Source organism: Chaetodon auriga, chromosome 14 (assembly GCF_051107435.1).
Source record: "Chaetodon auriga isolate fChaAug3 chromosome 14, fChaAug3.hap1, whole genome shotgun sequence".
Taxonomy (NCBI): domain Eukaryota; kingdom Metazoa; phylum Chordata; class Actinopteri; order Chaetodontiformes; family Chaetodontidae; genus Chaetodon; species Chaetodon auriga.
This window is the reverse complement of record NC_135087.1, coordinates 2,360,308-2,578,259: the sequence shown is the minus strand read 5'-3', so window position 1 is coordinate 2,578,259 and position 217,952 is coordinate 2,360,308. Positions and strand designations below refer to the sequence as shown.

General features: G+C 45.3%; 6 protein-coding genes across 13 annotated transcripts; 4 read left to right on the top strand and 2 right to left on the bottom strand.

Moving 5' to 3' along the window:
• Positions 1–17,147: 17,147 nt before the first annotated feature.
• Positions 17,148–31,921, bottom strand: bag5 (BCL2 associated athanogene 5). 3 transcript variants are annotated; one of them, XM_076748197.1, is made up of 3 exons: positions 31,829–31,921; positions 24,328–25,224; positions 17,148–23,332 (listed from the first exon to the last, which is right to left on the bottom strand). In XM_076748197.1, exons 1-3 carry the CDS (start codon positions 31,882–31,884, stop codon positions 22,792–22,794), a joined length of 1,494 nt encoding a protein of 497 aa, XP_076604312.1. In that variant the 5' UTR covers positions 31,885–31,921; the 3' UTR covers positions 17,148–22,791. The 3 variants fall into 3 exon arrangements, with proteins under 3 accessions (XP_076604312.1, XP_076604314.1, XP_076604313.1); XM_076748199.1 differs by lacking the exon at positions 31,829–31,921 and adding an exon at positions 29,971–30,116; XM_076748198.1 differs by lacking the exon at positions 31,829–31,921 and adding an exon at positions 29,474–29,929.
• On the top strand, positions 31,023–37,462 carry coa8 (cytochrome c oxidase assembly factor 8). The gene is made up of 5 exons (XM_076748200.1): positions 31,023–31,321; positions 32,648–32,845; positions 33,998–34,061; positions 34,366–34,456; positions 36,419–37,462. The coding sequence occupies exons 1-5, from the start codon at positions 31,163–31,165 to the stop codon at positions 36,528–36,530; spliced, it is 624 nt and encodes a 207-aa protein (XP_076604315.1). The 5' UTR covers positions 31,023–31,162; the 3' UTR covers positions 36,531–37,462.
• A 1,018-nt stretch (positions 37,463–38,480) lies between these two features.
• Positions 38,481–81,962, top strand: klc1a (kinesin light chain 1a). 4 transcript variants are annotated; one of them, XM_076749039.1, is made up of 16 exons: positions 38,510–38,981; positions 45,195–45,462; positions 47,136–47,366; positions 47,904–47,982; positions 52,920–53,148; positions 54,126–54,213; positions 56,675–56,776; positions 60,190–60,363; positions 61,077–61,176; positions 61,481–61,533; positions 62,128–62,195; positions 62,664–62,772; positions 64,128–64,289; positions 72,150–72,292; positions 75,440–75,506; positions 77,451–81,962. In XM_076749039.1, the coding sequence occupies exons 2-16, from the start codon at positions 45,196–45,198 to the stop codon at positions 77,514–77,516; spliced, it is 1,938 nt and encodes a 645-aa protein (XP_076605154.1). In that variant the 5' UTR covers positions 38,510–38,981; position 45,195; the 3' UTR covers positions 77,517–81,962. The 4 variants fall into 4 exon arrangements, with proteins under 4 accessions (XP_076605158.1, XP_076605157.1, XP_076605154.1 ...); XM_076749041.1 differs by lacking the exon at positions 75,440–75,506 and having other exon boundaries at positions 77,451–77,612; XM_076749043.1 differs by lacking the exons at positions 72,150–72,292; positions 75,440–75,506; positions 77,451–81,962 and adding an exon at positions 68,330–70,351 and having other exon boundaries at positions 38,481–38,981; positions 64,128–64,262.
• A 624-nt stretch (positions 81,963–82,586) lies between these two features.
• On the top strand, positions 82,587–93,843 carry zfyve21 (zinc finger, FYVE domain containing 21). 2 transcript variants are annotated; one of them, XM_076749083.1, is made up of 8 exons: positions 82,588–82,767; positions 84,610–84,660; positions 85,515–85,683; positions 86,748–86,823; positions 87,027–87,118; positions 87,342–87,395; positions 89,283–89,413; positions 90,139–93,843. In XM_076749083.1, the coding sequence occupies exons 1-8, from the start codon at positions 82,642–82,644 to the stop codon at positions 90,172–90,174; spliced, it is 735 nt and encodes a 244-aa protein (XP_076605198.1). In that variant the 5' UTR covers positions 82,588–82,641; the 3' UTR covers positions 90,175–93,843. The 2 variants fall into 2 exon arrangements, with proteins under 2 accessions (XP_076605200.1, XP_076605198.1); XM_076749085.1 differs by lacking the exon at positions 87,342–87,395 and having other exon boundaries at positions 82,587–82,767.
• A 790-nt stretch (positions 93,844–94,633) lies between these two features.
• On the top strand, positions 94,634–184,685 carry brf1a (BRF1 general transcription factor IIIB subunit a). Of its 2 annotated transcripts, none has more exons than XM_076748256.1 (19): positions 94,634–94,895; positions 96,194–96,399; positions 98,084–98,164; positions 103,295–103,468; positions 105,733–105,764; positions 110,613–110,685; positions 119,207–119,356; positions 121,735–121,828; positions 122,001–122,127; positions 123,504–123,543; positions 124,097–124,189; positions 127,668–127,985; positions 145,803–145,864; positions 146,571–146,652; positions 146,813–146,868; positions 149,531–149,796; positions 173,418–173,469; positions 181,317–181,476; positions 183,266–184,685. In XM_076748256.1, the coding sequence occupies exons 2-19, from the start codon at positions 96,219–96,221 to the stop codon at positions 183,301–183,303; spliced, it is 2,079 nt and encodes a 692-aa protein (XP_076604371.1). In that variant the 5' UTR covers positions 94,634–94,895; positions 96,194–96,218; the 3' UTR covers positions 183,304–184,685. The 2 variants fall into 2 exon arrangements, 1 of the variants encoding a protein (XP_076604371.1); XR_013078131.1 differs by having other exon boundaries at positions 94,655–94,895; positions 146,818–146,868.
• Positions 111,440–115,699, bottom strand: LOC143331414 (BTB/POZ domain-containing protein 6-B). Its single transcript, XM_076748257.1, has 4 exons — positions 114,778–115,699; positions 114,057–114,147; positions 113,674–113,792; positions 111,440–113,077 (listed from the first exon to the last, which is right to left on the bottom strand). Exons 1-4 carry the CDS (start codon positions 115,161–115,163, stop codon positions 112,045–112,047), a joined length of 1,629 nt encoding a protein of 542 aa, XP_076604372.1. The 5' UTR covers positions 115,164–115,699; the 3' UTR covers positions 111,440–112,044.
• Positions 184,686–217,952: the final 33,267 nt, after the last annotated feature.

The following is a 217,952-nucleotide window of genomic DNA, read 5'->3' as shown; positions in this document are numbered from 1 at the left end:
GCTTGAGCTCAAGCTGAAACATCTACAGCAGTAAAATGCAGCAAACACATGAATGAAGCAGGAATATTAATCCTCAAAAACACTGACAGGAAACATTTTTCTGATGCAGGAGGACTTTCACTTCCTCCATCACTGGTTTTAGACCAGCTGAAGGTAAGAAAACATAAAGATGACCATAAACAACATGAACTGTGCTGTGTAGCTGTTACCTGTTGCAGGTGGGCTGATGGCTGATGGCTCTCTTGCTTTGCTGTTTGTTGGACATGCTGGATGTTGTGGTTCAGGTAAGTCACGATGAAATGCAACAAGAACATATTTGAGTGTGTGAGAAGGAAACATGAAGCTGCAGATGAGGTAAGAAAATCGTTCTGTGCAGCTCAGACAGAAGCTTCATGTTTGCATTCGAGGCTCCACCACAATAGAAGGTAACCGGTCTGTGATCCAGTTTGTCACAGCGATGGTCACTGAGGGACAAATGTTTCCATCCTGCAGAGCGTGAAGAGCCACAGGCCTCCTCTGAGCCCTAATTACTGTATGAAGTATTGATGAGAAGCTTGTTTGAATCGGCTCCAGCTGTTTCCTAATTTACTATTGATCGGTTTTGGGATGGAAAGCCGATGCTGCTGCGTCCTGCCAGGGAAACACAAAAGATGCCGCCGTGTTTGACAGTTACACAGCTAATCTGAAGAAATGAAAACAGCAGAGTGAGGATGAAATTACAGGTTCGCTTTTGTGTATGTGCATGAATAATTGATTTACTTTCCATCTTAGAAAGCCACGGCCTCGTCAATAAGATGAACGCTTTAATCTTCAAAATGTATTCATGGAAACGTGTCCACAGTCTCCCATTAATCAGTTTGAAATGATATCAATCAGAAACAGAAAACGTTTTGCAGTTTTTGTCCACCGCTTTGGACCCACAGTGGGGTCAAAGGAGGCGGCATGTTTGGACAGGATGCTTCAAACATGGCTCATTGATGGGGAAACATTAAACAAAAATCAACAAAATGCACAAAAGTGTTCGATAACGTCGATGACGAATGGACTGCTGAATAAAAAGAGGCATTAAAGGACAGTTACGCTGCTTTTCAGCCGTCTGCTGAGCTTTCAGACGCCGTTGTCACGCTGGAAACCAGGCTCATTAAAACCCGACACCCCTCCCGTCTGGTTACGAGCCTCCACCAACATTCCTCCAACGCCGTTTGGACATCAGCCAATCGTCTTTCTCACTGAGGTGCGGGGTCGCCCTCTAAGTAGGACAACAGCGGAGGGTTAATCAGAGTTTCACTGCCGCGGCTCAGAGAGCTCGTCTTCATTTAATGGACGGACTGGTTGGCAGGAGTCCACGGCTGAAAGGGGGCACTCAGCAGTGGGAACACTGGGGACCATTATGGGCCTGGGAAAAGAGGGCTGTTGTGTATGTTTGAGGGGAGTTTGCTCACAGGGACAGTTAGGGACATATTTAAAAACAGATTTGTCCACATTCCAGAAATAAAAATCAATAACAAAGACAAAATGAACAACAAATGTCTGTGATAAAGACATTCATGGCAGCGTTTTGTCTTCTTTGTTTAATCTGTATTCAAACACTGATGGAAAAATGAGAATTTATGGTTTTAGGAAGAATGATGGGCTGCAACTATTTCTTCAACCGTTTCTCCAGATTCAGCCTTATAGTCAGTGATCCTGAGTGGAGTTGGTAGAAGTATTTTAGAATATCACAGAGCCAGGCTAACAGTTTCCCCGTTTCCAGTCTTAATGCTAAGCTAAACTAACTGGCTGCAGCTTCACACTGAGCATTCAGAAATGAGAGCGGAGTGAGTTTCGGTCTCCTCGTCAAATTCTTTGAAAGATTGCAAATAAGCAAATTTCACAAAATATCAAGTTATTTCTTTTAATTAAAACCTTCTTTGTCTTGTGTTTAACTGGATAAAAGTCCCAGAGTTCAGATTTTCTTCTATAAACAGGCACTCAAAAACAGAGCCCAGGCTAGCAGCATTGGACAGTGGAGCTCTACAGCACAGAGGAAGAAGAGCTGTCAGACTGATGCACACACAGAACCTGTTAGGAGAAACCTTCGGTGTCTTTTTTTCTTTGTGGGTTTTGTTTACAGGAAATAAATGACAGTAAAGCAGCTAAACGTTGCTTCTCTAAACCACAGAGGAAGTTAAAAAGAAGAAGCCCAGTCACATCAGAAGTGTCCTGTCACTCAGCTCCATAGATCACATACAAAGATCCCCGTGTTGTTGTCTTTCAGGGATGTAAGGTGAAGTGACAAAATGCTCGGCGAGGATTCGGGCGCACTTTGTTTGACGTGGACGCTCCTGCAGACAGGAAGCGTCCACGCCTGCCGATGAGTGCGGACTCTGTGTGAGCGTGAGCTGCTGTACTGTAAGTCTTTGTGTCTCTGGCTGCCTTGTGGTCGATATGTGTTATCAGTGGTGATTTCTCAGAGGTCAGAGGCGAGGCTTTGTTCTGCCTCGCTCTGACGTCACCCGGCCGTCAGCTGAGTCTTTGTTACAGTTTCTGCAGCTCTGAAAATGGATCCTGTGTTCTGCACAAACCGGCGGAGCTCTGAGAGGCAGAAGATTAAAGGTTTCTGGCACACTTTTAGCAACCTGCTAGTGAACCTGATGAGGAACACCCCCCAGGTTCAGAAGGCAGGATTTTATGTAATAATACACCCGTCCTCCGTGGAGGGAGTCACAGGTTTTTTCTGCTCTCTGAGTTTCAGCCTTATATTTAGGGTCAAACTGCAAAACATGGTTTGTAAATGTCGAGGTTACTTATAGCTGTATCAAATGTCTCCATGGTGAAGTTCAGTGATTTCAAATCAAGTCTCCCAATCGTCCACAAGCCTCAATATCAGGCCCTCTGCTGTATTTATGTTCCAATGCTGCACCATTATGACCACTTTTATGCTGATGATACCATGTTATGGTCATCTTATGTCATATAATTACAGCCCTGATCCCAAAAAAGTTGGAACTCCTGAACTCATGGAATGATCTCTTTTATCAATTATCACATCTTGTTTGATTGATGTTTGACAGAGTCACAACTTTTTTGGAATCAGGGCTCTGGTTGTTTATTCACATTCACAGTTTTTTTCACAAAATGCCACAAAAAGTTTCTCGTTTACATGCTGAAAACTTGTTCACTGCCTGGTTTCCTTCCTTCTTTTTGCTTGAGACCATGATATCACTTCCAATCACCTCCCTGCCTTTGAGTCTCAGTCACCTCTGCAGCAGTGAGCTCACCTCCACACTCACAGATAACAGCCTGCGTTCATGCAGCATATCTGCTGCTCCTGTATGTACTCGGTCTGCAGGCACAGAACAGGCCTCCATTTACACTCTGTTCAGATTAGATACTGACGGCTGCAGCTCCGACATGAACAGACAGCGTGTTCGCTCACTGCAGGAAACCGAATTTCTCTGGTTTTATTTGCATCATTTATCATTTTCCCTTTTTGTCATGGAAATACTTTTCAAACCAGGCTGAGTTACATTAATCAGCAATAAAGTATCCAAATTACAATTTCTAAATCTCTAAATGCTCTTTTAGATTATTTCTGAATTAAAAGTATTCAGGTAATAAGATTAGAAACTTTATATTTAAAAGTACTCAACATGGAAAAATCAAGATTAAAGAAAAACACTTAAAGAAAACTTTAAAAAGCACAGAAAATTCAACAGAATTGAATAAACCATAATAAATAGAACCGAGACATTTTTGAAAAATAGGGCATCAGCTGAATGAGCATCAGCTTTAACAAACTCAATCTGTCACAGTTTTACAAGTTCAATTAAACTAACCGACAGTTTATCAGGAAAATGTAAAACCCTTTAATAGCATCGCCACAGACTCTCTGATTGGCTGCTGGTGATGTCACATGTTTGAACACTTGTCATTGAGGAAGTTAAAAGTCATAAAAAGGCGATAAGAGACAAGGACCCAGTGTGTCCACGCCAGCCTCATGTCGTCTCGGCGGCACGCTGAGCGTCACAGGTTGGACTGACAGAGTTCAACCTTGTGATAAGAAAACAGGTCGACGACACTTTTAAAGGGCAGCAGACTCGTGGAGAGCTCAGAGCAACTGAACCTTCATCGTCCAGAAATACAGAGTCCTACTCAAACTCTGTCCAATATTCACTCAAACTGTAGCTCCACACCTGCAAAGAGTTAAGTAAGAACCCTGTTTCCAGCACAAGAACCTTGTCAGGAAAGAAGCAGGGTTCATATTTGGTTCTAGGGTCTGCTCTGGAGGTATCGCTGACTCGAGGCCCAGGAAATATTCAGGTGTGATTTGCAGCATTTAATGTCGCTGGTCGATCAAGTACGCTAGCGTTTTACACAACTTTCAAACCAACATTTCAGAAAGTCCACAGCAGCACAAATTGTGTTTTTCTTTGTGAGATTGATGACTGGAGGGCCGACAAGGGTCTGACGTTTTTACAGTAAACATTTGTGCAGAGGAGGATGTTCAGAGGGAAGGTTCAGGAGGTGTAATAAAAAAAAAAAGTAAATCTAATCTCATGCTCTGCGGCTCAAATGTGATCCGAGCAGTGAGGAAACAATACTGAATTTGATTTGTACTCTTCTCAACATGCAGGCTGTCACAGCCGAGCAGCTAAGAGTTAAATCAGATCTATATTTTCCATGCGAGTACGTGCAGCCTACGTATGAGTCACTGTGTCATGGGATGCATCCAGCAGCAGCCCAGTGTTGTGCTCTCCTCAGGAAACACACACATGGGACGAGTCAGCTGCGACTGATCAACAGCACACACAGCTGACATCTGGCTAACAATAGAACCTATGAAGAAGATTTTCATTCCTACAGGAGATCTCTCCCAGCTGGAGAAAATACACCTAAACTGACAGAATCAGTGACAGATCGTCTGCAGAAACGCTCATTTTGAAATATTAAAAGCAGCCGGAAACATTCTGTGTTGATCCGTTGATGTTTTACAGAACAAGCTCTTAAAGAGGTTTAATGAGGCAGCATTTTGTTGAATATTTCCAGTTAAATAAATTTCTTGTTTTCATGTCATTTTAAATTAAATCTTTGGAGGTTATACAGACTTTGAACGCTTTGCTATTTGTAAAATGCTTCTAATCCTGAAAGTGACCCTTTATCTACTCTTGCACTTTTTTTTGGCAAAGATAGCAGCTAAAATACAAATATGTACAATAAAACCTTATAAAGATAGTGCTTTTAACAGTGTACTGTTAAAAACTGTGAAGTAAATACAGTGAAACAATAAACTAAGAGTCAGTCATGCTAGAGGCTCTGAGAAGCAACTTTGGCACAGTGGCACTTTGAGGTCAATGCTAGTATCAACATGCTAACTTGGGAAACTGGGTCATTAAAGTCGAAAAGTACCAAGAGGGAATAAAAACACAAAGACGCTATAAAGATGTGAGAGAGTATAATCATGGCAATAAAAACAAAATGAATGCTAACAAGAGGAGTTGCAGACACAGTCCAATGCTTTTAGCTAAATGCTAACATGCTCACAATGCTAATATCAACATGCTAACGTGCTCACAATGCTAATATCAACATGCTAATGTTTAGCAGATAGAATTATAATGCTCACCATCTTGGTTTAGCATGATAACATGCAGACATTTGGTAGATTAGCATTTCACAGAAAGTGCAGCTGAGGCTGATGGGATTATTTCTGAAGACATTTGGTCACGAACCAAAGCACTGGACAAATGAAGTTTCAACCTGATGGTGGCGCTAAAGGGAGAGTACAAAGACCAAATTACTGAATTACAATTAATCCTGGATAAACATTCATGTTTGTACCCAATTTCATGCTAATCCATCCGATTGATGGTGCAGAAGGCGTTTCTGTGACTGAACACTGAGGCAGACGTCACGTCGCAGGTTGGATTTTGTCCAAAGAGGCGACACTGCAGCAGCTCAGCACCAAGAAGCCAAGAAGCAGCAGAGACGTTTTCCTCCATCAGCTCCATGTGGTTCCACCGTGAATCAATACTTGTGTGGTTAATAGCTGCAGCTTTTTGTGACTCCTGACAGAAATAAAAGTTGGCACTCTGGTTTGAACCTCTTCCAAAATCTCCATATAGTAGAAACAGTCAGGTCAGTTGAGAGACGGGGAACCACTTCTCATTCACCTGCCTTGTTTATATCCTTAAATCTTACTTCATCCAGTGCACGATAGTAAATGTGATTTGAAAGCCAGAATTTCCTGAACCTCATGAAGAAATCATTTGTACATTGTTTTTCAGTATCAACCAACATGTTTAGCCACTAGAAGACGGAAGAACTCCAAAACAAGATGGAAGCCTCATCCCTGACATGTTATGACCGTGTGAAGTTGTTGTGGCTAACATGTCAGCAGACATGGAACAACATTATCAGTGATGAGAAGTTGTGTTGGAGTTCACTTAATGAACTTAAGTCCAGTATTCACTCTGCTTTGCTGTTGTCTTTTCGCTCTCCCAAGAAAAACTCTTTAGAAGCGACATGTTCCACTTTCTTCTCCAGATACTCCACCTGTGTCTGTCTGCTGCTGGTGCTGGGTAGATAAGTTAGAAATGGGTTTATACGAAGAAGCAGTGAGGCTGAACCATACGAAAGGTTTGCAGTATAACAAAAACTATGTCTCACTTCCTCCACCTTCAACCTCAACCTTTGCATTTTGTGGACCTTTCCAGATCATGTCATTCCACACCTGTCCACTAGTTGTCCTTATATAGTGTCCTTCATACCAGCCACCTGACCCTGCTCACCTGCTTTGAATCACCCCATTAGCCCACAGGATGTTTACTTACTTAGTGCACCTCTGCCATTGTGTATTTCCTGCTGTTTACCAGCTTGATCAGCCCTCTAATTCACTAATGTAAGCCTTTATTTGTCTATACTGCCTCATAGCATCTATTCATGTTTTGTGTGTCTTTATTTAAACAGGAAAAATGCACAAAAATGGACAACCAGACGCTCCTGACAAGGAGCTTTGATGTATCTTAATCAGACTTTTCACCTGGACTGATGACAGAATCGTCGTATTAAAGTTGGACTCAAGGTGCAGAAAGTGTGCCAGAGTTTGTTCCAGTTTTCTATGGAGCTGTAAACTTAATCACTTTTCTAGGGCAGCTGATATCTTCCAGACATTCATTGACTAAAAAGAGGATGCACTTCATGACTCTGTCTTCTTTCACTTCCTTATTGTTTTTTGCAGACACCCTTAATACGACTTACAGCCATTTTGCCCCTTTAAGGACTCTAAACTCTCCTCCTGTAAAACATGCGTGTCACAGGTGGAGAATCTCAGGCTGGGAACAAACTGCACAGACCCCCACAGAGGGGTAATGAGGGGGAACATCAGCCCCCCTCCACATCTTTTTGAAGGTGAAAAGACCTGGACGTGGGACGATGATCGGCTGCCCCCTGCAGCTCAGACAGAGGTGTGCCAGCCTCGTGTCTCTCAGCTGCTCTGCACTTTGCTTCCTGAAATAGAGACGTCCGCTTTCTCAGCTCCCCATCGCCACAAATGGCTCTTTACATTAGACTTTATGGACCTGAATAAAATATGACACTCAAGCTTTCACCCATGCAGGCTTCAGCAAAGGTGCCCATGCTCTTCCTGTGTGTCTGCACATGCGAGCATACATAGAAAATGCAGTGCAGGTGCCATTTCTCTACATACAAGCTCTTTTTCGGTGCCCTGCAGGGGGAACATGATGCACTTCTGCCGAGGTGGAGGATAAATAGCCACATCTGTTTGTATTTCAGGAGAAGCTGACTTTAAAACCCTCAGAGGCTTTTTCAAATGACTTTCATGACACTAATACTCCTCTGCAAATCACGTTAGGTAACTCCCTCGCTATTTCTGCCACCGCTGGTGCCCTTTGCCTCTTCCTCAGAGTGAATTGCAGATGTGATACGTGGGAGTGGAGACACGCAGTAATATCCGCAGGCCAAACAGAGGGCAGCTGCCACGGAGGAGGGAGTCCTGCTGTTGCCGTGGCAACCGGCCAAATATGGCACCGTCCCCATCACTGCCAGGTACCGGTTCCACAGAGATGAAACCAGTGAGCTGCTACACGTCACAGAGATAGATAGACTCTGGCACTCATTACTGACGCTGTTTTTTTAATTTGAATGCTAACACCATTATTTATACCAACGTTTTATTCCTGTCAGAGTCAGAAAAGCCTCCGAAGAAGTGTTTAAAGCCTCAGGGGCCGCTGAAAGTCTCCATTCAAATGAATATGAATGTAATTATGTTAATGAACTCAGGGATGAATTTAAATTGAGTCACACACACACACACACACACACACACACACACACACACATATAAATACTGGGCCCCAAAACAGACAAAAGGTCCTAAAAATGATCAGACAAATAAAAAAAATAAAGGCCAACTGGTTACGTTCAATAACTAATAAGCTATTGTTAGTTTACAGGACAGACCATAGAAACAGATAATAAGACTCCCTTCTTCTTTCACCTCCAGTCAGTCGGTAAAAAGGAGAGAAGCTCAATTTCTTTTAATCTGTAATTTTCACTCGTTTTTTTTTTTTTTTTTTTTTTGATTGTTTTGTTAATCATTTTTTATTCTTCTCTATGAGGCCAAAACACAGTAAGTAGACAGCAATTTTTTTGACCAACATTCTACCTTATAAAAATTATGCCAAAAAATGAAAACCAGTATGTAAAATTAGCATTGCACTGCACTCCACAGCTAGCATTAGCTAAAGTTAATTTACCAACTTTTTCTGACCTGTGTCCTTTGCTTGAAAACAAATTTTGATGCTCCAGTATTTTAGAGGGTTTATTAAACCACCTAAATAAAGCAGTCGCTAACTCAGCTTTCATGAGTTAGCCAAAATGTTTTAGCTACACGTGGTTCGAGGGCACGTGTGGCCGAGGGTAAAAACATAGAAATAAAACCAATGCTCCGGAGTTGTTGTGTGTTCCTGAACTATAATCCTCTGGAATATATTCTGGTCTTTCTAAACTCTTGGCCCGGACTGAATGAGGTTATATAAATACTGTTTCAACTGGAGCGTGATGTCCTTTCTCCAAATGTCTCACTCCCTCAGGCTGTCAGGTCACAACAACCCAAAAGACATGAAACTGGTTGGTTACTGGTTTGAATCCCTCATCTATTTCTGGAAAATCTGGGAGAACAACACTAATCTGGCAGGATTCTTGTTTTGTTGCTTATGTGTGATAATTTATTTTCACTGGTTTGCCATTTTACCAGTCAAACTTGGATTTTCTGCATAAAAACAGAATAAATAAGACAGTAGGAGACAACATGAGGCAGTTTGTTGGAATTTGATTCATAGCTAAAATCTCAATGACTGTCCCACCTGCAGTCATCCATCTCAAATCTGTCTCTTGTTCACTGACGGTGCAAAACAGGCCTGACTGCAGGAAAAACTGAATCTCCAGCTGTCGTCCTGAGCTGAAGCTGTCGAGGTTTCCAGCAAAATGAGTCACCACAACCACATTTACAGCAGGCAGATGGACCTTGGACCACGGCCAACACTTCCAGTCGGGTGAAGAGACACTGGGAGGCTTCCCAGTAATCCCCAGTCCTTCCAGGGGACGACTGTGACGTTAAAAACCCCGAACAGGGAGATTGACATGTTTTGAATGTTTTACCTTTGTGGGTGAAATCATTTGATTTCAAGGATTTAGAATATTTGAAGCCATTAAAACAACTAACGTAAAACAGGGAAAAACATACAAAAAAAATGTGGCCAATAAAGACAAAAATGAGAAGAGTCTTCAGTCATGCTAGCTGGTAGCTGAGCTAAATGCTAATATTAGCATGCTAACAAGCTCACAGTGACAAAGCTAGCATGCTGGTGTTTAGCAGGATTATTATTCACCATGTTCTGCATTTTAGTTTTGCCTATTAGCATGCTAACATTTGCTAATCATTACAAAGTAGCCTTTAGCTGAGGCTGTTGGGAATGTCATAGGATTATTTCATTTAATATATTTGTTTAATTAAATGACACCGCCAGAGTAATTTGAATTATTGCTCTGAGGACTTTAAATATGTCATCTCATACGTATTGCGACCTCATGGTGACGCCAAAAAAGAAAGGATCACCACCAAAGTCGGAAGGATTCGTCCTCTGGGGACCATACATGCATGTCTTAACAAAATTTCACAGCAGTTCATCCAGTTGGACCAGTGGTGGTGGATCATTCACGGATTTATTTAATATATAATTCTAACCTAAACCAGGAACCAGCTCATAACATTAGAACAAACTGTTTATACAGTGAGGACCAGCTGTTTGTCCTCAGATGGAGGAAAGTTGTTACAGTTTGACTGGAGAGATTTTTTCTCCCCACAGTTCCATGAATATTAAGTACACACACACACACACACACACACACACACACACACACACACACACACACACATTGAACCATCCTATTATGCTCAATTAAGAAAAGAGCTGATAAAAAATGGACTAATTTCTGCTTATCACAGAACAGCAGGATGCCTGCTTTTCATAATCAGGTACCTTTAAACTGCTTATTTCTTTTTAGGATTATGATTTTCTCTAATTTGTGCTTACTGGAGGAACTATTGTCTATTTAATCAATAAATGAGCATTTAATCTTTTTATTGTGAAGATAAATTCTCCTCAGGGCTCGTGCATGTGTGTGTTCATGAAGCAGCTGCTGGAGATGAATCAATCCAACCATCTTAATTGTCTTAATCATTCGAAGATGAATTTTACATCTAAAAAGATTAGATGACACAGTGTTTGTGTCAGACTGAGCCGCCAAATCCAGATGGAACTGATCACTGCTTAGATTTTCAGTAGAGATGTTGATGGACAGAAAAGAGTTCAGCCTCTTTTAACATGGAGATGCAGTGCAGCTGTATTTATTCTACCATACCAACAAGTTCACGCATACAGGAAGCACTGGATCCACAACACTGACCAGCATGTAACAGACAGGGTGGAGAGCGAAGACGGACAAAGACAAGGGTCAGAGGTCAACTGTGAGCAGGCGAGAAAAAGAACAAAAGTCAGAAAGAAAAATTTATGCTGTTGGATTGTTTTATATCTTATAAACTGTAGTATTATTTAATTGCAGAACTACAGCATCTATAATAACAGCATCTGTTGTTTGTTAATACTCTCCAGAACAACACTAAGATCAATGCCAGCTAGCAGCTCCGCTAGCATGGCTGTAATGCTTGTAATAGGCAGGTTTCCATCCAAATGTATTGCAAATTTTAACCAACTTTGTGTAAAATCTAAATAAAATACACATCTTGTCTGTGTTTTGCACACGGATGATCTGGCTTTATTCTAGAAATATTTAGCACATTAACACAGAACAGCGGAAGCCAGTTTGTCACTAAACCTCATCTGCAGAAATTCAGGGTCATCGTACATTTGATGGCTTCTCAGGGCTGAATATTCAACAATGCTCTGTTCAAGTCAATTACGTTCAGTCTGATTGATAACAGGGTTGTGTTTCACCCGTGTCGACACAAAACGCAAACCCACTGAACCAATCCTTGTATCTGCCACAAAGGTCAAACAGATTATAGAGCATTTTATTTTAACCCCTTCAGCCCTGCAGTTGTAGCAGCTTACACTAATCGATGCAGGCTTTTCTCACCCAGTAAAGAGGCTCTGGGAATATTACATAACCTCCTCGGCTTCTGCACTGCTGCACAGCTGACAGCGGCAGGGACCCTGCTGCACACTGCATGACATAACCCCCCACACACCCGACTGCACACTGTCCTCCCTTCATCTCTGTACGTTTACCCCCCCGGCGCTCTCTGCTTCCCTCGCTGTTCACAGCAATTCTTCAGTGTGACTATTTTTACACAGAAAAAGCAGACATACACTCGGTTTATTAATAGGAATTTAGTATTCATCTTCAGGCGCTGCACCACACTCTCGCACTTCTCAGAGTCTCATGCTTTCTCTGACAAATCCTTTTCTTGGTCTTGGTCCATACTGGATGTTATGTTCCTCATGACATAAGCCTCACCGAACACTAAACACTCTGTCCTCCCTGTATCTCTGTCCCTCCACGTCCTCCCTCCTGATGCTCTTTAGCTGACCTGCCCGACTCGCTCTCAGGCCAAAAAAAGGGCTGTCACGATAAGTCGACATAGAGGCTAACAGTGGTAAACAGACAGGAAGCATAAATATAAAAATAAAATGTTGTAGTGATGGATTCTGATGTTGAGACCAGCTAACAAAACAAGGAATTCACTGGATTTTATCTGACGAAGACCTTTATGCCTTAAAGCTAACAAAAAGAGCTACGATTGGCAATGCTATAGCCAAAGTATAAAGCTTAAGATAACTGATGGCTGCTGTAAGCTAAAGTTAGCTATAATCATCTTTTGTTGTTTGGTTTATTTTCTACCAAACACACCAAAGAATTTACAGGATTTTATCTGAAGAAGAATTCTACACCTCAAAGATGGATTATTTTCTACCAAACACAACAAGGCATTACAGGCTCTGAAGAAGACTCTCATCCCTTACAGTTAACAGTGAAGGTACATTGGGAAAGCTAGCTAAAGTTAATGGGTAGCAACTGTTTGCCATCTTCTTCTGTTGTTTAATTTTTGCCTATTTTCTGTCCAATACCGAACAAGGTACAGGATTTCATCTGTAGACAAACACACAAAAAAAGCTAACATTGACAAAGCTATAGCTAAAGCTAAAGCTAAATGGTAGCTAAGCCTAGCTGTTAGCTGCCTTTAAAAAGATACTGTCTAATATCTGAAATTTCTCAACAACTATTGGATGGATTGCAGTAAAATACAGAAAAAACCCGTTACTTGAGAAAATAATTGTTGGATTACTCGATCAGGAAAATAATTGTTGGCTGCAGCCATCATTGATTTATGTTCATCTCATATGTTTTATTTCTGTGGTTCCTCGTGCATTTAGAACTTGGAACCATGATCAGTGTGTGATAAACTACATTTCCCATGAGTGACCTGACACAGCACAGGTGGGCTCTGTTTGGTCTCATTATAGAGTAATGATGAATGAGTTTCCCTCCGGTCACACAGTTGCTCTGATGAGGACCAAGAGACCAAAATCTTGGAATTTAAATATATTTTCTGCTTCTGTGTTCTTGGTACGTAGCTGTCTCATAAGATAATGTACGATTATTTGTGCTCAATAATCTTCTTGCTAATGTTTTATGACTTAAAGAGCTTATGATCAGTGTTTTCATATTAACAATAGATCAGCTTGTTTCTGCAGCGCCTAATGCCCAAACAGTCGGATTATTCCAGGTTTAAATGCGTCCACACGATAGTGCTTATGTAACTCATTTTAAAGTGCTGTTTTTTTAACACTGTAATGGAGTTACTGCTGAAACTCTGTGCAGCCGAAATTTAACACATGAACAGATTTAATACAATTGACAGAACCTGCCGTACAAGAGATGATATTGACAAATATAACAGGGAACTGTCTTAAATGTGGATTTGCAGATTCACTGATCCATGCTTTTCATTGCCAAAGATATAGTAAGAAACATTACAACACTGGAGAAAATAAATGTTTTATTGACATATTGAGAGACACAAGCTCATTTTGAAATCATATGGGGTGAGGTGTTACAAGCAATGAGTAGATAAGAACACGGCTTCGTATCACGGGCACCATTGAAGTGGACCATTCTTCCTAACAGGTTTATTGAGGCCCTTGCTGCCTGTAAAGTCATCACAGCCTCCAGGGTGTTGACTTTGCTGTGGTGATGCAGTGAAATGAGTGTTTATCACCTCCGTGTTGCAGCTTATGCAATCAGCACAGCCTCATAGAGCAATAACACGCCACTGTCTGCTGTCATCTGTGTGTGTGTGTGTATGTGTGCATGTGTGTGCTGGATCTCCGCCCAGAGCAGCTCTGTCCATGCGACCCCCCCCCCCCCCCCGCTGCCTGACAGGCTGCCTGCAGAGCCGAGCATGCGGCGCCCTCTGGTGGCTGTGTGTGGAACAGGTATGTCAGGAATGTGACGCTGATCCCTGATGACACATTTCTTTCCTCTTCCTCTACAGGAAGGTCAGAGGTCACGGTGAGCCACAGAACAACACTCTGGAGCTGGCGGGGATTCAGTAGGTGTGTCTTTTTTTACTTTTTTGTCCCTCCTCTGATTCTCTAGGACAGTCTTTTTTGGCTCGTGACCCCTCATCAGCCTCAGTGTAGACGTGATCTGTGAGCAGCAGAATAAAATATTTTGTCTTCTCATTGAAATACATTTACTCGTACTGTATTTAAAGGCCCCATGTGGAGGATTTAGTGGCATCTAGTGGTGAGGCTACTGAACCCTTGCAGGGTTTTGGAGGCGCTCTCCAGAGCCGGTGTTTGGTTTGTCCATTCTGGGCTCCTGTAGAAACACGGTGGTGCAACATGGTGGCCTGCTTCCTCTGCAGACATAAAGAGCTCATTCTAAGGTAACAAAAGCACAACACTTCTTATTTTCAGTGATTAAACACTGATGAAAACATACTTATGAATACTATATTCCACCTGTGCCAGCAGATCCTCCTAAATCCCCCACACTGGACCTTTAAGTACAAGGAAGGAACTTGAATATTTGAGTATTTTATTGTCATTCAACTTTCTACTTTTACTCCACTATGATTCATTATGGGAAACATTGTACTTTTTACTTCACATTAGAATTTAAATTATTAAGTATTATGATGATATAATAATTACTTGGAGGCTTTATTTACAAGTTATACTCTTTTACTGAAGTGATATTTTCCTTGTAGGATTTGTAACAGTATTTCCACAGCATGGTGTTTGTACTTTAACTGAGGGGAGGGATCTGAATACTTCCTCCATCACTCATCGTTTAATCTTAATAGCTTTTAGAGGCCCTAAAAGATGAACTTATCCAGTACTTCATTATAAATACCCCCAGGTTGGGAGCCGCTGCTCTCGAGACCAAAATAATCTTCTTCATCATCTCGTCTGTTGCAGCGTTGATGCAGGAAATTACAGGTTCCCTCTGAAGAAGACTCAGCCTCAAACGAGCCGCCCAAAATAAACATCCCTGTGACACAAGCAGCTGGATTCAAGTCAATAACAGGTTGTAGGTTTTCACGTTGATATTTTCATCAATTCATCTGATGACATGAATATAGGCTCACCTGTGGGGTTATGTGAAACTGCTCATGAGGTTTGTAGCCTGCATGCAGGAGTTTAGCCTGAAAAGTACTGAACTGCCAATGACAGAACAAGAAGAAGTACATACATTTCTGTAGATTAAACTAGCCAACTGTATATAAAGTAGTTCAAATTAGCTCCACCTTAAACATCTACAGCATTAAAAATACAAAAAAAAAGTGTCTGACCTTTGAATAGAAAGGTTAATTGAATATAAGGAGGTAAAAAACATGTTTGTGCACTTTGTGTGTTTGCATTTTTGGATGTTTTTCTAGTCCCATCCATTAGTTTCAGCGACATAAGCCTGTCTTCAAGTATTATTAAGCAGATTAAAGCCCACTTACTATGTCTCCCTCCAGCAAGCACTTTGGCGCCGCATCAAAGACAAAGACGGAAATGTGGCATCTGGCAGAAAGTCTCCACACAAAGAAGAAATTGGCATTCTAGGAATTTGTTCTGCCTTTTCAGTTTCACTGTGAATGAAAAGCAGCTTCGTCCATGAAATGTAAATGCACTTGACCTCCGGCTAACTCGGTCTGCTGGTGCTGGTGCTGGTGATGGAGGGCGGACGTGAGCTCGAGCTGAGAGCAACTCGAGTTGGCCGCTAACAGCGCGAAAGGTCACCTCATCCCACACTTGGAGAGTCTCTCTGTGGAGGCGGCCTGGCGGTCAAAGACTGGAAAACGTGACTGTGGTCTTGTCCCGGTTTCTCTCCTCGTCACTGGGAAAACCCCTCAAACCTCTGAGCTGGTCCCACCATCAGCAGGGACGCTGTCCCGGCCTGAGGAAGCTTTAGTTTCTGGATCAAAAGGGGTTTTCCTCTGTATGGTGGCCTGTTTAGGACAACTCAGATGTTGAGCTGTAAGAATTCATCAGCCTTGAAGCTGCACTTACTGGTCATGTTAGCATGCTAAAACCAGCATGTTAGCTTCCCAGTGTTAGCACTCCCAAATGTTAGCTTTTTATGGAGGGTTTATTTTTCAGGGTGTCGTTTACAAATAGCTATTTATAATATATAGATATTATATGTACATTTGAATATTCAATGTTCTTTTAGCTCTGCTTTTGGTCTCCACCAACACCTGAGGGAAACGTCTGGCTCTTTAGCTGCTGAATGCTCCTCTATGTTCGCCAGCTAACGTTAGTCCCAAACTTTGTCCGTCTGGTGCTGGAAACAAGGTTGATGAGAGCTTGAACCAAAACAGTGAACGTGCTTTCAAAGCGAAACGAGGTGAAAGACTCAAATGTCCTGCAGACACTTTGAAGGGTTGCTGGTAATTCTCTCATCATTGTCTACTGATCCATTGTTAGCAGCTATGACTTACTGAACAGCTTTTAGTAAAAGCAGCAGTACCGCATTCAAACTTGTACTTATGTAAAAGTACTTCTGCTGCAGGCAGAAGAGCCACTGTCAGTGTTACAGTATTACACATCATGTCTTTAGATCACTGTTACTGATGCCTTCAGCCACTTTATATTTAGCGTTTGTATGTTAGCATGCTAACCTCGTCTGTATATTAGCACAGTAGTGGAAACAGAACAATCTCCACTCTTCTTCATCAGCGGGTGGCGTTTGCTCAGGTGTCATGGAGCCTCTTTCTGGGTTGACGCTTCATGTTTAAACTAAAATCTGAGATATTTCAGGTTTGATTCCTGTAGCAGACGTGTCTCCTGTCACAGTGGCCTTGTGAGAGACACTGAACCCCTCACCTGCTCTGGATGAGAGCGTCACTTTAAAGTTTAATGCCCATCTGCAGCGCGGAGCGTCGTGGTGCATGAAAGGCCTTTTATCGGGCGTCCCTCGGCGATGCTGCATGTTTTCTTAAAATAACCCTGAGTAGGCATTTTGAAAGTTTGAAAGCTTGTGATCGACTTTTCAGACACTTGTCGGGTCCTCACGTGTCCTCTGGAGAGCTGCCAGACTCAGGAATAAAAAAGACATTAACATAACACTCATCTAGACACGCCGTCTTTATTTTGCAGTGGGAATACAAATTGAAAACACAACCATCCACGGAGCATTCACACAGCTTATGTTTTCCAGTCTCAGTGTGCTTTTTGTACAAGCGCGTCTCGGAGGAGAAACAGCGAAAGCCTGTCACAATCAATGCAGTTAAAGGCGACTTAAGAAGACATGTTTGGAACAAAAAGAGAAATGCAAAACCTTTTCAGTCGCAGAACACATTCCTGTTCGCATAAAGAAAGGCGGAGCAGTAACAACACCGGCGGCCGAAGAACGAACACTGCGCTTCATGAAAGACGTTTAAGCTCGAAGGAAGGTCTCCTCCCTCGCGGTGGATCATTTTACTTTCTAAAATCGACCTTTGTCCCGCCTTTGATCGCTTGCTTTATTGATTTTAAACTGCAGCATCATTTGTGGGTGTGCTAAGAAAAGGTTTTCAGCTGGTGTTAAGTTGCTCTGTGATGTGTTCACCTCCCTCTTTGCCACCTTCATCATCATCATCATCATCATCAGATCTTTCCTTAATGAAATCAACTTTGGTACTAAGAAACGCAAAACATTCTCCAATGACTACATTCAACCCAAAGCAGGAAAATGGAATCTTTAAACCTCTAAATGTGCACGTCAGTCGCTCAGTGGTGTCAACGCATCGCAGGACAGAAGTCGGACAGATACCTTTCAGAAGCCGCCAGGTCTGAATCTCTAACGGACTCCAGGTTCAGATACTCTTGACGACCCGGAGCTGCTTTTAGCCGTCCAGCTGCGTGTTGGGGAATCCTGAACGTCTGGCTGGAGAGGACTGTGAATGCAGGCAGGAGGAACTGAAATACCAAATGATTCCAGGTCAGGATTAAACCAGCGATCCATTTAATGACCGACGGGTATTAAAACCAGTTCGTGCCACTTTCTGGAACAGCTGACATCCTTCTCAGGAAACTGTCTTCTTCTTTGCAAATATGATATTTGAAGTTTGCTAAAGACTCTGACGCTTTGTTTTCATGAGAAGCAGGGCTATTTTTTTTTTTTTAAAAGTGATATTATTTTTTTCTTGTTGTCAACAAATCCCATGAAAAGAACCTCCAGTATCCAAAAACTGATTATGTTTTTCACTGTTGTCCAAAAACTATTAAAACCACATCAGTGAGCCGCGTTCCTTCGTTAGCTTCATTAGCAGCTGGATCACCAAATCATGAAAGATCACGTGAGGCGAGAATCCATCTTTCCATGCTTCAAGTTTTGCGCTTGTGGCCAAACTGCATTGGTTTTAGACCAATCAGCCTCCTGTGAGAACTACTGGCAGGTACAGGTGTGGCTCAGGTGTGTCGATCGTGAGAGAAGCAGCTGTTTGTTTGGACACGTAACGCAGACGCTGCTGTAGCAGAGCAACCCTTCACTGAGAGACGAGATATGAACTGAAGGATTTTCTGGATGGAAAAGATTGACATACGATTGGTTAGCCCGTGATAGACTGACAGTTCGTCCAATCACCGGCCAACTACTGTCTGTCAGTGCCGGCCCTTTTCCAAAGAGTTTCCATGGACGAGCATCAGGTTAACAGACACCATCCTGCTGCCTGAAATCATCCCAGAACACCAAATGTTGATTAATCCACCGCTAATCCACGAGACTAGAACACATTTCACTCCAGCGTCCAGCTGTTTGAGGAAATTATTGAGCCTTTTTTCAAAATAAAAGTTCATATTTGTTGCCAGTTTTAAAGGATTTTTCAAGGTTTGTTGAGACTTTCTCTTCTCTGGTCTTTTCATGGGATTTCTTCACGATGACACTGATAAGAGACTAAATTACCAGCTTATCCTTTAAAATGCTGTTTAAAATGTTTCTTAGACATCTTTTAAATACAAACCAGTCATCTGACCAACGTTCACACTCATGCAGGGACAAACTAGTTAACGCAGACATGTTAGCCTTCATTTAAACCTATAAAATCCATCTTTTTTTCTTGTGCAAACACATACGGTCGCAAAAAATGCATCAAACACTGTTATCGATCCCAGTTCTTATGAATTCAGAAGAGAAATTTGTTTGTAACTCTGCTTGGGCCCAGGGTCCATTTAGACTCGGCACAGAATCAGAGGAGCAGTGGTGGTAATTGGGAAGGGTTACGTGCTCCGTCTCGCTGGCACAGACTCTAACAAAAACCTTCCCTTCAGCGAAACATTTAGAAAATGGTGCTTTACCTCACTGACATCCTCCTTTTTAAGTTTGCACATATGATCCACAGAGCATAAATTTGTGCGGTTGCCAGAACGCCCACTCGCTGAGGCGCCGCGAATACTGAATAAAAAAAGAGGCTTGGAGACACGAAGATGACGAGACAGAAAAAGATATAAGCGACATTTCTTCATATAGTGTAAAACATTTCATAAACTATTCAGATGTACGTTTAAGAAGGAGGCAATGTACAGAGATGCAGTGATCTGCGAGGAGTACATGTACATCTTTATATATTTACTGCATACAAAAAGAGCATGTGAACTTAAGGTGTGTTCGGGTTGGTTTGGTCTGAGAGAGCATAAGGTTCGCTGTGAGAAAGCATCTGTTGCAACAACAGCCAGGCAGGCTGACGATGTTTAATGAACACTGTTTAATCTAATTTTCCCCCGGATGAGTCAGCTCCGTACCCAGGAGGCCGAGCCGCAGGCTACCTGCCAGAAAATGCCTCCGACTGCAGCTTAATGCACACAAAAAGGGTCTGTGGGAGTTTGCTGGAACATGTTTTGGTGTTTAAAAAAGCAGTGATACACAGGACGACCTTCTGAGCAGCTGGAACGAGCGACAAAGCCCCAAGATTCGCTTCAGCTTTGCTGCTTTAGTCGCAAATGAGAAACCTGTTGCTGCAAAACTGCTGAGACATTCGACCTTTGAGCCTGAGTTCACGCTGCGAACGACCAGCAAGTCAGAGCAGAGAGAACAATGACGCCCAGCTGATGGAAGAGCTCGTCAGACAGGAAACGCTGACCTGATGATCGCCAAACTAATCTGCCACAAAGTCTCAGCTCAGGTCCTTTAAGCGCTGCAGTGTGTGGAGCTTTCTATCATATCACATGACCTTCATCAGCAGACGTAGATTTCAGTCTATGTAATATAATCCAAACTGTATGAGATGAAACCACACTAAACAACTGTCACACAAGTGCTCATCTTCAAATATCCTCTTTTTCCAAACACTGTCAGTCTTTAATTCTTGAAAATGAAATTATTATTTCTGAAATTTTCTCTCTTTAAACTTGTATTAAATTATGTTTTTGAGTAAAATTGACATGTCATTGCCATCAAAGAGGAAAATAAGCATTCATTTAGAATCATGATCACCTGATCTATCATCTCCTTTTAGCTCTGTTTTTGTTCTCCACCAGTGCCTGAGAAAAACATCTGTCCCTTCAGCTGCTAAATGCTCCGCCATGTTCACCAGCTCGTCACTAACTCTGTCTGTCTGCAGTCTGGGTTCGTCACAGCAAGCGACCTCTTTCCATACGAGTCATTTGATCGATTGTTCACATAAAACTGAACTCTCTCTGCTGATGAAGCTCATCCAAAGTGACTGAAAGCTCCAGAGCTGCTCGTGTGGCTGTTCTGTCACATCACTGACAATCTCCTGCAGGACGAACGTCTCGTTTCTCTTCGTTTACTCTCAGAGGTCAACGGGAAGCTGTGAAGCCATTTAATCGGCTCATTATTCTGTTTTGTCGGTTGAATTTCAGCCTGATTGCTTTCAGAGCCCCATCAGCGAGACCGTTTGCAGCAACGTGACTCATTTTACCGCCTGCTGCGAGGAGCGCCGTCAGTCTGCGTGACCCCGAAATTACTGAGCAGAACACCACCACCTTTAGTCTTTATCAGGGAATAGATACTGATTTGAAAAAAGCCTCATTTTTTGACAAGTAGTGCAAATTGTTGTGGCGATAATGGCCAAGGTGCTCTCCGTAAACACATTCGGTGCTTCAGCGTCGCATCAAAACGGGCGGCTGCCGGCTCCTCATTCAGCTGCACTACAAGGCTGCTTTTACACGCACTGGTTCACAGGGAAGGGTGAAAATAAAGGCACAGAGATTTGGACTTCTCCTCCAGTCCTTTCCCTCCCTCCCACCGTCTCCAGCAGAAGTTTCTAGAAGGCTCTGTCGGCCGCCGTCGCCATCAATCCTCTCCGCTGCGCAGAAGCCGACCGACGGCCCTCTGAGCGTCAGCCTTGATGTGTCAATCCACTGGATATCGCCGCCTCTGCCTCCCTTCCTCTTCCTCTCCCCGGGGACCCCTCCCAGTCGCACTCCTCCTCCGTCGGTAGAAAGCAGTGGGTAGAAACAAAAACCGAAAGCAGCAGCAAAATTTCGCCTCCATCTCTGACTTCAAACCTGATCCGTTTACAGCCAATCATACAAAGTCACAACAAACATTTGAAGCATACTACAGACTAACAGCTACACGGGCGGCGGGGGGAAAGGTTCTCTTATGTTTTCAAACATCCTGCTGTCTGTTAAACATGGACGCCTCGTAGGATGACACCCCTCATCTAACCTCATCGACGCCTCTGTATCTCAGCTGTAGGCCGAGGTTTGCCTTTTTTCCTCATGACAGCTGCGGCGTGCAGGGTTTGGGGGAGCTTGCCACGGTTGTTTGAATTGGAGCGCTACCAGAGACATGACCGAATGCTGAGGGGATAAACAGGGTCAGGCAGGGGGGGAGCGTCACCTTCCATCAGTGATGCAAACTCCCACTGTTCTCCCTCTAATTACATCTCTGTTTAAACACAGATTGTCTGGCTTCAGCACCAGCTTGATGTTCAGCTCTGCCTCCACTGTTTCACCTTTGATGCTGCTTTTAAAATGCCCCAAAATCTTCCTCCATTGTGTAAAAGCACATTTCACTGCAGCATTAATTTCCTGGTCAACCTTTGTTCACGCCATCTGCTTCGCCAAATAGAATCAGGCCAAATTTCAATACAAACCGCAGCAAAACAAGAGAGAGACGCTCCTGTAATCTGACATTTTTGGATAGATTTTGATATTCTTACGCCCAAAATCAGCCCAGTACAACCAGACACCAGGTCTCACGGTAGCAGTGGACAGCCCTGCCTGATCAGGTCGCTGTCGCTAACACATGCTTCGGCGGTCTCATTCACACCTGACACTGCTAAACAATCATCACACTCGGGTAATTCATCGATAGCAAGTGCAGCCTGGAGGACGCGACCACTGTAACAGGCATTATGTAGTGCTTTGGCAGCAGGCTTTGATGACCACACAGCGAATACGAAGACGACAGACGACAACTCACACACATACACACACACGCACACACACACACATACGTACGGGAGAGTTCAAAAGAAATCTTCAAAAAGCACAAAAAAACTTTTCAAAGTGTTTCACAAAAGGAGTTCTGTGTTGTTGACTTCTCAGCAGGGTCGGCCACAACTACCACAAAGAGACAAAAGAAAAGCGCTGCTGCAGTGCATTCTGGGGATTTGAGTCAATATTTACAGCCCGTGGAATGATAACGTACTAGTTTTTGGATTTACACACATTATCACCTCCTTTCGTTCCTGCAGCGACGTCCCGTCCGGCGTCCCTGCGGAGCAACACGGCCTCCGCTCTGTGACCCGTGTTTCTGAATGGATCAATACTCCCACTCGTCCGTCTTCATGTCCAGGTAGTTGAGAATGTTCTGGGCGAACTTCACCGCCTGCTTCCGCGCCATCTTGGTGGTCTCGTCCCCCTGCGGGTCCACGGCATCCAGCGCCAGCAGCTGTTTGGTCAGCAGCTCCTCCAGCATCATGTAGCTCTTGTCGGCCCGCTTGCCATCGAAGCCCAGAACCTGGGCCTGGAGGTCTGACAGGCTCCCCAGGACCAGCCACACGGCCCGGTGTGACGGGTGCTCACTGGGGCCCGGCTGGCGGCGGGCCAGGGCCTCGCGGAGGTCCAGGAAGGTGATGATGGCTTGGACCTCGACCACGGCGCGGCGGCGGGCCTCCCTGATGCACGGGTTCTTGGCGGTGTCCACCTGGTCCAGGTGAGTGAGGAGGCTCTGCAGCTCGGCTTTGGGCCTGAAGCTCAGGTCCCCCATCACGCAGTGCCGCAGGACGCCCTCTCGCAGGTGGGAGACGTGCGCTCGCACCGCCTCGATTTCACGGATGGAGTTGTTCTGCGCCAAGTCGTACCTGAAGAGACAAACACCCAATCACTGAACTTCAACCACAAACTGCAGCTTCACAAAGATGAAGATCAAACCTGTGACAAACATCTTTACCAGCTGCACGTCAGTCGGCACCCAAGTATCCATACTTGATACTAGTCATCCAATAGACAACAATATATAACAAACGTACAGCGAAATTAGACCTAAAACAATTAAAACTGATGTTCAAAGCCAGGAATTGTGTTCCATGTTATGGAATAAATGTGATCAAACTCTTTGTTTGCAAAAATGTCTCCAGTGTGGTGTCAAACTCAGGCAACTCTACCAAAATAAAAGCATCAACTAATGTCCTTTAAATCTGAGGTATGCTCAGGAGTGACCCTGAAACGTGTTATTTTAGACGAGTGCGTTACTGAGTTTTATTCTGATCTCTATTTTAGGAAGGTGATATTTTGTTTTCTGGCTGGTCAGACATATATGATTATTTCAGTGCAAACTGTATCAAACAACCTTATTTTGCTCTAATTGAGGGCAAAACAAGGCAGCACAAAGAAAAGCCTGTGAATGGAGTGGTGCTTAAATCGGTGCTCGAGTCTGCTGTTGCACATAATGAAGTACCTGGTGGGCGTGTTATTGCTATCAGTGCCTCTCTGGTGATGTGAGTCTAATTCACTCCTGACAGTGCAGCATAATTCAAATCAAACTTCGACAATGCCCAGCCCCTCCTCCGATTCACCACCCAAGCTGCTGGCGATGCACAGTAACATCAGCTCATGTGCAATATAAGGACAACAGAGGCGTACTCTGGAGAGCCGAAATGTTCAACTGGTACTTCCTTCCTTTTGAGATATTTTAGGTCCTTTTTAAGCAAAAGTGCCAAAAAATGACTTCGCTTGCGTTCTATGGCAGCAATTTGAATGTCTTTGATTTTGAACTGACTTCACAGCGATTATTCAGTTAATACAGAAAACAATGCGCAGATGAATCTTTAAGAGCAGAATCGTCAGCTGAGCCCACCTGCGCGTGTCGTCTCCCTCCCCCTCCAGGTCCAGGTGTTTCAGCAGCCCGTTTATCTCCTCCACAACCTGCTTCCGGTAGTTTCTGATTGCTGCGTTCCCGGAAACATCCAGGGCGTCCAGCTCCACCTGCATCTCCGTCAGGATTCTGGACAGGTGGGCGCAGCTGTCCCTCCCACTCAGCCCCATCAGCAGCGCCACCAGCTGACTGCGCGCCACGCTCACCTTCACCATCACCTGGTTGATGCGGTGCACGGCCTCGTGGGTGTCCCCCGACAGCGGCAGGGAGAGGGTCTGCTGCTGCGTGCGCCCCTCGATCACGTCCTGCACGGCGCACAGGCGTGTCAGCGCCCGGTAGCGCGCCTTGCGGAGCGGCACCCTCCCCTCTGTCTTCACCTGCGTGAGCCTCAGCACGAGCTCCTGCAGCGCATCCACCAGCTCGTCGTTTATTTCGGCCACCCCGCCGGCACGCTGAGGCGCCACCACGCGCTCGTCCACCAGCTGCCGCGCCTCGTTGCTCAGCTGCTCGATGGCCAGGCGGGATGGGTGAGTGGCGTTCTCCTCCAGGTAGCGCAGGAGGCCCTCCACCTCCTGCGCCGCTCTCTTTCGCGCCCCCTGCAGCTCGGGTTTGCCCTCCGTGTCCACCTGGTCCACCTCCAGCAGCAGCCGTGTCAGCTCGCGCTCCAGACGCTTGTAGTCGCGGTCGTTCTGCATGCCGCTGAAGGTGCACACTTGAGGCCCCAGAGACGCCACTTCCTTCTGGACCTCGTACAGCCGCATCATGGCAGGGTGCTGCGGATGATACGGCTGCTGCTGCTGCTCCATTGGATGCTGCTGCTGCTGCTGTGGACCACCATGGTCCATCCTCTTCCCGCCATCAAAGGGCTTCCCAAACAGGCTGCAAAGAAAGGCAGCATGAAAGGAACGTCAGAACAATGAGCGACAATTCAGAGCAGTTTCAGCCGCGCTAACATTGTTGTCTACTGGCCAGAATGGGTGGATTACTTCAAAAGTTTCTTTTCAGATACTCACAGCCAACACGACTGAATAGGACCTCCAACTAATGTCTGGATGTCAGCCAAAGCAGCTGGCATGAAGACAAACTCTGTAACCTCAGCTGAACATTTAAAACTCCATCGGCTCCATGGGAATGATCAACAGTGCGGTCAGATGTAAATGCTGCTGGCCTTGTTCTCACATGAAACTTAATATGCAAACAATGTGTGTTTCTGTACGGGCAAAATGTGCAAACAAAGCTAAGATTTCTGGAAATCTTTCTGCACAGCTCCAGTGGGAACGAAAGCATCAACACACACAATACGTTACAGTTAGAACAAATGACCTTTGGATATAACCACAATGGCTGTTATGTTGCAGTGGAGACACTCGCCCACTGAAACTAAAATATAAACTCAGACGAAAAATCAGCCGAGGAGAAGGAGCTCTATCTCCAATTTACAGGCGATTCTGTCATGCGTAACATGTCAGAAATCGAGGCTGCAGGCTTAAGAGTTATTAAACGTGAAAATAATCCATCTTATGTGTGAGCAGTCCTGACAGTCTACCGCTGTGCTGCCAACATGCTGCTGGTCTGCAGACCTGCTGCCAGCCTCATCTATGAGGAGCTGTCACGTCACCCAAAAACCAACCCGCAGTTTACGATCTGTCGCAGGTTCAGTTTGTTAAAGGAGGTTTCTCCTCGTTCCTTCAGGCCTTTTTGTTCCAAACTGTAACTGAATCTGACCTACATTGGATTTCTGAAGCTGCACTTAAGAGTTCAAACATCTGACACCAACATATGAGCCAAAATCCATCTTGTTACATAAAAACATATCGTAAGAAACAGTGATAGTAACTTTATTTAAACAGGAAATGTCTGAACGGAGATTAAAAATGTGTGAAGTTACAGGTGCAACAGACTCCAAACTTTAACCCAAACAGGTAAATGTGACCTGGTGCTTCGTTACTCTTTAATATTAATAACAACACATGTGGAGGGTTTGTTTAAAGGGTTTAGAGCCACTGAGCTCTTAGATCAAAACATCACTTTGTATTAATGAGCAGAACACGATGACAGAAACGACCCCACACACATAAACAGTGTTAGAAACAGTGCAAACCCTGTTAAATACTGTAAATGTGTCTATGTGCTCTCCAAACAGCTGATTGGTGTTTGAAATGTGAGTATAACAACGACCACGCAGCAGACAGAGGAGTCTCTTCTTGACCTTGACCTCTTTTGTCGACGTGCTCTTATTTTACGTCACACAGACTCCAGATCAGCCAAACGACGACCCGGCTCAAGACAGGACGAGGAGAAACGCCCACATGACACATTCATGTGAAACGCTGTCGTTACAATTGTGCGAGGGAATGAATGAGGTTAACCTACATTTTCCTGTCGACAAAAAGAACACCCACATGACAACCAATGGGAGCAGGCTCGTGGTGACATGATGGCGATGGCTCTCTCATCCTCATACAAAGCATCCTGCCTGAACACCGAGCTTTACACACTGAGGAGGACAGAACGCCGCTGACCAACGCCCCGAATATGAAACCCCTCAGAGCGTCTCTGCACCTGAGCAGGAAATTCGGTCAAACAGCCTCAAAGTGTGTCACAGGTGCCTCGAGCTGTGAAATGTATTCCCAGTTCAACGCTTCAAGAAATCTGTCTTCAGCGTAATTTAACTGTCCGACTAACAACAGGCTTCTTAAACAGCAAATTACCTTTTGTGCCAAAATTCCAAAAATTAGCTGATTCCAGTTTCTCCAGCGTGAAGATTTGCTGCTTCTGTCTGTTCTGAATCACTGTAAAGTGAATGTATTCGGGGTTTGGACTGTTGGTTGGACGAAAGAAGACATCTTTAGACGTCTCCTTGGGCTCTCATGTTTCCTCTCTGTAGATTTGTGTCTCTTTGTTGTCATTTTGTAGTGTCTTTTTGTCTCTTACTAGTCGTGTGACATCTGCAGTCATTTTCTATCTGTTGTGATTTTGTGGTCTGTTTTTGTCTCTTTGTAGTTTTGTGTCTCTTTGTTGTCATGTTGCACCTGTAGTCACGCTGTATCTTTGTGGTTGTCTTGTCTCTTTGTAGTTTGTGTCTTTTTGCAGTTATTTTGTATCTCTTTGTTGTCATTTTGTAGTGTTTTTTTGTCTCTTTGTAGTCACTGTGCATCACTTTATGTTTCTTTGTAGTCAATTTGCTCCTTGTATTTATTCTGCATCTCGTTGTATTCATGCATCTGTTTATAGTTTTTTGCATATCTTTGCAGTCGTTTTGCATCTCGTTGAAGTTCAGCTGTGCAGTTATCAGCTCTGTCGTTATTTTGCATCTCTTTGTAGTTGTGTTGTGTCTCTCTGTAGTCGTCTTTGTGGCTCTTTGTAGCTGCTTGACGTCTCAGCATTTAGCAGGTGAACCTGAACTCTCTGGTGTGCTGTCAGATCTTGAACTGCAGCTGAACTTCAGGATTTACTTCACACTGGAGATGAAGAGCGGCTGTTTGACACCTGTCCAAACGCAGACTCCTGGCAGATACAGTTACACAAAATACTACAGCAGAGCTGCAACGATTAGTCGATTGGAAGAAAATTGAATTCCAGCTATTTTAAAATTGACTGTCAGCCATTTTCATTTTCAGACAAAAATGTCAAACATTTTCTGCTTCCAGCGTCTTAAATGAAAGGAATTGCTGCTCGTCTTTGTCATTCGTGACAGTACATGAAGAGCTTTTCCGCTGCTGACATTACTTTGGGCTCTGGGAAACTGTAATGAGCTTTTTTCACAATTGTTTTATGTTGTATAGACCACACGTTTAATCGCTCAGTACTGAAAATAATCTGCATATTAATCGATTATGAAAAAGAACGTTAGTTGCAGGCGTACGTTACAGCAAAACATCAAAGTCTGAGATTCAGGTTTTATTTTCTTAAAGTGGAGCTTTTCTGCTGTTCTTTCAACTGTTTTATTAATTGTAGTGAATTTGGATGAAATGCTGCTGCTGCCTCAGAATCCTCTGCAGCTGTAATATGAAGGATAACCAGTGCTTCGGCCTCGGGACCCCCTGACCCCTCTGCCCCAGTAATGGACCAGTAATCCATCCAGGATCACCACGCAAACCTCAAGTCTACTGAAATGAAAAACTGCCTCCAGTATTCAGATAAATCCCACTTTGGATCTTAAAAATCAGAGACAAAGAAAGGGAAATGGCGAGCAGGAAAACCGTTACGGAGGAAAGGAACGCCCAGCCTCCATCAAAGTGAACTTTCCGTGTCTGCAGGGTGAATGGTGATACACAGGATTAAGATACGGGGAAGATTTGAGTTTTGGCAGAAGAACATGGCTCAGGGGAGAGGTTGCATCATGAGACGGGCTGTCATCATCGGCCGAGGTGCCTGTGAGCACGATGTGATCGTTGCATATGAATGCCGAGGCCGACAATATGATGTTTTGTTATTCACGGCATCAATAATTAGAGTAGACAGGATTATGTATTAGCATTCCCTAAAGTACTTTTATGTAAGAGTGCGAGGGGCTGGGCATTTGCAGAATAGTGGATGAACACATGCCAAGCCAGAGCTTACAAATCTGAGTATTTATTAGGATAATCTCAGCAAAATCCACTCCAGCCTGGCACACACCTCGTGCCTTCATTTGGTCCAGAGAGACAAGAAAAAAGGACTGGAGGCTGAAGCCATGCTCTCACAGCTGAGGAGAGGTTCGCCACTGAGCATCAGCCTTCCCTCCCATGAGTCACTCAGCATGAAGGCTGCCTGAGCTGGACCTAACATGCAGCGAGCACCCCCGGCTTGAATCTCCCCCAAACCGTGCATGCACCTTCCCCATCTCCAGGCTGCCTGCACCGGTCCTGCACGGCTTTGCGCATTATGTCACCGTCCAAAATCCTGCTTGGCCAGCTGGTTGGCAGGAAGGTATGTGCCTCTGTGAGGGTATGCAAATGAGCACAGCTGTACCAGAACCAGCAGACACCACACCTCTAGATCTCACAAACCCGCTCGAAGCATCTCCAGAGGCTGTCAGCTGTATCCTCTCTCACACACACGCGCGCGCGTACACACGTACACACGCACGCACGCACACACACACACACACACACACACACACACCAGCAGCATCGTTATTTCTCACCTTTTCAAAACTCCGAACACATTCGCGCACATTTTCGCGGATGTCTGTTTCCATCAGCCAAAGCAGGTCGGTTCGTGGAGCAAAGAGGCATCCAAATGGATAATCCCCGATTCAGAGAGCTTTCGGCGGGGGCGATGGTGCTCCGGTCAGCCTCAGCACCGAACGCCTCACTGACTGACTGACTGACTGCGGTCGGGCTGGTGTCGCCCCTCCCACAGACCGTGAGGGGCTTCCTCCGCCGAGGCTCGCGTTAAAACATCTGGCTTTATTAAAACATATGTTTCTGAATCTTACGGGTGATTTAAGTGGCCGTTTTGAATCAAATAGTCGAACTCCGTTTTCCACGTCCGGCGCTCAGTGAATGTCATTGTCTGTGCCAGTGCGTTAAGCTAGCTACCGATGATCACCTGACTCTGCCCCACCTTGGCCGAATAACTTCAGCTTTTTGGTCTTTGTACATTCACACCACTTCCTCACTTTCACGGTTTCACTCTTACCTGCATAGCCAGCGTACAGCCATCTGAACTGTTGTGGAAAAGTGCGCACCTCCTCTGATTAAAGCTAAACATTAGCCTACCTAGCTACCTTCGAGTAACAGTTACTTACTTTCCGGCTCCTGCGTATGAAACTAACACGGAGTTTGTCTTTGCTCATTTGGGGGGAAATAAAAGCAATTTAATCGGCGTTTCCGTGACTCAACGAATAAGAGTTGTGAATCTGTGTTTAGTTAACCTATAATAAGTTCATATCGATGTAGAAGTATAATACATCAACGTTATTTTAACGGACATCAACTTGACTATTTTTAACACAGTGTAAATTTTGGTCGTCCAATCTTGGGTACGCTCCTTTTGACAGAGCCGCCGGGCCGTTTGTTACGTGGCGGCAAGAGCGGGAAACAAACTGGAGTGCAGCAGGAGGTACAAAATTGGTGTACTTGTAGCCTACTTATTTGAGTTTTTCATGCTTTTTTTTTTTTTTTTAACTTTTGAATGCAGGACTTTTATATGTATTTTACAGTATGTGGTCTTGTTATAGTGTGTGTATAATATCAAAATGCTGATTAAATGTTAATGCACCGACAATAAATTCCCAATAGTATAATATGTCCTACAGAAAAATAATGTAAGCTCAATTTGGCTGCTTTGTAATTACTTTTACTTTTATACATTTTGTTAATAACTCTGACGTTTATGTGTAGTAAGCAGTATAAATACTGTAGTAAAAATTTTTATATCACATTAAAATGCAGGAACTAAGGACAAATGGTTATTTATGTGAAGTATTTTCAGTTTAGGTTAAGTTTAAGTGTCCTTTTTGTATGTACTAAAGTAAAATTTTGAACGTGGGCTTAAGTTGGAACAGAGTATTCTTATATCGTGTGATTATTAGTACTGTACTTATGTATAAAATTAACATACTTGTACTTTACTTGAGTATTTCTATTTTCTGCTACTTTATGCTTCTGTTCCACCACACTTTCAAGACAAATAATGTACCCTCCCTCCTGCTTTACTCCGATAGAGTTTTGGAACACACCCTTTGAGTGTGGGCGTCACGTGACCAAACGGCTGCTTATCTCCGCCGAAGGACGCAGACATGGCCTCCTCTGTGGAGTAGAGCGCGTGAGCACGAACAGTATCGGCCAATGACTCACTCTAACAGCAGTTTAGCCTCGGCTCGTTAAAAATGGCGTCCAGAACAGCAGCAGCAGCGGCGGGCTGTCCGACATGGAGGCTGCTCAGCCCCTCCACCCTCCACGCTGCTCTGCGATCACGCCGTCCGTCCGCGGGGGACAGGCGGCACTGCAGCTCCAAACTGGCAACCCAGCAGGACAAAACACCGAAGGTTAGTGCGGAAAGCCATCATCGTCATCCTCAGTAACGTCCACAAACGAACCGCTACCGGCAGTGTGTGTGTGTGTGTGTGTGTGTGTGTGTGTTACCACTGTTGTTGGATCGAGTCGAGTAATATCAGGGCTGACAGATCTTTTACTGAAGTATAAATGCGGTTAATACTATGTAAAAATACTCCATTACAAGTAAAACTCGCTCCGTTTAAATGCATTTAACTGCATTAATGCTGGTACAGTATGAATACATGACATTAACTCATTATCATGTATTATTAACACCTGCAGCTTGTAGGCGGGCTGTGGTAGATCTACATATTATATATGATTTGGCAGCGTTAAGGAAAAGTAAAGTTTCAAGTAAAAGTAAAAGTACACATAATGCACAATGATAGTATAAGTAGTAAAGTATAAGTGCAGTACTGAGGTAAATACACTTAGTTACAGTCTGGTAACATCTGTACTTCCTCAGAGTATCAGGTTATTTTCCCAGGTGTATCTACCTGTTTGCTGCTCTCTGAGTCCGTTGACGTGTTCTCTGCCTCGCTGCTCGTCTCATCAGGTCCTCTGGTTAGAAATGATAAGCAGCTCCCTGTGAGTCAGCTGCCGGTGTAAACCATGTGACGTCTGTCTGTCTGTCTGTCTGTCTGTCTGTCTGTCTGTCTGCTGTTTGCTGCCTTCAAATGAGACTGTTACCTGAGTGACACACACCTGCAGAGAGCCGGCCCGCCCCCCAGGCCTCGCCCTGAACCTCACCTCATCAGGCTCTGTGTTTTAACTTGTTCTGTGGAGCATTACATCACTTTATACACACTAAGGTTGTAATAATTAAGTGATCAGTCCCATCTTTTTAATTATTTATTGATCTGCAGGAGGTGATTTCCTCTCATGTTGTTCTTCTTCTGAATCGGTTGCAGCTCCTGTGGACGAAGTCACTGCTTTAATATTCTCTTTGTCCTGTATTTGTTTTTTAAATTGAGAAGCAGTTTGAAGTTTTTCTGTGTTTGGCTGCGTTTTCTGTATCTGCAGCACATCTTATTATTGTTATTGTGGGGAATCGGCCTAGTTACAGGTCTTGGGGGTCCCGCTGGGTATTTTGAAGAAGTAGTATAAATCCTTTTTTTGGGCTCCAGAGGGAGCTGTACGAAGCCTGATAAATTGCCTCAAGTGATGTCACGTGAGTCGGCGTCGTCTGGTCTGAAGACTGAAAGTTTGAAAATGAAAACGATCTGTCGGGGTTCCGCTGCTCGTGTCTGCTCCAAGCTGGCAGTGGTGAAGCGGCAGCGCAGTAAAAGGTTTCTCTTGTTTTTGCTCACGTGCAGAGATCGCTCTTCAGACCGGCACCGAGCTCCACACACGACTGGATTGGTCCACCAAACCCTCTGTCCAACCTGCGGCCAATCGTCTACCGCGTCCCAGAGAGCGAGACGGAGCTGGAGAAGAGGCTGCGACAGCTGAGGCAGGAGACGGAGGACTGGAACCACGAGTTCTGGACCAAGCAGAACATCACCTTCAGCAAGGTCGAGATTCAGCTTTTTAAATAAAACGACTCACGAGACGAAGACAAACGCAGACGCAGGCGCAGAAACTACCCGACACGTCCACTGCTTCACAGCTCAGAGTTAAACGTTATTTTTGGTTTTAAGACTCTGAAGTCTCTGCGTCCTTTGGTCTCGGTTTCATCTGTCACACAGGCTGTGCTTTATTTTGGCAGCGTGGTTAAAATACAGGAAGTGCTAATAAAATACATGATATCCAGGTTAGTGCCCATCACAGAGGGTTAGTGTGAACAGAAAGAGCCCCCCCCAAAAAAACTAATGATGATTTCCATTATCAGTAAATCTCTAAATTACATTTCTAAATGAATCAGTCGTTCTATAAAGTGCAGCAAATTTGAGAAGTTTGAAGAAAAGACGTTTGGATAAACGGTGGACATCATGAGTCCGTCGATCGATTAATGGATTGATTGCTTCAGCGGATACATTAAGACGTACAGAGTTGACAGAGTCGACGTGTTTGAGCAGCAGGATGATGCAGAGAAACGCTCGTGTTAAGCAGATGAACTGATGTGAAGCCTCTGAATCAGCAAACATCCTCCCTGCTGACCGACCCCAGAGCTGCTGCCCTGCGGCTGACCTCTGACCTCTGACCTCTGACCTCAGACCTCAGAGCTTCCACGTGTGGATTCGCATCACATCGTCACTGTCGTCATTATTCATAATGTCCCTGAGTGTCGCGTCCTCTGCAGGCTGAGCTCTTTCTCTTAAAGTTCTTGTTTTGACCAGCAGGGGGCAGCATCGCACAACACAGCTGTCAGGTGAAGCTCTGACAGGTGACAGCAGCGTGTCTGTGTGTGTTTAAATCTGATGAGGCATTAAGTACCTTGAGTTTCAGAGTATTTAACAGATATTTTTCTATATGAAAATCATTTTTTAGTTTTTAGTTAATCTGCTCCTGTTGTTGGTTTATTCTGGATTATTGATTTCTTTTGTTCTGTGTATTCAGGCCTCTGTGGACACTTTAAACGACCTGTTTGTCTAATTCATTCAGTTTTGAATTGTCTGACTTATCGTCTGCGTTCGATGTGAGTCGCTGTGTTGACTGTTGGCTTTCTGTTTGTGAATGTTGTCAAATCTAAATAGATAAATAACACGTTTGTGTCCTCTCTGCAGGAAAAACACGCTTTCATCGTTTCACATCTGAGTGCAAAAGGCTTGACTGTGCGAGATGAGCAAGGTGAGGACGTGCAGCCTCCACGTACATTACAGCGCTGGCGTCTTACGTGCACAGCAAACGTGCACAGGCTTTACTCAGAAAAGAAGATTAAATTCTGGAATAGAATTAAAAACTCCTGCACGCTGTGCTTTTGCGTGGATTGTGAATTCACTCACAGTCTGTCAGAACACGTTAGAAATGAAGCCCGACAGACTCGACACCGACGACTCGGTGAGCTGAGGAGGTTTTATGTAACAGCTGAGGATGTAAAGAGGAAACTTAATGAGAGTGTAACGTTCCTCTGCTGTGTCTCCTCTCCCTGCAGGACGCCGCCGCTCCCTGAGCAGCGAGGAAATGGCCGTGTTTTACAAAAGCTTCCTCGACAAAAACAGAAAACGACACGCAAATTATAACAAGTGAGTTGTTTTGCAGCAGGGCAGCTCCCACGGCGCCGTGGGTGGGCGGGCACATCTCCCTCCGTGGGAGCCGTGGGCTCTAATTGACGCCTGTACCTTGTGTACAGAGAACAACAAACATGGCAGGCTGTGAATTCGCTCTGCAGAGTGGCCGACTCGTTGTTCGGGTGGAGAATCCTCCAGAAAGAACGCCGCTTTCTGCCCACACGCGTCACCTCTGCAGCTGCTTTCATTTCGCCTTCCCTGCGTGGGATTCAAACTCCAACTTTTACTGTAAATCTAAGAAATAACAGCATTTCCCTGTTTCCTCTCCCCTGCCGTTATTGCTTTCTTGTCTCGGCCTGTTTAAAATCTTTCAACTGTACAAATGAGCCTCCAGCGCAGCTTGTGCTGCTTTGTGCTGTGCAGCGAAACATCCCCGTTGATCCACATTTATTCCCACTCTGTGCAGTGATCTTAGTGTTTCAGGTTAGCAGCTGCTGCAGCATCAGAAATGATGTGACCATTAGAATAAATACCGTACAGTGCTTTGTATTTGAAAAAGGAGTCATATGTCGATGTTATGGAGCCCTGGAGAGAAAAATAAATTCATCCAGGTCGTGTTTTACTACATCGAGAGCTCAAAATGCAGCTGCGTGTGCACCAGATTCAGTTCATTCCCACCTTTTGGTTCATTCTTGGACACAAGAGAAGCAAAAGAGCTCAGTTTAACACGTCAGTAGACTGTGAACATCGGCTATGATGCGTCTTAATAACACCAGCCATACGTGCTCCGCTGTTAGCTGTCCCCTCAATGAAAAGCGCTGCGTGCTGACTGTTTGTACATGCTATCAAACTTGACTCAGCCGTCGTCTCTGGGTTTCCTCTGTCGATCATGTTCCTGCATTAATTTGGACATTCGCTCTAATATCTGAATTGTTTTTAATGAGCTCTGATAAGCCTCCAGAGCAGAAGGTCGGAATAAACTCTGACTCATGATTCAGAACATGGACTGAAGTCTTTCGGCAAAGTGTTGGACCGACTGTGCGAACGCAGACTAGATGACCAGATGAGGTTTAAAAGAGGCCTTTAAAAGAGACTCAGAGTCATTTTGAGCCCTCAGTGTCGTAAAATGTGGCCTCGATATATTTTTCATCTCTCTGCGGTCAGTATGATGTCACTTCACAAACACAAAAATAAGACGTATAACAGAGTAAAGGTCATAAATGAAATGGAGATTAAAACAGATGTAAAACCAAACAAAGGGAAGTCGATTCTCCACAGATCTTTAATCCAAAAGAAGACAGTTTAAAGAGTTTCCTTCAGTTTTGAGTGTGGAGTGAATCAGCTCAGAGATCAGAGGAGCTCAGAAACCTCCTGGTGTTGCAGGGTCAACAAAGAGCCGGTGGATCACCACTGTGAGCTTGAAACTGATCACAAGGAGCCCGAATTAGACTCTTGATTTGGTGTGAAGCCAGCGATCGAAGCCACTTGAGGGGAAAAGCTTTGCAGCATCGCTCTGGACCACAGAATGATGTTTTTCTAACACGGGTGAAAAGCTGCAGAAATGAAAGCGTGAATACGACCTGCGTGTCAGCGTCAGAGACAGTGGTCTCAAAATCACCTCAGCTGGGAAAACAGGTCGTGAGTGCCGAGTTAACCAGTAAGAGGAAGGAACCAAATGAACATACAGTCTGAGTTTCACTTCTGAATCTTAAATATGAAGACTGATTCTGTTCAGATGTCTGTACTTTAAATATGAAGCTACCAGCTCGTTTCCTGTGGATACGGCGGCGGCGGCGAGCTGACGAGCTGAGCCAGATAAACTGATATGAAGCACAGAAGTTCAATGAGCTTAACTTCTTTTGTAAAACTGTATTTTCTCCCAGAATGAAAGGAGACACTTGATGTGTTGCTGCAGTATAATCTGCTGAAGTCACTGCGTTGAACCTCCTCTAATTCTCCTCCTGCTCCTCCTCTCAGGGAATGGTACCGACGGAACTTCACCATCACTTTGCTCATGGCCCGAGTCGCCCTCAGCAACGTGTGGAGGACTGTTAGAAAACCAGCCCCCCCCCCTCCTGAGGAGAAATAAAAGGTTCACCTCCTCCTGCCTGTGTTCTTCTGTCATTCACTCACAGTGCCGACGCTCATCCGACAGGAGATTTGTCTTTTTTCTGCCTGTCTCGTCATCTTCTGGTTCTGATGTGTGGTTGATTTAATCAGATCCTCCTCAGGTGCTGAAACATATTTTTCACTGCTCACTTACAAACGAACAGATGAGCTGTCGATGTGATTAATTCAATCTCTCCATCTTTCTTATAACTGCTCTGAAAAACAAAAGATGTCAGCAGGACATTTGTTTGAAACAGGCTGTTAACAGCTGCCTGCTCTTTACTAAAAAACCCACAGTGGTTATTTCACGTTGTATCAGTCAACGCTGACCTGATGCACCGGGTCTCTGAGTCACTGCAGGTTTTGGTGATTCTGGGCTTCCACGGAAAAGTCGGATTTGACGAGGCGTGTTTTGAACTTTGCTCCAGTCTCGTCTTCACGGTGTTATCTGAGGCAGCTGAGACAGTTCTGTCTGCTTTCTGTCAGATTTCTCACACTCTGCACGTTTTTCAGTCATGATGAGAAAAGACAGAACATTTCTGTCACAGGCTGGTCGGTTCATTCAAAGCACAAACCAAAAGTCTGGTACTTTTCTAAATAAACAAAGTGTGTGGATCAGCACTGGAAGGTAACTCAGTGAATTTACTTAAGTACAAATTCAAGGTACTTGTACTTGTTTATTTCCACCTTATACAAACTTTAAACTTCTACTCCACATCTGAGGCAAATATTGTACAGATTACAAGTTTTCATCCTCTTCCTGTCTAGTGAAAAGCTTGTATCTCCAGATGTGTTGATGTTGAATGTTTGTGCTGAATTGAAGGATGAATTCTTCCTTTATGTCTTGAGAAATTTCTCCTCCTTCTTCAGCTAAATAAACTCTCTAAAAAGCCTCTCAGATCAGTTGGAAAATACATTGTCATCTGTTTTTCTGAGCTCGTCAAACTTTTGGAGATGCGTGGTTCTCACAGGATGGCCGTGCTGCAAACATATGATGATCTTATAGACTCTGATGCATTGCTGTAGCTTAAAGCAGCCAACAGGATATAAAGTAGTTGAAATGAGCTCAAGCTGAAACATCTAAAGCAGTAAAATGCAGCAAACATATGAATGGAGCAGATAGAAAAACACTGACAGGGACACTTTACTACTACATGAGTACTTTAAGTACATCCTGCTGATAATACCTACATACTGAAGCAAGGTTTTGAATGCAGGACTTTTAACTTGCAGTGGAGTATTTCCACAGTGTAGCATTAGTACTTATAAGTAAAGTATCTGTATAATGACCTGCTGGCTTACAGAATCATAAATATAATACACAGTGTGGAGGTAAAAGTAGACAGAAAAGTAAAAGGACAGAAGTACTATCAGCAAAATGTAGTAATACTTCTGTAATTTTAGTTTCTTTATGCACTCCTGGTTAGTTTAATGGTAAATAACTGCATATTAAAAACTCCTTGTATGTTCTGCATGTAAAATCTTCATCTCAAAATTAAGTTAGTGGAGTAAAAAGTACAATATTTTTCTCTGAAATGAAGCAGCAGAAAGTGGAAATAAAGTACAGTTGATTCAAAATACAGTAATTGAGTAAATGTACTTAATTACTTCCACCAATTGAATATTGAATGATTATATCTGTGTTATTGTCCTTGTAATGGTGCTTCTTCTTCTTCTTCTTTTTCCGTCTTCGTCTTCTTTTTCCCTTTTCTTCTTCTTCGTCTATTTTTATTAATATTATTTAAACTGATATGGACCAATGAGTCCGAAATACATTTGAATTGAGTATACACCATTAAACCACATTAGAGTTGTGAAAATGAAATGTATAACCAGTAGTTTGTGTTTTCACTGTTTAAGTATTTAGTAAATCTGGTTGCTCAACTCGCACCACAGCTTCCGCTTTAATCCGACCAGCCATGACATCATTACCGAGGAAGAGTGGGGGGGCCGCCGGGTAACGCCATTTTCACGCAGCGCGCAGTCAGTCAGTCAGTCATCCAGCCAGTGGACCTGCGAGCTGTCATCTTCATGGGCCACTCGTCAACTTTTTATTTAGCCCAATGAAGCTGCTATCAGGTTAGCTTTACGGAGCTGCTCCTGCCATGGAACCAAAGCAGAGCAGGCTGGCGTTGAGCGGCTCAGACTAAAGCCAGCGTTTGACAGTGAGGTGGCTAGCTATGTAGCTAGCTGCTCATCATTAACGGCGGTTGATGCAGTGAAGCCCAGCGTCAGTCGGCAAAACGTATCCCAGCCTGAGACACTTTGGAAATTGTGTTTTGTAACTTGTATTTTTTACACTTATCGGAAAACGTCGTCAGTCAAAGGAGCAACACCCTCATCTTGAAAGAAGGCGTGATTTAAAAGGTGAAGCGGCGAGGAAAACGAACGTTACAGCAAGCTACATTGGCAACGGATGTCCGAGAGAACGGTAAGAATGGCTCCGTGTATTCCTTGGAACGATCATTAGCTAATTAACCACATTCAGAATTTTTCATTTGTTTTTTAAAGTGTCATTTTGTCAGACTGTAAGCATTTGAATTATTGACGTTATGTTAATTTGGTCAGCTTGTTTTAAAGCATTACCCCCTTTGATGTGTGGTTGGTGTTTACGTTAATTGCAGGAATTAGACGCCATGAGCACATTAACTGTCACTGAGAGTGCTAGCTCAGAGTTAGCACTGTGCTTGCTCTGTGAGACAGGAAAGTACTGGCTAACTGGTTCTTCAGGTTAATCCATTTGTTACCCGGATAGCTAGGGCAAAGGACCAGGAACTAGAAGGGCACGGACACGGCTAAAACATGCCTGTCACCCGGCAGAAAGATGCGCTTGTTGGCCACCGCAGCCCCCTGAAGTGTCGATGTTGGATTGTCGTGTGATAGTTAGCCGTGCAGGTTGTCCTTTCATTGATATTCACAGCAGCACCGATGGCTGTGAAAGCTGCCTGTGTTGAGGACACAGCTTCAGAGGGACAGTGGATCTCAGTGTGGGGCTCACAGCTGGGACCCGAAAGCCAAAAAGACTGTATATTTGAGATTTAGGACACACAATCTGTGAGTGCATGGCAGAAGTGTCAGAGTTTTGTTTACCCTGCCCTGGTGCATTTAATGTTTAATCCGCCCAAAGGAGCACTCATGACAACCTGCAGGGCTCCTCCCTCCGGCTAACACCCCTCCGCTCCCCAGGGACAGCTTGTTGTTGGCTCACAGATCCCAGAGGTTTGTGTGTTGACCTCTCATGGAGCTCTCACTGCTGGTAGGAAATGATAATTATGTGTTGTCACAGCAGATTTTGTTGTAATGCTGCAGGGCGGCTTGAGAAGCACAGGACGCTTTTTGCAGGTGAAGCAAGTAAACCAACCGATAATTATTTCTTTTAACAAATTGTTAACAGATGCTTTTGGTAAGGATTCCTTAACTGTGTTTATATTGGAATTAGGACACTGTTTCTAGAGTACCTTGGACGTCTTTGGGCATTTGCTGTGATTTCTTGTTACTTATTGACCAACATATATGTCTGCACTGATATACCTGCAGTAAATCTCCACTGTTCAATCAGCCAGGTTGATTTATTGTCTAGGCTTAAATTACAATATGCAAAACCAAGGATCAACCTAGAGCATACAAACAGTAGATGTCGTAAAGGGTAAGATTTTCCAAACCTGTGTATTGGTGTTGACAGTCTTGGTCTTTCCTCTCGCTTTCAGTCCTGAGTAAATATCGAGCATTACTGAGCCTCTGACCAATAACCTGGAGAGTGAAACCGGCAATACTTGAAATATTAAATATGAAAGTTACTGATGAGGTTTCTGCTTTTGGCCGTCATCACCTGCGAGCTACTGTTCTTGTTCCAGATGATGAAAATTACCACATTTTAAACATATTTTCTGAATAGTCGGACATCCTGACCCCAGGGTGGGATGGCACAGTCATATGCCAATCAGACAAGCAGCTCTTTCATAATGACTACGGTGTAACGATACCATCAGCGATGAGACATGTCTGGGGAAGAGGCACAGAAATACTTATGTGGGTGGGTATTTAACATTTTAAAACATCTACATCTACCGGCCACTGACAGATAAATGTTCAAATTCAGCAGCCAAACAATAGTAAATTCTTATTTTCTGTCTGAAATCTACCTGCTGCTGTCATATTTTAGCTGCATTTGGCTGATGCTAACTTCTCACCCTGTTTATAGCCTAATGAGGGACTCATGCAGTCTAATATCTCAGATTTCTTATTCAGCCCAGTTTTGGTAACACAGTCTTAGAAGCTGAACTTCATCAGTGGAGAGTCTGGAGCAAGATATATATGGACATCAGTGTGTGTTAAAGAAATAAATCCAGTGTATTCTCTCAGTATCCTTCAGCCTTCGGGGCGCCACCACTGTCTCTGTAGATCAGAGCATCTTAAACAACTTCAGTGATTCGAATGATAAATTTAATCTCTCGCCCAAGGCCCGCTCGTGGAAATAAAGAAATCATTGGTGCTCTCGTCATGTGAGGACTTACCAGAAGAAAGCCTGCGACTCATTTCAGGAGATGACACATAGTTTAACAGCAATAAAGGGATTTACAGAAGATGCTTTTCCCCTGTTGGGTTCATTTAGAATAAGACATTTCAGTGTTCAACCTCTAGTATTATTGTCCTGATGTCCACAGGCACAGAAGACCAACTCTGTCCATTATTGGTACCAGTCTCACTTGTCACTTCCTGTGTTTCAGCTGCACAGTGTCGCGTCTCGTGACTGCCTGATTCGTTAACCCTCTCTTGTTCTCTGAAGCTAAGAGCTAATGTCGTCACATGATCTGTTGGTGTGTAGATAGTTTAGTAGGACTGATGTTTTTCAGGAGTTGTTAAATTAAAGAGGAAGATCGCATCAAGCACCAAAGTAACAGAATGAGATTCATGCAAACAACCTTGATCATTTTAAATCAGCTGTAATGAGTATTTTATACTGACAGTGGATCACTTGACAGGACTTCAGTGTCTCAGGTGGCCGGAACCATGACTTTAAATGAATGATAATGTTGCTCCATATCTGCTGGATGTATAAATAAGCAGCTGTTCGCAAAATAATGGCAAAAGGTCACAACTTAACAGGTGATAATATGACAGTGTTCACAGCCTGCTTTTGCTGCTCCCAAGTGGCCGAAGCATCTGTTATTGCAGGTTTAAGGTGTCAAACTGTCAGAGTATGGTGTTATAGTTTCTCAGCGCTCATAGCTGCTCGGTTTGCTGCGCTGGACTTTCCAGAAAATCAAACTGGGTGGTATAGTGCTGTGCTGTGGCATCGGTAGGTGCACTCCTTTTACTCTTCAGCTATGGTTGACTTAGCTGTTGTTGTCAGCTGCCCTTCCCAGGTCTCAAAGCTGTTTGTACCGGACAAACTGGCATCACTTTGTGAGTAGCAGAGCAGCAAATGTTTTCACACACGGGATGCAGGTAGAACAACTTTTGAATGGTTTGAATGGTGGATGGAGAGCAGCCAAACCAACGCACATCTGTGAGTGTATGAGTTTAGATATCCTGTGAGTGTAACTTGTAGAGGCTCAGCATGTCTCATACTTTCTCTCTCTTAAAATGAGGTTGTGATTCACAGCTCATCATCGAATGACTATCAGCTCACACATCGCTGACGAAGGTTGCTCCTCACAGTGCTGCTCTTCCTGCTGCTGGCTCCATCCTCACGCATGAAGCCCAAAGCTAGTGCTTACTGTTCCTCTTCTTCGTTGGTTCCCAAACACAAACCCTTCCCCCACCTCATTTGTCCTCAGCCTCCCCATCGCCTTATATCACTGCCTTAACATGCTTATAGGGAAAGCTGCAGCATCCCCGGGCGCTCAGCTTCAAGCCAGCTATTTACATTTCAAAAGTTAACATCAGAAATAGTTTTCCCTGCCTTTCCCTGTGGGCCTTTGTGCTCTGAGACTCATCTGATGCCAGAAATAAAAGATTGTTGGATCAGAACAGGAAGAAAGGCTTGTGCTGTCACTTTCACTTCTGTATTACACAGCCTGCAGTGATGGCTGGTGTCTGTCTGTTCTTTCCAGTTTGGGTTGTTTCCAGTGGTTGACAGCTGACCTTGGTTTGTGTTGTTGGGGCACAAAGCAGTGATTTTTGATTGATACTCAAGTTCCCTGTTTGGCCCTTTCAGGGATCAAGTTCACAGAGTAAAAACAACTTTTATTTAGGTACTTTCATCTTCAAGGATGTGCGTTTCCCCTCAGTGAGCTGTGCAAAGGTCTGCGCATCAGTTTTTCAGCTCATTCACAGCAGCGAGGGACTGGTAGCTGAATGGATTTGGATTTTCATTTTTCTCTGACATTTTATAGACCAAACAGTCAATAGAGAAAACAGTCAGCAGGCTAATTTATAATGAAAATAATTGTTATTGCAGCCCAGTTCTTTTTATTTGTAGGTGTTTGTGTGAAAATAATTGCATTATTTAAGCATCTTTGGAGACTGATGTTGCATTAAGGAAATGTTTTTCCTTTATCAGCCTTTTGGCAGTTCACCAACAATATTAGGAAATTCTTGTGAAAATGTATTTTGGGCTCTCCAGCACAAGGTTGAGGTTCATATGATCTATTTATTCATGTTCATTCTGCTGAAAATCCCCTCTCAGCTTACCTGAAGCTGCTGTTTTCCATCCCCTCCTACACACAGCGTCAGTTTCCTGCCCTGCTGTCAGCTGATAGGCTGCGGGCTGGTTGCTGAGTCACATGGAGCAATCAGGGCTGCAGCTCTTTCTGCGTCTGCCTCGGCTGCTCAGGGCCGTCTCCAACTCGGCTTTTGTGTTTTTCTCTTTTACACTTGAGCTGAAATGTGAAATCTGAGGCAGCTCAGGACAAGTCTGCCGTTTTCACCCGGTGCCATAGCAGCTTTTACACCGAGGTGGGCAAGCTGGTTCAACTCACCGTGCCTTCACAACATAAAGGATAAGGCTAATGTTAGTTGAGGCACACCCTGGAGTCGTTTCATTTCTGTATTTTTCACGGAGCCATGGAGTAAAACGCTGTTTCTGTAATTATTCAGTTGCGTTTGCAGTTTCAGTTTGGCGTGCTTGCAGAGATTTATTAGGCAGCTTGCTACAAGTGCTGCTGAAGCGCTCAGTCATAATCCTCTTAAGTTTGTGTGTGTAATGAATACAAAGCAAAGAAAGTCTGGATGGAGTGGGAAGGAGTGCGCGATTCGGACTGTGTTGAAGGTGTCAGAGGAGCAGGTTTTACCCTGCAGTGTTCAGCTGATATATGCATATTAACAACATCTGTTTTACCTGCTGCACCTAATAGTCTTCCCCTTTAATCGCCAAGACTGATTCAGGATCTGATTATGTGCTATGACCGCATTATGGCAGCACTAAGAAACCGATTATTGTTGGAGATACTGTAATCATGAATTTGAATAGGCTGGCATTGCTTTAATGTACAGCATTTTGCTACTGCAGTGGATGATTAATATTCAAACCTCTGAAGGTGGTAAAAAAGGCGCATATCATATCTGATTATGCTGAATTTGTTGTGTTTTAGTAGGTCGGATGAAAATGTGGACTTAAATTGATGCAGCACTAGAATAAGATGGTTGACCAACAAAGTGAATGTGGAGACCTGTGGCAGCCGCTCGTCACGCTCTTCAGGTTTTCTGCTGGTTTCCGTTCAGGGCTTCCTCGGCTCGTATCTGTCTGTGAACCACACGCAGCTCACAAACCTCAGATCTGGATTCGAACTGTCAGCAGGCGGCAGGTTTGGCATCTGTGGTTTGGTTTGTTCTTTGATCACAGCTGCACTAAAGTCCCTCTTTTTTACTTAAAGCATCTCAAGTGATGACTTGTCAGGTTCTTTTTAGAGCTCTCCAAACTGCCTTTTACAAATATATTTAACCTTTGTTTATCCAGCTTTTTCTGCTGCTACACCCTGCAGCAAGCAGAGCAGTCAGACTCACTCACAGGCACCTTGAAGCATTTCTTATTAATTCTCTCAATCTAAAGAGCTGTCCAGTCTCAAAGCCATGCCTCTAACCTTTCGTGTAAGCCAATGTTGTTTCTCTCTCTGAGCAGCGTATTGATTGTAAAGGAGGTGAATCACTGACTGGGCTGTAAAAGGCTCAGTAGAGGCCATGAGACCAGGAGAGGCCGGGAGGATCCAGCTTTGAATGAAACATCCGAGGGTTACGTGTTTGCCCATTGATGATTTCTCTACTTTAATCGATATGTCTCACGTGCCCGGTGGAGCTTGTTCTGCTGGACTTTTTATACTTTTTGCAGCAGCGAGTGATTCGACCTTTTTTTGCATTAAATATAATTACTTTTTCTCTAAACAAGCATAGAAGTCATGAGGCGAGTCAACAAGTTCAGTGTCTTTTAGCTCCTAACAAGACTGTTTGTGTCTGTGAAGAGCATTATTAGCCCTCCTGCAGTCATCGGAGCCTGACTGTTTGTACTCTTAAGCTTAATGAGGACATCCGTATCATATTCATTTGTTCCAGATTTATTTCTGTTCTGTAAATCTGTACATTAATTTGCCATTGATTTATTTTGGTTTGATTTGATCTTTATACTGTATCGAGTTAAAACAACTGTGAAATAGATCTGTACATCATTTGGACATTAACCTTCCCATCCCTGCTGTCAAATCTGCAGGATGCGTGAGGACATGTCCACCATGGTGTGTGTGAAGGAGGAGGAGGACCCTGGGGAGAAGCTGTCCCAGGATGAGATCATCTCCCGGACCAAGCAGGTGATCCAAGGCCTGGAGGCCCTGAAGCAGGAGCACCACTCCATTCTGGAGGGCCTGCTGGGGACTCTGCGCTGCCTGAAGCAGGATGAGGAGGGCGTCCTGGTGGAGGAGAAGTCCCACATGATCCGCAAGTCCCTGGAGATGCTGGAGCTCGGGCTTAGCGAGGCTCAGGTATCGACTAGTTGACTAATCATGCACATCCATAGTCTGTGCTGATCAAAGGGTCTAAACGGGGAAAATGCTGAATCACCATCTCTTTTCACTCCCCTTTTTGTCTAAGGATGTGCAGCAGCTAACCAGGATTTATTCATGTTTATCTGAAGGACTGTATGTAAACATTTTGATGTAACTGGGGAAAAATTGCATTTTCAGCGATGACAAGCGCCGGACGTCAGATAAACAGCGGTTTTAGTCGTACCACTAAATAACAACAAGCTCTGCTTTCAACTGGAGCATTATTTTTACACTTCAAGAAAGTAAAGTTAACATTTCTGTGTAGTTTTTGTTGCTGGAGCTCTTCTTTTGCACAGCACAAAGGCTTAACACCCACTTTTAGCACAAATTCACACCAGACACAAGGCGTCAGCGTTGCATCAAGGAGACCGGAGTGTTAATTCAGTCAGTCCACACCAACTTCGGCTTTCATTTAGGGTTCACTGTCCTCAGAACCAGCTGTCCTGTAGGCTCAATCAGAGGGTTACAGGTGTGGATTCAGACATTAGTTCAAATAGAAACACGTCAGTTTCATGAGAAAGACGAGAGACAGCCTTCAGAAGGGCTCCTGAAACACTTAAAAAAATGCTGCTGGTGCAGACTGTCCTTTAGTTCACAGCAGTTTGACTTCCTGTAGTGATGCACATAATGACAGAGGAAGAAAACAAAGTTTCCAGTGCAGAGTTGTTAAAGTCGTCATGGTGCCTTTTCTTTTAAATTGAATTTTTAATACATACAGTTTTCTGAAATCAGTGTTTCCAAACACTGACTTCATCTCCAGTAGTGTAAAAAACAAAGATTTCCCAAATCCTCCTGAAGACAGAGACAGAAACAAAGAGAGAAGCTTTTACATCATTTTAAAAAGCAGCTTTTTTTCAGAGGAAGTTTGAAAGTTTTCCTCATTGTTAAGTTGGCAAACGCGGGCTTGTGACTCACTGATGAGTCATTGTTTAAGTTTTCGCCTCTCATCTCCCGGCAGGCTTTGTCTATTAAATATACAATACACTGCACCAGGCACACTCTAACATCCACCTTCAGCTTTTTGGGTAGCTTGCAGTTACAGTGACGGTGAAGTGTGATTCATATTTTTCTGCATAATTTTCCTGTTACAACACCCCTAATGTCTCTATGCCTCGAACTCGTCGTCTAATTACAGCCTTTCACCTTTGAACATATGCTATTAGGTGGATGCTTTTACCCAAAGTGCCTCTCAGTAACATTATTGTACACGTTTTTAGCTCTGGCAGGGAGTGTGCTCTTACCCCTGACAGTTTGAGTCCACCACACATTACGCTGCCACTGAATCTGTGACTGAATCTCTTTGGATTAAGATGTACGATTGATTTGTTCTTGTATTAAAAGCACTTTTGTTGGTATCATGATAGAAACTCTTGACATACTCTTGAATGTTGAAGGTGTTCATATAGATGTTTTTCAGTGTAGCCCAGTCAGCCTTGCACTCAGGCCATGGTCGTTGCCGTCAGTAAATGTGTGGATAGCAGCTTCATGAGAACGATGTCTTGTCGTCTTGGTCTCTCCAACGATCGACCCCAGCATGCAAACTATGTGACATGATTTTCACTGTTGAACCGTGAAGCGACTCATGTGTAATCAGAAAACTCTTCGTCCAGGTGATGATGGCGTTGTCGAGCCACTTGAGCTCAGTGGAGTCAGAGAAGCAGAAGCTTCGGGCTCAGGTGCGCCGGCTCTGTCAGGAGAACCAGTGGCTGAGAGACGAGCTGGCCGGGACACAGCAGAAACTGCAGAAGAGCGAGCAGAGCGTGGCCCAGCTGGAGGAGGAGAAGAAGCACCTGGAGTTCATGAACCAGCTGAAGAAGTACGACGAGGACTTGTCCCCATCTGTGAGTCCTCACTTCGTCTTCAGAGTGTGTCCTCGTGTTTGACCAGATATGCAAACCAACAGCAAGGCAGAGGTCGAATCAGCAGGTGTCATAGAAAACATTTAAACTTTTCAAACTCTGCATTATAGTCAGAATACACATAATGTTTGACAATCATGGGATATATGAAGAAAACAGTGGTTGATTTGTGGTTTGATCAGAATAAGCTCTGGTGTCTGTTTGAGTTTGGTTTGTTTTGTCTCTCCAGGATTGTCCGAGTTGTCTCATCGTGTAGCTTCCTTAAAGAGTCTTATTTCCTTCCGTACCTTCTCTCCCTCTGATTCCTTTTAAGTCTCTGAACTTCTTATCAGCAGCGGAGTCGATTTAAAGTTATCAGTACAAACGATCTCAAGTATTTTAACACACCCAGGCTGCAGAGCGGCTGCATTAGCAGATACAGTCAATAAGTAGTTTTTAATGCTCTTCCATGAATTTAGCAAACATTGAGTCAGTTCATTCACTGCCCCCCTCTCCTCCTCTCCCTCACTGCCCTCTCAGGAGGAGAAGGACTCTGACTCCAGTAAAGAGACTCTGGACGATCTCTTCCCAGATGACCAGGACGACCAAGCCCCAGGCAGTGAGTGTTCCGCCTTCCTCTTCCTCCTCTTCCTCTACTCGGGGGATTCTCAAGCATTTTCAGTCAGCACCCAAGTATGAAAACTAGTTCCTGGCCTCGGGATGTAGATGTAATATTTGGGCTGCTCTTGTCGTGGTCACAGATGTGAAGCACGTCTGTGACCCAGATTCAGGGGAAAATTAAAGCAAACATCACCAAGAGATTATTTCTGAAAATGCAGTGCTGTATATTCTGAAAGAGAGTTACCTGAAGTGTGTACAGAGTAGTGGAAAGACTTTCTGTAGTTAACTTTAGCTTCCACAACAAAGCTGTGAGTAAAGACACGCAGGCTCTTCTTTTCTTTGATGATGGCAGTCATTTTTAAAATGTACCTGCCGTAAAACGGAGTCCTCCTCTGGGAGCAAAACTTCAATCTGTGCACCAACATGGAACACACCAAAGTCGAGTCAGTGGATGTCCCCAGAGTCAGAATATGTCACATAATATATGGTGCTGATTAATCTGTGCTGACAGATGTTTTACAGACTGTCGTAATCAGCCTTTCTTTGCTCCAGTAGTGGCTGATGGTCTGAAGACTGCATTCAAAGTTCAGAATGACTTGATTGTTACTGAATTCTGACCACTTTTGGGCCGTGGGTGTTGTTGATGTTGGGGTATATCAGCCCTGTCTGTCAGCTTTTTCCTCCTCCAAACTATCGTTATTACATCAGCTTTTAAAAATCCACCATCAGTCGACCTCTACTGGTGAGTTTGTCCTGCGGCACATCCCTTTTCTGCACTTTTCTTCAGCGTCATAAATCTTTGTTTCCTCGTCTCTCTCTCTCTCTCTCTCTCTCTCTCTCTCTCTCTCTCTCTCTCTCTCTCTCTCTCTCGACCACTGTCTCACACTCTCTCTCTCGACCACTGTCTCACACATGCACTCCCCAGTTTTTCTTTGCTCCCAGCCTCATGTCCTCCCCTTCCCTCGGTGTTTGATGGGGTTGTCTTTCAATAGCTCAGTACCCCAGACCACAAAGCTGTGTTGGCTGTAAAGGCCCATTAGTCAGGACCTGGTTTAGCCTGGAGGGAGGCCAAATGAGAGAAAACCTCCCAGCCAGATTGGTGTTGTGTAGTACCAGGATTTCTACAGCGTGTTCTTGTTGTGCGGCTGTAGTCAGGTGAAATAATGTTTGGCAGAAGGCTGCAGTGGTGTTGGTATGAACAGTTGCTTTGTCTTTTGATATGGATGAAATGCTTAAAATCAAAACATTTGGCAAAAAAAATACCAATGCAAAAAGTGAAAGCACATCATTCTGATTAGCTTCAACCTTTTCGTCTTCATAAAAGCCATCACAAACAGCCCGTTTGACGGGGATTACCGTTACATCCAACGCCACACTTTAATTCTCGAAACCTGAATTTAAAGAAATACACAGGAGCTTTGTTGGGGGACAAAGTGACCGACAAGCTTCTGGTTTCCACAAAGAAACAGCAGGTTGTTCCCAAACTTGGCGCTGATGCAGTTTTGTTAAACTCTTTTTTGCACCAAGGTGATTCCCATTTGGCTCCTGGCACCAGTTTGTCAGCCAGTTTAAACTGCTGACAAACTGGACAGCAGACTGCAGCAGATCATTGTCTGAGCGAGACTGCAGCTCTGTGCACTCCAGCCCTCTGTTTCCTCTTTTTAAACTGTTTAATTTAACCTACAGCTGGAGGTGATGGATGATATACTGTGATACTGCAAAGACTGAGTGAAATATGACTGAGTCTTCACACCTCCATCAAGTTTTAATGTTATTTTAAATGATCTTAACAGCATGAAGTCCAGTCAAACACTGTTGAAATTAAGAGTTGACTCACTTCCACTGCATCGTCCTGCTGCCCCAGATACTCACTAGAGCACTTAATGTGGATTAAACTGCTGCTGGAAATAGTGCCCAACAAATGCCCACACTGTTTACCCTGTTTGAGTAACAGAGAGATCAAGAAACAATAATGTCAACTGTCTAACTGCTGTATTCATCCAATCACCATCCAAAGTGTAAAACAGGTTTTCATCCAGACTCCTCCGAGTTTTTTTTTTTGGCTGAAATTATGATTCCAGTGCAGGTTATGGAGCAAAGGAACGGTGTCAAACTTAAGGACGACATTTCTTCGTGTTAGATTGAAAACTGGCTTCATTATGCTGATTTTCAGCATGTTCCCTGGCAGTGTTAGTAGAGCACCGGGGCCGGATATGAATTATGACCAGACAGGAGACACAGACTGTAATAGAATATAGCTGTGAGGTAGGTATTGGATTTGGAAATAAGGGGAGCATTAGACTGACTTTCTGCTGCATAAATCTCAATAAATGTGGTGTCATTTTAGAGGTCAACACTGCATAATGATGAAAAATCCAAAAACAATGTGACGTTTCTGCCCTGAGTTGTTAAAATAGTAAGTCGTGAAGCCGTAAACAGACAAGGTGACAGAGATTAGCCGTCTTTCAAAGATGAATTTGAAATAGGGAATGGTTTAAAGTGCTTTGAAAATAATTGTGGGTAATTGTGAGTGAGGTTAGAGAGACGCACAATTTAAACATTCATGTTGTAATGCAGTAATTATGCACCCGCAGCCACTCACATAAACAAGCCTCAGACGCTCATTGTTACAGTCCTGCTCACACCCACACCTTCCTCCTCACACCTGCGTCAGTACTGACAGTAGATACAGTCAGGTAGCTACATTTGAGGACGGTATCTACAAACCTGAAAGGACTGAAAGTGAGGAACAGATGGGCGTTAGCCTGAGGGAAGAGAAGCTGTACTTTATTGGTTTTATGATTCCAAACTGCTGGAAACATAAAACAGATGGCTCAAAATGATGCCCGTGCTTAAAGCAGTGTGTGTTTTGATTGAATGAAGAGGATGGATGGAGGAGAGAGGAAGATGAGGCAGAGTAGGAAAAGAAGTGTATGCAGAATGCGTTCAGGATCTGCTGCTGAATGCAGAGTGAACACATCATCGAACGCTGCTTCCACTGACATTAATCCTCTCAGTGTGAAACAGAGCTGCCCGACCGGTGTGTGTGTGGGTTTGTGTGCACGTGCGTGTGTGAACGCTGGAGTAGATTAGATGTCTTCCCTCCTCAAGATTACTCAGACGGCCTGAGAAGCTTGTGGGGTTTTGCTAAATTGCTGTCAGCAGGAAGAAGATAATGGTGGATGGGGGAAGAAAATGGTGATGACAGCTCTGCCTTTCTTTAAATTGGCCTTAAGCTTATATACTCTGCTGTTTCTGGAAAAATGTTTACATGTCTGTCATTTAGCAGACTCTGTCATCCACACTGAGTTACTGAATGAGCTTGTAGAGACTTAGTGCTCTGCTCCTGTTAATGAATTGGACCAATTGGCTGCAGTCTTTATCGAATGGATTTTCCAGGGATTTGCTGCTGCATCTCCATAAAGATTTTTACAAAGAACAGTGGTCCATCCTACACTTCCCTTAATGCCACTTGATGGCTTTTTGAATGGATGGATGGATGGATGGATGGATGGCTTTTTGGCTGAACACACATTCCTGAATTTTGGTAAACTGACCTTGATGTGTAAAGCTGGTCCAGTTCTGAGCGCCCCTGTAGCTTCAGAGTTAAGATGCAGATCACGAACCACAACGTCCCCGGTTCCACTTCAGATGGAGACTCTGTTTCCTCTGTGATATTAAACTGAATATCTTTTGTTTTTGGACTGCTGGTTGGACAAAACGAGCCATGTGAAGACGTCATACTGGGCATTTTTTAGTCCTGGATGTGAATGAAGACCAGTTGATTTGCTTCCCAGCCACTGGTGATGGATGTAAATGCTCCGTGTCAGTGTGTTGTGTGGTTGTAGTCCTCTGTGAGCTAGCATAGGTGGAGCCGGGCTGCTGTGGTGCCAGTGGACCTGAACACCTGGTATCACTCAGTGTCCGGACTCTTCGCTGTGGTTGGTGTTATTACTGTCAGTGGGGGGTTCCCACTCCAAAGCCCACCGGCTCTCCTCCAGAGTAAATATAGAGCTGCCTGCCTTCACTAAGAAACCCAATCAGGTGGTTTCCTGACCTCTCTCACACACACACACATACACATTCATGCATTCTTACACACACGCTTACACAGAGACAGACGGACAGATGGACAGACATCTCATGAAAGACATTCCAGTCACGTTCTTCTGACCCTGTTAAACATAACACAGCAGCCACATTTGCTGTGCATCGTAGTAGACTGAGGATCGTTTATGTCTGAATAATCTGTTTATGTTAACAAACAGCCTGTTTGTTTGTTTGTTTGTTTGTTTGTTTGTTTGTTGTGGTTTCAGCTTTGACCCATCTGTAGGAAAGCAATGACTAATGGCTCCTGAGGAATGTTAAAATGAAGCAGGAGAAAAGCTGTGACGTCTGAGACAAAGTTTGACTCATGTTCAAACACATTATACAATAAGTCCATTTGGCTTTTGTAACTACGGCTGGACGAAATGCAAAAAGAAAATAAGTTAAAGTTAGTTTTATTGGAGCCGAAAGAATTAATCAATGAGTCGATCAACAGAATAAAAATTCTTAATTTTTTTAGCATTTGCTTATTTCCAACCGCTCAGTCAAGAAGATTTGAAGCTTTTCTTTGTTTATGTGGTAGTAAACTGAGCATCTGTGGGTTTTGGACGGTTGGTTGGACAATATAAACATATTAAAGTTGTATTTCATTGTACATAACTGTAACCAAAACTATTAAATTTCACTAGTTAACAGTTAAAACATGCAGTACTGACTCTAGCTGTGGTTTCTGTCCTTTCATGGAACAACTGACAGTTTCAGATAATAAGAAAGAAATGGTAAATGGGTCAAATATGTATTAACTTCTCATGAAATGGTGAGAGGCACAGATGTTTGTTTCCTGATGTCTCATCTTTTCTTTCCTTCTCTTTGCTCACGTGTCTCCAGTCCAGCCGAGCCACGGCAGTGCTGCGGCAGCGGCTGCCCAGCAGGGAGGCTATGAGATCCCAGCCCGTCTGAGGACCCTCCACAACCTGGTGATCCAGTACGCCTCCCAGGGCAGGTACGAGGTGGCTGTGCCCCTCTGCAAACAGGCCCTGGAAGACCTGGAGAAGACCTCCGGACACGACCACCCAGACGTGGCCACCATGCTCAACATCTTAGCCCTTGTCTACAGGTTGGTCTACCTGCAAAATAAAAAAAGGACTAATAATACTGTTGACAGTAATGTACTGTCTGAGATATGAGGAAATGCATGTTAGGGCAGTTTGGAAAAGATGCACCGTGCAAAAGAGGCCAAAACTGATGTATTCTTCAGAATCTAGATTTTTAGGATAAAGAGTGGTTCAGGTAAAGTTCAGTTTGCTGGAAACGCTTCTGTTTCTGACATCACACTGCCACCACCATGAAAACAAAAGCTTCACAAGCTCGTAAATCCTCAGTGTCTCAGCCACTCTGACTGTTTTACAAGCCGGTCCAGGATTTCAGAGTGAAGCTTCTTAGTGGATTCTGGGACAGCGTTCGGCAGTTATCAATGAAAGGAATGCTTTTAACCCTGTTGGTGTCATAGCACAGTCTGCCTTCAGATCGTACAAAAACCCAGAGAGAAAGATGTGATCAGGGTCACAGCATGTTATCTTTTTCTCACCCACACAACATGGAGGCATGTCCCTTGAAACCTCTGGTAACAACGCAAAGCGCTGTGTGACAGGCCTCTGTAGGACCTCCAACGTTAGCTGGATGCCTCTCGACGTCAGCAGTGGAGCATAGCAAACACATCAGACACGACCGGAGATTTACCGTACAGTAATGAAACTGTGGAATCATTCATTCCCCGGCGCAAGAAGAAGAGAACAAAAGAGAGCTGGACAAGTCTTTTACAGGGGTTGATCCCATGTTTTTTACTCCCACAAATCTTACCCACTGAATAGTCAGTGCAGTTTTTTGGTTTGGTTGCCCTGAAGGAATGAGAGACTGTTGCACAGACTGTGGGAACTGCTGCAAAGCTATTTGGACCACATCACCTGAAAATAATGGGCTGTTAGTGGAAATTGTTAGCGTAGTTTATGTTTCTTTTCTTTGTGTGCTTGTCTGTTATTCTGCCCACCGGTGTCTGTGTATTCGAGTCTGACTCTGTTTGCTTCTGTCTGTCAGGGATCAGAACAAATACAAGGAGGCAGCCAACCTGCTGAATGATGCTCTGGCCATCCGGGAGAAGACTCTGGGCAGGGACCATCCAGCTGTGAGTACATCTGCCTCTGCGTCGCTTCAGCCTCATTCACATGTGGTGTTATGAGGGATTATGTGCTGATGCTGGTAGACTGATAGAGTCAGGTTAGCCTTTTCCCCTGTTTCCTGTTTTTATGCTAAGCTAGCTAGCTTCTGGCGTTAGCAGCGTATTTACCTTACAGCCACGGGAGTGGTATTTATCTTCTCATCTAACTCTCACAAGAAAGCCACTAAATGTGTTTCCCAGAATGGCAAGCTGTTCCTTTCATATAACAGAAAAGGTGGATCCCTGGCTGTCGTGTGGTAAACACGTTAATCTGAGTTAGTCCAGTTAATGGAAAAGAAAATAGTTCTTCACCTTGTTAGACTGAGACAGCCATGCTTCATTTTATTTTCTGTTGTTCCTCGCACGTTTATTACCCTTTACTCTGTCGACACCTATTTCAGGCTGCTGCAGTGGCCCAGTTTTCCCTCAGCGATCAATAAGATTCATTTAAAAATATTGTACCCAGCTCCCTTCAGCGATTTTCCAAAGTCATTAAGCTGTGCTCCTCGACACAGTCTACCCCTGGGAAAAAGGTGTTTTTTAAAAGTGTAGTCTTTGAATCATTAAGACTGAAAAACACTTAAAGCCTTCTCTAAATAACAGGAGCTTTAACTGGTTTACAGTCAGAAGAAAAGATGGGTTAGGTATTTGGCTGCACAAGTGTCTCTGTATTAACTTACTAGATGCACAAAGAAGAAGGGTCATTTTACCGATTTAGGACAAAACAACAACGTCTGAACTGCTGATGTAAGTTTCAATGCTTTTCCAGTGGAAGGCAGGAGCACACGGCACCTAAAGCCTCATGGGAAATGCTGGCTGTGCTCAGGCCACCCACCTTATACATTTTAAATTCCACTTTTTTAAAATCCGATTACATTTCTCCCAAACAGCCCAGATGTATTTGTCCACGATCGGGCCTGTGGTCCAGGACCATCAGCGTGGGTGTGACTAATAACTGACTGCGGCCTGTTCTCAGACCGTTAACCTGCTTGTCGATGTGACTGTAAACATGCAGCAGGTGGACTAACTGTGTTAACCCCAGCAGGCCTGTGCCTCCACAGTGAGGACCTCCGTCACTCTGCACTGTGTGAAGCTGAGGTTAGCCCTCCCCTCCCACCTCCATCCTCTCATCCTGCCACCAGACCCTGATCCTTCTGTTCCTTTAGGAAGTGATTTTTCCAGTGATTTTTGTCAGCAGAAAATCATCTTTTTGGCAATAATGTAGACAGTTATCTGATTCACTTTTTTCTTTTTTTTTCCTCGCACCGTATTTGTCATTTTAAATCTGGTAAATTGGTATCTTCCTCCTACTTCAATCATGCTCGTCTTTCTTCTGTTTGCATTTTCCTTCACCCTGTTTCAAATGATCCGTATTGAGAACCGGCTCTCAAGCTGACGCTTGTGTGAAAGGTGGGACTGTTGGACTCACCTCTGAACTCATCTTGCTGGACCGGCTGCAGCCTGTCCAGGGTGAGAGGGACCAGGCCCATGTGGAACTAGTTAAGGGCCCCCAGCTGATCACGGCTGTGTTGGAGCACTCTCCAGAGACCACGAGGGTCAGAGACAAGAAGCCTCTGATTGTGGTCTCTGCCTGCACATCAAATAGCTGTCAGAAGTTTCCGGCTCTTGAGTCTAGACGTGGGGTCCGCCTTTAGACTCCACTGGGGGATGGCGGGGAAACCTGGAGGAGGGCGACTGAGAGGAAGGGCCTGTCTGATCCGGACCAGAGATGTGGTGGACTTCAGACACAACAAACGGCAGTAACTCAGTGTCTCTCTTTGTATCTGATCTGCAGCCGCTTGTCTTGAAACACAAGATCGTTATCGTTCTCTGATATTTGAGGCGTGAAGAATAAGCTTCATCTTTGGGGTTTTCTCGTAGATTGTGAAGGAAAAGTGGAGAGCAGCATACATAAAAATCAGACTGAACATGGCGAGGTGATTCAAATTCACCTCCTCTGTTCGTGTTTCACCCCCTTTCATCACCGCTCCTCTCTGAATGAGCTCCCCCTCCTCCAGTCATCTCACCCCTCTGCCCTCCCTCCTTTGCTCCCGCTCTGTCCACATGGCCAGCAGAGCCTGAATCAGAGATCAGAGGTGACCCCCAGGCGCCTCTGTAGTCTCCCTCCTCCTCAGTGCACGTGTTGGAGATGCAGCATACGCGATTGGGATCAAATTACAGCTCACCATAATCACTTCCTGTTTCCGCACGCCTTCTTCCTTCTCATTAATTACTCTCTCACCAGATCAATGGCGCTCTGCTGCTGTCGTGGAGTCTTGCGGTTGCACACACACACACACACACACACACACACTGATGTTTCTGGAATTTCCCCTCGCGGGACAAATAAAGGAATATTGATGACTGTAGCTCATCGTCAGGCTTGAAAAATGTTCTGAAATGAAGGATGTGTTTGTGTCCCTGTCAGGTCGCTGCCACCCTCAATAACCTGGCTGTGCTGTACGGGAAGAGAGGAAAGTACAAGGAGGCCGAGCCTCTGTGCAAGAGAGCGCTGGAGATCAGAGAAAAGGTAGGTCAAAGGTCATCAAACACCGTGACGGAACAGATTCAGTGGCAGTTAAATAACAGGAAAGCAGCAGCGCTCAGCAGCTGATTCTCCATCAGAAAGCTGCTTCTACTTGTACTTTCTTCTGCACCAAACTTAAAACTTTCACTTTCAAGCAAAAGTTAACTTTCAGTTTCAGGCAAACTGTGTGTCCTACTTTAATAAAAAGCAGTCAAACACCAAACTGAAGATTTCACTCAAGATGGTTCCCATGAGCTGTTTTAAAGGCAGCAGAATAAAGGGCGATCACGTACTGTTGCTATGCTCCGTCAAGCTTTCCATTTCAGCACAGCAGACTTTACAGTGATAACACTGACAGACTTACTGCTGCTGATTGTTTAGATCTTCTGTGCTGCAGGTTGAACGTGTGTGAAGCGTCCACGTTTTACAGTTTGTAGCTTCTCTGCAGCAGCGTCACAAGCTGATCGGCAGTGCTGATATTGATCTTCAGGTGATCGTCGTGCACCATGTGATGAAGCTCTCTCAGTCCTCTGAACTCCTCTGGAAAGACGGTCTCTAAGTGAAGTCAGCATGTTTCTCTCTGGACATTATTCACTGGAATCATACGTGTCAATACAGTGAGAACTTCCATGTCACCACAAATACATTGAATCACATTAGGTGACTTATTGGACTGATTTTGTTCTCCTTTGACTCAGATTCTCACTTCGCTTTGTATATTTCAAAGATGAAAGTCACGGGACAGCACGTCTGTCCAGGGAGAACGTCCTTATTCTGTCTGATCTCGGCTTTGATGCTTACAAAGGTGCTGCTCAGCAATCCTGAGAGTGGAAGACACTTCTTATTCTGCGTCTGTCCTCAGCTCCTGCCTTTGAACAAACCCTGCCTCACTCTCTGTCTCACTCCTCTGGGGATGAGACGTCACTTTTGGTTAAGCTGAGCGATTTCATTTTATTTTGGTGCTGCTTAAACTCAGATAATAATGCTCTTGCTTAAGCTGGAAGATTTACCGCTGCACAGGCAGGCGGTGCAAGGTGGCTGCGGCAGAGCGGTTTTTCCTGCAGTTTCTCCTTTTTTGAGATGTTCAGGAAAAGCTCAGCTTCAGCTTCATGCGATGGGGGCGAACCTACGAAACTGATAGAAAGGCTTTTGGCTGTTCAGTTTATTCAAGAGGAAACAAAAACATGTTGATGGTGAATAAAAAGCTTTTGCTTTGATGTTATTTCACGAAGTCTCAAATGAATTCTTGAATTATTTCTTTAGTAAATATTTCATGAGTAGCACAGTTGTTCTTGTCAAATTTTATTTGGCATGAGTAAATAAAAACAAGTGTTTACAGAGTGATAGCATGTTTCACAGGGGCACAGGCGTGTCTTTAGATTTCAGCTTGTCCTCTGGGCCCTGAGAACAGAAAGTCTTCAAACCACTGAGCAGATATCTGTGATATTAGCAGCCTTATCCTTTAAAACCCAAAGACCAGGCACAGACTTCTGCCATTTCCCTTAAACATGAAGCACTAAATAAGTATTTAATCTGGTTGAACGGAGCAGAGAACCTGACTGAAATCAAGAACAAGTTTTATTTTCTGCTCAGATGTCCTTGAACAACAAACTGAAGCGCCACCTGCTGCTATCTGTCTCTGACGTCTTTGTTGAAATATGCTCGTCTGTCTCAGAGGGACAGAAACTTGCTCTCCAATTTCTCAAAAATTCCCATATTCAGTAAATATTTGGGTAAAACGTGGATTCAGTCAGTGCCCTGTTAGTAGAGATCCTACGAGCTTCCCAGAAAGCACCGCAGACTGCAGCACTTCTGGTATTCAGAGGCAGGGCACTCATCAATAAACACGATCAATCCCTCAGCGACCTGCAGCTCACTGGTGGCTTACGGCAATCATTTTGCAGCTAATGACGTTTACAGGAAAGCTGTCAGATGTGTTGTGCTGAGGAGGAGGAGGAGGCGTGGAAGGCCAGGACGGACCGAATACTGTCTGAGGCTCTGCTCAGTTTCCTCTGCACCATCCTGACAATCACAGACACTGAGAGGCTGTCAGTCTCCAGCGGGGAGGGAGATGATCTGTGGTGCTCAGCAGGGGTTTGATCTCAGACCTCCCACAGACGTTATACTGTAATAAGCTGAAGCCAGAAATCCCCCACAGGACAAACAACGAGCTAACTTGGGTTAGCTTTCATCTCCGATGCTCCAGTGCTTCTCTTTCTAGCTTTTGTCTCCGTCCTCAAACTTCACGTCCCTTTTTCTCTTTCTCCACTGTTTTTAATGAAGTGGTTTCTCGGTGAGCTGCAGTGAGCTGAGACTTCTGGCTTTCTGTGACTTCATCTCCTTTTCTCTCCTTCGTCATCCTCTTTGAATCTTTTTTTTCTGCCTGGCATCTCCCTCTCCAAAGTCTCAGCCTGTCTCCACTTCTCTCCTTCTCTTTGATCCCCCTCTTTTCCAGTCATTCAGACTCAGACTAAACCCTCTCTGCAGTTTTCTTCATCTATCCACCTCAGTCTCCAGTGATCCTTCTGCATCTCTTTCATGCTTCCTACATTCAACTCTAATGGCTTTGAGCTTCCTCAGCACAGAGGAAAAGCTTACACTGCTCTCATATCCACATTAATGCAAACATCCACTTTTCGCAATTTTTCCTGTTCGTTCTGCTTCTTTCGCTCTGTGAAGCGAGGATATCGTTTTCTCTGATAAATGCTGAGCTGATGTGTTTGTCCTCTGTGCTCAGCTTTTATTTAATCAAGCAGGTCAGTCGTCCACCAGCCTGGCTCAGGTCAAAATCTTTTAGGAGACACGTTTGGAGGTTAAGTTGTGGTGTGAACAGCAGTTACAGATTTGATTTCCAGGTCGTTTCCGGGGGCCCAAATTCATCAGTCTAAAATGGCAAATAGACATTTTTATGTGTAAAGGTAGAGCCTAAATTCCAAGATCAGCAACAGTACAAATGATCTGTGGCAAGCAGTGCAAAGGTCGACTCGGCCTGGCAAGAGATCTAACAAATCAAATTAGCAGAAGCCAACAGATTGGCAGACAGCCTTATTTTCCATTGAATCCAAAATTACTAAAGTAGACACGAGGATTGAAAGTGGGTTAGGGTCACACATTTGACCCTGATGGAAATTCACAGAATGAAGTAAAAGAATTACTGAGGAGTTACAAGTAAATTCCAGAGTTTTCTAGCCTCTTTGACACACAAAACGTGGTGGAGTGACAAACTGCTCCATGACAGATTACGAGCTACAACAAGAGCTTCCAGCACCTGGTTACAGGCTGGTGGTAGTTTCTCACCCAGGTTTAGAGCTGTGGACCAAATGGCACAGAGGAGACGCAGCTTGTTGCCTTAAACTCGTTCTGTTGGACGTACAGGCTGTTGTCTTAACCCCTCTCTGCTCCTGCTTCCATCCCAGGTGCTGGGGAAGGACCACCCAGATGTGGCCAAGCAGCTGAACAACCTGGCCCTGCTGTGTCAGAACCAGGGCAAGTATGAAGAGGTGGAATACTATTACATGAGAGCGCTGGAGATCTACCAGACCAAACTGGGCCCAGACGACCCCAACGTGGCCAAGACCAAGAACAACCTGGTGAGAAGGGTGGAGGCTGGGTGGAGGAAAGCCACTTTTGGGTATTTCAGTGTATTGATACCAGATAAATCAGTTTAAATGGAATCAGGATTGGAGTGCTGTAGTCCAGGCTAAACTGTGTTTATTCTGCACTAACCTGTAGACATGCTCTACGTTAGCCAGTATCACTTGTGTGTTCATTCCATTGGTCCAATCAGATTCACCATAGAGGCTAGATTCCCAATGAAAATAAACACCACAGGACTGAAGCCCAGTAACACCAGAAAGTGGCACAGAAGAAGCCTTCAGTGTGTCTCGTAGCTCTGTAGAGACGACTCACAGCTAGCACACCGCGGTAGCTGGCAAGCTAACTGCTAGCACACAGTCCAGCCAAGCTAGCATGAGTCAGTCACAGTTTTCTGTCCTGTGCCATTAACACCCTGCACACCAGCACTGCAGCAGATTCCATCAGAGTGAATCGATTTGATCCCCCAATGAAATCTGGTTCTTTTGAATGTGACCAGACTTTGAGTCTGAATTATTAATCAGATAAGAAACAGCTGTTTTCTGTTTGTCTGAAATGCCGATTTTAATTGTTCTTCCTCTTTTGATCAAGAAACAAACAACATTTTCTACTAAAAACAGCTGCGTCCCCTCAGTGTGTGATGTGCAAGACGACCTCTTCTGCATGCTGCCATGCTGACTCTTAACGTTTGCTTCTCTGTGTTCTTCAGGCGTCCTGTTACCTGAAACAGGGCAAGTTCAAGCAGGCTGAAACTCTGTATAAAGAAATCCTCACCCGCGCTCACGAGCGGGAGTTCGGCTCTGTTGACGGTACGACACGTGACTGGACGACAAGCACAAACACACTTAGAGTTTGGACATGTCAGCCGCTATTCTCTTCTCCACAGTGACTTAAAACAAGCCAAACACACACAAACAAACAAACGTGTGCTGCTCTCGCCTTCTCATGTAAAGGTTAATGCTTTCAGGCTGCTGTTATCATTTTGGTTCGGCGTAAACAAAAACGACCTTTCAGCCGAAAAATGAAAACTGTGCTCCTTCAGAACGAGACGCTGTTCATCTGAGTTAGTGTTTGTCGGCACTCATTCACGTCTGAACGTGTGTTTGTCTGCAGATGAGAACAAACCAATATGGATGCACGCTGAGGAGCGAGAGGAACAAAGCAAGGTGAGCCCAGTCTGCTCGTATTTGTTTTATCATGTATGCAGAAATTCTAGTCGTGTGTGTGATGTTTGTCCCCACAGTCTTACATGTATCAGTCAAGAAATCTGACACAGTCACCACATTTAATTATTATCCACACCGTGTCACACACACTCAGATATGAAAATACTAAGCAACACTGACGGCGGCATTAAACGGCTGTGACAGTTTTATGATCTTATTTAAGATGGAATAGGAAGGATTGACTTTGCAATGAGTTGGATTAGCAGATTAAGGCTCAGTAATAACCATCCAGTGCTGATGGTGAGTGCCCGACTTTCCCAACGAGGAGTTTATTCCCGTCATGGTTTAAAAGGTTTAGTTGTTCAGGGAAGGAATCCTGACTCGACTATAATCCCACCACTAAATACCCCTTCATGTTATCTTTGATGGTATTAAAAAGCCTCTAGTTTTTAAGTCGTTAAAGCACGAGTCACCTCACATGTGAAGTTCAAGGGTCCGTGCTTTCTGTCCAGACTCGGAACGTTCCGGTAAGTCCACGTGGATTCCCTGAAGCAGCTTTCTCGTTAACTGATGAACATGAGTTTTGTCTTGTAGGGGAAGCAGAAGGACGGCTCACCGTTTGGAGAATATGGAGGCTGGTACAAAGCCTGCAAAGTGGACAGGTCAGTGTGTGTGTAATGGATTCAGGGTCTGAGTGAAGACGGGCTGCTTTGTCTACTCTTGACCTGCCATCACTGGCCGACTGTGACGAGTTGCACCCAAAAGAAATCATTTCTTTACTGTATTTTTAGATGCCCGAAGAGCGAGAATTCGTTAATTAGCTTGAAAAACTGCAAATTTAGAGTGAAGTCTGAAAAGGGAAACCTAACTTTGTGTAGCAGAATCTATCTAATTTATCTTATCCTGGTTAGTACAAAGAAAATATTCACAAAAACACATTTGAAGCACATATCCTGCCGGTCTGAGTCCTGATAAAGACGCTTCACTCTTGTGTTTTATCACATTCTTTGTAAGGCAAAACACGTTAGCGTTTATTGAGAGAAAGAGCTTCTGCATGTAAGGAAAAGTTTAACTAACCGTGAAATATGGCTGTAAACAAGTGAAAAACTTCCTCCTCCTTGTTCTTGCAGCCCCACGGTGACCACCACCCTGAAGAACCTGGGCGCCCTCTACAGGCGGCAGGGCAAGTTCGAGGCGGCCGAGACTCTGGAGGAAGCTGCCATGCGCTCCAGAAAGCAGGTGTGGTCTCCGGGCGACGTGACTGATACGACAGGATTCGTGTGTGGGGTTAAATCCTCGCTGTCGGTGTTAAACTGCACAGATAGCAGCGGACGGCCGACAGCGGTTACCAAAACAGCTCAGCATTCACAGAAAAAGTTCAGTCTAGTGTAAAATTAGGGATGAGATGAGGCTCTTTGGATGCTGAGAAGTCTGGATTGCAGCTTTTAAGCTGCCTCTGATGGTGTGTTACTTATGCAGCCTAATGGGGTCTCATGTGGAGATGAGAGGTGGGAGGCGGTGGTGAAGCCCTGCAGCTTTTATCCTGAATTAGGATATCCTTCCAGGATTTAATGCCAAGTATCCTCAGCTGGGAAGTAACACATGATACCATTTAAACTGTGTGTTACAGCTGTGGAGAGGTTTGGTAATCAGTCCAGTTTTAAACACCCACATGGATATTTTGGGCTGTTTTATACTGCTGAGAATGGGAAAATATTTATTGGGTTTAAAAGCACAAACTGTGAACATTTCTCTTTTTTTCTTTTCAATCATTTCAAGTGGATTTTGACATTCGAAACAGTCCATGTCCTGCTCTCCGTCCTTAAAAGAATCAGTAAAATGTGAAAGTCTGTGTAATGTGAGAGGGAGAAGATGTTAATAGATGTAAAATAACAGGCTCGTAGACTCTGACACGTCACCGCTCTACAGTGTGTTGTCCTGCTGCTCTGTGTTTTTCCCCTCTGAATAATTGATTCCTCAGAGGGTCAAAGGAAGCCGCCTGTGCTTCAGTCCTCACTGTGCTCAAACAGTATCAGTGGTCCAGCTTTAATCAGCAGCCAGAGGCTCCTTTACTTTACCCACTGGTTTCTGAAGAGATGCCTGAATGGCTTTCAAATGAGCATTTTTCACATGAAAACTTCAAGTCTGTGAATTGTTCATCTGATCGTCACTGTGCAGAGTTTCTGTTCTCACGTCCGTCTGCTGAAGGAGCAAAGTTTCTCTGAGCTCACCTCAAATCTGTTTGTGTTTGCTGTGCAGCACTTTCCTTCAAAGAAAGCTTTAAGTTTCTCCATCTTGCTTCAGTCACTGACTGCTGAATTCGTTCCTCCTCGTCCTGCTGGAGGCGTGAGCGCCTGCCAGCGCCTGGCTTCAGTGCAGCAGGTGGTCCAAGTCGAGAGCTTTAATATTAATTGGATTGGATGAAATGTACTTGTTCCTGTCAGCTGTGCGGTGTCCATGTGTGTGACGAGCTGCAGGTGGCAGAGGTGCTCAGCTTTTGCTTTAATTGGATTAGATGAATTGGCATTTATTGCTGTCTGTGTTTCTGTGTGTGTGTGTGTGTGTGTGTGTGTGTGTGTGTGTGTGTTCATCAGGGTCTGGACAATGTGCATAAGCAGCGCGTGGCGGAAGTCCTGAGCGAGCCGGAGGCCCGCGAGAAGCAGCGAAGCCGCGAGAGTTTGACCTCTGACACGGTGAAGTACGAGAGCGGGCCCGACGGTGGCGAGGAAGTGAGTATGAGCGTGGAGTGGAACGGGGTAAGTACAGTACACAGCCCTCGACACGTTACCCAGAGTCCTCAGGCCAGGAGCGCTGATGTGTTTAGATGACAAACCGCCGGGATCTTTCTGGACAGAAGCCACATTCAGAGTGATCTCATCTCACCGAAGTAGAGACTCGACATCTATATGACAGCACGGCCCCTCCAGGCACCACTGAGGTCTCATCCAGCTGGTCCCGAGCACATCAATTTAACTCTGAGACCAGCTGCTTTGTTTAGTCATCTTTGTCCTGGAGAGGCTGATGCTGTTAAAATGGGGTATTTTCAAAACACAATGCAGCAACCGTAGACGAGTAACAATTCAATCTGAAACCTCAGAAACAACCAGAAACCTCAAACTCCTGACGAGAAAGAGGTGGATGTGGTAACCATCCATGCTCATTTCCAGTAGTTCTGCAGCTGCATGTAAAATGTGTCTAACTGCTTCCTCTGTCGTTATGTGATAATAAGTGACTGAACAAGGTCAGACCTGATACCCACATTCATCTATTTCTTCATGCAGTAAGCAGAGGAGGCATCGTAGACCAGTTTGTAGAAGTTACAGGAGCTGGAATCAGATGTGTGTTTGATTTCTGTCTCAGGATGATGGCGAATATCAATTCTGTGACCTTACCTTCAATTTACCTAATCCTCTAGTTTTGATAAAGATCCTGTCTAAATAGTCTAATTCGTCCTTGACAAGCTACACATCAAGCTGAAAACCTCCCTTACTCCATCATATGATTGAAGTTGTCAGTGTTTTGGGGGCTCCAGTGGCTTCAGTCGAGAAAGAATCTACGAGGTTGATGCTGAACTCAGTGAATCGCTGTAAATTCTGTCACACTGTGTGGAGTGAAAAGCTCATTTTGTACTGTGCTACACTGATAATGCTGATTGACTGTCAGAATTACTACAGTAGCTGCTGCTTGTCCTTCACTGATTAATGAAACCAAGTGAGACGCTGCTCCGCGGAGACGCTCACCTGGCTGGATCTCACGTCTCTGCTTCAGTCGTACTGGTTCATGCCTCCGTAGTGCTTTGCTCATGAGAAACTCTCTTTTCCACTAAAACTTCTGTAGAGCTTTCTCAGCTAACTCTTTAAAAAAGTGCTTTCACAGCAGCAGTAAAGCCCCCCCGGTTACACATGTTGACGTCCCCCCACCTCACACCCTGCGCCGCAGAGCCACGTCTCTAACGAAGTACATTTCACAGTAGCTGCAGTATTTTCTCAGCCTCTAGTGACTGCAGTGGCAGAACATGTAGATGTAGAGTCTCTGTAGGCTGCTCACCATCTTATTTCTGAAACGCTGCTGCTGCTGCTGCTGCTGCTGCTGCTCCTCCTGCTGCTCAGGGCTGGCCTGCTCACATAGCAACAGTAGTGATAGCGCCCTGAACAACCAATCAGCATCTCCCCCTGCACCTCTGGGAGGGTTGGTGTGAGACACATCGTCGTCTGCACACACTGTGTCCTGTCAGCCGGTTATTAGCCTTCAGCCTCCTGCAGATTCTCACATCACCAGCTGATCTCTATTTACACCGTCCTGTCAGGAAAGAGCTGCAGCTGGAAGGAGATTTGATGTGACCAAGCCGTAAAGACGACAAGAAAACTGAAGTTACGAACATGCCAGGTTATGATTTAAGATGAACTCTATTGTTATGGATTATAAATTTAAAGAAATGTTTAGAAAAAATCAGATATCAAGCAGGTATGACACCTAACTGATGTGCACAAATGAACAGCGTAATGATGCTGTTTTCTGAAGATTCAGGTCACAGTAGCGCAGTAGATACAGTTTCTTTGAATATTTATATATAGATTAGCATTAGCAAGTATGCATGCATAATGAACATAATGGAGAATGAGCACTGGGTGTATAAAAACACGGCTCTAGTATTTCTACCCTCCGCTGCGTCCCTGCAGGTTTCAGGCTGCGTTTTTCTTCCAGCCTGTCACAGAAATCTTGTCTTCCGCTGCAGCTCTCTCCACAGGCAGGCGTGAAAGCTGCTTTCTTCTTACTTTCATTATAACAAAAAGTCCTGTGAGAAGCAGCGTGACTCATCAGTCTGCTCTCCTGACTCAACACGGGCTCTGTACTGTACTCCTTCTGCGTCCTCTGGACACTTTGCTGATGTCTGTGGTCTGTGTCCACTGTGCTGTGTGTCCCTGTGTCGGTCTGTCCCTCCTCTGCATTTGTGTGATGAGCTGCTGCCTGAGAATGAAACGTCTCTGATCTGTATTCCTTCCCCTCGCTTGCTTTGTCAGCATGTTAGCAGCCGGAGAGGAAGGATGTTTAAAGGATGTTTATGTAGCCTGTAAGCTAACGGTGAAGCTAAAGGTTTACACTTAAAAACCAAGAAAACACTGCAAACACAATAAATGCTGATTATCACTCAGCTGCTGTTAAATATCCTTTAGCTCTGTAATCTCTACTGGGTTTATTATTATATCGACTAATGTGTGTTTTTTCTTTACATTCAACATTTTAGGCCTTCAGCTGATTTTTAATCCAGACTTTTTTTTTTGCAATAATAGAATTAACTTGATTTTAAGAATCAGTTAATCATTGAAGTCATTTCTTGAGCAAAGAATTTACTGTTTCTTGCTTCTCCAGTGTGGAAACTTGCTGGATTTCTTCATCTCTCTGTGATAAAATATTGAATATCTTTGTTTTTTGCACTGTTGATCAGGTAAAACAATCAATTTTAGTGAATGAGTTTGGGTTTGTATAAAATGTGGTGGACATCTTTACTGTTTTCTGACATCTTTAGTCCAACAGTTGATCTTTATTTCCGCCCTGCTTGGTTCCCATGTAGCCAAAGAACACAGTGGACCAGCAGAAGGTTTCAGTGTTCTGTATTTGTCTGGCTGCTCTCATGTGTCTCTGCCTGCTTCCCCTCTGTGTTTGTTCTGTGGTGCTTTAACTAAGTTTAACGTTGTTCTGCTCGATGTAAGTGTTCTAACAATGTTCCAGGTTCAGACACAGTCGCTCTCCATCACCTTAAACTGTGCAAAAGCTCCACCTCGTGGTGAAGCCTGTGAATTACATCACAGCCACTCGGACAGAATGAACCAATGAAAGAAAATGAAGATAAAATAACTAACAGCCGTCTGCTGTCTGGCCGTGTTTGGTCTGAAATATCAGGATGAAACTCGAACGCTCTGCTGTCACACCCCAAAATACACATTTAGAATTAAATTAGTTTGGAGAAGAGAGTTGAGTTCATCAGCGTATATTTGGTGTTGTTTCCCAGCATGTCAGAAGCTGTCGTGTATTCAACGTGCTGAGGTTCATTCAGGCAGTCCAGACCTGTCACACCTGAAGCAGGAAGCCGGAGGTGTGAACTCCATCTGGACAGAGCTGATGATAACTTGTCCTCCGTGCTGCCTCTGTTTGTCTTCTGGCTGTGTGATGAAGAAATGCATCACGTTAAAACTGTGGATGTACAGTCAGTTTCCAGTTTATTAGGTACACTGCGCTAAAATTAAAGTAGTCAGTCCTGCAGTAAATCCTTCACGGAGGTTAGGATGTTCAGCTTTATGTTGGGTTACTGAGGTGTTTCTAATATTTTGTCTACCCGCTTTGCCGTGTTTCTTCGTGCCTCCCTTCCGTTCTGAGGGATCAGTCTAATTGCTGGTCTTTAAGGCTCTGAAGGCCTGCAGTCTTTGTGTTTTACTCAGCTGATGATGCAACCGTTGGTAACCTTAGTGGTTTTCCAGTCTTTATGGCCTCAGGTTTTTTGGACTGCTTCCTCCGTTTCTTTGCCAAGCACAGGAATAAACAGCCAAAGTATATTTGCTTGTTTGTGTTGATTTGTAAGGTCAGCTGATGCCCCCGTAGCTAACGCACCTGCTGGTGGAGACGCACTGTGTCTGACCTGGAAACCCTGCTCGATAACCTCGTCAGTCTCTTAAATTGATTGTTTCCCTTCTTTCTCTTCCTCCACTGCTTCTTTAAACTGTCTGTTCATGTCTTTTTCTCTCTTTCACTGCTCGTGTTTCCTTCTCTCTCTCCTCTTCCTGCTCTGTCTGACCGGCAGGCATAACTCCAGATGCCTTGTAATGGTTCTAAAAACTTGTCTTCTGCATGACGGACGCCTCGCCTCACCTCACCTCGCCTCAACCCCTTCAGCTTTGCAGTTTTCTTCAGCTCTGCCTCCCCCTCTCTTTCTCCTCCACCACCACCTCCGCCTCCGGGTTCTGGTGGGATTCTTCACGGGCCGGGTCGAACCAGACCGATAGCGTTGCTTTTTCATGGAGGGGGTTGAGGGGAAACGTGTGTCTGAACCCAGACTTCCTGCTTGTGTCGAAGCGCTGTACTCGACTGTGTGTTTGTGCTGTGGGGGGGGCGGGGTGATGTTTCTTTAAATTTGTGCTTCTTCTCTTGTTCTTTCTGCTGTCCTTTCACTCTAACCTCTGCTCCTCCACCTCCTCTCTCTCTCCAGTGTCTTTAAACTGTACTTTTGGCTGTAGTCTCATTTAATTGGTTGTTGGAAGAATTGTGAGGAGAGGCTGACAGTAAACCGAGTCTCTGCTTCCTACCTTCTTCTCTCAGCTGTCCTCTGAAGCTGAACTCTCTCCATTTTGACCTGGACTTTCAACAAACCGTTACAGCAGAATAGCAGCTGTGGCTTTGCTTTAAAGTTATTTGCTTTCTTGGATCTTGACTCCATAAAAAGGTGAAAAAAGGTGACTGGACACCAACAATAGAGCTCAGAAGCACCAAAAATGTTCCTGTTTCAGCACATGGATAGATAGTAAAGAAATAGTTGAGTGGTTTTTGCTTCAGTATTACACTGTTTCCCTGTTTGACAACTGCAGCTGCTAGAGACAGAAAGTATAAAATAAAGGGTGATGTTCAGCATGGGGAACTCAACCGACTACTGTTCTGATAATTGATGAAATATATCAGTTTTAAACCAAAAACAGATGTGAAGATTTGATGCTTTTCTTCGGTCATTTGATGGAAAACTGAATATCTTGAATTCTGGTCAGATAAAACTGGTAAATTATAGTGAGAAACCCTTAAAAACAAAACATGAAATTGATTAATCAGCTGAAAAGATGATTGTGTTTTTGCTTATGTTCTTGTGGTTCATTTAAGGACCAAAAAGGATCCTTATTTTTAGAGATTTTGGTCAGAATTAGTCTGTGTGATTAAAACCAGTCAGGGAAAAAGAGAAATAAAAACCAGTAAAAGAAATGAACTGGAAGCGTTATCTGTGTGTCCTCCATTAGAGCTGAGCAGGAGCACAGATCAGAGTCTCTGCACCAAACCGCATTTAAAAAAGTCAACGTTTAACACCAGGCTGCGACTGAGGACAAACACACAGACACAGCACTGGTCACGTCCTGCTGACATCACGGTCAGCTGATCAGACAGAAACACTCCACAGATACCTTCCAGGTGTGAACTGGTCAGAGTTGAAGCTTTGAACTCTCCGTCTGTCTCTGCAGAGGTTAGAAGCTCTGCGCCCGTCCTCTGTCGTCCATCCGGTTCGATTCAGCATTTGCATCTAGACTCATTCGTGGTGACTCAACGCTCGTAGTGATTTAACGCGCTGTAAATAAGATCAGCGTGACTCGTCAGCATGATCGAGAGCACCGTTGATTGTGGCTCCGTGGGTAGAGTTTTCGTCGTTAGCTCGTCGCTCTGTGTCATCTGTTCGCGCTGATGTCAGACTAAACTGTTGTGATGTCAACGAGGGGACACGTGACAGGTGGCAGGGTTCATGCACGATGCGTTTAAAGTCCGTGACAGAGCATAGTTAAAATTTGAAGGGAAGAGAACCGAAGCTTTTTAGCCTGAGCATCGTGCATCCAGCCTGTCCGCCTCCTGTATATCTCTGTATATAGACGTCGGGATGGGGGCGCAGGGGGTGCAGAGGGTTTACTGTAAACAAGCACTGTTGCATTTGTTGGAAACTCGGGAATTGAAGTAGTCTCCTCGTCTCTGTTTTTCGCTCCTGCTAATAATCTTCTGCGTGTCCTGTCCTGTTTGTGCATCTGACAGTTTGTCTTTCTTAACTTCTAATAAAACCTAAACTCTTTGCTCACCTGAACCTGTGCCTGTCGCCTCTTTGTGTGTTCCCTCTCTTTTCTCTGTGTGCCTTCATAACCCAGTGAGCTCCAAGCATTAACACCTCTCTGCAGCAGCACATCCTGACACCGAGCGACCGTCAGCCTGCCAGCTGATCGGCTGGAGGTCCAGAATCCATTCGACTAACGAGAGCTTTCATTGAGTGTTGATCAAACCCTGAAGAGAAGACATGATCCCCCAGAATAGAAGAAGACTTCATCACTACAGTCATTCGTTCATTCTAGATCATCTTAACCGGTTACTGAGACGAGCAGGTTTCATTTATTAAGACCGTTTACGTTCTAGATGTTTCAAAAAGGTAGAAAAACACAGATTTGACCTTTTTATGTACATACATATCATTTGAGGGTTTCTAATGTGCAGTTTGATCTCATCAGCCAATATTGGCTCTTCACAGGTGTGTCTGTACTCCTGCAGCAGATGCGTTTGAGGTCATTCAGAGATGTCAGAGTTTTGTATTGCACTCAGCTCACAGTTCAGAGCTCACAGAGATTTAACAGACAAGTGTGTCTGTTGCTGTTTGTTGATGTGAAAATAAGAATATTCATTATTCCATACTGGTGAAGATGTTGGGGCTTCAGCAGCTAACTCGCTCAGCCGCGTAGCTTCAGGCTAACATGGTTGGACTGAGCTGTGAAGGTCAGCAGGTCTGACCCCCAGAGACGGTTTGAGACGTCAAACCTGACGCCATCAGCGATGCTCCGGCTGATGGAGGGTCAGACGTCCATGTTGCCTTCGAGCAGCGGTGGAGTGTAGCTCAAGTACTGCACTTAATGTGAGGTACATTTACTTCAGTCGATCAATTTGATGCTCCAAAACCTGCAATTCAGAGGCAAATGTTTCAGATTCAGATTAATGAAAGATACACCTACTTGATGATGATGGATTGCTCATAGATTAATGATGCTAACACACGACTGTGCAGCATCTGTCTGCCCGTACACAAAGTCAGAACCAGATGTGACTGTCAGAAGATGGTGTCATAGGATCCAGGCAGACGGGGAGGTGTTCAGGGAGGTGTTCAGGGAGGTGTTCAGGGAGGTGTTCAGGGAGGTGTTCAGGGTATCTGCATTAAATACATGCAGCTGGGCTTCTTTGTTCCACTCACACAGACACAGTCACCTCTTAAAAAACTGGACCGGTCCAGGTCAGGGTTTGGAGGAACCTTTAAAGACTTTACTCGAGCACACAGGTGTTAAGGCTGAATGTAGATGGTCACACAGATCGCTGGACCCACACCAACAGCTGCAGCAAAATGAGTGAACTCACCTGTGTGGACGGACCTCAGGTGTGCTGTGTGGAAGCTCAGCGCACAGATTACTGAGGCAGTGACTGAAGCCAGTGTGTATCTGCATCACTGCATCGTGTTCACGAGTCTGCATGGAGGACGGCGCCCTCGTGCTCTGAGCGCGTACGTTAGAGTTTGACCAGTGTTTGAAGACCTTTGACTCCATCTGCCATTAGAGTCTGAATGTGACATGTCATGGCCCCAAAAAACCCTAAAATTCTACAGACTGAATGTGCTCTGCTGCTGTTTTAGCCTCTGAATGCAGAACTGGACAGAATCAGTGTTTTAAACGTGCTGATTCCCACTGAAGGCCAAACATACGCTGGTCTGACGCTAACGTCCGTGCGTGAATCTCCTCCTCGTGTGTGTGTCGTGTGTGTGTCGTGTGTGTGTCGTGTGTGTGTGTGTGTGTGTGTGAGTGAGAGAGAGAGAGAGGGAGAGAGAGATGTAACGCTGTGACGTCTCCCATCAGGACGGCTCCGGCTCTCTGAAGAGGAGCGGCTCCTTCAGCAAACTGCGGGCGTCCATCCGCCGCAGCAGCGAGAAACTGGTCCGCAAGCTGAAAGGTGGCGGCGGCGGCGGCTCGTCCCGAGACAGCGAGCCCAAAAACCCCGGGTAACTATCCCACCAGACACCTGAGCGACCCGCCACAGGTGACTCTCACTCTATGCACTGCAGGCCTGGAGGAACGAGCCGGCCCTCCAGCCCTCAGCTCGGCGGTTTGCATACTAACCAAAAACAAAAGAAGGGATTGGCTGTGCTCTGCTGGCGGTGAAGCGGTGAAACTCTAAAGCTGTTTGCACGAGGGAGCTTCGACTGGCACGTGACCTTTATCCCGCGCTGCATCCTTCGACCCCTCTGCTCGCACGCTGCCGCTGTGCGCTGTCTGACTTCACTTTGTACTTCAGTTTGGTCGTCAGTGAGTGAAGGACCACTGTTTGAAAAAAATACAGATGAAGGGAAAATATTCTGAGAAAAAGTCCCTCTGTTTTTAGAATAATGATAAAAATATTGTGAGAAAAACATTAGGAACTTTCTCATTAAATTTTAGTTAAGATAACACTTTCTTAAATTAAATTAAGGTGTTACAGGCAGCAGCAAAAGTAGCAGACATATAAAAAGGGAATAAAAGTACAAAATGGAAAATAAGAAGTCAACCATGTACATATACATTCTATACAAAAAGTAATGTTGCTGATGGGATTGAAAATATGTCCATGTTTGAGGTTTTTTTCCTTCCAGTGGTCCTGATGTTCACGATGACCAAACCTGAACAGAAAGATACAACCAATTCCACAGAAGTTAAGACGCCGTGTGAAACGGAAATCAGCCAGAATGTGATCACCTGCTCCTCCTCTTTCACATGAACTCACCTGAAAACAGCAGTTTTTTAAAATGTTAAATTCTTGTAAATGGTTTGTGAATCTGATGCAACAACACGCTTCACAAAGATGTGGAACGCTCCAAAAACACCTGTTTGGAACATTCCACAGGTAAACAGGCTGATTGGTAACAGGTGAGAGGATCATGATTGGATGATGGCAGTTTGATGACTGATTCTGGTTTTGTTCACCTTTTAACGGCCTTTAAACTTCAGTGGGGTGGAGCTTGTACTGAACCAAAGCTGACGGCGGGCAGCGAGCAGCACCTGAACAGAACAGGTTTGGATGAAACGGGAAATAATGAGACGCTGAGACGGCTGACGCGTAGAGAAGCATCTGAGATGAGACACAAACCACTAATGTCTGCTTCTGAAGTGCTTGTTACGCCTGTGGAACTCATTTACTTTTCTGTTTTTACCACTAAAGGTTAAATATATTTATTCCATTTTGTGGCTTTGGACTATTTATTTCAATTTGTTTTGAAATATAGTTCAGTTTGACTCGGCTTCGGTTTGGATTGTTTCCTGTTCTTTGTGAACTTCACTCTGGAACAACAGACTCGTCTGCATGGCTGTTTTTGTTTCCACTTTTATGCCGTGTTGAGTTTTTATTTATGAATAAATTTCTTCATTGGACTGTCTGCCTGCATGCCTCATCTGTGTGCTCACTGGTTTCCATTTTCCTTTCTCTGCTGCTCTTCTCTGTGGCTCCTCAAGATGATGGACATGATGATGTCACTGCCATCATCGTCATCATCCATCTGACGGCTCTCGGTCGTGTGAGGTCACTGCAGAAATGTCCATTTTAACAAGTCGGAGTTAAAGATCAGCCGCACGAAACGAGTTCAGCTGAAGGCCAACCCTCAGCTTTAAACATTCAGTCACTGCAAAACTCCTTTTCTTCAAGGTTATTTTTGGCATTTTTACCTCGTGTGTGGAAGCTGCTGTTTCCTGGTTTATTTCTCAGTTTGCCCTCAAGTGGAAGTTTCATCTTCCCTCCAGCAGATGGAGCCAGATTTCACTGCAGCTGAAACGTCACAACACGTTGAATAATAATGAAAATAACTTTTCCACATCACCATGAAAAGAAAATCAAGTGATTGTTTCAGCAGCTGCAAACGATCCACCAGAATGTTCCAGGCTGCCGTCTTCTAGGTGCAAAACTGAGAGTTCTCACTTTGGCACCACCTGGTGGACGTATCAAGAATATTACTTTTCCACTCTCTCACCTCCACCTGAACAAAAATAATGCCTTCTTTCCTGAAACATTACAACTTTTTTCTGCCATTATTTTGTTTTTCTCAACATATTTTGCCTTTTTTCTCAATAACAATTGTTTTCTCAAGATATTAAAAAAAAAAAAGTTTTGTCCAGACTTTGTATATTTTTATACAAAAAGGTGTGAAGTCAAGACGACAAGTTGCAATACATTGAGAAAATTCATACGAGAGAAAACGACATGATAGTGGTAATGTAATTCAGTTGTAATGACTTGAAAAAAAAAGTCATATTTTGAGACGAAAGTCGGGACAAAAACAGTCATTTGAATCTTTTATCTTTATTCCTTTTGCCTTTTTTTGGCAGTATGACTGCAGACAGGAAACAGAACTTCTGAAGGGTCTGCAGAGGGCTGGCAGGACCCCCAGAAACATTTCAAATCACGTTTTTGCTCTTGAGTTTTTTCACTGTAAAATGCTTTCGGTTGATTTTCCTTAAACATCCAGGAATCGTGCTTGTTTGTCTGGTTTTGACACGTTCAAAGGAAAAGCTTTCTAATTTTTAGGGTCACGTTTGTCAGGATGGACTCGTTTCTGCAGTGTCGCCTCACTCAACTCAAGTTTTCCTTCAGGCATGAATGTTGTTTGCATGAACTTCACTCACGTCAGTTTACACCACCGACAGCTGATCAGTAAGAACAGGAGATGCGTTGGTGCCACTTTCTGATCAGGAACCTGTTAGAAGCTTTGTCAGGTGTAACTAATGACTTATTTTATGGTTGGTGAGTCATTTTCTAATGAGTTTATAAGAGCACATTATAGATCGACAGGCTGCTGAGTCATAAACAGGTGAGTCATCAACAAAAACTCCAGCAGAAATAAGTCTTTTTATAACAGAAATGCTACAAAACAAAGACGCTTGACGCTGTTTTAATGTAAATAAAATATGAGAAAGTGGTGCCAAACTTTTAGATTTCTAGATTTCATGAACCGGATGAGAGAATATGTGGAACTAACCTCTGTGTGAAAATATCATGGATGTCATTAACCAGCACATACCTGCCATCGTTTCCTCACCCCTGACTCTCCACCCCTCACCTCTGACCTCTGACCTCTGACCCCTCACCCCACCGCCCCCCCTGCATGTCACTGCTCTGGGTGCAGCATGAAGCGAGCCAGCTCTCTGGGGGTTCTTAACGTGGCGGACAAGGCTGCGAGTGACCACTACCAAGTAAGACCGAGCGTGGGGACGCAGAGTATCTGAAGAGTCTCAGTCTGTCTCTAACCCTGCTGCTGATCACATCCTGGTACTCAAAGGTCAAAGGTCAAAAAGTGAAGGGCTTAAAATATAAAGATTTAAGCGACTTTTTTTTTTTTTTTTTTTTAGCTTTATTTGCCTTTAACAGTTACAGAAAAGCAGAAAATCAATTAGCCTGTCATCCATAGAAGTTTATTAATTGAAGTTTAACTCTGCTTTTTGCTGAAAAGTTAGAAAATATTTATTTTATAATCAGTAAATTATCATTTATTCAGCAAAATACGAGTAACTGTGGCCAGTTTTCACTATTTTTTTAAATTTTGTACTCAGTACTCAGTTGATTACTAAAACCTGCTGATTTTACTTCAGTAAAGTACATGAATACTTTTCCCACCACTGCTGTTTGGAAAGCAACCACACAGACAGAATTCTTTATTCCAGAAGAAGCAGAAAAATTTTGCCTCAAGATTCAAACAGTGAAATTAAGTCTGATTATTATTGTACAAATTCACGTCCTATGAGAAGGTACATACAACAAAAGCTCAATCACAGCTTTTAATTTAGACTGAAACCTCAAAGTACTTCAGAAAAATACTGAATCTGCCCACCTGGATTACCGACAGGGTTAAACAAACTCCTGCAGAACTTTTTTCAGATACTTTTCGACCTCCTCTTTCTGTTTTCACTTCTCTCTCTCTCTCGTCTTTATGAACAGTTTCTCTTCGGACTCTGGTTCAGTTTCGAGGCTGAATATAATTTGTCGAGTCAGATTTGTCACTAATGACACTTGATCATCGGTGTGACTCACACACTAACTTCACCCCATCGTTATTTTGACTAATCAACACAAATTATTAACAAGATTTCTTTTTTTTACCTCACACTTTGAGTGTAGTTTGTGATACTGAAGGACTATGAACGCTATTAAAGTCTATGAATAAATATTTCTCTATGACATCACATCGTTAGCGCCACTAGTTAGCTGAAAATGGCTGACTTTTCAAGCTTTCTAATGACTTGTCTTTTTAAAAAGTCCTGTTAAAGGACTCTTAAATATTCACTTGATGGCTACGTTTATGATACTGTGCTAAAATACTGAAGCTAAAGCTAACAGAAGCTAACAAAGAGTAAGCCTCCTCTTGGGCTGTTTAGCTGAAATGGTCGGACAAGCTAGGCCTAGCTTTATGCTTCATTTGTCGTATTTTCAAACCTATTTTCTCATTTTTAATGTTAGAATAGAAAAGGCTTTCAGGATGAACACTAATCAGTGTCGTATAAACGTAGCACTGTCTCGCTAACGTTCACTGCTGGAGTGTAATGTTAAACTGCCCTAAATCCAATGAAAAGCAGGACGTAGCCGTTAGCTTAACATTAGCCTAAACTCTGATAGCATCAAGGACCAGCTTCCAGCAAGTTAGCTCCCGTTTATCAAGCAAAATATTCTCTGATTTAGGCTTATATGAGAAGTTTCTGCTTTGTCCTGTTAAATGTTATTGTGTGTTGAATATGTTTGTGTTTTTGGACAGTTTGTGTGATGAAACAAGCAATTTTAAGAACTTAAATGAGAAATTGTGGGTCGTTTCCAATATTTTGTGACATTTTGTAGACAGAGGGCAGAGCCAGTTGTGTTAGCCTAAACTCTGTTAGCATCACGCATTAGCCTCGACGCAGTGCTGAAATACTGCAAGGTGAAAGGTTTAGCTGTGAACATTACTTTGGAAGTAATGCTAAGTTAACCTAGTTAGCTGGGCATGCTAACCTTTGCAGCTTATTTTAAAATCAGATAAACACTGAATCATACTTTTTCACACCGGGTTAGCTAAAAAGTAGATCGTTTTTAACTGTTTTTGTATGTGTTTGTAAAGAATCCACCTGTTTGGTCTTAACTTTAGTTTCTTCTCACTTCATTTTCTGCAGGAACGAAATAATCGTCTGAGGAAAAGCCGCGACCTGAGTGCCAGCCACACGGACCTGGCGCGTTGAAGGTCTGATCGGAGGCGAAGGACGGAGCCCGACAGGTCACAGAGGTCAAACCCACAAACATCGGACCCTCCTCACTGTAAACTGCTGTGTGAAAGCTTCATATCTCCCACTTTATACGCCAGCATCACGCCGCCGAGTGCTCGCTGTACAGGCTTCAGTGTTTCGTTGCACTTCTGAGGGTTTGTGCCCTCAGAGGGGATTTGTGGTGTTTTTTAATCAATATCTATCGAGGAACAAGAGGAATATGAACATGCAGTGACCGGCTGCATGTTGTGGTTTGTGTGTGTACAGTATATCTTCTTTTGTATGTGCGTGTACTGTATATGTGTGTGTGTGTTTGTGTGTGTGTGTGTTGGTGTGACTGATCTCAGATCAGTCCTTTTTAATATTTAATGCCATCGCTTGAATGAAGGCAGACGCAGAGTGGAGCCTCAGGTTTACAGACATTTCTCTCATAACATCAGCTCAGTTAAATTGTTGTGAGCTGCAGAAACCGAGTTCACTAAGAATAAATGTAGAATCTGGAATGTAAGAAGTGCATAGAAAAGCTAAAATCACTTACTTTGAGTGTTGATTGGGACTTCCACAGCTTATTCAGTAAAAGTGCCTCCATCTAACATTTAGTGTGAATTTTTACGAATGCGATATTTCAACATAAAAACGGCTTGATGGAAACTCGGAAACTGTTTGGCTTCCCCCACCGACGTTTAACTCGACCAATGAGAGCAGCTTTGCCTTTTTGGAAATGTTTGATGAACTTTAGCTTTCCACTCTGCACAGAACCCGTCCAGCAATGACGTCTTTTTGAAGGCCGACCCGGACGTTAGCTTAGCTCTGCGCTCGCTCTGCAGCTTTCCGATGGAAGTTCTGAACTGGTTTGCTTGATTCATGGAGAAAATAAGATCAGCAGCACAGAAAGAGTCATGATGTTCAAGCATGTTGAGCAGGAAAATCCTCACAAACCAGCAGACATTTGCCAAAACTGAAATTCACATCTGAGGTTCGAACAACATAAATCTTATTTTCTGCATGAATTCTTGAAAACCTGTAAGAGATTCAGGTTGGAAACCTGTGGAGGGAACTCACATCTCAAATGCTCTTAAGAATTGTTTTCTTGAAATGTTCTGTGTTGATTGAAGATTTTGCAGTTCTATGTTTACATTCGGGTTTTGTAAATCGTGTTTTGCCGCCTTCCTAACGACATTTATTGGCACATGAAGGCCGACCGACTCTTTCTCAGGACTGAGGCTCCAGTTTCACACACTGACTGCAAACTTTAGGCCACGGCACACTTTCACACAAACGTCGCCGCATTTTTTACTTATTTTAGTCACGACAACACTTTACCATGTAAAGTTGAGCAAATTCAACCAAAAAGTGCAAATTATAGATTATTTAAATATAGTTATTATTACAGTGAAATTCCTGAGATTTAAGTCGCAAATGTAAAATGAACATTTTCTGTTACCAAAATCAGAGTATTTCTAATAATACACAGATAAACACGTCGCTGAAGTTCACTTTGAGGGGTTGTTTGAAACTGGAATGAATTTACTGACCTGATAAAAATCTGAATTTAACCTAAGCGTCAAAATCCTGTTAGAAATACTGAAAATGTCGTTATTGATTATATACAACAGCTAAATGAAGTCCACTCTGCATTCAGCACATGCTCTGTTTTTTAAAGGGAACACAGTGATGAATATTTAGCATCGTATTCTGGTGACAAGCTTGAATTTGTAGAACATACAGAGAACAGAAAGACTCTTGAAGCCCCTTGAATTGAAATATGTGATGAAGGAACGTCCTGCAACCTTAACCTTTAACCCTTTCATCGATCAGTAAGTCTTTAAAACATCAAATATCACATGTTCATGTTGTGGACGTCAGTCAGTGATTGGACGATGCTTCAGTCAGGATTTTAGGATTTTCACTGGAAACATCAGACGGGCTGAAAACAAACTATTGATGATTGAGCTGACTTCAGATCAGATTTGGTGACTAATTCATTTACTTGTTTTGATGAACTCGTCGTTTCTCTGCAGGGTTGTGCAATAAGCGTCGGTCTGACTTTCCCCTCGTTTGGTGGAAAAACATGTTTCCGTCCTGATTCTGCTTTGTAAATCTGATCAAAGTGAATTCACATCTGAACCAAAGTGGAGAATTTACATGATTCCAAAAAAAATCTGATTTTTCTGCTTTTAAGTGAAAATTTTCCCCAAATGATAAAAAACAGCCGTCCCCTGAAATGTAAATAGAAAAGCTGAATAGATTTAATAACTTGAATAATATTCATTTTTCCTTCTGTGTCGGTAATAATTCACCACCAAATTCCACCAAAGTCGTGGAGATTTTCTTAAAGGTTAAATATCTCATTTTTGGAACGAAGATCTTATTATTTTTTTCTTTCAACGATGATTTTGTTGACACTTTGTGTAGTGTGTTGAAGCTTCGTGGTGACTGTTGATCAGTCTGCTCGTCAACCTGCTTTGTGCTTGTGTTTTTTTTTAAAATCTTTATTGTCTTCCTGCAAAGTAACGAGGCACATAACTTTATGTCTGATGAACTGAGCAACATTTTGAGCAACGTTAGCCTTCAGCAACTGGCGACGAAGTGACTGGAATTTAATGTTTGGAGGACAAAATGTAAAGCAGTTTTATATGGAAGCAAAGAAACGCTGAAATAATTAAAATGTTAAAATTAACACTTATTTACAGAATACTGATTTTATGTGGTTTGAAATTTTCAGTTGGTGTTTTTTTAAGTTTTAGGTGGTGTTTAAATTTCCACATGAAGTGTCGAAGTATTAAATCTTTTTGGCCTTTTTTCACTTCCATAGCCATAAACTCTTTATTTGATGTAGCTTCTTTGGCTAAAATGTCATATTCGGAGGAAAATATATTTTTCAACAAAGATTTTGAAATGATTTCTAATTCTTTAAATCAAAATTCATCTTCTGGTCAGTCTTTGTCCTCCGTAGATTTCTTGGTCTCGATCACTTTTAGCTCAGTGTTGCTCAAACTGTTGCTGGAGGACAAACTGCAGCAGCCTGATTATCAAATGATGGAAAACTTCAAATCTGTCCCGAAATGACAATGATTATGATGACATGAATGTAGATTTGTGGATTCATGGAAGCTCAGACAGTGATGGAAACGTCAGCTGGCTTCATGAGTTTTCCTGTTGAAGCCGTGAAGGTCGAAGCCTCGCAGTCCGTCCTCTGGCTGCAGTCTTATTTCTGCGTTTTGTTGTATTTCTTTGAGTCTGTGGAGCGCCGACGTGGACGTGACATAAAGCTCTTTATTCTCAGGTCGAGACAAACATGGTTTTAAATCTGTTTCTGTAAATTAAAGGCAAACATGTGACCTACAACTTCTCCCTCCTCACACAGTCTAATAAATATCTGATATTCCTTTGAGTTTCCCACTGCTGGAATGAAAGTACATTTACTCCACTACTGTACTGTGCTGAAGTACAGTTTTGACGTACTTTACATCTTTTGCTGCTTATAAATTAAATAATAAAACTGCTCAACTGTAAAAAGAAAAGTCCTCATTTATGAATCTCTGATCAGTTCATTTGAGGTATTTTACTTAGATAAAATATTTTTATCTGATTATCAAATCAGTTTTCTGTTTGCTGAGTAATCCACTAATAGTTTCAGTTCTAAAAGAATAAAACTGTAATACTTTATACTTGTGCTCTACTGCATGTCAGAGGGAAATATTGCACTATGTACTCCATTACATTTATCTGCACTTACAGTTACTTTACATACAAAGCATACAGCTTAATATATGATGCATTGTCATAAATTCAGTGTAAATCTGAATGTTAGTATAATTAAATGATAGTGAGGATTAAGTTATAATAAAGTTGCTGTAGTTATTAGATTTATCATCTCGCTGTGGTCGTTAGGTTACGTTTGGGTTGACATTAGATGGTAATTTTCTGTCTTTATTTTCTCTGATTTCTTGTGTTTTTCTTTCTGGATAATGAACATTAAAGAATAATAAATCAAAAACCAGCTCACAAATTTATACAGAAGACATCTTTCACCTTGAAAAAGAAAAACAACCCTTTAAATATAATTCAGATTAGCTCTACCTCAACCAGCCTTAACAGAAAAAACTCATAAATTAAAACACATTAATGCATAACGCAGTACTTCTACTCTGAACTGCTCCACAGCTCAGATAGTCCACAGAACGTCCAGTCGGCTAAATCTAACTTCCACAGGCACGACCAGTCAGCACGAGGCTGAAGGTCAAGTTGCACATGTCCTCCATTGTTTTCTGTGTGTGTGTTGTACATGTGGTTTGCACAGAACATGCTCCTGGACGAGACTGGCTTTCCTCTGCAGCTGCTGCTCTCGCAGACGTGTCGACGTTTGTCCAGCAAACTTTTGTACAGCTCGACTGTATTTGAATAAAATGGTTCAAATTCATGAGCTTCAACTGTGATTCTTCATATTCTGACGAGTCCAAGTAACTGAAAACAGTACTTTTACTAAACTCCCTTTAAACACATTTAAATGCTCTGGGTACCTTCATCATCACAGCTAAATAAATAATGCAGTATTTTTACTTAACTACACACTGTATGTAACAGCTCCACATGTAACATAAACCTGAGAAGGTATGAAAATACATTAAATTAAATTAAACATACAACACAGTGTCTTTCAGAAGAATGAAACTTTTGTCCTTTTTGGTGATATGATTTCTTTAGGAATGCCTGAAAATGAAAAATGAAATTAGGAACCTTGTTTGTTGTTGTTTATTTCTTAATATAATAATATTTCCTTGTCAGAGAGGAAAGTTTCATACAGCCATGTCGTTCTGTTATTAGCACGAGCAGATAATAAATCAAGTAGGCTGTTATAAACATAACAAACATGAAATTTATGGAGCAATACTTTCCGATGCAAAAGCGTAAATCAATCTAAATACCCTCCCTCCTTCTGGAAAAAAAAAAAAAAAAAAAAAAAAAAAAAAACCCACGTGATGTCACCACCGTGCTCTGATTTGTTAAAGGCCCTGTCAATCATTGTGGAGGGCGTGTTCTGACAGGAGTTTGTGGGAGTCTCTACTGTACAAAGAGGAGAAACAGCTGCTAAAGCAAAATGTCTTCAGTGCCTGATGGAAAGAAACTCGTCCGGAGCCCCAGCGGCCTTCGCATGGTGCCGGAAAACGGCGCCTTTAACAGCCCCTTCTCCCTGGACGAGCCGCAGTGGGTCCCGGACAAAGAGGTGAGGAAGGGCAGGGGGATTTGTTTGACAGCGACAAGCTACCAGAGCCGCGGACACCAGCGAGAAGCTAGCAGGGGTGTTAAACAGGGCTTTTCCGGTTCGTATTTTCAAAATAAACAAATAAAAACAAATACCTCTGTTTGAGTAATCACCTAATTGTTTTTAGTTCTGCCACCACATAGAAACATAAATAGTAAATAAAAGATATCACCAAAGTAAGATAAGTACAAAATGTGCTTCCATTTTTTAATACTTCATACTTTTACTCCACTACATTTCTGAGAGAACTATTATACTTTTTACTCGACTGCATTTATTTAACAGCTGCAGCCACTTTTCAGAGTCCTATGCTACAATTAAAAATATACCATGCATACCATGCAATTAATATAAAATATTGAACCAGTAGGACCCAACTCTGAAAGTACCCCGAAGTTAAAGTATTGATTACTCAGAATGCTGCGACTTAGAATCATATCTTGTATTTCAGGATTATATTTACTGATGCATTCATGTGTTCATGATTTAAATGTTGCAGCTGGTAAAGATGAGCCTAAGTTTAGATACTTTACATATTGCTGGGTGACTTCATTTGAAATATTGCATCAGAATTTATGAGATGATTGTATGTTGTAATAATAACCTGCACAGTAAGTGAAACATTTCAATCTATGATTAAAAAGTTCCGTATTTCCCTCTGAAATCTAGTAGAGTAAAAATATAAAGTAGCAGAAGTACTTGTGTACACTTCTTGAGTTAACTTTCTACTACTTTGCTTCTCATGAGGTGTTCTAGGTAAAGCGCTTTTATTTTCGAGCTCGAGTCTCGTAACTTCCGGTATGTATCGCGCTACCCGTGGCTAACTTTCTGCGGGGCTGGACATGGCAGCTGGCTCGCGGACTGGGCGTTGCAGGCAGCCACGGTCAGCCTGGCAGCTATCGGAACCTCTTCGATAAGCAGCCAGTTACCGGCTGGAGCTCTCTGTCAGACACAGTCACGATGTTTAACACTTCCAGAAGTGTTTAAAGCGACAATACGAGGGTTTATTCTGTGTTAGCTGACGGCTACAATCGCACTTAGCATGTCGTGTTAAGCTAGCAGGAGTAGCTGCTATGCTAGCTCCTCAGTCCAAAGATCTGTGTGTGTTTGTATCAGTGCAGCAGCAGAAAGACAAACTGTCTGCTGATGAGTTGAACTGTGGCTGCACACAGAAGCACTTTGACCCGACTGACGGTGAAGCGCAGAAACAGAGTTAATCATTTGTCATCTGCTGGTTTCTGATGAGTCTGGGGGTTGTGTGAAAGGCTAACAGGCTAAATTAAAAACAGCATGTGTCAACAGGAAGTAAACAAACACGCAGAGCTGAAAGAGTTTCAGGTGAATCGATTAGTGATTGAGCAGAAACCAGCAGATCACAGAGCTCCCACCACGACAAATACTTCATTCATTGATCCGTTTGTATTGATTTTTGTTTTGTGAGTCCATAAAGGACCGTGGTGTCTCTACATAAGCCTGTGCTGTGAGATGATGAAGAAATGAGCTTTGTACGCTGAGAAAATTCATCAGCAGCGACTCTGATCATGTATTTTTAAAAGTAATTTTATAAGCAAATGTAAGTGTTTGTTGTCCTCTGTGATTTTAAATTAAATGTCTGGGTTTTTGGCCACTTGAAGACGTCAGTTTCACCTCATCTTAGTGACACCGACTGTTGGTTTGGTTGACAAAGAAAACGTGTGATCGAAAGTGTCCTTCAGACCTTTCTCTTTAGCTGCTGTCGAGCTTGAATCTGTCCAGCTCAGCACGTTGTGTAACATCCTGTTTTTCTTTCCTCCCGTCTTCCAGTGCCCGAGATGTATGCAGTGCGACACCAAGTTCGACTTCATCAGAAGAAAGGTCTGTTTGTTTCGCAGCACGGCCAATCACAGCTTGATCTGAGTGAAAAAACAGACGAGGGACGCACGTGCACGCGGACGGACGCTGAAGAATCTGAGGCTTTCATTTGGCTTGTGTTGGTTTGTTTTGGCAGAGACACACTGAGGCCTCTGTGGTGACGTCTCTGTCCTCACATAATCACTACTGTCCTAATAACACTGTACAGCTGCGGCTCCGCTCATGTGCGTCCCGATTTCTGTGCATATTTGCTCGAAAATACTTTCTGCTGCTACAAAAGTAAGATGTTCAAATGCCCGAGAGGAGCGTTCACGTCCTCTGCGTCACGTGTCGACACAACAGTTTGAGTGTTTTTCTGCTTTTACTGCAGTTTTGTGGTTTTCTGCTAAATGAAGACGTGTTGTTACTGTGAACCAGCAGCTGAAAACGACTCATTTCCCGTCCCTTTAAAAAGTGCAGCCCTCATGATTTTGTCACACAGATGATCTCAGTATTGTGTCTGTAATTCAGATTTTCTCCATCACATTCAGAGAATTCTTGGTAAAAAAAAAAAAAACTCCCTTTCTGGCCCAAACCGTTGGAACAAAAACTGAACTCACTGCAGTTTCTGCTGGCAGACTTCCTGTCTGCACCAGGCAGACGCTGGTGGAAGAACGAGGATTTATTATTTACTAAAACGTCTGATTACACCTTCAGCTCCCTCACGAGGACAAACATGTTGATGCAGGAATAAGAGCTGATCAGTGCATCGATTGATCCGTTAATATCCCAAACAGAAAGTGTGTCCACACTCGTCTCGATGATAAACTCAGGTGTTTTCTGTCTTTGCTCACTTCCTGTAAATCTGTTTCCTGCAGCATCACTGCCGGCGGTGCGGCCGCTGCTTCTGCGATAAGTGCTGCAGTAAGAAGGTGGTGCTGCCCCGCATGTGCTTCGTCGACCCGGTGCGGCAGTGCGCCGAGTGCAGCCTGGTCTCCCAGAAAGAGACCGAGTTCTACGACAAGCAGCTCAAAGTGCTTCTGGGAGGTGAGGAGCTGCTGTTTTTCCAGAGTTTGTGAGTTTTCATGTGGTGTGTGCGTCTGTGCGGTGTTTCCCATGTTATCGCCACGCAGCAGCTTTCAGGAGCTTCAGTTTGACTTAAATATGTTGTCAAACTGTCCTCCTGAGGTACTCTAAACCCAGAGATAACTATCACATATGTCAAAGAAAAGACTTAAATCTGCTCATTTCAGACCCTGAAACCAGGAAATGTTGCACACGTTAGCTTGAATAGTGACCAAAACAGACAAAGTCCATCATCTGAATCTTTTATTGACTAACTGATTAACTCATGAATCATTTCAGATCTTCTTAACTCAGATCATCACTGAGCATGAACGTCTATAAACGTCAGGAAAAGTCCAGTTGCTGTTTGATATTTCTGCTCTTCGGCCCTCCAGCGGCTCGCTCTCACTTCCTTCCTGCCTGCTGAAACACAGCAAAAACTCCTCTGAATAATCTATCAGCGTGGCCTCGTCCTGCCCTGATAATCCACTCTGCTGCTGTTGAGTGTGCGGCTATAAATACGCGGCTGCGGCGCTGAAGCTCTTAACGACGCGTCCGTCAGCAGCCCTGCGGCGTGTCAGGGCCTCATGCTTTATTGACGATGGCGTTATGGGTCAGCCAGCAGAAAACAAGACAAACAAAAGCTGACAAAGGAAACAAAGCTGTCTGAGTTCATCGGCCTGTTTGTTAAAGCTGCAGCTGAACACTGAACCACAGATCAGAGCTTCGATTTACATGAAAAGCAGGTCAAAGAATTCAGTTTGAGCTCTGAAAACACAGACTTTAAGTGTGATGTGATGCCAAATCGTCCACCTGTTTCAGCACAAGCAGCCAGCAGAGATGCACCTCAGATCTAATGGCAGCCTGGAAGAAACTTTTTTTAGGCCAGACTTGTCAAACGTTCGTCGGCTGATCGGTCAAGTATTTTCTCTTCTTTTTAAACCGTCTGTGTTTCCACCTGCAGGCTCACTGTCAAACGTTCTGCCTCGTCTGTCCGTCCTGTGCTCACCTGTGCTCACCTGTGCTCACCTGTGCTCTGTTTCCAGGCGGAACCTTCGTCGTCACCGTGGGAACATCAGAGAAGTCTGAAACGATGACGTGTCGCCTCTCCAACAACCACAGGTGAGGTCAAAGGTCGGCAGGTCGGATCCAGACTGTCAGGAGGTGGAAAATGTGATTTGGGTGAATCTGCCCTTTAAAAAATGAACGTTCAGCACATCAGAGGTCTCGTGTTGGCTGAAAACAAACAAACAAACAAACAAACAAACAAACATCCTCCTAAACTTCACGTCTGTCTTGTCTCCTGTCTCGATAACGAACGTCAGGTATCTGTTCCTGGACGGGGAAAGCCACTTCGAGGTGGAGCTGTCTCGGATCTCCAGCATGCAGATTCTGACGGACGGGACGAGTCCAGGAGGTGAGACTCCGCTCGCTCTGATCTGAACGTCCTGCTGGTTTTCTGTGGCGGAGACGATGAAGCGGGACGTCTCCGTCGCTCCGTCTGAGTTTCTCCTCTTGTGATGATCCACTGACCGGCTGAGGAGATTATTCCTGTTTTAACTCTTTTTTTCTCACTAACAAACTCTTCCTCCTCCGCTGCTTCGGCTCCGGCGGCCCGGCTCTTCTTCTTCGTCGCTCAGAGAACGACGTTCACACTTACACCAGTTTGCTGGACAGTCACTGTGTCTCTGAAGGTTAGCGTCCGGCGTCGAGCCGCTGTCCCTCCGTCCGTCTCCTCGTCTGGTTTCTGTCCGTCTTCATCTGTGTGCATGAAGCCGCCTGAACGTGAAGCCGGTGAATCTGTTCCGCTTCCTGTTTCCGCCTCACTGAGCCCCAAAAGCATCGTGGTGGAAAATGAAACACCACAGATTTGAGTGTTGATCCCACGATGCGTGACGCCGACTGAGTACATGTACTCAAGGAATGTACTCAAGTACTTTCATTTCAGAAGGAAACGTTTCGCTGTAGGTATCGCTTCATGTCAAAATACACATATTCAACATGAACTAGCTGCTTATTAGCATGTTAGCTCTTTATTAGTTATAATAAAGCAAAAGCCTCATTCTGCAACTACGAGGACATTAAGTCAGTTTCCATCAATAACCTCTTAATTACTGTTATTCATAATGAGGAAGAGGTTAAACATAAGTTCAATTATTAAGGCATTAAAAGTGCTTTATGATAACTGCTGAGGAGCTAAAATGCTGCTAATATGCTAATGAGCAGCTCGTTAAAGGTGAATGTGTTCAACTTGAGTTTTTCTACGTTTATCCAACAGATGTAGTTTGTAGGTAGTTCACACGTTAAGATTTGTGTATAAAACACATGAAGACCTTATTGAATCTGAAGCTTCGGTACAGATTAAACTGCACAAATTTATTAAAAAAGATTGTTTTGATAACTGATGAATCGTCAGACATTTCTCGGGTCCAGCTTCTTAAAACATGAGGAATTTTGCTGCTTTTTCTTTTAATTTAATCACAATAAACTGAAAAACTTTAAGGCTCGACTGTAATTTTAACGGCGTTTCTCACTATTCCCAGGATTTTTACAAACAAAAGTAAAAATAAGATCCACAGTAGAGGGATAGGAACAGTAAAACGCTGCTTCCATCAATAATAATGATGATCTAAAGAAATCACATTTAAGAGTTTTCACTTCATTTTAATTAAATGAAACATTTGCTGGATTCTGTTTCGTAAACTTGAGGATTTTCTGCTTTTTTCTGGTTTTATATCATCACATTTCTGGAAATCTGGTCCACAGCTGATGACTGAACGATCAGCTGATGGACGAGCTTTGAAGGAAATCGATGATGATGATGATGATGATGATGATGATGATTTTCATCATCAGTAAATCTCTCAAAACTTCTCAGAGCGCAGAGTGATGATGAAACATTCAGCTAGCAGTGATTAAAAAAGCAGCGAAATCGTCACGTTTGAGAAGCTGGAAGCAGGGAACAATTGATTAATGATGAGAATTATTGATCGGTTATCAGAACTGACCGGAACACGAGTCCTGCTTCACTGTGAGTGAACTCTTCATCGTTCTCTGTGCTGCCTTTTATTTTGAAAGGTCATGTTTCTGTCCTCTTCCCTCATTGATTCTCACCCTCTGACCTCTGACCTCTGACCTGTATGTTTGTGCATGCGTCCATCATCTTTTTGTTTGACAGACACGTGTCTTCTTCTTGTCCTTCATCGTTTAACCTCGTCTTTCGTTAAAAAACCTGCAGCTGGAGGCGGACAGAGAAGCTTTTCCTCTTCGCTAACAGACTCGACTTGTTAAGCGTTTTTACAGCATTTACAGAAAAGCTCTTTTCTAAAGTGTCGGTGAGGAAAAACTTTGAAATGTCACGATGACTTTTCCTCTAAATGTCATCCAGCTCAGCACTTTAGTCTCTCTGATGGTTTTCGAAGACAAAAGACCCACAAAATAAAAGCTCTTTGACAAGTTAGACAGATCGCTCCATCAGTCTTGTTTTTTAAGTGCATGTCTAAATGAAGGTGTGTGTGTGTGTGTGTGTGTGTGTGTGTGTGTGTGTGTGTGTGTGTGTGTGTGTGTGTGTGTGTGTTCAGGAGGGACGTCGCGGGCCAGCGGCATGCTGCTCCACTACAAGCCGATGGGCTCGCAGGACGTCCAGCAGCTCCGCATGGAGGCGGCGGACGACAAGAAGGTGGCTTCGTTATGGCTGGCCGCGATGCACAAGGTACACACACACACACACACACACACACACACACACACACGCTGCTGCGCCGCACACACACGTACCTGTTCTCGGTAATGAAGGTTCGATGGACCTGCCGACTGCGTGTGCTTCATTAGATCAGCGTCAGCCTCATCGTCTGTGCAGCGGCTCACTCAGTCAAATGAGCCTGCAGTTAAAATCATTGGCTTTTATTAACAGAGTCAATTTCTTGAGCTAAAATATCAAATAATCTCTGCTTTTCTTGACATATTTAGACATTTTGCAGACAGATATTTAGATTTTCACTCATTCCTGTGTTTTGAAGTTGATGTTAACAGTCGATGGGAGTTTTGGGTTCGACTGTCTGTTCGTTTGTCTGTTCGTTTGTGACTGACTGATGGGAGCCGGAGTGGGTGTGATGTCAGTGAAATACGACCCCAAACACACTGCAAACATTTCTCTTGACCTTTTAATTTTCCCGTTAAGCGTTTTATCTGCTAGTGCTTGTGTTAGCGTTAGCATGCTGGAACGGTAAACGGAGACGTCGGCTTGGCTCAGCTGTACTTAACGAGGACACATTATCGTGCCAAAAGCTAACATGTTAGCATGTTATATTAGCCTGCAGACAGCATGGCCTCTCCTCTGGCGCCCCCGTCAGGTCAAAGCTGACTGACTGCCTGAAGCCGTCGATCCTCCGTCTTCTCGTCCTGCACTAGCTGTTTTTTTTTCTGTCTTCCTCGCAGGCAGCCAAACTGCTGTACGAAGCCCGGGACCAGTGACGGGCAGGACGTCTGTACGACTGAACCTCCAGGCAGCACACACCCAAGTGTTTTCTCCCCGTCTCGTCGGGGTTCGGTATCGTTTGGATTTTATTAACGCCGGCTCTGATTCTGCTTTTCCGCCTGATTCCTCATCGGTTCTTGATACCAGTTCTTATCATCGCGATTTCTGCAAGAAATGTTTGTATGAAAACACTTTATTACCTCTATAACCAGTACTTTGTACACCATGTTTACCACAGATAGGCTGATTGTTCTTCTTCTTCTTCTTTTACATTTTAATTCCCTCTGAGTTAATCCATAAATCAGGACATGCAGCGTTAATGTTTCTGCAGCAGAAGAAGAAGAAGCTTCCAATGCGAGTTCCTATCTGCTGATTTCAGGCTTCTGCTTTAACTTCCCTTCCTTTAACTCTCAGTCGTCTCGATTGACGTCGTTTTGGGTTTTTTATCCGTGTGATTCTGCGATTCTTACAGTTTGTATTTTCACACAGAAGCTGAACTTTGACATTATAACATCCGTGAAATGTGACATGAAACCTTTGAGAAGCCTGCAGAGACGCAGTCGAACTGCAGACGGAAGCACAGTTGTTTCGTGGCAACACAGTGATTTTATACGCTGCTCTTAAATTCTTTTCCGTCAGCGAGGGTTTTATTTCCTGGAAGAAGCGATGAGACACTTTACGGATCCCCGCAGGGGTCATTTTACCTTTCCTGATGCTAAACCGCACCGAGCGGGCGCCGAAGGTCTCGCTTCAGCTCGACGGTTGGGCCAGTTTGAAGCCAGATCTTCTGGACAGCGTTGTGTCCTGCAGGTCAGAGGACAAATCCACCGTGAAACCCTTTAACGCAGACAGACGCAGCTGTCTGTGATGCACTTTGCATTTCAGGCCTTCGTTCGCAGTCTGACAGCAGATGGAGCAGAAAGCAGTGAAAGGTGAAAAGTGAAAGGCAGTGTGGGAAATGTAGGAAGAGGCCGTTTTCGACCCTGAAATGCAAAGAACGTCTCAGATTCATTCACAGCTTCAGCAGCAGTGCTGGATTTGTCCTTTCGGAGGTCTGCTGTCCATAAGGTGGAAGCTCAGGCGACGAGCTTCTGCTTCTTCTCCGTCGACGAACAACTCGAGTATTTACACCGTCAGATCGTTAGGCGGCGGCGGCGGCGGCATCTGAGGCGACGACAGACGATTGGCCGGCTCCAGTGAAGCATTAACACACACAGACATAAAGAAATGCTTTAAATGTAGTTTCATGTATTGAAGTTTTGTATAAGCTATTTTGTTAACTATTCCTACTTTTAACACGAGGTGTGTGTGTATGTGTGTGTGTGTGTGTGTGTGTGCGTGCGTGCGTGCGTGCGTGCGTGCGTGCGTGCGTACTCACATGATTTTCAGAGCTGAAGTATGACTATAGTTTTTGTAACATTTGTAAACAGTACTTCCTTTTATTCTTCCTCTCAGACTGGAGACAGTCTGCCTTCCTTCTTACGTTTTCATGGTTATCTTCGTCCACACATGTGAAATCGCCTCCTTCCCTTGGCGCTGTTCGCTTCCGTTGAGCCGTCGGTCAGTTCGGTCTTCAGCTGCGAGGCGGTGAAAGCGCTGAATGAGCGAAAATCTGCCCCGATCGACGTTTACAGAGCTAAAAAGATGTCTGAGAGCTGTCCCTGCTTTGTGTCTCCTGTGTCTCATCGTTAAGTTTGACTCACAGAGCGATGCGTCGTTTGTTTTTAAAGTCGACTTTATGGTCCGTATGTTTTAGCTGTAGCCAATCAGTGTGTTAAAGACCTCTTTATGGACTAGTTGTCATTACTAGTGGCGGGGTCCGCCACTGCCATGCTGGACTCGAGTCATCCAGCAGCGTTTGTCTCAGTGATTTCTCTTGTTCACTGTTTGCTGCAGAGCTGAATGAAGTTCCTGCTAATGCTAACCAAACACTTCCTGCTGCTGCTTCACATTAAAAGCATTTGACAAAGCTTCAATTGTGAAGCAGAAACAGGACGTTAGCGAAACGAGGAGAACCAGCAAATAAACCAGGACTGAGATCTGGAGGATTCTAACTTTTTAGTGGTTTTGTAAAGTCCTCCGGGTGGTCAGACGAGTGTTTGAGGATGGGATGTTTAGATTTTATAAGAACCAACGGTGAGCGCTGTGAGGTGAAGTTAACGGCGACACAAGACGCACAAACTGGGGCTCAAAGTCAGATTTCTTACAAAAAGACGTTTTATCGTTTCTTAACCTTTATTCGTCCATGATAAACATGTGATGCCACGTCAGCAGGGTCATGTGACGCTGTGACGCCGCTTTTATAGATTTACCCCTTGATGTCGATAAACTTCCCACAAATCCTCCATTTTCCTTCAAGCTCTCTCGTGAAGTCTTGAAGGAAGATTTGGGGACTTTGTGGAACTGTTGGCTTTTTTAACGAAATGAAGACTTAAACTCGTTTATCATTTAGCTGAAGCGTATTTGTGAATTTAAGATGGTACGACGTGTAAACTGGCTTCTTCTGGAGCTTTCAGCCACGCCGTCTTCGTTTGCTCACTTCCTGTCACGTGACCTCCATTGACATCACGTATGTGTGATTAAAGCTCCAGAAAAAAAGCCTGTAAGTGGACCTTGAGGTGAGAGTTTTACATGGAGAAGGTAAATCTGCCGAACACAGACTCTAAATTTTAACACTATGTGCTGCATTTAGCTGAAATGACCAAGTATCATTGGCTCCACAGCGATGAGCGTTTTGTGGGGCCTCGCCGGCGTCTGTGTGTCTTCCCTGTTTTTCTGAACTTGAAGACAGAACTTCAGGCGGTTTGACGGAGCACAGAGCCGCTCGATCGTTGAACTTTTTTGGCCTTTTTGTCCTGAAATTCGTGTCGTGTCGGACGAAAACCACGTTCACCACCTCCACTTTGTGACATAAAGTTTATTTTTATATGCTGCTCACCTAAGAATTAAAACGTCGTCGGCTTTCAGAGCAGAGACGGAGGACGATGGTGAGGTTTGGTGTTCAAAGACGTCTTGATGTTGTCTCAGAGGTGTTCGTATGTTTATCCAACAACACTGTTCTTCCATTGTAGAGCTGTTAGTTACGAGGACAGATGAGACGGCTGCACAGTCAGAAGACAAATCATCATCTTTATTATTTTGTTCCTTCTTTAATTCCTCCGTTTTTGTAGCTGCACTGAATATCTGAAGACCTTCCCTTCAGGTTCAGTTGAAAAGAAGTTGATGTTCTTTTCAAAATGGTAAATTTGATCACAGTAACAAACTGCCAGAATGCAGCATCTTCCAGGTTTTATCAAAAATTCACAAATTTACAGTTTATTTCTGGATTTCTGCAGTTTAATTCAGCACATTTCCGTTACTTCTTGCTTCCAGTGAAGTTTGAAACGTCTCAAGATTTCTGTTAATCTGATATTTGTAGTATCTGATTGAATTAATCAGAGCGCGTGGCGTTGACTGTGCAGCCCTCTCAGACTGTCCTCAGTGATGACATGATGAGTTTTTAAAGTCAGTTTGCACCACCTGTATCGTCACCAGTCAGCCAGTGTTCGTACCTGCACCTTATCCCCACCCTGACTTCATCCCTCTGCTTCGTTTATCCAATGAAAATGCTACTCGACACCCTTTGTTGGATTATTCTGTTGAGAATAAAATCAAGTGTTTATACATTTGTGGTGTCGTTTGTGTCCTTTGGGAAGCAGAATCCACGAACAGATGAAGAAAAGTGTAAAAACGTGATTCAGGTGCAGAATTCATCATCCGTCCCTGTTCACAGAGAATATGACAAACATGAACAGATGGACAGTTGTTGTTTTCTGTGATTTGCATCAAAAATGAACTAAAATCTGTGAGATAAACTTTTCATGAAGATCAAAACAACTGCAAGCTTTAGGGCCTTAACGTCCTCATAACGTACCCATCATTTTACAATAATGATCAAATAATAATCCATGTTTAATAGTAATAATAACACTGCTAATATTAATAATAATAAGAAAACTATTTAGCACCTCAAGTGATAAAAGCAAATATTGTGCAAAATACAGAGGCTCTAGTTTGTGAAATTTTAATATAACAACACAAACATGGTGAATGAAAAATAGAAAGAAAGAAAAATTTAGAAGATTTATTTCATTTAATTTTGTCTCGTCTTATTTTCATTTATCTTGGTTTATTTGATTTGATTTGATTTGATTTCATGTTCATTTTAGTGAATGTTCACTTAAAAGCTTCGACGTAAGAAGTGCATCACATGAGCAGGGGATCCTGTTACCGCTTAAACTTTTAATATGCAAAAAATTGTCATACAGAGCCGATTTTACATTTTTCTAAGACCCAGCATCGAACTTAAAAAATCATTTTACTTCAACTTTCTAAAAGTTGATCAACTTTAAGGATCGTTCTTTTAATGAAACAACATCTTTCCAGCGCGCCACCCCTCTGAGCCGAGTTGGTCTCGTCCGTGTCTCCCAGCATCAAACGCACATGTTGGGTGTGTTGTGTAGGGGATTGCAGCGATATTACAGCATTTAACGGACCTGTGCGGGCTGTCACGCCGGTGTTTCCTGTCCACGGACCTCGGTTTCAAAGCGATAGGCCTCACAGTCAATGAGAAACGCTTTAAAAACCGGAGTGTTTGCAGAAAACGCTGCGGGGAGGAGGCTGACACGCGTCCCGGCGTGGCTGCAGGTGGCTACTGTCTGACTTCACCGGACTCAAGGTAAGTCCACCGACAGCACACACCGTCAGTGTTCGTGTGTTTGACTGCCCGCGAGCCTGCTTCGGTCGGTACACACTCATTACATCACGTGCATGTGAGCTACAGTCAGTGCTGAGGTCGGTGTTGCCGGCTAGCAGCGCTGTTAGCTTCCAGCCCTCAGCTGTCAGCAGCCCCATGTGAGAGCCTCACAGTCCCGCTGCTCCACCGCCGGCTCCGGTAAATAATACCGAAATTAAAGCTGACGTGGGAAGAAGAAGCGGATAGTCCGCGGCCGTGGCGGGTTTAGCCCGAGAAGGACTCGCCTTTCGGCTAGCAGGTGAAACGCTGAGCTAGTCGCCGGCTGCTGAGCGGTGCCACGTAGCTAACCGGCTAATGGGAGCAGAGCGGCGGAGGAAGGTGATCAGTCACAGCTGGATGATCGGGGGGGGGGGGGGCGGACAGCTCAGGTCCTCCACCCAGGAGAAGTACTAGTACCACTGTAGAAGTACTCTGTCAGGAGCATGTTCGTCACGTAAAAGTACGCAGGTATAATCAGGAAAACCTACTTAAAGTATAAACAGATGAACAGAACTCATTCTGCAGAGGACCCCCCCCCCCCCCGGTTATATTTTTTACTTGGAGGTGGAGGTGAAACTAGATTTAACCACTTCAGACAATTAGCTACATCAGTCCAGTGTTTCTCCACCTGAGGGTCCGGCCCTCCCAAAGGGTCACCAGGTAGATCAGAGGGGTCAGGTTTGTGTGGTAGATTCTGAACTCATCTCACACGTTTCATTAAAATCTTTGGTAATTTCACATCTGATCACATCACATCTGAGGAAATCCATCTTCTCTCTTTGGTGGAGCAGCTGAGACGAGCAGCCCAGCTCGATGTCGCTGCTCTGGAAGCTGTCAGATAACTGCAGTCGAGTACAAAGTGCAGTATTTTCCTCCAGAATGCAGTGAAGTAGAAGTATTAAGTGGAAATACTGCGTCACCTGCACCGCTCTCTGCAGCATCTCATCATTTTACACAAGTAGTTCATAGAAATGACTTTTTTGGTTTGTTCATGTTAGATTAGAGATTTTCCAGATGACTGAACCAGCAGGGAACCATGTGGTTGTGGTAGTGATACGTTTGGCAGATGTAGTTTGGTAGAAAGAAAATAGTTCCTTCATTCACGCTCACCGCGAGGTCTGTGGACCATCCTGAGAAAAGGTTTCTGGACAGAGACTTTGTGTGAACAGTGTAAACATCAGGATGGCGCTCATGTCTGTCGTGTCTTGATGCTGAGGTTTTACTTTCTCGTTTCCCATCAGGCTTTGAGGCGTGCCGTGCGACACCATGAGCTCTAAGGTGTGTAAGAACTGCGGCAGCTCGGACGTCGACGTGGACCAGGCTCGCGGCGATGCCGTCTGCATGGGCTGCGGCTCCGTGCTGGAGGACAACATCATCGTGTCCGAGGTGGAGTTCGTGGAGTCGGGCGGAGGCTCGCTGGCTGTCGGACAGTTTGTCTCTGCTGAAGGTACGTCTGAGCAGAAATACTGAGCGTGTTTTTGTAGATATTCGACTTTCATGGGGCTGCGCTGAAGTAAAGGTTGAGGTACTTGTACTTCACTTGAGTTTGTGTTACTTTGTTCTTGTACTCCACCACAGTTCAGAGGGAAATATTGTAGTTTTTAGTCTCCACAACATTTATTTGACATTTGTACTTATTTTCTTAACATGAAAATTTAAGTGCTTTTAAAATATGATGCAAAAGATTTTAAACAGACTCTGAAATTTGAGCTTAAATGATTAGTCGATGAAGGTTTTTCTGAGCACTTTTAGGATTTCTCATCCTCGTTTTAAGCATAAAAGTGAACATCTACTGTCTCATGATACTGAGCACGGCCCCTCCCCTGATGAAGACCATGTCAAAGGGTTAAAAGCACCAGAACAAGCTACAGGATGGACCTTGAGTTGAGATTCCTCTGAAAACAGTTGATGCCTGGTGTTGAACCGCAGACGTCATTCTGATGTTAATCGTGACTGTAAATGATTAATTTATAATCATCAAACAGAAAAAGTGAATCACAACAAATCTGATTTTAAAGAAAGAGCTGACGTGATGGTGAAGAGGCCGCGTCGGTGAGTCTGGACTCGTCAGACGTTTGGCGTTTCAGCAGCGCCGTGGCTCTTATGTAACGCTGATCCGTCACTCGGCGCGTCTCTTTGGTCTACAGCTGCTTATCTGCGTCCAACGTTTACCTCCAGATTATTTCTGACCTTCAGCCTGCAGGACTTCTCAGTGCTGCTGCGTCTGCAGGAGACGTGTTCCATCCTGTGTCCTCAGCTGCAGTTCCTCCGGCCGTCCACTAGAGTGTGCTGTCAGATCACACCACAGCGCTTCACGCTCCAGCTGCTCAGCTGATCTTCACAGGGTGGATTCGGTTCAGTTATGAGATAAAATCACATCCTGGAGAAAAAGCGGAGCTTTGGTTCAGACCTGAAACAGCTGATTGACAGATTTTTGTCTTTTTCAGTCGTCTATGATTGAAAACCTGTGAGTTTTGGACTTTTGGTCCAAAAAAACAACGCATTGTTTTGGACTTTGGAAACTTGGAGGCACATTTTTTTCAAAATGATCAATTAATTAATTAAAATGATTGTTGGTGCAGCTATAATTAGCTTGTAATAACACCATGGATTTATCCTCTGGATGTAACTGGAGGAAGTATTGACCCACTTTAACTTCACATCGTGTATTTAAGTGAAGTACTTGAGTAAATGTACTCGGTTATATTCCACCACTCTTCATTAAGGTTCATGGTCGCGATGCAACTACAGATGATTTCATTATTGATTATTCTGCAGTTTGTTTGTTCTGTAAAACGTCAAAAATTAGCGACATCATCATTTCCAAAAGCCAAAGGTGACAGAAAAACAGAACAAATCATCATCATTGAAACATCAGAAGTTTGCAGTTTGAAAATTCTCTTGAAATGATCAATCAGCTGTCGGAAAAGTTGCCGGTCACATCTGGAAGGACAGACTTTGTATTTTCAGCGACAGGCTGCAGAAACATTCACGTTTCCTTTAGTCCTCCATGACAGTGAACTACAGAAAAGGAGGAAAAAGGAACATTCCTCCATTTCTAAGGTGACGACTCGGCTGAGAGGAACCTGGTTTCTGTCCTGACGTCTGTCTGTCTGTCTGTCTGTCCTCAGCTGCAGGCAGCGTCCCCTCGTTTGGAGACGGACACTTCACGGGCGTGGGGAGGGAGTCCCGGGCGCAGACGCTGTCCAGAGGTGAGTGAGCAGCAGAGGGCGCCGCGTGTCTTCACGTGTGGACGCTGCAGAGCGTCGCTGCTGTTGATGCTCTGAGTAACATCGAACACGTTGTTCTTCATCAGCTCTTCCTCAGCCTTCATGTGAATCTTCTTTAATCTTCGCTCGGTGCGAACGTCCTCTTATGAAAGAGCTGTGCTGCAACACGTCTGCAGAGTCATTAAAGGCTTTTCAGCGTTTTCACAGCAGGTTTACCTTCAATCTTTTCATCCTGTTTGTTCAGAGCTCCTCTCAGACTCAATGCAGCAGCTCGTTCATACGTTTCTGATAAAGGTTAAAATCATAAAAGTGTTGTTAAACGTCTGTTTTATTCGGTGAACGTCGACGTTCAAGCCCGACCGCTCAGTTTTATTTAGATTCTCTGTTTGTTTGTGTATTTGAAGGTTTCATGAGGGATTTCTTTGTGCGTCATGAGAACAAGATTTCACCGTCAGTTTGAACTTGAATGAAGGTCAAATATAAAAATCAGCTCAGCGTATAAAACACATTCCTGCATCAAGTCTGAATGATGACGTCAAGCTTCCTGTAACACTGACGGTCCAGAGGTTAAACGCTGGTTAACCTGCTGCACCGTGAACACCTGAGCTCCACCTGAAGTCACTCTGCTGTGTGTGTTCTGCTCATCTGTGCCAGGTGTGCCGTCATGTTCAGTGTTTAGCAGAACATCACGTTATCAGCTGAAAGGTAAAAGGTGCTTTAAATGACGGTGGAGGCTTTCAGAGAAGGAATCAGACTCGAGCTGCAGCTCTCACAGAGCTGTTACTGCCTCGTCAATACGTCCGTCAGGCTCTGGATCAGCCTGTTCCTCAGTCTTTGGGGCTCCTGAGGGACCCCGAGGGACCCCGAGGGACCCTCCCGCCGCCACAGGAGTTTTATCTCAACAGCTCGAGTCTGGAAACACATCAACAACTCGCAGAAAGAGACGGAGAAAAGAAAAAACCCTGCTGGGCTGAGGGTTGGCGGAGAGCCACGGCTCGGATACGATGGCGAGCAGCTGGTTACCGCGGCGACGACCGTCTGCTCCGCTGATGATGTTTCAGCGACGGAGCTGCCGAGTCACAAAGCTGTCAGACTGCAGCAGACGCTGAGTAATGTGTGTGTGTGTGTGTGTGTGTGTGTGTGTGTGTTTGTGTGTGGGGATTAGGGATTAGTTTAGTCACTGTGTGTGTGTGTGTGTGTGAGGCAAGATAGGAGGATGAGAGTTGGGGAATACTGACTGCACATGAGGAAAGATGGTGTGTGTGTGTGTGTGTGTTTGTGTGTGTGTGTGTGTGTGTGTGTGTGTGTGTGTGTGTAACTAGTGGTTATACCACAGTCACGCTGCTTAAAAAAAATAGATTTTTGGGGGAAACAGACTTTTAACTGTCGCCTCCTCTCAGAGGCGACCGCGCTCTTAGCTTAGCTTAGCATTTAGACTGGAAACAAAGAGAAACAGCTAGCCTCCTCACTCCATCCAAAGCTAACAAAGCTAAAGCTAGCTGGCAGACGTTTTTCATAGCCGACATTTTGACTTGTCGTAGCAGGAAGACGCACAGGTGCTGCCTTCACAGGTGCTGCCTTCAGGTGAGCTGTCTTCAGGTGAGCTGCCTTCAGGGTCCTGGTGTCCTGGTGTCCTGGTGCTAGCTCGCTGACATCACTTCCTGGGACAGCTGGTGGGAAAAAGGTCTATAAACACGTTCCATCGAAAAACCCAAATATAAAGATGCCAGCTGATTTCATGTCGTGCTGCTTGAGCAAAGTGGAATCTGATTGGTCCAAAGCTTCAGTCGGGCTAGCTGTTTCCCCCTGTTTCCAGGCTTTATGCTAAGCTAAGCTAAGCTAAGCTAAGCTAAGCTGCTGCTGTCCTTTAGCTTCATATTTACAGCACTGTATGTGTGTGTGTGTGTGTGTGTTTTATGTGTGGAAGCTTAAGTTTCATGTCTGTGGAAGTGGAAATAGCCTTTTTGTGTGTGTGTGTGTGTGTGTAAAGTCTGTGGGGAGATTTATGGCCGTCTGTGAGTCTGCTGGCGTCTCTGACAGAGGAGCAGCTCTTCTTCTTCTTCTTTCTTTCTGTCCTCCAGAAACTCTCCCCAGCGGCCGTCTGCGCCTCCTCCGTCTCACCGCCGACTGATTCATATCTGGGAGCACAAACCCGTCTCCTCCCGCGTTAGTGTTGGACAACAATGTATCAGCGGTCCCTCGTGCGTCGGCCCTCAGCGCGCCGCGGTGTGGGCGTGATGGCTGGAATTTAAATGCAGCTTTAAAAGCGGCTCCAGGCGAGATCTCGCTGTGCGACTCGAGCTGGAGCTGCAGCGAAAACCCGACGTCTGATTCCCATAAAGCCGGAAGCTGTGTGAATATATTGATACCGCAGATGAGGCGAGATGCCATCTGGGACTCTGGTTATGATAATAATGACTCAGATGACTTTCATCACCGGCTCGGCTCTGCTTCTCGGCCTCTCTTTGCTCTTAGTTTTGGATCTCTGTGGTTCAGTCCCAGTGTTTCCAGTAAGCAAGCTCTGATGAACCCAGTGTTCACGACCGCAGACGTGGTGGAGCGTTTAGCATTTAGCGCTTCCCTCAGGAGCTTGAGTCCAAACCGTTTCATTACAGCGGTGAGGTCGAAAACACGACTTGGCCCACGGTTCCTCTTGAGAGCCTGTTTGGTTTGTCCTTTCTGGGCTTCTGTAGAAGATAAGCTAAAACTTTAGCGGTCACACACCGGGGAAGCTAAGTTGTGACAGCCAGCAAAGTATTAAAAAATGGCAAAACAGAGTCAAGATGAGCAATTCCAATTAGAAATTGCACCAGATGAAGTGGACGATGTGAACATATATTAGCATAGATAACAGTAGGTCCGTGATGTAGAACAGTATGATGGAGTTAACATGGCGGTGCAACATGGCGGCCTCTGGATATGAAGAACTCATTCTAAGCTAACGAAAACACAACGTTTCTTATTTTCATGTGATTACACTCCAATGAAAACATGAATATTAATATTGAATTACTTTTCTGCCAGTAAACCCTCCACAGTGGACCTTTAAGTCATGACATCTTCTACTTTAGAGGAATAAATGTTGCTAAAAACAGGAAGCCGTAAACTCCTCCTGACGTGACGCTGTCGACTGTTAACGTGCTGCCGTGCGGCGTGCTAACAGGTGCAGATGTCCTCCTTGATCTTTCCCGTCCTCTGACTCCTGGTCCGTGACTTGGACTTTGCGGATGCTGACGCTGGTTTCAGTCTGGTGTCCTCAGCTGATGTTTGGTCTTCTCTCTGAAGGTGCGAGAGCGGTGATGTCCTCGTAATGTCAAAGTCGTGTCCCGTCGGTCCACGCTTCACCTGTTGTCACTCCAGGTGTGTGTACGTGCTGCTAACAGCTCCCCGGATGATTCCACGATGTCGATGTGCCACTCTGCTTCAGGGTGTCCCACTTTTTGTTCATGTGAGTTTTATTTTTTTATTTGGCGCCTCCCGTTAAGGAACCAGCCGCTGTTTTGAGGTTGGAGCTGCAGAGTCACGTAAAGGGCAAAGAAACTAAGTGAGAAGAGCCCTAATTACAGCTGCCGCGTGAGCGTCTGCCCTACTTATCATCTGAGACGCTAACTTGGTAGAAATTAGGGAGCAATTAACTTTTCTCTTCACAGCAGCTGCTTCAAACCAGAGCTGCAGATACAAAACTCCCTTTGTACCTCACGCTGTTTCTTTTCTGAAGTTGTGGGTTTGGTTTTTGGGGGTTTTTCTTTGGTCTCCTGCCTTCAGGTCTTTGATGGCGTCTGTTTTTTGGGTTATTGTTATTTTCTGGGTGAGTCTTCTGTTGATCTTCTGACCTTTCATGTAGCGCCATCATCAGGTCTGTGATGGTCGCCGTTATTGCCTCCCTGCTAAACGTAAGCATGTTAGCATCGTCAGTGTGTTAGCATTTAGCTGTTGTGGAGCTTTCCGTCACATCGTGTGACCTTCCTCAACAGAGGGGTTTCCTGGTCATCATGGAAGCTTTGGACTTTAGTTTTGGCTTTTTTCTGAGCGTTTCTCGTTCACCTTGTCTTAAACGTGTGAACGTCTGCATTTCGGTGACGGTTTTCATCCTCCGAAAGCTCCGGAACAGCTGCTGCTAAATGGACGCGGTGCTGAGATTGTTTTCGTCAAGGCTGCTTCCTGTCTTCAGCGTCTCTCAGCCAATCACGTTCATCTGGGTCACTGCAGCAGCTGTATGGACTTCACTGTGTGGGAATAATGAGAGACAGACTCACAACACAAGACTGTGTGTGTGTGTGTGTGTGTGTGTGTGTGTGTGTGTGTGTGCGCTGATGTTGAAATGTGCTGGTTTCTGATCTTTATGTGTGTCATAATGAACAACATGACGAGACGTGACGAGCTCAGAGCGTCTCACATTCCCAGACACACACACACACACACACACGTGTTTGTATGGCGACACTCAACATGCTAAACTCATGAACTCCACACACACACACACACACACACACACACACACACACACACACACACACACACACACCTGTGGCTGAATGGCAGTGATTAGAGCCTCTTTGTGTGGCGCGTCCACCTGCTGCACCTGTACTGGTTTGTGCAGTGTGTTGTGTGTTGCTGTGTGTTGTTGTGTGTTGCTGTGTGTTGCTGTGTGTTGCTGTGTGTCTGCAGATGGAGCACATGTGCTTGTGTGTGTGCTGCGTGCGACGACTTGGCGTGCAGGCCTCTGAGTACACATGTACATTTGCACATGTGTGTGTAATGGAACCCTCGTGCTTGTCTTCAGCCGTGTGTGTCCGGACATGTTTGCAGGGACCGTGACGTCTTCTTCTCCTGACTTAGCTTTGGAGACATGTGAGACGACACGTGAGCCCCGACCAATCACGGCTTCTGTTTGAATTAACGGCAGGATGTGCTCGTTAGATCAGGCAGGAGAGACGGACGAGTGGGGGGGCTGTCTTTGATGTGACGGACCCTCAGCGAGCGTCCTAACCCATAAAAGCAGATGAGCTGCTGCGTCTTAACGTGTTTTAATGTGTTTTAACGTGTTTTAGTGTGTTTTAATGTGTTTTAATGTGTCTAAACGTGGTCACATGTGTTTGTGTGTCTCCTCAGCGAAGCAGAGCATCAACACTCTGGGTCACCAGCTGCAGATGAACCAGCACTGTCTGGACACCGCCTTCAACTTCTACAAGATGGCGCTCACGAAGCACCTGACCCGCGGCCGCCGGGCCTCGCACATCATCGCCGCCTGTATCTACATGGTGTGCCGCACGGAGGGAACGCCACGTATCCTTCCTGCTCAGCCTCGTTTCCACTTTTGAAAAGGTTTGAAAGGTTTTTAGATCGTCGTGATGCACGCGGCGTGAATCTAGAGAAGCCATGTTTGTTTGTCACATAAAGCTTTGATGCAGAGAAAATCAGCCTGAACTCTGAGGTTAAAACCAGCAGGAAGTCGCTGCACAGCTACCACGTTAGCCGTTAGCTCTGTGTGCGTCAGTCTAATTGAACGTGGCAACAAATTGGAGAAATCGCCGATCAAACTGCTTCCACGCGCGAGCAGAAGAAGCTTTTTATTCAGTCGTGCGTCTGATGGCTGAGCAGAAGTTTGCTGTTAGCTGAGACTAAGTTGCACATTAAATTTCCATCCTGCGTCTTGAACCGATGCAGGATGGCACATCAAAGCGTGCAGGTTACCTCTGATGTGATCCAGCGGAGGCCAGGCCGCCCGCCGCCGCCTTTCTTAATGTTTCATAATCTGCTAACGGCGGCTTATTGAAGTCGCGAGTGATGTGTCATCATCGGGATAATGGGACTTTTAGGTTCATCCTTTTTTCATAAGCAGGGCGGCTCTTTGGTTTTTGTGCTGCTGTCGGTTTACTCCTGACTCACTGCGCCTCCGAGGATGATTGTGTTATGTAACGGCAGCGCTGGGCGGCTGGGATAGGTTTACCCGATGAAAGAGGGCGAGGAGGGTGTAATGCCTGCCTGCTGCATTGTTTACCAGGCGTGTGTGTGTGTGTGTGTGTGTGTGTGTGTGTGTGTGTGTGTGTGTGTGTGTGTGTGTGTGTGTGTGTGTGTCTCAGCACAGGCCTGTCTGTTTGTGCGTGTTTGGAGCAGTGAGGCCAGGGTAAAAATAGCTCTGCTCACTTCCTTTTCCACAGCTGGGTGAGTCTGTAACGTTGTCACAGGGGAGAAGCAGGACGAAGACGAAGGCAGAAGGAGAGCAGAGTGAGTCTGGAGTTCCATCTAAAGACGACAGACCGGACCGTTCACCTTCAGGCTCAATCTAAACTTCTTCCCTTCCATCCATCTCACCAAAACGCAGCCAGGAAGGAAAAGGAAGTGCAAAGAAGGTGGAAGGACGTTTGCGTCCCGTCATGCAGCCCTGCGTCGTAAAAAGACAAATAAATGACCTTTTTCCACCTTCTTTGTACTTCCCTTTCCTTCCTCCCAGCTTCCTTCCTACTTAATGGAGCAAGACTATCAAAAAGAAAAACTGCAGCTCTCAAAAAGAAGAAAAAAAAGCAGAAAAATGGGGGAAATGTTTCTTAAAATGAGCAAAATTATCTGCAAACAGAACCAAGATTTTAAAAACATCCTCAAAGAACCCGCAGTCATCTGAAAGAAGTGCAGCCGGACTGGAAACAAATACATTTTTACAAATGAGGCTCATGTTTCCTCGATTTAACGAATTTCATCTTACTTAGGTTTTCCTTTTTGCAGCGTGTGCGTCCATGAAAACGAATGAAACGCGTCATTAATGCGTCAGTCAGCTCACGGCCCTGCGTTAAGAAGGCGGTCGTTCATTTCTTCAGCGCCATCACCAACGAAGAAGAACATGACGCTGCCCCTGACCAACAGCTCAGTTCATGCTGTCTTTAACAGAAATTGATTGATTGATTGACGCGGCTCTCCAGTGATTGATTCCAGGACAACTGACTGTCGTGACGCTGCATCACTTTCTCCGGAGGTGTAGATGAGTGAGTTGTTGGCGTCCTCGGCTCCGTCCTTCCTGTCGCAGCACACGCTCTGTGAGGCCCCACATGTGTTGAAGGACCCCCTGCTGTTTATTTTCCTGATTGAGGGAGTCGTCTAATCTCCAGACGGCGTTCGCTGGGATTATCTTTTCCATTTCATCTGCACTGCTGCTAATTCCATTGTGAGGCCTTTTCAGAGGAGCCCCGGCTAATCCGGCCGGGCAGCCTGGAGACAGGTGCGCCCGTCGGCCATTTTCTGCAGCTCAGTTTCTCTGTGCTGCTGGGGAGAAATATCAGGTCTGACTGGACGTATATTGAAATGTTAAAGTGCAAAGAAATGTTTTAATTGGGATATGAATACCTTTGATTGAGCCTGGTGGCGTCTTCAGGTCATGGTGAGAGCGACAGTAATGAGCTCACACTGAGTAACAGGTTCGCTCTAGTTTAAGTCTCTCACTGCTCTGAGGTCAGCTGTTTGTCCGTCTGGCTTCAAACTGAGCAAAAACAAAATCTTCACAAACTATTTTCACCTCTGAATCTTTTGGTTTTGTCGCCTTAACCAGTTTTTCTCAGACATGCTGCTGGATCTCAGCGACCTGCTGCAGGTGAGTGTGACGACGAGTCAAACTAAAACTACTGATTAATCCACCAACAGTGAACTGAGTCCGAGTGGGTGTCTTCAAATGTCTCCTTTTTACTTTTCACTCCCGTCTTTGATGTGTGTCGGTGCCCAAACTCAACCAGCAGCCTCCCACCTCTCACCACGATTCCCACAATGCATCTGTGCCGAGCCGCTCATCCTGCGCTCAGACTTTCACTCGTGTAATTCAACCTGAGTCGTGTGTGTATAAATTTAGCGTGCGTTTGTCTGCGTGTTAGCGGCGGCGGCCTCACAGTGAGTCGGGGGTGTGGCGGCTCTGGACGAGCCGGTGGGACATTTCTCAGTCACAGCTGGTCGGGGGCTTTTATTTTTATGCGCCCAGCTGTCCTGGAGGAGCCGGCCGCCCCTCCCCCGCCGCCCACACCCAGGCATGAGGAGGCCAGGAGTGGATTTGGAGTGGATTTTGGGTGGGTGGGGCTGAGGGGGGGTTATTAATGTCCAGCATTCAGGCTGTGGGGCGGGTCCACCAATCACTCTTTATGGATCCACACCCAAGCCACTTGGTCCACCTCACATTGTTTGGATGAATGAGGAGCTCCGTCACAAAGTCCCCCGAGTAGAAAAAGCTTATTGGTCAGGCCGGATCAATACTGGCCCTGAATATCAGCTGCTCTCTGCGGCCATGAGTTTATTAATCCAGTCACGTGCTTCACTTTGGACGCACGTCTCTGCACACATGCAGGGTTTTGAACAACAGGTGCTTTGGAGAGCGGTCGTCCTGCACGCCGTCCGCCTGTCAGGGGTCTCCTCAGGCCGCCGAGACGCTGATTCAGACGTTCTCTGTACGTGTTTTATGTAGAGAATCCTCCTCACGAGCAAACGCTCATGTTTCCTTCGACCTGGTTTGGTCTTTTTATTGGTTGGAAGCAATGCAGCAGAGTGTTTAGGTGGACGGTCGTTTAGCTTTTTTAGTTTACTTGACGTCAGCGGTGCTCATGTATGAACAGAAGAGCTGCAGACGAGGCCTGAGGTTCGCCTGGAAAGCTCACTTTGTCTGCTGGTCAGACGCTAACAGACGTTTTCAGGAGCCTTTTTATCGATGCGAACGTGTCGTTTATGTTTTGAAAACCGGTTTGATCGTTCAGTGTTTTCAAACCTCTCGGGGTTAAAAGAGGACACATGTTGTGCTGTTTTCCCACGTATTGGGGATTTGAGAGGATTCAGCTTTGATAAGTGGATTTGATGTTATATCCAGGTTTAAAAAAATGGAACTGAGCCCGGGACCCACATGTGAGCGCGAGAAAAGAAACCCCGAACCCGCTCGAAGGCATTTCATCAGCTTTTAGTGGGCAGGCGTCCTTTTTATCGTCCAACCATTGAAATAAGACCGAATGCTTGACAGAGCTCAGTGTGATTGACTGTTTCAGCCTGGAGCAGGACGGCAGGTTAAACTGTCACTTCACCAAGCAGGAATCAGCGTCTGTTGTCTGGACGGCCTCGCCGTCTTCCTCTTTCAACGTCTTCCTCCTCCGTCTCTCGTGCAGCAGAGGACGTGCAGACTAGTTGGCAGCAGCTGTTTGTTTCTGCAGACTTCCCATCAGGAGTCCTTTAATTGAAAGTTTTCCCCCTTCGACCCGTCAGTCACCGCGTCCACCTGTCCACACTCGGCCGTGAGGTGTTGGGTGACCGCGCGGCGTTTTTGATCATAGAGCGTTTTGGTGCGACCTTTGACCCGGAAAGTTTCACTTAGTGCCTCGTGGAGGGCGGATTATCTTCTCCTCAGGGTCTCGATTTCGCCTACAAGCGCCTCAGCTGTCTGCGTTTCAGGGTGATGATCACATTTAATTTAAGGGCCTGAGCTCAGAGTTCAGTCACACGTTTTAACATCATGTTCAGACCAAAGAAGAAGTTTTCAGATGGTGTCAAATTCAGCAAATTCTGCTTGATTAACAGCAGCTGCATGAATGCATGAAGATGTCAGACTGGTGATTTTGATACACACATTACAGAAATGCAGTTATTTTAGTAATAAATAAATAATCATGGATTATTAGCAGTTCTGCAGCTCGTCTTTCAGGACAAGGCTCGCCAGTAAATAATGACTTTTGAGGCTTGTACGTGTGGTAAAAACAGGCTTTGCTAACAGGTGGCTGAATGAGCCTTCAGAGCTCGTCGGGGAAACTCGTCGACTCACTGATCCACGTTTACGGCCTCGTTGTGTTTATTCTCACACTCTTGTTTTAACTCTCCAGCTTGTGGATTCATCGGTTCAAAGTATGTGTGTAGTATTGTGCAGTAGGAAGCTTAGCGGTGGTGATGTCGAGGTCATGTGACCGTGGCGTAGCTCCTTTATATCCTAACCTATCCTTTTACCAGGCTGAGGCTAACTTCCCGGTTGGTATCGTTTGTTGGTGTTGAGTATTGATTAGCGTTCCTCGAGCTGATCGCTGTAATCGCCGTGCTGCTCCTTCCACTTCCTCCTCTGTGGATAAATTCCTCTCTGTGGAATCCACGTCCCAGAATAGCAGAGCAGCATCTGCGTCCCTGCCCGACTCCAGAGGGGTCCGAGAGCGAGAGTCCGCCCGTCTGCTCCCAAAGCCCCCGTCGCCCCCCGACCCCCGGAGGTCTGGAGAGCCGGTCTGAAGGAATGACAGAGATCTGACCCGAGTTCACGACCTGATCCTGCGGCTTTCACTGCCTTCTGCTGCAGCTTTGAGCCCCGAACCCAGCGAAACTTAATTCTGGGCTGCAGTGCTGATCATGTGTAGGGGATGATAGATGTGCAGCCCGGCTTTGTTATCCACCGTCAGACCCTTTCAGATAGAGCGGGGGTGCCGCGGTTTACTGCCCAGCCTTCTGGAGGTGTTGTGGGTCAAATACAATGAAACATCTGTGATGGGAGGTGCCGGCGCGATAACCCCGACGACACGCTCGCCCTCACCCACCACCCACTTCTTCTCCAACATCCTGCAACAAACCTGGTTTCTGGTTTGCTGCTCAGCCTCGTTTAAATGCACAGGGGACCACCGCCTCAGATCCTGTACCAGAGAGTCTGAAATCCAGAAGTTTATCACCATCATTAAATCAGTTTTACTTCTTTTCAACACTTTCTTTTTCCCTTCAACCCTGAGCCTCTGCGGCACAGCACTGGTTAAAGGATAAAAAGAAGTGAGTTTAGTTTCCAAAGAAAAGTCTATAAAAGAAGAAAGAAAGCGTCTTAAATTTCATTTGCATGAGTCTTGAATATTTTATCCTGCCAGCTGTAGGCAGTAATGTCGGTTATGGAGCGTTTGTGTGTGTGGTTGCGGGCTGCTGGGAGACGTCCTACACCTATAAAGTGAAAGTGTGATTGTTGCAGCGGTGGCTTGTGCTGCAGGAGGCTGTTTAATCCTGTTTTAGTGGAGGTTCAGACCATCAGACCTGCAGCGAGCACCGACGCTGGAGGCTCCTACGGGCAGGTGTCGAGTTTAGGAAACGCCTGGATGAGCCTGATGTGGATTCATATCTTCTGATTGATTAATCCATTTCCTGCTGCTTCTCCGCATCCAGGTCCCATTAATTTAATAAATTATGTCATTAGTTATTGTTCTGTGCTGCTGGAAAGTACTGAAAAATGTGATTGAATAATAAATACTTGCAGGCCATAAAGCCCCCGCTGGTTTTCCATCATACAAGTATTAAATTGAACTCGGTGTGGAGTTAAAAAGGGCTTAAAAAGTCTGAATCTAAATGATTTCCTCTGTGTTAACCTGGATGTGTCATTAGTGGTAGAAAATGGTGAAAAATAGCAGAATTTGCCACAGCAGCATCTTCACACCCCGTGTTTTATCTGACGGTCGGCCCAAAACCCAAAGATTTTCAGTTTACCATCATATAAAAGAGGGAAAGGAGAAGCTGGACCCGGTGACGGTTTGGTACTCCTGCTTGAAAAATGGCCGATGAATCAAAGCGGTTGCAGATAAATCTTCAACTCGCTCGTTTCAGCTCCAACGCATTCAAAGTTCGCTTTAAATCAGAGGATATTCGTGCACAGACGACGACTTTGATGCAAGATTTTGGTCAGTTGTCATTATGAAGTTAGTCCCTGAGATGGAGGCTGAGGTGTTCCTTTCATGTTAGCAGAAGTCTTGAGGTGAATGAGTTCACCTTTAAGGCGGACGTTGACCCATTTCTCAGGTATTTCTGTTGCTCAAATAACTCGTGCAGGTGTCTATGAAACACTTCAGGTGATTAAAACAAGCAGCGTGCAGATACAAAAACATGAAAATCATCTAAAAATGGGACTAAAGAGTGCAGAGAGAGGCAGTACAGTCCAAACATCTGTGATTTACATCCAGGAAATTGATCTGACGGGAAACACGCGGGAAGTGAGCGAGCGGGGGGGATTGATATTTTGATTAGAAATGAATAGACTGTGAGTTTGAGAGACTGCATGAGGAGAAAAGCCCTCTCAAACAGCCCACAGCTCAGCTTTTAATCACACGTATTGATGCGAAATGTTCTCCAGCCTCTGGGTCGATTATGTAAGCGGAACACTTAACCTGACGGTGACGCAACAGCCTTATTTCATACCCTAATAGTCTGTTTTTCACCCTCAGTCATATCCCTCCTGCTGGAAAACATCTTGTGAGGTCTTAAGTTCAGACTGATGCTCGAGCTGTAATTCTGTAAGTGGCTTTGAACGTCTGCTGGAGTCATTAAAGTTACCAAGCGCGTACAGGATCACGTAAACACCAAATCCGGAATCAGACTGAACTGCAGGTTTTCTTCTGACAGACTCGCACTTTACTGCTCAGTGTTTCTGTGTTTGCTGCTCATCGGTCTGTTTTTCAACGCCTGCTCTCGCCCACAGGTCAACGTCTACGTACTGGGAAGAACCTTCCTCGTTCTGGCCAGAGAGCTGTGCATCAATGCCCCGGCTATAGGTACGCGCTTCACTTACCTCCATCGTGCTCTGCTGCGGTCACTATGCAGGACTTTGTCCGTTCAAGCCCTCTAAGCTCTTATCAAGCACCATGTAGATAAATGATGGTTATAAATAAGGCTGCAGCTGCTGATTCAAGTGATGCAGCAGCTCCCTGGAGTTCACGGTGAGGTGTTTAAATGTCCAAATCCAGAAGCTACGACAGAGCGTTTGCTATATTTGTTTGATAATTGACTTAAAATTACTTACAACACAAAGCAAACCGGTCATGAAGGTGAAAAGAGGCCGTCTAATTTTCCTGCCGGAGCAGATTCAGACAGACGCTCCTCGACACTGATGTCACATAAAACACTGCCATCGACTGTATGAGTTATTACAGGAAGCCTGCAGGAAGCTGCAGTGCAGGTTTTACTCTTTGAGTCATTCTGCTATCAAACAAAACCTCCTTCACTGGTTTTAATGCTTTTTCTGTGGTGTGCACTCAGAGTCTGAGTCAGCAGATCCTCAATATTTACACCACAGGATCCGTACATCCACACTTTTGACTCTCCAACAATCAATTTAAAGAGAGGCTCTTTCTTAGGGGCCCTCATGACTCCTTGGGGCCCCTGTGCACAGAGAAATCCATCCATGAACCTGCAGTTTTCATAAAACCAAGGCGCAGTTCACGCTGCTTTAACCAGAGGGCGCTGCAGCCCCTCAAATCCCCTCTCCCTCTCCCAGGCACCATAATGATGTGACATCTGCGGCTTGGATCACATTATAACCTTTATGTTTTATCGTCAGGTGTATAAGCATCCTCGTACAGAACACATCTGGTCATCTTCGAACAGCATCAAGCTGTTAACAGTTAATTTGTATTTTACAAAAGACACGACGTTTCTGAGGCCATCCTCTGAAGTGCAAAACAACCGTTCTCGACAAGGTTTCTACTTTTTTTGCATTTAGAATCATAACACTACATAAAGTTTGCTCCGCGTGTAATATTGCTGCTCAGACTATAGTAACAACATCGTATATAGACTTGCAATTAGACAATTTGAAGCAGTCCCTACTTGTTCCAGTTGTGGAGCTCAGCTTGATTACATAACCACAAATCACCGTATTAATGTTGTTTCTACAGCAGCCGCAGCCTGTTCACACAGGCACGAGAGCAAATAACGTTAACCCAGTATTTAAATAAAAAAATAACATTAAATTAAATAAGATAAAACAACAGCTCCTTGGCTTTTAAAATAGTCTCTCAAAGAACTAACCAGGCCATTTAGTGTGACATTAGTCAAGTGTCTTTAATGCTACATTACTTTGAAGGCTGGGAGGCGAGGAGGAACCTCGTTTCCCATCAGCAGTCCAGAGCAGCTTATGCATAGAACACAAGCTCGGGGATCTGTCCTCCCTGTACTCCGGTCCCGTTGGTGCTGTCGGAGGAGCACTGGAATTGAAATGTCACCTTCCCACACTGCACCTCCGTCATGCCCTCCTGGCCAAAATAGCTCAGTTCATTCCCGTCCAGCACGGCGCTCACGGTGTAGAACGCGTCCTGCTCCACCTGAACGGGGTGCTCGAACCACACCGGAAACGTGGTGCTCGAGCCGTCCGACACAAACTTTGTCAGGTGCTGCGCCAGGGTCACCCCTTGTCTCTTCAGTTCAATTTTGACGCTGTACTCGGCTTTGCCGCCGCTCGACCCGTACAGCCCCAGTCCGGCGATAAAGATCCTCTTGTCCACCGCGAACTGAATGCTGTCGCACCGGCCGCGGTAGCGCCACTGATTGCTCCGGTAGGCCGAGGACTGGAAGCGGTGGCACCTCTGAGGCACCAGACCCTTCCTCGCAGTCAAAGGGAAGTCCAGTTTGGGCTTTTTAGCCGCGGTGTACCACAGGAACACGTTGTGCGTCTCCTCCAGTGTCAGGATGTCACACTGCGCCGCCCCGTTGGCAAACTCCTCCAGGCTCATGGTGGGGATGCGCACTAAGAACAGCGCCTTGCCAAGGACATCTCTTTTGTTGCGGGTCGTGGGCCCCAAACCTTGTCTCTTGCACTCTGCAGTGGCCCAGTTCATTACAGCCTCAAACACCACCACCTCCTTGGTGTTGAGCGTCTCCCTCCGCAGGATGATCTCCAGCGTCTGCAGGTCGATCTCGCAGAAGCCCTCGGAGCACAGCGCGAGCTCGGCCTGAGCGTCGATCACCTCCCAGCAGCGCTGCGTCAGCTCGGGCTCTTCGAACAGCCGGCTCTGGGACAGCAGCACGCAGGCGTTCTTGGCCTCCAGGCTCGTCTCCAGGAAGGTGACGCAGGCCTTCGCCAGCGCGGGGACGATGTACTTCTTGGCAGCGTACAGGGTGGCCAGCACCGTGTCTGCCTCCAGGTCGATCTCGTCGCTGTACATGTACCTGCCAGAAGGAAAATAAGCTTTTAATCGCTGCACTTGTGCAGGAATTTGACTTAAAAAGGGAAACTACTTCTTTCACAGTTCACACATAACAAGGCAGTGTGAGAACATCAGGTCTTTGGAAGTGGAACTGGTGGAAGTGCTCAAATGTCCACAAGAAAAGCCAAAAACGGAAATAATCTCTTCCTCTTCCCAGAGAGGACCGCACGCTGACTTAACACGCATTTTCACACAAAGCCCAACACGCAACCGTCGATGGAACTGGCTTAGCCGGTGCTACTGAATGAGCAACAAAGGCGGGTTATTTATAACTGCTAGACTGCATCTATTCCCCTCTAAGAAAACTGTCAGGCTGTGGATGAGGAACAGGAAAAAAATGTTTCTAGTTGGACAAAGAGCACTGAGAAAACCAGCAATTACGGAGTCCTGTGCTGCTGCTGCTGCTGCCGCCGCCGCCGCTGCTTTCTGGCGCTCCCAGCATTTTGGCTTTCGCCTCTGCTTAGCTTTAGATGAGTAATAATACGCTTTGAAGTGACACTGACTGCGCTTGTCATCTCTCCTTCTGGTTGGCTGTGTGAGGGATGGTGAGTGGCTTACTTCAGCAGAATTAGAAAAGCAGCAGGTTCCACATCTGGGATATGGATCTCAGACTCCTCCTCCGCCAGATCGCCGTAAAACATGGCACAGAAGACGGAGCTTCCCACGGCCAGCACATACTGGGAGGAAGAGAGGGAGGAGGGAGGAGGAGGAGGAGCAGACAGATGCGTCAGAGAACACATGCAACCACAATCGCTCGTCTTGGCTAAGTTCAATAGGAGAGCAGAAGCAGCTCTTTCCAGTAGCTCAGCTGCAGAGACACATTCGTCTAACAGACGTTTACCTTTAACATGAGCATCACTCCGTTTGGCCTTCAGGGTTTCTATTTTCTCACCCAAATAAATCAGACAGGGTTTTTTTTCCAGGAGGTAAAATGTCTTTACCTTGTGTGCTGGAACCTTCTCCGATCCCCCCACGGGGCCAACAATGAAGTGGACGTCGGCCATCAGCTCATTGTTAAACATCAAGGCGTTCCTGAAAGCAGAGCAGGTTTCATGAATAAGCCTCAATCAAGTGTTGAATAACATCAAGTCCTCCCACACTCCCTTTGCCTGGAGACACTGGGTATTTTCATAGGTTTGGGGAGGATGTGGCAACAGAATTAGGGCCGAGCTAATGACTGGATCCATTATTAATTATTATTTTCCGGATTACTTGTCCGTCGCAAGTTTGATGGACAGTGAAAAACCTTGAAGATATTCAGTCTACTGTCCAAAAAGAAAACCAGAAAAGAGCCACAACTTAAGAAAGTGGAGCCTTAAATGCTGAATCAATTATCCACAGTGTGACACATCAGTGATATGCATATTAATTGACTTATTGCAGCTGCCTCACACAGGAGGGCATGCAGCCTGAAATCAGGCACTTTTCCAGATTTTAAACATTAAGATTAATGCAGATAAGTAAGTAGACGCTGCAGGAGTCCTCTGCTCCAAAATAAAACCCCTTTTACTGCACTTGTCCTTTTATTACTGTCTCGTTACTGCACCGTGTTGCACCGGATCTGACCTTAATGGTCATTTCTCGGAGCTGCGGGGACTCCGTGTCCCTCAGTCTTGCAGCGGGCTCGAGGCAGGTCTCGGGTCGGGACTGAGCTGGACTCACCTCTCTCTCAGTGTGGGGTGGCTGCACTGCCAGCTGGGTGGATCTACGTTGTTGTTGTTGATGTTCTGCTGGGTGGTCGGGGTGGTCGCCGCGCTGCTGCTGCTGGCCTGGCTCACCGGCACCTCCTTGGTCTTCTCGGTGTCCGCCACCGTGGTGCCGTTGGACAGGTTGGTGTTGTTGGTGTTGGCGGCGGGGTACAGCTCCGCAGCCATCTTCTGCTTCTGCTTCTTCTTGCTCGTCAGGGACAGAGTCAGGATCTCATAACATACCGGCAGCCTGCCCGGGAGCTTCTTGGACTTTTTCAGTGTTTCTGGAAGTAGGAGCAGATAAGTCAAACACCTCATGATCCGGCCATGATGGAGCAACCTGCAGTCTGCCGTTGGCATCGGCACAAGCAACCGATCTTCTCCGCGCTGATATCCGGTGAACCGAATCTCTACCGGGCTCGAAATGGACTGACCGTGCGGGGGTTCGCCGAGCGGAGGATTCAGCCTTTTCTGCGGGAAATTCGGCCGCTACGGCGCCGCTTTAAAACGGCATCGACAGCGAAGTTTACGCGACAGCATGTAAATATCCGTCCAGGCCCGGAGAGTCCGCGTCCTCCTCCGCTTCCAACTTCGACCGCAAGCACTTTTCCTCCGCGTCCTGGCGGTCACCTCATCCTCTCCGGACGGAGAAATGTCCGCGAAGCGTCGCTTGTTTTCCCTTTTTCAGCGAGTGGGTAATCCGGATAGTCGCAGCTGGTGTTTTTTTCCACCCCGCCTCTGCGTTAATCCTCTCCGATGTTTCTCCCTCTTTCTCCCAACCGACTGTCAACCGAGACGAAGCCAGCTACGACGCTGCGTCGCGGCCGCACGCATCCGAGGTAAATAGTCATTTGTCGGGAGTTTTTAAGGTCTGCTTCATTTTTTCTGCTTTTTTTTTTTTTTTTAGTCGTGATCTCCTCGGACGCCCAGGGCTCGCCGAGGACCAATCAGATCACGGCGCTGCGGTGACGTCAGGGGAGCGGAAGCGCCTCCTCCCGCCGCTCCGCAGAGTGCGTCACCGCTCCGCCTCCGTCCCGCTGATGCGACCCGGCGGTGGGATAAAAATAAAATTAAAAAAGAAGGTCGGGTAAATATGACCCTCCGGCCGGGCGCAGTAATGAGGCGAAATAGGCCCGAAACGTAAAGCAAAAAACCCGGAAAGTCTCGAACATTTCAGCCCGGTTCCACCCTCTCACGGCTCCGCGAGCAGTGCTGTGATTTTCTGTCCAAAGGGTTTTTATTATTAACAGGATGGAGAAACTGTGACACCTCCAGCACCGAGCACGTGGCTCAATAAGTCAAACTAAACCACCAAATCCTTCATTAAAGCTCCTTCCCCTCCCAGAACACTGCTGCACATGATCAACGTGATAATAAAGGTTTTATGTCATAAAGACCCTCAAACTTAGTGATGCAGGTATCAGTAGCTCTCGGTTTGTAAGGTCAGATAGAACTTCATTATCCTGAGGGAAGCTGCTGTGCAGCAAATATGAAATATTAATAAAGGTGCAAGTATAGAAATATCAATAAACAGACATCCAAAATGTAAAGAAGGTTGAGCAAGTCGCTGCTTGGACAGTTACATGTCACATATATAAAATACCAGATCTCAAGCACTGCACTGTATATGGCCAATTCAGCGTGTTCAGTGATTATGTCCATGATATAATGTCCCATTATGTCACATAAGTCAGATATTAATACAGACAAAAGTAAAGAAACATAAGAAGACATATAAACGTACGTACAGGTGTGCAGGTTTGAGGAGCCTGGCAGGTGTCATGTTGGGGAAAAAATAATTAGTGGCACAAGTTGAAGTAAAATCATACTAATGAATGAATGTGTGTGTTCATAATGTCAGAGCGTAGTATTAAATATAGTGTTATCACTTTGTGACAGTATGTCCAAGTTCAGTCAGAAGACGCATTAAAGCAAATTAAACCCGAGCGGCTCCTTTAGACGTCCCACAGCCGGACCATCAGCTGCTTTTGTAGGTGCTTTGGTCAGTTAGCGGCGAGCTAGCTGCTGTGTTTTGCTATTCCTGCAAATACCCCCCCCCCCCCACACACACACACACACATTTTAATATTATGTCATTTCAGTGTTTTCTTTTGAAGAACACCACAGAGACCACACCTCACTAAGAAAGGACAAAAAGCACCGTTATTATTGAAATTCACCCTGAAACAGCCCATTGCCGTTGTACCCAGCAGCCTTTGGTGAAGCACCGTCGTTATTTCTGTGGAAAAGTGACCAAACGCACGAGGCGACGTCTCCACCAGCTCCAGTGACGTTTGGTGTCGCTCAGTGATTCGTCAGTGTGCAGCCGGGTTCGGAGGAGTGAGGGCTTCTTGTTAGAGCCGACAGTTAGATCTGATGTTTGACAATCACACAGAGAGAAGAAGAGCAAACTCAGAGAGCAGTAACAAAAAGTAGACCAGAATGCATTGCAGCGCCGAGTCAGTTTGGAGGGTTTCGAGGGAAGGGCGCAGCCCCCCCCCCCCCCCACGACCGAATGATAACACTTTAATGCTATTCATGCATCCCCGCTCCCGGGTTTGATTGAAAGGAGCGAGTTCACGGCCCCTCTCTCGGGGTGGTCGAAGTAATTTTGGGGAATGTGGGGAGCAGAAGAAGAAGTGGGCGAGGCGGGTCGAGGGGAAAGTAGGTACACGAGAAAAGTAAACTGCAGCACTCCATCACAAAACGACTCCTGGGCTGTTTGAGCATCGCAGATTGATTATACTCCACAGAGAGGATTCGAGGTGGGTTTCTTTCCTCTTTTTTCTGTGGACATCTTGCCAGGCCCGGCGTTTACAGACAGGAAAACTTGGAGCGGCGATGGCGAGCTCTGCAGACGTATCATTACACGGTGCGGAGGGGGGTGAGGGGGGAGGATCAGCCTGGATCTTATTACCAGCTGGCTCTACCAGCTTTCCACTGGACTGCTCTTTAAACGCAGCCACTGGCTTCAAAGATATTTGACTCCGCTGTCATAACCGGGCCATGAAACTCCTCTCATTGTCTCCCGGCTGCAGTGGAAAGAGGATTCCTCCTGATTCTAGTGTTGAATTAAGGGTAAAAATCACTTTCAGAGTAGAAAAGTCTGAAGGCGAACTGGCCACCTGCCAGGCCGTTTCATGGCTAAAGCAGGTGGTTCTGATGCTTTTCGTCTCTCTCCGGCTGAATCCAAAGTATTTTCCATAAAGTTTACGATATGCTCGACTGTACAAGTTTCTCAGAGACATTCGAGAAGCAAAAGGTTTGAGAAGTGAGCTCGCGATTGGACGCTTGCCCGTACAAATCCTTTCGCCAGCTGCGAAAATCTGGACAGAGGCACTGAATGAGAAACAGGCTGCTTCGAGGATCACTTGAGCTAAATGCTAATCCTCAAGATCTCCAGTGGAGCTAATTAGCAGCCAGCAGCAGGAGACTGGTTTTACTGGGAAGCTCACAGGTGCTGGTGAGTTTCAATCGGTATGATTTCAAAACAGGACGTTTTCTTTGAGGCAAAGCGCACAAAATGACTTCAGCTGAAATTTGTCTTTTGGTTTGTTTGCTGCTCAGACAGGCGAAGCAGGGCCTGCAGACAGAGATCACACGGACACAGAAGCCAGCTGTTTAACCAGACCAGAAGCGCCTGAGAGAGCTTTGGCAGCAGCAAACAGATCTGGTATCAGTCCCTGAAACTGTAGCGTGATGGACTTTTATGCTCTCCTCGCCATGATTTATCCTCTCCAGTTAATCACACAGAGACAAAAGCTGAATGTGATCATTACAGGACACTTAAGGCCATAAAGCGTGCAGTGAGCTGCAGCTGCTTCAGATTACATACAGGAGTTTTCTCGAGAAGGAGCTGGCTGACGTTCACTGATACGATATACTCAGCGCTGAGCAGTAAAGCACAGATTTCAGACTCTGATCAATCACCAGTGTCTGGACTCACTGGGGAGTTTCGTGGCGTCGGTAGCAGAACTGTGGGTTTTTAAAAGAAGTGGATGAATTTTCACCCTCAGATTTTGTGCTCTAATGGCAGAAGGTGAACAGGGTGCACTTCATACAGCAGAGGGAGGGATGTTTGACAGCCTGAATTATTCAGTCACCTCAGAAAGTTATTTGATGCCACTCGACATGAGGACGTCAAGGTTCCACAATCCTTTAGAAATGGCTGTTTGATGAGGTTAAATGATCTGAATCTGGATCAAAATACAGTGTTAGATTTTTTTTCTGCTTCACTGAAGTTGTTGTGCACATGAGATAAAAAGCTAAAGAATCTCAGTGTTTTAAAATGGTCTGTAGCTGCATCCAGATCTGGTTCGTCACCTGACGTCCCACCCGCGGTCACTGCGTCTGAACATGCCACGTTTCCCCTCTGAGAGTCGAACCCTTTGTGTCTCGAACAGACCCCTGCCTGTACATCCCCCGTTTCGCCCAGCTGCTGGAGTTCGGGGAGAAGAACCACGACGTCTCCATGACGGCGATGCGACTGGTGCAGAGGATGAAGAGGGACTGGATGCACACGGGACGAAGGCCGTCGGGGCTCTGCGGAGCAGGTAACCGTGTGTGTCTGTGCGGTGGAGGTTTTTCTTTTTAATTCCAGGTGAGTGGTGCTGGCAGCAGGCTGGAGGCTCCGGGCTGCAGGCCCGCCATCGGAGGATATCTGGTTTCAGTCCTCGGAGGAGAGAAAGTGATTAACGCTCTCTGCTCTGTTGGCATCTAACATCAAGGTGCCCTTCAACCTCACACACTCCTGAAAAGCTGCCCAGTGACCATCAGCATGTGTAGCTCAGCCCGACACATCTCGTTCTGACCTCGCAGAAGCCCTTATATCTTGAACAGGAAATGAGTGGACTGCACCACTCTGTGAAGTTAGCTGCATGTTTTAGTCAGGAACTGGTGATCAGTGCAAATCTGTGCAACACAAAATATGATGCAAACAGAAAAATGCACCCTCATTAGAACTTTTTCTTGCTATATTTGTACATTAAGGCAGAATGACTGAGAGCTCAGGGCGAGACCAGCAAGAAGTTCATGGAAAATGTTCAATATCCAAACAAGCTGTTAGCGCAGAGTGCAGAATGAGCTGTTAGCATGTATTGATCTGGTCAGAGCTTTAATAATAGAACCATACATACAGCATCTGGTTTACATGTAGTGTCGGGTTTATTTGACAGTAAACAGCAGGAAGTTCATATTGTACAGACTTACAGTACTAATCAATAACACACTGATAGTTTGGGTTTATTTCTCACTGCCCACCTGCTGAACATTGTGTGTTTTGGTTTAGTGTCATTAGTCGTTCAGGAAGTCGTTCCGTCTCTTCAATATGAGATCAGGACACTGAGAGTTTTCTGCGCCCTTCACTGTAAAACAGGAAACTCGTCTATTTAAACTTTTCAAGGACACTGAAGTGAGAGCAACAGGGAAATCCTACTCGTCTGAATTATGTCTTGTTTGTTGTTATAGTGGGAAAAGGTGAGTTTAGTTGACGGTCTTGCGTCTTGTTGTGCTGTTCTTCTGGAGAGAAACGCATTTAATCATCCAGACCCACGTCAGATGCTTCAAGAGCGCCTTTAATTTCCAGTTTTTGAAGGATTACAGCCTTTTTTCTTCTCTAATTCCCCTTTAAAACCTCTCAAACACTCTTAAAAGTCTTCGGTTGCGTAATCGTGTTTGTGTTTCTTGTGATGGCAAACATGCAGGTAGAATTAAAAACAATGAAAGCTCTCGCTGGCTTATTCTATAGTTGACCTCTGACCTCTTCTTGCAGGAGGTCATATTTTCCTTTTTCGGATCAATAAAGTCACACATGCACATTAACCTGAGGCTAAAGGGGGGTTTGTCCACAAACTGATCCGCTAGCTGCTGAATCCTGCTGCCAACAAGGTCACTGAATACGTTCGGGCCTTTTCCTGTTTGCTGGTTATCTGCCACAGAGACGTATGTGTGTGAGGCAAACCCGCCTAAACGTCCCACAGCAGGGTGTTGGTTCGCCACTCCGCCCGTCAGTCTCTTCGGTTGAGCTTCCTGAGCGTCTCTCCTCATCGCCGGCGTCGACCTGGACGCGCTCGGCTGAGACGTCCTGAACTGGAATCGCCGGCCTCCTCCGCTCCCTGCATGTTTACGTTCATAGTTTCAATTTTCCTCTTTCTCTGTTCCTCTGCTGCATCGCCTGAATAATTAATTACTCACCATAAATCATTGAGAAGGATACAGTCAGACGAAGAAGGAAAAGTTTGTTCTCAAACATGATGCAAATATCGCCGATGACGAACCAGAAACGTGTGTCTGCACAAAGTTCTTAAGGGCAGAAGAAATTCAGAATTGCATCACGGATTACTTTTAACGAGTTAAAGAACAAAGTTACATCTGCCTTAAGAGGGGAAAACCGGCAGCTTTGAAGATGCGAGGTTTGGAGGTAACGGCAGTAAAATGTTTGAGGAAGTCGTCGGCCGAGCTAAAAGCCGCCACATCGGTCCTGAAGGCTGTTAGGAGTGTGCATGCTGAAGCAGAGGCATCCATCTTTTAACAGGCTCTTGTGTGAGGCAGCCCTAATGACTGTTACATAACTGTTCTCCTCCAAGGAGGCTCGCGCTGCACCTCATTGCATAATGTTAGTGTTGTTACTCCCTTTTAAAACCGTGTTTTAGCGCGTGGGCGTCCTGTCGGCTCCGTCCTCCCGTCGTCAAGGTGTGCGAGCGGAGACGCCTGGAAAGCAAACAGAGCGTTGGTGCGCTCGGTCACGTCTCGCCTTCTTTGTGTACATTGGTTTATCAGTGTTTGTGTTTTATTTCCAAAACACGCAGAGAGAAAAGAAATCTCAATGTAGCAAACAGATTAAATCCTTTATGTGCATTTCAGTAGTTCAGTGGTGACGCAGGTGGAGCCGTCAGGTAAATCTCATCACATCGTGTGTTTATACTCTTTCCAGCCCTTCTCGTCGCCGCTCGTATGCACAACTTTCGCCGCACCATCAAAGAAATCGTCAGCGTTGTGAAAGTGTGTGAAAGCACGCTGAGAAAAAGGTGGGTGGAGAAAGGTTTTGATCTTCTTGACTCAGAGGTGAACCGCTGGGTAAAAGTTTGATAGTTGTAAAATTCAGCAAGAAATTCTGGCAGTAAAAGCATCAAAAATGGAGGTTTTCAGAATTTATCTGGTTTTATGACAAAAAAGTCAAAAGTTATTGTCCTGACTTAGACTGATCGAGTTCGAGGACACGCCCACCAGTCAGCTGACCATCGAAGAGTTCATGAAGGTGGATCTGGACCAGGAGTGCGACCCGCCCTGCTTCACAGACGGACTGAGGAAGAAGAAAATGCAACAGGTGTGGATGTTAACTCGCGCTCTCATTGGCTGAAGGAGCCTTTGAGTTCATTCACTGGTCACATCAGCACTTTTCTTCCATGTTTTATCAATTTCGATAATTCCACTGCTTCTGAAACGACCCATGTACCCCTCAGGGAATATTAAAATTTCGTGTTGTATTTCCTTGATGAGCCTTCAGGCTTCCTCCAGCAATTAAAGAGGAGTTTTACAGTCAAATTAAAAATCACTGTTCAGCACAAAGACAATATATTTAATGTTATTCCTCATCAGCTTCATTGATATTTGTAAATATCTGCTTATTCTGAATCTGACGCAGCAACATGTTTCAAAGCGTCGGTAGGTGATTTTGTTGACTGTGGCTAGCTTTTCCTCCTGTTCCCAGTATTTATGCTAAGCTAGGCTAAACGCCTGCTGGCTGTATTTACAGTACAGACGTGAGAAGATCAAGATTCTCCTCTGACTCATGACCACAAAGCAAATAAGCGTATTTCTGAAAATTAAAGTGTTCCTTTCAACCTTTAGCTGGTTAGCTTCAGGCTACACGTGGCTGTGAACTTTCTTCTGGCAAACAAATGTGAGACGGTGTTGAGCCAGCTTTCTGGTCAGAAGATGTCCTGTGGTTTTTAAAGTAACAAACTCAAGCAAAAAGAAAAAAGAGAAAAGTTTAAGACATAAATCATTTAGCTTCTGGCTTTAATCCAGACAGAGCTGTGGTTTTTCCCGTGTCTTCCATCCAGAAATGAATCTTTTTGAGATGCTGCAGTCAAAAATGTCCGACTTTACAGCCAAGCTACATGATTCCTCCAATCTACTTGTTGTTTGCTCTGTAGCTTTCAACCGCATCTTGTGGTCTTCCTCACCAGATGGAGTTGGCTCAGTTGTTTTCATGTGACCTAAATGTGAGGTTTGTGTCACATGATCACAGAGAAGCTGGAGCAGAGAGGCCACGAGATGTGGTCCAAAGCTCAAGGTTTAATTCTCACGACTCCAACTTTCGCTTCCTTCTTTGAGGACTTTCTGCCCCAAACTGTTAACGAGGTCACAGTGGAAAAGAACAAAATGGAGGCGTGACATAACGTTTAATCGTTTGAACTTTAGCAGTCTGGAGACAAAGGTCTGAGTGTTGATGTGTCACTCAGCGCTGCACGTCAGCGGTGTCTTGCGCCAGCAGAACCAAACCAAACTCTCGCTCGGTTTTATGTACTTTTAGGAAGAAAATGTGCTGAGAGAAAAGGCAGCTGCTGTCAGCCACCCACAGTCCTTGTGTTATGATGTTCTTTCAGTCTGAGATGTTTTATTCGTGTTTCACCCTGTGCTCACTGTTGGTTTTTTTTTTTTTTTTTCAATTTGTCTCGTTTGTCTTCCTCCTTCTAGCTGGAGATTGAGCTGAAGAAAAAGATGGATGACGTTGAAGGTACGGCAGCGATACCTTTGTGTGTTTGCCGTCCCGTCAGAGGCGGCGTGACTCTCAGGCTTTTTGTTTGGCAAAATAAATTCTCCTTTCAGGGAGTCAGATTCTCACTCATAACGGTGGGAAAGTTTAGCTACACGTTCTTGTTTTTGTTCCGTGAGTCTGAGATTTGGACGACCTTGACTGAATGCAGATGTGTGTTGGATGTGAGTGAAGCGAGTACGAGAACTACAAACAGTACTGCAGTACATGGAGAGGAAGCAGCTCTCTGTCTTCAGCATGATTCAGTTTCAGCACAACGTGTCATTAACCCTGTATTATGTTACAGGAGTAACGTATTATATTGTAATTATGGCGAAGTAATTTAAAGGGTTCGCAGAGGTTCATAAGAACCGGCTGTTACCAAGAACACAAACGAAGTATAATTTGCTTTCCCTGCAGGAATTACACACCATCATTTCAGGGACATGAGAAAAGTTGCAGCATTTCCACTTTGCAGTGTTGCACGTCGGATGATTGATCCAGGACTCGTTCTGGGTTTCTCTTTCACCAACAGATGAAATTCAAGGCTACCAGGATGAAATCGATGCAGAGCTCGAGACCAGCAGACCCAAACTGAGGGGGGTCTACGCCGCCTACGTGAAGGAAGGTACGGAGCAGACAGGAGGTCCAGAGCTGCGTCTCAGCTCTTTATCTCACATTCAGAACATGAGAAGTATGTGCATCCATCCCATAATTCTTACCTGTTTCAGGCACTATATTTACTCCTCACTGTTTTATTTGAGTGTTCAGATTCTCAGTGTAAAACGCAGCTCATGCACGATACAGTGCCCTGAAAAATACCCACAATGCAACAAGACAAAAGCATCTATAACATTTACATTGATCAGGGGGACAGAAGAGAAGTGTCTGCCTGCGTCAACACCTTCACATTTAACTTCATAAAGTTTGTGATTGATGTTAGCATGCTAAAATGACGATGTCACACAAACATGCTCAGTGTCTTCCTTTTCCTCAGCTAACTCTACACACGTTAACACGTTAGCTTATTATCAGGTTGTTGACATGCATGTTAAAATGCTAGCTGTAGCAAACATGCTGACGTTTTTTTTTTTCCATTGATTGATGGCAGAAATAAAGTCCTTTTCAGGCTAATTAGCAGCTTAAACTGCAACTTTGACGATGCAATAACAGTCTGGAAACAAAAACCTGAGCCTGATGATCTAAAATGCCCTGATTTAGTATTATATACCTGTTATTGTTTATTCTTTACTTTCTCCATTTATTTCCGACTTTGTGCAGCTGCAACGACTCATCTTATTTTTGACCTTTACTGCTGGTTAGGATTGGAGAATATCTCATTATCTATCAAACAGTCTTAGTTTGCTGGTGTGTAATAAGCATCGCAGATCCTCATTTGGCTTCAGGCTTTTTGAAAACTATAATTTTGTAACTTGAGATCTGAGCTCCAGCCTGATCTGTCGCAGCGCTGAACCTGATATGGCAGCAGTGAGACGGCCAGCTGTTGAGTGAGAAGCTCGAATACCAACATCACTTTTGGGGACATTACGTAGTCTTACATTCATCTACTGGAGATTTACCCGAACCATAACCACAACCACCACTTTCCTAACCCTAACCCTAACCCCCAACCTTAACCCTAACCCCAGTCTTCACCCTGAAATTGAATGATTTGCATCAAGGGGACTCATTTTGTCCCCATAAGGAGGGCGAGTCCTCATAATGTGACTGTAAACAGATTTATGTCCCCACAAAGTAAGTAATACAGCCACAGACACACACACACTAGATTTCCCTCACTTTTGGGGACATTACATAGACTAACATTCGTTTCCTGGAGACTTACCATAACCACAACCACTATTGCCGAACCCTTAACCTTAACCTTAACCAAAGCCTTCACCCTTAAATTTAATGATACACATTATGGGGACCTGCATTCTGTCCCCATAAGGAAGGCAAGTCCCCGTAATGTGACTGTGTGAACATATTTATATCCCCATAATGACAGTTATACACACACACGTTAGGTTTTCATCACTTTTGGGAACATTATATAAACTAACATTTATTTCTTGGAGACTTACCATAACTTTTCCTAACCCTTAACCTAAACCTAAACCTAACCTTAACCTTAGCTTAAACGTAAACCTAACCTTAACCCCAGTCTTCACCCTGAAATTTAATGATTTACATCAAGGGGACTCATTTTGCCCTCGTAAGGAGGACGAGTCCTCATGATGTCCCCACAATGACAGGTACACACACACAATAGTAGGTTTCCATCACTTTTGGGGACGTGACGTAGACTTACATTCATTTCCTGGAGACTTACCATAACCATAACCGCTACTTGCCGAACCCTTAACCTCAGCCCAAGCCTTCACCCTAAAATTTAACAGTTTACAGTATGGGAATTTGCATTTTGTCCTCATAAGGAAGGCGAGTCCCCCCAGTGTGACTGTGTAAACAGACTTGTGTCCCCACAACGTGAGGAACACATGGCCACACATACACTCATCCGCACACACACACACACACACACACACACACAGGCCCACCCATGAAAAACAACAGAGTGCGCTCCCTGTCACTCTTTCTCTTTATCTCTTTCTACCTTTGGCTCTTTATCTTTGGCCCTCTGTCTTTGTCTGTTTCTGTCTCCCTGTCACACACACACACACACACACACACACACACACTCTCTCTCTCCTCGCACCCCCCTGTTTTCACACAGTGGGGGGGTCGCAGGCTGTCACTGATTTCAGGCATGTTGCTCTTCCGCTGCTGCGATGCTTTCAGATCCGCCGGCATTTCGTTTCTTCTCAGACTGATAACCGAGTCGCTGCTCTGACTCGTGGGCTGAAGACTGTGTGAGGACATTTTAATTACGGCTGATTAAAGGACACGTTTTAATTAGATACCAGGACTGCGAGAGGGCGTCCAAAATTATGATCCCAATTATTTTGTGTGGATGTGATTACTTATCACCGTTTCTGCTCTGTGTTCGGGAAACAAAATGATTCCTCTGCACTTTTGCTTTTTTTATGTCAACATTTCTCCTTTTTCTTACTAATCTGGTCGCTCTAAATGTTTTTCTTCTTGTATTATTTTTAATTGGGATATTGAAACACTGTTATATAATTACACCTGATACACTAATGACAGTCTGACTGTCGAACTGTAACCTTCTGTTTTAATAATCCTCGGGGAGCACTGACCTCTTTAATCAGATACTACGTAGAAAAGGTGAGATGAACTGCAGTATAAGTGTTGAAACAGAGTATTTAAGATGCAGTTACTGCAAGTATTGTTCACTTCACCGTTTTCTCACATTTTAGAGACGAAACAATTAACAGATTACTTGAAGAAAAAATGACTGATAAGGAAATAATCGGTCGGCACAGTCCTGCACCCTTAATGTAGCCATGCTAAATGTGGCTCTAGCTAGCATCTCTCCTAAGCTAGCTACATGCCTACGTGCTGTGGCTATGCTACATGAGCTAATGTACCGTAGTCAAATCAAGTCAGTTATATTCATAAAGTTCAGAATCACAGATCAATTATCCTTTGATTTTCTAGAAAATTTGCAATATTACAACACAGATCAGACTTTTGGTGTAAAATGATAAAAGATTTTAACCAACCTGTTGTATCATTTCCCATTAAAACAGTAAAGTATGTTGATTTCAGCATGCTGTGACAGTTAGCATATATTACATTGAACAGCTGCTCACAGTTCAAAGCCTCTTTCATCATCTACCTGTAAAGATGCTAATGTTTTTCCAAATGGAAATTGGCTGAACTTAACAATGCAGGAAACAGTTGGATCCCTCAGTGAGTTTGATGCCATCGATCCCTGAGCCTGTTTGGTGGTTGTCTTGAAATTGTCCGTGTTGTTCTCTATGAGGACAGGGACCCCCTGCGTTTTAGGGGCCTGCTAAGCTTGTTCAATTACACTGTTTTGGGTCATTAGATGTAAATGTTTGTAGAAGATTTGGTTTCAAGCTCCTGGTTTTGCAAGTTCCTGTTCGGATGTTCCTGCAAGCAAAACAGGAATTTCCCTAAAGCGATCGATCGTCAAACCGTGTCTGTTCCTCTCCCAGACAGCAGAAAAGACAATGACGACAGCCTCTCCACGTCGTCTAAGAGTGCAGACGACGAGGATCCAGAGGAGGAAGACGAGCTTCAGGCCGTGGCCAAACACTTCGGCAAAGACCTCGGCGAACTCACGCTGGAGGCTCTGATAAGACTGGAGCAGAAGGGACCGGAGGAGGAAGAGGAGGAGGACCAGGAGCTGGAGCAGGACGTCCCAAAGAGAAAAGCCCCGTCGCTGGCGTACATCCTGGGCACGATGCCCTCAGCGGCCACTCTCGGCATCAATCAGTCCATCAGCGACTGCATCGGCGAGGAGAAGGAGAACGGTGAGTGCCGTTGTTTGCTTTGACTCGCTCCTTCGTGTTCGACGCCTCATTTTCAGGCAGAACAAACTCATTCGGAGCCACATTAGCAGGAATTAGATGAACCAGATTTGAGGTTTTCTCAGGTTTGTCACAAATTGCTGATTTCTGGGGCATAATAATCTCATTTGTTTGGCTCTCAAGTTTCCCTCCGTGCACTGTTTTTAGATTTGTTTTCTCAGACGTCATCTGTTCCTGCTTTGTAATACTTTTCATCTTCGGCCTTTTGATGTGTCGTCAGTTTGATCCGAGCTTGAGAGGCTGTATTGGATAAATCTGGAGTGCGCACAGTAGTTAGAGCCGAGCAGATCTGAGAATCGAGAGGTTTAAAGACTACATTTCAGGCGTTCTGTTGTTTGATTGAGCAGATGTCTGTATAAAAGCAGCAGAACCCCGGAGGATGATCTGATCATGAACGCTGCCATGACACCGCTCAGCCTCGGCTGAGTCTGGGACCGACTGTCGCCATAATAACCCATAATCAAGTTAAAGAATGCGCTCTCAGGTTTAATTGTCGTAATTAACGCTGCTCCAGAGAGAAAGCGGCTGAGCTGCATGTGAAATTTGTCATCCCTTATTATGTTTTACCCTCTTCAGTAGCGTGCAGACAGGAGAGGAGTGTGTGGGAGACGTTCAGGAGACGTTCAGGAGTTTCTGAACCCTTCCAGGCGCTCGATGTGGATTTGTGCCAAAACGCTGGAAGTTGCTGCTGTTTTGTTTATTTGCAGCTCATTTAAAGAACGTTTCCCAGGAGAGCTGGTCCGTCAGATGATTTACACTCTGTTAGGTGAACCTTACCTGATTTATGACCATGCAAAGGTTCACGAGTGTGGACCCGTGTCACATGACTTGGACTCCATCAGGTCGACATATGATGAGGCTCATCGTATGTGAGACCACGGACGACAAAATCAGCATTAAAAAATTAAACATGGTGGCGATTAAAGGGTTTAATCGTTGGCTGATCTCAGCAGGGAGCTGTATGATTAGAGGTTAGCTCAGTGTGTGTGTGCGCGTGTGTGCGTGCATGCGTGTGTGTGTGTGTGTGTGTGTGCGCGCGTGGGCTCTGTTTTGGTTTGTCAGCCATGTTGTTCGGACTCTTTTGATCTCAGGATCATCCACTAAAACTAAAGATCATCTTATGTCAGTTGGGACGCCTCATGCTCTGTATTTACAATTTCACCCTCCTCCTCCTCCTGTCACTCTCTTCTTCTGTGGTGGTTAGCTAAACCAGTTTAGAGGTGCATTAGTGCCACCCACTGTCACCGACCTGAGACTTGGACTTGATTTGAGACTTGTTGAAGCTTGTCGGACCACCGTGATGTGACTGATGCGTATATTCAGCTTCTTCTTCGTGTGTTTTTAACTCTAATGGGCACCATAGAGGAAAATCTTGTGCGTGGCTAAAGCAGAATCTCACATAAGACGACCAATCAGCCAAATTCTGTTTGACGAATCAGCTGCTTAAAGGAAAAGTCTGGTTTTATTCTCTGTTTAACGTCCACACCGACCACGCGTTGGCCTGTCTAACAGTGAATCCTTTGGTTCCTACTGAAGATCTAACTCTTTGAAAACAGTTCACAGAAATATATTTCATTTTTAAAAAGGAGAGTGTGTGTTCATAATGAAGAAACATGTCAGCCCCTGCAGTAGCGTTCCTCATTGATGTGTTTTTAATAGCTTTTGGACAACAATGGGGCTGGATGGCACAGAGGACAGAGTCATTGTTCGCAGGACCAGCTCAGTAAAGACTATTTAAAACATGGCCAGAATATGAGTGCGACGGTTGTTTAGAGGCTCTTGTTTGCTTGCAGCAGGTAACATGAACCTAAACGAATCAAGAACTTTTCCGCTGCGGTTGAAATGGAAAAAACAGACCAAGAAAACAAACTGCGATCACATCCGCTGTCAATGTGACTTATTAACAGGCTCAAAAATAAAACAACTGCAGGGATCCATCATGCGCTGCCTATAATTACCTAATTACATGAGTAGGATGTTCTGCGCCCCCCACCCCCCCTTATCTGTGTGTGCAGAGGCGTTGATGGATGCGAGGTAATAGCGCTGTGAAGCTACATCTGTCCTGATGAGGAAACCTGTGTTTTTATAGCTCTGAGAGGGAGGACGGGGAGTCGGCAGAGGTGAGGGGTGGATGGTGAAGTGTGTTTTGATGGATAGATGTTGTGAGGGAAGGGGCGGTGAAGTGGCCTAATGTTTGGAGAACGTCGTGTAGCTTAAAGGTCGCTCGTTTGAATCCCTGAAGAAGCGTCGTCGTGGCCGTAAATATTGACCCTGACGCTTCTCAGAGCAGCACTTCAGGCGGTGCAGGTGGAAGCTGTTCAGAGCGCCTTAACGTGGTTTATTCAGCTGTAGTCTGTGCAGTGTGCAGCCACGCTAACAGCACATGCTCACACTGACAATGCTAATGTCAGCATGCTAACATGCTCACACTGACAATGCTAATGTCAGCATGCTAACATGCTCACACTGACAATGCTAACATGCTCATCAGGAGGGTTCACCATGCTCACTGTCTCCATTTAGCATGTTAGCGTTTCTGACATGGATGCTGTTGGTTTTGCAGGTTTTTGGGCAAAAACTGAAGTGCTGGATGAATTTTAAAGTTGATGGCGCTAAAGAGAAAAATCATCAAAGTTTTTCCAGCGCACCATGAAGGAGGTGCGAACGTCTGCATTAAATTTTAATGAGAAAATCTGTCCAGGAGCCGTTTAGCGTCGTCTGTACAACCACACTCATCGTTCATGATAAATGTCAATCTGCCACCATTTCTTTATTAGACATAAACATGCAGCAAACAATGTGTAATAAATAATAAGAAATGGAAACTTAAGGCGAGAAGATAAAAGCTCATTTACATGTTTAATTTGTTTTTGTCTCTAATTTAAAAATAAAGATGCTTTTGAGAAACAGGCCCATCTACATGCATCTTTCACGTTACGTCTGGAAAAAAGGCTAAATGGCTAAAATGTGAATTATGTGGCGCTTCCTTTCGAGCACTCAGTCCAGTGTTACATCAATGCAGTCATGACGGTTGTCAAGTTTAACCCATAAATGCAGACCTGAAACTTTGCTGGTCTATGGGAAGGTCTCTGCCTCCCTGAAGCAGCCATATATCAGGTCAAAGCAGCCATTAACCTGATGAAAATGTCCACCAATAACGCCGCTGACCTCATTTCATCAGGGGAAACACAACAGGGACGAGGTTAAGAGTGAGACGAGCCACTATTACCAAAGTGCAATGAATCACAGCTCTCTGAATCAGAAGCTCTTATGTTAATTGTAAATATGTCTCCTTTTTTAAATTGGATTTTGTTCTAGAGTGACGTCGGTTTGAGTCATCTTCCTCAAGTCGAGGCTCATCGTGTGTGTGGCCACGAGTGACAGAATCAGCATTAAAACCTGAAACATGGCCGACAATTAAAGGGTTTAATCGTCGGCCGGTGGGACTGGAGGCTGATCTCACCGGGGAGCTGAATGATTAGAGGCTAGCTGAGTGTGTGTGTGTGTGTGTGTGTGTGTGTGTGTGTGTGTGTGTGTGTGTGTGTGTTTCTGTCGTTTCATTAGTCTACAGTGTGTGTTGGCTCTCTTTGGGTTTGTGTAACAGGATTGTGAGGCCATGGCAGTCGGAAGCTTTTGATCTCAGGGGACCGGCTTTAAAAGGAAACGGTCCCTGATTGGTCAAATGCAAAACATGGTGACACTTTTTTGGGATTTTCTTTCCTGGTTTTGCTCTGTTATCGACTTCTACAATCAGCAGTACTGCGGATGGACCGATCTGGAGAGTGCTGCTCACTGCCAGATTAATGTGTCAGCATTCTGGGAAAAACGTCCATATGATAAACATATCATTGCAGCCATTAGCCCGTTAGCTTAGCGTAAAGACTAGAAATGGCCAAACAGGTGGCCTGGCCCTGTCCAAAAGTGAAAACATCCACCTTTAACCACAGACTGTAAAGATGGCCGACGCGTCTGTACTTCCTTCCATGGTGCAAAAATGAAACATCTTTGATATGGGCGCCGCCATCTTTTACTGTCCTTTGGAGCCATAGTCTGAAGTATCGAGGTCCCGCCCATAAGAGTTGTCACTCATGATGTCACATCCCCTTTTAGTAGCATCAAAAAACCAGAAAACACTTGAGAAAACATCAGTGTGATAAGAAGTGGTACAAACCAGGAGTTTGTCTTTAAACTACACAGTAGCTTTCCGGAGAGCTAGCAAGCCAATGAGCTAGTGCGCAAACTAGCTTGTGAATAAGCAAACCTGCTAGCTGGCTAACGCGTTAGCCGTTTTGAGCCAAACACTGTGAGGGCGTGCTGCTCCTGTCTCTTGCAGACTGTGACAGACTAACTCACAAACAACTTAGTGGATGGAAAGCAGGTCACAGCGAGCTGCCACTCACCCTGATCTCAGCCTGTTTTTATTAAACAATGGCATTTTAATTGGCCTGTGCTGCAGAGGGGGAGACAGCCGTTTCCCCCCCGACACTCACAGAGCCGCCTCCGTTTGGCACGCCGGTGATGAGCTTCACCGTGAAGGAACGAGCTTCCCGCCGTCCCACAGATCCGCCCTTTCATCGGCCTCTCTGCCGTCAGCCATGTGAAATGTGTCGGTTGGAAGATATCGGCGAGCTGGAGGTGGCGCTGGGAGGAATTTAACCTGGATGTCTGCGGCGGGAGCGGATCCTCGCCCCAGCCGTCATGAAACTCAGGCAGCTCTGTGCAATCAAAGCAGCAGCGTGATGCATCAGTGTGAAGCTGCTGCTGCCATGTTTCAAAGAAGCATCACAAACGGTGGAGTGTTGGTCTGCAGCCAGCGGTCGTCCGCCATCGTCCGATCCCCTGCTTCCACCATGAATTCAACCAAAAAAAGGTGCATTAAACGCTGACTTTAACATCCTCCATGTCAAAGATGCTCTCTGACAACAACCTGTCACTCTCTGAGTGTTATTGGTCTAATTTCATTGAGATGCAGCAAAAAGTCCAAAACAAAGAATGTTCACGTCCTGGATCACATCTTCAGCTCAGCTCCTGCGACTGTTTGGTCAAAGAGGAGAAGTCGTGTGTGCGCTGGGTGTCTGCTGCTCTGTTCAGTCATGTGTGATTTCATTTGTGTGTGCAGAAGCGAACACATGTGTGTGATTACACTTGAGTCAGTGGGTGTGTGTTATGGTTCTCCTGTTTGTTTGGGGGCTGGTTACGCCGAGCTGGATGCAGATGGAGGTTTCAGGCTGGTCCCGGTTTGGTTCAGGCTTCGGCTAATTGTGGTGGATACGGGAGGGGCGGGAGGGGGCATCGCGCCCCCCCCCCCCCCTCAGCTCAATCTTTGAAGTATTAAGTGGACAGGGTACCTTGTCATTAGGGCTGAGCCTTTCATCTGTGTGTGTGTGTGTGTGTGTGTGTGTGTGTGTGTGTGTGTGTGTGTGGACATTGTTAGCAGAGGGCAGGGCTCTGGAGGAAGAGAACAGGGGTGTAATTTTGGATCCTCTCAGGAAAAGAAAGGAAACAGAGTCAAAGGAAACACAGTGAAGACGTTTGAAACACTGGTTGATCTTCTCAGACGCCCACAGAAGCTTCTTTATCTCCACTTTCCGTCGATTTCCTCTAAAAAACCTCAGATTCTTTAAAAGGATCTCGTGAGTTTCAGCTGAGTTTTACATCCCAGCTGTCCAGAAGTTGGCATCAGATGCTGCGAGTGAAGATAATCCATCAGTTTAGACTAAACACAAGGAGCCATTATGAAGCTGGCAGCTTAAAAAGAGCCTCTGATAATTGAAAGTGAAGATGAGGAGGATGAAGGAACACATGAAGTCCTTCGATGAGTGTTCGCTCTGCAAGATCTGATTTTCACTTTTTAATCCAAATCAGCTCATTTTTTCTCGAATAAAGCCCGAAATTGCCAAATTGACACTTTAATGCATGAATGTGTGAAGTCTGGCAATGAAAGAAAATAAAGTGTTCATAAGAATCTGGTGGTCTCAGCGGGGAGAGGAAGCACCGCCGCCTGCAGTTTGGCAGTAAAGTTATTTATTGTGAGAGCTGATCGTTTAATAAACGGAGTACGAATCAGAAAAACCAGGACGAGATTAAAAGGAGAGAGACAGAAATTTAACAAAAGCAGGACTCTTTGTTGTTTTTCTGCTGAGAAAATAATAATAAATAATAAAAATAATAAAAACACAAGCCTCAGCTGCTCTGCGCTCACCTGTCCAAACACAATAAAGGTGACTGCAGCTCTCTGGTGTGAACGGGCTATAGTTAGCCTGCGTGTGTGTGATAGAAGTGGTGGATAAATAAATAAAATAAAGGAGAAATTGATAACCCTGGCCCAGTCCTGATCCTGGATCGGTGGGCTGGACTCGAACAGGAAGGACGACTGTAGTAAATTATCATTAAAGGAAAAGTCGCACGTTTGGGAAGACGGTGTTTTGTTTTCTGCGCTGATGCAGTAACTTCATTATAAATACATGTTCATCAGCCAAAAGTACTAATTGCTCCTTTTACTGATTCAGTGAGAAGAATGAATGAAGTTTGGCTTCTTATAATCTTTCTGCAGGCCCAAATGGCTTCATTATGAATGAATGAATGAATGAATGAATGGTTTTGTTTCTAATCAATGAAAGTAGTAAATGAAGTTTGCGGCACGTCACGACAGGAGATCAAACGGGTTAATTTATCATTAACGTGAAGAGTTTCTTCTTGGTCTCTGTGGAAAGTTTGCAGTCTCTGAACTCGTCACAGCCTCGCTTGTTAAACTCCTTCCTGTCTCTCGCCCTGTTTTACGCCGCCGCCGCCTCATCGACGGCCTGTCGCAGTAATGGCATTTTCATTAACTTGTGCCATCGGAGGAGAAACCGGCAGCCGAGAGCAGCCGGGCCGGCCGGCCGGCAGGAGGGACGTGACTCCAGCGCCTCCGGATGACTTTGTCACATTCGTCTATAGCCGAGGTCTTCGGGGAGCTCCGCCTCGCACCATTAGAGGCAGCATTGATTGAGGCGCGCTGTTTTCAGCGGAGCACTTAGTTCAATCAATGACGTTTGCCCTGACCTTAACTACCTCAGTGAGCACAGCTCCCCGGCTCCTGTCAAACCGCTCTGCTGCTTTTACTGCCCCAAAACGCCGGAGAAAGAGGCGTTTGAAGTGTGAGAGTCCACGTTTCACCGGGGCCTTTTGCTCTGTCAACCATCCGTTTTGCTTTTGAGGCCAAACGTGGTTTCACACCCAGTTTTTGGAGCCGTTTTACGGGTGCTGGGCTGCGTTTGAGGAAACCCTGGCCGCTCCGTCTCTTTCTACCATCCGTCCCCTTCACCAGCGCCAATTACTGCAGTAAATCGTAGCTCTCGGCGTTTTGGGGCGTGGCTGAAGCTCTCTGACGGAGCGGCGCTCCGACAGCAGCTCTGCTGAGTCAATTATAGTCTCTTAAATGAGCAGCATCTGTCTCATCTCCCTCCGTCCACAGAGGGGCCGTTCAGGGATGAAAGGAAATGCAAAGTCTCATCCTGTGCTTCAGCGGCATCGCACTCTAACTCCTCAGCAGTCAGATGTGCAGAAAAAGAAAGATCCGCAGGCTCCTTTGTGTTCTGTTTTTGGTATGCTAATGAGGAGAGAGGAGGCCCTTCAAACCAGGAGGTCACTGGTTTGATCACAGCAGCCACCAGCGTCTCCACCAAGAAAACAGCCACCGCTCCACAATTGAGTTTAATTTTCTTTCTTGCTTTAATCTGTCACGTCTGAGTGTTTTCCTCAAGAGGAAAGTGGACGAAAAGACAGACCATCTCGCCACATTTGTCGATTCCTTTGGCCGTTCTGATGGAAAATCAGTGTTGGAGGCTGAATGTGTGACCTGTGAAGGACAGGAGAGCATGTTTGAGACATTAAAATGCTTCTGTCGGCTCCTGGAAAGTTTCACAGTCAGTCGTTTGTCCATAAAACTGCAGTAACGTGACACCACACCACTGCTTTTGTATGGACTGAACTAACAAACAAATACTCTCATTAGTGGATGTCTCACCTCAGGACAGAGCCAGAGAGGTCTTAGCATCCAACTCTCAGCATGAAAGCAAATGAGCTTTTTCCCAAAGTGAGGGTGGAGGTCTCCCGTGGGGGGGGGGGGGGGGGCGGGGGGGTGACAGATCTCAGCAGCTGTCAGATAAATATTTGATTGTATTGTTCAGTCAACAGTTTTAAACCTGTGGCTCCTTTAATTAGTGATGACGTGTTATTAATTCATGCAGCTAATTCATTCACAGAATCCGCCTGTTCCACACATTTCCTGTCTGGTGCTGGGACAGCTGGGTAGGCCTGTGTGTGTGTGTGTGTGTGTGTGTGTGTGTGTGTGTGTGTGTGTGTGTGTGTGTGTGTGTGTGTTGACTGGGTTGCCTGGGGTGGTACAGTAGAGCTTGATGGACATATGGCCGGATGGACCCGGCCCCTCAGAGGAGGAGAGACGGGATTGGCTGGCAGGCAGACAGACAGGCGATGACAGCGCAGGGAGACGGGCGTCACTGATACCCGGCAGAAACACAAGAAGAAGAACAAAAGTCTAATGTTTATTTCAAGCTCAGGCTGCTCTCCGCGGACGGCCAATCATACGCTTTCAGTGAGTCAGTACGAGCTGAGCTACCTCAGCAGCAGCAGCGTGGTGTGGAATATGAAATCAGGCCGTGTGTGTGTGTGTGTGTGTGTGTGTGTGTGTGTGTGTGTGTGTGTGTGTGTGTGTGTGTGTGTGTGTGTGTGAGAGAGCAGCAGTTAGCAGTCTGTCTCTCTGGTGAGATGGCTGTAGCGGCCCGTCACAGCAGCCAGCCGTGATTGGAGATGATGTGCGTCTTCTGGCCCGAGGAGGGAAAGGGAAGCCGCCTCGTCTGCCGCCGCCAGCCTGACGGGAGATGACAGCTACCGTTTAGCGGGCAGGCAAAGGCAGGCGAGCGCTCGCCTCCGGCTGTTACGTCACAGCACATTTCACTGGCTCAGCCTTCCTCCTTCCCCCTGCCCTCCTCCTCGCACTGAAGGGCTGGGGTCCCGCTCAGGTCAGGTGGAGTTTGGGATCGACCTGCCGCCCTCTGTATTATAACGGCTGAAGAATGAGCTTCTGCTGCAGACCAGCAACCAGTGAAAAGCCTTGAGGAGGTCAAAGTGGGCTCAGAGCTGAAAGGAGAGCAGAGCGTCGTCTTTGCTTTCCAGCTACGTCTGACTCCAGATGGCCGACTGGATTTCAGGACTTGACAGATAAAAATCCTTCCCGCTCAAATCTACATTTTTAAGCTGATTCGACCTTGAAAACAGCCGTTTTCCAAACAGTCTCTTCGTGGCGTCCATCAGCTGCTCCTCTGGAGCTTTTGACCGAGTCGCACAGGCTTCATCAGTGAACGCCGTTTGTGCAGCTCTCGTGTGATCGAAAGTTCGGCTTCGACCTTGAGAAGTTCTGAGGAAGATCATGTGATGTGATTGAAAGCTCCAGAGCAGCTACTCAAGGACTCTGTGGTGGGATTGTTTTTCCAGCTGTCAAGATACGCTAAGACTTAATTGATCCCACACTGGGGAAATTAAGTCGCTACAGTACACAGGATATAGAATGAAAAATCAGCTGTGTACATAAAATACTGCTGCCAATAGAGAAACCTACTAATGTCGTATGTTTTATTGAAGGTGGAAATGTTGTAAGGACAGGAACAGGAAACGTCAGCTTCTCTTCGACGAGAGCCGCGCTTGCACCCACGTTCGGCCATCACACAGAGAGGAGTCCATTAGAGGAGGCGTACAGGCCGGTTTCTACGCCCACAGGTGCTTAAAAAATCCGCTTTAAACTACAACACATTTTCTGTTTCCAGTCCGAGACGTGAGTCCTGCTCATTCTGAGCTGAGCAGCGAGCACAGAAAATCAATTTCAGGAGCAGAAACACATGAAGAAAAGTCTGCAGGAGCTCTTTCAGCATCACAGGGATGAAGTGATGATGCATCGCTGCAGACGCATCTGACGTCTCGTCCTCTGATTACTTCCAGAGAAGGTTTGTAAATATTTGGATGCTGATGAGCAGCAGGACACAGAGCGCTGATTCATCGCGAGGCCAAGGCAGCGTTTGGCCAAACATTCCTGCGGCGGTGGGCTGACATTTCAGACGTTTGATTCTCGTGCACAACAATGCAGACGCTAAAACGCTTTCATGACGACATTCTGCGAATTCTTCGGCGCCGCTGCTGAGGCGGCCGTGGCGGACTCATCCGTCAGAGGCGCTCGGCTCGTCTCATGATGCTCCGACGCTGCACATTCACTCACAGCCGATGATTAATTCACCCCCCTCTTGTTTTGGAAAATAGGCCGAATATTGAAGCAGCACAAATCGGCAGAAGGTCTCTTTGATCAAAGACGTTTATTCAAAATGTGGAAACTTTGAGCTGACGCTGTTGAAAGCATCCGTCACTTTCAATACAAACATTTGTCTGGTTTGTGAGAGGACACACAGCTGTGGCAGCCGCAGATGGCGAGGAGGGGGAGAACGGCGAGGCCGGCCGGATCGACGGAAACAAGCCAATCGTGTCGGCAAACCGGTTTGAAGTCCAGATCTTTGGTTGCTGCTCAGGACAGTTTGAGTGTGATGAGCTGGTGCGCTGACAGAGAAGATGGAGGCACATTCACTGTTTGAACGCCTCCTCTCCACCACAGTGTGGACAATGAAAAGAGTTTGTGTGTCCAGGTGACCCCCGTGGTCGAGGACGCCTCCTGGTAACCAATCAGAGACGCCCTGCCAATAAAAGCAGCATTCATTAGAATATCACAAATGCCATCTCAGGTGTGAAACAGCAATAAAATGTCACTGATGCTCGTTTAATAATCTCGCATCATCACTTCCTGTCGAGGACGCTCAGATGACACCAGCTAATGAAAAAGTCTCACCCAGTTTGATTTTAATTAACCGACGTTTGGACGGACACACGGCTAATCAGGCAGCTCAGAGGGGGAGCGCCTCGACCCTGAGGTCACGTTTACCGGCCCGTTCATGAGAATCTCTCAAAATCCTGCAAACATTTTCAGGGAAATTTAGAGGAAAGTTAAACTTTGGCCTGTTTCAGACGACGCAAATGACCCTGATCGATTGGCGCGTCCTATCTCACGACCACGCACAACATCAGCTGACACCCGAGAGGAAGGGTGAAACGGCTGTCAATCAAACTGACAGAAGTGTTGTGTGTGATGCTGGTGGTCTGTGGATGAGCTCTAACATTACAAGCAAATGCAAGAGGCGGAGGAAACTTCGGCCGTACGGAAGTTTCCTGTCTTTCTTTGTCCCACCTGACAGCAGCAGCCTCAGCATCCCTCCTCCTCCTCCTGTGGTTACCTGACTCTGATTGGTCAGCGCTCAGGAATACGTCACACTAGTCACGGGCTTGTCTTTGCGTCGTGGTGTCGTGAGGCCTCTCAGAGGTCACATGACAGGTCGTTAAACATGTCACACAACACGAGCACAGACCCCGATTGTCGTTCACTATCGACCACGACGCCGGTAATTTGTCGCAACGACAAAATGGTGTCTAATTCGGGCAAAGATGGTGTGGTCTGACCCAGGCCTGAGTTAGTTCTTCGTGCAGACGGTTGAACGCTGTGCAAAAGTTCAGTCTGCTCCTGAAACAGCTGCTCTCACTGTAGTTTTAAGCTAATGTTGCTCAAACAGGCGGAAACAGAGCGTCTGTTGGGGACTATTTTCAGCGGTGGATGAATCCACATTTGGTGCTCCGGTGAGTGTTTGTGGCAGCAGGACGGTGTGTGTCAGAATAAAGTGTGTGTGTGTGTGTGTGTGAGGTGTTTTTAATGGTTTCTGGTCATAACGGAGCTCTGTGGCTCAGAGGAAGTGGAGGTTGGTGAATGTTTGAGTGTTTTCTGCTCAGTTTGTGATGTTTTGTCCCACATTTTCTCATTTCTGAGGCGAAATAGAATCCAGTTGGATCCAGTTTGCCTCCAGGAGTCTTAGCTCCTATATGCATATATCTCCCCGCTCCTCAGTCTGTGCTCGGGGGGAGGAGGAGGAGCAGGTGGTTGAGTGGGCGTACACTCAGTCTGGGCTCCTCCAAGGTCGGGGAGGTCAGCTTTTAATGGGCTGGCCCGGCCCGCCCGTGTCAGCGAGAATCTAGCACTCTATTTATTGCCTCGGCCGGCTGGTTATTTCTCCGGGGCGGCGCTGGCACCGAGCCTTATTACCTCATCCTGCTGCAGGGGAGGACTTTTACACCACAGCTCCTTTTTTTCTGCGTTTGAGGCACTTTACCGACAACCTGATCCATACGTGTGCTAGCACGAGTGCAACAGGAGAGCAGGAGGTGAGGAGCGAACGCTGACTGCAGATGAAACGTCTGCACTGCTTTCAAGATGTAGAAGAAGAGCTGGAGGCTGTGCTGCAGGCAATGTTTTGGCCTCTGATTTGACAATAAACCTGTTAATATGCCACTATAATCACTGCAACTGGTGTTAGTGGTTTCCAGCATGAAACGCCCTCAAAGGCCACAAAGAGTCGTTTGTTTGTTTCCAGATTAAACGAACACGATTAGCGTTCGTTGGTCAGCTTCAGAGGTCGGACCTCTCTCTGGATTACAACTTCCTGGGACGTAATGAGGCTTAAAGTTCGATAATCAAGATCAAGATTTGGTTATTTTTACGTCTCAATTACACAAATATAAGAGAGTAAAACTCTCCTGACTCATGACTTTGCAGCAGCAGTAACAATAGAACAATGAACAATAGCAGTAAGGGCATTAAAATGGTGCTTAAAAGCACAACAGAAGTGTATTAATGTAAGTAATAAAAGTAAAGATGAAGGCGCAGTTCAGCAGCTCTGCTGGATGTACTTACACATACTGAATATTCTCATGTGTTTCTCTGTGAGGCTCACTGTGTTTTATGTTTAATAATAATACTTATATTTAATACGTTATATTTAAAACGTCGTGTCGTCCTTTGGGAAACGTGCTCTGAGCAGCAGGTCTGCAGTTGGTTGGTTTCACTCCACCCTCAGCGCTCGCTGTCCTCCTGACTGATTGAAACGTCTACCCGGGCGTGGGCGCCTCCTCCCTGCTGCCCCGTGGCCGAGCTCGGCACGAGGGGAGGAGCGGGGTTGATGCTGAGGAGGCTGGATGAGGTGGGCTCCTTTTGAAGGGTGCATGATGGGTGATCCTGCAGCACCGAGGCCACACAGCCCCATTCATCCTCCAGATCACACACACACACACACACACACACACACACACACACACACACACACACACACACTTTGTTTTTTGGAAAGGGGAGGGAGGTGCAGGAGGGAGGGGGAGGAGAGGACAGGAGGTGTGGAGGAGTCAGCCGGCTGACTGTTTCATTGTTATTCCTCCTCTTTTCTCCTCCTCAGATCAGACTGAAATGAAACGCAGCTCATGAGGAGGAGATCAGTGAACTCCTCTTCAGCCTCCATTTTCTCCCTCTTCTCCCTCAGTCTTCTTGTCGTAGCCTCTCTCTCTCTCCTTTCTGTCTTCTCCATTTATCTCCTCTCGTTTTTTGACTTCTCGCCACCTCCTTTGTCTTTCCTCTCTCTCAGCCTCCGTCTCCTCATTCCTCCCCGTCCTCCCTCCTCCTGGTTTCTCCATCACTCTCTTTGTCTCTGTTTTGGTCTTTTCGTTGGATTTCAGGGAGGATAAAAACTCCCCCAGCCTCTTCCTTGACTGTCTCTGACTCTGTTTGGCTCCCCCTCCCCCTCCCGAGCTCCTCCTGTTCTCTCCTTCCTCGCCGCCTTCTAAAGGCCGTCTCCTTCACCTGTTCCTTCCTGCAGGGCACATTTTCTCCCTCTCTTTGTCTTCTTTCTTCTTTTTCTTCTTCTTTGGTATCAGAGTGTCGGCAGCGAAGCGTCTTATTCTCCTGACCACATCAGACAGGTCTGCCGCCGCCTGGGACTCGGCGAGGTGTGGGAGGCGGGGAGGAGGGGGAGTATTTGTGCAGCGGTAGGGGAGGGGTTGAGGGTAAACCTGGGGTCAGGTTACCTGTCTGAGGACCAGCAGAGAACAGGGGGATCGAGTTAGCAGCCCTCGGGCATCGTGGAGAGCGTCTCTCACAGGTGGATCAGACCGCCGTCACGCCGCCTTCCTCTGTTTCTCACGCGATTTATCGTCAGCGTTCGCCAACAGGAGCTGAGCTGGTCAGCCTGCTGCTGAGCCGCCGCCGCACGTTTGTCCAGTTTTAGCATTTCTTATACAAATTAGCATCATGAGCCCAAACGATCTGATTAATCACGTCGCTGTTGAAGCTCAGGTAGCAGCCTCTTCATCTCTGGTTGTCTGGAGCAGGTGATGTGCTGTAATAGCTCTTGCTAATTAGCATTAATCCAGTGAGGAACTTCACATCAGGCCAGAACGAAGCTGTTAAATCCTCGTTTTAAGGTGAAGCTCTCACGTTTGAACTCTGTTTAACGGTTTGAGATCAAAGCTTAAGAAGCCTGAAAACGTTACTTAATGACTTGTTTTGGACCAATCGTCGTGATTCGTCTCTGCCTTTCTGAAGTCATTTCCTCCCTCGCTGCACTTTCTTGGAGGCTCTTCCTCCTCCTCCTCCTCCTCCTCCCCCCTCAGCGGGAGGTCGGAGGTGTGCTCCACAGGGACAGCAGGAGCTCCTCCATGTTTGGGGAATCCTGTTTTTTCTGGTCTGATATGCAGGCGGTGGAGTCTGAGCTGCTGCCAGAAGACCTCGGGCGTCCGTCGGCCTGGACAGGAAGAGGAAGCCGCGGTCGAGGTCGTCGGGGAGGTGATTTCTGTTTTCCTGCAGGAGTCTGAAGTTTGGTGAAAGCGCTGCGAGTCTTGGCCACTTTCTTCCTGCTAATGAGATGATGTCGCTCACATCTTATTCAGAGTGACGCTGAATGTTTTTGGCCTCGGACCGGCTCGCTGATGAAGGCCAGGCGGCTGCAGATCTTCTGTTTTTCATTATTAAGATGTCAGTTCAGAAGTTCGTCCCAGACCTTCTGATGGAGGAGAAAAAGGTCACTGAAAGAGGGTTTTTTAGGCTTTTGTCATGTTCTCAGTGTGAAGAGGAAGCCGTTCATCAGTCAGGACCAGAAAACACTGCATGAATAGAAAAGGACAAGTTCAGGAAGTCAGTCAAAGACGATGATGATTAAATCTGTACAGAATCTTTAAAGCCTGACCTAAATACATATCAAGTCCTTCGTTATGTTGCTTTGATTCGTGCTGAAGCAGTTTTTTTGCAGGATCTCCTCAAACTGGATTAAAAAGGAGCTTTTTGTTCCTTTTCTCTGAAGGTGTTGACGTCTCTCTGAACCTGAGTTTTTATCAAACGAGAAGCTTGTTAAAGACATTCAGGTGGATCCAAGTGTCGAACCTTAGCCTTGAGAGCAGAAGTTTGCAGGTTTTAGACTTCATCTCAGTTTTCTCTGAACCTGCTGCAGCGCGATGACACACGCCAAAATATTATTACAGCATTTTATTCTAAGTATTTGTGGTAAATTGTGCTTCTTTTTTTTTTAGCTGTTTTCAGGTATTCTCTTGATTTCTTACTTGTTTAGAATATTATACATGGTCTACATTCATGTATTTTATGTGTTCTCTTGGCGAGTTGTGTAGATATCGTCATGGATGAAAGAGGAAATTAGCATAATTGAGGAATTCCTTTGTGTCTCAGTGCTGTTGGTTGATATCTGGGAGGAAGGGCTCGCACTGGTAGTTTGCTAATGTTTGTTGTTTTTGTGTTTATTTATATTTGCTGCTCTGGTTCATCATAAAGTGATCTTAAAGTGTGGAGGGTTTATGGGAGGAAAAACGCCTCCAGTCACTTGTGACTGTGATGTGCTTCCCCGTCGTTACACGAACCATAAATAATATTTATTATTTACACAGAAGAAAAGTTCCTCTCAGCTCTGAAAGTGTTTTTGTCACAAGAAACTGAACTTCTCCAAAACTAGACTATAAATCTGAAATCTCGTGATCCAGATCGGACAATTAACAGAGAGAAAATGATCTCATCAGCGCAGCAGCTCGGGATTATGGGTAACATGAAGTGATTCTCAGACGCAGTTTTGCTCTCGTTCACGTGTTTGACGGCAGAAACAGACGATGGATGAATGTAAACGTGAGTCAGTTTCATTAAATTAAAACCGACGACAGAATGAACGGAGGTTTAACTGCTTCTCGTCCAGACTCCGTCTACATGAGGAAGAGGAAGAAGAAGAGGTTGAGCTGTTTTTCTGTTGTTGACCTGGAAGTCGTCATTGTGGACACGTAGTCTTCCACAGATTCTAAGTTAGAGACGCTGAAACGTTGGACTTATTGGCTGAAAATAGTCATTTAATATCAGGTTTTGTAGCATTTAGTGGTTTTAAAGCACTGCAAACACGTGACTGTGGCGTCCTGGTTTGAAGTCTGGACCAGGACGTCTGTCCAGCTGTCTCCTGGACCGTCTCGCTCTTCGTCTTTGCCTCCCTGATCCGTTCAGCCCTCTGAATTCTCCTGCACGCTCACCAAGAACAATTTTATGGCTTTGATCAAATTAGTGAGTGTAGATTTATCAAAGCAGCGGCTGAATAATAACTCGGTAATTGCTCCCCCCTCCTCCTCCTCCTCCTCCTCTTCCTCCTCCTCGCTCCGGGCTCGGACCGGCGTTATCAGCTCCTCGTCTCGCCGCCTCTCTGCCTCCCGGAGCTGCCAATCTCTCCCAGGGCTTGTCTCCATCTTATCTCGCCCTCACACTTCACGCGGAGGAACCTCCTGGAGGGCTGGGACGGCAGATAGCGGCCGACCTGTCTCTCCCCTCCGGAGCGGCTTCTTCTTTAAGGGAGTCGAACTCAAACGGCCGACTAGATTACCCCCCGCCGCCTCCTCGGCTGTGGGAGAACTCTGAGGATGGGTGCGCTCCTCTTCCTCGCCTCACCTGTCTCTGCTTAATGAAGTGGGAAAGCTGCCTCGGACTCAGGTGGCTGCTGTTTGAAGTCGCCGCCCTGCAGGGAGCTTGAACTCGAGGGAGGAGGCCCCCCCCCCCACCAGGGCGTCAAAGGCAGAGCGCTGACAGGAGTCGAGCGACTCCCATAAACCTGCCGCCTCTTTAAAACGCTCCTCTCCAGCTTTTCCTCCTTTGATTGACTGTCTGAAGTCTGTCGGGAAGTTGCACTTTGTTCCACGGCGGCTAATCAAGGTGGAGGATCTTTGGAGGGAAAGTTGTTGAGTTTCTCCTCGTGGTTTTCTCCCTCGAAGCCTCCGCCCGCTCCCTCCTTTTCTTTCCTCTATCAAAGTCAATCACATTTCCTTTCAGCCTTTCTCTCCAAAATTGAACTGTGTGCACGCCCGGGGATTTCCACCAGCTCTGCCTTTTATCAACACTTTAAAATGTCTGTTGTTTTCACTCCTGCAATCGTCTCCATCGCAGGTAAAAGCCGGGAGAGGGTCTCGGGCGTCGCAGCTTGAAAAATGCAAATTGCCTTTTCAGCATCTGGCTGTTTGAAAATAAAGCGCGCCGCAATCTAGAAAGCGTATCGTAATTGAAAAGAAAGTGCGTTAAGGTAGATCGGCTTAAACGCGAGTTAAGCCTATTAACGTCTTATCAGGAGTCACAGTGCGTTTTATTTGCTGATTAACCCCCGATGGAGGACGCTCCACCGCCTCCTGCATGTTGGAGGTGCGTTTTCCGTCTCCGTCCAGCTGCTGCTTCCTGTTTGACCCTCGGGGACGCGGAAGCGGCCGTGAAAACGTGCGTCACGGCAGATTCTCTGACTGTGTCCGCTGTGGTTTGTGTCTGCGTGACAGATGGAGCTGCTGACGGAGGCGAGCTGGACCTGAGCGGGATAGACGACAGCGAGATAGAGCTGGTACGTACCTGCTGATTAATGAGCTCCACTGGACCTGATCCCACAGCTGACAGCAGAGAGAGCCTGAGCCCAACCCATGACGCCGTGAGAGCGCTCACAGTCACGTTTACCTGTTCTGAGCTCGTACGCTGGATCCACGTTAGCCTCCACACAGTGGACTCACAGTGGATTCACGTCTTCTTGGGGTCCTCATGAACACAACAACAGAAACATGAAACATTAAAATCACAGTTTAAGACGCAGCACGAGCTCACAGATGAGGTTCAACCCTGAATGTTATCGACTATTTTGATGTAGATTCCTATTTTTTATTATTATTAAGCTAATACGTTGAGAAGGTTTTGGGTTATCAGCTAAAGTAACATCATTGAAGTATCAGGAAGTGCACGCTGTGCGAAACATCAATGAAATCCTTTTTTAACTGAAAACAGCACAAAGGTGATCGATCGATTGGAAATGATTGATTCTGGTTTTATTTGTGCTTCACACAGAGTTCAGAATAAGGTTTTAATCATCTGAGTTTAAACTTAAAACTTCACTTTAAACCTTAAAGGAAGTTTCTCCATCAGTACACACAAAGTACTTCATTTCTGTATATTGTGACTGAGGAGGCAGACTGTTGTGCAGGATTACATTCAGGTGGAGGTGCACAGAGTGGCAGGTGGTCTTTGATGAAGACGCTGACTCTCCCTCTTCCTCTCTGCAGTATCTGCTGAGTGACAAAGAGATCCAGGTGAAGACGGCGCTGTGGATGGCCGAGAACTCCGACTACCTCAAAGAGCAGAAAGGTACTGCGAGAGCGCGGCGAGGTTTCAGACTCAAACTCTGTTTGCTGATAACGTGCTGGAAGTTGACGCTGCGTTCAGGAACAATCCGGAGTTCAGCGTGTCGCGTTGATGCTGTTATCTCAGAGTCTGAACGTTCACTGTTTGTTCTCTCTGCTTCCAGAGAAGGAGGCGAAGATAGCGAAGGAGAAGGAGCTCGGCATCTACAAGGAGAAGAAGGTAAGGGGGGGGGGGTCGGCAGAGCTCGTAATAAACACCGTCAGAAAGGTGTGTGACGATCGAGCCAATCACAGCTGATTGTGAAGATGACTGATGCTTTGAACAATCAGTGAAATTCAGAACATGCAGATTAGGCACAATTTCAAGTGATAAATATAATAAATGGCCTCAGTATAAAGATGTGTAGCCAAAGTATACGTATAAATACAACTTCTTGAATAGAAATATAGATGTTCATGTAGAATAAACATGAAAATATCCTTCTTATTGATTTATGATCAGTTTTCATTGAAAGGCTTCATGCTGTGGTCCCATTGTGTTTCCAGCTGATCAGGTCCAGATAAAGTCGTCTGCAAGCATCAATGTGCACAGAGAAATTCAGGCTTCAGAGCGTTCAGACTTTACTCAGTGCCAGCAGCACCGATGACACTGATTCTGATAAAAGTTCAGAGTGTTTCCTTCCAACAGAGACCAGAACCATGTTTGTGCTCACGTGGTTCAAGTCCTGGATCTGTGTTTTAGGCTCATTCTTACTGGATTGCTGAAGGGTTTTAGTAATGAAGTTTATTACTTTCCGGTAATGTTTGTCGTCCTGCTGTTTCTGCCTGTTAGCGAGCGTTCAGTGCAGAGATGACAGGAAACAGGTGGAGTCAGAACAGAAGCCGGTCCCTCGGCCTGGATCTGTGTCAGCATCCAGAACCCCGAGGCCCCGCTGACGCTCCATGACGAGATGTTTTCATGTTCGGTTCAAACACATTTGATTTCACTCCCTGAGCTGCTCATCGGCCCGACGCTTCGTCTTTAATCAGCTGGTTTACGATGGAAACAGAAAATAATAAAACAGGCCGATCACAAATTAACAACCTCTTAACGTCCAGAAGAATCAGAATGATCAATAATAGAAAACAGAAGCTGGAACAGGATCATGTTTGGAGCTTTTTTTTTATCTTTAATCTGAGCTGATTCACAGGTTACAGCAACTGTTGTTGGTCAGTTTCCTGTCAGCTGACGAATGTAATGACACACCTGTGCGCTCAAAGATGCCTCTTTCACACCCAATCATCACCTGTTACCACTGAACCTGTTTACCTGTGGAAGGTTCCAAACAGGACAGACAGACAGACAGACAGACAGAAGAGCAGACAGGCAGACAGACAGACAGAAGAGCAGACAGACAGACAGACAGGCAGGCAGGCAGACAGGCAGGCAGGCAGGCAGACAGAAGAGCAGACAGACAGACAGACAGACAGGCAGGCAGACAGGCAGGCAGGCAGAAGAGCAGACAGGCAGACAGACAGACAGAAGAGCAGACAGGCAGACAGACAGACAGAAGAGCAGACAGACAGACAGACAGACAGACAAACAGGCAGACAGGCAGGCTGGTGAAACTGGTTCCCATCAGCAGCTTTGGCACAGCTCAGAGTCTTTGTTCCAGCCAACATCTGCTACCTGCTGAATTACCTGCGGCTCTAATGAGACATGCCGCCTCCTCACGGCGCCGATCCCGCTAACAGCGCTCCGTCCTTTCGCTGACAGATGAGCGAACACGTAAATAAAACGCCGCCCGGCCGCTCTTGTTATTTTTACGCGTGGCGAAGCGAGCGTCCTCGTGTAGCTTCTGACTCTCGGCGTCTTGAGATGATTAGCTGCTGCTGTCGGGTCACTTTGCCGCCAGCCGAGGAAGAGGATTGTCGGTTAAATTGCCCGAATCTGTGAGGAAACGTGGGAGATTTAAGACCTCGTCACTGTTGCATGAAATGTGCTTCAGAGTTTGTTTTCAGAGAAGAGAAACTTCGCTGAACTGCAGCCGTAATTCCACCGAGGTCGAGGTGAACGTGGAATAAGTGAAACCGGGCGATAACCCCAATCTGCCGTCTTAATTGAGATAAATTGCTGATTACAGAAATGTGTTCAGCTGTAAATTTGCTTATAACGGTGTTCCTCTGGTGGTCTGAAGTCACTCTTTCATTTCAGAGGGCAAATCTTTCCCATCTGGGACCCGGACGGTCTAATATGGAGACAAAATATCTCCAGATAACATTTGACCCTCATCTGCCGATTAGAATCGGAGTAAATTTAGTCGAGTTAGAGTGACCGTGAGGTCTTAATCATGACCTCATCACATGGCCGTGATGGCGTTGGATTGGCTGTTAGAATCCTGGACGTCCAGGAGGAGCAGCTGAGACTAAACAAACCTTTGATATTTGTACCTGCTGTGAGTACAGTTAGCTCCACGTTAGCAGCATTGAAATACTCAAACTGCTAAACATCAGCAGTCATGGTGAGCATGTTAGCATGCTAACATTAGCATGTAGCTCAGTCTGGGTCTTAGCGCAGCCTCACATGTCTGTAGACTCTTTGGTAGCATCCAGCTTTTAGCAGCAGGTTTTGAACCGATGCTGCTGCAGAGTTAAATGATTTCCGAACAGGAGTTACTGAATATTCTGTGTAAATAAATGAATAGTTGTTACTCATCACTCGTTCTGAGTGAGGAAGCTTCACATAAAACCATAAACTGTCCATGTTTGTACCTGTTTTGGTAAAAATGTTGACATTGACTCAGACACCATCTGAAATATCGCCCTGCTGTTTTTGCACACTCTGATAAATCTTCTGTTTTCTGATGACGGCTGATTTGATTGGTTCTGTTTGAACCCGACAGCGCAGAGGACCTGTGAGGAAGCGTCAGCCGATCCGAGCCAGCACGGCGGACGAGGCCATCGAGAAGATGCTGGAGCAGAAGAGGATCTCCTCCAAGATCAACTACGACGTCCTGAAGGACCTCAACATCAAGCCCAGCGCCGGCCCGGCTCTCAAGGCCGACTCCCCGAAGAGGGAACCCGCTGCCGTGAAGCGGATTCCACGAAACCACAACGCCGCTCGAGCTCCGCTCAGCCTCAGCACGCCGCTCAGCACCCTGGGAAAAAGGTGAGTGCACCGCCGCTCTTACATCAGCCCGGTTCTGTCGGGTGTTTGTGTCCTGGTTTGCTTTGTCCTGGTCTTCGGCTTTCGGACTGTTGGTCAAGAGAAAGCAGCTGTTTTTGTCTTTGCACCAGTTTCTGACATTTAATCGACTCAGTGATTGATGGACTTAATCTTTAGGTGCGACGCCGAACATAATAACATCCCACTGCGACATCCGCTGCAGGAGGAAACCACACTCGTCCGCTGGTAGTTTGACTTTGGCTAATAACTGATCAATCGATCAATCAGTCAGTTCAGTTTGTTGTGGACGTGAAGTCTGACATTAAAGCAACCGTCCGGTGAATTCATCACTTCTTAGGTGGAAAATGACCTCAGTGGCCCCTTTATTAGGTACACCTGCACACTAATGCATGACGTCCTTACAGAGCTCAGAATGTTGGAGGACTTTTATTTTAATAAATGAATAAATATTTCAGCCGTTGCACAAACATCTTAATTACCTCTGAATCTGATCAGATAATTACTCGGCGCCCTCCTCTTGTTAACACTGTTACCTGTACTGTAGTATCCCCTGAAAAACAACACCTACAGTACATAAATCCATATTTAATTATGTTCGGGTCCCTCACGCCGGTGAATAATCCTCAATGCAAACAGCAGCTGCTCGATCGAACGAAGGCGAGATGGATGCAGAGTGTTTACAGCAGCCGCTCCGAGGTCAAATCCAGCCGGTTTGTGTTTTTCTGGCACGTGACGGCGGCTTCACGCCATAATGATGAGGCGGCACTTCTGCTGTCGGCCGGAATAATCACCTGCGACGGGAGGACAGATGCTCGGTTTTGTGGGGGATTTTTTTTTTTTTTTTGCTCCTCTTCTGGGATTCTCTCTTCTTCTCTGCCAGGATTCGGCCGCCGTCCTCCCCCCTCCTCTTTTCACGACAGGCATTCACAGGGCTGATCCACTCCGAGCTTTTCACACCGGTTTAATGGGTTTTCTGCAGCGCGGAGAAGAGCTGAGGGCTTTTCTTCAGTTTGTCTGGTGTTGGTGGAAATTGGTTTCCTGTGGCACCGTTTTTAAACCCTTTCAGTTCACGTCGGGTTTCGGTGTTGAAGCTTTACGAGCGTCCGACAGAGGCGGCTGTTCGCTGATCACCTGCCTCGTTCTGGTCTCTGGGTCTTCGTAAACCTGAATCTGGTCTCGCTTTGACTGCTCTGCTTATTTATTGTTTATTTCTTATTTATGGCAGCTGGGAGTCTTTTTACTGGCAGTTTCTCCTCAAGTCAAATAAATTGAATTTATAAAACGCCCTTGAACAAAGTGGGTGTGTCACTCTGTCCTTTACAGGATGTAAACATGGACAGAAACACGAGAACAAACACGTACAGACCATAATAATTGAGGCCAAAGTGTGTTTGTGTGTCGAAAACAGGTCACGGAAACAAACATGAAGCATAGAAACACAGTTCACTTCAATGGAAACCACTCAAGCAGATAAATTGTGTTTGCGAAGGTCATTCTGTAGTTTGGTGGCTGTGTGTCGTCCATTAATCAGGGTCGGATCCTCCTGCCCACGTGTCCTTGAGCAAGACGCTGAGCCCTGAACACCACGATTCTGCTGATAAATTGCTTTTTGTTGATTATGTTAAAACTATTCAGACGAAGTTTATGTTTTTACAGACAACTGGAAAAAAAAGAATTGAAATAGAGAAACAGAAACACAGAAAAGAAAAATGAAAGCAAAAAATGTGGAAAAACAGAAAGAAAAAAATAAGAACTAAGAAAAGCAAACAGAAAAACAAAAACAACAGAAAAAAACATAAAAACTAATACAAATGCAAAATGAAAACCAGAAATAAAAGAAGAGAAACAAAAAACAAACAGCAAAACAAAGAAAATAACAGAAAAACATGAAAAAAGTAAAAATTAAAAACTAAAATGAAAAACAGCTACACAAAATTGTGGTAAAACAGAAAGAAAAAAATTGAGACAGAAACAAAAAAAACCCTGAAAAAGAAAAAGTGAAACAGAGAAAAAACAGAAATATAAAATAACTGGAGAAAATAAAATCAATGCTGAAGAAACACATTGATGATCGATGATCAGAGCAGTCCCTGTTTAAACGACAGTAACGTGATTCTTCATTGATCACGATGGAGGAAACTGCCTTTGTCTTCACACCCGCCCACGGAGAGGTCAAAGGTCGGCGTGTTGCTCGAGGACACTTCGGCGGAGCCTCCGTCTGCCTGACGAGGCTTTAATCTGACAGTTTCTCCATAAACCGCATCAATAAATGAAGCGAGTTCGTCCGTGTGCTCAGGACGAAGACGCTGACGCAGATAAATCTGATGTGTGAGAGCCGGAGGAGTGAATGCGCTGAAGAAAAAGCTTTTCAGGAACAATAAACACGCCGCAATTACACAAACCCGACGACGAAGAGGAAGAAGAAATAATTTATCCACCCGCAGCGACAAGAGGACTCAAAGACCACGACGGCAGATAAGAGCAACGGCATTAACTTTGCAGGCGACGACGCAGCGAGAAAAACTCAATATGACGACGCTGTCGAGGTCAGAAAACTGTCAGCTGAGGACGTCGACTAAAGAGGCAGACGTCTCCCTAAACGCTAAAGTCGATATAAACAGAATTTTGGAATTGATTGTCGGGTTTGGACGTCAGAGCTCGGTGGTGTGATGTTGTTGATTTGATATTAACACAGTTGTAGTTGACTTTTTACTTTCATCAAGAACATTTTGACACGAATACTTTAATGTGAGTAGTATTTCTTTAACGTAGTGTAACTGTGAAGAGCCGCCTCCAAATACTCCTCATTCACCAGCTTTGAGTGCGTTGATCTAAATGGCCTCTCATTGGTCTTTGATGCCTCCAGACGACTGAATACGTCACTGAAGGTTAAAGAAGCGTTACTTTCCCAGTAATCAGGGCCAAATGCCAAACTGTTTTTCCCCAATTAACTTGGAAAAGAAGCATTGCTGAATCAATCAGTTGATTAATTGATCACTGCTGCAGCTTTGTGAGGATTGTCCACTTCTTGTGTTTTCTATCCTTCTCAATGGACTATCTTTGTTTTTCAGACTGTTGTCAGACATAAAGAAGTGTTTCTAGATCTGTGGCTGCTCTCCATTAATGGATCGATAACATGATTGGACCGCAGCGTTTGTCAGTGATAGAGGTTTGCAAACAGCAGCCCGGTAACAACAGAGTGCTGGATTTGAGCCGCTCCAGTTGGCTAATGGCTGCTGCCTCCTCGGAGAGCCGACATGCTCCATGAATGAAAGACCGTCTCCACCTTCATGTTTGGGCTCTGATCTCTTTGAAGAGGGGCTTCAACCCCTCTGCTGTTTTTAAGAATGGACCCTCTCTCCTGAAGTGTTCGACCTGCTTGAATTTTTAAAATCCATTGCCGCCTCATCAATGAATCATTGATGGGCGTCGCCGCGGTGAATCATTCATCCCGCACTTTCCTTTCGCTTTTCTTTTCCTGAATGGAAACTCGCTGCATCCATTTACGCAGAAACCGCCGATCTCTGCACTTTGTCGCGCTGAATGCACAACAGTGTTTTCGACCCCTGCGGTTCTTCAGTTTTCAGTGGCTCTACCCACAAACCATTAGGAGCGAGAAAATGCCCCGCGGCCTAGTTAGCGACAACGTGGTGATAATCTCCCATTCTCTGGTAGCATGTCAGCGGCAGCGCTGGAATGAAAAAAATCAGAAGAAAGACAAAAAGGATCTCAAACAGCGACCGTTGAGCGCAGAATGGTCTCTTTCAGCCCGGCGCTCGAGGAGCAGACCGTTGCTCCGGACCCTGAAAAGGTTGTTGTGCTGCTTATTGAGGAAGGGGAGAGGCCTGGTGTCAGGGAGACCTATGAAAGTGCAGGAGAAGGCCTGCTGACAGTGCAGCCATTGTGCCTTGTTTCGAGGCCTCGCTGAGGGGCTACACTGAGGCATTGTGCTGCTCCGGCCTCCCCTCCCTCTCCCGGTTCCTCCTCCAGGCTCCTGGCTGCTCCCTGTGCTCGGCTCGAGGGTCTGCTCTCGTAGATGTGGGCTCCTGTTCAGTGTCGGGATCTGGAGATCAGCCTGGCTTGTTCTTCTCCACCTCCACCTTTTCTGCGGCTCTTAATGTTTTCTCCTCTTTGCAGGACAGATTCATTGTCTTTTTTGCCTCCAAAGTTTAAGTACAACTGTGAACTTTGCACTGTAGATGATACTGATGTCCAGAAATGATTGATTGATGTCAATTTCTTCCATAGTTTTTTAGCTTTGTTAGCATTTTGGGACACTTCTGTCGTCAAAGATTTGTAGTATTTCATGGCAACAGTGCAGGGAATCTGGTAAATTTTCAAAATAAAACGCCCTGTACAGACTCCTGATCCTTTTCTCCTCCATCATCATCTCGAACCCTTCGGAAAGGATCCTCACTCCCTCCATCTGCACCTTTCTCCTCGTTCTCCTCTCCACATCCTTCCTCCACCTTCCTCGCTCGGCGCCTCTTCATCACTCTCCTCTCACTTTATCTCCCATCTTCTTTCTCTCTCCTCCAGGTTTGCCTCCATCTTCGTCATCCCACTGTTTATCCCCGTTTCTGTTTCCTCCCGACCTCCTTCTCTCTCCTCCGCCTGTCCTCTATTCTCTCTCCTACTTTTCTAATCCTGGCTGTGTCTCTCCGTTAACAGCCCTCAGCAGCAGCTCCAGGCCTGTTGTATCACTCTGCACCATCAGGTCTGCTCTCGCTTTGGGCTTTTGCTGCTCGCTAACGAGTTCTTTGCCTTTCTTGTCCTCTCTGTGGTTTTTTTCCTCCTCCCAGTTTTGTCTCTTTCATCTTTCCTCTTGATCTATCCACTGAAGTGTTTGCACTTTACAAAACATGCTGTAAATTTGCCTCGCTTCGCTCAGACAAGTTTGATCGCACGACTTGGAAACGAGCGGCAGAATTGGCGGCGAGTTTGATGAGACCACTTAGAGTAAACAGAGAGCAGCGAGGCGAAGGCCGGAGCCGTTACGACCGACGGGTTCGGCTGACGTCTCACTCCGCTCGCTATTTTTTTGAGAGGATTTTTTTCCATTTATTTTGTGGATTACATGACAAACGTTTGGCTTCAGTCTGTGTTCGCTGGGCTGGACTTCCTGTAGTTGTCGGGGTAGAAACAAGTTTTAGATTAAAATTCAAACTGAAGGTGTTTTTCTTTGAAACGTTAGCGACTCTCTGTTTGCAGCTAACGCCGCATAAACCAGAGTCCTCTCATTCATTGTTGCAGCAAACGTTTTGGCACTTGATGTTAGCATTTGAATTCACGCTCAAGTATTTCACCCTGGAGACAAATCTGAAAAATAAACCTGATTTTGTGCAGCAGAACTTTATTTTCTTCATCCTGCGACCTCTCGGGGGTCCTCAGGTTATCTGCTCATGCATATTTCATCCTTTACTTTTGTTTTGAGCTCAGGGTGTCAGATCATCTTAACCTGAACCAGCAGATGAAGACATATGTGTCCTCTGTGTCTCTGCATCGTCCGTTTGTCAGTTTTCCTCCTAAAAATGAGCGGCTGTAGATTTTCCAGTGACCGCCGTGTTTCGGGCTCTGTAGGTCTGTCTCCCGGCTCGCCGCCTGTCCCTCTGTTATCTTGTCTTTGTCTCTTTGTGTCACTCAGCTTCACCTTCGTTCGTCCCCCTCGTCTTTCACTCTGGATTCCTGCTAACTGGGCCGTTCAGGAGCAGCAGAGCCCTGCTGTCCTCCCTGTCCTGCACAGTCTTTAGCTTCAAATGTCCCATGGACTCGTTCACTTCTGCCTCTTTCTTTTTCTGCCCCCCTCCTTCTGTCTCTCCACCCTCCACCTCCTCCAGCCAGCTGCCAAACAGACCCTCCCTGTTCCCTCCATCCCTGCTGGAGGATGGAAAAGCAGTCTTCCAGAAATAGCCCAGATAATTGCCCTCCAGTGATATTTTTTCCTCCTCTCTCCCTTCTTTGCGCTCCTCTGCTCCTTCATCTGTTCTTTTCCCATTCAAAGCTTTTTTTCCCCTCTTCTCTTTTTAGAGTACTTGTTTGATTCCAGAGCTTTTTTTGGAGAAAGAAAAGAAAGAACAGGAGAATTCCTCTCTCCTCAGAGGGAGGGAAGTCACAGCAACCACTTTGGTCTGTGTTGGTTTTCCAGAAATGTAAATCTGACCCGCAGACTTCGCCAGCGGAGGAGGAGAAACCGGAGAACTCAGCAGTTTTCTGGCCAGATGTTGCCGCTGCCACCACTTCTCCGAGGTGGTGCCAGAGGAGGGGACGACGGGGAGGGGGGGAGAAAAAGGAAATACTTCCCATTTTGGTTTTTCAGCCCATCAGAGCAGGTGTCATGAGAAAGTCAAAAAGTCATCCGGGTGTTTAAAAACTTTACAGAAACAGGAAAAATGGAGCGAGAGCAGCTCCAGTTAAATCTCCCCCCGCGGCGAAGGGGAAGGGGGGTCGGCTCGGTTTCTATCATATTTTCCTGCTCGGCACACTCGATCGAAGAGGATGTTTTTCCTTGTTATGCGACCAGCTGTGTTAGAGGAGGGTGTATAATTTGTCTGTGGTTTGCAGCCCCTCCCTGTAAGCCTCTGATCCCCCAGCGCCCCCCCACCCCCACCCCCACCCCGCAAACTGTGAGCAATGAGCCGTTGGATGGTGGTGGAGGTTAGCAGACAGACAAACAGACGGACTGAGAGGGTCACTGGTGCTGCCAGGCCCGACCCACCCGGCGCGCCCCCCCCCCCCCCCAGCAGCCACGTGACGGGCCGCACACCGCTGATGAGATTAAGAGTTGTTTCTGCAAAACGTGAGCTTTTCAGGAATTAAAGGAGCAACAATGGTTTGTTTTAAAAGCTGTTTTCAAACTCGATCAGTGGGATTCGAAAGGATTTCACACTAATAGTAAAAGTACACATGATCACTTACAGGAAAACTGTGTTCTAAGTGTTCCTCAGCAGTAGCAGAAGTACTGTCAGGTAGATGTACTCGAGTATAAAAAGCAGCTGCTTTTCATGCGTCACATTTTACAAGATGATCATATGTTTTATATGTTAACATGTAAAGTAACTGTCAGATAACTGCAGTGGAGTAAAAACTACAATATTTCCCTCTGAAATGAAGTATTACAGTATTAAAGTCTGCGTGGATTCATTGACGTACATGGTGTACAAGTTGTCTTGTTATGCAGTCATTTGCATGTCACGTAAGACTGTCATGCCATCAAATTAGAGAAAAACACCATCTTTTCACTGACACAGCTTCCGCTGCTGTATCACCACAGGATGCACCTCCTTCTGGAGCTCTGGTTTGCCTTTCTTCACTGCGGCCATGACTTCGGACCCTCCTATTCCACCGCTAGCTAGCTGTTAGCCTGCATGAAACAAATGCGACGATAAATAATAACTGTGTGCAGAACCCTTCGACCTTCTAGTGAAAGTGACGTAAGCAGTGATGAAATGCTGGACACCTTGGAGACACATGATAGACTCAGGTGTGAACGGGCGATGTGTTTCAGCCGATGAAGATGAAACGATGGAATCTGAAAATTCAAGGAAGAAGAAAACCAAACACACCACAAGAAGATTATGAATCTGTTATTCAGCAGTAGTGCGTGATGTGATGGCCTGATGGGATGAAATGTTAGCTGAGCATGAGCTCCAGTCATCTGGATACTTCCAGTATTTAGCATCACGATCTGGACGTTGGTGCCGTGACGTGCTAGTTCATACATGACGTGCCAGTCTGCTCCGCTGCTGGTCGCATGCTAAATGAAGCCCATTTCACACATGCATTTACATTTAGATCTTCAGCCTCCGCTCTCATCCACAGAGATGTTCCCATAAATAATCCCTCCCACCCGCCACCCTGCTCAGACGAGCCCATTCCTCATGAAGCGCTGAGAAATGAGAGCATCTCTTTGATTGTGGACATCCGGCTCTGCTCGCAGCAGCGACAGCAGCTTTCCCTCTGCAGCCTTTTCCATCCAAACGGCTTCAAACGGCCAAACCTTTGTTCTCCAGCGCGCCGCACACTGTAACTAATGGGACAGCCAGGGCTGGAATTTCGAGGGGAACTCTAAAACTGGGCCATTTGGAAAACATCCCAGTTTTCATCCGCGGCTTAGCCACGGAAAGAAGAAAAAACAGCCCAGCCAGCAACTGAAAATGTTGACACTAAAAGAGTTGATACTATTGTGGTAGTTCATGGCCTCACAGAGCCGCAGCGTAGCTTAGCATCTGAAAACTTTCCCCCCGGAGCCCGAAGAAGAGACGCTTTAACAGCGAAATTCACAGAGATACTGCCTCTTTTGTCCCCCTTTATCTTCACTCTCAAGTCGTTCTCCACTCTCTTAAAACCCCAGATGATATATTAGCTTCATTTTTTTATTTTACCCTCCATCCCTGCTAAGTTTTATTGACACCATCCCCCCAGCTATTGCCAGTTGTCAGCCAGTGGCTAAACGGCCTCCCTCAATCGCCTTTTCAGCTCAGGCTTAGTCTCATTGGCAGTAAGCTGATTAGGAACGAGCCGCTAAGCCCGGCAGAGACTGATAGCCTAACAGAGAGAGTCGCGGCGGAGTGGATGAGTGCAGGAGGGTGAGACAGACGAGAGGGAGTGAACTAGTGAAAGTGAGACAGACAGGAGGGAGGCTGAGATTAATAGATGGGAGATGGACGTTAAGTTTTGCGGTTTGACGTCTCTGAAGGGTTAAATATGCCGATCGTGTGGAGGAACACGCAGGTTGTGGCTGAAAATAAGCAGCAGGGTGAAGGAGCAGCTATATCTGTCCTGGTTTGACCCTGGTGTTGAGGAGGAGGAGGAGGAGGAGGAGGACGACGACGACCGGCCGGCAGTTGTGGGCCGTGAAGCAATGCAGAATCGAGGGTTGCTGAAGGGCGAGAGAGGCGAGAAAAGAGATGAAGTGACTGCATGTACTTCAGTTGTCATGAAGTGCGTCGAATGCGTGAGTGAGATGCAAAGAGATGAAAGTCGATCTCTAACGTATTGTAGATAATGGGCTGAAGAGAGGAAAAACTGGTGAAAATGTTCCATAAACTGAACATAAAAGAAATTCAAAGAGAGCTAAAAAGAATGGAGGAGGCAGGACGGAAGAAAGGCTCCGTTCACACTTTCATTCAGCCCCTATCAAGATGCAATTTAATGCACTTTCATTTACACCCGAGGTGGATTTACAGCCCCGTGTTAAAGTGTTAGACTACAGCGTATCTGACGTGCAGCTCCTAAAAAATGTAATTACACCTCAGCGCTGCAGTGACTACAGAGATGACTCTGCAAGAGCTGTGATTGGTCGCATTTTGTCCTGCAAGTTTCTGATGCTGGCAAAGATTTTTGATAGTGAAGACCAAAGTTCTCCGCTGCTTGCCACTGAAACACATCTAATGTCGACATTCACACCACGAATAAATCGCCGTCACAGTGAAAAACAGAATATTTATTTAGATTCCAATTCATCCAGGTCATGGTGCCCCTCTGTGCTTTAACGAGCAACTGGACTCACCATCGTGTGAGTTGTTAGCGTCATGAGTCGTGGTGTGAATGGGCGTTTCGTGAGTAGTTGCCTCACGTGACGTTCATGTGAGTCATTAGAGTCACGTGAGTCGTGGTGTGAATGAGCATTATGTGAGTCGTTGACCCACCTGGCCATCATATGAGTCTTTAAGGTCACGTGAGTCATGGTGTGAATGGGTGTTAAACCACCTGGGGAGGTGTGAACAATCCTGCAAGAGGATAACTTTCAGTTAGAACTGAAGAGGCCTCTCGAATGAGGCAACATGTCTTCTAGAACCTCAGACTAGTCCAGTTGTCTTTTTAAGCACTGAGGAGTGATTACACATCTGCAGATGCTGAACGGTGCGTTGCTTTAAAAAGTTGCTTAAGGAGATGAAAGGAAGCATTGAACCACGTTTCCTCAGCGCTCCAGTACTTCAGACCATTTGAGTCAGTTCGTTTTTTAAAAACTGTGTTCGACTGTTCAGCCTTCATCTTGGTGACTTCATAAACACATTGATCCCAGAGGTGACTGGTTGCTCTCTGTGTCATGACAGAGATGAGAAATTGTGTTGGTTCCTCTTGGAAAATAGAGTTCTTCACAAACCAGAAGCCAGTCCAGACGCTCCAAATCAAACGTTTGACGTTTCCTTGTGTCTGGAATGTCTTCTGGTTTTGAAGCCCTTATTTTTATTTACTGTTAACGATTTTTAGATTTACGAGCAGAGTCATGAGACCCGATTTAGGTTTTGAATTTTCAAATCAATCTGCGTTGAACTTGAAATTAATGGGCACTTGAAGTTCATTGTGATGGATCACACAACTCGCACAAGTTAATCAGTCATTTAATTGATTTTCATGTCGAGCAGAAATGAGTGAAACCAACGGCTGCCCAGAAGGGACAAACGATGCATCTACAAAGCGAAAGACAGAAAGTAACTAAGTACATTTACTCAAGCAAAGTACTTGAGCACAAGTATGAGTTCCACGGTCATATTTCCTCTTTTCCTTCAGCATCAGATCAGAGTGCTTCTTTTCCTCTCATGAATACAGAACTCTTCAGGTGAAGTGGGAACCAGCTGGCTTCCACTTGGACTGTGTTGATGTTGATTAAATTCAAAGATTTGAAACAAGAGAAACTCCATATATAACTGTTAAGCCTGAATTTATGTGCAGGATGTGAAGTAAACATGAAGCTAGAAGCTGTGAAAACACTGAAATCATCATCCAGATTCAGATCGTCTGCTTCTCTTCTGTTGTTGTTGTGAACCGTCTGTACGTCGTTCACTCGTCTCTCACACATTTTAGCATTGAATATATCACAGGGCGGCTTTAATCTGTCATGTATTTATGCTGCTTAAAGCAACAGGCTGACTTCTGGGCCAGGCTCTCATCATTCAGATGTGTGGAGCTGTAACTGATCACAGATGGTTATTGATCAGGGTGTCAATCTTCTTCCTCAGAATTCAAAGCAAATCTGTTTTTCGTTCCAGTCGTCTTTTCGCAGCGGGACAGAAAACCAGCATTAGTTCTGAGTCCTGAGAGGTCAAAACAGGTAGAAATTAGAAATATGTATGAAAACAGGTTTAAATGAGGATTTGTAGTTGTTGGCAGATACATTAATAAAAGATCCTTAAAATCTGTTTACAAGTTACCCAAATAGCTTTATAATTATTTGACCTTAAGTAAACTTAACTTCTGCATAAAAACATCAGCAATAAGTCAGAAAAACTGATGGGATTTAAACTTTAAACTCTCGATTCAAAACACTGTGAAGTACACAGTGAAGAGGTGACTCGAGCTTTGAAGGAGGTGAAGGAGGTAAAAGAGAGACGTGGAGCTTTTTATAGAAATGTAAGAGGTGCAGATAGGAGGAGAAATGGTGTCAGAGGAAAAGAGAAAGCTGTGACCTCCTTGTAGAGGTGAAGGAGGCAGGAAGACAGGAGCAGCGACAGAGCGGGAGGAGAACTGTGACCTTTTAAAAGAGGTGAAGAAGTGCGGAGGGCGAACAAACTGAGAGGAAGCTGAGACCTTTTCAGGGAGTTCACAGGAAAAATCCACTTCAACGCTCTTGAGAACTGGTTATTGATGACAGCTCGTACTTTTCCATCCGCTGACTGGATGGTTGAACAGACCGAGGTTAAACTCTTATATAAAGGAACTTGATGCAGTGATTCAGCTCATGTCATGATACTGTATATTTCCTGGAAATTCGACTCAGAGACTTTATAGTCCAGACTGGTTTTATCGCTGTCGCTCAGTTTAAACAGGATATTCAAATACATTGAAATAATACTGAAAACCACATCCATCCATCCATCCATCCACCCACCCGTCCGTCCGTCCATCCATCCATTCATCGGTCTGGGTTTGAGTTGCAGTAAGCCATAAATGGTAGTCCAGACGTCTGTCTCCAACAATAGGGAATCTTGAGGTTTTCCTAAACCAGATGATGTATATAATCTTGCCAGCTTGTTCTGGCTCTACCAGTTCTGGGTCTCCATCCAAAAGGAGGCGCCCAGGAGGACTGTGATCAGATGCCCATACATCCTCAACTGGCTCCTTCTAAGCCTTTTGAGCTCCCTCTTCACCACAATGGTCCACCACAACGCCTGTATTACTGATGATGCTGAACCAATCCATCTACTACTACTACTACTACCCCGAAGACCCCAAGATTCCTGAGGTCCTTCACTTGGGGCAGCTGCTCACTTCCAACCTGGTGGAAGCAATCCAACATTTTCTGCAGAGGACCATGACCTCAGACTGCCACAGTGCTGGAGGTCATGGTCCACTGGAGCCAACAGAACCACATCATCTGCAAAGAACAGAGCAGCAATTCAGAGATCCCTGAACTGGACAGCAGCTCCTTGAGATCCCGTCCATGAAGACCACAAACAGAATCGGTGAGAAGGAGCAACTCTGGCTAAAACTAGTTCATATAGCGATACTGACTGTACATGTTATGAAAAACCAGATGTAAAGTCAGGATTTGGTGTCCAAGATGTTCCCTGGACCAGTCATTTAGCTTCTACAGACAGCACTTCATCAGGTAGAAAATCCATCAAAATGGAGCTGAACAGTCCAACGTCTCCACCCACATCACCAGAAAATGTCCCAGAATTCAGTGCAGTCACAGAACGTATTGAGGTTAGCATAAAGGAGCAAGTGGAAGTTTCCAGACTGGAAGAGCTCAGTTATGGAAACGCAAATTCAGGCTCCTTTGGAAATGTGGAGAATTTGAAGTCACAAGGCGAGCTGAAGTGTTTGTGTGTTCACAACAACGATAACATTACTGATAACCTGAACAATGGCTCTGCTCTATTAAAGTGTCCCAGTCAGCCCTGACATGAGTCATCCATCCTTATGTAGCAGTGATATCTACAGACTTTTCCCTCGAAGAATCTGGACGATGGCACGACAAACACGACATCTATGGCGTTCTTGTTGCAAAGTCGTCTAACAGGAATGTGTGCTGGCATGTAACAGCATGTGTTACATTGTGTTCCAGCCAATCTTTAAAATGCGAGGACAACTCTGCCTTTTTCTCACCACAGCCTCACTGAAATGAATCAGGAGGCATCGTTTGGTCACGCAGTGCTAATGTTAGTCTCAACACGGCCTTCATTACTTTTTCAAGGACATCCAGGGTGCAGACGCCACAGCCCGCTGATCTCTGAAGCCGGCAGGTTCACGTCACAGTTTCTGGATAAATATCTGAAGGAATTTAACGGTCGAGACGAATTTCCTGACTTTTAAAGGTTGAAGACACTGAGCAAGAAGTCTTAGTGGAGTGTGGGAAGTTCAGAAAAGAACAAGACGGCAGCATCATTTTCATTCATTCATCGCTCTCAAACTGATAACACAGAGGTTAAAGGTCAGAGCGAGCAGCGATCGTGTGAAAGTAAACTGTTGGTGCATGATGGGGAGCTATCAGAAGGACGAGCATGAGTTCAAGTGAGACAGAAAATCCCTGCTGCCTCCTCTAAGAGCAGATTAGAAGAAATGCAGGAGGAGGAGGAGGAGATGTGATTCAGCAGAAGAGGAGGATGTTCAGTACACGAGGTTCCTTTTGAAGAGACGAGCTTCTCGCCTACAGCGAAGCACTCCTGCTAATTTCTGGAGACTCAAATTGAAAAAAAAACCCTTCTCTTATCAACCAGTAAAAATCTTATTCTTCAAATTGAAATCCACCAGTGACTTCAGAGCAAATCGACTTGTTTCGAGGAGAAGAAGAAGAAGAAAAGCGCTCACAGGTGAACGTGGACGCAGGCTTTAAATATCTTAAAAAACTGGCTTGGAGAACGCCGTCTGAGGACGGAAACGTTGAGCCTTTTCTGTTCGCTCGCTGTTGTGGTGAGAACACTGAATGTAAACACATTTTTTTTAATTGTTTACAAGGAAACTCCACAGGGCACCTTTAAGCCTTTTGGCTCGTCGCATCCTTACGCGAGCCCGATGAGGCGCTGAGTGGAGTGCTTTCATGCCAGTGTTCAGATCCTGGATTACAGCGCCTTCTTTTATGGGCTGAGTGAGCAACATGCAGCCGTTTCTGAGGAACGCTTAGAAACAAGCTGACTTGTGTTGGAAAATGGGTGAAATGTTGCTGCCAAATGTGTCTGATGAAGTCCTGAACGGTACATTTCTGAAGCTGAGACACTCAGTAAAGTCTTATCTGGTTAACTGGCTGGAACCGAACGGTTATATGATGAATCCATGAGAAGTTTTTTCATTATCGTTACTTATGAGTTTTTGTGGAGCTGCAGAAGAAGAGTGAGGTTCAGCTCCGCTTGGTCTCTGAGAGCCGCTGGTGGTCGGCAGCAACATGTGTGTCGGGGGTCGATGTTCCTTTATGAGCAAGCTACATATGGTCCCATTGTTTTCCTCGGGGAGTGATTTATACGTGGCCGCCGTGTCGCGCGGCGAGGCCCGACTGGAGCCACTCCCCACTGCTGGAAACGGCCGCCATGGAGACGGAGGTCCGCCGAAAAGTCTGCCGCCACAGGCCGCCGGCAGCGCTGTTGACGGCCGTTTGACCTCCGACCTCCACAAGTGACTCGGAGACTCTCCCAGTGAGCTCAGATTAATAGCCGCTGTCACACAGAAAGCTCGTATGTCCAGAATGTGAACTGTGGTGCCTCTAAAGCTCAACTCTCACTGATTGTTTGAATCCTGCTGAGACCCAGCGTGCTGAAATTTATGCAGCCATAATCATCCACTAATATGTTTTCAGTCTTTATGTGCGAGGAAAACTAGACGACGTGCGTTTGTGAGTGATGTCAGGTCCTGTTTCAGGGTGTGAGGTGACATTTAGGGGAAAGCTGCTCGTACTAACCTTCATTCATTCATTCAATCTTCATCTTTTTCTCATCTCAAAGGGGAGAAGAACAAAATAGAATAATTTTCAACAAACCTTGAAAAAGACTGACTAGATGAATGAAAGTAAAATAAGTCTGCATCAAATGTAAAAATGGGCTTAGTGTGTACAGGAAGTCATTTTCAAGTCATTTGCTCCTCAAATGTGAATATTTGCTGATTTTCTTATTCAGGCTTCTGTGATACGACAGGAAATCTTTTTACTCTTCAGGTCAGATTAAACATTCCTCATCATGACCTCTGGGACGCTGTGACGCCATATTTAGACTCTGGTCTGATGTTTTATGGAGCAACTACTTAAAAGATGAATGGAGAAAATAATTGGAAGCTCAGTGAGAAATTAAAGAAATAATCAGTTGCAGTCCAAGGACTTGACGCGGTGATGGCAGTGCGTCTCACACACTTTTTCTACTCCTAATTACTTGAAATAATTTGGTCAAAAAATGTCTTTGACCGAGAAAAATCTCTTTGAATGAGTTTGAATTCATATATTTTGGCTTTCATCATAAAAGTGTGGTTATACCACAAAGTTAAACCAATAAAAACTTAAAACACAAAACCAGCATGAACAACAGAGAAAAACATCACTACTGAGATCAAACAGGGAATCACTGACTTCAGTCCAAAGACAAAGTGCTCATTTGAGTGGAGGTGACCTGAGTGATGGCGAGCAGAAGGTCGTCTGCCTCTCTAGAAGATCATTAACGCGTCCACCACGTCAACAAAAGACTCACCAAACTCTGAACACAACACAAAGCCCGGCAGTAACCCGGGTCGCTCTGAGGAAACCTGCAGGATAAAAGCCTGCAGGGAAGCAGAAGAAGGAGAAAATGAACATTGATGAAGTGGGAGAGGACGCAGACGGAGCTCAGCAAAGTCTGCAGTCTGACACTGAATACTAACATGATGTGATGTCGTCCTGATGGTGAGAAGATTTTAAAAGAAGAAAAAAAAAAAAGAAGTCCTGCGTAGTAATTAAGAGAAAGTTTCCCTGACCGAAATGTCAATAAATCCCTGATCTATGCAGGCACAGCTGCTCCGTGGAGGACGTCTGCTGATAGTTTTTCTAAACAAAAGTGCATTGATTCGACTGACGAAATGCGAGTTGACTCTTCTCAAATCATTGACTTTTTGGGGGCGGTCCTAAGTAACGTGTCACCAGAGTGTGAGAGGTGTCGCTCTTAATGATGAGCCTGAAGACGATCATCAGCTGAATCTGCAGCTCCGCTCAGTTTCAGCTCCCTGTTGCTGTTCGGTCCATAACTTTAATGTTTTGGTTGACTCTCACGGCAGCCGTTTTCTGAGAAAAAGCTTCTGTAAACTCAAACTACACGACGTGCTGAGCAGCAAACAGCAGTCAGACCCAGCTGGTGAACATAGTGGAGCTGGACTTACCTTCATCAGGTGACACAAACACGACTCTAAGCCAACGATCATGTTCCTCTGTGACTGCAGGACGTGGAAATAAGAAACAACTTCACCATATCAGCTTCAAAGGGGATCAAATGTCGGTGCAGCGTCAGAACTTTTTAAGTTCACAGAGTCTTTGCAGAGTTGCTGTCTTCTGGTTTTCAGGCTGGATGGCAGCTTGTGGAGCTGTACTGGAGCTCGTGTGGTTTAGCTGCCCTCATAGACCCTTATTTTGTTTCCATGGTACCTGCAAAGGTGGAGGTGTTTAGTTATTGTCTGCACTGTTGGCAGCCAGTCACGCGTGCTTGTGGGACGCGCCGCTCGTAAACCTGTCCGAGCCCGTTTGGAGACGTGATGAAGAACTGCTCCGTCAGTCCTCTGGGAACGTACCGGGACACGTCGTGATGTGGATTAAGGAATCTGATGTGGTTCTTAGCAGTGAGGTCTGCTGGGTTGTCATGTTGAAACAGGAAATGGACAAACTGAGCGTGAAGCAGCATCAGTGTGTGCTGAAACATTGAGCCCACAGTACTGAAAAGCATGTTGTAGGGTGTCCACAAACTTTTGGCCATCTAGTTTATATACATGTTGTTGAAACATAAACCTTCTCAGTCTCTTTCTGCAGGTGTTTTATGGCTGTTAGTTTGTTCTTAATCACAGTTTTGTTCTTCATTTTCATCTAAATTTGATGTTATTTCTTATATTTTGCGTTTTGTCTCCCGTAGATTTAGAGTATATTTCTTGTTTTGTAGCGTTAGAAGTTAATGTGCTGTGACAATAATATTTCCTCCGGTGAGGAAGGCAAACTGACGCTTCCTGTTGAAGTTCAAAGAAGTGTGTTGTGGTAAACTGCGGGGAGATAAAGTGTGTGTCGTCCTTTCAGGAGAAAAACGGCGTTCAGACAACTTTCTCCTAATTATGACTTATGAAAGTTGGAGACATCAAAGCCTGCAATTAGTTCTCGTAGCTGCTGCTTGTTTTTATTTTGAAATGCTTTTTTCATCTCTTTAACTTTCTTTTAAAGTTCATTTCAGCCTCAGTTAAGGACACGCCGCTGTGAGCGTCTTTGTCCTGCAGCTGGAGGGAAACGACAGCAGAGGCAGCGCCGCCGGTCGGGGTTAAAGGGCGATTTGGCCGCACGGCGCACCGTCAGAGGCGGCGGTTTGCCTGTGAAGTAACCGTGAGGGGAAGACGTGGATGTTTGTAATTTAAGCATCATGTCAAATCATGTAATTTAAGCACTGAAGTGTGTCTAAGATCGAATTTTTCAAGAGTTTATTTTAGAAAATCGAGTGTGACTTAGTCGCCGCAAGGTCTGGCTTTGTAGTACCAGAGTGTGTGTGTGTGTGTGTGTGTGTGTGTGTGTGTGTGTGTGTGTGTGAGTGACAGAGAGAGAGAGAGAGAGAAAGATCATACTCATGTTAACCCTTTGATCTCTCAGACTTCATGGCTCTGGTGTGTGTGTGTGTGTGTGTGTGTGTGTGTGTGTGTGTGTGTGTGTGTGTGTAGGTGTGTGCTGATGGCGTGTGATCCTCCCCATTGGTGTGATTAGTGGTGTGTGACACTGTGATCCTCCCCTCTGGTCACGCCACCAGCCTCTGACAACACACACACACACACACACACACACACACACACACACACACACAGTGATACTTAATACACTTTATGCTTCGTTCTGTCTGAAGCAAACGTTTCTCCCGTCTCAAAGCTGCACTGCATGTCTTTCTTTTGTCACACTATCTCTCATTAATGTGTGTGTGTGTGTGTTTAGCCCACAGCCTTTAAGAGCCCCCCCCCCCCCCCCCCCCATCTCAATGAATGGCTAATCTCTGTTCACAAGACCTGTCACGGTCCCCAAAATATCTGCGAAGGACGACCCGAGCGCCGCCGTGTGCAGCCGGGCGCTAAATGACCCAGAAATCCCATCCATCTGGAGAAATGTCACAGCTCTCATCAGACAGCCACGGATGGGCTGGTGTGTTATTAAATATGGCCCCCCCGAGTCTGTGTGTGTGTGTGTGGAGAACGTGGTGGAAATCCCCCTGAAATCAGGGAGCTTCCCTCACCAGAGACATTAAAGAGCTGCAGTTCACATAAAGACGACGTTCTTCCAGCTTGTGGCTGACGAGTCGCTTCATGAACACAGAAAACGTTCATTTTTTGTGCATTTTTCTGTTTGTACTGAAGCTGCAGGAACAAAGTTTCAAAAGCAGCTTTGACACCAGAGAAATCAGGTCATTTCAGTGGATTTGATGGATTGACTAAAGTAAATTAAAGTGAACTTTTGCTGCTGACGAATAGCAAGGAGAATCCAATATGGAGGGAGCTAGCGTTGCTAATTAGCTGTGCCTCACCATCCAGTGTCAGGGGGACAAACTGGTCCCAGTAGAGCACTGGTTCCCAAATATCTTTAATTTTTAGAATAAACTGTGAACTTATGTCCTGTTAGCAAACAAACTTTTTAACTGACATTTAATGCAAGTTAACTGACAGCTAGCGTGCTAACTAGCTCAGAGCTGTTTCCTCTTCAGGAAGCATCCTGAGAACAACATGGCAGGAGGAGTAAAGAAGAGAGAAAACAGAAAGAAGCTCAGAGATCCGACACGGACCGGTGTTAGCATTTAGCAGGTAGTTCCTAGCCTAGGAGTTGTTAGCGGTTAGCTCAACAGCTACAGCAGTTCACCAACCAGCCCTGCAGGTTATAGTTACGTCAACAAGCTTTGGGCATTTCAGAAGCGTCTCTCAGCTCTGCTTCGTGGACGACCGTCAGTCTGCACAGAGCAGATGGAGCCAGACAGGAAGTCAGACACACCTGCACTTCCAGGTTCAAGGTGATTCGTTCAGCAGTTAGAGGTTAACGAGACCACGCAGAGTCCTCAGAAGTACAGCAGCAGAGTGTGTTTGTATTCCTGTGTGAGTCTGTGCACACGTGGCCGTCTATATAATCCTGTCTCCTGTGAATCGGCAGTACCAGGTACTGTGTGTGTGTGTGTGTGTGTGTGCGTGCGTGCGTGTGTGTGTGTGTGTGCGTGTGTGTGTGTGTGTGTGTGTGTGTGTGTGTGTGTGTGTGCGTGCGTGTGTGTGCGTGTGTGTGTGTGTGTGCGTGTGTGCGTGTGTGTGCGTGCCTGTGTGTGTGTGTGTGTTCTGAATGGGGTCAGTGCTGCATGGTCCGTCCAGAGGAGGAGAAAACACAATCAGTTCTTTTGGCTGAATCTGCGTCTCCTCCTGCCAAGCTGCACACCGGCCCACAATGCACTGCAGCCTGAATGGACAACTCTCTCACAAATGAGAGTGTGTGTGAGTCTCTATTGTGTGTGTATTTCGTGTGTGTGTGTGTGTGGGAAAGTATGAGTGGGCACCATGGTTGCGTGTGTTTGGGGTTTTTGTGATTATGGCTGATTTAATTGTGCTGAAGGAGGATGTGTGTGTGTGTGTGTGTGTGTGTGTGTGTGTGTGTGTGTGTGTGTGTGTGTGTGTGTGTGTGTGTGTGTGCGCGCCTCCAAGGACCCGGTCCCCAGCTGGAGAGCCGAGTTGGAAGCTCAGATTATTATCATCATTTATTTACATCCGAGCTCATCGCGGAACTAATTTCATGCGACCTCCAGTTCTCAGATTATTCCTCCTCTCCGCTCGTCCTTCCTGCCTGTGATGTCACTCACTGGATTATTGTATTAAGAATGAAAATATTCCCTCACACCGGTTTTGTCAGTTTCCTGGTGCTGAAACGCAGAAGCAGTGATTGGAAACAGGAGTGGATGTAAAAACAGATGGAATCGTTGCGAACACGGAGGGGCTCGTGGAAACGCGTCGCCTCGACGCTAACGAGCAAAACAACGACGAAATGTCAAGAAGACACACAAACACGGCAGATAACGTAAATGAGAGGAGGCGTGACGCACGACGATCAGGAGATCAGCAAACGACAAGAGGGGTTGTATTAAAATGAGAACAGCTCTAATGCAGGAAATGAAATCATGGGAGTGAGTGTGTGTGTGTGTGTGTGTGTGTGTGTGTGTGTGTTGACTTCATGCACAGCAGCAGCTCCTGGTTTCATTAGAGAATCTCTCAGACTCAGAGTCAGGGATGGGTTTTTGGCTCTCAGCTGGGTCCAGCTTACGTCTGATTGCTGATTCGGATGATTTTCGGTGACTTCAAAGGTCCTCGCAGCCTCTGGCCGACAGACCGGGACATGTTCGTGGGAAAGCGCGGCGCTGACGGTTTTCATATGTAAGATTTAGATTCTGCGAGCGCCACAGAGAAAATAACAGAGGTGGAGAAGTCAGAAGTGGATGGTCAGAATATTGAGAAGTGACGAAGCCTTTTGAATTAATCATGAACGCCTTCCATCAAACCTCAGTCTGCTGATTTGCATTCACTGTGACCAGACGTCTGCCTGCAGAGGGACAGAAAACCCCAAACTAACTGCAGCCGGTCGGCTAACGTCTGCAGGGCTAACGCTCAGCTCTGCTGTCAGCTAAATGCTAACGGACGCTTGCTAACATCCTCACAATAACAAAGCCGTAACATGATGAGCTGTTAGTGCAGAACTGCTGAAAGCTGCAGTTCCTCTAACGGCCACTCGAGGCTCCAGAAGCGAGTCAATCCCCATAGACCTCCATTTCAACGAAACCAGAGCTGATGGTGGGAAAATCACTGAGGTCAGTAAACTTCATCCTCTGGGACCAAGATCGTTCAGCAACAACAGTTGATCAGATATTAAGGTATAAAAAATACCTCTTATTTGACCCTTTAACTCTCATTTTTCTTCCTAACGATCACTCGAGGCTCACTGAGGCTCACCGTCCTGACCTCTGACCTCTGACCCCTCCTCTGATGACCATGAATGGATCCTGGTAGAGTTAATGAAGCAGGTGACGTCCTCTGGCTTCAAAATATTCTGTTAAAATGATATAAAATCAAAGAAAAATCAATGTTTTCGACGGATCGGTGAAGTGACGTTGGCTCTTTTTAGCTCAGAACATCTTAAATGTTGACACGCTTTGGAGAATTCAGCACCTGGACTTTCTCTGACTGCAGTGACGGTGAATCAGCTGCTGTATTGATTATTGATCCACATTGATTGGAGTCACATGTGCAGGTCGGGAACCTTTTGATGAGATTTAAATGGCTTCCTTCTCTACCTTCATTTCCTTTCCTCTCTTCTTTGCCTTGCACCCTCGTCCCCTCTCCTCTTGCCTCTCGTCCATCTCATTATCCTCCTGCTCCTTTGTGCCCTTCCTCCCTGCGCCTCCCTCCTCTTCGTCGCCCTCTCTCCACCTCCCTGCCCTCCATCCTTCCCTCCCTCTGGTGTCCGGGTCAGGGCCCAGGGGAGCGACTGTAGTCTCACACATTTACGGGGGCCTTGAATAGTTTCTCGGCGGGGAGCGATTCGCCGGCCTGGTTGGGATTTTCTAATGAGCTTTGAGGAGGGAGGGGGTAGCGTTGGGGGTGAAGATGCCACATTCGTTGTTACCCATCCTCCCCGGTTCCTTCCCCCTTTCCTCTGGTTAAAGCAGATTAATTAAAAGATCGCTGGCGCTGTCTCTCTTATCAGCCAGAGTCGAGCACTTACTGTAAGCCTCCAGGGAGGGCTCAGCGCCGGGCCGGGTGGGCAGGGAAGGGGGCGGGGAGCCTCCGGGAACGATGCTAATTCCAGCCGGTGGGACGGTGGGATGGCTGCTCAGGAATTACTGCCGGTGGTTCGTTCATCGCTGATTATCTGCGCGACTGTCGAGGAAGAGGCCGCTCACAGACAGACAGTCGGCCCGTCAGTCACAGTTTGGGCTCATTTCACATTCACGGCGTCTTTTCTGCCGGTAATCTGAGCCGGTCGCCTGCAGCCAAGACCCTGAAAGAGCAGCCGTGGTAATGGAGATGAAACCTGCTGTATGTTGTGTCAACAGGAAAGCCTGTAATAAAGAGCGTAATGAATATATAGAAATATTGGAATACTGAGCCCTCACGCTTAATAATATCCAGCTGTGCTCTCAGATGGCAAGTCAGCAATAACTGTTGTGAGCAGGACTATTAATATTCCAATGATTATTATAGTTGCTGTGTTTTCACTTCTTCATCCCTGAGGCCTGCTGTGAGACATAAAAAAAAAAAAAAAGGGATTGTATGAAAATTACTGGGGTGATTAAAAAAAGGACGCAATCAGCAAGCGTCTCAACGTCTGCTGTTAAATTTTGTAGATATTCTTTGGCCCCGGCTGGCGAATCGCAGGTGAGGTTAAATCCAGATGGAGGGCAGGAAGTGACGAGTGCCATGGACCAGGTGGAGGAAAGTTCTTCCTGTGCTAGTTTAGATGAAATTAAGAGACAAAGGTACAAACAGAAAATCAGAACATATGCTCCTGAATGTCGGCTTGTGTTCTTTCATTAAAAATTCATGTAATCACATTCATTATTACAGGATTTTACTGTTGACACAATGGAGGAAAAGGATTTCATTAAGATTATGAGGCTCTGTTTCAGCGTCGACTCTTGTTCTGTGACGCCGGCTTCAGGCGACAAACTCAGAAACAAGGAAATGGAAATGAAGGAGAGGAAAGTGGTGAATGAGGAAGTGCAGCAGCTGAGCAGAGGAGGCTCGGTGTCCTCACCGCTGAGGTGAACAATGGAGCCTCATCTGAAGAGTCCACAGAGCCAAAGCTTTTATTGTCTTCTAACGTCTGGAAACCAGCGTCAGTGCTTTGAGGCCTCGGAGGTCCATAAAATCTGCACGTTTAATTCTGCTGCAGACTCACTGACTGTACTTCAGTGTGAAAAATGTTCTTCATTTTCTGCAGCCGCATGACTGTAAGGTCATGAAGCCCGACCGTGATTTAAAGCAGGGAGGGATTTCCTGCGTTATTTCTGTGTTTGGAGCGAAGCTTTCTGACCGCATGAAGACGCCTTTCTGCTGCCGCTGCTGAGTTCATGTATGAAGGAATCACTGCGACGCTTCAAGCAGCACAATAAGAACTGTGTGAGGAAGTAATTCATGCAGAGAGCAAATGTTTAATAAGACGTTTATATTCTGAAAATACTGAAAATCGTCTGAATTTAAAATCCATATTACACCTAAAATCACCATTATATACAAAAGGAGAATAAACTGTTGGTTTGAGAGGGATGGGTTAGTTTCTTAATGGGAAATTAGGAAATGTACAAGCAAGATATGGATGATAAAACAGTATTTTTGTACTACTACACAGCCGAAAAACACATGACACAGTACAAAAATCTCTATCTGTACTACTAATACTGCAGCAGATACTTGAGAACGTGAATCCACAGAATATGAGACCTGAGTCGATGTGTGTTGTGTTGCAGGTTGCAGCCGTTCATCACCGGACAGCCCAACAAGAAGCACGCTGTGGAGCAGGTGAGCCGCCGTCCACCTTCACCACATCTCATCCTCGTCTTCGTCGCTCGCTCGCGCTCTGATTGGCTCTCCTGCAGTTAGCAGACATGCACACGCAAACATGCATGAATATTCTTATGAGAAAACTACTGATGACGCGTTGTACTGCACTTAAGAAATACTCGGTTTATGTACATGTACAATATATACAGTTTAGAAAAGTACTGTTGCCAGTACGGATAATTATTAATTAAACAGTTGAGAGAAATAAACAACTTAGAAACTGCATCAGGTGAAATGGACAATGTGAGCAGATATTAGCATTAGCACAGATATTAGCATTGATAGTCGTGCAAAACAAAAGTGGGTTTATGATGTAGAATTGAGAAAGAAGCATCAACACACAGAACTACGTCACATGACGCTGCAGTTTAACAGTCTGACGGCTGCTGTCTGCTGATACTACCATAGATTATAATGTATGAGTGTCTGTGTAATATGGCATCACAGCGTAAAACAAGAGGACTGTCTCAAATAAAGGCCTCGACTCTATAGTATATTATGTATGTTATAAAAGAGAAGATGTAGCCCAGAAACCTGCTACGTAAGTACATAAGCTCTAAAATTAGGTTTCTTTTTCATCTTTGTTAAATTCATTAAATCCTATGAAAAGACCAGAACTCTTCATCTCTCAGTCCTCTTCAGATCCCCTCCCCTCCGACTAAAAACTGAAAATGTGTCATTGATGTAAGTTTAATCATTAAAAGGCTTCAGTCGTTTCCTCAAACAGCTGCTCACTGTAGCTTTAAGCAGACGAACAGGAGGAAATGGAGCATTTATTAGGGACTACTTAGAGCGGCGGATGGATCCACAGTTAGTGCTGTTAGTGTTTATGGCAGCAGGACGGTGTGTGTTCACCGTGATGAGTTCAAGGACCTTCTGAGGTATTAACCTGATTCAGTTTCATTATCAAGGCCTTGAAGATTTTGTCGCCTGGTTTTCAGTCTGTGAAACCACAAACGAGACGGATAGAGAGGGTTCATGGTTTATTAGACTCGTGCTGGAGAAGAGTCAGTCTGATCAGAAAGTACTTTTAATCCACTGATCAATTATCTGCTCATCTGCGTCCAGGTGACATTCATTGATTAAACACATGAATCATTGTTCGACGCAGCTGAGAAACACTGACAGAAATATGACTGACGTAATGTCCTTAATTATCTTCTGAAGGACTCTGAACATTCAGTCTTAACCGTGCAGCAGTTTCCTGTCAGCTCAGTGTAACTCATGTGTGTTCTGTGTTTTGTGTTTTGCTGCTGCCACACTGCACTTCCTCTTCAGGGATCAATAAACTCCATCTGTCCGTCTGCGTCAGCTCAGGCCTTATTGTCCCTTCTGGTTTGCCGTCGTTCTTTGATCAGTGCAGCAGTGAAGAACATGTTAATGTTAAAGTCTTAAACTGAATTTGATGAATGCTGCAGGAGCCTGAACGCAGCACAGAGGAACATCACACACACACACACACACATTACTGGGAGACACTGAGTGTGTGTTGGCAGTAAAATGAAGTTTATCCAAACACGAACCCAGAGACAGAACGAAGCCGCGACTCCTCACTAAGCGCAGACAGGAAGTCCTCGTCCGGGCCGTGTGAGGGTGAGCCTCGCTTCGTCTTCGTTTGTGCTTCGCTCTCTGACGGCGTCTTAAAGTAAGTGCGGCCTTAAACTTGAAGGTAAACTCGTCCTTCCGCCGCCCTGCAGTGACGGCTTCTGTTGGCTCGCCGCCGCCTTTCAGATGAATCCAGGGAGAATGAGGTTAGTGGTACGTTACATCTGCCGCCTGTCAGACTTCACGTCTTTGAACAGTTAATTTCCACCTGTCCTCATTCTGCTTTCAGCAGCCATCTTCAGGGAGAACGAGGACACTTTTCCAACTTTTTCTCTTAATTTGATTTTAAATTGGACTCGTTCAATCACAGGAAGCTTCACATCATCTTCAAAGTCTTAAACGTGGCCTTCTGCACTTCAGATCCGCTCTGCTCATTTTCCACATTTCCGACTGTCCTTTTCTTCTCCTGCTGCTTCACGTCACTGCTCTTCATTTTCTCTGCCATCTTCCTCTTCATCGCTCTGTAAGGAAGCAACGTGGGAGGAGGGAGGGGCCAAAGTTCTGTTCGTTTTCAGCCGACATGAAACAAAAGATGAACGACTGAGTTAGAAATTATCACGGTTTTACACTAATATTAATATTGCTAGTAGTGGTATCAGTTTCAATTACTCTTAAACGAATTAAAACAGAAGGTTTTCTTCATTAGAATGTAACAAAATTTTGTGTTTTTGTGTCGTGAGAAGCCAACTACGACTCCCAAGGTGCCTTTCAGTAAGAAACGGCCAATCAGAGAGCTTCAGATTCAGTCATGTGACGGTGAACTGAAGCCAAACTTTGTAGAAACTTGGTAAAACATCTCGCAGCTTAAATGATTATTCAGCAACTCTGAGTCTCCAGTTGTGACAACGACGTGTTTTTGTGTTTGGTGGGCGTCTCTTCCTCGGTAACATCAACCGAGGCTCATGGGTAATGAAGTTTTCAGAGTCATCTGAAGGAAAAAGGTGACCATCACATAAACCTGAAGACCGGCTGGTTTAAGTTGAACTGAATGAGGAGAAACTGAAGATATCACTGAAACTTTCAGATGGGAAACTTTCAGATAGGAAACTTTCAGCGTCTCCTCTGTCTCTGCTGTTTCTCTCCTCCTCCCACGTCACTCCTCCGTCCTCCTCCTGCTGCTCTTCTCCTTTTTTCCTTCTTTCTTCATCGTCTCACTTCATGCTTCACTCCCTCGTCTTTCTCTCTTCTTCTTCTCTTCCCTTTAATGCTTCTTTCCCGTCGCTCTCCTTCACCACATTCCTTCCTGTCCCTCCTCCTCCTCCTCCTCCTCCTCCTGCAGTCTTTGTCCTCCTCTCCATCATGTGCTGTTGGCAGCTCTGAATGGAGGAGCTCGGGGAGATCAGGCTCTGTCAACCAGGAAGAAAACAGTGCCACGAGGGGCCGGGTCAACAAGGCTTGTTACTTAGCAACCCCCTCACCTCCCCCTGGGAACTGGAGACAAACGGCCGTCGCCATTGGCTGAGGCCGCTCCTCGCGCTCTGCTCCTGTTATGTAATGTTTCATTGCGGCGACAGGAGCAGATTGAAAGGAGATGTTTGCGCTTCGCCCGAACTCGACCGTGACCCAGCGATCAGCCGAGGGAGGAAACGATCACGTTAAGAGACAGAGACGGAGCAACGGGTTGATTTCTGCCAAACGAAAGCGGCCGGCTGCTCCGTGCTGGAGCAGGAGGAGATGTGGGAGTTTCGGAGGGGCTTAGGAAGCTGAAAGGGTGGGGAGGTCAGGGGAGAGGGGCTTTGAGCCGCACTCGCTCCGGCGTCGCAGCTACAGTCTGCTTATGCAAGCGATAGTGTTGGCAGTCGAAGGCCGAGTCTGTTTGAAGCTGCCAGGCCAGGCCGGCGGTGAACCACATGACGTGCAGCTCGTCCTCCTCGTTCAGGCCCATAACGCTGAACTTTACTGAGAGGCTGAAGCAGCTCTTATTGTTCACACACGAACACACTAAGTTGGCTTGTTCGCATCAGCGTGGGAACAACCAGCACAGTTAGTCAGTTCATTCCTAATCGCTCTTTAAGGTTCGGCTGTTTGCACGGGATGAGATGTTCGTGTTTACTGTGCACACAGATGATCTGCTGAACGTGAGGAGTCGAATAAAGACGAGCGCGGCTTCATCACGGCGAAGTCAGCGTAAAGATCTGAGAGCTGGACTGATGTGGTCTCTCCAGGGCCCTCGTTTAGAAAACGGACTTAAGATGAGTTTTGATCTTCGGCGTGACTTAAGCAGAAAACCTCGTCTGAGTGGTTATTCATAGAACCTTCCTTTGATGTGGAAATGATCTTATCTCTGAGCGAAGTCTGGACTTAAGTGATTTTCCTGCTGGTTTTAGGGTTGTTGTAGTTTGAGACGGACACGCGTCCAAGCCTGCGGCGAACTCCAGCTTTATGAACACTTCCTCCAATCGTGGCGGCGATGCGGCGGTCCATTTAGGAGAACTCAGGCGTGCCAGGCCGCCCTCCGTCTGCCTGAGAGCTGAGGTGACGTCTGGATTTTATTTTCGTTCCTCGCACTTTAAGTCAGATCATTTCTTTTGACACCAGCCTCAGTTCTGTCCTCCCGCCTCGTTGGCTGCAGCAGCGACACTTTCCCACGCCGAGCGCTCGCCTTTGTTTAGTCCAGCGAACAACAAGCGAGTCTCCTCTTTCATCACTGTGACCTCCTCTTCAGTCTGCTCTCCTCTGTGGTCCTGACTCAGCCCTCATTTGTGCTGCTGTGCCGATAAATGAGGAGAAATCATTCAGTTGGAGTTGATTTGAGATTTACTGATCACATGTGGACGAGACAGACGAGATTCTTCACACGCTGTCGAAAACGATCTTAAAACAAAAAACATTTTCCTAAATGAGGCTCCGCGTCTTTGTGAGGACTGTTCTGATCTGAGGTCAGATGAATCTGAAGGCTGATGAAGCTCTTGTTCTTCTTACAATAGGTTGTTTGCAGTCATGTGACGTTAAATTCAGACGGAGTGCAGGAAGTGAAAACCGCAGTGGACGAGGAAAGTTCTTAATGTGTTAGATGAAATTATGAAATTCTGGTTACAAAAATCAGAACATATGTTGGATGTGACCCTTAGGTTACGAAGAGGAGCCATTTTTCATTGTTATTGAGGCAGCAGATATAAAAACTAGCTGCTCATTCAGTCGTCGTTCTACTCGAGAAACAAATGAAAGCAGACGAAAGTCTGGAGGCAAACAACTTCCTTGTTAGCGGTTGGGTTGACGTCTGTGGTACGAAAGTTCTGAGTATTTTGTCCGTTGATCGTGCTGAACTGAGACGAGCCAAACGTTTAGAAACTGTGTTCAGCTGTTATTTAACGTCTTATATCTCAGAATCTAAAGTTTTGCTTAAAATGCTCTTTTGTCTTTTGACATTTCTTCTCAAACGTTTTCGTGTGTGTGATGTTTTTAAGCATTTTCGCAGTAATGTTTTAGGTTTCGTCGACGGGATCTTTCAGCTTTTATTCTTTCACTCCTTGAACTCCTCCCTGCTGAGTTTTTTGCAAACAGAAATGATTCAGACGTTGTGAACTTGTGAATTCAGTATCTGAAAAAATCATCACTTCATACGACAGGAAGATGATTACTGTGAACGTTGATTTTTTTTTCTCTCTCTGTGATTTATTCTTTCTGGCTGTCGTGTCGTTAAAACACTCACAGAAATGGCCGAATGTGAGCTTTAATCCAGGCTGCTGTTTGCTCTCAGTTAATTTTGTTCTGCTCGTTGTTCCATGAGTGACTGCAGGCGATCAGATGTCGACATCCATGAAAGCCTCTCTGAGCGGCTGTTTCCTGTCGCTGCCTCCAGTCGCCTCCTCGCTCCTAACGAGCGGTTCTCTCATTAAAGGACCGAGTGAGCTGAGAGTGTAAACGCTGCTTCGAACATGCAACACAAAGAGCTCACACCAACACACAGACGTCTTCGTTGTCATCTCACAGTTTTATCTCCTCTCACAGACCTTCGGCCTGACGCATTGAACGGCTCTCACCTGTGAATTAGTTTATGCTGTCATGTTTCTACCTGTGAGGTTAAAGCCAGCAGGGATCCACTGAGAGGAAGAGGAGGGACAGGGCTGGGTTTCTGAGGTGGACATTTTCTGATTTTGATCTTTGTACATTTCCATCATATAATCGTTGGTTATATATCAAAATCTGAGGATGGAAAAAGAGGAGGAAGGGAAGAGTCTGAAGCAAAATGAGAACAAAGGAAGCAGAGGAGGAGGAAGTGAGGAAGGCTGTGGGTAGAATAAAAGAGGCAAAATAGAGGAAATGTGAAATAAAAGAAAGGTGGGAGGAAAAGGAGGAGGAGGAGGAAATGAAAGGCAAAGGAAGGAGAGGTGGCAGGAGGAGGGAGGCCCCAGCAGGGACTCCAACAGGCTGTTGCTGAGGAGAACAGAAATATCTCCTCACGCTGTGGAGCCTCCTCCTGCTTCTCCTTCAGCTTTATAATTAGCCGTGGCTGAAAGGAAAGTGAGATCACGCAGGTTTCCTTTCAGCGGCGGAGGAAAAACTCCAGACGATGCTTTCCTCTGCCAAAACGTGAAAATCCGCAGCGTTTAGAAAGTCTCCTTTTAGATACTTTATGAGTTTCTCTCGCTCACGGCGGCGAGAGGAAAGAATGAAACGTTCCACCGCAGACACACCTGTCCTCCCCGGTGAAAGCGTCTGTTTGCCTTTTGATACCTGCACCGTTCACCACTGAGCAAAACAAACAGGGCTCAGATTGAAGCTGAGACGCCGCTCTTCAGGATGAGATCAGTGTTTTCCGAGGGGAAATTTTCTTTGTCCTGCAGCAGCTCCGGTTCACACGCCAATCTCTCGAATCACTCGGCATCACGTGCCGTAATCACAGCGGCCATGCACGATAGTTGTTTCTGATTGGCAGGCGGGTGTCAGGTAATAATGGTCAATCTGTATCACTGTCAGGTGACTTTTTGGCTCGGGTGGACATGAAACATGAACAGCTGTATTAAAATATCACTTTGTTCTAAGTTTATTTTTGCAGGTCCGACCATCCGTTCTATCCGTAAACACACTTCCTGGTTTGACTTTGACCCACTGTACTTATTCTGTGTAATATTCTGTGTAATCGTCCTTCATTAAAAGCAGTACAGTGCCTTCTCTTCCACTTTAATTCAGTGTGGTTCAGGTGTTCTGTCGGTTTGTTTCTAACCTGTTTGACTGAGTGCATTGCGTTCGTTGTCGCGTCGGATCGGTTGTTTTCCAGATTTCAACTTAAGTGCTTTGACGTTACCATTACTGGAAAAAACTGCTGACCAGAACCACAAAAATAAAGCCCTAGTTTGAAATGTAGTAGTTTAACTGTAGTTTTGATCCGTCACTTAGCTTAACACAGGCTAACAGCCAGCTGAGGCTAAAGCTTACGCACACAGTGAAGGTCTCCAGGCCTCTAGGGGGAGCACTGCGCGGAGCGGCTTGATTTCAACCCGACAGACAGACCAGAGGAGGGAGTTTGTTTTTGATGGAGGAACACCGACTCTCACAGCTGAGCTCTGAACTCGTACCTGCCGTTTGTTTTATCGTCGGTTCCACTGATGGAAAATGGTCGCCGTCCTCGCCGTCCTTTTATTAGACCAGTTGTTTATTCTCTCATACTGCTGCCAACATTTCCTCCTGTTCCAGGCGGCTTGTTTTCCGATCGCAAAGGCTCCATTTCCGTCTCCCAGCATGCAACTGGAAAGACAGGGCACAAACACTGGTCAGCTCGGGGTGAAAGTCGAAGGCCGGTCTGATGACATTTTTGCCCCCTCGCTCCCCCTCAGCCCTTCATTCTTAATCTCACAGGCCTTTTATGAACTCTGAAGGGTGTTTTCGCCCCGAGGCTCCACTTAATTTTGACCCTTTTGTGCGACACAGAACACTGATGACTATGCAGATTTCCCAAATGCAGAACGAATAAATGAGCGAATGACGCAGAAATGGAGGATAATGAAGGTTGTGGTCTCGCTCGGATGCTGGATTTAGTCACATATGGGAAGAAATATCTCCTCGCTCCACCTGCCCGAGCGCTCCATCACTACCACACTATGTTTATTATTTCTATCATTTTACAGGAAGTGGGGCAGATGAGATCAGATCTGCCTTAGATTTCCCCCGGGACGCTCGCGTGTCACGCAGAGGAAAATATTAAAAATACCGAACGACGCACGCCTGCTCACCACCAACAATATTTCCTGTTTGCTCAGGCTGCCAACGGCAACCCCCTGCCGGTGCCCGCGGGAGCCCCCGCCAGCGGAGTGGTGGTCGAGAGCGGGCCGGTGGTCTACGACGATGCTGCTGCTGACGAGGAAGACGAGGATGAGGAGGAGGCCTGTGTCAGCGCCATGGACCTGCTGGGCAGCAACGGTCAGTTCAGACACACTCAGTTTGTTTAAGCTGCAGAATGAGAGTCTGTCGGTGCCTCCGGCTGCAGCGCTCTGTGATCCCACCGTAAAAAAGCCAATGTGCCGTCCTGATGGGACAGTCTGAGTTATATTCAACATAAAGTGCACACATCCAATCAGCTTCGCTCATCAATCAGCGTCAGTCAGGGCTGCAGATCGTCATTATTTTCATTATTAGCTGTTGATTTGTTTTGATTGATGTTCCCAAAAGTCCAACGTGGAGTCCTCAGACGACTCGATCGCTCTGTATTCACCACAAAACAGACCGTAAGAATTAAAGACGAGTGTCTGGACGTTTTGAGTTTAACTGAGAATCATGAACGATCGTCCTCGAGCTGCATGACTGGTAATAAGCCGCTAAAGTCGTTTCTGATGAGTTTTTCAGTTGATTGACAAATCGATTAACTGTTTTGTTTGTGTCTTGAAATGAGAGACGCTGACAGTTTCCTTCATTTAGAGGAAACGATGATTTGATGATCTGAACGCTCGACCGTGGTCGACACCGGCAGGGTCACGGTGTCAGGCGGCGGCGGCGGCGCTCCTCGCTCGAGTGTCTGGACTGTGAAATGGTTAGAATCACTTTTTAATGAATGAGCCCGTCGGGGTCACGGCTCAGACTCCCTGTATGTTTTAATGAGCCCTCGCTAAGATTAAGTTTCTCCACTTTACGTCTGTGGCTGTTAAACTTTAAGGTCTTTGGCTCCGTTGCAATAAAAAGTCCTGAGCTACTTGATTGATTCCTGTCGGGAAACGCTTTGTTTATAACCCCCCCCCCCCCCCCCCCCCCCCCACAGTGAGGTCAAAGGTCGGGGTGAGAGACTCGAGGACGGCTCACACCAGAGTCAGTCCTGCACTGAGCAAAGTGACGCGTTTGACATTTTACAGTCTGACCTGTTGTCACATCACACACAGCGTCTGTGTGGAAACTGCTGACTTCCCTCCAGCGACGCCTCGACTCGACACGCCGCACTTCCACCCGGCAGCCGTCCACTCAAAGCTACGTTTCTGGCTCTTAAAGCATCTCTCACTCACTTTTCTCTCCCACCTTCGAGTCAAACTGGTGAAAATTCTCACTTCTGTGGAGAATTCATCCAGTAATGGTGTCAAAGGAACGCTTGTTTAGCACTGATTCCCAATTTTACTTTGATTAATTTTTAAGAATATGAACAAATTAAGCCAAACAAAGTGTTACACATCAGTGTTAAGACTGAGACAACTTTACACAAAGCTGACAAATACACACAACAATAAAATGTACTAAGTAAAGCTAAAAGATGAACTAGACAAACAAACACATAAGGCAGTAATAGCTTGTTCTATATTTAAGTAATGTTGAGAAAATAAATGAAATCAGATTTTTCAAAATGACTTTTCTGTAGAAATTTAGTTCCAGTCAGATTTCTACAGATGTCCAGCTGCTCAAATCAGACTTTAAAACTATTTTGCTAAAGTTTCCATTTTCTAAAAAACTACATTTTAGAGGGAAACTTTATACTTTTTACACTACATTTGTCTGATTTTTCAATTCAAATGAGCTCAACCTGAAACATCTACAGCAGTGAAATACAACATTAATGCAGCAGTAATATTAATAGTGTTTTCAGTCATTCCTCAGCTTCACCTTTGTTACCATCTACAGGTTGTTCTCAGCCGGTTTCTGGTCATTACTCATTTAGATTTAACACCAAATCCTCATCATTTCTTCAACGAATGCAGCCTGTCGATCTAATCCCTCCTGTGTCACCCTCCAGATTACGGCTGTGACGGAGATTACGACGATGGATTCTAGCAGTGGTCTTCCTGGGTCATTATCCCCAACCAGTATGGACAGTTTTAAACCTTAAGTGTATGAAATGTTTACTACCAGAGACACAAAACGACTGCAGCTACAGATGGGCGCTGTGATGCCACGAGGAGCGACGACTAAATGGGAACATGTGTGCTGGAAAAATCCCACTCCTCGGTCCATTTGGAGTCTCGACTGGACTGAAGTGGAGGGACGTGCTGTTCAGATGCTGGCTGAGGTGGTGAAGTGGAAATGAGGGATACAAGTATATTCATCAGTGTGGAGCCGATAACGTGGTGAACTCGCAGGTGGGAAACGCTCCAGTAAGCACTGGTTTGGTGGTTTTGCAGGTCAGACTACGTTTAACGTAGACGTCGAAGATCACGTTTGGCTAAATTTAGCCCATTTTTAAGGCCGCTGTCTTCTGTCCTGCTAAATACCACGTCAGTGTTTCCTGTGAAGCGCTCGTTGGGGGACAGATGCTGAGAAAAACTGTCCCCCTGTGGACTGAGGCGTGTCCACCGCGGTTCTGTCGAGGTTTTGAAGGCATAATGTAGCAAAAAGAACAGCCAATCAAATGCTAAACATATTATCCTTGAACTTGCACTTTGGATTCGCAACACTTGAGTACTTCCTGACTAATCCTAGTGTACTAATACTGCATCTCCTAACAATGATATGTACATAGAAGTACTGGCAGCGTGAGATCAATCATCATTATCAGTGTTTTCCTGTCATTTCTGCCTCGGTTGAGGTTGATCTTCCATTGACCTCACTGCTCGGATCAATATTTATTATTGCCTTAGGTGATCGGTGGACGGACACGTGCTGTCTGCTCTGCTTAAACCAAAGTATTACAATGAGGTTGCCTTGGAACAGTGTTTGCTGAGATGTTTAGTAAGAAAACAGTGAGATTTTAACTCCAGATCAAGTTTGTGTGAGGAACGCGATCATTGAATTAATGGTTTGATTAGTTTTATATTATTAACTTGCTTTGGGCTTTTCGATGGAACTGATTCTAATTCATTAATTGAGACTGAGTCATTTGATTTCTAATATATATTGTGTATGAAGTCCTGTCAGAGGCCACAGAGGTGTTTAAAGCCAGGATGTAAATACGTTCTGTGATATTTTACTTTCCAGAAGAGTGAGGGAGCCCCGTCAGAGAACAGATCTATTTTGTATTTTAGCTTTTTATGATTTGTGTGTATGGAAAATGATGACAGTTAGGAGGTGAAACTGATTGTGGCCTTTAAACTGTGTCCACTCAACAGTCTTTAACGAGGCGTCGTGGTCGACGGCCTCCGTGTTGCTGCTACAAGTCATGATGTTACATCTGCATATTGTTGTATGCATTTGCTGCTACAGTAAAGATTTCACTACATGGGAAAAAAATGTCTGTTTGTTCATTTTTTGGGTTTAAGGAAATAATGTGTAACCATCTAAAAGACTTTCATCAGAGATTGACGTTTCAACATTTTCTGTTGATAGAGAAGCTGTGGTAGCATTAGCTCAGAGCAGCTAACGTTCTTCACAATGATTACAAAGAAATGTAGATTCAAAACTGCTAAAATCAGTATTTTATATAAATTAATAATGTGAAAATCGTCAGTCATACTGACAAATTTAGGCTACGTCCAAAATAAAACATTTTAATCTTAACACTGTTCAGATCAGCGTTGTAACACCGTTTCAGAAATATTCTCTGTCCATGTGAGGCTGCTGAAAAATACACATCGTATTAACGTTCATGTACACTTGTGTACACAGGTAGCAGATTGTCTGTTTACTCGACCACTTTTCAATACCTTTGTATCCAGCTGCACTGCTAACAGAATACTGTAATCTAGCTAGTAAGGCTAATGCTAATAACACATGCAAAATGGTGGACAGACGGAAGCCATTCCTCAATGACACAGGACAGCCTGCTGGGAGTTTGCCAAAAGGCGCCTGAACAACTCTCAGACCCTGACAAGCAAAATACTCTGGTCTGATGAAACAAAGACTCAACCATGGTACCCAATCCCCAACAGCGTGTATGGAGGAAACCAGGCACCGAGCATCACCTCATTAATACCATCTCTACAGTCTTAGATGGAGGTGGCAGCAGCATCATGTTGTGGGAATGTCTTTCGGGGGCCCAGCCAGTCCAGACCTTAACCCAACAGGGAACCTCTGGAGAGACCTGATCATGGCTGCTTCATCCAATCTGGTTTAACTTGAACAATGGGAGAAACTTCCAAAAGAAAGGTGTGCCGAGATCACAGGATCATTTCCAAAAAGACTTAGTGAAGGGTCTGAATACTTCAAGAAATGAAATATTCCAGTCTTTTAATAAATAAATAATAATAAAAAAACTCCAAAAACCAGTTTTTGCTTTGTCATTGTGGAGTATTATGTTGTTTGATGAAAAAAAGAACTCGAAACGCAGAAAACTTGAAAGGATCTGAAACCTTTTGGTTTGCACCGTAGAATAACACTCTGAGCCCATGTGGAGGGTGACACAGGAGCACTTTGGTGGATGCGCTCTGATGCTGCACCTCTGCTCCTGAAGGATACGATTGCAGGCCGTCTCGCGGTTGACAGCTGCAGCACTCTCGCTAAATACAGGACCAATTTCAAAAAGTGTCCCCATCAGTCACCTGGACGCAAAAACGAGGGAAAATAGTGTCCACAGCGAAATATACAAGTTAAAGTCTAAAGATCTGCAGGACCTGAAAGACTTGCATGTGACTTGCAATTTGCTGAGGAAGACTTGTGACTTGACTTGGACGTGTCTCGACTGTCTTTGACTTAAGACATTGATATTTGACCTTGTCTTGAATGACTGAGGCTTGACTTTGACTCACTCTCAACTTGTTTTAGACTCATCTCGACTTTTTCAAAGGTATTTTTAGACGTTGTATTTGGACAGACGACATTTTGGAGATCATGCGACAAAGGTTGGACCGGAGACGTCGTGATTCGCGGGCAGTGCTTTAACGCCTCGGCCACCAGCTCCACGAACCTCTTCTCAAATGACTCAAGACGTGCCTCCAACTTATTCCCAACTTTGACTTATCTCAAAAGACTTCACTTAAAGACTTAAATCCAGCTTTGCTCGGCACCAAAGATGGAGTCCTAGTATCCACTACTACCACTGATCTTGTGCTCGGTGCTTTTACCGGAGTTCACCTGCTTCTTTCTACGTTGTGTTGTATTTCTTTTGAATCCATTGTGTTTCTTTGCGTCACCCAGCAGGTTTGTAATTGTTTCTTCAGTCTTCTTTTCATCATCTCTGTGTAGAACTGAACCCAGCCTGATCTATTCATGACAGACAAAGGCATCACTTCTATCTGCGACCTGACACCGTCTACCATCACCAGCAATGCTTTTGATCGCTTCGCTGGTAGTGCTGGATCATTTCACGCCTGTACAGTATTACCGTTATCTAACGGTATTGTTGTTTCCAGAGATATTAGGTGTCTGCGGGTGTGTGTGAAGAGATTCTATTGAAAGGTGAGTCAGTCTATAGAGTGGGAAGAAACGTGAAACTGAGGAGGCACTTACGTCAGATGATGAATGTTTAGCCTTTACACGCAACATTTTTCTTGTTGGGGCGAACAAGCTGCAGTGTCATCAGTCAAGAGACTAAATCTGATCTTTCTTTGGAAATGCTTTGATTTTCAGGCCATTTATGGAATTTTTATGTGACTTCAGTCTGAATTTTTGCTTTCTGCCCAAACACGATGGCCTTAATGTCATCTGACCCACTTCAGTTGCCAAATGAAGCCCGGGAAATTTTGTTGACTCTGGTGACAAAACATATTGATCCAACTTCTTGATTTGAATTAGATTTTTACCCTAAATAGAATACAGATGAACAGTTTTAACAGACACACAGCTATACTAAAGTGATGATTTTGGAGCATTAACTCTTGCGATACAGCTTCCGAACAGTCATTATCATGTAAATGTACGTAACTCTCTGATTTACTGATTGTTAACTCCCATTGAAAATCAGTGTGAAAAACATTTCTATCTCCCACAGGACTTTGTGCCAAATTATTTTGTCCTCTTTTTAACATTCCTCGCTGATTACATGAGGGAAAGCATAATGGTCTAAGACCAAATTGGTACCAAAGAATCAAACTAACTTATTGAAGAAATATTCCCAGTCCCACCCACAGATGTGACTACAACCAGCTGGATGTAAAAGTGCAAACTGTCGAGCCTCAAACAAACACTATATGATAAAAGGAACAAATACGTTTAAAGTTTGTGGTTGTAGTCACTCTTGACTGCTGACTGTTTCTTCACTGTCTTCTATAATATCTGATCCCTCTGATCCAGTTTGGGTTAGAAATGTGTAGATTTTATAATGTGATACAGAAAAGCTTTAAAGTGAGCAGATGACTGATCTGAGATCTGAGATCAATGCTAATAGATTGTTTGCATGCGACGTCACGTCACTCTTTTGTGGTCACGAACTGCAGATGGAGGGCAGGAAGTGATTTTCTGCATATGAAGCCCTATAACACAACTAAAAATGCTGATGTTTTGCATTGTTTACGGTTGCTCAGATCAATCAAACCAAGAAACCATGAGGAGCTTTCATGGAGTACCAAAAGTTGTTGTTCATCAGGGTGAAAATGCAAAAAATTCACAGAAAAACACCAGAAAAAATGGCTTGTTAACTGTCTGCGACCGGAGGAGCCAAGTTCAATAATGGTGATTTAGCTATTGTCTTAAATCTCTGGTGACAGATTTAAAGTAACAGCTACAAGTAACACGACATTAACAGCATTAACAGTTTCACATAAGACAGCTGAACGTGAATTACTTACCCTGTGTTGTTTCGCGATGATTCATGTCTTCAGTGGCGTTTCACCCGACCTTCAGCACCGTGCCGTTGAATGTTCGTTGCTCGGTTGATCCACAGGACGATGAAAGCTACGCACCCTGGAACAAACAAAACAACAGTCATTCTGGAGCACTTTGGTATCGAGGTCGTGGACCATTGCTGTTTTCACTTCCTGCCCTCCATCTGAATTAAACATCACACGACTGCAAACAACCTGTTCTGCTGCTGAGACGCTCACCTGCTCTCTGACTGGTTCAAATGTTCACTAAAAGCCATTTTAGCTGGTCAGCCATTCGAGACGACATGTTTTACTGTCCTGCATCGTGGAATTATTTCATCAAACACATCAGCGCCTCACACACCTTCGTCTTATCCTACATCAGTTTTTATCAGCAGAGATGTGACTGAATACGTTTTTCCCTACTTTGTAAATGTTGTCAGACTGACAGGTTCCTCCGTCGGTACTTCTGGAGGAGCTGCACTTTTTAAACCTGCAGTCAGTTTCAGAGAAAAGGTTGACATCTCATTTTGGACTGAAGTCTTCATATTTATGTTGCTACAGTATGTCTGCTCTGTCAGTGAGGGGCTGCTGCATTAAAAAGGATTACTGCAGTCACTGAAAAACTGCAAAATTTATGGAAAACGATTGATGTCCCCAAATTCTTGTACAGGTTCTGCAGGTTGAGTGTATATTTCCTCCTCGCTGTCAGGTTTTTGATGTGGAGCTCTGCTGGTGTTGTATGACAGTAAATCATGTAAATGTCTCCACCCGGCTGGGAGCTGAAGATGTGAGATCAGCTTTTGACACCAATTCTAAAAAAATGACTAAATTAGAACTTCGCTGTTCTGTTGTTGGGATCAGTTTGACCAGATTTAATGACGAGCTTCAGGTTCAAACTGATCAGATGTTGCTGATGAATTTAGGATGGATGATGTTCTACTTGGTGAGAGCAGTGATCCACTGATTTTAAAACATTAACGAAGAACTACGTTTCAGAGTTGCCGAGTTAATTTAATGGTATAATATGTTTGGATGAGATTAGATGAGATCTGATGAAGGTTTAATGACCTAAGAGGAGAAAATGGTCAAATCTCTACGGACTACCTGATGGTGCCATCGTTTGTTTAACTCTGCCCGGCTGACCTCGACTCTTCATCGTGTAAACCTTCTTTTACACGATGAAGAGCGTTTACTGAATAAGTAAAACAAACTGCGGCGAGCCTTTTAACATTTGCCAACCTTTAACCGTCCCTTGTTAAATTCAGCTCATGGAAACGTCAGACTGTTCAACGGCCTTGTTTTAAAAATGAAGAATTCCCAAGATTCAATTAGCATGACCGGTTCATTTGAAGTGCGGCTAAATTAGTCCCATTAACAGATTACCGGACGGCGTGAAAATGTCACGAGTAAGCCTGGAGCTGTCTCAGGGAATTATCGTCCCTTCATACCCGCCAACATCTGAACCCGACTTGGAACAGAGTGACGCCGCGTGTCCTTTGGAACAGAAAGACTCGAGGAAACTATCAAATTACGCTCAGCCTGAGCCTCCGCTGGTGTCCCTTTTCAGGTTGACTTTTCTCCGAACGCGGCCTGGAAAATAATTTCATGGTGTATGATGCTCTGTAATTGTTCTGTCAGGTCAGCTTTCTAAGGCCCCCCCTCGGTTCCCGCCCACCTCCTCGCCCTCTTTCCCCCGACGGGCCGGCGTACCTCCGCAGCTTTTCCATATCTGCCAGCTCCCCCCTTCACTTCCAAGTTTTGCAGAAACTTAATCTTCCACCGCCAGCAAACTTTTACAGTAACCTTTACAGTGCAGCCGAGGGACGGAGGGAGGAGGAATGAAAGTAAAGTTGGCTGTTTAGTTTTGCTGTGTTTGTGACCTCGTCGCCCTTCCTCGGTGAGAGAGCCACCGGCGAAAGGATTCCTTCCGCCTGTGAAAAACGTCCTTTATGCAAGTTTGATTAAACAGGAGCAGCGGGCTTTCTGAGCCGGGCCGGATCTTTTTTTTCTTTCTTTCTTTGGCTTCAAGCGTGACTCTGAGGGAAAACTCTGGATTTAAAAAGAGAAGCGAGTCCTTCTCCTCTTCCTCCTTCCTTTAACTTCCTCTCTTCTCCTCCTGTTTCTGTCTCTACGCAGAAAGAAGTACAAGCAGTTTTGTTTCTCCTGAGGTGTTTCTTGTCTCTTTCTTTCCCTCCAACCTCCTCTATCTCCTCTTTTCTCTTCACCTCCACCTTTGTCTCACTGTCTTACCTCTCCTCCCTGCCACATCATCCCTCCATCATCTGCTTTGTGATGCTGTCTCTCTCGTGTCTTTCTTTCCATCTTGACTCCATCTCTTCCTCCCTGACGTCCCTCCATCTTTCTGTCTCCCCCCTGACATTTTGTCCTTCAACGTCGTCCCTTTTATGTCTTTCTTTGCCACCCCTCCCTGGACTCTCACGCCCTCCTCGGTCTTTTCTGTCTCAGAATCCATCCTTCACTCACTCTTCTCTCCCCCCTCCACCTCTCTCTCCACCCCCGGCTTTTATTTCCTCTCCTTCTTCCCTCTTGACAGCTGCAGTTTAGCCACTGTGCTAACCTCTCCCCGGAGGCTGTGTGTGTTTCTGTTTGTGTGTTTCTGTGTGTGTGTGTTCGACTCAAAGGCACCTCTGCCGGCTGAACCCACCTCTGTCACACATGTCTGCACTCCCACACTTGTGAGGACCATCATTGACATAATGCATCCTCTAGCCCTCCATCTTCATCGTGCCTCACCTCAATCCAAACCAAACCCTCAGACAGACCTTTCACTTTTCAAAAATGTCCCCTTTCTTCAAACATGTCCTCTCTTAAGACAAATACCCTCACTTGCCAAAACTTTTCAGGCTTTAAAAAAAAAATATTCTTGACTTCCTATTAAAGTGCTAACTGTCCAAAATGCCCCCAATTTTCAAAAATGTCCTCATCTGTTCCAAATATCCCTCGTTTCCAGGACTAGCCTTGTTTATTACTCATATTCATGCCCTCTCTTCCCCAAAATGCCTTTATTCCCTTTTCAGAAACCTTCTTGCTGTTCACACGTGTCCTTGTTTCCTGAAATCGTCCTCACTTTTAAAAACTGGGTTCAACAGAATTTATCCGCTTTGCAAAAATCTTCTCACTTTCCTGAAGTGGCCTGACTTTCCTAAACTGGCTGCTCTTCCAGAAGTGTCCTTGCCTTCTAAAAACGTCCAGACTGTCAAGGTCTCCCGGTGAAAGTGGTCCTCACAGAGACAGAAGTGCAGGGGCACACACACTCTTTTCTTTTCCCAGGCCGGCCCGGGCTGCCTTGTTTCCAGCCAGAGCCATTTTCCTAATAATCCCACCCCGCCTGCCCTCCAACTCTCCTCCCCCCTCCTCCCCCTCTTCCTTCTCCGCACTGCGTTTTCCTGCATCAGCATATCAAACTCACCCCGCCCTGATCCACATCCCTCCCCAAACACCACAGCCCCCTCCCGGTTGCCTTCCTCACCCCAATTATTTCCCAGGACCTTAGCTTAAAGGGATTCTTTCAGCCCCTCGCTCTGTTTCGTAGGCGGGCTCCTCGCTAACCTTCCCTCCGCTGCAGGCGACGGCGTCCATTGTGTAATAAATACGTGGAGGTATTCATGTGGCCCCCTGTGCCTGACTTCCTTGCCGTCATCAGGATGAATGCCCCTGACAGGTAGCTTAAGGAGGGGGTGGGTGGTGTTGAGGTAGTCCTGCGCTGGCTGCAGAGAGACAGTGACAGACCACTGGGAGCTTCTGAAGGACGGAACAGCCATCAGGTTTAAAAGTAGAACAGACTCCATCGTTTCCATCACACTGAGCTTTTCTTTTTTCATTTTTGACTGTCGGACATCTAAAGCTGCAGTCCGCGCCCTCTTCTAGCTGCTGTCTGTGTCATCAGGTCAGACTGCATCCACACGTCTTCTTCTGTCCGGTTTGGCCCAGCGTGGTTCTCATGGAGTCCTTCGTGAACCATCTCCAGAAAATGTTGATGTTGGACCATCTGACTTAAAGCCTTCACTCAGACTACGTCCACACTGAGCCGTCTTTGTTTGGGCCTTGTATCCTTACAAATCCTGCAGTTTCCCTTCAGAAAAGCTTTTTGAAACCGTCTCCAGAGTGCATAAATCTGAACATGATGTCAGGCTGGTTGAACCGTGTTTGGCAGTAAAGTTAAGACAACAATTTCCCATCGCCTTTAACTTTCTCTCTGACTTCAGATTCTGATGTTGATGATCACAAAGCAGGAGGGACTGATGACGCTGATGAGTAACAGGAAGCCTCTAATTAATTAGTTAATTAGCTACAATGCCTGCAGTTTGTTTGTCTGTGTATCAAATATTTACTCCAATAAAAACACCTCATTTTGTTTGAAGAGCGTTGCTGAGGTCAATGAGGTCAGTTGGGGTAACTGGTTTTCATGGAGGCTCTGTTCAAATCCAGGTTAAAGTCAGGAGTCCACTGCAGTGTTTGAATGGCATCTTCTTCTTCTTCTACTTCTTCTTCTTCTTCATTAAGTCTTTTTTTTATCTGTATTCTTTGGATTAAACTTCTTCCACCAGCCCAGATGTTTCTGCGTTTACTGAAAGTAACACCGAGTTACTGCTGCTCCGAGGGGAAGTTTACGAAGTTACAGTCTGGTAATTCTGCGTGACAATATGTCAGTTTGGCTGTTGTATCTGAGCGGGAACGGGCCGCCACCACCGCAGCACTCACAAAAAATAGAGGCATAATGTGGAACTGGCCCTGGCCGCCGCTGACAACGTTTGCATCTTCTCAGAAATGTAGTTGGGAAAATGCCACCGCGTGACACTGAAAAACCCTCCTCTGCTCGCTGCCGAGCGCGACGGAGAGAGAGCTGAACTAAATCAGTCTGAACGGCGTAGAAAATGAAGAAATTAGTCTTGGCTGTGGAGCCGTCCAGCCTCTTGGCTCCACAGCCGAGTTGAATCCGCCACCGCGGAGCGCCGAGCTCCTGTCGTCCCCCGGTTCACAAACATAAATCCTGGACGTTTTTTGGCTCGGTGCATGACTCGGTAAACAGGCGGAGGAGGAGCAGGAGGATCCAAATTGTTTCTCTGCAGCCACAGATGAGTTTGGTGCTCGGCTCGGAGCTTGGTTTTGATGTATGGTCCCATCTCTGTAATTGAATTCATTAAGGAATAACTGAACCCCCATCTGTGGAGACAACTCCCATGACAGCAATCTCACACACACACACACACACACACACACACACACACACACACACGCACAGTCCCTCTCTCATACACACACACACACACACAGAGTCTCTAACACACACAGACGCCTGCATCTGTGTATGCAAATGTCGTCATGTGTCAGCTATACATAAGCCTTAATCTTTCCCACAGCCTGGCTCCTACACACACACATGGACTAACACATGTATGTGCATGACTCAAACACAGCGCGCACACACTCAGAGACATAGAAACCGTCTGAACAGGATCTAATTTGTGCACCCGATGAACATTGATTTGGTGATTTGGAGGACAAACACTTCTAGGTTACAAATATCTGCCATTGAACAGTCTGAACTGGCTGCATTTCAATACACGGCCGGTTCCAAACACTCTACAAGTTGACATGAGCGGTCAATTTTACACAAGAGTGACATGTAATTAACCTAAAAGCCTGAAGCGTCACCCTCATCCAGATCTGTAATTGTACGCAGTAACATATTAACCTACAACGGCCTCCAGAACTACTGGCCTGTCCAGTGAACATGATCAAGAACAGGCTGTGAAGAACTGTCTGCTGTTCATCCTCTTGGTCTTTCATTCAACAGGAGATGTTAAGAATCAGCTTGGAATAGGACCCATGTGAGTACACTGACCCCCCCCCCCCCCCCCCACACACACACAGAGGAGGGCTGGCAAACGAGTCTGCAAGAGAATCTGGAAGAAAAACCCTCCAAAACTAGCATCAGACTCCACCTACATCACCACAAGTTGTTTGGAAGGGTTGCCAGCAAAAAGCTTCTGCTGTCAATCAAAAACAACCCAAAGCGCCTACACTTTTCCAAATGTTACTGGGACTTTCAGTGGGACGGGGTCACACGGTCAGATGGGACCAAAATAGAGCTTTCTGGTAACAAACATCAAAGGAGGTTTGGAGGAGACAGAGGGATAACCACAGAGAAGCACCTCGCAGCCGTGGAGGAGGTGGAGTGTGGAGCTGGATCTTTGATGCTGAGGGCTGTTTTTCTTCCAAAGCCCTGGACGTCTTGTTAGGACACATGGTATGATGGACTCATCACACACCAGCAGCTATTGAATGAAAAGCTTCTGCCAGGAAGCTTGAAGTGGGCCTTGGCCTGACCTCCCCTCAGGACCATGATCTGAAGCACTCCTCACATTTACAGCCCCGATTCCAAAAGAGTTGGGACGCTGTTTAAACTGTTAATAAAACCAGGATCAATCATTTCTAATCAAACTGTGTTTATTGGCAGCAGGTTCCTGAAGTGTCTCTGAGTCCATGTCTTCATCTCCTTCATCCTTCATGCGTTCACAAAGTGGTGAACCTCGCTCCATCCTTTCATACCCAATCATGATCCTCCCACCTGTCACCAATCAGCCTGTTTACCTGTGGAATGTTCCAAACAGGTGTTTTTGGAGCGTTCCACTTCTTTCAGTCTGTGAAACGTGTTGCTGCATCAGATTCACAATAAGCAGATATTTACAAAAATCAGTGAAGCTGAGGGTCTCAAACATTAAATATACTGTCTTTGTGCTGTTTTCAGGTGAGTTTATGTCAAAAAGTTATCACATCCTGTTTTACTGACAGCGTACAAACTTCTTTGGAATCAGGGTTGTACACAAAAATGGACAGCAAAGTAACGGATTTGCCGTGGCCATCACGTCCCCCGACCTGAGCTGAGGAGCAGAGTCAACAAGCGCAGACCTTCTTGAGATTCTGCTCATACAAATGGTTCCTTCCTCGCTCATTAGATCCAGAATTTTTGTTAAGTCAGGAAGTATCTGATCAGATATTTAGTAAACAACACACTCAAACCAACTACAGGCACATTAAGTATCAGCTGACTTATTACACACGAACCAACAGCCGTAAACACGAAGTCCTTCAGTGACTCATCAGACTGCACTCCTGTACATGGACCTATGGAGGAAATTAAATGTTTACTTGACAGCTTTTACACCAGCCAAAACAAAATGACCCAAACGAGCAAAGCTGCCGCGCTCACGTGAACAGACTTGGTGTGAAACTACCCTGAAACACACTTCAGTAGCAGGTTAAACAGGTGTGAACGCATCCGGCTCTCCAAACTGCATGCAGTCCGTCCAAGTATCCACACTGAGGTGTGAAATACGTCAGGTTGTGTTTCATCTGCGTGTTTGTCGTGGCTGCTCGTCTGTTGGCTTTGGACCTGGACAGGAGTTCACCAGGGTCCACGAGAATCTGAACGAGGCAGGAAACCAAACTGAAGGCAGTCAGTCAGGAGGAGCAGCAGGTACAGGACGCCGTGCACACACGCACATATGAAAGTGTAGCATCTGAACCTGGTTTCATCTGACTGTGATAAACTGAGTGTAAACACCTTCAGGATGCAAACAGACTGTGATTGTGGACTAACAGGCCTTCGCATGCAAAGAGCAGCGGGACATTAAAACACATGACAGGCAGCAGATTTACAGCGAGACCATGATGGGAAACACAGAGCAGCGTGATGCAGGCCTCCTGTTGTGTTCATTTATAGATGCTGTGTGTGTGTGTGTGTGCGTGTGAGAGTGTGTGTGCGTGTGAGAGTGTGTGTACCCCCTCTGTTGTTTTGTTCCATTGCAGCCCTGTAATTACCTCGAGTCAGATCTGCTTCTGTAACACAGGTGGGAGACACAGAATTTAATTACAGGGTGGGAGACGTGCTGCAGCCCACCTGCATGTGTGTGTGTGTGTGTGTGTGTGTGTGTTTGTTCTTTTTGTGTGTATGCTTTAGTGTGCAGATGAGAGTCTCTTGCACAAACTGCATGTTTGACTTTTACATTTTCTTTTTTCAGGTATTTCTATATTCTCTGGGTTTGACAGGTGAATGTGGGTTCAGGTGTGTGTGTGTGTGAGAGAGAGAGAGAGAGAGAGAGAGGGACAATGACAGGGGGTGGGTGAATGAGTGACAGTGAGATTGAAAGAGACAGGGGGAGACAAAGGGAGGGGGAGAGGACCTGAGTGCAGAGCGGGCTGAACACCTGGCACCTGATCAGACGAAGCCGACCGTGAGGGGGATTCTGCTCCTCAGGTTGGACTTTTCGTTTGCTGCTGATCAGACAGCTGCTTTGTTCTTCTGCTCCAACACAAGCCTCAGCTGTGAGCGCCACTCATTAGAGACCTTAGATGGCTCAAGGTGTGCTTCATCATCCGCGTTGCTAAGCAACTCAAAGTTTGGCGGCATCTTGGGAGCTCTCTAATTAGCTTCGGGGGGCTGAGAGAGTCTGCTCTCCACACAGATCCTGGATGGGTCTCTCTGTTGTGGTTGTGTCTGCTGCTGTTTCGAGGAACAGAGCGTCGGCATCAAAGCAGCACCTGCTTCAGGTGTTTCGAACTGGATTGAAACCTGTTGATGATGATGATGTAATGTGACACAGCAAAGTTCAGCTGTTTAGGAGCACTGGGCCGCGTTGTCGACTGTGCTGGTATGAGACAAACCCGCATTTCAATAAACAAGGCTAATTGGCTCATACACGGGAACACGTCTGAGATCTGAAACGGCCGACTGCGTCTGTGTGGAGCCTCCTGCCTGAACTTCGAGTGCACAAACAGAACTGATGTGCACTGATTAAAACAGTGAGACAGTCACTGTCAACATGCAGCAAAGCTACACCAAAAACGATCAGGGCCACAAAATGTTTGTCTCCCACATCAAGACGTTTGAAGAAGATGTTTACGAGTAACGACCCAGCTGTTAGAAATGACTGTACAGCTCACGCAGGCAGATCGTTGTGAACAGAGAGACACTGACATGAAGTCCTGAGACGTTACGAGAAGCTGGTGTGAGAGCGGCCGACAGCCTGCTTCCAGCTGAACGGATGAACTTCACGTTTGCTGGGTCTGCTCACATTCGGCTCTTTCTGCTGGCAGGCAGAGACTGAAATGATCTGTAAAATGTGGCTGTTTATTTGAATCAGCTACTTCACATTTTGCAGAAGCTACGCTCGTGTTGCCGTGCCAGTGGGCCTTTTCTGCTGATTTCGATCAGTGAAAATACAAATACTGTGCTTTAAAGGCCTCGGCCTGCCTCAGACAAAGTGCCTGTCAGATCATCCAGCAGCGTCTGGAACTGCTTCCTGGCAGTTAATCAGGGAGAAACCGTGACTGACAACTTCTGCAGCTTTCAGACAGACAGTCCAACAATCATGGCAACTTCACGCAGCAATTGGTTTTGGTACAAGCTCTCAGTTTTCACTCACAGCTACTTCTGTCACCTTTAATGTGAGCAGCCAAGTACGACAGCATGAGAGCCCCCCCGCTGCTACGGTTCATCAGGTCTCACCCTCTGCAGGTGTTTTAGTGGAAGTAAAGGAAGTGTAACTATGGGGTTAGAGCAGGGTTTGAGGGGAGGGGCAAAGAGAGTCATTTGCATATTTGCATACTAATGAGAAAACATCACTCCTCTCACCACACACCTAGCATACAGCATTAGCTTCCTGAGTCCATCTGAAACTCCCAAACCACAAGCTGTTAAGGTTCACAGCGTTTTTGTTAACGGTTAAGTGATGCTGGGCTGACAGCGGTCTGCCTCAGTGGGCACCTGGACAGGTGCGACCAGACCAGCCAATCAACATGCTAGTTTGTCCTTCTTTCCCTGTACTGAGGCACACAGATTCACCTGTGATATATCAACTACAAGACATTAGAGACGCCCAGACCGAGACATAAAAAGCTGTTATCTGTTCTGTGCTTTGTGTCTTTATTTCCAGAGGTCCATATATTAGCTTTGCCTCTGGTTTCACTGGGCCAGGACCAGTTAATGTGACTACATACAGAACTGTAGATGGACCGTTTCATGAACTGCTGCTTAAAAGGAAAAAGTTCTGTAAAAGTTTTTTTTTGATTTTCTAAACCGAGGATTTAGTGAACCAATTATCTTTATCATCCGTTTCTAATTTTAGACAATAAATCACTGACATTTTTTCATGATAGGCCACTTTGTTTTACCTCTCAAAGCCCTCTGTGTTAGCCAAACTCATTTTGAGCTTCAGTCACCAGCCAGATCCCTCTGCCTGCTGCATTACTGCCAACCTCATGGCCTGGAAACGCTGCCAGTTCACCGAGGCCCATTATTTCTCCGCTGGTCAGTGGTGTCTCCAATTCAGAGAGGATTCGGTGGTTTATTCACAGCCACAAACAGCACAAAGGCCAGGTGCTCAGTACCAGTCAGGAGGCTTTTCTATTTCAGGGCCCAGAAAAGTTTTCACTGGTTTATTTACCTCACCTGGAGTTTATCAGAGTGTGGGGATTTGACCCAGTAACCTCCCTGCAGTGGAGGTAGAGAACTGACCGTTCAGACTTTCTAAACTAATAACTAATGGACGACTGACCGCAGGCGCGTCTCAGTGGAAACACACTGACGTCCGTGCTGTTGGAGATGCTGGCGGCGTGATCAGAGCAGTCACGTCTGTGGGATTAGTTCAGTCCGTCTCAGGTGACAGTCCACAGTCATCGGCTTGTACTCTTAACATGACAGAAGCTTCTCCAAATGTCCAGATCTGTAAACATTCAGCAGAGGCTTTGTACCCAGAGTCACCAGAAAAGCCTCAGTGAGATTACAAATCTTGTGACTGAATGGTGAGACGTAGTGGACAACCACAGGGTCCGGCTCACAGTCAGAGCCTTTAACGAAGGAACATTTAGATCTGATGAGGATCTTTGTTTGATCACTCTTAATGAAACGTGAGCCTCAGACTGTGCACAGCATCATTTCTTCCCTTTTGTCCAGATGGTGGTCCTTCCAGCACACCTTAGATTCTCTAATGGCACAATAGTAGCAGTAAGTACTTCTATATATTCTTAATGCTGTGTACACATATACTGTATATATATATATGAGCCAATATGTCACAACACTGCAGCAGAGAAATATGAAAAGATAAAGCATCATGCAGTGCCACCATATCTTAGACAAAATACTTAAAAAAGGATTTAATAATTCCAATAATCCAATAAAAACATCAATAAATTCATGTTCATATGCTGCTTCTATAGACTGTACATATAGTGTATTTTTGTAGCTGTTATTGACAGCAATCATTTTAACATCCAGTGAAGCTTAATGTTTGAAATGTACTCTTATGTTTGCCTTTAGTTTGACTGTAAAATGTCCTGCTGGTCCTTATTGAAACCGTTCATGATGAAAAATGGCGGTGCGGTCAGTTCAACACGGCGCTCATAATGACTCGTGGGGTCTTACATGTGCTGTAGTTAAGTCTGCTTCATCCTCTGCAGCTCGCTTTATGATCGTAGGTGACAGAGTGGTGAGCAGATGGAAGTTCATCCAAGAAGCTCTGGCTCATTGAGCTGCAGTGAGGCTGCCCAGAGTCGGTCGGGCCGGCCTGGCCGGCTCCCTCCATCCATCCACCCCCCCCCCCCCCCCCACCTCCCTGCTGCCCTGTTCTCTCCTCCATCACTCGTGGCCGATGCTGTCAGTGGCGCCCTTGAGAACAAAGGTTAGAAAACCTCAGCAGCACACAGCTGTGTGTGTGTGTGTGTGTGTGTGTGTGTGTGTGTGTGTGTGTGTGTGTGTGTCCACAAGCACTGCATTGTTTTGTTATTTCATCAACATCATTGTTGCTAAGTGCTAACTGCTGTTTCTGCTTCACATTTCCATGAGCTCACAGTCAGTCGCAGTCAAGCTGCGGTTGAAACGTGTTTTTCCTTGGACGTGTCTGTCACTGTGACTCTGACGTTCACCGTCCAGTTCTTCTTTTTCACTCAAAAAACCTCAATGTTCCAGCTGGAGAGACACTGGGGACAGATACACAATAAGCCAATGAGCTGAACGTGACAGCTAGCTACCTGTTCTGCGTCCGAGTGAACCAAAACAACCACATCCAACAGAATCAATAAGAGGGTGTACTGTGTGTGTTTAAGGACTTCAGCCTCAGCTGCACTGAGGTTCAGCTGAACGCTAACATTAGCAAAACAGTCTGGTCATTAGTTGTAGGTTTATGACCTGAAGCGTTGGACAAGTGGAAAATCTGAGCTGCAGATGAAATGTCAGAGGATTCAGCCTCAGGGGACCATAAATATCTGCACCAGGTTTCACGGTAATCCCTGAATGATGAGCGTTACCGTCCAGACTCTGCAGTAACACGACAGACCTCCCACTGCTGGTCTGTCCCAGTCTGTTCCACACTTCCTGTTCCAGATATCTGAATGTGTTTATCTGCATCCTGGACCCTGACCACATGCTGAGTGTTAACGCAGGTTAATGGTTCAGGTGATGACACATCGAGAAATGAAGTCACAGTTATCCAGAGTTTAAGGCGATTCACGATGATACGAAGGAGACAAAAGCAGAAAATGATCCCACTTGAGAAGCTGAAACCAAATAGCTGGACGTTCGGCTTCAAAGATGATTATCAGAAAAATGGAGGATTTATTTTCTTGTGATTGACTAATTAGTTACTGCACCTACACTGATTTTAACACACACATCTGCTGTGTCTAATTTAGACACACACACACAACTAAACAAACACACACACACACACACACACACACACACACACACACACACACGTCTGCTGTGTCTAATTTAGACACACACACAACTAAACAAACACATGTGGGTATATGCACAAACGCACAGACTGGGTACATCTGTTCTGTTTGTTGTCCTAACACACACACACACACACACACACACACACACACACACACACACACACACACACACACACAGACAACAACATACACGTCAGCTGTCTTGCCTGTTAGCCACACATGACAAAAGAAGAAGAAGTGAGAGTCTCCTTCTGTTTCAGCTTCCTGTCTCTGTCTGTCCTTCCTCCTCTCCTCCTCCTCCTCCCCTCCTCCTCTCCTCCTCTCCTCCTCCTCCTCCTCCTCCTCCTCCTCCTCCTCCTCCTCCATCCTCTGCAGATGTACATCCACCTCCATTAGCTGCCCGTACGCTTCCCCCTCAGCAGATAAATCATTCATCCCCGGGCGGCCGGCCGCTCTGCAGCTCGGCGCTGCTGCAGACTCGCCTGTTTGCGTGGGAACGGTGCGTTATGAGCTTCGTCCACATGACCTTGTTTTGCCACTGCGGTGAAAAGGCTGGTTGTCTGGACTCTGCAGCGAGTCTCATCACTCCACCTTCCACTTTCTGCATGAACTGTTTTCCATACAATGACCGCAGAGACTCACGCACGCCTCCGAACAGGATGCTGGGCCGCTGTGTCATCAATTAATGATCAGAGCTCTCCTCGCTGAGCGTCTGGAACGGCCTGTTATCGGGAACATTGTTCACGGGGAGCAGAACAAGATGCTTCTCAGGGCTCAGGAAACTCAAACTGTGTACAACACAGCAGCGAAAGTGTCGGCTGCTCATCGGAGAGCTGAGGCGACCTTTATTTAACAAGAGAAGACCCTCTGCTGTCTTTCACCACTTCCTAGAACACGTCCAGCTGAACAGGAAGTGACTGGACAAAGCTTGGACTGTTAGGACGCTCGTTTCAATCAGTGCTGCTTAGGAAAATCTTGCTGAGGGAGTTAAAAATGCTAAATGTCCAGATGAAGGTCTTTAATATCAGGTCACTGAACTTGTATCTAACACACTGAAATAATGTGGCCTTCTACATCTGGAACATCTTATTTTTCAGATGCTGGATGCAAATACTGAAGGTCCTGATTCAAAGTCAATAAAAGGATGTGATTCCTGAGACTGACGTGATGTGATGACTCTTACATTCACATGTGGAGCCAAATACTCGCACCACAGATGAGATCAGTTTGGGCAGATGTTCTGATACTGAACAACCCTACAAAGACACTGATCACCTCAGTTTAAGGTCTTTTGACTGTGAGCCTCTGAAGATGCACCAGTGTGCCTCCATGATAAATAAAAAGCCTCTCAGTCAAAGGTTAAACTACACAGTGTTTGACTTATTATTTTGATCTGATTTGAACCTTTTTCTAATAATCAATATAAACAGATTTAAGCAGTGATCCCTCTTCTTATGAATCCAGCAGCACGTGCAGTATCTTCTGTGAGTGTGCCCTCGTCCCTCAGATTTACTCTTAACTGGGAATCATTACTGCTGACTGTTCATAAGCGCCTGGATAAAATCGGGATCCTGAAGCATTCAGAGCCTGGAGCCTGACTCCTCATCAGCAGCGGTGAGGCTCCCTGCTGATGGATCCCGTTGATCCTGTCAGCCTGTGGGAAATCCACTGTGGCGCTCTGAGGTGGAGATGACACCCGACATGTGGGAGAGAAAAGGCCCCAGGGCCAGATCATGTCTGCTTGGCAGCTCTGACTGGTCCATTAGTGGAGCTGAATGACTGTATTACAGTCCTGCACCGCCACTGGACGTGGTTCACCTTCTGAACACTGACGGTCGTCTCACTTAAAGGAAGTATACGATGCAGAATATGATGATGTTCAGCAAATCAGAGCTTTTCTGTCTCAGTCTGACTCAGAAACTCATGCATGCGTTTGTCATGAGCAGGCTGGACTACAGCAATTCAACGCACACGTCACAACTGATCCAGAACGCAGGCGCACGAGTGCTAACCAGGACCAGAAAAACCATCTCCAGCTCTCCCGAAGCTTCACTGGTCACCTGCTGTTTGCAGAAAACAATTCAAAGTCCTCCACTTGCTGGTGTGGCTCCACGGCACAACTCTGTTTACAGTCCCAGCAGATCTCTTCAATCAAAAAGAGGAAATCTCCGTGTGCCTGTGGGCATTTTCAGAGTCTGCTGAGATGGCATTCAGCATTTATCCACGTGAGGAATGGAACAGCCTGCCTGCTGATCTCAGACTCCGACAGTCGAGCGTTTCCTTCAGTGAGCGCTCCACATTCGTACATTATGTACGACTGTATGTGTGTATCTTAATGTGCAGGTAAGCACAGGTGTTTGTTCCTGTTTATCTGCACGTTTTGCTGATTTATTTTGCTTTTTTTAATGTAAAAGCACTCTGAGCTGCTTTTGTACGAGACGGTGCTGCACAAATAAAATTTAAGCTCAACTGAATATAAGCAGCAAATCCTCACAATGGAGAGACCAGAACCAGAGAGCTCAACACTGAATCCATTATCACAATCGTTTTTAACTCCTTTTCTCTTCATCAGCAGCAAACAGCAGACAGAGAAACGGGAGTTGGTGGAGACCAAACCAGAGCTGGAAGGACAGTGGACACTGGACTTCATCTGGACAGAAAAAATGAGTCCAAATGAAAGACGAAGCCGCTCTGTGATTGGATGTTTTTCATTTCAAAGAGTATGAAAAGACGAAACACCATCACTGTACGCAGCATCAACATCTTCATAACTGGCCCTGAGATCCAGAAGGTAAACAATATAAACAACAGTTTTTTTTGGAAATTACTCAATTCTGAAATGGATTTGACTGTAAACAACATGTGTGGAAACACCAATGAGACAAAAACAACAAACCGTCTGTTGACAGAGGAGCTTTACAAAATGGAGTCAGACCCAAAATAACACCACGAGATGAGATGAACCCCCCCCCCGCACTGTGGGGGAGTAACAGGCCCCCCCCTGCACACATGCATTTCAAACCTTCCTCATCTTACCCCCCACCCTTAAAATCGCTCTCTTCCTCCTCAGTGTGAACTGATTCAGAGATCTCCAGGCTTGTTTTGTGCCGTTCGCTCCGTGCAGGAACGAGAGTTTATTAAAGTGCCGCCCTGCAGGGTTCAGCAGATGAGGACTCGGCGCTCGGTCCTCTGATGCTAAAACTCCTCACACAATCCTGCATGTGAGAGGAGGAAGAGGAGGACGAGCAGAGTTAATGAGAAGGAGAGGAGAATTCAGAGGAGTCGGAGGAGGAGGGCATGAGGAGAGTGGGAGGGGAGGAAGATGAGCTGAGAGTCAGTAACACTGCAGGTGCTACATGTACTGAAGGGTTTTAAAATGTCAATAACATTAAAAAATAAAGTGGAGATAGAGTTTGTGTCTGGTCACAAGCTGTAATATGTATGAGAATCCAATAAAGAGCGAACTTCCTTTCTCAGAATATTGAATTTCTTAAGTTTGGAAGGCACAAGTGATGAAGAGCTGAAACAAAGAAAAGAAATTCACAATCATTCAGTGCAGCAGAAGTGACTTTCTTCTTTTTTTTGGCATTTTCAGTGAATCATTTTGCCAACCTTCAGGTTTGGGTGACTGATAGCTTCTCTCTCAAACCAGCAGAGCTGCTACAACTACAAAATTCAGACATTTCCCATTAAAATGTTCCGATGCCTCCATCATCGTTACGACCACGGAACGGTTCTTCAGACTTTGTTTCTTTCATCTAATGTCGCCAGAAACGAAAACTTTGGTTCAGAAGCAAGACGACAGAGTCTGCAGCCATGCTAGCAGCTCTGTGAGCTACATGCTCAGTTTAGTGTGTTAGCATGCTAACATTGGCCAGTTAGCGGTTAGCACACATTACAGCTGAAGCTAATGGGAATGACATTCTGACCTGATGTTGATGCAAAGTTAAATATCACTAAATATAGTACTGACTATAGCATCAGGTGCTGAGACATTCATTCGCCTCATGGTGGCGCTGGAGGAAAGTCAGTGGGGTTCATCCTCTGGGAAACATGACTGGTTTGAAAAAACAATGAAAACAAAAACTGAAATTGATTTCTCTTCATCCTAAACTAAGATCATAAAACTTGAAATCAGAGCAGTCGCAGCATCGACGGTTTCCAAGGACAGCGGTGAATGCATACCGCCATTTACCTGTGCGTTACCATAGAAACTGATGACATTAAGGAAGTAAAGGGGTCATGGGTAGTTCAATGGCTCAGCATTCATGAAGCAACGTTCCTTTGCTGGAACTCTCTCTCCTCACTGTAAGGCTCTGGAGGAGGGTGTAAACTAAACGCCTTAAAAATGTAAATGAGGTGTGTCTTTGTTCTGATTGGAGCAGCGGCGTCTTGATTTGAGTAATCACAGGTTGTGTTTGTTCGCCTCGTTCAGTGATGCCACTCATCCTAATGAGCGCACTAGACTCCCAGCTGCCTCTGTTTGGGTTCACATTATTTACCGAGCAATTAGTCATGAAGCACGAGCTCTGAGTGGAGTATGATTGTGCAAAGTGAAGCGACTCCCTCCTCACTTACAGCGAGTCCACACACACATACAGGAGCCACAAAGACTCTACTTTCACATTTATTTCTCACTCATTCAATGACACACAGGGAACAGAGTTTACATTTTAGGCACGAACCCGCGGCAGCCTACAGTCGATGTGATAAAATAGTCTTGTTATCCTGTGCAATGGAGTTAAAAATGTGAAGGTCAAAGAAAATAGAGCTGAGAAGACAAAGGACAATCGCTTCAGTTGGGCTTCTGTTTCCTTTAGGGCTGCTTTCCACGAGATCTTTAAAGAAGATGCATTAAATTCATCCGTCTAAAGCTGCAAAACCGTTGGATCTCTCTCTGATGAAGGGTGCGATATGAAGAAATACATTAGTGATATTTTATCATTTATTTTGTGGTACAGTGACACAAAGGTCAAGCTCTAAAGCGTCCTCTTTCCCCGCCCATTCTGCCAAGCTTGGCTGTGGTTTCAGTGGACAGAAGGAAACTCGTCCATCAATTCATGTCCGTCACTAATCACATGAAAAGGCATTTAGCTTTAGAGAGTCACAGCTGCTCCCACTGTATTAAAATTCTCTTTTTTCTTGAACAAAAGATTGGATTCCAAAAAAGTTTGGAATCCTTTTTGACGTTTCCTCAAGACAACATATTGAATGATGTACAGCTTCATTGATTTCTGTAAATATCTCTAATTGTGAATCTGATGCAGCGACACGTTTCACAGACTGAAAGATGTGGAACGCTCCAAAAACACCTGTTTGGAACATTCCACAGGTAAACAGGCTGACTGGTAACAGGTGAGAGGATCATGATTGGGTATGAAAGGGGCGTCCTGGAAAGGCTCAGTCGATCACAGAGGATGGAGCGAGGGTCACCCCTTTGTGAACACATGATTGGATAAAGGAGATGAACACATGGAGTCCAGACTTTTTGGAATCAGGGTTATAACCAGTCTTACACTACTCTGAAATTATTATCCGCCGGCGACACATAAATAATGAAAACAACCCTGATTAGAAAAAAGGAAATAAATGAAGCCCAGAAATCACCAAAGACGTTATAATTCATCCTCTGAACAAACCTTTTATGCCCATCAATTTAATGGCTGCTGAGACATTTCATTCCAGACTAAGAGGTGGACTGAAGCGTCTTCGTCCAGCAGGAAAATGGAGATGAAATAGAAATAGAAATATACTTCAACTTCAAGCTTGGTTTGTTCATTTGTTTTGTTTCGCAGACAAGCGGATGGTAGCAGCCACGACATGGTGAATGTCAAACGTGCACATGCTGCATCCTCAGTGATGTTTACAGTGAAGTGTACTCACCACCATGCCTGGCACTGGTTTTCCACTCAGTGACTGTTTGTCCCTGTGCTTCTGCAGAGTGAAGGTTACTGGTGAGACTGGCCTGATGCAGAGAGCTGGATCTGTTTCATCATGGGAAACAGGTAAGTTATTAAGCTCTGCCTCAGCCTCTTTGTTGGAGACCAGGCCTGGTTGACATCATTTTGATATCTAGTTGGGGAGCTCTCTGATTGGGTGGGGGTCCCGTGGAGAGGGTTCTCATTACAGCCTGATGTTTTGATACCTCCCTCCTCCAGACCTGCGCTCAGCACTTTCCGCTCGCTTAATTGACAACAGCAGCTTGCAGAGAAATGATACTGAGACCTGCTCAGCCTGTTAACAAATCACTCTGCTGCCTGCCGCACATTTACAACCGACGCCGGATGAGCGTCGCTGCTGCTTAGTCAGTGAATGTGAAACTGCAGACAGTCTGAATTCATTCAGCGCAACTGAGAAATACAGTTAGAGTCTGATGGTTGTGAGGAAAATGACTGTGGAGACACAGGAAGCAAATCAATCTACTGTAGAAGGATCTATACATACACAGAGTTTGTCTTCCTCCTGTAACAATGAATCTCAGATACTTTAAGTGCCCCCCCCCCCCCCCCCTCACCATGATGAGATCATGTTGAATAAGTTTGGGTGGAACTCCAGTCACTAATGGTGTGACTCTCACGTTATGCAGCACGCAGGCAGCACTGAGGCTCCTGCTGCAGAGGAAAATAGACGTATACCTTAGTCTGCCATGTTTTGTCTCGTCTTTTTTCTCCTGGTGTTTTCCCTGAAGTCATGAATATTCAGAATGAAGATATTTATGGCTGCTAATGAATATTCTGCACAAAGTCTGCTTTGCAAATTAGGCGAGCGGAGGGAATTGGATAGCCACTAGGTGCTTCTCAAGGCAACAACAGAGAGGAAAACTCAACTAACTCTGCTTTTCAAAGGCTAATTTGATGTCATTATTACTGTAGGTTATTTGCCAACAGTCCCAGATAATACATAAAGGAATGTACTGCACAGAGAAGCTGCATCGTTTCACAATAAAACATCTGGTGGATGCTTTAAAAAGGCGGTCGGTGAGTGAAAAGTTGCCGTACAGATTTCATGTCTGTGATAAAGCTTCTTAGTAAAGTGTCAATAATGGAGCAAAGAGCAGCACAGTAATCCATATGCAGTTCGATTGGCTCTGCAGGCATTTTCATAAACTTGTAGGTGTGGACGTTTTCTCAAGGACGTTCTGATCAACACTCCTTCTCGCTGGTCTCAGGAGCAAATGAATCCCTCCACGCCAACCGAAAAGCAAACCTATGTTTAGGGGTTCATTAAAGCCACGTCTGTGTTGAGTCCCTCACCAACGTTCAGACTGGAGTAATTGGTGGGGTAGCTGTGTGGGGGGGTGGGGGGTGGGGGGTCACGTTACGCTCACGATTGAATTTGAATGTTTGCGTTTTGAACGTGCAACTCCCGCATCACTAATGAGGATTTGCAGCGTTAATCAAAGGCACTGCCGTGGGTGCCAATCAACATGATTACAGTGAAAAACTGCTTAGGATGACTGCAGCAAAGGATGCTGGGAGCCGGGCACATGGCTGTCTTTGAGGGAGTGTGAGTAACAGGGACAGAGAGATAAGGTGAGTATTGTTCAGCGTGTTTTTCTAACCACACACAGTGAGATGAACTGGATATTTACTGGATATTTACTGGTTTTCACCTTGTCTGTCACTTGTTGGCTTCACTGCTTCAGAAACTCTCAAACCACTGACTGTCCAGTCTCCGTTCCTGAACTTGCCCATGGTGCCTATGCCATGCTACAGGTGTGACTGCACAGGTGATACCAGTCCGTCAGTCTGAACAGGTTTTAGATGATGATATTTCACACATTCATGGTCCAAGAGAATGAATCCTGCTGATTTTTCACACAGCCCCACCAACAGGCGAAAATTTCCACTTATAAAGAACTAAACTGTCACATTTCCATCAGCCTCAGTTATACTTTGAGATGGAGGCTAATGCTATTATGCTAATCTGCTCGAATTTATCATTTCGCTGACACGGTAAACACATAACTGAGGCTTTCCAGACTGTTATGTCACCAAAAACAAACGAATATGCTGAGCAAAAGAGCAAGAACACAAAGACAGCGAGTGCTTTAAGGAGGGTCGACAGTGTGCAGGTTCATCGGGGTAACAGAAGCACTTATACGACATGCAACTTGGTATCAAGAACCAAAAACTCACAACAAAACAATCAGCAATAGTTCCCATTACTCCGCAGTTATTCCTGCAGAGAACAAGTGCTCATCTGTCACTGATCATGTCACTCTCTCAACACGCAGTTTCCCACAGAGTTTCCCACAGAGATGGAGGCGCCCTGCCTCTCTGAGATAAAGAGCACCTCCGCTAATGCTGCAAGAAATTATGAAATCTTTATATATGCACAACCTCCGCTAATCCATTTCCAGGAAACCCTGATACAAGGCAGTACAAACCTTGATAGAGAGCCTGGCAGAAACAGACGCCTCAGAGCTGCTTTATGAACCGTGACATCGCTAATAATCTCTATCTGTGATGCTCCTCAGACTGTCCAAGTGGGCAAACTGATGATTTTCAGCATCCAGGTCACAGACTGTGTAACCCTTGTTTCAGCACCATCCCAGTGACAATGGGAGCTTTCCATTCAGCTAAAGATGGCTGCTTAAGGTTTTAACCAAATTTAGCCCAGTTCAACAGAGGCATCGAGACATCTTTTGATCTGCAAACAGATCAATGAGTCTGAAGTCTGGCTGTCTCACCGGTGAATTTCTGTCCCATTGCTGCGTTTTTAATTGAGCTGTGAATGAAGATTACCCACAGAAGCCTAATTTTATTTCAGTGAGGAAATAAATTCTGGATGTAGGTTTCATGTATCTGCACACAGAGACAAAACAAAAAACACTGCGACGCTGAGAAAAGGAAAGAAAAACTACCGTGCCTGTGAGACCCAGAAACCCCCAGAGGCATAAAAACATCTCCAAAAAGGAAAAAGGCAGAGGGGAGAGAAAATCAAGATGACAAACAGACTCAGGTGAGAACGCCACAGAAACCAAATGAAGTCAGTGTGTAACGAAGCGTGTGTGTATTTTTGAGGGGAAACTAAAATTCCTTCCTCTGTTCGAGCGCTAACCTACACGCCTCCATCTTCCTGTTGGTTTCTTTGCGTCTCCTCCTGTCGGGCCTGTTTCGGTATCATGGTGATTGGAGGGGAGCGGCGGCTCTGCAGGCATCTGCTCGTTTTGTTAGGAGCTGTGTGCACGTAAACACTTTTTGCTCGCGACCATCTGTCCAAGCTCAGATCTGCATGAGAGTTGGCAGACTTGGCTGGAAGAGATCGAGAGGGAGGGAGAGAGAGATGGAGAGAGAGAGGAGGCAAGAAAGAGAGGAAGAGCGATGAAAGGAGCTAGAGACGGAGAGGAGGGAGGGAACGCTGATTTCTGTGCTTGTAGAGATCAAAACCACAGAACATTTTGTGATCAAATGGTTTTTTTTAAACATGATTTTTATTTAATGCACAATCAAAAATGTCGTCGACAATCAAACAATGCTAACGCTAGTGCCAACCCAGAACCACGGCGAAGCCCAAAACACCTCCAGCACAAGCAGCAGTGCAGAGGATTAAAAACACGAACATGGACAAACAGCCTGATAGCATCAGCTGACAAACGCGTGTCTGCTCTGCAACGTCTCGACGTGTTCAAGCACGAGGACGGAGGTCAGCGCTGCAAATGAGCGACCAGCCTGCAGCTTGAAACAACGTTTGAGGCATAAAAACAGCAAACAAAACAGCAGAATTATTTTCCTGAGTGCAGCAGGATGGGACGCATCATCTGTCTTCAGACCTCCTGAATATCATCGCAGATCTTTTCAGAGATTCAGAGCCAATCAGAGCTTTGTAGGTCTGGTTAAGGATGTGGATGTCATCATCATCATCATCACCATCATCATCATCTCATGTGGATGAGATCCATGCATCTATACAGGCACACAAATGAGGTCAAACTTTAATTCTTCTAATTTTTGTGGAACTAAGTTTTTCAAAAGAGGATAAAACTAATTTTGGACACGTTTGTGGAAACTGTGTCAAAGAATTGAGCTTCTGATTGGACAGTTTTCGTGGCAAAGAGCAAGCTTTGGAAGGAGACGTGCTGTTTATCATACGAACGCTGACATTTCATAAAGCACGAGTTTCTTTTTCTCAAACAGGTCAAGACAGCATCAGTCATCAACTACGAGGAGCTTCAGCCGTCCGTCATTGAACACAGGAGGATCTGCTGTGCTGTTAACTTGTAACCCACTCAAAGTGGGATCTAGTCGGTCCACCGTTCTGAGCACTGACTCCCACCCCCATCAGGTAAAGGACTGACAATCACTGGCTGCTCCGGCGGCTTCTGTGTCAGCTGAAAACCAGGTCATGTGGATGGATATGAGACAGTCACTGCTGATTGGATAGGAAAAAATAGCAGCCCCTGCCCAAAAAGAAAACAGCCAACACATGATTAATGAGGTGACAAAAATCTAAATTTGGGCCAATTATCAGGCTGGATCAGTACTGATGACTCAAGGAGTACTTAGCAAAGTTTCTTGGTTTCATAATTCACAGTCTTGCTTGCACAGTGCCTGGAAAAAAAAAAAAAAAACATTTTGGGAGGATAAAAGCAAATTAAATGAAGAGTTCAGCACAGGATTATTACATCTTCACTACACATTTCTGTTGAATCTCTGCTCTAAAAGGCACGAAGAGGCAGTCTGCCAGAATCAGGACGTGAGAGCTGAGTCTGTGTTTACGTCTCAATCCATCTGCCTGTCGTTATGGCGGGTGTTATCAGTCAGTCTGTCTGTCTGTCTGTCTGTCTGTTTATGAAGGCCTCAGACACACAGAACAAAGGGGAGGGAATAAAAACATGTTGATGAGTTGCACACCCATCCAGGGCTTTCCATCCAAATCTGTGGTTTTTACATAATCACTCAATCAAATCTAAACATCCGCCTCCCAGCTCTGTCGGCCTGTCTGATCCAGGCCATGTTGACTCTGACATTATTAGCGGTCTTCACTGTTAACCGTCTGGAAAACAGGAATAATTAATGTTTGTGTTTTGCCAATGTGCATAACAGGAGATTAGTGCAATACGAGCCCGTTCTCTGTGCGTCTGTGGGGGTAATCTGACTGTCAGCAGTGCCTTATAGAGCGTGAATGCTGTTGGCCAGTTACTGCGGATCTGCATTAGGAAAGATTTTGATGCTTTTAAAAGAATTACACCACAATTATTAGCTTTAGCACTCACAATTAAGCTATGCTCACTTATCTCTACACACAGGATGTGATGAAAATGAAAACAATCCTGCGTTTCAGGTGGGAAACATTAACAGCCACAGCCCATTAAAGCCTTTAAGATGATCAAACATGAACCAGGGCAGGAAAATATGTGTTCAGCTGCTGACCAGGATTACAGACTTTTAATTGACCGTCTTATGATGTATTTAATTGCTTTAAAGATGAACAAACATGCCGTGTTTTGGAAGGCGTGCTTGTTTTGTTAACTCTCGTCTCTCTTTGGGCAGCCATGTTCATTTCATGTCATGTTGTGAAAAGGTGTTTGAAAAACCAACAAACTTCAACTTGAAGGTCGGACCTGTTCATTTAGTTTGTGCTGAACATGCGTGGAGGATCCTGAGCGCTGACATGCAAACAAAGCAGCGCTGAAACAGTTATTTAATGCATTAAGTCAACTATGTTTGTTATCGTTTGAGTAATTTTACCAAAAATATGCTGTTCAAGCTCTCAAAATGTGACAATTTCTGTGTTTTACATAGTTTAAAACTGAATATCTCCAGATTTTGGACTGATGGTCGAACTAAACAATGCATTTAGGGGATGTCACTTTCAGGTATGAGATGTTGAGATTAACATTTTTAGGCATTTCTTTTATTTATTTTTCATATTAGCACAGACATTTGAAAGCGTGGACGGATGCTCCGTGTCTGAACAGTGAAGCCATTGCAGAAGTGCCTTCAACCAGCAGGACACAACAAAAAGAGGTCCAACTGCATGTGAGCTTAATGACCCTGCTTCTCCCCCGATTTATTACCACAGTTAACATTTTACTGATGACTTTAAGGTCTGAATCACTGGTCTAGTTTCAAGTTTCACAAGTCTTCTTCAACACAGCATGACGTTCGTTTTGTAAATTATGGTCCCATTCAGAGTGAAATCGATGAAAAAGCAGGGTAAGCTTTATGGTGTGTTTTATTTCCAAGCTGTGCCTCTATGCATGCTCGGCGTAGATGGGTTTGGCCACAGTTTACAAGTAGGGACGCCATTCCATTGTACTTTTTCCAGTAGGAAACATACTTTCCCAGATGTCTCGAACGCAGCGTAAGCTCTGAGTTCTGACTCAACTGTTCTCTTCACACTCTTGACCAAGTTCTCCAACAATGGCTGAAACTCTTCATCTCGCCAGACCCTGAGAAAAACATGCAGGTCTGAGAGGTTTTTTTTCTGTAATCACTCCTAATTTCTGGGAAAGGAAACGTCCAGTATTCACACACTTCTCTTGCCATGTGGGACCAACGGCCGTCACATCCTCTGTCGGTCCAGACATCTTCCATTTTTTCATCTCTTAAAAGTAAATTCATGATCAGCATGATGATGGTAATTTGGACTTTGTGGACACACACAACACAGACCTGCTGGTGTTGAGATTCAAACCAGTAGCCTCCAGTCACAGGTCACTGGTTTTAAGGGATACACTGTGTGTTATGGACTTTATCTGACTTTGACTGGAAAACTTGGCGGATTATTTCCGCATTATGGTCCAGGTAGAGGTCGTTCTTTCTCAGCAGGTCGTCCTGTCAGCTTCTTCACCTCAACACACTCGTCCTCTTCTTTATGTCTATATTATATCACTCCATCAGCCGCCTGTGTGCTTGTTCGCCTCTTTATCCTTTGAGCTGCTGATGTGATCTGAATGATGCTGGCTCTGTCTGCCCTGACCTTATTCTGTCTCTCCATCCTTCACTCAGTCTGGCACATTTTCTGTCTGTCTGCCCACCAGAATCACAATAGTTTGTTTTGTCTATCAGCACATACGATTAATCCAGAGCAACTCCACGCTGAAGCATGTTGAAACCTTTACTGGACCACGTAAATTCACAGACAGTTAGCACAACTGAGTGTGCATATCGATCCACATACAGTCTTAATGACAAAGCCTCCATCACTGGCAATGCAGTAACACGTTATAAGCGAAGGTTAGAGCCAAGCGGTGTGTGCTGTTTAATGAGGAAAATAAATCGTGGAGCTTTTTCAGTCTTAATTATGAACTTTGTAGGACGTATATCATTACTATTATTATTTTATTATTATCATTACAAACGAGCTCTGGGGAACTGGCAGCTGTTTGCAGGCCATCCCTGCAAACACTCAGGTATTCTGTCTGATTCTCTCATTAATTAGAGCAGAATGGATTTGGCCGGCTGAACGTTATTCTCTGTATGCACAGCTGCTGAGGCTGAACGGGGTGTAGAGGAAAGATGGAGGGCAGAGAGACTGAGAGCTCACTTTAGTCTCAAGGGCTCGTATATTTTATCGCAATAAATAAACAAAAGCATTTGGCACCCAGTGCAGAAACGGCACTTCCGCAACTCGTTCTCGAAAGCGCCAACAACCTGCTTTTTAAGCTGTTATGCAACGAAAGCGAAGGGCAAAGACGACAAGTGAATCAGTAACTAAAGGATGCTGGAGAGAGAAAATATGACATAAATTTGTGGAACATTTGGACCAAGAGGTACAGAAAGAGTTGGATGCAGCTGTCGTTAAAGTAAGAGAAAATTTGATCCAAGTTTCAGGTAGATATAAAAGCAGAGGACGGAGATACAAAAGCTAACAACAACAGGCTGCCCGAGAGGACTGATGGAGTGAGAGAGTCGAGGAACAGATATTATTTTCCTATTTGGAGGTTGGATGATTCCTTCCGAGCTGCCCACATATTTGATATTTATGGAGCCTTGAAGAGCCGGGACGCAGGTCTCCTCCTCCTCCTCCTCCTCCTCCTCCTCCTCCCATACCAGTAGCCTTCTGAGGCGAGGAGAGAGGATCAGCCTGGATTTCTGAAGTGTCTGTTGTGTTGCCATAGATAGAACATGCCAGAGGCTCTGATGGATAGATAGCTAACAATTTATCTCCCTGCAGATGGGGCCCCCAGACTGGTAAACCCAACGCCTACATCCCCTGCTCCCCTCGCTCCCCTCCCACGCTGTCTGTCTGTCTGTCTGGACGAAGGGGAAGCTTCAGTGTTTCTGCCCCAGGGGGTGAAAATCCACCCTGGCAAAACGTGTAGTAAAACACGAGAATAGCAGAAACATGCCTGTTTTTTATTTTTAACAAGAGATGAACATTAGCTTCCAGCCAGGATGTCTGTAAACATCCTCTGTGCCAAGAGTGTCTTGTGTTTGAACCAGTAGCTGCGGTACAGGAGAGTTCACACAGAGACAATACAGGCAGTTATGCCTGGAAGGGGAAACTCACCAACCCCAAGACTGTTTGCCAACAAACGTTCTGGCTGTGTTCACACAGCGGGAACTTCACGCTCAGATAACTGATGCTCATGTGGTCATATCATTCCGACAACCCAACACCAGCACAAGCTTCAGCCTCCAGAATTACCATAAAAACTACATCATGACCTCTATGGATGTAGGAGTTACTGCAGTTATTGCATTACACAGCATCAGTTTCACCTCAGTGTACCTGATAACATGCTAACTGAGTGCAGAAATGCTAGCAGCACAGGTCTGAAGACGGTGAGTTTGGACGTTTGGTCCAGAGTTAAATACAACAAGACAGGACCGTCGTGGTACAGATACTCCTGTTTGTGCCAGCCTGCAGCTATAGGCTGGATTTAAATGTCAAGACGCCTGACAATAGCATGCTAACATGTCAAACATTAGCATGTCGGGCTATTTGGACAGGAGTTTATCTAATCTGCTGATTTGTCATGGACAATGCTCATGAACCAACACAACAAAGGAAAATGTAAATGAGCCAGAATTAGCTTAGAGGGATAACTTTCATCTATAGCTGCTGGCCAGATGTTAAAAAGTCAACCTAAATACAAGAAAAACATAATTAACCCTAACATGGCTCCACTACAACTCCACAAAAATTCAACACGACTACGCCATCTGAAATGAGGTCAGATTTTGTTTATGTTTTCAAATCCTAATTACATAATTTGGACTATAATGCTACTAAAATTGTTACCATGTGATCAATCTGTTAAACCAACATAGACAATGTTAGCATGTTACCATAGAAGAATGCTAACGTGATATCATTAACATGCTGACTGGAAAGACTGCATAATCCAAAGTTAGCCTGATGTGACTGTTTTCTGTGAAAGCAGGCCTGAAACATCCAAAAAATGTTCCAAAAAGTTTTCAAGGCTGTTCTATCATGAATTCAATGCTGCCTTAAAACTATATTTCAGGTTGAACTCGGCGTCTGAATTACTTTCAACAGGAGTCTGATGAAGCTCTGACAATGAAATCCAACAATGATTTTTCCCTCAAGGAATCATGCTGCTAAAGATCGACCAGTGGTTTCTTAGCAGCACAGTTTAGATTCAGCATCCAGCAGAACGACTATAAACTAAATAAGAACAAAGCCCAACCTCAGTCTGTATGTGGAGAGGCCAGACGCATCTTCATCTGAGACCTTTAAACAGTCGATTCTTGGAACATTTCTAAAGAAAAACAAAACACGCTGAAGTTCTCTCATCTGTAACTGGTCACACTTATTAAAATTCAGCTGGGGGGGGGGGGGGGGGATGATGGGTGCCTTTCACTTTCATTTTCACTCCTGCAACTGATGGTTAACAAGGGCTTACGTTCTCAAATCTGTGCTAACAAGGGCAGTGCCATTCCCGGGGTTTTAGGATTAAGTTTGGCCTGGAGGTCGAGAGGCCGGCTAATAACAAAAACACAGCACGCTGTTCCTGCCAGCATGCCCTTGAGCTTTGCTTTCCCCCTTCGCTGCTCATTTGCTGAGGACAGGGAGCGCTGAGTAGGAACATCTGCAGGTAAATCCATAAATATTAGCAGTTCATATTCCTTCCTGTCGTTCGGCCTACTTAACATAGTAAAGTCTCAGCAGAGCGTGTTTACGTGACCCTCCAATCGTTTGTATTCTGTGTCTTTCACAGTCTATTTGTGTGCTGCTATTCCAGTTTCCTCTCCCTGCTGAATCCTGTTATCCCGCTGCTGCAACAACTCCTTCCTCCACATGGACCCGTCAAGTTTAATCTCTAATTTTAACAGAAAAGTTGCTGGTTAAATCCCCGGCGCCGGTAAGAGTTCCAGCTGCCGAGTGGTGCTAAACGTGGAGGTGGAAGTAAACGTCTGACTTTGAGATGACTGACGGTGTGAAGTCCACAAACCTCTGACCATGTCAACATTTCTTCTGCTGTTTCGGCTTCTTGATGGAGCACATTGGCTCTGAACTCTAAGTGCTGACTCTCAGCTTTAATTTGTAGGCGCTTACACACACATTGTGTAAACAGCATAGAAACTGTAGCCGTGGATTTGTCCCGTGGGGGGTACTAAGTGTAAAAATGCTATGATTTCTATGCTGTTTACCAAGTGTGGATGTAAACACCCTCAAATTAAAGCCAAAGTCAGCATTTTAACATTCCAGTCATTGTTTCGTTTCACATCCACTAAGCCGGAGTATGAAGCCGTACAATGGATGAAACTGTATGTCACTGTCCAAATAGGCTGCTTACACACTGCACTGTAATTACTCGCTACAACCATTCAACACTCGACATGGTGAACTGTGATAAGACTTCTTTGGACGGGACTAACAAACAGTGCGAATGTGCAGTCAACATTAGATCCAGAACTTTCCCCACACCAGCCGGTGCTCTCTTCAGCTGACTGACGGCCGAGCAGCAGCAGCAGCAGCGGAGCAGATGTTGTCAGATGTGCACGTCCCTCGGTGCCGTGGCCCTACGTAGTCGTCAATATCACGATATTAATAAGTATATTTTCCAATATATGAGGGTTTCCCTGCAAAGGTTTAGCCACAGACTATCAGCTTTGATAACACAGT

Coding starts and splice junctions, on each gene's coding strand:
- coa8 (XM_076748200.1), top strand. CDS start 31,163: ATGGCGTCCAGAACAGCAGCAGCAGCGGCGGGCTGTCCGACATGGAGG. Junction 31,322..32,647: donor AGCAGGACAAAACACCGAAG/GTTAGTGCGGAA, acceptor GCTCACGTGCAG/AGATCGCTCTTCAGACCGGC. Junction 34,062..34,365: donor GACTGTGCGAGATGAGCAAG/GTGAGGACGTGC, acceptor CTCTCCCTGCAG/GACGCCGCCGCTCCCTGAGC.
- bag5 (XM_076748197.1), bottom strand. CDS start 31,884: ATGAGACGAGCAGCGAGGCAGAGAACACGTCAACGGACTCAGAGAGCA. Junction 25,225..31,828: donor ACTCAGAGAGCAGCAAACAG/GTAGATACACCT, acceptor CTTTCTTTGCAG/CCTGTTTGGGAAGCCCTTTG. Junction 23,333..24,327: donor GAGGGAGACGACACGCGCAG/GTGGGCTCAGCT, acceptor TTGTCTCTTCAG/GTACGACTTGGCGCAGAACA.
- klc1a (XM_076749039.1), top strand. CDS start 45,196: ATGCGTGAGGACATGTCCACCATGGTGTGTGTGAAGGAGGAGGAGGAC. Junction 47,983..52,919: donor GGACGACCAAGCCCCAGGCA/GTGAGTGTTCCG, acceptor ACGTGTCTCCAG/TCCAGCCGAGCCACGGCAGT. Junction 61,177..61,480: donor GGAGTTCGGCTCTGTTGACG/GTACGACACGTG, acceptor GTTTGTCTGCAG/ATGAGAACAAACCAATATGG.
- zfyve21 (XM_076749083.1), top strand. CDS start 82,642: ATGTCTTCAGTGCCTGATGGAAAGAAACTCGTCCGGAGCCCCAGCGGC. Junction 87,119..87,341: donor GGACGGGACGAGTCCAGGAG/GTGAGACTCCGC, acceptor TTCGTCGCTCAG/AGAACGACGTTCACACTTAC. Junction 89,414..90,138: donor GGCTGGCCGCGATGCACAAG/GTACACACACAC, acceptor TCTTCCTCGCAG/GCAGCCAAACTGCTGTACGA.
- brf1a (XM_076748256.1), top strand. CDS start 96,219: ATGAGCTCTAAGGTGTGTAAGAACTGCGGCAGCTCGGACGTCGACGTG. Junction 173,470..181,316: donor AGAAGCACGCTGTGGAGCAG/GTGAGCCGCCGT, acceptor CTGTTTGCTCAG/GCTGCCAACGGCAACCCCCT. Junction 181,477..183,265: donor GGACCTGCTGGGCAGCAACG/GTCAGTTCAGAC, acceptor GTCACCCTCCAG/ATTACGGCTGTGACGGAGAT.
- LOC143331414 (XM_076748257.1), bottom strand. CDS start 115,163: ATGCCAACGGCAGACTGCAGGTTGCTCCATCATGGCCGGATCATGAGG. Junction 114,148..114,777: donor CACCCCACACTGAGAGAGAG/GTGAGTCCAGCT, acceptor CTCTGCTTTCAG/GAACGCCTTGATGTTTAACA. Junction 113,793..114,056: donor AGAAGGTTCCAGCACACAAG/GTAAAGACATTT, acceptor TCTTCCTCCCAG/TATGTGCTGGCCGTGGGAAG.